This window comes from Cinclus cinclus, chromosome 4, assembly GCF_963662255.1.
Source record: "Cinclus cinclus chromosome 4, bCinCin1.1, whole genome shotgun sequence".
NCBI lineage: Eukaryota > Metazoa > Chordata > Aves > Passeriformes > Cinclidae > Cinclus > Cinclus cinclus.
This window is the reverse complement of record NC_085049.1, coordinates 34,857,721-35,080,340: the sequence shown is the minus strand read 5'-3', so window position 1 is coordinate 35,080,340 and position 222,620 is coordinate 34,857,721. Positions and strand designations below refer to the sequence as shown.

The following is a 222,620-nucleotide window of genomic DNA, read 5'->3' as shown; positions in this document are numbered from 1 at the left end:
CAGATAAATGAAATAGAAATCATAATAGGTTTTTTGCTCACTAAGCAAAACATCTATTCCTGAAAATTCCAATTTCCATTCTTTTTAACAAACAGGTCATGAACTGAGTATTCCGAGCATGGAAGAAAGACATAAAAATCTCTTAGGATTGTGCCAAACTGATTTGTAGAAACATTTACAAGAAATTGTGATCTCACAGACAGCAGGGAGAACTCAAAACAACTTTATTGACTCAACAGACACAAGCCCAGTGGAAATCAGTCTCTCATGCCAGAACTGAGCTCTGACACTAAACCTGAACTTTTCTTTTGCAACCCCCATACACCCACTAACACTACAGGTGCATTTACTTCCAGTGAGGATACCAAAAAGAGATTTTCTGATTAAGATGAAGCATTTGCAGCGACTCCTGGGGGACATAAGAGAAAAGATTTCTGTTTTTTAAGAAAATCTGCTTCCCTGGCTGCTGCTAATATTAATTTTGGTGCTTTCCTTTCAAGACCCAGCAGCCTCCTCACTGGACACAACGCCTGGGGAGAGACCCTCAGCAGAAGGTAAATCCTTGCCATATTCAGCCCATGGAGATCTTCTGGTTTCCATGTGCTTTTCTGTTTCAGTAGTAAGTACTTTGATGGAGCCTGGTGCTGTTTGGAGGTTCGTCACTATCTGCCAAACATTTTCTTACATTCATTGCAATTTAACAGGGCAGTCATCCTTTCTTGGGCCTCTGAGGCTCTGTGCATTCCTACAAACGCCGTACATTAACATTTGCCACATTTTAATTATCAAGCACACACTGAGACCCTCTCTGGTGCAAATGACAGTTGAATATGCTCCTTTAGGATGTGAAAAGTGTCATTGCCAAAAACTTTAGGGTGTATGACCAAACATGGACACCTCAGCTGCTAGGAGGCTGCAGCTCACTGGGGCAGTTGGCATGCTTTGCAAGTGTGACAAAACTGAACGCAAATGCTAAAAATAGAGGTTGAAGTTTAACTAGGAAGGAAAAAAGACCTCAAGACAACAGTGGTACATTCTCTATTTTGTGTGGCTCAATATAAAATAAAGGCAATTTAAGAAAGACAGTGAGCTGCAGCCTGTTGGAGCTCATGGTAGGGAGTTGATGGCAAACATATGGGAAGATGTGACAATACATACACCCTCATCAGCAAGTGGAACATAACAAGGAGTGAGTCATATCTAACTCCAATTGCATGCTACCAGTTTCTTTAAGCAAATCTTAGAAGAGAAGACTGCTACAGGAATGACAACCATCATCAGAAGTTAAAAACACTTTCACCATGTGACTTTTGCATTTTGTAGAGAAACTAAAATTAAATTAATAGCTTCTTCATTCATTGTCAGCTACTGGAAACATATTTATTGAAATTACCTGGTCTATTAAATCACTAGCTGTGCCTATGTGATATATCTGCCACCTGGCCACAAGAACTGCAACAGCATTGAAACCTTCCCCTCAAAGGTCAATAGCTCAATAATTGTAAAAATGCTTCAGCACTGCTGTGTCCTCCACTGAGCACCAAATTGTTGCAGCTACTGTCAGAATGTTCAAACAGTAGCTCTGAATCAGATGGGAAGACAAAAAATTGTCAGGCCCATGCAGTTCTCATGAATCCTGTCACTGAAGTGATGAAAACAAACTCACCTCATTGAAAGGTGTAACCTGGGTCTCTGTATAAAATGCAGGTAAACAAAGGGCATCTATGTCAGAACTATTTTTACTTCTTTTTATGAATATTAAGTTTATTCAAAAATATCCTGAAAAAATACCTGTACATCTGCAATAACAGTGATAAAATACATTTGCTAAGAATCTTATTACTAATTTTTATCAGCAGGGTTTTCTTACAACCATCACAAAAATCCAAAGTATATTATTTTAAAATATGTTTAAATCTATGTCATATATCTAGGAGCTTCAAAATGCATCTGCCAATTCCTTTGGATAAATGCAGGGAATTCTTTTCTATTAGCCATTCTGGGCACCTTGAAATAAGTTTTCTGTCTTCTGAAAGCTGAATTTGATTCAAGGGAAACTGATTTTGGGTTATTTGGCAGAAAGTACATTTCTCAGCAGTACTTGAGGGTTCATCTGTCTGCCCAAACTGATTTGCCAAATACTTTGTCCTGTCTCCTGCCTCTAGTATCTTCACACTACCAAGAAGGCATCATGACATGGAGGTTCTGTGTACAAATACCTACCCAATATTATTCTCTGTAGATAATACTAAATAGGAAGACAAGGTCTGGATGGTGATGAACAATATGTTTATATTATTACTACTGTGATGAACAAATCATTATTGACACAGCATTTCTCCCAAGACTCCCCTTCCAAAGTCCTTATAGTACTTACCATAAAATCTATGTAGTTACATATTTTACTTACTAAAATAGTGAATGGTGTTAAAAATGTAACTTCATTGTAAGGAAAGTAGTCCATGAAGGTTAACAGCCCATACTGAAAAGCCAATAACAAATGTCTTTGCCTAATGAAATGCTTGGTTTAGATCATATTTTTTCATATTGTGCTTCTGCATTAGTCTGCCAAGCAGATAGTATAAAATAGACTCATGATTCATTCATAAAGTTACAACATACAGAATCAACACTCTGGTATTTTCAGCCTGAATTCAAATCAACAAGGTCTCATTTCAATGAAAAAAAAAAAAAAACAAAAACAAAAAAACCACCAACCCACCAAAATTCCTTTATCACCTGAATTAGAATACAGAAACTTTGTCCATTATTCCTACATTAAGCCACAATTGGGAAATTAGAGACTACAAGAAGATCAGAGCATTTTACTGCTCAAGGTACCCAACACTATTTTCTACAAGTTTAATTCCACTCCTCCCCACCACTCTTATTAATACTCCTAAATAGCTAGGTCAAATTTCATGAGGAGTAATTTTAAAAGCTGGAAGAGCTCTCTCTGGAAAAAAGCCATCTGTTTGAAGTGCTCAACTGCAAGATCTGAAATGCTTCCCAGCATTTTTTCACTTCCCAGATGTACTGCAAGTTCCAAATATCTGAGCATAAAGTGGCAGATTTGCACAGTTGCAAGGGAACTTCTGATCAGTAGTAAAGCAGAACTGAGCAATATGCTGCCAGATACAGGGGATCTGAACGAGGAGGGCTGCTGCTTTGGCTTATCTATGTTTTGCAGTGCCAGTGTTGTGTTTTTCATGTATGTAAAAGGTATCTGCCAATGCAGATATTTATGTTGTGCAGTGGGTTTTCTTTAGGTACAGATTGGATATATATCACATCTTCCCACAGAGCCAAGCTACTTAGAGAATATGAGAGATGTTCCTCAGCCTATAGTCATTTTTAACTCAAGACAAGGGAAAACTGATAAAAAGTTGTTGAAAAAGCATCAAATCCATCCTACCTCTGTGATCACCTAACATCAGTACACTGTTCAACGTGAAGGTATTAGCCAGTAATGCAGACCATGGCATACAGCTCAAACATCAATCACACTCAGGAAGACTTGTTAAGGAAATTATTAGCAAAATTATTTGCGATTAGGAAATACTGAAAAATGCAGAAATGTCATCATAAAATCCTCCTTGTCTCCTTTCATGATGCTTCTAATCAAACACTCCTCTGATTAAACAGCTAATTAAAATTTCAGCCTGCTATGATAATTCCTAGTGCCAAGGCCTGAGGAGGAAAGCTGACCAGAGAATTAGCAGAAAGAACTGACTTTGGAGATATGAGTTTTCCTTTCTTATAATGAATACTACTACCTAGTTTCAAGAGAATGCTTTTCATAAATCCATTTCAAAGCACCTGCAGAGAAATACAGGGTTGGAAGATGTGTCAGGAGATTATTTGGTCCAACCCATGTCACTAAGATAGGGTGAACACACTTAAGCTTGGCAAACATTTGTCTAATATTTTCTTTTAAAAACTCACTTGTAAAAGCTACAAGGATTTCAAGGTTTCATTATTTGTATAGTGCAAAAAGTTCCCCTGGGCTTCTTTTCTAAATTTTTCTCGCTCAGTATGAGACTCATATCCTTCTTTTTGCCCCAACACTGGCTACACAGACAACAAACAACTGTCAGGTTATCTATAGAAAAAAAATAAGCAAAGATGCCCCATCTTAATCTCTTTTTTCTTCAGATTAAAAAGTTATTTTCATCCCTTAGTCATAGCCTTTATTTTCTTAACATATTTCTTCTTACTTGTTCGTCCCAGTCTATTTCTTTACTTCTAAAGTGTGGTGCCAAAGATAAACTTGGTACTCTCAAAATCTACCACTTTATAGAGTGATTAGGTCAGCTTTTGTGTTGCTCATGGCTAAATTAAGTCTCCAATAATATAACCCAAGCTGTTTGGACAAACAATGTACTACAGCACATTACGTGCTTAGAGGTTTTTTTCCACAAACAGATTGAGAAATGTGGCTCAAGGTGAGAACAAGGCAATTAAATAACTTGCTTGAGGATCTTTCTGGTCAAACAAGTTAGATGGGTCTACAATACACCGAATCCTCTTTTTTATAAGTCTACATCCTACTTTTGTCTTGAGATGATGTCCCTTCCCTAACTCATTCTTTTGTGACTACCTTAGTTGAACCACTGCAGTCAGGAGGACAACTTTTAACCAAGGAGCTACAGCAAAGCCAGTAGCAGGAACTCGAGTTAGTTGGAACCCTAATCCTTCATCCCTTAGTCTGCATTAAAAGAATATTACATTCATTTTACATAATACATATTTTTAAATACATACGTATTTAGTGGTTTTACACTTCCTTTGTCTCTATTTTAACTAACTTTGATCCAGTAATTTTAAATAACTTACATAATTCAGCCAGGCAATACCAACGAATGATAGATCTCTGGCTCTTAAAAAGGGAGCTGTACCAAAAGGAATTTCTTGAACACTTATTCATGGATGGGTCAGAGAGAAAACACGCCAGATTCAGGAAGCAGAGCAAAGCTAAGAGCACAATAGAGATATTGTTCATGGTGTAATAAGAAGTTATGATATTTGGAAAGATGGAAACATTAGACTTGGGTGAGTAAGGGAGGAGACGCACTGAGGCTCCACCTTTGCAATGTTGCACCAACCTTCCTTCCACTCTCTCCCTCATGTCAAACCTGGTGCATGGAAAAAATGCCCAAGGGCTGCAGGAGGTGTCTCCTTCTAAGGAGTGCTCTCTGAGGCCACCGACCCTGACAGAGAGGTCGGTGAGAATACAGCCAGTGGGCAAGGGGTGAAGTTCTCAAACTCCTGAGAGAAGTTATTTCTTCAGCAGTGCTTACACACACACTGGTAATGGCATATTCTGAACAAAGACTGGCACAGCAGTTAAAACTCACAGACACGCACCTTGAACATCAGCTCCCTCTACTGTAAATACATTGGGATATGTTCTTCTGCCACCCCACCGCCCCCCAATATGGCCAGATTTCACAAAAGTACTACTCTGAAGCACTGTGACTAAGATCACTGGAAAAACTGATCCTGTAGAACCGGCAGACAGGAAGACAGCACAGATTTTTCTTTTTAGTTCTTGTGGTTATGGTAATTGAGTTTTCAGTCTTCTTGTATGCTGCATATATCCATCTCTAGTTTGTCACAAAACTAGAATACATTTCATGATCTTAATCTAATATCTTGCAAACAACTGTAGGCTACAGTCTACAGAACAGTCTGCTGCAGCAACTGCAGTCCCGCCTTTATTAGTCACAATATTAATTTCTGACAAAAAATGTAGTGGTGTGGACCATAACCTCTGCTGATCATTTTCCTAATTATGATGTTTTGTCTTCCTGAAAAGGTTAAAATTCTGACAAGTCTCAATATCTGATGGCTGTGTCCATCTATACTGAGGGCTATTCTTGGTTCCAGCAGAAATCAGAGACATTTGTAGCACAGCTCAGTAAAATTGTTCCATTAATTGATAAGATTTACTCAAAAGTATAACTTAAAAGGACAGAAATATTTGCTCAGACCAGACTGAATTAAATTAATACTTTAAGCATAAAAATACAAGAGGCTGGCTTTTGAAAGAGAAACAGAAATATTTTTTGTTTTGAAATTGACCTTATTTTTTTAATGTTAGACTAAACAAAAGTTTAATTTCATCTTAAACCAGTGCCCATGGTTTTACTCAGCATGAAATCCAATTAAATTATCAAAGTATCAAAAGTCAGCCAAAAGATCAACAAAGATGAGGACAGCAGAAAGGCTCTGAGACTTGCCCAAGAGTGGATAGTCAGAGCCTGTAGCGAAATTTTTCAGTAATGGAAAGCAAAGACACAAGATCAGAAAGAATCCAAACAGACAGAAAGGTGATCAATAGCCTATCCATGAAAATGGCTCACTTATTGATTACAAGAAGGAGAAGGAAGGTGTTAAAGTTGTAAGACAGGGATAGAGAGCTGAGATTTCAGTTTTCTTGAATGTTGAAGAACAGAGACAAAGAAGAAGATGAAAGAGTAAAGAGATGAAAATATGATCAAGGAAGGTTAGCTCAGAGGACAAGGATGTATCAAAGGGATAGGCTGAAAGCACTGGAGGAGCACTGAAAGCTAGCAAGTATCTCCAAGTAAGGAGCCTGAGAGACAGACAGAGCTGCCCTAGAGAACAGGAGAAAGGGACAGCAGGCCAGGACACCTGCATGTCTGACAAGCATGGGTTGGAGAGATTTCAAACAATACCTCAGCTTCTCATGCCATCCTTCCTATATGCTGTAGTACAGATGGTCCTTAGCCATGGGCCACTAGAGTCCCCAAAGACAGAAAATGAGAGAACAGGGATAAAAAGCAGAAAGTCAGTTTGATCAACTTAATGCTTACTTTTTACCATTCCTTTGATAGGAACAGAATGGTCAAAGCAAATAAAGCTGCTTTGAAATAGGAATTGACAGGACAAAATATAGCAAGTATATGAGTGGAACTTTATCAGAACTATGCCCCAACTCATTAATCTGTATCACAGTAATGGTGTTCCTTTCAAGTTAACACCAGTATTTCAAAGCAAAAGGTCTTCTGGATCTCTAGAAACTCACTGCAAACCCTTTACAGCTAATCAGTATCACTGCTTCAAAGGAAATTAAACTGTCTCCACCCAGTAACTGTAGTGGCATTTGATCTACAATTGGCTTGAAGTTAAAAATTAATTACCCTTCCAACATATTGATTACATGACTATAAATATAAAAGCAGCAGCCCAGAACAATGTACACTGACCCTCTGTTGAAACAGCATGTTTGTTTTCAAAAGGAGCTAATTAAGACAAGTTTCCCGAGAAGAGGCAGCCGTAAAACTAAAACCAACAGTGCCATCTAGTGCATTGCTGTGCTCAGAGCATCACACGGAATCACATCCTTCTTTATCTCGCTGTTTCCTAATGCTAGCGGAAAAGGACTGATAAATTAATGCCACACTCTATATGCCTGAGCTGCCGAGTCTTACCACTGGGGATTATATAACTTTCGGGCAAAGGCAGTCTTACGTCATGTTTATATTTGTATTATTAATGAAACCTCATGGTTAAATCTACTTTGTAGGTTTAACTACTGAGAATTAACTGAAATAAATGAAGTTCTGCACTGAGATTAATTGTCAGGTTCTAAATAATTTTATTTCAAAACAGCTACCCTAGAACATTTCTGTTATTTATAGATATTATCTAGGCTAGGAGAGGAGCTGTTCAGCCTGGAGAAGACTCCAAGCAGAGCTCACAGCATCCTTCCAGTACCCGAATGGGCCTACAAGAAAGCTGGAGAGGGACTTTTTACAAGGGTATGGTGTGACAGGAAAATGGAGAATGTCTTTAAACTGAAAGTTTAGGCAAGTTTAGGTAAGATATCAGGTAGGTAAGATATCAGGAAGAAAATCTTTACTGGGAGAGGTGTGACACAATGGAACAGAGAAGCTGTGGATGCCCCAACCCTACAAGTGCTGAAGGCCAGACTGGATGGTGCTGTGAACAACCTGCTCCAGTGGAAAGTATCCCTGACCATGGCAGGGGAAAGCAAAGCAGGAGGGAGGTTGCAACTAGGTGATCTTTAAGGTCTTTTCCAACCCAAGTAATATTCTTTATATTATGCATAAAATAGATTTTAAAAATTCTGCATATGTTTCAAGTCTTTTTATTAGAACCACAGAATATGGTGAGCTGGAAGGTACCCACAAGGATCATCAAGTCCAGTTCCTGGCCCAGCACAGGACAATCCCAGGAGTCACACCCTGTGCCTGAGAGCATTGTACAAATAAATGCTTCTTGAACTCTGACAGGCTGGTGCTGTGACCACTTCCCTGGGCACCCTGTTCCAGTGCTCAACCACCTTCTGGGTGAAAAATCTCTTCCTAATATACAACCTAAACCTCCCCTGACTCAGATTAATGCTGTTTCCTCAAATCCTGTCAGTGGTCACAAGAGTGAAGAGATCAGTGCCTGCCCCTCCTCTTCCTCTCATGAGGAAATTGTAGCTGCAATGAGAGCTCCCTCAGACTCCTCCAGGCTGAACAGAACAAGTGACCTCAGCCACTCCTCACACAGCTTCCCCTCGAGGCCCTTCACCATCCCCATTGCCCTCTTTTGGACACTCTCTCATAGCTTTATATCTTTCTCATATTGTGGCACCCAAGACTGCCCAGAATATTAAAGGTGAGGCCGCCCCAGCTCAGAGCAGAGCAGGACAATCCCCTCCCTTGCCCACCTGTGATTCTGTGCCTGATGCCCCCCAGAACACAGGTTGTCCTCCTGCCTGCCAAGGCACTGCTGACTCACATTCAACTTGCCATGGACCCCCAGGTCCCTTTCTGCAGTGATGCTTTCCAGCATCTCATTCCTCAGTCTGTACAGCACTCCCTTCCAGGTAAACAGAATACAGATTCAGCTCCCTTTTCCCAAAATCCAAATTCCAAAATACAGCCCTCCCTCTGTATTTAGTATCACATTTGGCCCTCTACACTAGATTAGAGTACATTCATTGACAGCTTTTAATACAAATTGCCTTAAACTACAAAAGAGACCCTAAAATTAAGGCTGTATATCCTTCAGCAGGAAAAGAAAGATTACAATCTCTATGCCAACTGCCTCAGATTCCATTCTACCCTAAGGACTCATATTTCACCCGGGTTTTTTTGTACCTATAGCCTGGTATCACTAATCTTTAATCCATAAAATATAGTGTCAGGCACGTCTCAGTTGACATTGGGCACACAGATGTGTGCAGCATGCACAGAAGTCAAGCACACATCCTTCAGACTTTGCAGCTTTATTCATCAGCTTCTCCCTGACATCAGGGGAGCTAGTCCACTGATATTCACTGAAACCACTTCACTGTTGTTTTAGTTTCCCTTTTGTTTTCTTTTGGTTGGGCAAGAGAAATTCCTTTAAATGTTAAAACATAAGAACCCTTGGTATGACCATAGACCTGGCCCATTTTAGTCCATTCCTCTCTACCTTGAGCCATGGGTGGGATCAGGCCCTTGCCACTGTCCTTCTCAGCCCCTGTCATGAGCAGGGCTGGCCACCAGCATGTGACCCTACCAGGCTGTCCACCATACACACAATAAAACTGATTTTGCCAGGTTTAGAGAGGTGCAACAGACTTTAGTGACTCAATCAAGGTTTATTAACAGACCATTTGAAAAATCCTTCCCTGGAATACATCCCACAACAAGAGACAGGCTATATTGCATGGAAATTGTGAAGGGCAGTGTGCTGTAAGGAAAAAAAATTACATGAGATCTGCTTCCCCTTTCTCCCCACCTTCCCATTTCCCCACTCCTTTCCTAGGTCTTCTGTTTCTTCCCTGCCTCCCAGGAGAATTCCCAGCAGACAAGGCAGCGAGCAACAGTGGAATCGGCAGTCTTATGTGGCTCAGAGCAAAGACCATGACTAAAAGGAGTGTAAAGCCAAACCCAGAAACAAGTGGCAGTGAAGAGCTAAAACTATCAGAAATTAACACATACAGGTTCAGTCATCACGTACTACACAAGGGGACAGCCAGAAAACGAGGTATGATGACACAAGTTGTGTGAGGAAGCTGGACTCAGTTACAGCAGTTCTGTAAATTCAACAAGGTTTAGAAACAGCTCTTCATGTCACCATATCAGCAAGCAGCCCAGGAAGGCAGTGGTCCACCTGTGTCTTATCACCTCCACCATCTTTCCTTCTAGGTCTTTCATAGGTTATCAAACTCCCTTCTGCTACCATTACATTCCAAGAAAACTGTCTTTGTCCTGTGTTGAACCTGAAACATCTGTAAAGGCACCTTGCTGCTCTTCTTTCCTCCTTTCTCTAAGAAATTACTTTTGAGGGCCACAAAAATTAAAAAAAAAAACAAGTTATAGGGAGACTAGAGAGCCCTCTTCATCACACTAGATGGTGTTACTTTACATATCTAGATATCCCACTTCTGATTGTAGCTCTTCATCACTTTATCCTACACATCACAACAGAGACACGAGACTTTTTTGCTGCATATCCTGATCTGACATGAGAGACTAAAAACAGAACTTCAAAATCTTACTGTGAGGAAGGAAGTGGAGCACAGTATTTGCACTAACTTTCCACAGATTGCAAAAGCCTGAGCTTACCATTTGGAAAGAACATACACAAGGCTTTCTCTTAGATTAATACTGACCCATATCAGTCAGGGAAAACCTAATAGCACAGAAACAGGAGTTAAAACAGGCACAGGTATGTAGTAAATGCAATTCTCTAAAAATTGGAAAAACTGGTTAAAGCACATGTGGAATAAAACTTTGTTCCCTTTCAGGATCAGAAGCATTTTCTTTGGTTCAAAATAGTTCATCTAGATAATTAAAAAAATTTAGTGAGTTATTACTTATGACCAAAATACAGTTACAGTTCTAAGGTTTTCCATTCCCAGTTAGTTCATACAAAATGCTTTCCAAAGTGCCACAAAAAAAGAAAATTACAGCATTTTTTTCAAACTAAATTTAATGATGTACTCCTCTGTGCATTTCTTGAGCTTGGAGAAATGAAACTGGTAAAATCAGACCTTTAATATTTGTGTTACTTTTTTTCTGAGTTGCTGTTCTTAACCAAATAATTACTCCTTGAGGGGTTGTTGAGGACATTATGGTGGGATATATTTTCTCTGGGTTTGCATTAGATTTTGTCAATTGTCTTCATGAGAGTTGAGGGAGAATGATCCCTTTAACCCAATTTACTGCAACAACAAACAGTATTTTCCCTTTTTACAAACTTTTTGGGAATAAACAGAATTGTTAAACTAATCAAAAACTCATTCCCATAGAGATAATCAGGAGTGGAAATACTTAGGGGAGGAGGTTCAAATTCTTCCTTTTAAACAATTGAATAAGGGTTTTTCAGTATGAAGCCTATGAAGTCAGTCACGTCAGAGTTCAAAACAAGCATTTGTTGATTAATAATGCTTGTTTTGAACTTAATAAATTAAAAATACAATGGATAATTCCTGCACTAAGTTTGTTATGCCTCTGACATTAATCTTGCTCTTTGCAACAGACCTCTGTACCATTATGAACCAAATAAATTGTAAAATTGAGGCCTCAGAATAAGAAAATGTGCAGGGTTTAAGTCAAACAAGTTCAATGCTATCTTGGGACAATGTATAGTCATATAAAACTCAGCATTCCCTCAGACACACTGCCCATTTATCTGTAACCTTCCGTGATTCCTGCTCATTTAATTTATTTGACCTGATCCACAGTCATCATCAACTTCAGAATCCGGGTGGGTAAAATCTTGGCTCTCTTGTAGTGTCAAATTTCTATGACAACAGAAAATTGAGAACAATACAATTACTACAGTCATATATAGGACTACTTTTGCTAAAGTCAAATGGCAAGATAGATTCTGCAGTTTATGGTACATCTAATGGGGTTTCACTGTGTTCCAGTGCATTGTTAAGAAATGACAGATCTCCCAAGGAAGCAGATCTTGGGCTCTAAGGCCACAGGTGAGTCCTGACTGCTACAGGCAAATTGCACCACTGCCTTAACCAGCCTTTTATTAAACAGAACACTGCAGAACAGCAACAACAACCAAACAAAAAAACACAATCAAAACAAAAATGTTTTAATAGATCAGTGTGATTTTATCAATACACAGCATGGCAAATGTTTCAAAAGTAGATAAAAGAAGTAATATTCCTACATGAACATTTGGACACTGTCCCAATTTTCACAAGTATTTAGAATTCAGGACTTTTATTGAGTCAGAAGCAAGTGTGCTCAAGTGCTCATGCTGCTTATCATTCAGAGTTCCAACATTCAAAAATATAATCACATTATTTTACTTCCAAATCCAAGCTTCTCTTCCTACTATTTCTTCCAATATGTGCACAAGATCAAAAACTAAGGCCCCACACCACTGTTAAGCAACATGAAGTTCCACTGACTCTGTGAGGCATTTTTCTGTGCACTAGCCCAGAAATACTCAGCTCTTCACTCACATCTGCTTGAATGGTTTATCTTTATTGAGATTTTATCTACATAAAACATTCAGTTCTATACAGAATAAAACAAAAAAGGAATTTGGACTCCTACAGTGAATCTCAGTTTCATTAAACAAATCAGCACATTTACCATTTCCTGTTGAAAAATAAAATTGCCAAACAATGTCTCCTTTAGAACAAAAGTAAATAAATCCAGCTAGAAGACTATACTTCCCTTTTTTTTTTTTTTGAGAAAGAAATAACTAAAAATATAAGCAAGAACCAGGCTCGGTGACAGGGAAGGAAAGGAATTTTTATGTTTTCTCATGGAGCTTTTCAAAATCAGGTGGCTGCTCAAATCCTGTGAGCAACTGTTCTATTCCTGTAAAAATTTGATGGTTGAGGCAAGCAGTGCTCTCCTCAGTTTTGCTTTCTCCCACTGCTTTCTCACTTAATCCCAGTACAGAGAAAAGGCAGACAAATACACCAAAAGAGAGCAAGACTGGCTCAGGCTGGAGAAGTTTTGGACTTGCTGTAAGGCACACTGTTATCTTAAGGTCCCTCTTTAGCCTTTATGGGGTGCAGAACCCTTACACTTTGATTCTGGTCTGTTTCCTAATCCCCAACCCATCCTCTTCCTTTGTTAATCCTAATCCTGCTCTATCTCCATGCTATCAATAGCTACTGATACGGCATTCCTGATGTCTGAGTAGCAGCTGCAATAAAGGCAGTACAGCAGTACAGCCCTCTTGGTACAAAGTCCTTTGTGCATAAATATGTGATTTACCTCTTTGGGAACAGCTTCCCTAGGGAGCACAGAGCAGTGCTGAACTACAGGTGTAATCTTCTCTCCTTTCCCTCATCTTTTTAACTTCAGCCGCCCCTTGTGTTCTTCCCTTAGCCATTGTGCCTCTCCACTAATCCACCAGCTTTTCTCTTTTTGATCTTCTAACAGTAAAAGGGGACTTGGATGTCATAATACAGGTACCTAATATTTAGACAGCTGGGTCTGAACTCATATAGGCAATAATCTTGTCCTAAGACAAGTGCTTTAACTAGGTGAGATGAATCTCACCTTTGAGAGTGTTTATGTGCTTCCCTATTGATTGAAGCTGAGGGTCATGAGCTGAGACTCAGGTGTTTATCAGCTAAGTATCAAGAATATTACTCGATAATCCAACTTTAAATATTCAACTAAACCTTTTTACAGATGATTCATTTGACCACGATACTTCCCATTTCATTAATACCCACTCTACCCTCAGTAATTTCCCTGGTACATTTTTTCACTCCTTTTTGTACTCCATTCTCACTGTATTCAGTTCATTTCATTCTACTGTCCTCTCTCTTCTTCATCTCTTCCATGGAGCCACTTCCATTCTTACTTCAGTTTCTCTCCAATAGGTGCTGAAAAGAAAAAGGGTTCAGAGAATCATGCCATACAGTGTCGGGAAGGATTGCTTCAGGACATTCCTTGCTACCTTCTCCTGCAACAGACCACAAGACTCCTTAAGTCGTCGCTGTATTGGAGAACGCATCTTCTAGAAAAATGGTCTTTACTCTAAAATGGCTAGCGCCAGGGTTGCCTTGGTTAAATCATTAAATAAGAGTTAACTGCTCTGACAATCAATACTAAGTTTATTTTTAGCCTGAATTTGTCTTGTTTTAACTACTAGCCATGAATCCTGTACCCTAACACACCAAAACATCCTATTAACAACTTTCTGATGTCCCCAAAAGTACCTACAAACATTCAAGAAGTTGTTTTTTTTTTTTTTGCTAATAAAACTAATCAGAGATTGTATTGCTTGCATTTTCCAGACCCTGATTATTCTTTGAACCCTTTGCTCTTAAATAAATGCTCTCCTTGAAAGCCTCTAGCTGTACCTGTCTATAACAAATATATTTCCTTTTTTTAAAAGGCTATGAAATAAACACGCTAATACTCTTCTTTCCAAAGCACTATCACAGCACATGGCTATGATATAATTTAATAATAAAATATTTAGCACTTTAATACAGATTAAGTTAGCAACTTCTCCATAGATACTGTAAACAATCCTACGGAAAACTTCTCCAGTTGCCCTACTTTCCCTGCAAACTCTGGTGTTTTTATTTAAGCCCAAAAAATTGCTCAGTTCTAGCAATCCATCATGCACTGCTAACTTCAAGAACACTTTTTGAATATACTTTTGTTATTTGGTTGTTTATCACATTGGATCAGAATTGAGAGAAGATTTTCTGCAATGAAAGACGTTTTATAAGAAGTCACTAATCTTCTTTGCTTGACAGTACTTCCTTTTACATTTCAGCAGGAAATCAGGATTCTTTCTTCAGGGAATTTTGGATTAAGCCCTTTTGCAAGTCTGACAATTTTATCAAACAATACATTCAAGGAGTCAAAGGACAGGCAAAGAAAAGAAGTTGGCCACTATAGAGAACATTTTAATAGCTAACACTGTGGCTTCTAACAAGCTAACATACTAAGACAGCAAAGATAACTAACACACTTGGAGAAACCTACAATCAGATCCCCTATGTCCAAAGAATACAGGCTACAGAATCAGTAGAATGTGAAAATATACAAGTATTGCTAATTTAGAAATCTAGTTGGAGACTGACTAGAATCAAAAGTAGATGGTTCAGTATGCAACACTTCATCCTTATCTTCTTGTTCACTTCAGCTCTTTGCAGATGTTGCTGCACTATTGACCATTGCCCTCATACCTCCTTGTCTGTGCTGGAACTGGAGTAGCAGCCACCAGGACCTAGGAGTATCCCCTTTCTTTGGTTGCCCTTCTCTAAAATGCTCAACACTTGCTCTTTTTCACCCTCCTTTTGCACGTTCCCATCCCGGGATAAAAATTTTGTATCGCAAATAAATCATTCCACTCTGCTACAAAGCATCTCGATTTATGGGAGAACTAAATCTTGTAACCACTAAAGTGAACTACTGGCCTGCATTTCAAGATAAATCTAAGTCACAACATTGGTATCTATTTCCTAAAACATAAGTACATGTCAAAAGAAAGGCAAATACTAGACTTTGAATTTGAATTATGTAAGGGAAGCTATATAGCTTTCTATTCATGCAGGGGATGGGGTGGATAAAGAAGCTGAGAAAATTTCCAAGAACAGAAACAAAATAGGAAGTTACAAAGCAAGCATGGGTAAGATCTGAATGCAATCCTGTGTTTAAAAACTTTAAAAGAGCTTCTAAGGTAAATGTGTTAGTAAAGAACCCTCTAACTGACTACAGCAATACACCCTAACTATCCTGTTTGTCATTGCATCCATACTCTCCATTAAAAGAATAAAATGTGGTGCAAAATTAACAAAATTTGCAAAAGTATTATGGTTGTAAAGCATAAAGAATAGTGTAACAATTTAAAAAATGCCACAGTAAGCAGGACCATGAACTTGATGAGCAAAAAACCGAATGACAGTAAATTCTAAGGTATCAACAAAAATCTTGTCATAGGAAAGACATATTTTTCAGTGAGAACAAACCTTAACTGGAACAACTTCCAAGATGGGGCAACTGGAAAGTTCAGTTGGAAAGAGAAACCTCATTTATGCTCCCTTTCCCACAAAAGGTTGGATCAGTTGATCTTTCAAGGTCCCTTCCAAGCTGGGCTGTTCCGTGATTTTAAGAAGCACCTCCACAGTAAATGAAGGGCTACTGAGTCATTCCCTTGAATATCCATTAGGGTCTAAAATATCCTGAGTGCTATCTAAGAAGGCAGCTCAGCCTCAGGCTTACTCTACAGTTATACTTGCTAATACTTTTCTTTCTGTCACAGTTTTATTTCCCACACTATTTCAAGGATTTATCACTCAACTTGTCTAGAAAAAAGCCTATTTGCTTTTGATGCTAAGGATTTCTAAAATACAAATAGCAAATTGAGAGGTTTGCAAATTCTAAGGCCCCAAACATACACACAATTTGGTAGACTATTCCCAAGGCCCTAAGGTCTGATACGTACTTGGGAATCTCAGGAACTGGAGTATGTCTCCTACTCACAGGAACTTGAGGATTTATTCCAACAGGTATCAAGATGCAAGAAAGTGCTTCCCATGGAAAGAAGAAAGCATCAGGGACAGGCTGCCCCACCTTTCTGAGCACTCCTCCTTTCCTACTGCCAGGAGGAAAGCCAGGCTCAGACCTTGGCCAGAGTTGATCTTTGTCCTAGAAAACAGAATGTAGTACGCCCTCCAGGTTAAACAAGTAGGCCCCAAATACACCTCTCCTTCATTTTTCCTTTGAGCAGATGCAATAGACAAAATGTCAATCACCTTTCTTGATGAAGGAGAATGAAAACATAGTATTTTTTTTTCTCTATTATCTCAGTGTTCAGGGCCAGTGCAGAAGGACAGAGGTGTGCTGTGTTAACCACTATGCCCTATCACCTCATTGCCAATCTTCAGGATGGCTTTAGCAGAGGAACTGCACTTCTCTCAAGCCATATTTCTAACCCACCAGGGAGAGCTTGCAGTAAGGAGCTCTGTGGTCTCCCTCCCACTGCTACTCAAGGGCCAGGGGTCTGACTCTACAGAGTCAATACAGAAAAAAATTACAGAAGAGGTAGAGTAAAATGGCAAGGTACTTGACAAGGTAGTCTACTATGTCTGATCAGATTAAGTACAACTCAGTAGCTGTTATTTGGGAGGTGGGTGGGTTCTTTTTATAATTAATTAATTTTTCTCTCACTACATCACTAAACCACATGCTGCTCATCAGACAGAACTGCTAGCCCATGGTGAGCTTCACAGTGGGATGGGACTAAACAGCTGCTAAGACATGAGCTAGCTAGTAAGCAACAGGATATTTTGCTGTTCTGTATGTGATTGTAGTACAAATTAGCCTTTGATCAATGTGTAGAGATAATGACACATGAAAAATACGAATTTTATAAATGAGATTTACTGGTTGAAAATTGGCTGTATTTAATTTTAAAAAGCAAGCAGAGATAGATGACTACATAGAAGATGCATTTAAATTCCAAACTAACCCATGCATCACTGCTATATCCAAAATCACTTCTCAATCTTGACATCCTTAAGCCTCATATCCTGAAATTTTTTCTGCATCTCCAGGATTATTTTTAGTCATCTTTTAAAATCCCTCTGAAACTCCCATATTCTTCTTGAGAAAACACACAAACACTCCAAAATACTTTAGTCACAAAATACAAAGTCACATTATTTCTGCATGATTACTCGTTTCCCATTAAGTCCTAAGGTCACAGTAAAGTACTATTAAGAAGATTCACATCAGTTTCTATGAAGACTACACCGTCCTCCTCTGAATCATTCACTTCATCATGTTAGTTTCAGCAAACTTCTAAGAAAAATCTGGTGTAAACATGGTACATCCAACAGACAGATGTATTAACTTCTAAGAAAAATGTCCACATTTATCTGAGAAGATCTAAGTTTTTGAACTATCTTCCTGATACATATTAAATAAAGCAACACCCATGGTAATATCCCCCAGCTGGCAAATCCCAAGGTGTGTTAAAAATTAACAGGAGCATTTCACAGACCTCAGGTAGTTACTCTTAAGTCTCCTGGGTAGAAGCTATAAAGTATTGTTGCATGACACTGAATGCTGCACAATACTGTTCCCTGACACAGACCATTACCTTTTATTATTGAATCCAAATAATATGCGTAAAATGTTCAAAACCCAAATATCTCTTAGATAGACATTTTCTGTTCTATACCTCACTCCAAATCTAGCAATGGTCTTATCAAACATAGTTTTGGTTGTCAATTATCTCGTTCCTGACATAAATACAGTACTGTCCATTATCTTCACCCCGCCATGGCTTCAGGTATTTTAAATCTTTCTTAAACTGTCCTGAATCTGCCATGTTGTTCAACCGATACATTAATCATTTTTACTTTTTTTCACGTATATGTTTTCATTACATACTGACTTTTCTTGTGCCATTATAATACTCACATTTGACTTAAACAACTTTTTGTCCAATTTCACTTTCCTTCATTTTCATGTGACAGTCCTCTTACAGTATCTATAGTAACAGCCCTGAAAAATTCTACAGATATAGGCGTATTTTGCTCTACTACATGTGGGCAGCATTTGTGCCAAAATACCCATGCAAGAAAGACAGGTGTGGATGAACTCCATAACATAACAAGATCCTTTGGCTTGAAGCTGGCTACATTCACACCACTAACCATGACTGGCATAGGTGTATCTCAACACCTGTAATTTTCCCATCAACAATCTGCTTTTCCTTGTTCATCATAACTGAGATGAACAGTGTACTGTGCTGAACACTAAGAAATTGTATTTTTAAATGTTACCAAAGAGTAACTAGCCCAGTGGCAATCCTTGCGAGCCATCATCCCAAATCCCCATGTACCTGCAATGTCATGCCATTGGATGACATCCTTCACAATTTCTCAGCCTGGAGGTAAAAAACTTCCAATCTACTTATTTTTCTCCCACTGAACCCATTCCATGTCCAATCTTCTACAGTACAAATCACTTCACAGATTTCTCTGTCGCTGGTATTAGACTGAGCTTCCCACCTCCCACAGCACCTGCATCCAGGGACCCGCACTGAGCACCTGCCACGGTAGGGCTGAAACCTGGACATTTCCTCCTGTCCAAAAGCAGACTGTAGCCAGACAGGGTCCGTCTCTTCTTCCAGGCAACCAGCAACAGGACAAGAGGACACAGCCCTAAGTTGTGCTGGGGGAGCTTTATTTTTGGATGTTTGGATGAATTTCTTCATGGAGAGGGTGATTAGGTATGGAAATGGGATGCCCAGGGAGGTGGGGGGTTACTGTCCCTGGAGCTGTTTAAGAAGAAAATGGATGTGGCACTGATGCCATGGTCTAGTTGAACAGCTGGCACTCCTCAAAGGTTGGACTCCATGATCTCAGAGGTCTTTTCCAACCTAACTGATTTTGTGAGTTTTACTTCTGGTTGCTCATAATTCCAGCTGCTGTTCAAACTGTTCCAGAATCCCCCGGTTTCCATTCCCAACGCGCCCCTCCATCCCGGGATCCCCCGGTTTCCATTCCCAACGCGCCGCTCCATCCCGGGATCCCCCGGTTTCCATTCCCAACGCGCCCCTCCATGCCGGGATCCCCCGGTTTCCATTCCCAACGCGCCCCTCCATGCCGGGATCCCCCGGTTTCCATTCCCAACGCGCCCCTCCATCCCGGGATCCCCGCCCGCCGCGCGCGCGCACAAGGCTCCGCCCCCTGCCGGAGCGCGCGCGGGTCCCGCCCTTCCTGCCGGGAAGGAGGAGCGGGAGGGGGCGGGCGCAGCCGGACGGGAAGATGGCGGACCTGGAGGAGCAGCTGTCCGACGAGGAGAAGGTAGGGGCGGGTGGGTACGCTGCGCCGAGCCGCCCTCTCGTCCTCCGAGCCGGCGGGGCTCCTGCTCTCAGCGCGGCGGCGCAGCCGGGCCCGGCCGCGGGCGGAGGCCGGGGGGAGGCCGGGGCAGGGCCGGCCCTGCCGGGCGCATCTCCCGCCGCGCCTTGTACGGTGCGGGCCCGGCGGGGGCGGCGGCCGCTGCTTTGCCGGTCCCCTTGGCCGCCCCCGCCCGGCGTGCGGGGCCGGCAGGGAGAGGCAGGAGAGACGCGGAAGGGCTTTCCCTTCCCCCACCTCCACTTCCCGTTCCCGAGGCGCCGTGCCCGTGCCAGCCGGCTGCTCCGAAGCGCCCGGCCTGCCGTCCCCGGGCACCCCCGCGGGCTCCGGGAGGAGATGGGATACTTGTGATTTACCGGAGGAAGGAGCTGTGGGAATGAGGAAGGCTGTTTTGTTTCCTGCTAGGAGGCAGTAACTGGGGGGGTGTGAGGTCAAGGAGCAGATTTTAGCGAGATGGACCGTGTACTCTTTCTGTGGCAGTTGGAAACTCAAATTTAAGGCAGATTTTCCCGGAAGAGTTTCCAAAAGAGCAGGATGTTTTGTGAGTCGTCAGTTATCACTGCTCCTTGTCATCCTCTGTGTGCTAGTCACGGCAGCTCCCTGTTTCCAAGCTAGGGTGTGGTGTTATGTGTACATGGTGCTGGTGCACTGCTCCTGCCTTTATGTAATGCGTGCTCTTGCTCACTTGCCACTTCAAAAACTTATACTTCCATGTCTGTGGAAGTTGTGAGATGACTCTAATGTGGAAGGCATCAATAAATGGTGTTTCAAACTTACTTGAAGTTAGAAGGATGTCTGAAATATCTAAGTGGTTACAGTAAGGCAGATTTTCTGTTTGACCCTGTTTTATAACTGGAAATGCACTGGTATGCCTAGGGGTGCATAGCACCAAGATCTTGCTATCCTCTTCCCAAGAGGTTTGAAAACTCTACCTTTCTCTACTTAATTCACATTTCAATGCCACCTCTCTGTTGGTACAAGTATTAATGTGATCCCAAAGTATAAGTGGTAATTGAGACTTTTCTAGTCCCTCGTAGAAAATACAAGTAACACAAATCAAGCATGTTGTTCCAGAACGTATGCTGAAAGTACTTTGACTGCAAGTTATCATGCCATCACTGAATGGTTGAGATTGGAAGGGATGCTTGGATATAATTTCGTAGAGTCATCTAGAGCGGGCTGCCCAGTACTATGTGCAGATGGATTTCGGAAATCTCTAGGGATGCAGACTCCACAGCTTCCTTGAACAGCCTGTGGCAGTGCTTGGTCACCCTTGCAGTGAAAAAGTGTTTTCTTGTGCTCAGATGGCACCTCAAGTATTTCATTTTGTGCCCATTGCTTCTCGTCGTGTCAAATAATAGAAGACAGAATGACAGTTTCATCTTGTCTCTGTATGATCTTGGAAGCACTGTCTGTGCTTCTGTGGCTGATAGAGTTAAGTTCTGAACTTTCTTCCACTCAATAATGTCATTTTTTTCTCCAAAAATGAGTGCAGAGACTCTTCTTGCCTTGGTATAAGTGATTAGAACGAGCACTCATCCATTGTAAATTTAAATTGATTTCCCTATCAGTCCCATATAAAATTGATTGTCCTGTACCAGTGGAATTTTCCAAGCCTGATAGTATATTTTATTGGCTAAGAAACTAAAGATGGGTAACAGTGCAAACTCATGGAAATATACATGGGGTAATATACGTGGGATACCTTAATATTTTATTTCTGATGCGTTAAGTTTTGTCATTGTTGTACAATAAAAATGTTATTTCCAGTATTCAGTTTTACTGAGTTTAAAAAAAATCAACTGGATGCCATTTGACAAATACACCCTTCTGGAAATACACCCTTTACAGTTGGAACTGTAAATAAATGCAAGAGTAGATCCGAAGAGGCAAACATTGATTATCATGAGAAATAACTCATGTTGCTCCTTTATGTACTTTCTCCCATGATACAAATTGTATTAATATTGAAGTACTGATAGTATTGAAGGCTGATGAAGATGATGGTGGTGATGTAGTTTTGTAGATAATTTCAGTAGAGATATAACTAGAACCTTGAAACTCCTAAAACTCAAGGTGGAAAGAAGGTGAACCAAATAACAGGTGGGGGGTTTTTTATTATTTTTTTTGCCTCAGACTTGTAATAGTGATGTATGAGCACAAATAAGTGGAGATTGAGTAATGTAATGATAGGACAAGTTCAGAAAGGATTCATGTCTTATTTCATGTTTCGTCAAAAGATTTAAGCGTTGCAAAGGCAGTAGGCAGTTCCATATAACTTGCTATTGCTAAATTTAAGATGACTGTGTTTAGCTGGGGCATAATTCAAGTTTAAAACTTGCAATGTTCGGATAATTGAGAATATAGAAACAGGCATAATTGGAATAATGGCAAACCAGATTGTTACAGTTCAGGTAAAGAATCTTTAAAACCAAGGAAGGAGAAGAACCAGAAAGAGCATTTCAGTACTCAAGATTGCATAAATGGTTTTGAACTCAGTCTTGTTCCTTAGATTCACATTTTTTAAGAGATTTTTGAAGCCTTGTTTTTCTTTCAGTGATGCAATGAGTGTGACAATAAATTTGAACAAGCTTTTTAAAAAATATTATGAGGACTGTTTGTAGCAAATAAGATGTGTAAGATTTGTGTAGGCCTGAGGATCTGAAGTTGGACCGTTGTCAGTGAAAGTTACTGGTTTTAGCACCCAGGAGCACCAATTTTTCAGTGCTCAAGACAGCTTTTGTGATACACAGTGTTTTGTAGTTGCATTATTCACATAGGTCACTGAAATTTCAGAAGCTTTTAGGTATGTTGAATAAGATATTTGTTTGTTTATTGATTCAGTTTGTTTTAAAAATGGGGTGTGAGAAAACCAGGACAGAGCAGTGGATATCTACAAGCCCTGAACTCTCAAGCAACAAAGTCATCACTTCTGTGCCCTTCCTATAGATAATGCGTTATCACTTAACAAGTTTTGAATGCAAAACCTATTTATGTATGCAGGATATTTGAAGTAGTTTTGTTAAAATCTAGTGACCATTTTTTTGCAGTTCAATTTTATTCCAGTTTATCTAGAAATTGTTTCCTTACCTGTAGCTACAACAAACTAATAGACATATATAAAAATATTAAAGGTAGAATTATCTACATGAATATAGGCCATAATTAATGAAAGGTACTGATTTTACTGTAAAAGTTACATTTGCTAATGTAAATACTCATTTACAAACAATGGCACAAATGAAAAACGGCACAAAAAGTATTTAAATCATGAAACTAGTGTTCTCTAGTCCATTTTTGGTGGCTTGAAGGGACACGTTTTTGGTAAGTTTGGTTGGGGATTTTTGTTTTTAATGTGAATCTACAAAGCACAGTAGTTAAATAGCCATGTATGACTTGAGATAAAGCCTCAGAAAATCAGGATGCCTTCAGGGAGCAAAGGAGAACACATGAAGTTTTAAAATACTAAATTAGCTCTTGCATTCCTTAAAATGCAAAACATAATAAAAATGGGAATTGCCAAACATATTTTTTAAAAAAGGAATTACGCCTGTTTCAGTAAGCTTATATCTCAATAGTTTCACTTTTTCAGAAAGATGGGGTTTAACAGTGTGATTAGAAGAAAACTTCTCTTACAATGAAGTAGTAGTCCCATTTGTGAAAGTGAGCCTGGATGGCTTCCAGGTATTCCTGGTGTATTGGGTAACTTCATAATTTCTTAGATTTGTAGATTTTGACTCCTCTTTTACCTAATAAAGTTAAACTAAACTCTGCAGTATAGTTTTGTCAAATTAAGGAAAACCCATTTCTTGTGTCAGTGCTTTGGAATGAAAAGTCCATGCCAATAAAATGAATCTCTCACCTGTAATGATGTCTAAAGTGTAATATATTGACAGAAGATTGCACTTAGGTGTACAAGCCCACCAATGTGGGAGGCTCGGGTACTTTTCTCAGTGCAAATACAAACTTTTTTCCTAAAACTGCTTTGAAAGCATTAGCAGAACTTTGGACAGAAAAAAAATGTTACTTTTCTAATTTACATGTGTTAAAGCAATTCAGTGTTCTGCATCGTTTATTTTGAAAGGATTTAAGAATTCTGGCTTTCAGAATTGTGTCAAATGAGACTTGGAGACTGTAGATGAGTAGGAGCTGCATTTGAATAACCTTTTATGGGTATAATTACACTGTAATCTATAAAGTAAACTTAAAGACTTAAAGTCTTGCAAGTGTCCTTGATAACATTTTGATGAAATTCTTTAGTAAGAATGAGGAAGTTAGGAGTGCTTTTCAGACTGACATGTAATTTTGAATATTGGAGGCCTTCCAAGATTTAAGATTCTCAAGTCCTTCTCAGGATACACATGAAAATGTGTGTAAAGATAGCATGTTGTCTTGAGTTGGGTTGTTTTGTTGTTTTGTTGGGTTTTTTTAAAACAAAAAATGCATCAATAGCATTGAGAGTGAAGGACAGAATAGGTATTGGAATCACTTTCTTGGGCAAGTGGTAAAAACTGTCTGAAGAATTGATCATGTACTGTGTGTGTAACTGCAAATAATAATTTGGTTTGCTTCTACAGTCATAGTGGCTGGAAGAAACTTCTGAAGGTAACTCAAATGCTGCTTAGTCAAAATGGACGATCTTAGATAAGGTTGCTTAGGGACTTGCCCTTTGAGTTTTGTGTATCTCCAGGGACAGAGACTGTACTGGCTCTCTGGGTGAGGTGTTGCAATATTTGTCTAAGTCCACAGTCAGAAACTTTTCCTAATTTATAATTGTTGCAACTTATGTGCAGTGCTGCTTGTCTTTTACTGTATACCTCCATAGTAAGTTACTATGCAAAGCAAAATTGTTTGCGTTTTTGACAATTTAAAAGTAATTACTTGAAGCTTGAAGATGAATACAAATGAAACCTGTTATTATAAATAAAAGATCAGTAATTTCTAAAACTTCAGGTCATATATTCTTTCCTTAGTACTAGTTTGAAGAAATCAGGTACCCTTTGGTGATTATGACTTGAACTATGTTAGGGAGTATTCATAATGCAGTGGCACCTCAGGACCATCAAAAGCCCCCTTCTTGCTGTCTTTGTACTCTTAAAACTTACTGCAGAAACTTGCTACCTAGGAAAACTCATAGCTCAAGTAGATAATAGAAACTAATTGAAGCAAAAATAGAGTAATAGAACAAGTTATTGGCAAATACAGTGATGAAACTGGGGACATTATGATATAATAGATGTGGTTCTCCTACCTACCAGTACAGTCTTCAACCTACTGTTCTGCTATGAAATTCTGGTTTTGGTTGGTTTCAGTTTTGGCAGTCAGAAAAGAATAGGAAAAGGGTTTAGCTGGATTATTCAGCAAACCCATGTATTTTTTACAGGCAGCTCTGTACACTATTTGCTTTCAGGTTCTGGAAGTGGGATGTAAAGGAGTTTAAAGTGCTCATTGAGAAATGAAAGCAGGTTTTTGAGCATGTGGCAATTGCTTTTTTAATCCTTGAGTAAAAAAGCTTCTGAAGTGTAAAATATTTCAAATACTTTCTTAGCTTGACAGAATGCATTAAGACCTTGAGTAAGTAACTTTTAGAGAGAATTGTAAGACACTAATTGGGAGAGGGAGGCATAAGAGTTAGAGGGGTACCTTATTCTATCAGTTTTCATAGAGCAAGCTTTATCTTCCTTTCCTCTCCCCCTGCTATTGAATCTGGGCTTAATATCCTTGGAGTATCTCATTATAACAAATTATCTTGGGATAGGAGGAAGAATCATTTGAAGAATCTTGGGCTTTGCAGTAGAAGACTACTTTGCAAATCTGAACCAAGTGATTTTTAGCTTACAATGGATACCACTTTGTACAGACTACTGAGAAAGAGAGGCCTTGATGCTGCAACTGAGGATCACGTGTGTTGATGTCCCTCTAACAGGATGTCTTGTCAGTGGGAGATGACACTGTTGGTTTCTTTCTTTGTGAAGTCTTAGCCAGCCATTTCTTACACCATTTACTTCTCAAAAGTTAATGCTTTTGCTTTTCATTGAATGTGACTTTTGCGAGGAGATAAATTGTTTATGCTGCTTATCTGTTGTCGATCTGATCCATAAACTAAGTATGCAGTTGCTTGGCTGCCATTGTATATATTTATATGTAATTATAAATAGTTGGCTATATATACATTATGTAATATATGCATAAATAGCTGTATAAAAATATATATAATAAAAGGTTTCCAGTTTTATATACTCAGGAGTAATAGAAGTAGCTGCAGAATAACATGAAGGAGATTCAACTTCTCTAATTTTTTTTTATGGCTAGTCTTGTGTATTACCCAAGTAACATCTATTGCTTTCATATTCCTTCTTGCGATCTGTGCCTGATACAGTGACCTTCAGGAGTCCTGTTTTTAGTTTGGGTTTTTAAAATCCTTCTTAGTATGATGTGGTGTGTAAAGTGATTGTAAGATGGAGACTTTTATGATATCTAGATACTCTTCTGCTGAAAGGCCCTATAGTGAAGCATCCACCATCTTTCAAAGTGGTTATTTTTGTGGAAATGAATTTTATTCAAGTCAGGTTGTCAGGTAGAAAGAATGCCACTAAATTTCCACATGTTGTGTAAGATTTACATTTTGCACCACTGTTGCATACTCTTAAATATTTGTGTGTTAAAAATAATTGAGGAAAACACATGTTCTCCAGATGCAGTGCAGCTTTAGGCATTACAATTAAGGAAATGTCTGTTCAGTCAAAGCCATAGAATGTGCCCCTCCTTTCCTGTGCCACAGAACCACATTTCTACAGGTTTTTTTTTTCCTTAGCTCTTCTAGAAGCAGAAGTGATTTGGATCAGTGAGTTTTTGGTTGAGCTTGGTAGAAAGGCAGTTGCAACACTACTTTTATATTCGTTCCCTCTCTACCAGAGTCATTGCCATTGTTCCATGTTTGTGTGAGATGATGCATGTTTTGGGATGCTGTTGGAAGTCATACACATAGTGAAGTTTGATGAGATGCTGCAAAGGCAGTTTGCTGTTGACATGGGGTAATCCCTTTCTTACATTTTTGTTCTCAGAGCTTGTCCAGCTTTTTGAAGGCTTTTTTTTTGCCTCGCTAAACTGTCATCAGCAGGAAGCAATAAGTATTTAAAGCTCTTTTTCAGCTAAATTGGTTGCTATCTTCTTTCTACCTTCTAAAGCTATTCTTTAGCTATATCACTTTGCTTGGCTGAATACTCACAGAAATAGATGAGCACTGATGATACATAGGAACTTGTAAAAGTACTGGTGTAGCATCCTGGGAAGTATCTAACCTAAAGATTTAATGAGCAGTTGGAGGCAGTACTAGCAAATATCTAGCTGTCCAAAGGGGAAACCAGTTACATTTTCTTTAAACACTGAAGAATTTACAAAGTCAAAAACTATGTTGATGTTTGGTTAGAGCATCAAGCCTTGTATCTTGCAAATATTTGAACCTTATACTGTGCTCCTTGATGTGTTATCTATGTCAGTGCAAAATTCATTTTGAGTGGTATATGTCAGAGCAGTTTTGCTTTATAAGGAACAAAATAGCTGCATTTTGAAAAACAGCGGTACAGCTCAAGCTGAACTCAAATCACAAGTTTGAATCAGACTCAGAATTAAATAAAACTGGGTAAGTGTTATGTCCAGTATCACTCCAGTGTGTACAAGCAGTATCCCTTATTTTGAGTGTGACTTACAGATCTTGAGAGAATTCAAACTTGCCTCATTTTAATCAGTCTGTGTTAATATTTATGTGACTATGAACTAATTGTGAGAAACCCTGTAGCTCCCTGTCAGTGGAGTTAAGTGGGTCAAGACAAACCCATTTGTTTAGTTGCCTGCAGACAGGTTTTCAACAAGAACTACACAGAAGGCATGACTGAGAACAGAGCTCTCTAGACTGCTGCTCCTGGAGCTCCCTTCTGGATGTGATATCTCATCATCCCTTTTTGCCATACACGCTTTCTGTGGGAGGGAGATTTATTGTGTGTTATAAGATAGCAAGGGTACCCTCAGGATTCCAGAATGTAAATTCGTGATGTACAATGCTTTGAGCCTGCTGTAACAGTGATAAAAGTAACTTTGGGAAGGTCTTTTTATTCCCCTGTGATTAGCAACAAAGTTGTCTTTGAGTGGAAATTATTGTGGGAATCCTTTGCATGCCCTCCCTCTTCCTCCTCCCCCCCTCCAAATTTTCATGCAATTTCCTAGGTAAAAATGACTTTTTAGTATCTGTTTCACTATTTCATTTTTATTGCTGTGGAGCATTGAACTTTAACCTGTTATGAGTGTAGAGGAAGGGGTGGGTCTCCCTGCTGCAGAGAGGCGACAGCTGAATTTCTGAATTTGAAATAAAGGATGCATAGGAAAGGGTAAGGGTGAGCATGTGGTTTCACAACATCCTGCTTATCAGCATGTGTTTTCTGTGCAGCATGGATGTTGATTGAAGGAGTGAGCCGTCAGGGTGCCTAGCAAATACAACTGTGAAATAACTGTGTTTCAGTCGAGTTAAGAGGGGAGGAAGAAGGATGAAAGAGGGAGAGTTTTAATGTCTCTGTTACTGTTAGAAGCACCGTCGCAGCCTCCGGGGAGCAAGCTGCCTTGGCGGGGCTGACAGTGGCACTGCGGAGCCCTGCCGTACTCCTTGACCATATATAGGCACATAGAGCACGCAAGGTCTGCCTTCTCCAACCAGTGTCACTTCTCGTGTGCCAGGAACAGGAAGAGTGATCTCGGGGCGTTTGAAGCCACTATATATAACTTCTTAAAAATAACATAAACTTCAGAATGTCTTAGGCTGGAAAAGATAAAGAAGAATTTCTCTGTGTGTCTGATAGGTATTGTGCATCGAAAAAAATTAAATTGTGAAATAAAGGCAGAAGTATGGAAAAAAGATAGATTTAGCATAATTGCCACCATTCTGTACATTGCTATGTTGCTTTTTGCTTGTGTAGTCCAAAAACTATAAATATTGTTGTAAATGAATGTAGGCATTTGTTGACAGACCAACTGTTTTAATCTCTAGCAGAATAAAGAATTAGGCATAATGTCTAATAATTGTGTTCATCACATACAACATCCTGTCCTTTTCTCTTTTGTTCCGCTTCTCTGTATGAATTTTTACCTTAATTGAAATAGTTTACTTTATCAAACCTAGAAGCTTATTGATTTTATAAACTTCTAACTGATGTGATGGGTAGCATTTGGCTTCACTTAAATTGTGAAAGCAAATCTTGCTATCTCTTACCTACTGAGTGCAGACTTCAATTTAAGCAATATTGAGAGTGGTGTAAATGTGAAAACTGGATAAAGAGAGTGGCTGTAGTGGGGAATGCTTCCCTTCTCAGTATTTCAGAAGTAATTTTTATACTTTTTTTTTTTTAATTTGCTCTCAGCTTCTGTATGATTTGTCCAAATTAATATTCAAACCTGCACAAAGACACAAATCATAAAAATTGGGGGGGGCGGGGGTTAATTTAAGAAATTTAATATAGAAATGCATAGGTTTGTGGTAAAAGCTGTTTTTTTGTAAACCACTGGTGATCAGATGTTCTGGATTAGTGGAGTTCTGCAGTTTATGGTTTCTTGCCACTCTGAAGACTTGAAACCAAGAACTGTAAATCAAATCCACATCAATAAAAACCCTGTCTTAAACTTTAGGTAGTGTTTTGGGAGTAACTACAATAATAAGTGCAGAAACTTCAGGTATTTTATGCCTTCAAGTTTTCTAAAGGAGGACTCAACTGTAACAATTTTTTGTTGCTTGCTGATACTTCCGTAAGTTTCTTGTGTGTAAAGGTGCACACTTTTTGAATGGAAAAAGGTGTTGTCATTTGGATTAAGATATTGTGATGTTTCTGCTTTGGCTTGCTCGAATAAACTTTTAGAATTCTCAATGAATTGAATAATCAGCATTGGTTGCAACTGTAATACACCTGGTTGGTTTTCATAAAACTGTTTTCAGCAGATACAACTTCCTATCTCAGTTTGACTAAAGAGCAGTTTAGCTTTTTGCTTGTCACTTTGTATTAGAAGTTATGTGCATTTTTATCTTTTTTTAGTTGCCCATGAACGTCATGTTTTATATGGACTATCTCTTTTTTATTGTGCTTCCACAAGTGATAGCTGAGCCAGAGGCTGAACAAAAGCAGGAGATCTTCATCTCATAAAGGATCATAGAATTGCATTCATTTATCCTTCAGTATCAGTCTGGGGTTTGAAAAACAGAAGCCTCCTTTAGAGCATTTATTTCTGGAAAAAATCATTGGCAATAAATCTGTAAATGCTTTTCAGTTCTAATGTGTTAAGTAAGACTACTGGATTCAATTATTTTATATAGGCTTCCTGTATGTATGAATTGGGGAAATAATGGCTTTATCAGATACTCATCACAGAGAAGTTAATTCAGTTTAACTGCTGCAGGGAAGTGGATTACTTTTAAATCAGCTTCACAAAGGCAGGTTAGCAAAATACAGAATGTGTCTTAGCTGACACACTCTCAACTTCTGAAAACACATTAGATTTTTTGCTTTTGTAAGTATGAATATATTTTATACTTGATGAGGTATTGATTGCAAATTTGCATGATTATGTTTATCTGTTCTGTAAAAAGTGTCATTTATGATGAATTTTCACACTGAAAAAACTATCAGTGAGAAATTGAACTTTCTTGTAAAATCTTTGTAAAAAGTAATGTCTAAGCTGGTCTGTCCTGAGGACAGCTGTTGCCACTGAATGCTTTTGAATGCATATTACTTACAACGTAGCTAATCTGACTAATAAGAAGTTTTACTGATAGTGAAAAAATAAGCAAAACCAGATTTATATTACTAAAACAGCTGAAAATGAGTTAGTGGTCCAGTTTTAGTTTAGACTTCATGTCTCACCTTACAGATGTTACCAGTTTAAAGTGTGTGGTCATTCAGTGTGGCGTTTGGGCACCCACATTTTGCTTAATTTTGCTTCTGTGGCTACTACCTGCCCAAAACTTGGACCTGTTGATGGACCTGTTATTTCACAACTCCAGATGTCTCTAAGTCGTTTCTCTGCTTGTCCAGAGCTAACCTGGCCTTGGCAGGGATACGCAGTCCTGTTCACCTGAAGTCAAGGAATCAAGAAATGATGTTTCTTCATCTTGAGCTGGGAGTCAGCCTGGTGATAGTCATGCTGAAATCACACAGCTAAACACTTGCTTTTCAGGGCTAGTCCCTCACTTTATTTGGCGCCATGGTTTAACCCCATGCAGCCACCCAGCCGTATCAGCCACTCAGTCACTGCCCCACCACTGGGTTCAGGGAGAGAATCGGAAGGGTAAAAGTGGGAAAACTCATGGGATAAAACCAGTTTAATAAAGGAAGTGAAAGGTGTGCACACAGGCAAAGCTAAACAGGGAATTAATTCACTGCTTCCCATGGGCAGGCAGCTGTTCAACCATCTCCAGGAGAGCAGAGCCCCATCACATGTAGTCGTGACTTGGGAAGTCAAATGCCATCAGTCCAAAATCTCTACTCGTTCCTCCTTCTTCCCCCCACATTATATACTAAGCATGATTTGATATGGTGTGGAATATCCCTTGGTCAGTTAGGGCCACCTCTCCTGGCTGTCTCCTCCCAGCCTCCCAAGCACCCCAACTTCATTGCCAGTGTGTCAGTATGAAAAGCAGCAGAGGCCCTGCCTGTGTAAGCCCTGATCAGCAACAACAAAAACAGCCATTATCAACACTGTGTTCAGCACAAATCCCAAACAGTTTCCTACCAGCAAGTGTTAAGAAAATTATAAATTATAGGAAAAACAATTATAAAATTATAATAATAAAACTGTAAGAAAATAATAAAGCCAAAACCAGCACAATTGGTCATTTGATAAAATTACCTTCTTCACAAGCACTTTAATAATGCTGTGGATTTAGCTTTATTTCACATTCTTTATATTACTTTGGCTTGAGCACTGAGCTGAGGATGGTGCCTTGACTTGAGCAAGAGGGAGAGGAGTGTGCAGATTGGTGATTCAGATAATGCTGGTAAGGCAGATAAGTTTACATTCTTTTAATTCAAAGGAGAAAATTCAAGTTGCTTTATTAAGTAGCTATAGAAGAAGGTGCTCCTGCTTCTCTATGTCTCTTTTGAGAAGAGTGAACTCTGTGGCATTAATTTCAGTATAATGCAAATTCATGTTTACATGGAAAGAGGAGTTCTGATGGTACATAGTTGAGGTAGAATACTAAGGGCTGTCTGCAATCCAAAATGCAGCATTTAGATTAGCAAGTTGGGAACTGAAAACTTTTCCATTCCTCTTATCCAGCTCTGAATGGTAGTGTGCTGTAAGTGATCTGAAAGCTTCTTGGGCTGGTCACATGGGATCTCATGAGTGTTGAACATGGCTAATGAGGCAGTTAATTGCTCTCCCCGGACACTTTAACTTGAACCACCTCTCCTGGAGACCCTTGTCTGAAATTTGGGCCCTGTCATGAAGCAGGTGCCCAAACACTGGCTGTATTGCTATACCCTCAGTTGTAAAAGCTGTTTTCCTGTCAGTTTAAGAGCTCTAGCATGCTCAGACAGTTCTTTCATGGTTTCAAATACAAAGAAATGTGTACATGTAATTCATTCTTTGGTCATTTTTAGGTATTTGTTAATGAAATGTGTGCCTCTCAAAACACCTTAATTTCAAACAGTGCCCCCAGACCCTGAATCTTCCAGCTCTTCATTCCATAGATACATGATAGAAGGTTTTGGAAAAGGAAATTCTGGTTCAGGTAGTATCTTGTATTTGAAGAGCAACACCATATTGAGGATGCAAGAGAGCATTAAGTGTGTGGTGAACCTGGATAACTGTAAAGGATAGCAAATTTTGCCAGGTTAAGTTAGGGTTTGCAATATTTACAATATTTAGTTAGTTAATTTTTATAACGGGTGCCTTTTAACAGTGCAAGGGGGGGAAAAGAATGAATGAAAATGTGTCCACTAAGTGACATTCTGCAAGTGGGGTAGTAGTTGAGAAGTTTAAAAGTTGTGTCATGTTTAGGAAGTATTTTTGTGGGTTTTTTACAAGCACATGTGTCTATGGCTGTGTAGTGAACCAGCTCAGGGACCTGGTCTGAAAAAAAACAAAGAGCAATAACTTTCCTGATTTTGCTCACTCTGCTGTTGTACAAGCACTTGTGCAAGCAGAATGAGAGAGAAAGCCAGAATAGGTGTCCATACTTTTAGTGAAATACTGGCTTATGCTGTGTTTTCTCTGCGAGAAGTTGTGGCTGGAGGCTGTTAATTGCTAGTTAAGATCTCAAGGGTTTTTTTAGCTTTATCTGCTGGTGCTGTGGTACTAAGAGGTTTAGGTAGATGCAGGTGAAATTACAAGCTTTAGTGTCTATGCAGTGATTTTCAGCTCAATCTGTCAATGTGGGCCTTTTGGAAAATATAGAACCATATGATATGCAGTAAAATTGGAAGAGACGGTCTGAAGGTCAGATGCATCTTCATCATGGTTTTTGGCTCTTTTGGATTGTGTATTGATTCCCATGCCTCCATTGACTGAAAGATGACATAGATTGTGAATATATTCTTGATCTTATTTGTTATATTCATCTTTTCCTGTTTGCCAGTAATAGAAAACATGAATGACTCAATTTCACCATCTGCTTCCATCACATATAATCTCTATTCTGTTTGAAGAGGTGGAACTTTTTAGTCTGTTTTATTAATAAAGACAAAGTAGTTGAAATAATGTGAACATTTATGTTAAAGAGTGGGAGTTGTACAATTTCATGCCTGGCTATTAAAAAAACATAATGCATAACTGCTTTGAATGGGAATGAATGCAAGTATATACAACCACATGATTGTTTTTCTGTTTAAGGTGCGTATAGCAGCAAAATTCATAATTCATGCTCCTCCTGGGGAATTCAATGAGGTGTTCAATGGTGAGTATCTGTCTGGTCTGTCCTTTCATTTACGGCATCTATATCCAAAATTGCATTGCTGATTATTCTCCTGAATTTCATGTAGCTTATATTGTAGCAGCTCCCTTGCTAAAAGGGCTGGTTTTGTAGCTGGACATGATAAGCTTTGCAGTCACAAGACTTGAAGTTTAAATGCAAAACAAGGGAAATACTACTTTTGTTTGTGATGTGAGAATGAGCTTTGTCTCTGTTTTCAGTGAGTAATGAATTAACAGTTAGAAGGGTTTCTATTTAAGAAGACACAGACTCTTATTTTAATCTTTGATAGACAGTTATGTTTTTCAACAAAAATTAACCAGCTGAAATTAAAATGATCCTTTTATTATTTTTTAAAGAAGGAATATCATTACAAATACTTAACCTTGAATACACAAAAGACTACTGCCATAATGCCAGTTGTGGAAAGAATATTAATCTTCTCTAATAATTTCTAACCTTTAAATTCTGGACACACTCCATTTGACTGAGTGTGTTGGTAAACTGCAAGGAAACTTAAAATAAGCTTCTTTCAACTATTGTTGTCTGAGCTTTACCTAGATGTTATTTTTTAAATATTGTTGTTTGTCTGTCATCAAGATATTTCGGCATACATATAGTATAAAAAGGCAGGCTTTATAGTTGTGGCTTACAAATGTTTTTAAAGCTATTTAAGTAAAAAGTAAATTTAGTATACTAAACCTGTAGTCAGTGTCAGACTTGAGAGAGCTTAAGTTTATTAAAGAATGCAATGCTTTTACAAGTACCTTGTTCTTAATTAAATTGTGGCCAGCTGATTATCATTTAAAATTAGTTAGTACTTCACTTTTGAAGTGAGATGCTTACTAACTCAGCTTTCTGAAAATTATTAAAATTTCTTAGGGTAGTACTGCTTATAAACTTTATTGTTATGCTGATTCATAGTTGCAACTACCTGCTCAATAACAGTACAATGTGTTTGAAAATACTTAACAAATGTTTGATCACAAATGCCTGCCTGACCAGTATTCATTGAGGTTCAGACTGCCTTCTAAAAAAGAGAGAGAAAGCTTTTAATTCCAATTTTATAAATTGTGGGGTTGGTTGCATGTGGGTTTTTTTCAGTATGTAATGAGGTTTTTTTCTTTCAGGTATTTTGTGTTTTGGTTTGGGTGGGAGTATTTGGTTTATTTCAGGATGGTTTGGTTGGTGGGGTTTTTTTAAAGAAAAAATACCTTAAATATATTCCAGATTGTTTTTTCTTTTCACTTCAATGACACCTTGGAAATATTTAGAAGAGGTTTAATATGTTCAGGCAAGACTAATGATTAGTTGTTTAATGAGCAGTGAATTAAATTGCTATTAAAATAGTGCCTAGTAAAGTACATAAATAAAAATTTGCTGCACAATAAATATTAAGTTATTTTGAGAAGAGATTGACTTTATTCTATATTCATATGTTTCTTGTATCATGGTAGGAGAGATGCTATTATGGTGTATAGTTCTTTGCCCAGTAAGTGTCGTTAAGGAATGAGACTAAAAAGGGTAAGGCTTAAAAACCAGTAAGTTCAATGCATACCATATTAGTGTCATCAGAATATAGTAACAGTAATATGGTGTGATGGTGTTGGTAATACACATTTTAAAGGAAACTTGGTAGAATTCTGTGCTGTTCTCATTCAGAGCCTCTCTAAAAACTAGATTGATAGATTCCTTGAGCCTGTAGAATACAGCTTGTACCTATTTGCCAGATTGTCTTGGAAGAGATCAATTTCCGTACTATTATTTTCATTTTATTCAGTCAAAATTATAAAATATGAAGCAATAAATCGCCTACCTAGTGATATCTGTGGGTATGGAGTAGTTTGGGTTTTTTTGTGCAGTCTGTTGACGTTTGTTATGTGACTGAAACAAGTTTCTGAGTTAACTGTACTTACATGTTGTAAACACCTCCTTTCAGATGTTCGGTTGCTGCTTAATAATGACAATCTTCTCAGGGAAGGAGCAGCCCAGTAAGTACCAGATGTCACATAACCAGTTGCATAAAAACAAGATGTTTTTTCAGTAGGACTTGCCTAATCAGTAATCGGTTCATTTAAAGATGTGTGCTTGGCAAGTAAAACCCTATTGTGTGTGTTGGGCATCTTTGATCAAGACGAAATTCTTGGCAGAGGAGAGACCTTTGTTGTATCCTAATGATTAGAGCAATTTTATTTTCTGTTTCATGGTAGATGTTACTTGAACATCTGTAAGATACTGCATCCTTACTTCTGTATCAGAACGTTATGCCTGGTGTACTTTGATGCCAAAATTAGTTTCATCTGTAAGAGTGGAGATGTGTGGCTTAGTAGGTCAGATCCCTGTAGAATTTAAACTTTATCTGTTTCTCCAGTTTCTGTGGTTTGCTGTAAAGCTTAGGTGTTTGTCTGTATCAGGTTATTTCTGAATGTTAATTTTTGTGTAATGGTGGTTGGAATCTGTAATACAAGCACTGAGTGAACCAAAGTGATTCCAAGAATTTTGGTCTGCTAGGTAAAGCATTGGTATATTTTTTTAATGCATCATTGCCCAGATTATTAGCTATTATTTAGATGCCTTAACTGCTACTAAGGAATAAGGCTGTGCTTGATGTAGACTTTTGGGTTTTTTTCTCTTGTAGTGCATTTGCACAGTACAACTTGGACCAGTTTACTCCTGTAAAGATTGACGGTTACGACGAACAGGTATGAATACAATGAAATACTTGCAATCTTCCTTAAACTGTTAAAGATGTTCTGGTACTGGAACAGTTCTTGGCAAGAAAATTCAAAGAAATTCATCTTCCCTACCAAAATGTAGAGATTGTGCCCCTTCAGTATTACCAGCACCAAGTCCCATAAATTAATCACCCAGGGGTATCTAAAGAATTGGAATTTTAGTCTGCGGTGTTGGCTGAATTCAATGTTTTGTAGCTGTAAAAAAATTTTACTCCATCTTTAGTAGTAGAAGACATGAATTTCTGTCTTGCATCATTTGTTGCAGTATGAGGGTAAGAGTCAAGATTTGTTTCTCAGAGGCATTTTATCATACTCGCCCTCTCTCTTGCTGTATGCATATTTTGTGTATATGCTGTATGCATATTATGCATACTTACATAAAATGTAAGTCTTTGGGTGTGATTAAGCTCCCATTAAATGCAGGATATAATTAGATTTGTCATGGGTTTTTTATTTTTTACTGAATAGAAAATGTTATTAACTAGTTTTATTATTTAATAATTTTTATATAATATATATAAATGAAATAAATTTTAACTTAAGTTTTATAATACAGGTTTTGATAACAGAACATGGTGATTTGGGAAATGGAAAATTTCTGGATCCCAAGAACAAGATTTCTTTTAAATTTGATCACTTAAGAAAGGAGGCTACTGATCCTAGACCCCACGAAGTTGAAAATGCCATAGAGTCCTGGAGAAATTCAGTTGAAACAGCTATGAAAGCATATGTGAAGGAACACTATCCAAATGGTGTCTGCACAGTAAGTGCTAAATTACATAACCATCGTACCACTATACATAGGTATAAATTTTAAAAGGGAGCTATTTGTAAACCAGAAAGACAGGCAGTTTAGGCTGTAAAGAATTTATTCCTGTTGGGGGTTCATGGGAGATGCGGGAAAGCTTCAGTAATTTAATGTTTTAGCTATTGGATTATTAGTGGGTGGTTACTGCAGGTCATACTGAAGAATTACCTCTGTATTTAAGCATTTTTATTTAAATTTCTTAATGCATTTAGACATTTTGTGGACTACTGCAGGTTGATCCTGGCTATCTGGCTTGTTGCTTAGAAGTGGAGAAAAATTCTCTAAGATGGAAACGTCTACCTTGGCTTGGTTTCTTGACAAAACTGTCTTAGTAAAGCAAACTGGTTTTGCTCCATCATATCTCCTATATATCCAAGGGCTGTATTATTATCATCAGAACTAGTGGTTCTGATAGCTTCTTAAAATAAAACCTCTTAGTCTGGACTAAAATAGTATTTGCTTGCTGTTACAAGCCCTATGGCTATTTAAATCTCAGCAAACTGATCTATTGATAGCTGTTCTTGCTTCATGTTGATGTGACAGAAAAATTAATTGGGGGGGCGGGTGGAAGTAAATCAGCTGCTGAGTTAACAAATTGAATTGGATTCCCAGATGAGTTCCAGTTCCTGTAAAGGAAACCAGATTGGATGGTTGCTGAAATATTGAAATAATTTTTAGGACTATTTGATCTGGGGGGAATAAAGCAGAACAGAGGAGCAAACCCATCCTTTTTGCTATTCTGTACAGGCTTAAGTTGTCATATAATTGGTAGAATAACCGGTGTTTGAAACCCAGCTGGTAATAAATATATATTGTTTCAGTAGTCACTGTTATAGGCTTAGAATTCCTGTAGTGGTAGAAAAAGGTGTTCACAATATATAAAATTGAATTAAGATGGTTGGCCTTCAGGCTTTTTAATCCTAGATTTTTCTGCATTGTAATACTTTATTGTTATATGTACAGAGTATTATGTATAACCATAATGGTCATGAAATTAAATTTTGCCGTTCATGTAAACAACAGTAGAACCAGATAGCTAAGCCGTTTGAGCAAGGTCTACTCAGACTTAGACTCTTACTTTTTTTCTTTTTTTTTTCTTTTTTTTTCCTAATTAAGGTGTATGGCAAAACAATTGATGGACAGCAAACCATTATTGCATGCATAGAGAGCCATCAGTTTCAAGCAAAAAATTTTTGGTAAGTTTCTGTATGGATCCACAGGCAGTAAAGTATAGCAAACTGAATAAGTGCCATTACACTGATAATCCTTAGTTAAGAGAAGGTGGAAGAATATCTTGTATGGGACCCTTCTCCCTCCACCTCACTCAGGTTTTTCTGTCAAAACTGTAGAAGTATCTTCCTTTGTGATAAGTAAAATGGCACACTATGTACCTGCATCTCCTTCGCAGAACTTCGCGAAATTTCATATTACACATATGACATATGTGATTAATTTTCCTGCTTGTCACACTGACACCAATACTCATGGCTGTCTTCCCTAACACAGTTGCTTTGACTTGTTTTGCTTCCTTTGTGACTGACAGGATAAAAACAGCTCCTTCTAGTTTCAATTTCTCAGAGAAAGAAGATGACCAAAAATCACTTTACGGTGGGACTTAAGTGATCAGTTTTGGGGTTAGGCAGATAAAGGTGATTTTGGATGAAATAAACTCTTACAAACCACAGTGCTTTTTGGGTTTTTTCTGAACTTGGTTGAATGATGTTTTCCACAGTTTGAAGTGAACTTTGGATAGCTCCATACAGGAAAATGGCCAGAGTTGACATAAAATATCACAGTATCAGGAATGGGTTAAGGAGGTTATATCCTAAAGATAGCTTATATATGCAGTTGTCAGAAAAAAGGTATTTCATTATTTGGTTTACTATTTTGAAGCTGCTTGCAGTTTATATTAGTAATCCCACAGGTAGTGAATGGAAGTACAGAAATCTTCAGGTTTTGATTCTGAAGGTGGTATTACATATCCATAGTAATTTCAGCATGAGTATTATCAGTTAAAATTTTGGCCCAGTACACTGATTTTTATTGAATTTGCATAGCTAATAAATATTTGTTCTTACTGACTTAAACTTGACTAGTTAAGTCTGCATGTTTTACATCAATATTGGGAGTAACTTGAAATAGTACTGGTTTTCTTTTTAGTCTGGAAGTATGAATGAAATTTGATATTCCAAATAATTAATTTTATCGTCTTTAAAGAAGAGGAAGAGAGATACAGCAACCTTTTATAGATGGAGAAAATCTTTTTTTGAAAGTTTCTTTATTAAAAGTTACGGTTGGGCATCTATGGGTAAATATTGATCATGTTTTTAAGAGTTTTCCAGGGATAGTCAGACTTTAATTCTTGTTTTTAGCAAATTGTAATAAATGCATATTGGTTTGGGAGATTTAGAGATGGAGGAATGGATTCCAAGTTAACCAGATCCCTCAGTTATCCAGCTCTATGGCTGGATATCCAGCCCAAGACACAGCCAATACTTATTCTCAAGGTGTTCCAGCTTTTTAGGCATTTGGAAGTCTGTCAGCCTACTATGAGAGTAAGTTTGTTGGGTAATAGAAAACCAATACATATCAAAGAAAAAATACTGTGTGATTATTTGAAATACTATCAACATAGTAGGCTAGATAGCTTATTAAAGAAAGAAGAGGAAAGTTAATCTCTTACAAAACATTCTAAGTCAGCTGAGCTAAATGAAGAAATGGTGGTGTTTTTATCTTAGAACATTTCCTACAGAACTTGATTTTTTTTTTTAATAGCAACTTAAGGACAAAAAAGATATCCCAGAGTGGAAACACTGTGGTCATCTTAGCTTCAAGAGACCACAGAGTGGCTGAGAATCAAACAAATCTCTTAGCTAGCTATTGAATCCCTGGCATCCAAAAACTAGAATTGTAGCTAAGGTATAATCCAGCACATGAGTTTTCGCATAATCAGTGGGTCAGTCTATAAGGCTACTAGTAGTATTAGTGTCACTAAGTTGGGCAACCCTTTCAGTTCTCTTAGCAATGCCAACAAGCTTCTGAATTGTCTTAGTTTATATTTTCAGTGATAATTTGTGTATTGTCTGAAATAATAACCAATGGCTATATAGATGAGTTACCATTGTTACTGTCTTATGATGTGTCATTATATAGATTCATTAGTAGCTCTTACTTTTCATATTTTATGTCTTTCTCTCCCTTTATTGAATACACTGGAATCTACACCAAACATTAGCAGGACTGGAACACATAGTATCAACTTTCTTTCCTTCTTTAAGTGCAAACACAAGACAAATCATGGACTGCTGCAGTGCATTCTTAATTTGGCTCTATAGTACTAACCTTCTAATCCACTAACTTCATAGCTAAATAAGAAAATGTCTAGTTTACAAGAAAGAAATCAGTTGAAACTACATGCTCTCCCTATACTATTTTCCAGGTTTTTGAAACACCCTTTAGGCATTTTGGCAAGGATTTTGAATTTGTGAGAGGAAACTGGAAGGAAATAATGGACCTGGAAGGGAAATGCTAGAAGAGTTGAAAGGCCTAGTTACAGTTAAACCCAGCAGAAAGTCTTGCTACTTCAATGTTTCTTCCATTCAAGTTTCTGATAACCTGAGGTGAAGTGTGATACTGGCTGATGTAGCAAGTCATCCAGGTCCTAGAATATTGACTGTGTGTGCCTCACTAATACTACAAGAGAGAAAGAACATGGAGGCTTTAGATATTTTCTGAAGTTAAGACCTCTTGTTAAAAGATCCTTAATAATAAATCTCCTTGGTCCACATTGAAAACTGAGGTTAAATATTTTGGGAAACTGAGCTGTTCTGTTTTTGACTGATTGAAGCTGAATCCTTAGGGGAAGATTTTCTGCATATGTAGTTGCACTGCAAATTTTATTCTCTGGTTTCCTTTGACTATCAGTTGTATGTTGGGATAATTTTTTTTCATAACCAGTGGGGTGACATCCAATTTCTGTTTTACTGTTTGCTTTTTTTTAAGGAATGGCCGTTGGAGGTCAGAATGGAAGTTTACAATCACCCCTTCAACTACTCAAGTGGCTGGCATCTTGAAAATTCAGGTATGCTTATCTCAAACTGTGTCCTGAGCCACAAAGTCTCCAGTCATTATCAAGGGAGACTCAGGCCAACGTATCAAATATGTTAAGGGAAAATGGGGACCCAGTAAGCAAGGCAGCAATGCTTATTCACTTAAGTGTTAGTGACTTAATTTGCATATTTATCTAATCCTTAAAACATAAAATATGTGTTTCATATAATGATTCAGAGGACTTAAGAAGGTGTATACACCTCAGATAGGCATATACCTCTTTGGTTTCCTGTTGAATTCACAGTGAGACAAGCCTTTCCTGAGGATAGGCCTGTTCTGAAATAGAATTTTTTTTTCATTTTAACTGATAATGTGGTTTTTTTAATGTTATCATATTGTTCAGAAACGTGAAACCTTTGGTTTCACCAGTTCCACCACCAGAAATGTTTGAATCTCTGTCATCTTCATTCAGAATTTGGCTTTCCTGATGGCTTAAGGGCATTCAGAAAGGAGGAATTCCAAGCAGGCAGAAGTCTTGAGACCAAAGGAAGTCTGCCATGTGGTAGGCAGAGCAACTCGACTTCCTGGATTGGTTCCCTGGAATGTGTGCACATACATTGCAACAGTTTATTGAAACAGTTCTGGGATCAGGGACTAGAAACTTAATGCAGTCTGACTTTCTGTATAGTATGTTATTTTTTTTTGTTGATTTTTTTTCGTTGATTTTTTTTTTCTTACTGTTCTTGTGCCCTCATGAGTTTTGCTTGTCCTTACTGCTCAGTGATGACTGCAGAAGGAAGATGCAAAGGAATGTTTTTGTAGCCTGAGGCTAGGATGTTATTTTAGGATGTGGTAGCTGTGTTCAGGCAAGGGGACCCTGAATCTGTTTTGCCATGCTAGTGCCAACATTTGGAATGATAGTCAAAATTTGAACAGCCATTATTACGTTGTCAGATCACAACAGTCATGGTAAGCACCTTAAGTAACTGCTAGGTTTCTCGAGACTTTGTCACTTAAATTCAGCTTGCAGCAAAGCAGGTATTTTCTCCACAGCACATACTTTTGGTTAAATATCTTGAGTTTTCCAGAACAAGGAAACAGGTGTCTACCTAATTAATGGAAAGGTTAGGGCAGCAGCCAAAAATATAGTCTGAACAAGGAATTAATTCACATTCTAATCAGCTTTTCCATTTGGGCACCAGATGATTTTGTCTTTTAGTACTATTTCACATAATTAATCAAGTCATTATTTATATTCATTAAAGTCTGTGTTCTGGACAGTGATAAAAAGTTCTACTTTTCCGCTTGTGTAGAAACTATTTGTTTCACCAAGCAATTTTGAACTCAGTTTTAAATTTTTAGAAATTGTGTACAGTTTCTTCAATGTATGTGGGAGTGGTCCCTCTTCACCTTACAAAACAAACAAACAAAAAAAGCACTTTAATTCTTTTTTTAAGGATCAAAATATTTTTCTAGAAAATGAAGTCTCTACAGCATTAGTATAATTTTAGAGTACTGAGATTTCAGTGTTGTTTGCAAAACTTTTGACAGTAATACACTATTGCTCTGTTTCTGATAAGACCTTTTATTAATAAGTTGGAGGAAATTGCAACATCACCTGCTATCTTCAGGTGTCTTCCGTTTTTTTAAGATAATTTGTGCAATTTCTTCCTTTTTTCTTAAATTCTGTTAATTCTGATGTAGGACATGCTCAATTGTCACAGTCTCTTGTTTAATTTTCTTTAATTATATGTAAGGGGAAAAGCAACAGCAGAGCCTTTTACTAAAACTAAGTCCCTCTGGCTTTTAGCATGCTCCAACTATGCATGGAAAACAACGATAAGTGTACTGGTTGCTAATTTTATCTCTTAGATAATTTGTTATTCTCATCCCTCCTTAGTTAACCTTTCCAAGAGGTTCTGTTCATAAACATCCTCCTTCTTGTAGTCTTCTGAACCCAGACCTAGCATTCTAGAAGAATGTCAGCAGTGAGGTATAGTACAGAACAGTTACTTCTCATATTTTGTTTTAGATATAACACATCCTAGAATTAGATTTGACTCTTCATCTCTCTTAAGCTTTTAGGTCTGAGTGTTTGCCAAGAATGACTCAGTTACACAGATAAGATGTTTGTGCTGGTGTTGGCTTAGAGCCTAAGGGAGGTTTGGGCTCTGCAGTGAATTGTGATGGACAAGGCGTAACACCTACATTTCTTTGGGTTCTGCTGCTTCACTGGGAGTTCTTAGAATTATGCACTGAGTAAGCACTTCTCATTTTTAGGAAATGAATTGAAAAAGACTGGCAGAGGTTTTACCCAGCAGTGTTTGATTTGAAAAGGAACTTCTTCTGTGGTTAGGTTGATACCTTTTGTTCCAAAACAAGTATTTGACAATAAGCAAAATAATAATTTAAGATGAATCATAGGAAATTATGTTTTACTCATATAGGAAACCTTTCCTTTGTGTGCTATTATAGCTGTCTTACTGTGTGTCATGTTTTTTCTGTTATTCATAAACTTGAGGGTCTTTTGCACATATGATCATAATGCCTAGGAAATTTTACTACTTTGAATTAATCTCAAAATTATGTTGCCTAATAGGGTGAGACACAAATGTTTCATTTTCTCATAACATCAGTTATGTTGACTATCTTGACTTCATCAAACTTGTAAAAAATCTTCAAAGTTGCTTATTTAAATGTCAGTGACCTGCATAGTTTCTATATCCATTATTGTTAATCATCACATGTAGTTTTTTATATGCTTCCTGGTTTTTAAGTTTTCCAACAGTTTTATAGGGAACTAATTGTTTTCTTATTTGCCCCAACTGTATTTAAAAGTGATAAAGTTAGCTTGGGTAGCGTTCTCCTGCAAAATAATCAAGGAAGCTGTTCTGTAGATAGAGCATTTCAGGAATAAATAATTTCATTTGGCTTTGCTATCTAATCTTGGGAACTAGTTTGTCTAGATAAACACAGCTTATGTTATGAGATATATCTAATAGAGGAAAAGATCAAACCCAGAGCTAGAAAGGGAAGCTTAATGTTGCACTGTCCCTAGAAAGCAGGGACAATTTGGGGAAGCAGAAAACCTTCAGTATTTTGAAACCTTCCCAAAACTATTCTAATTTTAAATATGTCTTCACCATTTAGAATTATCTGCTCTATTCATTTCAAGAGTTTCTAGTCACAATAGGGTCACATAAATAAGGTACTGTCACCTTCATGATGTTAACCAAAACCTAAACTACTTTGCTTGAAGTAATACTTAAGGCACATGAACACAAATTATGTTTCCAGACTGGCCTCTTCACTATTCCCCCTCAAAAATAGTAAATTCTACATTATTTTGGTTTTCCCATTTGATTTTGTTCTGTAACATTCTGTATGTGGTTTTGACTGATTTGTATAGGTTTCTTACTGCGAGAAGTAGCACAACACTTTGAATTTCCTGCATGTTGTTGATCTGTAAAACTTAATATGAGGTTCTTTGTTTTATTCTCTGTAGGTTCACTATTATGAAGATGGTAATGTTCAGCTGGTGAGCCATAAAGACATACAAGATTCTCTAACAGTGTCTGTAAGTGACCTTTAAAGACCTTACTGTGTATATTGAAGTGACTTTCTAATTCAGAAATAGACAGAAGCTTAAAAAAAGCTCAGAAGTTTTGAGAAGTTTGTTCTTCTACATGTATGGGAAGTAATGTTCAAATGTACAGATATTTTATATGTAATATTTACTATTTCTACCTAACATGTAGCTAGTGTTATAATAAAAGTTAAAGAAAAATTAATGTATGATTGCATGTGGCTTATATAAGCTACTTTAACTTAGATTTTAAAGCTTTAATTAGCTAGTAGTCAGTCTTCCTGCACTTCTGTTATTTTTAAACTTTGGTCTGCAGAATGACCTGTAGAATTAAGTTTTGAATATGAAGGAGGCTTGAGTTAAAATAACTGACTTTAGTAGTACAATCTCTAGGAGATTGCTTCCTTTGCTCACTGGAAGACCAGTATGCTAAAATAGTAAACATTTGGTACCAACTGAGAAGCAGTAGTGGGTATTCTCCCTTAATTTTCTCCATCTGTATCTGGTGCTGTCAGTGTCTTGTTCTGCCCTTTGAGAGATGGTTCAACTTGAGAATCATAACACACTTCTTATTTCAAACATCATATTTTTTAACTTCTTGCCAAACGGATTATTATAGTAATGAGGAGCAAACAACAGAAGTAAAAATTGTTTGGAAATAGTACCAGATGTATAGTTTAAGGATTGATAATGTTCCACTGTGAACAGCTACTACTTCTGAAATAATGTCTGTAATGGCATTTATAAACCGCAAGATCTTCTGTCATTTTAGTAAAATTTAAGGCTGTGAGGTTAAGCTGGCAAAGCTAAACTGTAAAAGTGAACAATAGAAGTATTTTAACAATAATGACTAGTAGTGGCCAGTTTGGTTCAATAGCTCAATTCATCAATACAGAACATTGTTCATTAATACAAAGCAAGGCTTGTTGGCTTTTTAGTTACAATAGCACCATAAAAAATGGGGGAATGTGGTGCCAACTGATAACAGTTCTAGAGCTGTAGATATAAAATTACTTCTGATTCCCCAGAGCAAAGGGGTCTGTTTAGTCTTTCATTCAAATAAGAGTTGCTTCAGGGAAAGCTATGTGGATGCAGTTCTCCTGTCAATAGGTTTTGCTTCACTTACTGTTGGGAAGAAATTTAATCCTGTTTTGCAATTCACTAAAGCAGCAGCAGACTGATGAGTAGGAAAACATTGTTTACATAACTTAGCTAAAATAAAAGCAAGTATGCTGCTGGTTACCAATTTTTAACCTTGGTTGTGAACTTCATAGAGGGCAGAGGCTGTAGAAGTTCTTATTTCACACAGAAGAAATGATAGGTAGATTTTTAAAGCAGCCTCAATGACTCCTCTTTTTTTGTTGTTTGTCAGAGGACCCATTTTAAAACCATTAACAGGCACAACAGAAATAAATGACTGAAGAATTCTCTTGTTGTTAGAGCTGTGAATAATTTTGCTGAAGGTTATTTTCATATCCCTTGTTTTCCTTTGAGACAAATAAGACCTTATACCTCTGAATTTTTCCTTTCATTAGCAGAACCTTTGAAAGCATTTCCTCAGTTCAATGAAAAGTCAAAACCTTTTCATTTCTTCATTTGTTCATCTTGCTCTCTGCCTCCTCCTTAATGGCCCTTGCAGTGTCCAAGAGCACTTTCCCAGCTGTTAGGTGCAGTTTCACTGAAACTTTGAACCATTTATGGTTGAAGCTGCCAGAGTTTTTTCCAGGTCTTTGCCTTTGCAGGAATGAGGGATTACATGGGACAAGAACAGTTGTAATTTTTAACAGCTTCTGCAAAAGCAGTCATAGGAATGTCTCCAGTGCTAATTGGAAGTTTGGAAATTCATGAACCCACACTTTCTGCTGGAGACTTCTTTTAAGCACTTCAGCAAATATACCTCCAGATTGACTGATGGAATAGATTTTATTTTTTAAAAACCCACGCACTTGCATCCTTAATCAGTTTCTTTTCTGACTTCATCCTTATCAGTCATGGTGAAATTTGCACACTCATTTTTGCAAGATGTATTTGGGGATGGTTTTGGAATACCAGATAGTAAAGTCTAGTGTTTTCCTCAGCTTAGTCTCCAGATTCAGAATGTTTAGTGGAGTGGTAGACAAATCTGTATTGGTTTCTTGGTTATATTCTGCTATAACTTCTGGCTTAGCTGATGTTCTTGAAGTTTTCTTGAATTTGTACTGTAAATGTAGTATTGGTAATGTTGTTATCTGTACTTTGTATGATTTTAGAGATTTGGGTGGGTACTGTCATTTTTTCCAAATGCTGATCTGTTCCATCTGTCTTTTTATCATAGCATAGAATTCTTATCAAAATACGTTAATGAGCTTCATTGCATTCTTTATACTTGTTACAGTTTGATTTTATTTTTCTAGCATCATCCTTCTCATCATATGGGATAGGCCTTTTGAATGAATGTTCAGTTTTGGTTTAGCCACTGAACAGTCAAATGTTCTCATTGCATCTACCTGACATCACTCATAATTATAGGAAAAATATAATCCAACTGGTCCTAGAATTATGCTGTATGTCAGACCTAATTCAAATGTTTTTTTCCTAGAATGAAGCCCAGACAGCGAAGGAATTTATAAAAATTGTAGAGGCTGCAGAAAATGAATATCAGGTATGTTGAAACAAATACTGTATTCTTGCTCATATTTATAGCGTTACCATATACTTAACCAAAACTAGTATTCTAAAACCAGCAGTTAATGCAGTTCCATATGAATGGATTTATGTGCTGCTAACTCTGTCTTGCCTTTTCATACCTTCTGGTGGTTGTGCTGACCTGCCTAACATTGCAACAGAAGTAATTTTTTGAGAGTGCAGAAGTTCCTTGCATGTTTAAGTATCAGCAATTCTGATGTCAATAAAGCATTAGTGCATTCCCTAAGTGGAATTTTTGTACAGATTCTGTTCAGATACTACTCTGTTACAGACAGCTTTGCTAAATATGACTATAGGCATTACCTCTTTAAATTAATCATTTTGAAGTTAGAAAAGTGTAACTGTTATGGATACCCACTGCAGAAGTGGATACATGTTCAGGCCTTGAACATAAGGTAAATTTCAGACACTGGGTTCTGTCAGTTTGAAAGAAACACTCTTTAATAAAAATTTTTGAAGTATCTATAGTATGCATTATATTCAAGTTCAAACCATGTTGTGGACTGACTTTAGCATCTCCACAGGAAAAACAGTGGAAGACTTGTCTGCCTGGAATTAATGATGTATGAGCTAGCTCGGATCAGCATTTTATTCATGCTGCTGTTAACCACTCTGTGGTTTGCTGAAACACCATGGCTATGGCCAGGTTTATTGCACATATCACTAATTAAACCTGTTAGGAAGCAGCAGGCCACTGAGTCACTGAATGTTTATGTGGCATCCTAGTTCACATGTCTTTGTTTTGTATGACTTTGTGTTTGACAGACTGCTATCAGTGAGAACTATCAGACTATGTCGGACACTACTTTCAAGGCCTTACGTCGACAGCTGCCAGTGACCCGCACCAAGATTGACTGGAACAAGATCCTTAGCTATAAGATTGGAAAAGAGATGCAGAATGCTTAAAGTGAACAGTGCATGACTGGATCATTTTAGTGTCCTTGTATACAAATAAAAATTATTACAAAAAATATTTGGAACTGTCAAATCACCCAGTCAGCATGGGCTTTTGCCATTGAAAATCACTGTAAGTAGTTTGGTTAGAGCACAAAGCTTAGCTAATTGACTCTTTTCTTTTTCCTTCCTTTCAGAGGGTTGCAACTTCACTATAGCTGAATATCTTCCTTTAGAGTTTCCGTTGTACCTTTATTTTTTTATAATGAAGAGACCATGCCTTTAGTTTTCAATTACACGTTAAGAACAGTTGGAAAAAATATTTTTGAAAATGATAACCCTTCCTCTTGCTTTCATGTGAAATGGACAACTTGCAAAATTTGCTGGATTCCTTCTGGAGATCAGTAACATGCATTTCTAGGTCAAGGTCAACATGGAGTTAGCCATAGGTGCTGTTTTTGAAATCATCTGTCCTTTCATTGTATGTAAAATTGGGAAAAATGTTTTCTGTATCATTTAAGCCTAGAAGACATACTTGCTAGCCCCATGGTTAGCTATTTTTTTTTTTTTTTTTAAGAAAAGGCCAAGGTCTAATGCTGTTTTAAGATTTTGAAATTAAATAAAAGTACTTACTCCAGAAATGCATTTAATGCTTTGTTCTGACAATTATGAGCTCAAACTCCATCTGCCCTCCAGGTTTTTTTATCATAAAGCTACAAATGTATTAAACAAGGCATATTGTAATATATATAATCCTGTACTCATTACTATGTCTGTTTATTTTTTCTTGGATTGAAATGTACTAAAATTCAATGTGACATTAAAATGCAAATTTTCTATTTATTTGAGTATCAGATTGCTTCCTGATATAGCCAGTTTTTGGTGTTTCTAAATGTTTTTAAAATTCTGCTTAAAACAGCCACAAACTTGTGTATTTCAAGACTGTAGTATCACTATTGTTTTCATCTGCATTTAAAAAACATCTGCATATGGAAGTCTACCTAAAAGAGTTATGTTGTAGCTTCATGTTGACTACAGAGGATAGAAGAAATTCCAAGACCAAAAATTAATGATTTGTCTGGATAATTCTTTCCCTGTCTGATATATCTTATTTTGAAAATGGATGTCAGGTATCTAAAAACACAGACTTTGTTACAAATGCTCTATTAACACTTTCGTGAAATGCATGATTTCATTTTAAATTGGATAAAAACTTGTTTTACAGTGTGCTACCTGCTTACATGCTCATGAAAATTAAACAGCTTTTTTATTTTTTAGAAGGCAGGTGTTTATAAACACTCCTAAACCAGTAAAACTTACACAAATGTTTTATGTCTTTGTTTACAGCATGATCTAATTCCCTTAAACATTCAAGTTACAGCATAGCAAGAGAATCTAGACTTGTACTGAGTATAAAAATGTGCATATGAAGTAGTTTGTTGTTTGAATTTTAATAGCAATACCCCAATATTCTGTTCTTCAGTGCTTTCTTATAAAGAGGTAGAGAAGTTCTTGAAACTGCTGCTACTTTACAGTACTATACTGTACAGTAGAAGAGTGGGATTTGTTCTACCACAGTCTTCCTGGATAGTTGCCCTCTCAATTATCTTTGCAGTCCAGCTCCTGAACCATGTTGTTCTTTTAAAATTAGCTCATAAAGGCTGCATGTGAGCTAATAACAAATGCTGAGTCACTGTCAAGTCAGTCTGTCAATCTGAAACCAAGATCTGAATACAAACCCTATTGAAGAATTTCTTCCAGCATATTTATGAACAAGGTAAAAAAAGGCAGTGAGTGAGTGGACAGTTAGGGGAATTGTTAATGGGCAACAACGGTGCAAATAACTTTTCTAGCTGTTTAGAATGTTGCAAATGACCAGAATCAGCACTGACTAAAGGTCAGAATGCTATTTTTCTTACCTGAAATAAAGAGCTAGTTTTAAATATATTCCTAATAAAGAGGTATTTTACTGTGAAGTACTCTATTACTGTATTTCCCTCTCTGTTTATTCAGTCCTATGATAGTCTTAATTCCTTATCTTGAATGAATTGCTTCCTTCAGGTTCAGTTCTACCAGTTGGATAACATAAGTAGATCTAATTACTTATGTTTTTTCTTGTGTTAATTTTTAGTCTGTGAGACAACTTTACAGCTTGAATATCAAATTTATTAAGTTATAGCTTCAATAAAGCCATTTTTAAGTAAATCATCTATTCTGTTAAGTGTTTTTAAATGGTGTGCTGTATCACATTTAGGGGTACTGATTCCCCAGATGAAGCTGACCTGACTATCAGCTGAGGTACATGGACATTTGGAGTTCTTGATTTCTAGCAGTTTTGGATGTCACTTGCACTTTTATTTTGCCACTTCTAAATTGAAGAATTTTAGAGCTTGCTCAGTAGGCTTTAGGGTATTTTCTGTAGGTAAAGCACTTTCTCTGAGAAATTTTGCTGTGGCAATTGTCTCAATGTGAACTACTATTTGTTTATATTCTATTTTTAAATATAAAGACAAGCTTTGTATTGTTGAATCTTGATGTAATAGACTTTATGGCTTGTAAAATGGACTTGTAAAATCCTTGTGGTTTTGAAGTGTATCACACCTTATGTATCTTAGTGCCCATTTATATGAAGGAATTTTTAACTTCTGCAAATAAGCAGAATGTTCTTTGTGAACATTTGCAACAGGAGTGGCAGTTCTGCTTTCAGGTTCTTCTGAGCAGCCCGTTTTTGTATGTCTGTCTTAAAATTCATGCTGTGGGTAGAATGAAACTTTAAAATCATTGCCATTTTGATTGCATCGCTGCTGCTGCTTAGTGCTTTACATGCTGATAACAATTCTGCCATCTGGTTCCACTGGGAACGCTGCAATGAAGTTCATGAGGAAATGGTGATTCAGCCAGGGTTAAAAGCATTGTGTGAGGCTGAACATCCTATGAGCTATGTTCTCTTTAGGGGATATCTCCAGCCGTATCAGTGGCAGCAATGTAGTTTGTGCAGTTTGGAAATCCCTCTCTCATCCCCATGTCCCACAGACTGGTTTGGCTGTCAAAGTTGTTTTGGTGCTCTTGAGCTCACTTTCCTGTTGGAGAACTCAGAACCGGGACTTGGGCTCTGCGTGTGCACCAGGTTCCCTCCAGCTCTGAATGGTGAACTGGTCCATGGCAGTGATTTCTTTCAGGCAGCTTGAAACCACTTACCTATGTGTCGAGGATGTCTGGATCTTCAGACAGAACTGGGCCTTCACATTTCCAGACTGTACATACTGTAGGTGTAGAAATTTCTTCACCTGTTCGATTCTGTGGATTCACTCCTATCGTACTGAATTATTTGCTGACACAGACATAGCTTCTGCTGCATTTTGTTGACTGGAAAGACTGAAACTGTTCTTCATCTGATGCAATTGTAAACTAGGTTTAGATTAAACTTAGTTTGTTCATAACTTTGAAGTGTCAATTTTTGTGTGACAGTGCCAGCTCTGAAATCTTTTTTTAAGGGGAAAATTTGCATCAGATTTTAGCCAAAAAGGTCAGGTTTTTTTCTTTTACAGCTAAAAGAAAGGAACTGTGAATATGCACTTTACTCCTTTTGTGAAAATAAATGTTCAATACTTGGTAGGTTCTCTTACTAGCAGTATTTTCCTCTGCTACTGTGACTTGCTTACCTGCAACAGGTATTGCTCAGTATGATGTTAGCCATGTGCTCATCAGAAAATAGGGTCAGAGTGCTAATCATTTTCTTGAAGGATAATTTAGACTTTGATGTGCATCTTTTCTTTGCAGATCAGTAAAGTTGTGCAGGGGCAAATCCGTCAGGTTGGTTCCTTTTCAGTCAAGAGGAGCATAACGTCAGATTAGAAACAACTTCCATCTTACGGGTTGTAAATATACCTACCAAAGTAGGTATATTGTAGTTGGTTGGATGGTTTGGGAGGATACCACCATATGTCCATAATGATTCATAGTAATTTCAGTTTTGCCTTTAAATGTGCTTAATTTCAATTTCAAGTGTACACTGAGTACAGCTGTCTTAGGTATCAGTGAAAGAAATCAGAAATGTTCCTTTAATGAGTAGCTTCCCAGTATGCAACTCAGTTTGAGTTACCCTTCAAGATCTTTTCAGAATTTACTTAATGATACAGAAGTCTGAGCTGCAGCTTTGCCACACCACTGTGAATACAAGACAAGCAGAATTGTGAAGAGGGATTCTGAAAACCACGCTCACTATCTCTTTCTGAGGAAGTAAAAGTGCCCCCAAGAGGCCTTGTAAGTTCCAGCGCAGCAGTGTGCTTGTGGTGTACCTGGAACCTAAGGTACTTCCTTCAAACACAGACAGCTGAGTTTTAGTCCCCTGAGGTAAAGAAGGGACTCCACTTGCCTGGAGCGAATGTTCTTACAACTGGCTAAAAGAAAATGAGGCAATCTATTCTTTTGCAGATGAAGTGTTTATGAACCTAGTTGAAAATTACAGCCACAAGCTCTTCCCTTTCATTCTCTTGGGCTGCCATGGATGGAACGTCCTTCTTGGTGCCTGCTCAAGCAGCCTCCCTGCCTCGTGTGCCGGCTTCTGTGGGTGGTGGGTGATGGTGTTGCATCTGTTGCAGAGGCTGGGAACTAAGTTAGATGCCCAAAGGCAAAAAAAAACCATTCAAGTTGTTGCTGTGCTCTGAAGGTACCAGAAGATCAAACTGCAGCAAGGGGCCCACATATTAGCCCTGGGATTTGGAATGCTGTCATGCTGCCTTTTCCCACGTGAGGCAGCACATCCAGTTGTAACACAAGATGTGTCAGTAAGGTGATAAAAGGTACAAGACTCCTATCTATTATGATTTTAAGGAAGAAAGGTGCCATGTGTTTCCATTCAACCACAGTTCCTGCTCAGCCTGTGACAGGGAGCCTGATGCTTCAGCTCTGAGGAAGGGGTCTGTTCAATTAAAGTTGTGCTCCAGAAGAGTGGGTTTGATGGAGGCTGGCACAGCCAAAGTCTGCACTGTACAGTGCCTGTGAGCTGCAGCCTCTGCTGCCCACCTGTCTGGGCACACGTGCTGCAAGAGTTGTTTGGGCTGCTCACCCTGTCCTGGCACATCTGCCTTAACCTAGGCACAACTAGGGCTGCTGCCCCAAATCCCTTGGTGCCCCTTTGTTAATAACCTGCTATTTGGACAGTGACCTGGGTCTAACCATGCAGTAATAACTTCCACATAATTTAGAGATTAGGGAAACAGACTTGGAAACAAAGGAAGGTAATTACTAAATAAATCAATATTCAAAATAGGAACAGATTTTAAAAATATATACATTTTCAACTTTGCTGTGATACTTAAGGTTAATATCTGCATGCATACTGGAGTAGAAATTGGAGCTTTCAAGGAGCCATTCAAACTTTGAAACTAAGTAGCAGGAGGAGAAATCTGCTTTATTCTTTCCTTACATGACATGATTGTCAAACCGGTTTTCAGATGCTGTAAAACTGGTAAACTTTGCAGGTCTAACTTCACAACAGGAACAATAGGTAGCAAAAACAATTAGCCAAAAAGCAGTTTTGATTACAAATTCCAAAGCTGAATATTCAGTTGGAAGGTTTCTGAAAAATAGTGGTGTTACAAATCCTTGAATGGAATGTGGAAGCTTATCTTGGGTTTTTTGGTTTTTTTTCCCAAAGTGTGATACCATCAGCTGCATTTTGACTGTATGTGGTAGGACGGACTTCAGGACAGCTCTGAAATACATTGCTAAAGATTATCCTTCCTTGTAGGTTTTGGTATTACTAGTATTAAGGTAGATAATAGGAAAAGATAAATCTACCATCTGCCAGATCTTGACTTTTTTTCTTAGCTGTGGGCATAAAGAAAAGTTTTTTCCCATTATCTTTGCAATATATTTTATGTGTTTGAAGAGTGTCTTCAGGCTGTAGCTGTTTAATTAAAGACTGGATACTGCAATTCCAATTTCTACATGAACTCCAATACTCTTAAGTAATTTGCTTACACCCTGCTTTTTGGTTCCTGCTCATTTCAAGACTGTTGTTTTTCTCTGTGTACTGTTCATTTCAGCCCTGATGATAGTGCAGGCTGTCATGATGTTAACCTGGCACTTGGATTTCCTTTTGCTAGAATCTGATCTTGATTGCAATAATATTCTCTAGTATTACTTTCATCAGCTACTAGGAATTTTAAAACCCATGCTAAACTAAGGAGATAAAACTAACCAACCAGCCACTGCTAGGTATGTGTGCCTGATGTTATCCTCTACTGACAAAGCAGGTACTGGGAGTGTGCAAAAAACGAGACTATCTGTATCCTAATCATGTGGACCAGCCAGCCCATGGATTCTGAACTAAGAGCATCTTGGCATGAAAAGATGGGCTGCTGTGAACTTTTCCAGGGCAATGAACTGAATCCTTGTTATCTACAATATTGTGCCAACAGGCAATATGTTTTTCAGTAGGTACTGCTCTCAGTTAAAACTGAGGACTGTGCTGTTTCGTGCTAGGAAGCACTTAATACGATGCTTTCCTAAAGGAAAGGAATCAAAGATCAGTCAGCTGACAAGCTCTGAGGTGCATCTCACCTGGTGAAAGCTGGATGGTAGCTGGTGTAACATCCATGCAAGCACTATCCATATGTCCAATGTGTGTTGGGACAGGTCCCCTCCACCAAGCTAGCCAGAATTACTTCTAGAGTATCACAAAAGTGTGAGTCATTCAAGAGCCTGTTAAAAGTTCCTGTAGGCATGTACTGAGTATGAAAGGTTCCTTAGCTGTCCTTGGTGCCCAGAGCTGGCTCAACTGCAAAAGGCTAGACCTGAGAGATGCTGCTAAGAAAATAAGTGCCATATACTCACAAAGAATTGAAGTGCTGCTCCTGTTCCCAAGGCTTTGTTGCAGGGAAAAGGTTTCTGCATGACTGATTCTCTGGGTGCAACAGAATTTGTTAATCAGTAATTAGTATGTGTCTTTTCCCAGTTCATTACTAAACTTAGTGAGCCATCATCTTCCCTTTAAGAACTTATCTACCTCTCCTTAGCTCTTTCAGTTGGAAACAGTGTGCTGTGCCGTCCTACCAGCAGTTGATGTGGCCAGAGTTACTCCACCTGAATGTAAATGAAGAAGAGGGGGAGTGTGCCAGTATATAATTTCCCAAGGAATAAATCCAGCTACTTGATACTTCACCCTCCTGGTAAGGTCCTTTTGGACATAGTAAAGTTGCTACTCAGGTTGTAGCTGCTGACAGAGAGTGGTAACCCAGTGTCTGGTGTCAAAACACAGGTGATAACAACATTGAGAAACAGGGCACTAGCAAATACAATCTGGGCAATCTCACAATCAAGGATTATTGTTCTAGGAATCATGAAAGTTACCAACAAAGTAACATGCCCAGTAAAAGAGGTTCCAATGTTATCTATAACAGTGGGTTTTCAGTGCAGCTGATGGGTTTCCTGCAATCATCTGGCAGTCCTGTGGTGATCACTACAGAAGGTGAGCAGCAACCATTACTATATCCCTTTTTTTACTTTCATTACGATATTCCTTTTCAGAATCTCTCCTAGCTTTCTGATGTAAGGAAAAGCCCCTTCAATTTGTGCCTTGCCAGCAAGGTTTGGAAATGCTGAGCAGAATAAAACAGAAGTATATGGGTGAAGCTCCCTGCTTGCCCACCAGGGTTTTCATCTTGCTCCTCTTCCCTGCTGCCATGCAGAGAAACTGATTCAGTCAGCAGCATGAAGACAAACTGGCTTCTTGATCTGCACTGATAGTGTCTTAACAGAAAGTGAAGTGACCCAAGACTGGAGTCAAATGTAAATTAACATCCATCAGATGTGTGTTTGTCAGGTACCGAGACCGGAACAGAAAAATCTCTGTTGGAACAACCAAGAGAAAAGTACGCCATTAAAACAAATTATCCAGAGCAGATGTGGGATATCCTGTAGGACAGGCATTCCTAAGGATTTCCAGTCTCAAGTGCAGAAGATAAAAGTGTAAAATAGGAAAGATAAAGACTTGGGGAATAGTCTGTATCTCATGATATAAAGGCCTAACAGCTAATTTTCTTGGGGGTGAGAGGGTAAGAAAAATACATATATCTCTAGTAAAAAGTAATGGGGGAAGCCAAAGAAAGTATTTTCTCCTTTTCTGAAGGAAAATGGCTGAATAGCAGAAGCGGGAATGAAAATAAGTCTTGTTTCTAAGAGATGATGTATGGGGAGGGCAGGGTATATTGAGAAGGGAAAGTAGGCCACTCTGAGAAGTACCACCTGTATGCAAACCCAGATTTCTAAGAAACCCTTGCTCTTTAAAACTGATGTCAGACTGGAGTTCAACAAATATGATGTTACGAGTATCCAGTGATGCCTAAGATCCCACATTAGTGGCTGTATTTAGTGTTCTTCCTTCTCCATCACAGCTTTCTGTTTGCAGAAGAGAAAATGGACAAAGTCCATACACAGTCATGATGCTGTAGTGGCAAGTGTCATGAAAGAAACCATCAGGGAATGAGTAATAATATATTCTACAGCAGATTTCAGTAATAGGTAGTAAATAGGGCCAGGTATACGTACTGAATAATGGGACTGCAGGTATCCACTGGTGCTTGGAGTACAAACACACCTTGTTCTCAACAAGTGGGTGGTGTATGTGAGAAATGCCAGTGTTTTCTGGGCTGTAGGCACCCACCGCACTCCTACATCCACACCAGTCTCAGCTAAGGTTGTCCAATCACACTCAGCTGTGTAGTAAATTCAGAGCTGCATGGTAAGAGATATTAAGGTAGGCTACCACCCACAAGTAATTTATAACAGGGAAGGTCATTTTATATTGTGCTTACCAACAGTAGCAGGTGTGAGAAGGAAGAAAATCTTCTCAACCAGGTGACTTCATTACCTTACCCTTCTTCACAATTGGAAGGAGGCTAAACTACAAAATTTTTATATAAAAACATACGTATAATGTAGAATTTACCTAGGCCTGAATTTGGCCAAAGAGCACACACTTCATTTGAAAAATGTAGAAGAAAAGAGATACAAACTATTAAGAGGGGAAGGAAGACCTACTGTGAAATCAATAAAATTAAGGATTAGATTAGATATTATGAAGAAATTTTTTACTATGAGGGTGGTGAGGCACTGGAAGAGGTTGCCCTGAGAAGTTGTGGATCCCCCATTTCCTGGCAGTGCTCAGGGCCAAGCTGAAGAGGGCGTTGAGCATCCTGATCTAGTGGAAGGTGGGAGAGTGTATTGGAACTAGATTATGTTTAAGGATCCTTCCAAACCAAATTCTATGATATGATGTTCCATGAAATTTCTTCTTGAAATTATATCAGGTAACAAATATCCCACTTCAGTGCAAGATACATCATTGGCAACAGCAATTAACATTAAGCTTTGTTTTAGGTTGCTGGGCAACCCTGGGCTCTGTACTAATGCCAAGCTTCATTCTCTCTTTCCTGGACTCATGACCTGTCCACACGGGACCTGAGACAAGCTGCAGGGTCCATCAGATCTTTCTAACTGAACAAAAACATTTTAAAGACAAGGACTTGCTCTGAAATGTCACTTTTGCAGCCAGGAGACTTAAGACTTGAGAAATGGCTATCATGATTTTTTCTTTCCAGAACTCTCTTTCTCCTTAACAGATTACATCAGAGTCATCGACAAGGCTTCCTTAGGTGTAATGTGATACAGTGATTGCACCACTACTAAAAGGGGAGGCAGGATGGACTGAATTTAAAGGATGCTGAAGAATGGATGAATTTGGATCTGAAGAATGACTGCTGGGTGCAGAATAAAGAAGGCTGTGACCCAGCAAGAACAGGTCAAGCAAAACTGAAGCGCAAAGGAGGGAAGAAAGTAGGCTATGATGATGCCAACATGTAAAACACAATTGTTCTGTCGCCTAAATTTAAAGACAAGCTCATAGGGACCTTCATCTGTGGAGAGGGTAAGAAGAAGAGGCTCTATGAGGGAGGTTTTCTCAGCAGTGGTATACTGGATGGGGGTGGAGAAGCAAGACAAGCAAGCAAAGGAGAAAAGAGTTGCATCACACAAGGCAAAAGGATATTTTGGTTCTTGATTTTGCAAAGGTTTAACAAGATTTGGCTTGGGAGCCAAATCTAGCTGTCATATGAGTAAATGACATGCCATTTACATGCTACCTGCCTCCATGTCTTGCTCAATCCCTTCCTGCATACAGGCAGAGCTGTTCTTGTCCTCTGTAATCACTGCCAGCCCCAAGCAGCAATAATTACCTTACACGATCCAGCACTGTGACTGCACAGTTTCCTTACTCTGAATTTCTGGAGACTGAGTAAAATGTAACTGCAATGTAATAGATTTCTGTGCTTCCAGGAACACCTAGCAGGTAAAGATTCTGTGTTGTAAACAGTACAGGAAAAAATAAGCTACACTCTGCTAATTGCAGATTTCAGATGGGAGACCTTTTTCTCACTTTAAAATGTCTTTTCATTAAATATAATATCAATACTCACTAGACTGTAGATAAGGCTGAGCAGATACAAAAAGTAACAGATTTTTGGTATCTGACCAAATAAAAGGTCAAGATACCAATCAGTAAAAAAAGCGATGTCTTCTATCTCCCACAAATGCATCTCCTAAAAAAAAAAATAAAAATTATTTACTGTTTGGCTTCAGTCCAAGGCATGGATGTGGGGAGCAGAGCTTTTGTCCTTTTGCTCGACCTCAGCAGGGGAGGGAGAAACCAGTGCTGATTCCCTCTGGGCTTTTCGCCATCTCTCTCTGCCTCCCTGTTTCTCCCACAGCCTCCTGTGACGTACAGAACATGTGTGGATGCAGATGCCAGATTCTGACTTGTGGAGAACTCTGTTTTGACCAGGGGCCAGCCTCACAGCTCACAGGATTCCTTTATGAATCCTAAGCACGTACCATCTTGTACAAATACTGACGTGTCCTGCTCCACCACCTTTTACAAAGAAGCTTAACAAAATACCTCAAAGAACGCATGTGTCCACAAAAATATGTAAGGGCTCCTGGGGGATATTTCCAGAGATTTAAAATAACCCCAAACAATTTGCTTTATCAAATGTGTGTGTTTGGGGTGGGGCACTTCCCCACCTTCATGCCTAGGTGTGCTGACAGTCAGGATGAAATTCCCACTTCATTTTTAGGGAAAAGAAGGAATTAGGCAAAAAAGCAGCAGAAGAAAACAGGGTTTTAATTTTTTTTATTTGTTTTTGTTTGGTTTCAGGGGTGTTTTGCTTGTTTTTGGGGTTATTCTGTTCTTTTTGGAATTTGGTTGGGGTTTTCTTTCTGGTTATGAATTATTTTGAACACTACCCAAAAATACTGAAACTCTGCTCTGAGTTGCACTAGCTACTTACCAACACCCTATTTGCTCTCTCTTTGCACATCTGATTAACTGAGCTGGTTCTAACTCGGGTTTTGTTACTGTCTTGCAATTAGGGCAGTGGCTTGGTTGAATTTTTTTGTCAGTAAAGATCTTAACTTTCAGGCAGGCTTTCCTCCTTCCCATGCAACTACCCTGACACATTATGCAGCACCCTCTTTTCTGGAAGAGTACCCACAGTCATGGACAACATTTTGTTAATAATGGAGAAAATTTTTTAAAGATTTTTGACAAGCGTTGCTCAAGGCATATTTGACCTTTCCTCATTAGTATTGGTGGTGTGTTTTTAAATATTATTGTCTATAAGATGAAGATTATTCCTGTAGTACTATAATATCCCACTTTTAGAATGGGGAACAGAAACTTCAGCCTGGGCTCACTGTTCAGAAGTCAGTAGTTCCATACTTTTGCGGTGTCTTTGTTTTAATAAAAATTGATCAATTAAATTGTAAATTAAGCACAAGTTTTTATTTCAGTGTTTCTTAGCATATTTTCTATTCTCTGGATTGTGATTAAGGATTGTGTGTACTCTAGTTGAAAACAGATTTTTGGTATGTGATTAAGGCATTTTATGCAGACTTTGGTATGTCTGAAAAGTGCTGTGTACAGGATCCCATGAACTCTCCCCCAGTGCCTTCGATCACATTGGCACACTGCTTCTCACTCAACCACTGCTGATTCCAGCTTATACTGCCATCTCCAGTTCAACCCTGATATTGTCTAATATGCAGCCGATACGCTCGATAGGTGCACTATATGCATGTGCATTTATATGGATGTAAATTCACATCTGGACATAGGCATGCATGTGTATGTACGTTGTTGTTCAACATATATCTAGATTAGAAAGTGCTGGGTGCAATGCTGCTTAATGGCTTCAGTTGCTACTGAGGCGTCAGCTGATGGTCAGGGGGATGTCTGGCTCCTTAGAAACAAGCTGACAATGTTTCCCACTGCTCACATATATACGTGGAGTTCATGTAGGTCTCATTTCTGCCGTTGCTGAATGTCCTTGGCATTAGTGTGCCTGGCCATCTTTTGGCTACCAAGACCCCAATGAAATCTTATTTTATAGCCAGGTTCCAAGAAGTTTACATACTATGGGCCTAGAAAAGGTCTCTCATTCTGATCTCTGAAATTACCAGACAGAAGATATTTTAAGATTTACTAAAACACCCAAACATTAAACCCCCCACTACTTTGGATCTTGGACTACTTTGGACCCATACAAAGATTGGGTGGGCAAAATTTTCAAACTGGACTTTCTCTGCACAATTGTCCCACCTATTCTTATTAGCCAGGACCCAAGCTCAAGAAAATGTCTTTCCTCTGAAATGAAACAAAACTTCACTGTACCTCATGTTTAGTAACTGTCATCGCTTCTGCTTCCCGATTTCATTTAGCAAAGTCATCAACAGTCATATGAGAAATTAGGAACTCTGAACTGGTATTATGGCAAACAAATTAGTAGTATTTGCACTTACAGGTATTATTTTGAGGCAGGAACTGAGGCCTTGTGTGAGAAAACTCTAAACATGAGATAATTGAGTGGAAAATCTTAGCAGAAAGGTGAAACACTATTTTCAAAATTTTTTTTGTCCAGTGATTCACTTCAGTTGTATTCTGACTTACCTTGACTTAGAAATAAGTGCCTGAAGCCAGCTGACACTCAAAATTGTGTCTGAACAGTAGTACTGAAGTTTGCTTCTGACTTGAGAAGTGCATATTTCAAGGCTTTGTATTTACTTGGAATTTCATTCAAACAGAACTGAGAGACAAGAGATAATTTGTGTTAAACAGAGCCTGAACAGCGACCTTGCCTGGAGTGTCAGCTTAGGTGCTTCCCTAAAACGAACTGCAGAAATGTAATTTGTCATATGAATGCACAAAGCTAGCCATGAGTCAAGATATCCAGCACGTAATTGCGTGTCACCTCACACAAGTACTTGGATTTGGACACATGCTTTTTATTTCCTGAGGTTTTGGGAGGCTTTTTTTGGTTTGGGGATTTTTGTTTGTTTGTTTGGTTTTTTGTTTGTTTGTTTGTTTTTCTGGGGGGGCTGGTGCTGTTTTTGGTTTTTTTTTGTTTTGTTTTGTTTTGTTTGTGCCACTGTTTTTGCTGTTGTTTTTGTTTGCTTGTGTTTGGTTTTTTGGTTGTTTTTTTTTTTCTTTGTATAGCACCCAACAAGAAATCCTTATGATTTAAATATTTTATGCTCACTGTAAAAACACTGGAGATATGGAAGCAAAATGCATAACAGTACTACAAAGTATTAGTAACTTCTGTAATTTCAGAGGAAGAAGAAGCAGTGGTGCTTAGAGGAAGAAAGGCATAAAATTAATAATTGTGCTTTAAGTGGGAACAATTCACAGTGTTTTGATCTTCTAGTAATACAAGAGATACAAAGAAAGCAAAGCAGGAGGAACCAACACAATTCACTCCTGTCTTTCAATAAAAGACAATAGAATGAAAAGTTGTTTATAAGAAGAAACTTTGGAACAGCTCTATACACCATCTCTATCTTTCATACATAAAAGAAATTGGTCATAGTCAGTTTTTTAAGATAAGCACTAATATACTGAAAATTAAAATATATAGAGGAAAATTAATAGGAGTGAAAAATTGCCTACTGCCTTGGTCTTTTTGGTAATAGAAGAGATAATGTGAGAAGAATGTTTTGATTTATAAATAACTGCATGATTGAATAAGGTTGAGGTTTTCCAGATGTGACCCAATGTATTAAGAATTTCTTCTCTTTATAACTGGAAGGGGAAGCTGAAATTTTGAAATGCATTTTTTTTGGTATGTAATTTAACCATAAATGACCTTTTATGTAGTTAATCTGTATAGTCTAATTTTCAGTTTTGTGATTTATTAGCAAGAAAAAAATCTGTCAGTCCTGCATGAATATTCTTATATGGAGACCGTGGTCCTTTAATCAGAAGATCCTGCCACCATCAAATGCAGAAGACACAGCCAGTGTTCACCATCCAGCCTCAAGCGCCGCAGTAGTCTGGAAAAACAACAAATTTTGTGCCTTTGCCACCAGAAGGTATCAATTTGTATAGCTACAGATTGATATTGGTTTAATGCCTTTGGGGATTGTAAACATTCTAGGAAAACTACTATGATTTTCTCTGTGATGTCCATTTCTTCAGCAGACTAGAAAATCTCAGCTTGGAGTGGTTACTACCAGTTTGAGAAATTTACAAGCATTTTTTGTTCTTTTGGTAATGCTTAATAAATGGTACCTGCTTCTTAAGATGCTGGAGAGTGTTATCCCACTGGATACAGACTGTGGAAACCCAGGAAGGAGATCCAAACAAATGGCAGTGTGTGGTGTACATTTACTTAAATGTTTGTAAGCTGTGTGACAACACACACAAAAAAAGCAGGGATCAGCTGTGTTTACCTACCTGAATTTTTACCGAGTTCTGCAGTCAAAACTTGTTTCATTAATAAATACCTCATTCACAGAAGAAGCAAAATGTATTTCTCAAAAGTACAATTTAATGACTTGAAGTTTATGCTTTACTGACTGTATTTGAATGAGACACAGATCTAGTGGGTGCCTTCCCTGCCCTTGGCAGAGGGGTTGCAACAATACAGTTATCTTCCGAGGAGGAGTTCTGCAGTTCAGGACTCTGCTGGGCACTGTACACACCAACACACGCACGGACTTCCATGCTTGTTTCATGATCCCAGCAAGAAGTCCAGACGAGTCAACAGCAAGAAAACACCCTAAGTCCTTTTCAGGCTTAAAGTTCTGTTACGCGGTGAAAATGCCGCCAGAAACCATTGTTCAAGATGGTTAAAGACGTGGGGGGGGAGTAGTTTCCCGGCCTTTCTGCCGCGCGGTGCCCCCGTTCAGCCGCGGCCCCCGTGTCCCCACAGCCCCCGTGTCCCCCAGCCCCCCTGTCCCCCAGCCCCCGTGTCCCCACAGTCCCCTCCGTGTCCCCACAGTCCCCTCCGTGTCCCCACAGTCCCCGCCGTTCTCGCAGCGGGGCGGGCGCTGGCAGGGCCGGGATGCCGAGCGCAGGGGCCGAGCCGCGGGGCGCGGCCGACAGAGGCTGGGGGCAGGTCCGGCGCTGCCACCGCAGCACGTCCCCACCCGCTCGGTCGGAGGGGAGCTCGCAGGAGCTCGCAAGAGTCCATTTTAGCGGGGCGGCCGTCGCCGAGGCTCGGCGGGCGCGGCGGCGGGCGGGGACAGAGCCGGCAGCGCCCCGGGGGCACCCGCAGCGCCCGGCGGGCGGTGCGAGCGGCGGGCGGGGAGAGGCGGCCCGGCCAGCGAGAGGGGTGAACCATCCCACAAACACACGCTGAGAGCTCGTGGCAGCAGAGGACAGCGTTTGGGTTGGTTTCCCCCCACTCTCCGTCCGTTTCCCCCCCCCCCCCCCCTTTTTTTTTTTTCCTCTTTTCTCTCCAAAAAACATGGCTGAAGCTGGGACGGGCTTTTTGGAGCAGCTCAAGTCTTGCATCGTCTGGTCCTGGACTTACCTCTGGACGCTTTGGTTCTTCATCATGCTCTTCCTCGTCTACATCCTAAGGGTGCCGCTGAAGATCAATGACAATTTAACCACAGGTAGGCTGTGATCCCCTTGCCCTGCCCCGGGGGCGGCTCAGCCGGGGGTGCCCGTGGGGAGCGCCCAGCGCCGCCCCCTCGGTGCTCGAGTGCTGTCTTAGCCTGTTTGCGCTGTACTCGGGCATTTTTATTAACCAGGATTAAAACTTTAATTGTGTTTCTGATAAAAATTAGATCTCAGCTACTTTTCCTGAATGACAACAAATAGTAAGAGTGCAAGTTCGCCGGAAGAATATCGCTGTTGCAATGGACTTTGCTTTGGGTGCTCGGGCTCGCTAAGGTAGTGTGCCACTGCTCGCACTGAATCGGCAGTCGCTGACGGACTGTTAGCCGGTCTGGATTAGGCAGTTATGGCTTTATCTTGAAATTGCTTGTTATTCCTACCCATCTACTTCGATAATTTAATTTCTGGCCCCCTCACCCTCCTACCCCCACGCTGGAGAAGACAAATTAGTTTTGGGGCAGATGAGATGTAACCCATGTGGCATCCGTGCTGCTGGGAAGTTAAACATTATCTGAGCGTTTTTCACCCAACCCTCTGGCCTGTTTTCATTTGATAAGCCTCTGGCAATTCCCGCATCAAAGAAGAATTAAAAAAAAGAAAAGAAAAAAAAAGAAGATTCAGCATACAGCAGTTTTCTCTTTAAGCATAAACACAATTATAAATTGCATTTATAAATTATAAACTTTGAATGTGGTTTTGGTCAAATTTTCACAATATGTCTTTGGACAATATCCTGTTTCTTTTGACATTGCCGCACACTGATTGGAACAGGAAATAATTTTTGTTGCTTGATTCTTAATAATTTATGTAATGCATATGTCCCAGGTAACCATTGCAGGCCATACTTGTCAAACAGAAATGTCAAATTGCTTTAGATTATAATTTTCGCTATTGCATAAAATCAGACGTCCATCTGAGACCTAATCAACCCCCTCTGACTTCTTCTTCCTGAATTTGAATAAACTAATTCTTGATGCACTTTCTCATTTGAAATGTTACTCCAGCTGTGTCATCTTGGGGTTTACTGAAATGTCTCAAAATGCAAGTAAAATGACAGTATGAAATCTTTGAGGAGTTAAAAAAGGCTAAAGAAAGTCCCAAAGTGCCTGAGAATGAAACTGAGAGCTTGAAAAGTCATGAAAATGAGTTATCAGGGAGAACTACAGGCACAGTATGGTCTTTGTGCATCATCTGTTCCTAAATGGAATTTATCAAAAATTAGTGCTGGTAATAACATGATCTTTTGTTTATTTTTTTCAAAGTTTTAATGAATGAATTAAAAAGATTTATGAATTAATTAACGATTTTAATTTATTGTGTGGTGGATCGTCTTCCCCTCCAACCCCTCCCAGCCGATTACAGTTGGATTCTGCTGCCATTAGTTTAAGGTTGATCATGAAGTACCACAGCAGCTGATGATGTGATACCAATTACATTTATTTCAGTGATGTGAAAATAAATATGGAAATGTTCTACTAAAATTTCAATGTGACATAAAGAAATAGCAGGGTGATTAAAAAGAATGACTGGGTATTTTCCCAGAACAAGCTGGATCTGTTGGTGGGTTGAGGTCAAGCAAACTGGTTTTCAGTACCACCAGAGGCAGGCTTAGGCAGCCAGTTAAAAAACTGCAGTTTCACAGGTATGATTTGGACTTAATGAAATACTGATTTAGAAAAGGTTTTAGAGATTTGGATCAAACACCTTAAACAGAGTCCGCAGTGGGCTGCCGTGATACGAACGACAGAGAGGGAACCTGCCATGAAGACCTGGTGCTTGCTGCTGCTGCTGCATGATTTTGTTTTTCCATGCCTAGTGTCAGTATTTTTAAAAGGAAGTGGAAAATCTGGAGAAGATAGTGGAAAAATTATTCCAGGACTAGAGAGAAGCATCAGAATAAGATTACAGTAAGGTGGTATTGTCATGGAGAGAGAGAAAGAAATGGCCTTTAAATAATGAAAAGAATTATAAGGATTGATGAAGGAGAGGGCAAACTCAATTTTGTCATAATCAGGCATTAATTTTTAGCAAGCTCTGATTAGCTGAGAAAGGAACCTTTGGGATTTGCATGTCTGAGAGTCTTGAAATCCGATGGTGAAATAGTGTTCATGCAGCCTTAAATTGCTTTTTGGCAAGGACAGGGCAGCAGGCTGTGCACCACTGGCTGTCAGTCATTGCAGATGGTTTCACCAAATAGACAGGTGGTTGGTCCCTTGTATCAGAAAGTCTGAGTAAGAAGTAGTGTGGGGTCTTTTTTCTCTCTTTCAGCTTTGTACAGATGTGCATACCCGAGGATCAGTGCATGTTGGTCATCCCATGTGTTTCAGTGAGCTCCCAGGCTTGAAGGTCCTCAGTGTGGCCAAACATAATGTCAGTGTCCTCAGTGGAGTACATTGCTGTGATAATAATTACCCAAAGGGAAATCTAGTCTGTTATATAAAAATATTAATGTTAAGTCTGATTGTGGTCACTTTTTTGAAGTTTGATATCCAGATCAAATAATGAAATTATGAATAGGAGAGTTTGAAATATTGTACCATACCATTAGCCAGGAAGAAAGAGAGGACGCTTAATATGCCAGGCTAGACTATTAAATACAGAATAAGCACTTGAGGAAGCAGATATTATAATATTATTTCAAAATAATTAAACATGTCTATTTTATATAACATGCTGTATTTTCTTCCTGTGTTGGCACTTGCACGACTTCTGAATGCCACACTAATCTGAACTAAGACACACCTCTTCTAAAAATGTGCTTGTTTTCCCTGACATAAGAATTTGGATTTCTAGTTAAATCCTAAGAAGGAAAGAGGCACTGAAGTTGAACAGTTTCTGATGACTTTCTTTATCCTTTCAAAGTGCAACAGAAAGACAGATTTAATGACCAGAGCATTAAGTGCGACTGGCTTGTGACAAGGCAGACAGGAGGAAACCTCTGGCTTGCTGAGGGTAGAGAAATAAGATACACTGATTTCCTAAACATTTGAAAAATAAGTTCCTGGGTATGAGCTGTGGGCTGAGTCTGACTGGTGTCTGTGCAGTATTATTGTTCAGCTGTGCTGGAGCAAGGCTCTCTGGTGTTACCAGCTGAGCTGATAGAAAGGGGCGCATTAGAAGCCTGCAGAATAGAAGAAAAAAAGTGAAGTTGTCCTGCATGGCCCCCGAGGTCAGCAGGCACAGGGTAACCACGGCTGGAAAAGCAAGACTACATCACCTTGTGGTGGCTAGGACATAGTTATTATCTGAGGAACATGGTATATTTCTTCATTATGAAATTTTAAAAACTATTATTATGACACTCCTACTGAAATAAATCGCTAACATCTTAATTAATGTGGGATCTGTGATCAGGTAATAGACTTCTTAAAACCCAGTACCTGAAACACTGCACATGGTGTTGGCCATTTGCAGAGGGAAGAGGCTGGTGTGGAGCAGGGCTGGCAGCACTGGCCATAAACAGGTCCCCACTCACCCCTGTGGTTTGTGTGGACAGGAGTTGAAATTAACGTTCAAAGTCCTGTAAATTTAGGATAACAACACCTTGTCCAAGAATCTCTGAGAAGACACAAAGTGGAGAGGCTTTTTTTAGTCAGCCTGGCCCACCTCAGATGTGCTCACCAGTGTGTGCATTGCACTGACTTCAGGAAGCAAAGCGCTTGGAAATGACCCATCTTATGAAACTGTCTTATGTTAAATGGTGCAGTAAAGCTGAGGGTGATTTAATTAGCAGAAATACTGCAGGAGGTGGAGAGATGGAGCTTGCCTCTCAGATATGGGCTATGCTGTCTTTGGGTGGTAGCTGCTGTCAGGGAAGCTCATCTCATCTTTCTGATCTTTCTGTTCTGGGTTTTCTGACTCTGCAGGTCTATACTGTGCATTGGTTCAATGTGCCCCAATAAGCTGCAGTGCGAGAAAAAAGCAGCTTTTCATTCCCATGGTCTCACATTCAAGTGGCTGCAGAAAACATTTGCCTGCTATTAAAATTTAACTGATTTCACTTTCTTCCTGCTGCTGATAATTTGGCCATGTGGAGCTGCATGTGTGCAAGCTGCGGTAATAAACCACCCTGAGGACAGAAGGGTTTTTTGGGAACTGGGTGCATGGGAGTATGTCCTGTCTGGGCTGGGGGGACAAGGCTGCAGGTGCTGAGGCTGGGGCTGCAGGCACTGCTCAGCCTCTGAAGCATGTTGAGGTGTGTTTGCTGTGATAACATCTTGACAGCCGGTCAGGAGGTATTGTTCCCCTTCATAAATTTAAGCTAGTGCAGTTAATCATGAGGGTTGGAAAACATTAACCTGACAAAGGCCAGGGAGTTTCAAATAGTTTGAAAACCAGAGAACAAACTCTTTCTTTTAAGAAGAACTGAAGGACAGTTAGTTTTAGTTTTGCAGACTTGCTGGTAGTTGTTTGGTCTTTCTTCAAAGCAACCTGCTGTCCTTGTGATGGCTTTCCCTGTAAGCATCTGCTGTGTGAGCTACAGAAATGTGGCGCTGGGTGAGTCAACAGAAAACCTGCAGCAAAACTCTCATGCCAACAAAGGAGATGGAAGAATTCTTAACTCTCTACAAGTGTCTTCTAGATTTGTTCGGAGTATTTTAAAAAACGTGACTGTTGAAAGTAAAATTTCAAATACATGACCACTTCTCTCAAGGTCAACATCAATCCTGCGTATGAAATTCACAGAGTCAGTTACAGATAGATAGTTTGCTCACTGACCCAAATTCACTGGCATTAATTTTTGCATTTCTTAGAATGTAAATGAAATATTTACTAAATACTGATCTTATTTTCTACTTAGTGGAATTAAAGTAAGCAGTGTTTTCTTAACTGTTAACCCCTCTCTTCAGCTGCATAATTTACAGCACCAAAAAGCATTTGTAGTTGCTGCTGAGCCTCCAGACAGGGTTTCTATGTTAGGGGTTTTTTTGGTCACTTTTTTTATTTTTGCAAAAATTAATTTTTACTACTGTAGGCTAATATTCAGGAGGTTATTATAAAACAGGTTTTAACTGTTTTAAGCAGGTGTATTTTCATCATGATACACTTGGAAACTCTTTTTAATTTTTTATGGAAGAGATTATGATGTGCATGAAAGTAGTATGTTACTTCTGACAAAAAGTAGACAAATCTTGTAGATTAAACTGGGAATTATTGGGGGAAAAGCCATATCAAAACTTGCTGGATCAGTTCCCAATGGATTAAGTATACAATAATACTTGTTTTCTATGAATTTTGATATTTCTTCAGCAGTTTGAGCTTTTGGTTGAGCTAAATTTTTTGGTCAGCATCAGATGCTGGAAACAGAGTGAAGTTTGTAGGAAATGCATGGTTTTTAGAAAATGCTGTTTTAAGAAAATGACTTTTGCAGTCAGTATTTAAGGGGAAATGTGTGAGCCAGAGCCTTCAAAATAATATTTGATAACATCTTGAGTGAGCTTACTTTAACACTGACTGATACACAGTCATGGAGCAGTACTACCACCTTCTAACTGAAGTCTAATGTCCTCTGTGTGCTGATGAAAATCTGAGGAAATGCTCCTAAAACTGCATATGGGATATTCCCAAAGCATCCCTTGAGTGCCTGGACAAATTTAGCCCAGAAGAATGTAAGGCCCCCATCGTTCACAGGGGTCATGGGTCCTAATTGTCTGAGTGGCTGCAAAAACACCACCATTCTAAATTAGAGAACTTAAAACAGATATTTTTGGTGGCTATTTTGCAAAGAAAATACAAAAATCCAGATCATAAATTTTCATTTGTGAAAGACAGAAGAAGTGCTAACTGCTGTCCCTGCCTCAAGGACTGAAAAGAGAGAGAAAAGTACATAATTCTGTGTCAAGGCTGTACATTAAATGAAAAATAGGTCATGATGCCTGCCTGAGAGCAGCACCTGGCAGGAATTAGGAAGATGATGTTTGATAAAACAGGGATTTTTGAGGGAATGACCTGCCTGTGTTTTAAAATGGATTCTCTAAGAGGAGCTATGGAGAGTCTAGCAGAACCACACTGCTAGCCTAAGGAAGCTCAAGATGTTTGTCTACACAGGGAAGCTACTTGGCAGTAGCTAAGGAGGTGTGAATTTTAATCTAGTCGACATACATATAGTGAACTTCCTAAATATTTGGAAGTAAAATTCATGTTAAATTTTCAGAATTGGGACCCAAATTGGCTGCTTCATGGTCTGAAGAAGCGGCCTGGCTATGAGACCTGCTGTGTTCAGTGCCCTCACTTTGATAGAGAGATGGTTGCTCATGCTGTCAGCTCTGTAGTGGGAGGAAAGTAGTAGGTACTAAAGTAGCCTTTAGTACAGGGAAAACAGATCTTAAAAAAGGGGCAGCTGCAAACTGAAACCAGAGGAATGCACATGCTAATTATTTTTTGTAAGAGATATTTGAAGATGTGTTTTTGGATCCAGCTGATATGGCATGGGATATTATGGCTCTTCATCTTTGGCTAAAGTAGTATTAAGACCCTTAGTGTAATGAGTATTGCCAGGCTCTTCAGTGGGAAAACTGTGAGTGAAATCTAATGGCCCATAGTAAACAGGAGAGCTGAGTAGTTAAAACATTATCATGATGAGGTTTAAAAACCCCCACAGCCATCTTAAAACACTTGCTGGTGATGTGCAGGTATGTTGTGCATAGAGGCTCTGATAGTCCCAGACGTTCCAGGACTTTTGTGCACATGCCAGAGAGTCCCCGCTGAGTCCAAGGTTTCTGTGCGTTGTTCAGTTGGCTGGCAAGCTGTGTGCTTAAAGGAGAGTTAGTTATTTGTTTTGTTGGCAAGTGGTAAAGCAAATAAAACCACTTACGTAGTGACTTAGGTTGGAGGGCCAAAGCAGTTTCTTCTGGATTGAAGGAATAAACATTGCTGTCAGAAGCTAATCAAGCCTTTTGTGTGGCTGTCACAAGAAGTCAGGATTCACCTTTCTTTGTCCAAGATTAGTTATTTAAGAAAGTATTTTATGTTTAGCATAGATACCCGTCAGAATGCTGAATACAATGGAGAGTCCTGTTGAAGTGAACAGGGAGAACTAAGGCAAAGGGAAATGAAACCTTGATCCTCTAAACCTTCAGTAGTTTAGTTTGTTCTGCAAGCATAGGCCCAGGGCTTTGCTGCACAGGTAATTAGTATGCATGAATTCTCAAGGACTTGGGCCCAAGTATATTATATATTACTAAGGTACTGCAGGGAGCCTGTAGCAATATGGGTGATGAGTCCCCAGTCATTTCTGCCCAAAGGCAGTTTTTCCTCTTGTGGTTTGATGATCACACCCAAGTTTTGCCTTTTTTTACCAGAGCTGTCTCAGGAATGTACTTAGGGCATCTGTCATAGCATTTAGGATAATGCATCCTGGTCCTGTGGACAGACTATGAGGTGCTTGTGGGGATGTTACTCCTCTGTTGGCTATTAAAGAGGGTAGCTGAAGGCTCCTTCCACCTGTTTTTAAATTAGCTCTTTGTGGCACTGAAGGCATCTATTGAAAGAGTGTGTTATAAACTACAGCTTGTCCTCATGTCTGTGAAGTGTCGTGTGGACCAGTGATGCTGTGTAAATATTAATGAGTTAAAGTTGCTTTGTGAAATCCCAGCAAAGTTTTTTGTGTGTGTCTTAGTCAGGCAGTGCAGAAGGGCAACCAATTTTAACACCACGAACACTAAGCTTAAGCAACAGTAATGCTTTTAAAGACAAGAGTTAATGCCACGCTTTCAACAGACAGAACAAACAAGTTGTAACTGTTAAGCCTGAGGAAAGGGCCTAAATTCAAAGTCCAAATCAAACCTCACCAGCTGCTGAGAGAAGACAACGATTTATTATTGTGGAGTCTAAACTAGAGATTTGTCACTGTGGTAGACTCATTGCTTAAGCAATTAAGTGCACTTAAATATACGAATTAGAAGGATGAATGCTATAGGGCAAAAATGAAATGCAGTCATCTTTAAGGTTCCTATTCTGTGCAGTGTGCCAACTGCAACCATGAGAACTAATTTCCAGCTCACTTTCTACAAATAAACTTGGCTTATTAAATGTCAGGGCTGTTAGGTTGAAATGTAAGGTCCTGTGTGCAGTGGCAAGACACTCAGAGATCAAATGTAAAGCACAAGAAATGTTGTTATCATTGTTGTAATCTTATTTTGTAAGGCGGCCATTTATTTCTCAAGAAAATATACCAGTAACCTGAGTGTGTCATAGATGTTGGACTTCCCATAACGAAATTTTTTCATGACATGTCCTGTATGTTTATGCTGAGGGCTGAAAATTGTTTACAGCGTGGCTTGATCTGAAGCAAGGTTATATGATCCACTAATGCACTTAATGTTCCATGTGAAATTTCTTTTGCTATTTTTAATACTGAAGTTAACTTGATAGCAGTGTACCCATCTGGTATGTTTTACACAAATCTCAGCTTAGAGTCCTAGGCTACTCATTTCCTCCGTTTTCAGAGAGAAGGTTAAACCAGAGCCTGTCAGAGAAGGCTTGCAGCTGGCCTTCTGCACCCTGTGCAGGGGATCAGGGGACACAGTCCCAGGGTGAGGCTCAAGATACTTCTTGAGCAAAAGCCAACTCTGTGTAGCAACAGAATCTGCGGCTGAGCTGATGAGCCCTCCCTGTGAAGAGAAGGACCTGTGGAGGTCTTGTGCAGGGCTGTACTGATGCACAATTACTGATCTTAGAAGCCACAGTGTCTTCTCTGTCGTGCTTGACTTGATGGATTTATCTGCTTTATTTGAAGGCCTTAGCTGATAGACTGTTATAATGAGGTAGAAATTGAAATTAACTTTCCATTATTATTTTGAGAAAGTCTGTGTTGCAGTTCTGTACTCCTTGAAGCAGTTGGCAAAGCTCCTGGTGAGTTAAGGAAATGATAATGTTGCACCAAGAGGTTTTTTTTACATTAGTCTTGATAGAAGAGAGTATATAGCATGAATGACTCTCATACACCTCCCAGCAATCTGAAATAAGTTTGCACATTTGCTGCCTTCCTGGATTTGAAACACACCAGGTATCAAGACACTGAGAACTGATAGCAGTGCAGGTTAAATAAAGGCATTTAGAATGAGAAGTACTTGACTTGTCTAAACCTAGTCTGCAAAGTTTCTTACCTGCTTTTATGTTTAAAACGTTTTAATCAGTTCTCTTGCCACACATTTTTAGAACTCTTGAAGTTGCAATATAAATTTTGAGTTTTACAAGGTATTGTAGGCTTTCTGATGGTATGACAAATTTTGCACATGAGCCAAACCCAGTAATTAATAAATCACTCATTGAAAACTTTGGGGGATTTAAGTACTATTCTACTCTTCTGTAAATCAGGTAGACCTAAAAATCCCAATTTTTCTTCAGGCCACATTCAAACTGGTAATGACTGATTATGGAACAATACTGTTACTGGCCATTTTTTTTCTGAGTAAAATATGCAGTAATATATAAAATATGTTATATGATATATACAAAACACATTTGTATAGCTTGCATTGTATATAATATTTATGTTAGTAATGTGTGTGTAATAAAATGCAGTGCTGTCCCCCTTGTGTTTGAGGCTACACCTTTATCACTTGGGGTATAGAGTCAGTGACGTGCAGGACTAATGGGCATTGTTTGCTACTTTCCTTGGGTGAGGTAGTAATAGAGGTTTGAAATAAATATCCTACAATATCTTCCTTACAAATGTGTTCTTCCCTAGGTGCAGTGGAGTTCCTGTTGCCCGGTGGCAGCAGCGTGTGGGTCAGAGTGCTGCCATGCTCTTTGCTGTGCTGTGGTGGCCCACCTTGTGTGTTGGTGTCAGTGAGAGCAGCCACCCCTCGTTTGTTGTAAGGTGGCTCTGTGGCTGTGAATGCCCACCCTGCTTGGCTCACTGGGAGGGCAGTTCCCACACTGGGGATCACCCAAGATCTCAGCTCTTCCGCTCTGGGTTATGACCCCTTTGCATCTTGGCAGCGGACTCTTTAAGAGCTGGAGTTTGTGGTTTAGTCCAGGCTGAACACTGGAGACTTTCTTAGTCTAAAATAAACCATCAATCCAAAAACCAGCCACAGGGAGCCCACAGACAGCTGCTCTGGCCCCAAGCTCCCTGGCATACACAGCCCTCTGTACATTACCATCGTCCTCTTTCCAGTGCACATGTGATCCTTCTGCACGGGCACAAAAATCAATAATAAACAGTAAATGAATTACGAGAAGCCTGCCAACCAAAATGTCTCGTTTGCCTTTGTGTTTGTTTTCCTTTCCTAATCTAATGTGACAGAGAAGCATTTAAGGGAAAAGGATGCTGGGAATGATGAAATTTTATGAAGCCTTTTCTCACAAATGCCTTTGTTTTAGAAGTGAGGGAGCTTGGTGGTACCCATGGTGAAAAATTCCCTTGCAAAGCCTTGCACTGCAGGCTGCAGCCATGGTCTCCTTCGCTTAGTCCCTCAGAAACTCTCTCCTTGTGTAAGCATCAAAACCCCATGGCATTGATGCAGTAGGTAAGGACATGACTGGTTCAGGGTGGGCTCTGCAGTTCTCAGGATGTGTTTCTGTTTATATACAGAAGGCAGGTTTTATCTGCCTTTGGTCTTCAAGGTGAAGATAAATTCTCATTAAAAGTATCTTTTCTGTTCCACTTGGCAACATCAGTTTGTTTGGGATACATATTTTAAACACACAGACTGGAATTACATCTGCAAGGCAATATTTTCAGAAGCACCTGGGGTATTTAATTACCTGTGCTTTTATCACCCATTAGTTTACTTACTAGCATGTACTTATTCAAATACTCTTTATGCTAAACATGGTAATAAACCAAAAAATGCTTTGCTAACTAAAAGAAAAGCATTTAATATCTGATACACAGTGTATTAGATGCATCTGTAATGGCACAGTGTTCTTTTACTCATGCTAGTGCAATTCTGTACATCACAGCCATTGCCTTTGCAGGAAGTTACGCTGTCAGTTTTGAATAAAAGTTAATATTAATGAGAGATGTGAGAATACTGTAAAATAATAATAAACCTAAAATATGCACCAGTTCAAACAAATTGGTCATTGTGTTTGCTTTCTGTGAATGCTGTAGTTCAGCAAGAACAACATTGTCTGATTCAGGTCCTCAGTGTTGTTCTTAAAATACAGGTCGCTCTGGTCTGTTGATTGCCAGCACTGCGTGGCAGTAAAGGGGAAATGTCTGAGGTTCAAATACGAGTCTTAATTTTAAAAATAAAAAAATAAATGGCATATTTACTTACAGTTAACATTACTGTTTGGCATATTGCAGTTTTAAGTTTAGTAGAAAAGACTATTTGAATTTTAAATTGTAGTTTTGATACACAAGATCTTTTATCATGCAGAAACTAACTAGAAGCCAATGCACTGGCATTTGAGTAATTTCAGTTTCCTAGTGGTTGTGATTCAGCTGGGAACAGTGAGATCAGATTTTTTTCAGTGCTCTTAGTTCGTACAACAAACCTTGTCTTTGGTGGTTGCCTTACAGTCTTTTCCTTAGTGCTTGAGCCAGCCCTTCACTGTGTCTTGCCTCAGCTGCCATAAGTAGATTTTGCATTTGATACTCAGTAATGTGGCAGAAGAGGGAAAGGCTTGTACAGTTCCTGCACTAGAGGGCATCCTTTTAAAGACACGGGAGTCATGCCGGTACAAGGAGAGGCATCTGGCACCTGTGGGGAATGAAGTCTGTCCCAAAACTCATCCCAAACCTAGGTGTGCCTGCTGTCACAGACCTGGCGAAGGGTCGCCGCTTTGCACGGGCAGTGCCTGCACACACTGACACAGCCCCAGGCATTAAAGGAGTGTGGGAGAGCTGCTCTCTCTTACACTGGGGACCCTAAATGTCACTGTATTGCATCGTGCTACCCACAGAGGGGAAGTACTACACTGGACACAGTCACACGATAGGTAAGGAATAAAGTAGGGCCATCCTACAACTGACGTATGGCAGAGTCCCACCTTTGCGGTTTGGAAGTCTGCTTGGGAGGGAGTCCCAAGGCTTCCTCAAGATCAGGTGAAAGATGAGGATCATGACGTGTAGATCTCAGGCTACAGAAAGCTGAAGGGAATGTGATGATTGACATAAAGCTCTATTATTTTAAGTACGACAAAAAATGGAAAATGCAGGACTGTTTGTTGACTGAAGGTGTCTAATATTTGTTCTCCTGAAATGACTACCACAAAATAAGCTAAACAGCCAGTTAAAAACAGTTGTGGTGATGGGTGCTGCATTTATGTGTCCCTGTTCCTGCAGATTGCAGGCTTTAAGACAATGAGGACAGCGTACGTGGAGGTGCTGAAGAGGTAACTGGTACCTGCCTGCCTGCCTTTACTCCACCCACTGCCCCAACTGTTAAGGCCACAAAGTGTTTTTGCAGACACAAAGTAGTTTCTAAGGCTCTGGAAGATTTGTGCTAATTGTTGTGGTGCAACGTGTGTCTGACTCTGGCTGGCTTATTCTGTACAAACAGCAAAATTATCTTTATTTCCTGAAGGTTTGTCTCCTCCACAGCTGTTATTAGATAGATCTCATGTCTAATCTGTCCGAGCATTTGTGCATAGAGGCGGATGTGGCTTTGTTGTTTGTTTTGTATATGTAAAAACAAATCAAAGGTGGTTGTTTTTTTTGTGTATCCCTTGCCCCCCAGCAGAGTTGATCTATTCAGGCATCTGTAACCATGGACACTGATACAAATTTTTTAAAATGTCCCTTTTGTTTCAATATAAATCTTTAAAAAAATATATGTATATTGCTTATTTTAGCATTTGGTGTATTTTGTCATGTTTCTTTTCAGGAAAGAAGTCCCTGGCTTCCTTTGATGCTTATGTCTGCCTTGCTAAAAAAAATCATATACCATGTTGTTCTTTTCTAAATCAAATCAGTTGAGTTCTAGTTCTGCTCATTCAGTTTATTCTCGAGCTGCTTTATATTCTTTCTCTGGACTACCATTGATATTTTTTGTGTACACAACAGCATTATTAAAAAAGGTAGGTGTTTGAAGCTGATCAGACTTCAGGGGCCTCTGGAACAGCGCATGTCTACTTCATTGGGATTTTGTCCATGAGCTTATTAGGGAAGTTTCAGCTAGGTTGGTGCTCAAGTACATGGTCTTTACATGGCTGTGTGTTAAATGCTAGCTGCTACCTTTATGTTATCCATCCAGACCAAAGATAATTTTTTAGTAACAAAAGATGAAAAAACAGCATTGCAGGTAGGGTTTAGAGTTGTTGCCAAGTGCTGAACAGGTCTCAAGTGTTTGTAATGCCAGCTCTGTACCTGTTTCGCACTTTCTGGATTTTTTGTGTGTGTGGCTTGTAACCACATGGGTAACAGACTTCTAATGAGGCATAGTAGGTAGAAGCAATTAAAGTATTTAAATTTTTCTCTGTAATGTGTTCTAGTGAGAGTAGCCTCAGCTGCGATGTGCTTTTATGACAGATATTCATAAATGGAACAAAACATTTGCTGGTGTCTTATCAAGGCAGCACCTTAACTTGAAAGAGATTTGAAAGACAAAATACAAGAAAACAAATTTGTATGATTACCAGCAACTCACATTGAATTTCAAGGGCATTGGCATAGGGGTTCTCTTCTGGGGAGTCATCTCCTACGTCTCTTTTCATACTATATCTTTCAGCCGTGTACCCTCTTGCACTTAAGATGGTATAAATATTTGAGAGTGCAGTGACTTTTCAAGAATACCTGCCTTGGTAGACAAGCCTGTGGCCCTTCCTTAGCTTAGTACATCTTCTAATACTGAACAATAATGGCTAGGTTAGAATAATTAAAAGAAGTTTGAATGTGAAGTAGTTTGCTGTGGAAATACATCTAACAGCTAAATTTGCCCAATTGTATTGTAACAAGTGCAGCTGAGAACAAGTAAGTGAACATGAAATATGAGTGGGAGTGGGCTTACTGTGTATTTTTTTAATTAAAAATAATTCTTCTTATGAAAGGAAAAGGCAAATACCTCAGTTATTGGTGAATTTCTCAAATATTTCACTGTATGTATTAGGTTTGCATGGCCAGGTTTTGGTAGCAGGAGGGCTACCGGGGTGGCTTCTTTGAGAAGATGCCAGAAGATTCCTGTATGTCTGGCAACCAGTGCCAGCCAACTCCAGGATGGACACACCACTGGCCAAGACAATCAGAAATGGAAGTAACACTTTTGTGGTAACAGATAATAAGAAGAGAAAACAAAATTTACTGAACAGAAGTAATTGTGGCCAGAGAACAGTGGGGTGAGAATATGAGGAACAACTCTGCAGACACCAAGGTCAGTGCAGAAGGAGGGTGAAGAGATGCCCCAGGTGTTGCAGCTGAGATTTCTCTGCAGGCCTTGGTGCAGACCGTGGTGAAGCAGCTGTACTCCTGCAGCCCATGGAGGTCCATGGGGATACTAAGATCCACCTGTAGCCCATGGAGGAAACCCACACCAGAGCGGGTGGATGCCTGAGAGGGGGCTGTGAATCTATGGGAGGCCTGTGCTGGAGCAGGCTCCTGGCAGGGACCTGCAGACCCGTGGGGAGAGGAGCCCACACTGCAGCAGCTTTCCTGGCAGGGCTTGTGACAGTGTGGGAGACCCACGCTGTGCCTGAAGGATTGCACCCTGGGGAAGACAGGCTGGGCAGTGGAGCAGTCTGGGGAGGACTGCTGCCTGTGGGATGGACTCATGTTGGAGAAGTTCATGGAGAACTGTCTCCTGTGGGAGGGCCCCCACACTGGGGCAGGGGAAGGACTCCTCCCTGAGCAGTGGCAGAAACAACAGGAGACGAACGGACCATAGCCCCCATTCCCTGTCTGCCTGAGCAGCTGTGGGGAGGAGGTAGAGCTGGGAAGGAGGGAGGGGTGGGAGAATGGTCATTTTGAGATGTGTTTTAGTTCTTACTATCCTGCTCTGATTTTGGTAGTAATAAATTGAGTTAATATCCCCAAGATGAGTCTTTTTTGTCTGTGATGGTATTTGGTGAGTGATCTCTCCCAGTCCTTAACTCACGAATCCTTTGTTTCCTCTGTCCTGTGGAGGGGAGTGGTACAGAAGCTTTGGTGGGTGCTTGGCATCCAACCAGGGTCAAACCACCACACTGTAAGCCAAGGGGTTTTATTTGTTCTTGATACTTCTGCAGTGTAGAGAGCTTTGTGTGTGCAACCAGACTTTGCTCCAGAAACTACACAGAACATGGAAACCTCTGTGGTGAAGTCACTCAGCATTTCTACTGTTGCTTTAGGGGAGGTGTGGCCATATGTCTGTTTTTTATGGGGGTTGTGTATTTTTTTCTTGAGAATAGGTAATACCAGGTGCAGATCCAGCAAACAATGGAAAATAACTATCAGTGGGCAGGCAACTGTTGTGACCTGCCCCTCCTTCATTTCTAGTTTACTTTCTCATGTGAGTTTGCTACTTGGCTTGCCTTTTTATTGTCTTGAGGATGGTCTTACTGTAATTCCAATTTTGAGTTTTCCTAATTCTTAACTTCAGCAGCATTTTACCATGCTGGCTGCTGCAAGTAAACAATGTGTTCAGTGAATGCTTGTCTTCTTGTACAGTTCTCAGTTTGTCCCTTATCTTATTGAATGGTTGCTTTTTTGTAATTCTGCTGCCTTATTCTACAGACACTCACAGTACCATTTCTCTTTTAACTCTTATGTGGCATAAACAATACTGATTTTTTAATCTTATAATTTGTATTAACATGGCTACATCTCCCTCCACAGTCATGTTTATGGATAGGTGATAGGACTCATAACATGTAAGTGAACTATAATACATAAAATAGATTACTTGTTTCATATTTCTTGCCATTCCTAATATCACATTTTGGTTGGTTAACAAACCTAAAAAGGTTTCTTTTTCTGACTCTGGCTGCAGCTGTTCATGGAAGGAGAGAATTCTGTTGAGCTGTGTACAGCAGTGCTTAGATTTGGTGCTCAGTCTGTTGCACTGTATGGGGAGAGAAGAAAATGCAGCCGTTGTGTTTTAAATTTAGTAACTTCTAGTAATTTTGATGATTACTAAGATGCCTTTTTTGATTATAAATAAACCACATTGTTTAAAATATTTTTGACTAGACTGAATTATGTTCCAGAATTGGAACAGGCTGAGGAGAGCTTGGGAAAGAAATTACCATCAAGTTTTTGCATTCTTAACCGTAAATGGAAACAGAAGGGCATTGACTGACCAGAAGCTTTAATTCTATCGCTCCTCTAGCTAATGTAAAACACTATATACTGAAATTCCTGTCAGATTTAATTTGTCCTGCTTTGGAGGTTCTCTTGAAGGTCTGTAGGTAGTGGAAGGTGGCAAGCCGTGCCATCATTCAGCAACCTGGGGAGCACTAAAAGCTGGGTATGATTGGTGTCCTCTGGGACAAGCAAAACAGGTAACCCTACATCACTTTCACTGGGAGACTAAGGCCAAGCTGTCAGACACTTGAGGATAACCATGGGCTATTGCAAAGACAATTTGAGGAGTTCAGGAACTGGACTTCGATGATCCTTCGGCATCCCTTCCGGCCAGATATTCTATGACTGATTTCAAGTCATTGAAAGCAGAGTCTGAGGAATTCACTATCTTCCTTGCTCAAACTCCTATGCAAAGGTGGCAAAGTTTGATGAGTAGCTAGGTGGTTATTTGAACTAAAGAGAGATTTCTAGGCAAAAAACCTAAATCTTGTCATTGCTTTTGTCAGAATGTATTTACTTCCATGGACTCATCTGTACAAGTTACTTAAATTGCTTGAGAATCTTGCTTCTTTTTCTGTAGTTTTGTCAAGATTTATGAAATGAGAAGATAGCATGTGGCAGACAGGAAGGTCACTGAGCTGAAGTTACTGGTGTAGCTAACAGGAGCAAACCAGTGGTTTGATGTTCTGGGGTGTATCTTTGCCTTCCAAGAGCCTGTTTGCTTTCCTCTAGGTACCGTGTGTCATCTGTCTTTGTGTGCACATTATGTGAGTTTTAACATCCATGAGATGGAAATGAAACTCCTTCCACTGTCTGACCAATAAACAATGAATTTGGGTGTCACTTCTGATGTCTCATTCTGGGGCCGGGGCACTTGTCCTGTGAGGAAAGGCTAAAAAGGCTGGGGTTGTTCAATGTGGAGGAGTCTCCAGGGGGGCTTATGAGGAAGATGGGGACAGACTTTACCAGGGCCTGTAGTGACAGGAGAAGGGACAGTGGTTTAACTTGAAAAATGGTAAGTTTAGTTTGAATATAAGGATGATATTTTTACTGTGAGTATGGGAGGTACTGGAACAAAGCTGCCCAGAGAAGCTGTGGATTCCCCATCCCTGTAAGTGTTCAAGCCATGTTGGATAGGCTTTTAAGCAACATGGTTTAGTGGAAGGGGTCCCCGCCCATTGCAAGGTGGTGGACTCGTTGAAAAATCTTCACAAATTTTGTACTAAAGTGTTTTACAGTTTGGGAAATGACGAATAATTTTGGCTGTTTAATGTTTAATGTTGTAAAGTCACACAGCGCAACGTTTCACCCATAACAATATCTTGACTGTGTGTTGTGGTTTGACTAATTTGTATGATGTAGACATTTGATAAATTTTTCCATTGCTCATTTTCTCTAAAGCCGTAAAAGAATTATGCAATACTTGCTACTACTTTCGTGGATTCAGAAGAGTCTATAATCTTGGAAGAGATTTTAAACAGTAGGTGTGTTTGAAAAATCTTGCTTCTTTATCTCAAATAAATACATAGGGCTTTATTTTAGGTTAACAGGTTTTTACCAGGTATTAGTCTTCTTTGTTCTTTCTGTGCTTGATCTTAAAGTTTTTAATCTTCAGCATTAGACAGGAGCAGAAACCTAAGGAATCACTATAACTTTCTTGTTATTTGTAAATAAGTGAGGATCACAGGAGCTTTTAGGTGTATTCATGAGCATGTGTGATATATCCCCCTGTGAAGTTATGAATTCTGTCTGCTGTATGAAAACCATTGATAGTTGTAACTGGTGTTCTGGTTCACAACATTTGTGTCTCACCACAGATGTGATACTTCGTGGATAGCCAGGGCCAGAGATTTTCTGGCACAGCAAGTTAGTAGTTGTTTTCTGCCAGTGAGACCTATGACTTCAGAACATCTTGTGTAGTTAGGTGAAAACCAGCCATGCTTACGAGCCAAGTTGGATTTCTGATCTATGAACTGTATGAACAGTAAGAGAAATAGGTGATCCCATAGAGATTAGGTCTTTCATCCTAACAGACGGAAATGACAAGTGACAAGAGGACTGCTCGTATTTGAGGTTTTGGGTAAACCCAAGGCTCTAGGATGGGATGAGGTCCAGCATGTAGGATGTGTTGTTTTTCAAGGTAAGACATTTGTGACTGGAAACATTGTTCTGTTTAGCCAGTTCCTTTGGATAGATTGCCGCATGTAAGTACAAGTAGGTCAGTGGCACATCCATACTCCTCTGGGAGACATCTGCCTTAAATACATAAGACTGCAGGAAACTTGTTTTTTAGCGCTGGGTCTGAAACCGCTGGACTCTGGCAGGAATATGAGATGAGAGCTTGTTCATCAGTGATTGCATTTCCTGAAGGAATCTAATTACAAAAGTGACTGTGGAGGTAGAATTGTTTTTCTTATTTAATGTCTATTTAATACTGCCATGGAATGTAGGTATCCTTGGTAGCTCTGTGGCCATGGAGATGAATGTCCTTCTCTCAGCAGGTATGCAAACAGGCTCTGGTCTGTGGATGTGTAAGGTCTACTCAAAGCCATGGATCCTCTTTACTGCAAATACTGTCATGTGTGCTGTATTTTCTGATTCTGTTCTTTCCACTCAGCAAACCAGTATTAGCAGGACAACAACAGCTGTAGCTTTTGAACATCAGACTGTCCTAGTTCTGGCCAGGAACAGGATTAAGTTTTTGCAGTGGTTGGGATGGGGCATAGCCAGGCCCAAATGTTACTCAGCGCCACCTCTTGAGAGTGCCAGGGGCAGGAGAAAGGGAGTCTGTTGCTCTTCAGGGGAGAAGGGTTACTTTCTGCCCAGGAAAGATGCATAGGTGTAAATTGTTTCTTTGTTTTATACCTTTTGTTACTAATATTATTGCTGTTACTGTTGTTTATTAATCTCATTGCCATTTCTAGTGCGGTTTTTTAATCTCAATCCATGATCTTTGCCTTTAGTCCTTCCAATTGAAGGTGCGGGGAGTGAGAGGCAGCTTGATTTTAACTGGAGTACTAAACTGGAGAATACAATTTCTAAGCAGTGATGCAGACATGCTCCGTGATTCTGCCCATGTTGCCTCTGTTAAGCAAAGTTTAGAAAACAGTGTGCTTATGACTGCCTTTAACTTCAGTAGGGAAAATGCTTAATACAGGTCAGACCATTTTAAGTTTTGACTGCTACTTAGTTTTTAAATTCCATAGGGTGTTATCCTGTTACATTTTTGAATGGTCTGACCTGCTCACAGTGATGTCAACAGCAACATGAATTAAAAATATGTGTTCATGTTTGGTCATGAATTCGTGGTTTCTGCCTAAATTGTGTGTGTTTTGGAATAATTTTGTAGGAAAAATAGCAACATTTCACATACAGCCTTTTCCTACTTGGTTTACTAGAAAGAACCTAAAAATAAAAAGTCATGACGGTAAGCAAAGTAATAATTCAACTAAAGGAAATCAAAAATGCAGCAATTAAATGAAACTTTATTTGCAGTATTTTGTAACTTATTTTTTCCCCAGCTGTGCACAGTAAGATACATTTAGTCAATACAGTATCTTATTTCCTACAAAATCCCTAACTACAATGAAGACTTTCATCTGCTTCTATATTATATGGCAGGAGCACTTTTGTACCAAATTGTAATGCAATAGTCAGGGAACCAAGGAATATTTCCTGTTGATGACTGAAATTGCCTTCCCGGGTTCATGGTGTAGATCCATGGCCTTGGCATTTATAAAAATTAATTTGCAAAACATTACATTTTGAACTTGACACTTCAGAGCTGACATATATTCTCCCTACTCACTCACACAAAACAATCTTTATTTATCAGTGCTATGTGGAAAAAGAAGAAGAACAAACTAGTTTGGTAGAAGTACCAGTCATTTAACCTCATTTTCTGTGCATGTTTGATGTGCTTTTAAGAACAGGAAGTGATGGTATAGGAGACCTTAACACTCCTCATCTGTGATAAAAAACACTTCGTTACCATACCAGCCCAGTTGCCATGAATGAGAATTTGCTTCAGGAAGGCAATTTAGTTTTAGACCTATATTACCTCCTAATAAATATTAAACTTTACTTATTTGAAGACCTGTCATGCTGCTAGTATGGACAACTTAAGCATTCATGTCAATAGTGGATCAGCTATGTCACACTGAAATAGGGTGTACCTTCCAGAAAGATCTCCAGCTGTTGAGTAGTGCTAATGCAAAGAATCAGTATTTATCTAAGGTTTTATTACAGCAGTTCTTTATTACTGTTGAGATTTGAAATGAAGACATGTGGACTCTTGCTAATAGAAACCCATTGGTTTTTGTTCTGTTGGTGTTGTGAATAATATTTTCTGTGGAGAGGTTGAAATATTACGGAAATGATGACTAAGAATATTTGTTTTAAAATATATTATCCTGCATTCTTAGCCATGGATTTAAAAATAAATTGTCTACTGAGGAAAAAATGTTGGGCATGTTCCAATTTCACAACAAAAAGCGGGGGTGGGGTTAGATTCTCTGTACTTGTGCTGAAAAGGAAAAGAGCAGAGGTATTGGGTACAGACATTTCATGGAGACCAAAGAAGTCCAGCTGCACATCTTGCATAAGGGAAAAGCTTGAAAGACTTTCTCAGTACTTCTGAAAGTCAATGCAACTCTCAAAATTATCAGAAAAGGAGAGTCAGCAGGTGGAGTGGCAAGAACTCCATCACCAGATCAATTCTCATTTTCATTTAACTTTTTTAATGTTGCTCATTTGAGTCTTATTTATTTTGTGTACCAAGGTTGTGGTACAGAGAACTGAGTTTGTCTAAGGGTAAAAGGACATAATTTGGTATGTTCCATGTCAGATTTAACATGGGAGGAAACTCTTGTGAGTGTTGCAGGAGATGCTTTAGTACTTAAAGCTTCTAGCCTTTGGGCATCATCTTTCAGCCTCTGGTTTTAATCTTAGCCTTTCATGGTTTGTGTGATTTAAACAGGCATGAACACAAGACCTCTCTGTTCTCTGCAGCATTCTCTTGAATATCAGCAATAAAAAACTTCGGTAGCAAGTGATGTGCATGTGGGTCAGTGTTGGACTCTTTAATGTCTCCAAAATGAAGATGTTCTCAATTTCCTTCTTTGTCATCATGCATCTAAATCCTATTTTCAGAAGTGATGTGACTTTCAAGAAAATCCAATGGTACTTAAATAAAGAAGTTCCTAAATAACTTCTGAAAAATGTGCTTGGGTTTCTAAGCATTTCAAATGACACAGCTGAACCAATATTCAAATAAATAGATGTAGGAAAGACATGAAATGTTTTTTTAAGGAGTAATAGCAGGACAATTAACAATTGTGAAAGTATGACTGAAAGAAAAATGTATGTACTCCATGCAGAGCATATGGCATAGCTGGTTTTTATGCCACTGGATACTGCTTCTTTCCAGGCTGTAATTTCTGTCTGTCTGCAGTACATTATTTTCTCAATAAAAATCTGGCAAAAAAAAAAAAAGTGGCAGTAGATAGAGTAAAATAAAGATATGTCTAAAGGTACTTCTGAAAGGAAAGCATCTTCAAGCGGTGCTTTGGGTTTTCTGAATACCCAAACAAAACAGTATGAAACAATGCAAGAAAGCACAAGGTGCCTTTGGGAAGTGACTTAGGCTCAGCTGGTTTGCGGTTGCTGGTGACTGCATCCCGGGACATGGATGCCTGCTTCACATCCATGACTTCTGCCTTGCCTGGCTCCTGGTCAATTGAACTGGTCAGAGCAGTCTCTTACACTGGAAGAACCTTTGATCAAAAGCTGACTTGATTTGAGCTAAAAAAAAAAAGAAGTAGATTGAATACACCTGGTCATGAAATAGGGTCCAATCTCTGGTCTGTCTTAGCCCAGGCTAATGCCCTACTAGGGACTTTGAGGGGTCCTCCTCATGCCTCCTGGTTTGCAAGCCTGTGTGGGCTTCCTTGGCAAAGTATTGCTGAAGTTCATGCACTTTCATGAAATATGTTGATGCAGTTGAAAAATGCTGCCAGCAGAAAAATCCCTCCTTGGTCTTCTAGGGAGACAGTGAATAGGAGGCTACTGAGAAATATTTATTAGAATTAGTCTTATAAACCTGTCATAGTGTAATTTATGCTTTCCTCTCTGTGCAGGCTACAGCTTTCCTGCTGTAAAGATTATAAGAAGACAGAGAGTGGTCCCAGACTGAAAAAAATAAAGAGTGTCTGGGAAATCTTGTACTCATATGAATGCTGAGAGAGATAACTTGAAAAATGTGTAGGAAGAAAAATAGCAGTGGCTATCACACATAAGAAAAGTAGTCTAATTCTTAAGAGGATATACGCTGTGTGACATCTTAGGGAAACTTAGGGGGAAAAAAAAGAACGGAGAACCCTGAAAAAATATTTGAAAATGTTTGTTTATTTTTAAAAAAGCATTGATGTTTGCAGTGTTGTCTGCATGGCTCACCACATTCCCTTCCCACAGACAGATCCTGTGAGATTGTAGAGGTAAAGAAAGCACTTCAAATTCGTGTTTCTGTTTCTTTTTTTCTTCATTTTCTTACTTCTTTATTTTCGCTTTTTAAAATTTTGTTTTGGTTGTATACATCCATAAGGTTTAGATACTTGTTTTTATCTGATGCTTGGGGGTTTCTGTCCTTTTTCAGGTTTATTAAGATTTAGTCTCCGTTCTTCATTTGAGTTCATGTCACTGTGCTGGCCATGTGGTTAACACATAAAATCTGCAGTGCTGTAGTGCAGCCAAAGGAGCATTGCTGCTCACCATTTTAGCTCAGAGTTCGTTCGTAGTTCTATCTGCTGGAATCCCAGGGATGTTACAGTGCAATATTGTTCCTGACACAGAGCGATGAATGTGATCTTTACTGTGGGAAAATTCCTCCGACAGCCGTGCTGGCTCAGAGGAGGTTTGTTGTTGATGCTCTCCTCAGTCAGAGGATGTGGCTCAGGCAGCTGTGTCTGCACACAGGGGTGACTGATGCTCCCTGCCATATTACTCTGTTCACCTCCTGCCATCTCTTGACATTCTTTTGTGCTCACACCTCAGTCTGCCCTGACTCCGTCTCTTCCCTGCAGTGCCCTTTGATTGCCAGGTCTCTGGCTTTTCAGCAGAGCATGTTCCCTGAAGCTTTCCACTGCAGTCTTGTGAAGATTTTAGATAAAATGGTGTTGCAAACTCAAGTACATCCCCATAGCAGGGAAAACCTTTGCTCACCTGGGAAATGAACCCAGTCTGCTGTGTGTATTGCTGCCACACAGCAATGCAGCAGTGTTTGATTTGGGTTCTTCAGTATTTGCTGGAAAGGGCTCTGTATTGCACTGCTGTAATGGCACTAGATAGTCTCTTGCATCGTACTTTCATTAGCCTGTTATTTCTCAGGCAAGACCTTTGCTGTCCATTGGGTCCTGTGAAGACCCCCTTCATTTTGATAAGAACAATGTATGGATACTGGTTTAATTCCTTGTGAAAGCAAAATGAGGGATTTGAAAAAACTGGGATAGCCAAGTCCATACTGGGATGGTGAAAGTGGGCTCCAAGGCATTCAAGGAGGCTTATGATGTGAGCATTTTTTGGGAGTGGAGTGACAGTGACTGATGAGGATCTCTGGACCCCAGCTGGGTGGTCGCTTGTCCCACCATTCCTCAAGTGGTCACTATTTCCTTGTCTTAGCAGGAGACTGTGTCTGGACTAGCATTGAGGAGTAGGAGTACAGAGAGAGAGAGACTTGTGTAAAGCTTTGGTTGTGGCTGTGTAAAAGGTAAGTGCATACCACAAGGGAGAGCTAACATTTACTACTGCAAAAGCACATCTGAGTACTGTATAGAGAGCACAGATTTGAAATTTGACAACCCATCTCCTTCTGGCAGGCTCTGAAGCTTTTAAATGGAAACTTCACTGGAACTCTTGAGAAGCTGTTCCATAGGGGAAGGGTCTGAAGGTGGGGAATGCACTGGGAAGCTCACTGAACCCTGCTGTCAGCGCTTCCTCATCAGTTATGCAAGTTACAGGAAGGCAGCTTGACAGTTGTGGGATGGAAGTGGAAAGAGAAATGGTTTCTCTTTGAGTGTAGAAGGAAGTAGTGATACTTCAGAATGGCAGAAGCCTTCTTAAGGTCCTGCTGGCATCTTGAAGACAGTAAACTGTGCAACAAATAAACAAATAAAAGAACAAAATAGAATGTGGAAGATGCCTATTGAGCTCTCTGTCAGCAATGGGCATTCAGAGGCTGCACCAGATCCACCTTTGTGGGACTGTGCTTCATTTCCCTGAACTACCTTTGTGCCTTGAGACTAGCAGTTGTCATTTAAGATGCAGTGTTCAGGTTTACGTGTAAGCAGCGCCTTTAAATCAAGATAATTTTTTTTTTCAAGCTTCATTCAGAAATTACTTCAACCATCATTGAAATGAAAATGGATGGTTTATATTTCCTGTAAGAATTGTACTCTCTTTGAAAAAATAGCTTATACATACACTCTGTTTGGTGTCTAAAGACTGTTTTATCCAAAGGCTGGATTCTGCCTGTTTACAGAACAGTATGTTAGTTCTGTTAGTTCTTACTAATGGTCTGGTATGTAGGAGTACAAAGGTGACCCAAGGCTGTTTTTTTTTCTCATGACCACAACATTTGCTGCAGTAAGAACATCCCAGGTAGTGGGTACCCTCTGATCCCGCAGATGGGTAAAGGTGGCAGAGGTGGCAGAGATGGCTGAGGGTCAGTAGTGACCTGAGCAGTTTGCTGTGTGGGAACAGCCTGTCTTTCTGTGTACTCTTCCCCATATTCTGCTTGGCCAAGTCCATTCCAAGACCTGATTGCCCACAGGCTGCTCAGGAGAGCAAGTGCCAAAAGATGGGTTTGAGGAGCATGAGCTCACATGGTTGCGTTCAGGGAGCACGTGGCAGCTGAAGGGGGTCATAAAACAGCTCTGTGGAGTTACTAAAGGCATGGTTTAGTGAAATTTTGGTGCTGTGATATACAAAAATACATTTTGTTGCTGCAGAAGCAACAAAATAATGCCGCAGTGTTGTCAGAAGTCTGGCTCTGTCTGACTGTGAAAGAAAATTAAAGTAGTTGAGGTTTTAATATTCACTCTGAGCTAAAATGCTGCATCTTAAGAGGATTAAGTCTTCATTGCTGACAGCATATTAATTCATCTGTCAGTTGGAAGAAAAAAACAAGTGTGTGATTAAAATAATATTTTTTTCTGAAGTCAATGGCACCTTAAATCAGGGAAATTCAGAATCTCTCAGTTGTTTCACAGCAAAAGTAAATAACCAGTTTAAACAGTTGTCCGATTATTTTCAAGAAACAATAAAAAGTACTGTAATTTAAAATATATATAAACCATTATTTGGTTCTGGACTATCACCTATCCCATTTGCTGTGAAATATCCCAAAGTACACAGTCCTTGAAGAAAAGGACCTCCAAGAAAAGTCCTTGGTTTGGAAAGTCAAAGGTTCTTATGATCTTCATTTATCTTCAGAAACTTCAGAACTCCCTGACACAATCTGTTTCATTGGGCATGATGACATGGAAATACTTAGTCATGCCATCACTGCATGGGTATCTTTCCTTAGACTGCAGTTGAAAGGGTTGCTTCCATACTATTCAGGTCCGCACAAGTGTCCTGTTACTATTGCAATTTATATATTTTTTAAGGATGCTAAATGGGGGAAGTGAAGACACTTCCTATGGCTTACAACTAGTATTTATTAATGTATTAAAATTTATTTATTATGCACTCTTAAAACTAGTTCAGTCTAAGCATTATTTCTGTCTTAATTTGTCAAAAGTCGAGAATTGTTGGGTAAAGTTTTCACTGTAGATTGTTCCTCAGAGATGTATATTTTTGCTTCAGTAGCTCTGCATTAGGAGAATGCACAATGTTGTGCTTTTAGATTGAGGCTTCCTGCTCCTTTATTATATAAATTAGGTTAATATATATTATGTATAATGTATGAGTAGATGATATTATTATTATTATTATTATTATTATTATTTTATCATTGTTATCATTGTTATCATTATCATTACTATTATTATTCACTTGCTTATTTTATTATATGTCCTTTTGCCTCAAATGCGGTGATGGACAGAATACAGTATGCTTTTTTGACATGAATAGTCTTGGACAAATTATAGAAGCCTGAAAAATATTCAGCTCTTAAGGCTGAGTTTCAGTTTGAGGTTAATTCCAAAGACGTGCAGAAAACTTGATATTCAGATTTTAGGAAAAAGGAAGATAAAAACAATCCAGTTATATATCCATCTGCTTTAGGTACCGTTATTGAAATAAATTATGGATGTTGTTGTATCCTTGTTTTCATCCAAGGATACAACTATGTGCATAATTTATTTCAATAAGGGGTCCAAGGGATGTCTGGTTGAGACAGAAGGGTAATTTGATGGAGAGATGGAAAAGAACGGTGTATTCTGGGTGAGGAGGGGCTGCAGTCTTTGAGATGGATTTTGGATACCTAGATTGGATTTCCAGCAGGTCCCAGTGGTAGAACAAGAGGCAACAGGAGATGTTCAAACACAAGAAATTTTGTCTGAACATGGGAAAGCATTTCTTTGCTCTGAGGGTGTTCAGATCCCAGAACAGGTTGCCCAGAGACACTCTGGAGTCTCCATCCTTGGAGTCATTCAAAACCCAGGTGGATGTGACCATGCATAACCTACCCCAGCTCGTCCTGATGGTACAGGGACTTGGACACCCTTCCAATCTCTGCTCCTGGAGGGTGATTTTGGAGAGGCTCAACACAGAGTATGGTGCAAGGCAGATGAGAGGGGAGATTTTTCTGTGGGCTTGAGGAGGGAATTGGCTGCGTGTCGGGAAAGGCTGGGTGTTCTCCAAGGGGAGGGATGGATGCTGATGCCTCAGAGCTCATTAGAAAGCATGGGGCAAGTAGGTCTGGGCTGAGGGCTGGGATCTGAGCTTGTCTTTGGCCAGGTAGGTAGTACAAAGAGCCACTTTACTATGCCCATTTAATCCAACTTGGATTTTCGCTTGAATAAAGTTCTACAAACGTGACTATATTGCTTTGTTTGAACCATCCTCAGAGGGTCACTTCACCATGGCTTTTTGGAAGGGGGCTGTCCACACTGTCACTTGGCCCTGTAGGCTTTTGCTTGATCTGGTTTTTCTTTATGTTTACTGCTGAAAACATGGTAGTCCTTGTCTGTTACAAACTAGTGAAGAACTCTGGTTTAAATTTTAATAGCAATAAAAACAAAACAAAACAAAAAGAAAATTAAAAAGATTTTAAGAAGAAGAGTGCTTTAACTGCAAGTTGCTGGCTTGCAAGCCAGAAATTACCCCTTTAGAAAGCTCCTGCCCTGGAGACATCTTGCTCTGAAACAGTATACGTAATTCTGGTGCACTTTGCAGCAGAGCTGAACTGTGGCTGGCTATTGCAGTAAGATGTTCCAGTTCCTTTCTGGCTTCCACAGTGAACATGCTGCATTGTGTCTGCCCACTGCCTAAGCCAGGGTGGGCCCTTGCCAAAAGACACATAAGGGATGTTCCAGCAAGGAGGTTTTTAAAATATTTAATGTTATGTCACAGGAAAATAAAAGTTTTTGGCATTTCTTTCAGTGATGGTTATCTAACTAATTGCATTTAAATTGATGCTAATTCAAGGTAGTAAATGACAATGAAAAGTCCAGAAAGGATTAATTTCCTGGTGAAATACAAATTCACATATGTGTTGCTTTCAGTTCCATCTGTAGTGCAGGAGTACAGTAAAACCAAGTGAACTATTTTTTTTCATAGACTATATTGTATAAAAATAATTGTTCTGAAAAGAAGCAATTATGTGATTCAAAAAAACCCCCAGTGTTCCAGAAGAGTCTTAGTTCTCTCTGCACAGACATGAGGAGGAATAAGGGACATGTTAAACAGGTGATTAAAACACAGTTGCTACTTACCATTGAGGTCTTTTCCCTGAGACCTGACTCTGTATGCCAGGGAAGTCTATATATGTCTGGATGGACACATACAGATAATATACAGACATGTATTATTAGACTTATAGATAATACACTTGATAATACATAGACTTTTCTTTTTCAAGTAATTAACCCTTTGCTTTTCCCTAGCTGTAGTGTGTTTTATCAATTTCAGTCAAACACATCATTGGCAACAAAAGTAATGAAGCCTGTAAGTCTTGTTTGTACCAGTTTATGAAGAGATGCGAAGGTTGAGGTCAGAGAAGGTGCCATACTGGACTGCATTCATCCAGTGTACAGTTTCCAGTGATGTTTGGTGTGAGGTAAATACACAAATCTGTGTTTTATTTTGGAATGCCATTTTCTTGAGAATTTTTGTTAAAAAAGATTTTCACAAGATGTGATTCCCATGCTCTTTGACTGAAGTTTAAGGGACCCACAAGCCTCTGCCCTTGAGGTACCCACAGGAGTAGCCTTAACCCACTGAATACAGGAGAGGAGTCAGTCTTTGTGCTTGAGGTTGTGCTTTGGCCACTCTCCAAACCATCTTCTGGGAGGGATAAGTGGTATCAAATAGTACTTGCTATGGTGTAAACAGAGCCAGAGGCTCAAGTGGATAAATAACACTGACAACAAACAGCACTAAGCAGAGCTGGTGGCCATCTAAAGGCTGATGGGTTTCAGGAAGCATCAAGGAGGGATGTCTGGAGGCAATCTCCCTGCCCTGCAGGCTGAGCAGAGTCATGTGCTTCTGCTTTGCTGCAAGGTGAAGCTCTTTAGCCTGGTTTGATAACAGTGCTGTTGAGTAAACAAATCAGGTATGTAGAAAGGGCCACAAACACTTCTACTTAAAGAGAAGAATGCATGTCCATGCTTAAATTTGTTAGAAGGCAGCATGTCTGAGATGGCAGAGAAGACTTAACTCTGGTGAAGTGATGCCTGATGATTTTATTAACTTCTTGTATCTGCAAACTATGCTCAGGATGACCTTCCTGCCTGGGCTGATGAAGTTGGTAAACCCATTGTACCACCTGGTACTGGACACAAGCCCTTGAATCTTCCATGGTATTGAAGGAAGAGAAGTATCACAGTGCTTTGAAGTATCAGGAGATGACTGGTGTAATGAAGATCTCTGCAGCTGCAGGGGACAAAAGGGTATCTCTCTCAGCTGAACAGCTGCTCTTTGGATGATCTGATCATTCTGGGACCTGTTCACGGGGAACACTCATAGAAGAGGCTACATTTTAAAGCAGTTTTGGAGAGCAGGGATCTACATTTTCTTCCTTGAATTATGGGCCCTCTGACATTAGCATAGCCATCTTCTTTTCCAGTGGTTCCCCTGAAACTCCCAGACATACAGGAGGCAGTTCTGGGTAATGTCTACACCTGAGCTGCTCAAACCTTACTTGGTGTGTGCTCTCTCTGTAGTCAGTGGAGAGAGAAAGGCACTGCTGAACTTGGCAGCTACTGAACTGAGAACAAAACTAATTTAGAAAATCATTGCTCTCTAATGGTGCTGATCAGGACTTTCTTGGTATGAATGTTGTGGAGACCGGGAGCTGTAACCTCCATGTCTTTTCTCTCCTATTATGCCATGAAATACAGCAGCTCTGAGGGTTCCACCACTCCAGGAGAGAGGCCATAAGGGTGATACCAGCATCCTGGCAGTGTGGTCTGCTCAGAGAGAGGCCCACTTGCTGTCCTGCCTATCTTGAGTCATGATTCTGTGTGTTGTTCCTTCACTGACCAGGCAGAAGGAATAAGCTGTGGTTACTGATGCTTTGTTGTGTGTTGGCAGTGCCGTGATGTGCTGTGAGAGGAACCCAGTGAACCATTTAGTGCCATAATCTCCTAGTAAAGGTCTGCTCTGTGTCCTAAGATGAGTTTCCACGTGGAGTTAGACTTGGGAGTCTGTGCATTTTCCTTTGTGCCTGATGCCAGGTGAAGAGGCTGCTGGTACAGTTTACTGTAATGAGGAGGGCAGATGCCACTACCCTTTCCAATCCTATTCTACTCTAATTGTGTACATAAGGTTTCTATTACCGTGACTAAAAGCCTAGCATTTCTCTAGTGCTTTGTTCGGGAGAGCTTATCCAGGGTGTCTCTTAAGTTTAGGAACACTCTTCTCCTAAAAGCCAGTGATACAGTGCTCAAGTGCGTTGCTGGGGCTTCATCTTCACCATACATTTGTTCCTCAGGCTAGTATTTATCCACATAAGTCTCTCTTATAACTTGTAGAACGTTGCTTCTCCAGGAGGGATTTTATTCTTCTGGTGTTGAGTGTTCAGTAAATGAGGGTGCTGTGCCCAGTCTTTGTGGCTGGAGCCTGCAGTCGGAGCCTGATGGATGGATGTCAGTGCTGCTGCAACCCAACACCCATCTCAGCACAGGATCAGGAGGGCCTCCTGCTTTGGCTGTGTTGCTGACTCACAGAAGCAATTATTTGTCAAGAAAAGATGGTAATCAAGCTATCCAAGCATTTACTAGTTTTGTGGTTAATCTTTTTTATTTGGAGAAAAGAATTTTAGATTTTCAGTCTAGGGCTGGTACTGAATGGAAGTAGAGTGGAATCCCTGGAGTGAGGGACTGGGACACCACCAAAATGCTGCATCTTGGGAAAACTGAAATCCTTAAATTGCAGTGCAAATAGTCAACTTCCAGTGGACTTGGTTTCCCCACTGACTCTGCGATTGTGTTACGTTTATGTCTGCAGTATCAGCTCATTCACTGTTATGCACAGGAGTATCCATCTAGGAAAATAGAAATAAAACTCACAATTGAACTTTTTCCCTATGCCTATATTATGGATTCCTTGATATCTGCTGGGGAGTATGCTTAACACAGCACTCACCCATCCAGAAGGGGATTGATTGCCTAGTTTTCTGGGTATTCCTTTGTAGGCTTAGAGGTCCTTCGTTTTTCCTGTATTTATGACGGAGTCATAGCTATTTGTAATGTCAGATTGAATGTTTGTATTGTGTTTACTCAGGCTAAGAAGTAATCTACATTTGATGTTCCTCTCTCATCAATCAAACTTTCTGTTAATCATGAAGATTTGACATTAGATCAGACATTACTAATGCAGATTTAATGCAATGTTGGCAATATTTGCTACTCCTCTAACTATCTCTGTCTCATTTTTATATATATAAATTGGATATTTGTGTTTATGTGGACCACACATATTCCCTCTGAAGCCAGTTTGCAAGTGGTTTATTATGAGTTGGCCTTAACCCTAGTTTTTGATCCCTCAGAGTTACATAATAATCATGACAGTGTTTCTATAATCCCTTTTTAAAATTTGTTATACGCCGCTGTTCACTCTGCCATTAGAAGCTTTCATGTCTACCTCATGTGCAGGCCTGTGTCATAGATCCTTGGAAATTACCTGAAATTAGGATTAAAAAAAAAAATGCCCTCAGTGTAGAAAATAAACACCTTGTTTTTCTTCAATATTTTATTCTTTTTGAAAGCTATCTAAATAACTGGTGATTTAAATTAACATATAACACTGAATATTTATTTGCTACCTTTGTTTCTAAGTTTTCTTTGGATCACACTGAAAGGTGGTGTGTTCTGGTGGAACATTTTTCAGATACAGTAGTAGCCCCATTTCATCACACAGTTGCATGCATTTGGGACAAAAAAACTGCTCTTGGAATTTAACAAGACATTACACATGCTCTGCTGAGCCATGGGGTTTGATGTTATTGAGAAATAACAGATATAATTTGGGTTTGGTATGTCATTTTCACACTGGGAGTAGATTGTCACACTGTGCTGGTAACTGTCTCAGACATTTGTGGGTAAACAGTTCTGTGTTTAAAAAGAAACCAACCAAACTGAAAACCAAGCCAACCAAACCAAAACAAAAAAGAGCTGAACCACTGTCCTAATCTTTTGACAATATTACACAAAGAGTGAGCTGTACTCTGCCACTTACAAAATAATTTTTGCCCTTTTTACCAGTTTCACACTGAATGATGTAAGGGAACATTTTGGAATTTGACAATTCGTTCTGTACCTTCTTCTGCACGGAATAAGAATATCATTCCGTTCTGTTACTCCGTGATACTAGTGCCAGATATGGAAGGAAATCTAGCTAAACATGTGCCCATGATCCAGAATCTCAGATTCTCTAGATGTACTCTAGTATTAGGTGATTAAGCTGAGCTAATAGATTATCTTTTTTCTTTCTTATATGCATATATGTATATATGAATATTCTTATATTCTTCACATATAGTTTTCTGTGTGTAATACTCTACCATTTCATAACTGCTGGAACTTCATGTCCATTAGATGTGTCTCAGATGGCCGGGTGGCCTGGGAGAGACAAAACACACAGAACTTCCTCTTTTAGTGGCTGAGCATCTGCTGGGAACTGCCTCTTGCTACCCATGCTGAATAGTTGCAGTAATCATGTACAGAGCTGTGGTGAAGCGAAGATCTTCACTAAAAGAGATGTTGAAAGGCATTACAGTAATGTAATAATTGATTATTGTGGTTCATTGTATCTCTTTTTTGAAAGCAATGTCTTCTGTGTGTCATGTGTCAGGTAAGGACCAATGCAGACATAAAAGTATTTTTGGTAGCAAAAAGTACTTGTTCTTCAGTCTGTCCTGTTATTTGTGTGTGTATGCATGTATATGTTTACAAAAAAACTTAATTTTTCTAGGCATTAATTGCCTAAAAATGGTGAAAAATAATTTTTACATAAAACGGGGTTGCATAAATGCAGTATGGACTTCACAGAAATATTTTAAAAATCGGCACAACAACAAATGATGATAAAAAGAGAAAAACATCCTGCAGTCTGTGAAGCAGTTTGGTATAAAATCCTTTGTCTGTGTTGAGCAGGACAGAGATCTTAACTTCTTTTCTGCCAGTGGTCTCCTTCCTTTCTCTGCCAGCATATCAAGGGAACAGTATGTTGCAAAGAGAATGCAGATGGAAAACCTCAAACAAAATGTGGTAAGACCAGGCTATGAGGAGAACACTGAGGACTTCAGACAGCTCAGATGTTCAAAGATATTTTCCCCTGTCTGGCTAGCCAGTCCCTCTGTCTCCCTGTCTCGGGGGCCTGGTGTGGTTCTGTGCCAGCCTTCCTTACTCTCTGAGCTGCTCCCAGTAGTCCAGTGCAGCTCCATGTGTAAACTTGCTGGCATTTGCACAAATGTAGCGCTTGAGACATTTCAATCCAGTGGAACATACCTTCCTTGGCTTGACTTGGTTCTGAATGTTCTGTAGTCCAAGCTGGCAGCCCCTCTGGACCCGTGCCCTGCTGCCAGCTTTCTGGCTGAGAAGGGATTGTCAGAGCTGTCCTCCACTCCAGCTGGCCATGGTCTCTCTCCCTGTTGCCACAGCTCCAAAGCTGCCATTTCTGGGACACTGGCTTCATTTAGTGATGGAGGTATTGGAAAACGCCTCTGTACTGGGGACTCGATGCTACAGCATCAGTGCAGGATATTTGTTTTGGTTGCTTGGGGAGTTGTTTGTACTTTAAATACGTGCCCCTGTGAGATGAGAAAGCTGAAGTTGTTGTACCACTTTGGATTACATTGGTGTAATCATGATGTCAACTTTTTCACCAAAGATGTTTGTTAAAGATACTTAGGGTCAGCAAAGTTGAGCAAAGCATAAATCCAAAGAGCTGCATTCTGTAGTAGGTGCTGCTGTTTGATTTCATTCTTTTCTGGAGCATAAAAAAACCACCTTGCAGTATTTTGTGGGTACCACGTTAATCAATAATTGGTGCGGAGACTGTTGCCAGAACTGACAATACCTACAGAAGCTGGAGGCTGCCACACTGTGGGTTCCTGGGGGTCTCACTGCATTTTTAGGTGGGAGATAACTAACATTTCTAAAGGCAAAAACAATTCCTTTTGGAGGTTGCTGGATGATGTGGACTCATTGCAGAGTCCCTCAGAGGTTTCCAATAGCACATTAAATGGATTATGTTTTTCAATGCCTTTAAAAAAAAACCAGTTTTCAGGCATTAAAAACATTACAGAACAGAGGACTCATAAGGAAGGGCAAGTTTAACTGCTGTGATAAAATTTTTACCTACTTATGAGGCTTATTGATCGAGATTATCCGTACTTCCCCTCTAGAGACTTGAAGGTGTGGGACCTGTTCCCTTGCCCTGGGGAGGACACAGGTGAGAATTCCCTTGCTGAGGTGAGCTGCTCAGGGCAGTAGGACAGGAGTACCTTATAGGATGGACTCATTTCCTGCTTTCAGAGTTTATCCTGTGAAAAAGGAGGTTCACTGCAAAATAAAATGTTTTTCTAGTGACAAGAAAGAATAAAGATTCATGCTTTAATGGATCAGCATAAGGCACATGTACAAAGCTGCCTCTGTTGGTAACTCAGATTTCCTGCTTGCACTATTTTTATAGAAAGAAATTACTCTAAAGCAGAAATTTACATCTGTATAAAAAATTTAACATTTCATTATCTGGCTTCATTATTAAAACTCAAACTATGCTTTAGGGCTTAGACATGTGTCCTTACAAAACAAAGTAAAATGTGAGTATTATTTTTCTGCAGTGATAAAGTAAGGAATAAAGAACATCAGTTCCAGGAGAGGCAGTGGTTGAGAAGCACATCCCTTTCTCTGGAAAATGTGAATGTACAGGAGGCAGTTTTGCACAGCATATATTGTTGCTGATTAAAGTATTTCATTCTGGTTTGTGGCAGAATGTATGGAAGTACATTGTAAATTAGTCTAATAATTGAACAATGTCTTGTGCACACTGTAAGCAAATCACAGCAATGCTGGCTGGAGATTTCCTTTGTTACACTCTTATATTATCTTCACTGCTGCATAACAGAGAAAAACCATTTGTTAACCCTTCTTTGTAGAATAAACCAATAACAACATTCAGCACTGGAAACAGAAATCCATAATTCTGCTAGCAAACTGAAAGGTTACAGTCTTAAAAGAGCAGTAGGTCAGAAACAGACTTTAACACTTTCTCAAAGTCATTTGACTAAATGTTTTTGGTAAATTTGAATTTCAGAGAAAGTCCTTCAGTGGCCTGTAGTGGGTCACCTTTCCCCCAAGGCAAAGTACTGACCTGCCAAGCCTAAGACTAATGAAATAGATTATTATGAAATCCTTCCAGAGATACTGCATGGGTTGTTTGGGCTTTTCAGCTACCTATATGCGTCAGTGTAATGAGAACTTGGCAGAGGGCCCAGGCTCCATGACACCTTCAAGGATGTTGTTGAAAAAGCCCTGAGGTTTTGTCTCTTCCTTGGAAACAATGCTGTGGGAAAGTCAGATCTGCTCATCAGAGCAGAACTTATTCTTCAGCCATTGCATGAGTGCACTTGGATTTTGTTCCAGAGATCTGTGTTTAAAGATGCTTGGAGGCTTACAGATACATAATAGACACATTTCTTTTGTGGCGTGTCCTCAGTTGCTGGAAAGTCCAGCTAAAGCTTAGTTTGATGCACCTAAGCTTCTTATCAACCTGTTTTGACTGAAGGAGGTGTTAATTGCTCCAAATAGTCAAAATAACTAATTCAGTTCTGGGAACAGCAAAGTTACAGTCCTTGTCAGAGAATTTGTGCCACTGTCATGGTCAAAACCAGCCTGGACACGGCTTCTTGGTGCTGTGCATCCACACTCATGATTGCAAATTATCATGACAATTGAACAGCCAGGCTATTAAGTCAGGTGCTTAAGTACAGATTTGAGGATATCTGGTTAATTTTAGATACATGTGAGCTGAGTCACAATGAGAGCTGATGTCCTGTGTGCTGACAGAGACTAAAATCTGCCTATTAGATTGTGTGTTGTGAGATGGCTTGCCACAGGATATGGCCTCTCTCGTGACTTTCTTCCAGCAATGAAATACAGGTAAATGTTGCCATGAGCTTCATGGCCCTAACTATTCTTATGATGTGTGCAGAACACAAAGTGACTGTTGGATGTGTAGAATGGAAAGCAGGGAAAGAGCTGAAGAGCATTTTATGCCAACAGATGTTACCAGGAGAATAGCTTGGTGTGCCTTGCAGGTGCCCCCCGCTTCTGTGGGAAGCACAAGATCAGGCTCTATACAGCCTTTTGTGCTCTTTCCTGTCTCACAGTTCACGGCTTTTGAGGGTCCAAGGATGTTTGTGGGCATATACACTCTGGGAGCTTGGGAACACATTCCCCAGGACCAGAGGGACTGGCCTGGCAATGAACTGCTGTGGCTCTGAACCCCAAATGTAGCTTTCTAGTCTGTCCTTCAGCCTGCAGTGCCTCAGCCAACATCTCCCCAGTTCCCTAAAGATTTAAGCATGATGAGCTCCTTAGGTGGCAGGTGCTGCCAGCCTTCAGTAGTACTCGTTTTTCAAGCCTTGCTGCTCATGGTGGCATTGGGTATTCCACAAACAGCACAAGCCCCCCTGGCATGAAGGGTAGCAGGAGTGTTTGGGAATGGTTAACCCACAAAAACTGAGAAATGGGAGGAGGAATGCTTGCTTGCCTTTTAAGTGCTTCCCTTAATGGACCTACATCTGTCTCCTTTCCCCTCATCCACCAGAAGTACTTTTCAGTGTCTGACGTATTGGGAACTGCACGTACATCTTCAGTGAGACTTTGCAGAAATGTTCTTGGTTTTGCCCCCTCTGGACGAGCATTCTATGGATGGTCCTCGGTGTCTGGTAGCTTCCAGCCATCAGCTTCCTGCTTGGCTGCTCTCACCAGCATGAGACAGGCAATTCCTTTTGTCTGTGAGAGGACCAAAGGAGTGAGCTTAGGGGTTTGTTTCTGTGTTTGAACATTTTTCAATTACTGAATGTCAGGAAAAAAATAAGCTCAGTGCACTAAAAAATGTACTTGCAGATGCACACTAGATCTAATTGGTTTTGAAGAATAAAGAAAAATTAAGGACAATATTTCTTTGGTTGCTAGGATGCCTATTTATCATTGAATTCAGCCTGCTTTGGGGTTTTACTTTTATTTAGACGCGTGACTCATTTACTGTGGTTAGAGCATTGTTACGGTGTATTCCGACAATGAATTTAAGAAAATGAGACAATTGGCTAACACTTTGATGTGGAAATTAGGTCTGGAGTATAGACTGGCCCGGAGTTTAGTATTTCTTTGAGGGAAAAATAAGAAAGAGAGTTAGTGATAGAAATTTGGGGTTATTCTTTACTGAAAATGTTGTAAGTGGCATTTACTAGGATATTTGTCCCTGTAATTTATTCGGTTTGCACAGAGACACTTTGCATCTTTTGCAGCTGAGAAAAGGGGCATGAATTCAAGGCAGCTATTTTCCTGCTAGCATTGCAGTCGCGGGTGGGAGCTTTAGCATCAGAGAGAAATACATGTCCGTCTGTTTGCCGTGTGCTTTTTGTGACAAAGGAATTCCCGTCTGAGTCGCTGTGCTCTGCCCAAGCCCCCTGCGAGCCTCTGGGTTAGCAGCAGTCAGTCTTTGCAGTGTCCTGACGTCAGCCCGTGTGTGCATAAGCTCCGCTATTGTCTCACGGCGAGCGGGGCTGGCGATCGCAGGGGCTGGTGCCCGACACCTCTTTCTGCCTGCCGGTATCGCAGAAAGGACGCGGGCCTGTCCTTACCACTCGGATTTAAAACAGAAGCTCCTGCTTTTTGCTTCCTGAAGAAGGACCTTCACTGCGGTTGCAAGGAAAAGCTGTCTGCGGTGTAGGACGGAGCAGAGGAGAGGAGAATCTGGCAGCTTGGATAGCCTGGACTGCATTGTCTGGCTTCATGACCCCTGCTGTGTAGCAGTCTCATCCCTTCTCTCATACACTTCCACTCTTTTTTCTTCTTTCCTTTTTAAAATAGCAGCATCTGGGGCGAGCCATGTTTGGCACTGAATCGTCATGTAAGTAAATGCATCCCATTTACATCCTTTTTCTGTTGAGAGCAGGGCTTGTTTTATCCTTGCTGTACCCGCAGCACTTGCATTCTCTGTGCCGTAGGTCGTTGGCTGAAAGCTGTGGTCCTTGCCTGTTTATGAAGGGATGAAAGATGCTGGAGGGGAAGCATCTACCTCCTCACTGTGGGTGCATCCTCGATGCGAGCAGCAAGGCATCACAGGGCTGTCAGTGCTGCTGAATTCAGGCCACTGGAAGATTGAGGGGAAAAAGGCAGATTTGCTTGAATGTGTCAGTTGATAAGATCGCATCTGTCAGTGATCAGGAGCTGCAAACACTCTAATGAATGTACTACTCAGATGGTGTATTTGGGGACTGAGAATGCTGCAGTATTAGATGGGCGAGAGCTGGAGGAAAGTGACTTAACCAGCAGGAAAAGACTGCTATCTCATGTACTTCAATTTTGTCTCTGGGAAAAAGGAGAGGTCTCTGCAATCCCCCCCCGCAATGACTGCAGAATCCACAATTAAATTAAATTAAATTAGGTGGAATTCTAAATATGAGGTAAAAATGCAGAATAAAAGGATCATTAATTTTTTTCTTCCTCATCTTTGTGCTGGAAAATCTTAACTGAGACAGTCTGCTGTATAATAGCCCTGCAGATGCATGTCATTGAAAGCAAGTCAGTTTTGCTTCAATAGCAACAACAATTACCTACCTGGCAAATCTGGCTGTGGAGGAAGGCAGGGGATTTATGTATAAATAATGTTGCTGGTGACATTGTGGCTGTGTGGAGACCAGTCTGATCCAGCGATTATCAGGTGACTGAAAAATAGAAAACAGTTGCTTCACACTGTATTTTGTGCACAAAACAGTACTGTGTATTGAAAACATTTCTCATTTGGATATGAAGCAATTGGCTTTTGTAGAGCATTGTCACAATCCAGCATGGTGTAATGTCTCCACATTTCTAGGCTGAGACCTGTTCTGCATGCAGCTCATCTCCTCGTAGGAGGTGATGAGAGCATTGGGATACCTCATAGTTATGCCTTCCTGGCTGTCGAGCCCCTTGCTCCCAAAGGGTTAATTGGTCCTGTGGCCAGGCTCTGGCAGCTCCCCCCTCCTCTGCCACAACACCCAGTCAAGGTCAGGCAGCATAAAAACAAAATTTGCCTTTAGATTTCTCTTGTTTAGGGATACATTTTTCATGCACAGTTGTAAACATGTCTGCAGCTCTGGGTCATCAGAGCATGAACAGAGATGCCAAATGTTGTAGCTGCATCAATTTCCCTGACAGATCTGTGAGCCCCAGCGTCTGTGTCCATGGGCTCTGCTTCTGCAAAATGCACATGAACAGGCTTTGTGATAAAATCGGTGCCCTACCTGCCCTCTTGCAGAAGGCCATAGAATGCACTCAGGTTGTTCAGTCTTGTTCATTTTCGTGGTCCTTTCTTCGTTTAGGAGGTGCATTGGCTAAAGTCACAGGGGTTGTGCACCAGCAGCTGTGGCTGCTTTTGTTTCCATGGTTCCCACAATTTAGAAAAGGGCAATGGAAGCTTCCATAACAGCCGCTACCTGTTTCCCAGAAGGGTCTAGAAACATTTCTTGCTTTTAAAAATGGGGTTAAACAGAACATGGCTCGTTGCTATCGATTCAAGTAGAGGCTATGATCAGTATCTGGCTGAACTCTCTGGCCAGATGAAGAGGAAGGCAGTGTGGTGGCCACCTCCCCTGTGCCTCTGCTCAGGCCTGAACCTCCTGCCCAAGAGTTCCTGTTCAGGCTGGACAGGCTGTCCCATTGCCTACTGCTGCCAGGTGCTGGCAGGCAGGAGAGCGGGGTCACTGGTGCTGCCCTGCTCACCTGCCTGTGCAGGTCAGTGCTTCCATAAGCAGCCCTGCCCACACCATTGCTGGAGGAACAGTGGCTTTGCTTTCAAATAAGGAAGGTAGTATCAAAATGACTAAAATAAAATGCTAAGAGGTGTTTCATCTTCCCTCTCCTCCTGTCTTCTTCACATTTCCAGGCTGTCAAATGATAATAGTGCTACTAATTGTTAATGTTTCTGTCTGGCTAGAAAATCAAATAAGACAAAATAAAAAAGAGCATTATTTGGACATTGGAAATATGACAGAAGCCATTGCTGCTGCTGCTGTCCAAAAAGCATGAAATGAGCAGATTACATTATTTTTTAATCCTGCTGTTTACACTTTGTGTTTAGGATTTTATTTCTCTCTGCTTTGATTAAAAAGCCAAGAAAAATGGTCAGAAGCAAATACTGGTTCAGAACCTTTAGTCTCACTCAGATTCAAAATATTTTAAATGTCAAAACAACTCTCCTTTGGCAATTCTGTCTTTTTTTCTTTTTGCTTTTAGCAGCGGTTTGAAGAGCAGTAAAAGATAGTCTGAGAGTCTTTGCAGGAACAGGCATCTGCTTATCACCTCCTGGATGCAGGGAAAGACAAACAGCCGGTGACAATAGCCCATGAAGGGGGGATAAGGCAGCACTCCCAGTGCATGATGAGCAAGGGTAGACTGTGCAGAGTACAAACCCCGAGGAGTGTCTGTGGAAAGGCAGTGTGGGAGGGTAGGGTAGTTGCCATAGTGTCGTGGTCAGTATTTTCCATTGGTTACATGTCCTTTCTGTAATCCCCACAGGAAACGTATGTGCCAGAGACACTTTGTCTTCAGTGCTTTTGTGCTGATCCACTGTCAGACACACTGTCAGGGTGGTGTAGGGGGCTGTGTGCATGGGGGAGGGGGGGGCAGCTCTTCATCCCATGCCACCACTCCTGCTGACCTGAAAGATTTGTCTGCTCGCCATAATTGTTTCACATTCTGTAGGAGGTAATTTCGTTTGATAAAAATTGAGAATTAAGTCTTGTTTAAGGTGAAATGGTGTTGTAGGGCTGCACCAAAGCAGAGAAGTGATGGACCTCTAAACAAGGGAGGAGGTGGTCCCCACAAATAGAACACCCTTATGTCACGGAGAAGAGCTTAGCAGAAATAACCAGCAAGCATCCATTGTCTGACTAGTAATACTGGGAGTTGCAGGCATCTGGGAGAGACAACAGAGGCACAAATTAAACTGAATGGTGAGAGCAGCCACAGTCGGTGGGACTTGTCAGTGCTGGGGGAGGTCAGGGGACTGCAGCTCCATCACATCTGACTGTGTATTGGTGACGAATGGGGCAGGATGCAGTTTAGAGCCTGTAAAGCAACTAAATAGGCTCAGAGAGCCATTTCATGCACGTCTGAGAATATGCACTCTGTGTGCTTCAGCTACCCAGAGGAACTCAGCATGAAGCTGTGAGGAAGGGAATCACATGCATATGTCCATGGTGCTTAGCCCAGTGCTGTTACAAGGCCCCAGATGTGTGCTGTAAAAGTCCCAGGTGATGTTCTCAGCACTGCTGCATTTCTTCATGCTGGGGCCTTTTAACCTAGCAGCAGTACTAAACTGTGAGAGTTACAGGGTGAGTTGTCTGGGAAATGCTCTTTCAGCCTGGGCTGTTTGGGAGATGCTTATGGTGATCACTGTCTGGTAGAGCAGCAGCTGCACTCTGGAAAGCAGAAGGGTTCTGAAACAAAGGAGAGAGATGGCCAAAGGGCCAGAGAAATACAAAACCAAAGGGCAAGTGGAGCTTTCCCCTGCTGCAAGGTTAATGCTAGAAGGCTGCTCTCTATGGGGAAGCTGAGGACCTGCTGTGGGGAATGGGAAATCTTACTCACTTAAATGTGTCAGGAAAAGCTTCTGTGCTTGTGCCAGGTTCACTGTACTGTCTTCTGCTCTGTCTGTTCAGGAAGTGCTTTTGTTCCTCGGTACTTTTTCCTCCAAACTTTCTCCCAGCCAAAATGCAACAAATGGGAAAGGTTACACCAAGATAAGTGATTTTATGGCACCAGAGAAGTAAGTAGTCTTATAAACCTGTGCAAAACAGCAGCAGCTAGCAGTAGAGAAATGGGAGATCTTGGCAGTAAACATGGAGATGAAGGATTGGCATGGACACTGCTGTCCTGGGTGATGTGCCTGCCCCCTCTGTTCCCAGCACTTGTACTCATCGCAGTTGCGGGAGAGCCAACCAAAACCTGATCACTCCTGCAGGTAGTTGGTTTTGAGCATGTTGGCTCTCCAGGCTTGTTCATGGGGTGGTTAGATGAGCAGCAGCACAAGGAAGGGTGGGACATGCTGAAATTCTGGTGGAATAGCAGCCTCAGTGAGACTGGGCTCCACTGAACCAGCAGATGACCAAAATGCTCCTTTTTTGAGCATAAATAGCCCACTGTCATCCTAGAAGGCTGAGAGCAGCAAGCACAGCCACAATTCCTCAGTGATGTTACACTGGTTTCTCAGGCAACAGTATGCCAAAGAGAGGTTACAGAAAGTACCAGAAGTTGTAATTTCAAACCAATATATGTAGCTGCTGAGGTTCCTGTTGTTCCCTGTAGTGTCAGGACTGTTGAAAATATTGCAGATCCAGGTCAGAGAGAGGCTTACTACACCACTGTCAAATGTCAGAGTAAACCTGGGTTATGAAAGGGGTTGAGGTTACAGGAGCTCTAATAACTTGACAAATTCATCAGTGAAACTTCAAAATACTTGGAGAGAAAATGTAATCTCACATCCCACTTACAGTAGATTTTGAGGATTTACTGCATGCTAGTATTGTTACTTTCTAAGTGAATATATTTTTTAAAAATACAAACCTGAGATACGAGACTTCATTAGGTGCCTGAGGTGTGGTCTCCAAAGGCTTGACTGCATGCTCCGGAGGACAGGGGCTTGAAGCTCAGCCCTGCTACTCAGGCAGCACCAATGGCTATTTGAATTCACTGTGTTGAGCTGTTCACACGCAGGCAGCTGTCATGAGGGCTTAAGTGCACCCTGCCCTTGCTTTCTCCAAAAACTAAAAGTGAACTGAGATATCTCACAGGATGGATATGACTCATGAATTTGACAGTCTTTGGTGATTTGTCACCTGCAACCCTGGATCACCTTTCCTATCTCATTGGTTTAGAAGTTGCAAGGATCTGATGTAAAGTTACTGAATGCAGTGATTGTCTTCCAGGTAGCTTTGTCCACACAGCTTCTGGAATGGGGAAGGAATCTGAAGGTACATTAAAGGAATTTGACAAGCTTTTCTTCAGCTTGTCAAATTTTTTGGTCCTTGCCATTAGCTGAAAGCATGAGTGATAATTAGTGGAGGAGTCTGATTGATCAAAGAGGTCTTTCAGATTTAAAACAAAAATCATAGAACAATTTAGAGTTTAAGGGATCAGCACATCACTTAAAGCAGGAACAATCTTCAGGTTAGAGTCAGTGATAGATACAAGCTCAGTCAGTCTGCATGTTTGCAAAATGGTGTGAGATGAAAACAGGCTTTAGGTTTGACCAGTGTAATTTACAGAATTAGAAATAGAGAAAGATCTTTATGACCAAGGACACCTGAAGGATTATTCAAGTCCCTGTAGGCTGTGTGACCCAGATAGGAAGAGCAGTACATTCACTGAAGACTCTGTCGTATTACTTGAGCTGGGGTAGAAGCAGTAGTGCTTCGTGGGGATAATTCATGGGTATGCCTAGCAAAAAAAGTTATTTACAGAAGAATCTAAGCCATCTCTTTTCTTCTGAGCTATAATACTCTGCTTGATCCCTGAAGCACCAAGAAGAGGTCTGTGAAGTGCTGTGAGAAAAGCATGTGGAATACAGAGAGACAGAATATCCCAGATTTTCTAGCTTAATGGATTTCTTTTCCTTTTGGTGAAAATCATTTTGGTGTGACATCACTGTTTAAACCCTTTCATATGAAGGTCACTGTGTATAATATGAAATTAAAGGATCTTAAAAATTACAATATGTTCCCTATTTAAAAGGATAAGATGTTACATTAAGCAAAGAGACTGGACTACTACAGAGAGAAACACTTGATATCCACAATCTGGTGGAGCTCAGTGAAAAATTGGCTTTGTTGTGTTTGGTCAAGGTGAAACTTACACTGAGGGATTAATTTAAGATGCCTAGAAACTGGGAGTGGAAGAGAACCCATATTCTGCCTGGACCAAGAAATGTGCCATTGCTTCCCAGAATTAGATTGAAAGTATTTTAGAACAACTTAGGGCTCTCAAAAATTTCATTTGGAAATGGTATCTTGAGGTGTTTTGATCAGTACAGGAGAAGGGAAATTCTTGTGAAACTCGTGATACAAAATTAAAGTTTGATATTTCTGACCACCTTTGAGAAATAGAATGGCTGGGAAGGTCTTCCTCTCTGCATGCTTTGAGAGGTGCTGAGCAGACCCTTCAAACATGCTAGATCATGTTTCATCCTAGAGCAGGAGCCTAAGTTGAAACTGACATAAAGTCGGTGAGCATGTCAGAGAAAATATAGCTATAAAATAGCTATACTGGGGGCTTTCCACATTTGTATAGCCCTTAGGTAGCTTTTTTAAAGGTTTGACTGAGCAGGGAAGAATGATGAGAGAGGATAAGAATGAGCTCTAGAAGAAAGTGCCTTGTACTCAAAAGGTCTGTAGCCTAAAAAGCCATGATGAGATTTTGAAGATGGTCAGTGGAAAGGCTATCCATCTCCCTCAAACTCTCCTGTTTACCATGCTGCTCATTAGCCCAGTGATTTTGCAATTTGCAGTGATGATATGATTTCATATATGTCATCACTTCAGCAAATACCAGCTTTCATGTTACCACTAGGAACTAGTCTTGGAAAGCTGTCATGTATTTTGATTTCCTGCTGCACTCTCTTGAGTGTGGAAGTACCCATATGACAGTACGTGAAGAAGTTTTAAGAGGATATAGTCTTGATGAGTTGTGGTTGTGCAAGTGCAGCAAAGAGAAAATGTACTCAGTTACATATTTTAAAAGTTGCTGGATGGGAGTAGAAAAAGGAGACCATATATTTTTTACTTCATGTGCTAGCTGCATTTTTTTTACAATGAAGTAAGGGATTTTATGATGAACACACTACTGGAAAGCAAGTTCTGAGAGGAAGAGCATCTATTACAACTCCAGGGAGGTCAGAAAATGGCAGTGGGCTCCACTTGTAAAACCTCTGCTACAGGAGAAGGAAAAACTGCTAAGAAGATACCATTCCAGGCAGAACCTTACAGATACCTAGCTTACAGATACCTAGCAAGAGTCACGCTGATTCTGAAGTCGCTTGGCACAATGAAGATAGTGCTGGTCTCAAAAGACAAGCATCCTGATTAGTAATACTGAAAGATGCTAAAAAGATACATTTAACATTTACTTAAAGAGCTGAATGTGGAAAATACTGGCTCCACTAACCTTTTTTCCTGTTATCAGCGTTCATTACTGTCATTAGTAAGGTATCTAGGACTGTTGCAGTGGCAACAGTAAATTGTGCTGCTCTATTTTCATTGGGGTAGGTAATCATGAGTCATTCAAACCATCTGCTGATAAAATACTCTCAGACTGTTTGGATTATCAAAGAGAATACAGTAGCTGAGAAATGTCAAATGAGCTGGCCAAGAAACATGGCAAATTTTGTGTAAAGATCCCATGTGCTTTATCATCCACAAGGACATGAGGCCAGACAGTCCATCTGTTTTATAGGCTGTGGGAGGAGGCAAAGGTCTGCTAAGGGTTAAATGAGCTGAAGAAAGTATTCCTCTGACTCTGGAGCATGTATCAGCCTGGCTATTCTCTGCTTCCTCTGCTGCTTGCTTGGTCTGCAGTGATAACTCCAGATAAGCTGTACAGAGCAAAGAGGGTGATAATCAGGCTGCCTGTGTGATTGGGTGGAAAAAACGCTCCAAATGATGGAAGTGAACAGCCAGATAAAAAGCAGCAAGATCTGAACTGTAAGCATCACAATCAAGAGTGGAAGTTCCTCTAGGAATCCACCCAAGTGTGAGAGGCCTGATGCAAGAACGTGGCGCGGGAGGATATGGTATCCTTGGTCACAGGACAGCAGAGCAGTTCTGTGCCAGTACAAACAGGAGTAGAATCTCCTACTACTTCTGACCTGCTAGAGATGTCTCTCTGAGACTTTGGAATGTTCTGATAGCACAAGGAGATAGCAGTGGGGTGAAGGATTTCTCGAGTGTGTTAAATAAGACATACTGCATCATCTTTAGTATCAGTTGCAGTTACCACATCATACTGGGACTAGGGGTTGTTGCCCCAGCTCGTAGGGTACAACAGCTAGGATAACAAAGAGACTAAGTTGCCTGCTCAGAATAAAGCACTAGTCTGTCACAGCAGGGGAGGTCCCACAGAGAATGGGCATTCAAAGGCCTTTAGAGACAGGACCTTTTCTAAACTTACTTTTATAGGTAAGAATATTTTCACAAGTGGGGTTTTTGCTGTGTTAGGCTACACCTCCACACCAGGGAGGTGGCACTGCTGTGGGCAGTGTTTGCACATCCCAGTGACTGTCTGGATGCAGAGAGTCCTTGATTTTGTTCCTCTGGGGCATTGCATGTATAATGACTTAGAGTCTCTGTGGGACTTGGCTGTCTGTCAGAGAGGAATGAAGCTGTAGATTTAATGAAGCTGTAGATTTCAAACCAATGCTCCATACTGCAGCAGTTTGGTGAACTACGTGCCTGGCATTTAGTTAGGTTATGTCTTGTTTGTTTGTCTACAGCAACATTCAATTAATTCTTCCATAAAATACAGATAAATATTCTCACAGAATTATACAAAAAAGACAAGAAAAAGGGCTCATGTTTGGACTTGCCATCCTTAATAGTATCCCGTTAAACAGAGAGGCTCCCCGGAGGGAACAAAGCAAGATAACTCTCTAATGTGGAACATCAGTGCAGCCACCATCACTGTGAGTGAGGTGCTGCAGGCAGCAGCTGCTGTCTGCAGGCTGGCAGCAAATATGGGTGTCTGCATTTTCAGTTATTCTTCCCTAGGCCAAGGCTTTGTATGTACTCCTGATTTTGTTTGGTTTACAAAGGAAGAAAGAATGTCATTGAGCAGTTTAATTGTGGACAAAGGAGTTAAAAATCTGCCAGTTTTTATTTATGTAATATGTGTGTATATTTATTTATCTATGTATTTATTTATTTTACTTTGACAGCTGTTGTTAGTTAAAACTACAACTGCCTTGTTTTTAGCGGACTCGTTTGGTGAATTTAAAGCTTTTTTTCCCAGTGAAGGAAAGCCTGAAGCTGTCTCCCTATATAGCTTGTTACTGCTGATGAGATACTGTGGTCTTCCTGCTTCTTGCCAGAGAGTTCAGTACCCTGGCAGGCAGTAAGTCTTGTTATTATTGGGTATATGGGTATGCCAAAAGTTTACATAAATACAAATGTGGACTATCCTTTCATCTCCAGAAGCATTTCAGAGATACTGACACAGCGGGGGTGGAGGTGTATCAGAGAAGCCGTGGGGAAGCCTGCATTGCAGCTGATTCAGGTACTTGCTCCCATATGTACAGGTCAGGGAAGATCATACTGCCAAGCTGGCTTTCAGAAATTGGAATTTCATCTCTGTAAATCATCTGCTGGATGTAGCCAATTGCTTTCTAGGGATTTTTGTTTGTTTGTTTGTTTGTTTGTTTGTTTGTTTTAAATTGGCTAAAATCTGACCATTGGTCCTGTCTTTATTTCTGAAGTTCAGTCTGAAAATACCTTTCAAAGGAAAAGATGCACAGCTATTTTAATGGTTAAATTCTAAAACTGAATCACAGTTGTCTGTCTCTCCTTTTTCTTTCTACCATCCAAACTCACAGAATTGTTCTGATTAAATGATTTTGAAGAATAAAATGAGAACAGCCAGTCAAATAATAGCTAAAGTTATTAGTGGTTATAGCCAGAATAAAATGTAATCAAAATAAACTTCAAAACAGTAATCTAAGACTAATATTAAACTATAGAAGATTGATGAATGAGATTATCATGACAGGACAAGAACATGACAGGTGCTCTCTTTGACCCTCTGTACTCAGCACTGGTGATGCCACACCTTGTGTCCTCTGTCCAGTTCTGGTCCACTCCAAAAAAAAAAAATGAGGAGCTGGATCTTGTCCAGAGAAGGTCAATGAAACTGATGGAAAGTTGAGAGCAAAAGTCATATAAGGAACAACTGAGGGAGCTGGAGTTGTTTAGCCTGGAGAAAAGGAGGCTTAAGGGAGACCTTATCGCTCTCTACAACTCCTTGAAAGGAGGGAGTAGTTAGGTCGGGGTTGGCTTCTTCTTCCAGGCAACCAGTGACAGGATAAGAGGAAATGGTCTCAAGCTGGGCCAGGGGAGGTTCAAATTTGACATCAGGGAGAATTTCTTCAGGGAAAGCATTGGAATGGGCTGCCCATGGAGATAGATGGTGGAGTTAGCATGCCTGGTGGGGTTTCAAGAAACGGCTGGACATGGCCCTTAGTGCCATGGTTTAATTGACAAGGTGGAGATCAGTCAAAGGTTGGACTCAATGATCTTGGAAGTCTTTTCCAACCTAAAGGGTTCTGTGATTCTGTGGAGAAATATTTTAAACATTACAAAAATCACCTTGTTTTACAACTATTTATTTGTTTTCATTCTTCGCAAGAAGAATAGAGAGCTGGCTACGAGCAAAAGTAGAGGTAACTTCCTTTGTTCTTCATAAAGTTGCTTTTTCCAGGGCCTTATAAGTAGTCCAAGATAAAAAACAGTTTTCATGGACTCAAATTTTAATCTTTGCAAATGATTTCACACCAGTTAGTAGGCTGTCAATGTGCAGAAAAAGTCAAGAACAGCAGTTATTGCACTGCAGTTGAGTTTTGCATGTTGGTCATTTGCAGCTGGTCACCTTTTCTTTGGGGACAGCATATCAAGGTGGGTTTGAGCAATGAGAAAATGGTACAAAATAGGTGTTGAAAATCTTTGTGCTGGCTTCTTAAGTGCTTAGGCTGATTCATGAGCTCAACCTTCTGTGATTGCTGTTCTCAGTACTGTCTTACAAAGTTTGACTGGATGTGTTCTTCGGTTTAAATAAAAGAGACTTTTTAAAAGAAGTTTAATTAAGATGGTATAAAACCCCTACAGATTCTCAGTTAGGACTAGACTGAGTTAATGGGGTGTGGGTTTAAGGTTAATTGAAGTAAACTTTCTTACCTAAAATAAGAATGCAATTGAACTACTGTACATGAATATACATACTGCTTCAAAACGTGTGCAGGCAGGTCAATTTACTTGTAGTAATATTAGAGTAAAAATGTCAGTGTGTTTTATTGTTTTTGTTTATAATGGCTTTCATGAGACTCCTTGTAGTTTTCAGAAATTCTAGATGAAATATCACCTTGTTTCCCATGCTCTCAAGTTTCTTGAAAAGCAGGAATGACCTCTGATAAAGGGTTTGAAGTTCAAATCTGCCAGAGATGAACTGCAGATTCTAAACATAACAAATTAATAGCTTTGCTTTCTTTCATCTTGCTCTGTGTTGTCAGCCCTTTGGTGATATTTCTGCAAAGCTAATCATATGTATTTGGAGGATGCCAAGAAAATGGGTACTAGGAAGTGTTAATAGCCCAATCCATGGATGGGGCCATCCTTCCCTTAGGCGCTTGCTGGTGGGAAGGCCTGGAGATGTCTCTCTTGATCCATAGTGGCAGAGCATCAACAGTTCTGAGAACATGAGAGGAGAAGGGCTGTCTTAAATTTTTGAGGATGTTATCTGTAATGGTCAGCACTTAAGCCGTTGTTCAAGGTTGTATAAAAGTTACTCTTTATACAGAACAGCCTACTGTTTCTGTACTCTTCAGAAGCTAAATACTAAACTTGAGCTGGTTTTAAAACCTACAAGGTTGTGACAAAACCAGGAACTGAGCACAAAATATATTGTGCAAGCTGTTGCAAAATCAGTCACAGGTGGCTGATCTGGGGAGACTGAAATAAACTGAAAAGAGTGGTCAGAAACCACTGAAGGAAGAGGTCAGATCATCAGTTTTCTTGAACAAGAAAATTGAGGTGTGATGGGCTAGAAGACAGGAGGAAGTCTGCAGCATGGAAGATCTTGGTGTAGTAAATTCTTGAATTGTGGATGATTTGGCAAGTGTAAGAGCTAAAATCTCATATGCCAAATAGAAACATGTACTGTATATATGTATGGGGGGGAGGATGGGAGAAAGGGGGGGGTGAGAGGGGGCAGATATGAACAGGTTTGATGGCGAATTTCTTAATCCTGCCCATCCTTCTTTAAAGAGTGCTGTCATGAAAAACAGAAATAGTTAAAAATGCTGGAAATGCTATTGAAGTGATTTTAGTAAATGAGGCCATTTTAGAAATTGAAAACAAGACATTAGTCTCCCTTTATTCCAGTCTCTAGATGAGAAAGTGGGTGGCAGAGGATTTGCCTTACTAAATGGTATCACACTGTTCTTGAGTGCCATAGGAACAAAAATTCATCATGTCCATAGAGCCCTGCCCCTGCTTTGGGCAGGGTCTCTAAGACTGGGGTGGTGCTAGAAGCTGCAGTGACTGAGATGATCCAGGGTTAGAGGGGCTGACACAGCTCTTACTTTATTTTCAAATCTTTCAGAGTTTGGATTGGAAGCAGGCTCTGTTTTCTTTCCCTGATGATGGCTGATGGTTTCTTCTGTGATTTTCTCTAGGTCTGTTAATCATTACTGTGGTCTGGTTTACTGAAAGTACCAATTAAGTGGGTGAGCATTTGCTCTTCTTCCCAGATGGTTCCCTCTTCACTAGGGGAAGCAATCTGTGCTGTAGAGATTGGGCAGGAGCCCAGGCTGTGCTCTTGCTCCCATGTCACTCAGCCTGCCGTGTGAAGCTGCGTTGGTAGTGGGATGTGCATTAACAACATAGTGAGCAGGAAAGAGCAGAACTGGGGCCAGGTGGGAGCTGGGAACAAGAGAAAATGCCTGAAGCTGTTTTGTGTGAGCCTGGTTTATTCCAATCCTGCTGGCTGTTCAGCCTTGGTAGTAGCAATAAGCCTGAGTACCAGCTGTGCCTTCCCATGGGCTGCTATGCTACTTTCAGCTGCTGTGAAAATGAGGTATTTCTGTTTTCTCCTTTCCCTAATGAACAAATGTACGCCCTACCTAGTGATGCCTCCCCTCCTTTTAGCTCCATCTATGGTAAGATCCCTTTCAGTCTATTGCTTCCTTTAGGTTTAACACCTTGTAGTTCAGGGAAAATAACTGGAAGTCTCTGCTTACTGACAGGATCTCCTGCAGCTTCCAGCTGCAACACTGGCATTTTTATTCAGAACTTGGATTTCTGAGCATAGACTTATTCACTCATTTAGCATCACTAGTATGGCCCCACAGAGATTTTCCTACAGCACAGAAGAAACTTCCTCTGCAAAATCCCTTATTTTCGGAGTGTGTGTTATGAACTGGCTGAAGAGCTACCTCAATTTTCCTCCCTGTTTTTCAGAACTCTAAAGATGGCAGTGGAGAAAATGACAAAGCATGCCATGTTTCATGTACTGTTTGATCAGTTCCAACATTTGGTGTTTCAGGTTCTTCCTGGGCATTTAGTCTTTATAGTCTTCAGCTGTACAAAACATAATGTTCTCCTTTCTATTACAGCCCATATAGCATGCCAGAGAGGTTGCCCAAGCATATAAGGGTGCACTAAATTTATTCATTAAATCTATAAAAATATATTTATCACTTTCTGGTGGACAGATCTGGTTTAAGGAGCGTAATGTGCTACACAGAGGGCTTAGCTAGGTGTCTGGCATGAATGAGTCAAAGTGTCTGAAGTATGGGTAGCCAGAAGATAGTATGTATTTTCAATTAGCAGATAGGCATTGAGTATTTTGAAAGTAGATATAAATCTCCTCTGAAGCTAGAAGGCTTAAATATTTTTTGATACAATCCCTGAAATGGTAAAAAGATAAGTCAGACTAAAACAGCCTATCCTCTCAGTAATGGGAAGCAAACAGATGTGTACAGAAAATAATTACTGTTATCTATGACATGGCCTTCAGTTATTTGGCATGGAGCAGTCTATCATATTTTTGTGCCATATTTGTCACTTATTTATTTGTTGTTCATGAATGACTCCCAGCACTGCATGTGATTTGGCTGATCAGGCTCAATCTGATGCACAGAGTATCTTAGACACCAGAGTTACTCATTTTGTCTACTACAAACACGTCTGACTGGTCTTCAAGCTCCCTTCTATGGCCACTCTGGTTTGTGCACTTAGAGTTCATGACATTTTCTAGGAAATTGGTGAGTTACTTTGTTAAGCACCTCATTTTAACTTCTCATCAAGTCCTATTAGGTAGTTAAGTTTTCTGTGAAGTGGGATTTTCTGATCTCTTCAGTGGACTGACAATAGCCATTTTTAATGGGTAAGGAAGAGAATTTGGTTCTTCAGCTACAGCACCACAGCTGGAAGAACTTTCACCCTAATAAATCTCTGCACAACATGGTGTTGCTTCAAATTCCAGTCACTAATTTCATGTGCTTCAAACAAGATTTGAAAGTTGCTCAGCAGCAAGTGCTTGTGGTGAGTGGAAGGTACCTGGCATGCCTGCAAAGCAGCACTTGCTTAAAGCAATGGCAGAATTTTATGTTATAGTTATTTATACCCCTAGTTTTGTGTTCTCTGCTTGTTATTGTGGTAGTTACTGATAAAAGAATAAGAGCACATGTATGTGCTAATACTGTGCATTGTAAATGTTTTACACATGCATGCAATGGGTTTTTTTTCTAGCTAGCATGTGATAAAGAAGCTTTTACATTACATCCTCTTTCAGGGAAAAGGCTTTTTCTCAGTTGTGGGTTTGTGGGTTTCTGTTGTCAGTTTTTGTTGTTGGTGTATAAAGAGAGGAACTGAGTCAAGGCTGTGAAACGTAAATTTGGAACTGAAAACAGTGACTTTAAATTTAATCATTTCCCAAGCAGACATTTTAGTCATATTCCGATCAAATATAGTCCTGATCAGCCTTTGGATGTTTTCATTGCTGAATACTTCTTTGATTCTTAATATAATTTCAGATTGCAGTAAAACAGTGATTTTGTCATCAATTTGATCCTATTATTTGAAGTAAAACAGTGAATTGCAAAAATAATCAGTTTCAAAATTGGCTGATTGTTTAAAACTCTTACTTTCTAGCAATTCTTTTTCATTCATCAATATTTTAGCTGGGCATTAATGTAATATACCTTGGTTGAGATGCTATTTGTATAGCTAGTTTATAGTTTTTCATCATACCTTAAATGTTACTCTGTCACCATTAGGCAGGATCCTGGATGGCAAAGAGCTGAGTTAGGGGAAAAAGATATGTCTTCTGAATAAAGGTAGTCAGGTGCTTCCTGAAAAGCCACCCATCACATAATCATTCAAATAATTGCCTTCTCCTGTGGGCTGGGAATACTGAGTCTAACCAACTACATTTATCCTTGAAATAATGTTGTGGGTGTCAGTGACTCAGGCTGGGGTCTTTTTGTTCCACATACATGAATGACCTGGGCTTGTTCTGTTCCTGCACTGTCCTTTTCCAGTAGCAGGATGCCCTGGGACAGGACTATGTGGATCTTGAAATGCTATCCTTTTGAGTCGTCTGTCATTTGTCCTAATCACATCTTCCTTCAGACCTGAGCATTGTGTTTACAAGATGTCTTCAGTATGTGTGTGTCAGAAGGAATGCTACATTTTTAGTCTTTGGAAATTATTTCAGATGTGCTCTCAAATGTACATATTTTGTGTATTTTTATAATTTTATACAGGTGCTTTTAAATAGCAATGCTAACTCATTTTTATTTGTGGGTAGTGACATGGTTGAAGACATGTGAGATATAAAGGGGTCATTTGAGGCTCAGATCAGTTGCCTAAATGGGGCAACTCAAGCTATTTCAGATGCCCTGGAACATATTGCACCTGGCCACCAGCTGTTAGTCCCTGAAGTATTCTGTGTGTGCTATTGTGTCAGCCAGCCACCCCATGCATCTCGAACAGCTTCAGATGCACCTGCTTAGACAACCAAACTGAGCTCTTTTTGTTACCAAGAGTTGTTATTTTTGTATTCTAAAGAGATCCAGGTATGTTAATTAATGTGGGAATCTCAGATTCCTGAGTAGCTGCAGGCTTTTTGGGGGTTTTTGTTTTGTTTTGAACAGCACAGTGAAAGTCGCAGTGATGGTGACAAACTTGGACTCTGGCAAGGCGTGTGTGTCAACTGTTGCCGTGATTAACACCGGCTGCTCAGCAGCACAGGCTCAGGACTTGTGGAACATGCTGTACTCAAATTATCTGGCTTAGAAATGCCCTCCACTTGCCATTTGCAAGCAGGGACAGACAGAAGACAAACAATTCTTCCCCTAAATATGGAGATTGTTACAGCTTAGTTGCTTGGCAATCCACTTGACTGTAAAATAAGCAGACTATTAAGCAATGCTACTGGTTTCCTTCCTTCTATGGCTCTGCAGGATATTCTGTGATCTTTGTATCGTTGCAGCCATCTGCTAACTGCAGTGAGGATAATGTACTGCTGCCATGGGTTTGTCTTTGGGGACAGAAGCTCACTGCGTTTTCAGGTGTTTCTCCTGTTGCTTTTTTTCTCTATATGACAGTGCATTTCTATTCCCACCACTTCCCTTTCTTCTTCTAAGCTTATTGTCAGCATGTTGCTGCTATCTATAATTACACTTGACACTGGGAGAAGGGGAGACACTGAGTGAAGCAACTGCCTGTGCCTTCCCTGTAGATTTCATGTATTAATGATTGTCATATATTAATATAATGATACATCTAGATACCTTCATCATTTATTTCCCTTGGACCAGAAAAAAATTATTCTTTCTTTCTCAACCCTGTATTAACTAAATAGTAATTCTAAGTCCTTCCTTGGTGGGGAAAAACTGGGGAACAAGCTGCTGTCAGAAAATACATCAATTTCCATACCATATTATATTTTTATAGCATAAATTTAAATTTATTTCTCTCCAGAGGTTCTTAGCCTTTGAATTTGTTATGTCTCCAGGGCGCTGGTGCAAAACTGGGTGATTTTGTTAGATTTTTTTTTTTTTTTAAATAACACTAAACAGAATTCCAGGAAGGTGGCATAGTGTGTGAGAAAGGGTAATGTATTATTCCGAAGTGTAAGAAAATGTTAGAAACTGTACACCTATGTATTAAAAATCTACAATATATATAAAAAGCTAAAAATCTTTAGGCATCAGAGTGACTGGCTTATTCCCAGCATCTGCACTGCAAGAGAGATCCAGAAAAGGCAGAAATACAGAGAACAGTAGTCAATCAAGCAAATTATTATACTTTAACAACTATTTCATTAGTAAAGATTCTTGTGAAGTATATTTGCACCAAAAAAAAATTAACTGAGTAGATGTGCAAAATACAGAAATTGGTTGTGAAACAGATAGGTTTTGTCTATCAGGCCTCTCTTTGCCTGGAAATAGGGCCTAGATCATGTTTCTTCTGTTTAATGTATATGACTATTAACCATAGCCAACATGCAAGGGAAAAGGTGTCCAATAACTGTTCACTCTGCTGCAAACACTTAATATGGTTTCCACTTAAAATGGATTTCCACTGTGATTACTGTCTGAGATCAAACAGACTCAGTGTTCATCAGTGATTCTCTCTCTATAAGTTTTCCCTTCAAAAATGTGAATTTATTGCCCACTACTTAGCAATACATTTCGAGGTCTGCAATGGAAAGGACACTGAAGTGTTAAGCAACATTTATTAGAAGAGAATCTCCTCAGATCACTTGTTAAAATTGGAAAAAAATGTTCCCAACCTGCAAACCTGTCTGAAACAGAAGTCATGTCGCTGACTCTTGTTTCCTGTCCGTCTTAGAGCCTTACGTTTGGACATCAAGTTTTGGTGTGTTTCATGTTGCAGCTGCAAATTGTGTTGGCATGAAGACAGAAATTAAATTGAGAAAGAGATGACTGTCACTTCACTGATTCTTTACCAGATGTTGTTTCATCCATTCAGATGCTGGGATTTGTTTAGATTTTCTTGGATCTACCCTTTTTATTTGGGCAAAGTAACATACCAAATATTGAAATATGATGGCAAATTTCGAAGGTTTGTAAACATGCTTAGAATGAGGCAAGGACTGGGCAATCTTGGTTGGCAAGAGCTGTTGAGTTCTATTAATTTCTTTGTGTACCTGCTTTTAGTCCTGTCTCATGATAGGCAAGCACCAGAGCATGTACTGCAGATATAGGCAACCTGCTCTGCATGCTGTCTTTTCATCAGTATTTTATGTTCTATGGTAATGTGACTAAAAAATAGCCAAAACCAACAAATCAGCAACTAGGATGATTTGGCCATTCCCTGGAGTCCCAGTTCTCTTTGCAATGTGCATATGTGACTTCATTAATAAAGCCTCCTTTATTAGATATCCAGAAGTTACTCTTCCGTTAGTTTTATATTAGAAAGCACCATCATTATGCTGAAGTCTAGCAGCTGCACTTAATCCCACTTGAGAAAGTGGCTTCAGATCAGACTAGAAATCTAAAAGTAGAGCATCAGCATGAGCATAAAGGAAAGGTGAACCAGAGTTTGGGGGTGCACTTCTGTACCTTTAACTCTGATTGTGTCCATATGAAAATTGACATAATATTAGGCTATTTGTGCAGAATTAGAAAGTTTTAATTTCTGTTTGTTAGGTGCTCTGAGGATTGAGAGAAAAAATGCAAGAGCAGGACAGTGTTTATTTTATAAAATCCTAATCAAAATTATGACTATCCTCATTTGTTACAGGCTTTCAACATGCTGTAACTTATGAATTGAAAGTAATATCTGTATCAAAATCGATAATACAGATCAAGTTTGTTGGAAGACTTTTTCATTTATTGTTGAATGACAGGCCAAAATATAGGAAGTACATTACTGAAAACTTTCCTTGAGAAGAGGTAACAGACAAACAGGTTGGAAAAAAATCCCATCAGTAAGATAGGTTATCTTTCCTGTTTAATATGAGGCGTTCTCAACATAGTTTTTTTCACTGGGAAGAGAAACGTGCTTGTTAAGGCTTTATTTTAGGCTGACAATGTCCTTTTACTGTGAAACAAGATAGTCAATTATCCCATTTTTTGTGGTTTAGAAAAAGATGTGAAAATACTGCTCAAAGATTGTGAACCTAAAAAACCACAGAGTGACTGCACTCAATGACTTGTATGTATTACTGGCTGCAGAGCTGTCCTGAAGCTTTTGCTATTGGAGCAAACAGCTTTGGAGCCATTTTTGAATTAAATCAAGCAACCAAAATCTCATTAAACCCTTCAGTTTAAATAATAGTGCAGGCAAATGCTTGGTGCTATGCACAAAGGTTTAGCTGCTGAGCTGCTGGTACTCTTAGAGATGGAAAGCTAAAACTCTGGCCTCGAAATCTGCTCCTTGGAATCCATCTTAAGGATAGATTATTTGGGAAACTGCCTGGAGAATCTGTGGCTTAGCATCACTTGAAAGTGGAGAAGGAGGAAGGAAAGCTGCAGAAAGAAGCTGATGAAAGAAAAATACAATAAGTGAATTTTGGCTTTTCTAAGATATATTTTAAGAAGTTCTCTTTTGGCATTAGAAGGTGGGTTTTAATAAACCGTACTGTGTCACTCTGAATTGTGAGTCAGAAGTAGTTATATAACGTGCAGCACATGTGATTGATGAGATGAACTCTCGCCGTGCAGGTGTGTTTGCTCTGAGTGGTGGATACTGACACCTGCAGCTGCATCTCTGGTGCAGGCAGCCCTGCCACAAAAGGTGCTGTGCCCAGGCAACATAGTCTACAGTCTGTGTTAGAGGAGCAGAGTCAGACCTCAAGCCCTTTGGCATTGAACTGGTTTTAACCTCTTTCTAAGTGCTTTCTAAAGGAATGAGTGATGTGGCTCTCTGTGATTCCCTGGTAGTGCAGCTGAGTAGCTGAGTCTGTTGGGATGGTGTAGAAAATGGCAGTACCTGGAGGATTTTAACACAAAGTCTAGGAGGAATAGGTGAAAATAAGGCATGTGGATTTTCTAACAGATAGACAGAAGTGAGGGCAAACAGAAGGCAGACTCTTATTTCAGCATCCATTAGGTTTGGGGGCCAGAGCCAGGGATTCAGTAGCCCATTGCTGTGAAGCAGAGTTGGATCTCTCTACACTGCTTCTCTTGCTGCTCTGCTGCTCAGATGGCATTACTCTTCCTAAAGGACCTTGTCCAGGAAGGGCCTGCATTGTCCCTCACCTGGACTCGACTGGTAGTGTGTGGTAACTCCAATTACTGATTTCAGCTTCTTGGGCATGACTCTTTCAAAGCAAGATTCAGTAGGCTGCCCTGCCTCAAATCAAAAGAAACAGCTGCTGCTGCATCCCCAGGTTATCCCCATGAATTAGCACCCCTCCAGGAATCCCACTGCCTTCACCTCACCAGGCAATACAAAAGTCAGTTGTGGACTTTATTCTTGCAATAGAGCCTTGGCAGTGATGGTTTCCTTTTCTTTAATAGGGTTATTTTCCTTCAAGGTTAAATGAACTTTTTATTCTTCCTTTACATAAAATAAACATCTTCCTGATTATGTCCATTTGTCCTTCAGTTCTGTTAATCAACCACCTCTTTGTAGTTTCTTCCCAGCCTTTTTAGCTGAACTATAAGGATATCTGATTTCAGGGAAAGCTTTGGGAAATTTACTGGGAAATTGTTCTGTGTCAGTGGGAACTTTGACTAGAGTTTTGCCCATCAGCATTCATTATACATTTGGCTCTTCGTTGTTTGCCATAAGATTAGATTTTAGAAGTGGCAACTGCTGCTGAACTCTTCAGAAAGGAGTGCTGTTATCTATTCCTGTCAGAAGAGACACAAACAGAAGTTTTGCATTCTGGCTCTTTCTCCTTTTGGGACCATCTCCAGTGCACTGGGACGGGAGGGGAGGGAAAAGAGGAGAGGATAAATCTGCTGTGCTATGTTTGAATGACATTGCAAATTGAAACTAAGTTGAGCTGAATGACAGAATGAAGAATAATAATAATAATGCAAGTCAAAGGCGAAGGAACTGCAGTGGAGGTAAGGAAATGGATGTGCTTCACTGAAGTGGAGGCAAGAAGAGGCTTTTAAACTACTGCAGCATGGAAGAAAATAAAAATGGCCTTACAAACTGGACAGTGTGCTGGGAAAATTAACTTAGAAACTGCAGGTGTGCCCTGAAGAGATGAAGGAACAAATAACTCAGTCCTTTTAACTCATGTGACCACTTCAGGTAATCTGATGTACAGACAGCGCTTTGATTCCATTCATGCTGGCCTTAAGCAAAATGGGCCCATCTGCTAGCAGAGGCTCTGCTTTCCCTGGCAGCTCTGTGCAGGTCTCCTGCTGATAAACAATTCTAAAGAAAGGAAGTATAACTGTGGTGAAAAAATTCCGTCCGCTCAGAGCAAAACAGAAAAATCAGCAGTGGTCTACTCAGAAATAAAATGACACATTTCAAGATTCTCAGTAGAGAATCCAGATGTTTCATTTTATTTGTCAATTTTGCTTTCCTTTTTTCTGCTTATTCAATCTTATCAGTGAGGATTTGGCAGAAATTGCTTGGCTCCATACGAAATACGTGTGAAACTGCAGGATGAAAACTCTGGTTTCACTTTGCAGCTGAGCTCAAGGCAAGCTGTGCTGCTTGGTACTAGTGTAGTGTGCATGGAAGGAGATTCTCTAGCCCGAGTCCTTGTCCACTTCAGTGAACAGGTCTTTTGTAACCTCTCCTCAGGAGCTTGTTTTCAAACACCCAGGCAGCAGGCTGTAACCCAGGAGGATTTGCTTTAATTATTCATTTGAATATCTGTGTAACGTATTTACTTGTAATTTTGCCTCAATGATGTTCAGCTTGCCTAATTTGCCAGAATTTCCCAAAACTTGAGTGTGGGAAAAAGTGGCCTTCTGTGACACTTCAGTATCCATGTAGTCAGCATTTTCTTACAGCCAAGCAGCATTGATGGCAGCGCAACTGGCAGATGGGGCAAAGAGAGCTTTAGTTTTCTAAACAATGTTCTCTTGCCTTTTTCTTTTCTTGCTTTACCTCAGAGGAACAATCAAGCATAGGATGAAAAATGTTCCCTTGTTTTTGGAAACCAGTAAGAGCAACATAGTTAAAATTGAAGCAAAAACAACCACAAGTTGTCTGCCCAGCTCTGGTTTGAGACTAACTAATCTCTGAAGGATTTACCTATTTGGTGGTATTAATTTAACTCGGGAGAACTGACAATACTAAATTAAATTGTGAAAACTCCTAAGGAAAAAAAAAAAACAGCTTTAGGAAAAAGATAATGATTGTGCGCTATTTAGTTAATTATCAAAAAATTGAGTGTATTTCATGAGCAACAAACCTGGAGTAGTTTCCTCAGGAGTTTTACTTTTCAGAAAAAGGCAACCACCATTTTGGAGAAGTCTAGAAGCCTATTATAATACTTCCATTTCAAGAGGTGCATTTTTCCCACAAACCCATGTTCATAACTCATGAAGTAAAAAAGACTGGATTTGTTTATTTAATCTAAAAATTAAGTGTCCTCAGGGCAAATAACTTGTTAATGGAAAAAAGTCTGCTTCACAGACCACCATGTTGTAGGCTACTGTGCTGTCCTGGGACAGACTGGACCTCGATCAGGTCTGCTGGAAAGTACTGGATGTAATGCCTTCCTCTAGATACAGTCAGCTATTTCAGAGGGTGACACTAGGACAATCAATCCTTGGAAAAGGCCAGAGCTGTTCACTTTCCTGGGGTTTAGGAAGGTGCTATACATGCAAGTGAAGAGTCCAGTAGGGAGGCCAGAAATCAGTGCAAAGATCTCTGCTGCTTTTGCACGCAAAAGGTTACTTAGGTCTCTTCCCAAAGCACAGTCAGGGATCCGAAGCCCCAAAGTACTGCATTGAAAGACTGGAGGCAAACCAGCCATGAAGCTGGGAGCAGAAGCCAAGATCTATTGCAAGTTCCATGTTGCTCCAGTATTATATATCCCTGAGCACATCTCTCTAATGGGCACTTCTAGCCAGAAAGTCAGCTGCCCTCTCGGTGGTATTTCGTGCTTTGAATAATGAGCAGTAGGGGTTTTGTTGGTCATTTAAATGCTACAGTTCCAAGTGCTTAAACACACTTAGCAGGTTCTGAAACTCCGTTTCTGAGCCAAGTGGCATTTTGAAAAGCATTAAGTTAAGTAGCCTCCTACAATAATTTTGCATTCCCTCTTTGAGCTTTCTGTACCAGAGCCCACTTTAAATCTATTGCTGTATTGATTTTGGTATTCTGCCACTCTCAAAGTTTTGTTCTGGATTTTTCTGTTGAAGCAATTGCTCATTCAGATGTGTATTCAGAGGGGAATTGACTCCACGTGTCACACGCTTGGAGGTCAGTTTCCTCTCATTCTCCCTCCGAGGCCAGATAGAAATTTAGTTCCTGACCACAGGTGTAGGGACAGCTGGGAGTGGATGGAAGGACTCCCAGCTGTTGAATCCTTTTGCATTGGCATTCCCCTACCAAAGAAAACAAAAAACACTTAGAAACTTCTGGTACTTTGTTTAGAGAAAGCATGGCAAGTTTTAGCTTTAGAGACAACTTTTCCAGGGTTACCTAAATAGGTCAAATTAATTCCAATGCAATGATTATCATAATTAACCACCAGCATCTGAGGATTAGCATAGACATTGGTCACTAGTCCTAGATAGACTAACGTGACCAGAAGAGGAACAAGCAGATGCAAGAAAACCATAGCATTTGGATGGGCTGTTTTTGCAGCATGGTCTTCTCTCGTCGCTGGGTGCAGTGATGAAGTAGCACTCAGTCATGTTTGGAAATGAGGAGGAACAATGACAACCAAATTTGCTCAGGTCTTACCAGCCCTAGAGAATGAGCTCCTGGTGTTTGTCTCATCTCAGTGATATTGCCTGCCTGACCAGACTTTGAAAACCACTTCCTAATTGTAGACATTCAATTTGAGCCATTTTGGCTTGATTTTTGAGGAACTCAGTCCAATCAATGTCAAGGGGGGAACTTGCAAAGAGGATCTTCAGCCAGTACCTGCCTGTTTTGAGACCCAGATCTGCATGATGCAATGAAATGGAAGAGCAGAATTGCTGACAAGCCATGCTTCTGGCACACCCTCCCTTTAGCTCAGCATCTTTCTCAAAAGCCAGAATGCAAAGAACTGTACAAAACCCAAGGCACAGACATAATCACAAAGAGAAATACTTTTGGGGTTTTTTTTAAATTGCTTTCTGTATCTTATCCAGCTACAATCCAGGTACAGTTTGATATGGCATGCAGAATATTTCACTAGAGTTATTGACTAAAATATGGAGGTGTGCTTGTCAGCTCTTTGATGTCTACCTGGAGAATTCAGACAGGTAAACGAGTGTTTACTTTCACACATTCCCAGCTGTATCTAAATGTTGGAGCTTTCAAATACAGCTTTGAATTTTCAAGTTGAAGATGATACAGTATGTGAGTGGGGCAAGAACAGGGATGAGAGCACAGGTTACACTAAGTGTTGTTGCTTCTCATGTGAGTTTCACATCTAGCAGTTGCTACATTTGGCTAATTTAGTCCTGCATTTTTCACTTTCCCTCCATGGTAGTTGGTTTTGGAGGAAAAGAAACCTGACAGTAGCTGGCAGGTAACTCTCAGTGATGGGGTTAATGTGGGGAGGGGCTGGTGTTTCTGAACAGCCTGCTGTAGGTAGAGTACCAGTTTGAATCCTGTCTGCAAATACTGCCCCACCCCTCCTCTGGTCCCTCCTGCCTGCATGAGGAGAATCACTTCTGAAAAGATTCAGTAATTTTAAACAGAAGAAAGGAAAATTAAAGATGACACTTTTGGATAGAATGCTATTTCAGTTATTTTAAGCTAAGTCAGTCACGGTCATGTTTGGAATTAAAACCATCAAATATTCAATAAGAAAAACAGTGGATGTCACACTGCCTTTTCTTACGGGATTTCATCAAAGGCTAAAACAAATTATACCATTATTGTTAATGTGATAGACTAAGTGGCATTTAATTTGTCTTCTCATGAAACAAAGCAAACTTCAAAACTATGGACAGTCTGGTTTTGTGTATTGGACACACAGGACCTTTAGAGGAAATGGCACTGGAGGGAGGCTCACTGCCTGTGGGGGACAGGAGGACCACCCCATCCACTTTATGTTTTTAAAGTCTAACTTCATGCTTTATGTCCATAAGTCTGCATGAGAGGGGTGCTCCCTCAAACTCCTCTGCATCATTTGCTTTGCATTTGGTTGGTAATTCTTTCTCTGGAGCTCATTCTACTGAAAATCTTTATTATGCAAAATTTCCCCCTGACGTTTGTCTCCTCATCAGTAAGGTCCTGAATGCAGATTGCAGTTCTGTCTGCAGATTTACTGTAGAGCTTTTTCCATTTTAATAAGTGTTGGGTATCCCAAGAGACTAGTAGAGAATGGAGATTACACAGTACTTGTCAAACTTGCTGCCGTGCTTTCTTCAAAATACCCCAAAATAGAGGCAAAGAAGTAAAAATTTTCTACTTGCCTTGTCTTCTTTTTCTTTTGGTACAATTACTGTGTGAGTCACACAGTGTTCAGAATATTTTGAAGGGGAAAGCTGATTATTAGATACATAGCAATAATGAATCACACAATGGAAAATTCTTTTTCCCCTTATTTTTGTGCCACATTATCCAGGCCATCAATTACTGGGAAAAAAATTATAAATCCCTGCCTCACATAGAAATTTACTTCTTACGGGAGAAAAATGGCACGAACACCTTATTGATTTTGTAAGTAGATGAGTTTTCAATGATATGATAGTATCAGCCATTGTAGATCTTCAGGGAATTTTCATGATGTTGCTGACTCTTAACTGTGAAAGTGTTTTCTAGTTCACCTCTATTCCAAGAAGCACCTTGCAATTTGTTGTATGCAAAGAGATCAGCATCTTAGAGACTCTTAAAATAGATTTACTATATAGAGTCAGGCTGCCAAGCTTAGGACAGAAATGTCTGGATCAGAGTATTTCTCTAGAATTAAAAGAAAAAAAAACTAAAAATGTTTAGTCAATATGCAGATTTCAGCCCAGTATTCTTCTTATTTTTTTTTCATTGCTGAAACAATGTTTGTTGCACAAATCATGGTGCTCCTGTCTTTGTGTACCTAGGAATGCAATGCACAAGGGTGGAAAGTGTAGCACTGCTCATATCTGTTGGTGTAGTGCTCCTATCAAATCCTGCCAGGAATAAAAGGAGGCACAAAAGGAAGGCTGCAGGGCAGCTGAAGGTCCTTTGTTCATGTGTCTCTTTTGTATTAGCATGGGAATAGCTCTTCTGAGAGAGGCTCCTGGATAATGGCAACCCATGGGGTGTTCTCTCTTTTGCTGGTGAAAACTCTTTTAGTGATTTGTCTCTCTAGAGTAGATTAGCCTTTGTTATCTGTGGCATTGGAATTAATCACTGTGGCAAACTTTTAGTTTAGGATATTCTTTACACAGCTAATGAACCAACATCAAAAAGATTTAATGGTGCAGTTACCTCCCTGAGTGTTGCATGAGAGAAGAGGGCAAAACATACCCATTCCATTGGAGAGCTGTACTGATCTAGTACTTGGAACAAAAGCCCTTAATTTTCTTAAATGACTCTAGATGATTAGGTTTAGTAATTGGCTTTTGTTTTAATACAGCTTTGAAAGGCTAAACCACATAAATCTATGTAATGCCTTAGAATAATCAACAGTTAAGGTAACAGGTGTGTTTAACCTCTCAAAGAGTACAAAAATCTTTGTCAAAACTGGATAAAGATCTGTCAGTTCAGTTATATGAATGGTTAGTTGATGTTAAGAGTAATCTTGAAATAGGGATTTCTCTGAACACTTAGGGCTGCAGAGTGGAAAATAAGGTACTTTGTTGCAGTGTACATTTTTATGTACATTTTTGCAATTAAATATATTATCATTGACTTTGGGTAGACCTCAGTTGCTGTGCACCCTAAATTGAAGACCTAAAAGACTTTAAAACGTCTATCTGATAAACTGTGCAACAGCCATGCTCTTGCCCTACTCCTGCTTTCTCTTACAAGTGTGTATACAAGAGGGGTAAAAGATGTCTCTGCATGGCAATACTCCACAGTCACCTGAGAGTCCTCTGGGGAATCCATCCTCATTTGGCTGTTGCATCACATCAGGATTTCCTTTGCTTTTGTGTTAGGGAATTGGGTGATACACAGGATGGTATGTGTGTGATTAGAAAGGGAAGCCACAGCCTAACTGCGAAGGTGTTCTTTCCAGTATCTGGACTTGTTCTGCCTACAAAGACATCCATCACAAATCTGAGAGAGCACTTCCTCATGCAGTGCAATGCTGAAGTAAAAATTAAGTCAAGGTCTCATGATTCTTGAAACTAAACCTGCAGTGGAAATGTGTATAATGACCGTGTTTCAAATCAATTTGCAAGCAACCTGAATTTAGAAGAATTAAAAGTGTTGCAGGAGAATTAGACTGACAACCAAGCAACAAGTGACTTTATACATCTACATCTCTAAAAATCCAAGTATTAATATCTCTACTCAACACGTCATTGCTCATCCTTGATGCCTTATTCTTATTTGACCCAGTGTTTCTTTTCCACTTGTACATTATTAATAGCACTAGTCTGCTTTTAGCATTAGGACACTCTGATGGTCATAAAGAAATACGTAGTTGAGTCCCTCATAGATAAGGGCTGCAAGGGAAGTGGTTTCTCTCTTGTTTTCTTTAAATGGAAATGCTGTGGGGGTTTTGTTGGTTTGGGGGGAGGGAGTGGGTGGGTTTTTTGAGAGGGGTTCTGCTGCCAGCTATTAGCAAATCTTGGTGTTCATGCAGCATGCTCTGCAATTAACAGATGCTGTGTAATTAAGTCATGCCGCCACTGAATTGTGAAAGCAAGAGCAAATATCCCAGTTCCTTGGCAGGGGTAACTGTGACAGAAAATTTGCATTATAATAGTGGTTTGCATTCAGAAGAGTTTGTCTTCTTTTCTTCATGTTTTTACTCACAAGGTTGGGAGTTCATGATTTCAGACAGATGGAATAGCAAAATACTTTGCTTGGATCTAGTTAATGCTAAGTTGGCTTTAGTATTTAAACTCCCAAGAGAGAATGTTTTCCTTGGAGTGGCTATAGTTGCAGTGCATCTTCTGCCTAAATGTCTAACCTCTTTGTTCCTATACATAGTGTAGCTGTTGACCATAGGAGGACGTTCTGGGAAAATATAGCCAGGAATGAGAACCTTTAGTAGCACCTTTTGTTAAGGGTTTAATAGTTTGTTAGAAAAGGCTTTAGGGTGTATTTGATAGCAAGGAAGGACTTCTGGACACCATCTCTTCACAAATGACCAAAGCTGTTATTGTTGGCAGTCTTATTTCTCCCAGTGAAAAGGTATTTCTGACATGCAAAGCATCTCTTGCTAAAGTAAAAATAGCCTTTGTTTACATTCATATTGCCTGCATAATTTCTTACGTCTTTTTTTTTACTTTTTCCACTCTTGCATCTATCATCTTCTTTCTCTGTATGTTAATTTTTATGGCCATTCCATTTGTAAATTTTCTTTAAACTCATTGTTGTATTCCACTAGTATGCCACTAACCTGATTTTATTTTCTTTTTCTTTTCCCAAATCACAATAGGATCTTAAGTGCTTTTTTATCTCGCAGATCTGGTTTCCTTGATGCACCTGTATGCCCTTCTGCCCTCAACTCTGTGTTGGTTCATGTCTCTTACCAATTACATTTCCCTGTGTACTGTTCACAGTGGGGATGAGCAAACGTACTGTAACGGGCTGAATGGCTAATGCTCTCTGAAGGATGCAGTATATTTGTCTAAGTCCCAAAAGCTCCACAATCAGCACAGACTAATTCCTGCTAGGAGTGAGACAAAAGTTTTGATCTCTCCAGTAACTTTTGGACACTGTAATATGAATATAGACTTGGTGTTGAAAAGCAAGCCAGAACAGATCATTGTGTCACTTTGGCCTTCAGATATTTAACATGTTAGCATGTTGGGAAGAATGATTAAATAAAATTTGTTTGCAGTCCTCAGGCAGCATTTTTTGGGGGAAAAGATGAATTTAGTAAGATTCGTTTCAGTTTTCTGTGCTGGATATAATTTGCTCAGTGGGCAGATGGGTCACAAAGCTGAAAGAATGTTAGTTACCATTTTCAAAACTCTGTATTTTTCAGTTATAAGTAAATGAACCTGAAAGTTTTTGACACATAACTGGTCCTGTGTTTACTACCATCCACGCTTTCTTCTCTTTGGGTTGTGCTTTGTGGTTGAAAGCCTCTCCCATCATACCCAGTTTTTCTCCAGAAGATTATTCCTGCTTACCCTTTTTATTGTGTTATTCTACTGAAAGGGAAAACCTGCATTTAAGATGTGGAAACATGGAAGAGAGAGTGTGGTGGTCTTCAGTCCAGAAAGTTTTATTTCACTTAGATGAAATATCTGTATGGGCAGAACTTGGATTATGCATAACTATTTAGTTAATCAGAGCTGAAGTAACAGGAGGCTTCTGGTTCATCACCATCTTCTCTCACCAGGGCTCTGATCCTACAGCAACTGAGAGCTACAGACTCCTGGCCATTATCACAGGCTCCAGGCATCTGAATGTGACTCTCATTCAGCCTCATGCATTTAGGATGGGACTGGGTGGTTGAACAAAGTGAGTGGGCATCTGTATTTCCTTGTATACAGATAAGACACCAGCTGTTTCTGCCTGGAATGGCCACGTTTGTTTATGGGTGATAATTTTTTTCAAGTTTTGGAAACAGATCTAGACAAAAGGCCTTAGAGAAGGAAGCTGCATGGCATCTGCAACAAGTAAATGGAAAATCTCTCTGCAGAATTCTGGAACTTTTGAATGCTTACTTCTTTGGTAATTTCTTTAAGAAGACTGAAGAAGTTAAAAACATCTTGGTAGCTTCCCAGGGAAAATCCTGGTAATTGGTAAAAGTGCTTTTGTTTTTCTGAGACAATACTCTGTGCTAGCTTTAAATCCAGTGGGGTTTGTTTTTATATTTAGCTGGAGACCATCATAGTACATACTGTATATTTAAGCCTGACCCTAGTGTGTTTTCCCAAAAGTATATTATAGGCAACATTCTTATGAGGGAGGGGTTGAGAGTTCAGAAAGTTTATGTACAAACAGTTCAATTAAAGTCAAGAGTATGCAGCATTTCATACTGACAGAGGGAAAATTATACACTTAGTAAAATAAGTTTATTGAACCTAATTTTGCCCTCTGTGCTTACACTTTGGTGGATGAGTTCTTAATTTCCGCTACAACTTTGAACTGGGGAGCTTCATTAATCCAAGCAGAGGCCCCTGTGAAACAAGTCAGTCACTGCCCTATCTTCTGTACTGCATTGGAACAGCAGCCTGAATGGAGGGTTGCAGTGAAAAGAAGTTGAATTGCTGTGTCAGAGGTCTGCAGCAATAGGTTTCTTAGCTTGTCGCCTGTCTAAGGGATTTGGGGCTCTTGGCACTGGTGTTTAAAAGAGTTCGCATAAGTCTGCATACCAAGCAAACATTATGGAGGGCAAAGGTAGAAAGTACAGCAGAATTTCTTAGTGACTCGAATATCATAGCCATGATGACTTAAGGATTGGCAATACACTAGAAGGGCTCTGTGACTATAAACTTTTATATGTTCTCTGGCAGTTTGCTCTCAAAAAAATTAACTATCCAGTTGCCTTTTTAAAAAATTATTTATTTCTTTAACTTAATATATGTATTATTTATTTTTGCATTATATTTTTTTATTTAACAAGGCTGTTGAGATATATATTTTAGCTGCATTTTGAGATAACAAAGAAGTGCCATAAATGATGCTGTCCTTTGCTTGATTGGTTTGTGTATATTATTTATGTTACATTGCTATTAAATTTTTATTTGCACCTTACTGTACACTTATATCACCTCAGATTCAGAAGTAGGTAATGGGGCTGTCATTTTACTAGATCTGCATGTGGGAATAGTTGGTCATTTGCAGTGCTCCCTCCCTTAGTGACCTGCAAATGTAATTAACTGATGTAGCAGTTAATATGATACTTTTACCAGTTCAACCCCAGTATTTTTTACTGTGGTTCCTCACATGCTTGAATTCCGAATGCCTCAAGACCTTGAAGCAATTTTTAAAGCAACAGTTTTTTATCATCTTGAGTGATACATTTTACATGTTTCAAGGTTTTTGTTACTTGAAAAATACCTGGATTTTCCTTTCATGTTTATTCCCAGGTTTGGAATGAATCACAAGTGTTGGAAATTAATATATATAACAGCAATAAAATGGCATCTGCTTTCAAAAACATTTCAGTCACCTCTTTTGATTAGTCTCAACTGGGAATGTTAGATATGACTTTTGTAACTTGTCTGCTGTGAATTGAATAGGATGTAAATTCATCTCTGTGAGCATGCACAGTTAACAATGCAATAACAGTCCTTCCCTAGATAGTATACAGAAGGATGAAATGACTTACCAGTGTAACTTAGGCACTTCTGAAAATATAAATATGCCTTATTCTGGATGTCTCAAGTATTATTAAATTGAAAGCGATAAAAAGAAGGGAAGAAAGAGGAGATGGATATTTGTAAGGCCAAATATCTAGGAGTCTAGGCTTTTCTTGACAGAATTTATAGGTCATGTTTTTTCTTTAAAAAAATAACAAAACAAGCTGTACTAACACACCTGAAATAGATCATTCATTGTCAAAAGCCTGTGCAAACAATTAGGACTTGACAGTAATTTCCAACAAGTTGCCACTGTAGAAACATCAGGCAAGTTTCTTTGTCTGTATACTTGTTACTTGCTCTTTTTAAGTCCTACCAAGTGACAGACAAGAGATGATATTCTGAACTGAATAGCTGCAACATCTTCCCTTTGTGAACAGTAATAATTAGGCATACACTGGAATTCAGAAGAAATGACATACACTATACCTTTTGCTGGTGATTCTATCTGGCTTCTTTATTCTGCAGGTAGTCAGTCATCTGCTATTGTCTTCAGTTCACATTTCTCAGAAATCTCTCTCTGTTCCTCAATCATGCTACATTATCAAATGGAAATACAGAAGAAAAATACTGATATCCAAATTTAGGCAGATGGACAGGCAGCATTATCTAATGGCACTGGGGGATGGAGATATTGGATATGATAGTGATTTCTTCAGTGTCAGAATGCTGTCTGTAAAGAAATGCGCCCTTTTGGATAGTGATATATATCACAATGCCAGAGTGGATTGATTTTTACTCTTGAGATTAATTATTATGAGAACTAGGCCTTGATGTAGTTTCCACAAATAATGATTGAATTGTCATTGACTACAGAAAAAAAACAGTCAGGCTACACATGCTTAGTTTTATTGCTTCAGAGATAGGTTTCTTATTAGAAAGTATTTCCTTTTGTTAATAATTTTTATGGAGACAAAGGAACTGGGAGATTAGCTATTAATTGGCTAAAGGTGATACTTTCCATAATGAAGTATAAGATTCTTATATTCAATGAGTGGGAAAAAGAATGGCCAAAGGATTAGAGAGATACAGTCCAGATAAACAGCTCTGGTCGTTGAGTGCATGTGTATCAAATCTGCTGAGTTATTTCAGTTATCTGGGAGTCTGGTCCATAAAATCTAAAACCATCCAGCATCATATCTGTTCACCTTGCGAGTTCCTGTGACCAAGTAAGAGTGAATAATGGCAGCAGCCTGTAGTAAGGAGTATAAAGGAGCACCAGTATATGTGCAGGCAAAGAAGAAAGGAGTAACACTTGAGGAAATGATAGATAAATGAAATTCAATCTCCATTCACATCTGAGAGTTTCTCTATAATACAGAATACATTGCTTGTGAAAGAGTGATGACAGGAAAGCTAATAGCATTTCCTATGAGCCTTATTCAGCCTACATCACTGATAAGCTCCATAGAGCCAAATTGTTAAGAGGGCTCTTCCAAGTGGGGGTGTATTTCCCAAAATAATTTTTATGGGTGGAAGTCAGTAATAATATTTAAAGCAAATGGACTGTATCCTTATTCAGTGGATATGGTCATGTGGAATCTTCACAGTAGACTTAGATGGCTCACAACTTCAGAAATCGAATTACCTCCAGGGTAATTGGAAATTTTAATAGAAAAAATTCCAGCATTCCATAAGCTCTGAAGCTGTGGTAGGAGAGTGGAAGAGAAAGCTCCTCTGTAAAGTCTCTTGCTGCTTAGCTTTTCAGGTTATTGTTGGCACTGCAGTACCACTATGTTACAAGGTGGAACGCGGACATGGATATCCCATCGTAGCGTATTCTCTCTCAGGCATATCCTGACCTAAGCAAAGGAAGCAGTTTCACTGGTAGGCTGAAATTTCCCCAGTGATGCAGTTTGAGTATGTCTCTGGCTTACATTTGCATTCCAAAGTGAGGAATGTTTCTTCTAAATGACTCAGGGTAGTTGGTGAATCCAAAGCTATTTCAGTTTCTCCCTTCCTATTCCTACTTAGTAGGTGCTGTGGCTGAAGAAAGCAGGGACTACTGTTTCAAAGTCTGCTTTTATTAGACCTAAGGAAGTAATGTTTGAGACAGTATAGCTGTGTTGCACACAGCAGTTTTGAGGATGTGATTTACACCAGCTGAGAATCTGGCATCAAATGCATTTGGGAAAGAAAATGTACAATGGCATTAAAAACCACCAGGTTTATTCTTTACTCTATCAGCTTGGTGCCTAATGCCACTTGTCCTAGTTTGAAAGACAGGTGTTTGCTAAGGAAAGCAGAAGCCTCCCTTTGGACTGAAAAAATGTGATCCTTTCTTATTATGATTTTGGAATTAAGGGAGCTCTCAGGCAAAGATATGGGGGTGGGAATAACAGTTCTTTACTAGTATATCTAACAAGACAAACAAGAACAACAACAGCTATGAAATTACCCACAAACAGAACAGTAACTCAGTTTCAGGTTTTTTGGCTGCAGGCACCTTTTCCCTGAGCTGCAGTTCCCGGTGCTGGGGGCGGGCGGGTCCCGCAGAGCTGCAGGAGGGCTGGGGGTGATGGCAGAGCTGTCCCAGGGGGAGAGAGAGATGGAGAGAGAGCTCTCCGCTCACGGTGTGGGTCCCAGTGCTCAGCAGAGTGCTGGATGGTGGTAGTTCACAGTGAGAAGACAGCCGGGCAGGGTCCGACAGCAGTGAGGATGACTCCGGCGCTGGAGGGCAGGGATGGGGGCTGAGGTGGTGATCGTCCTTCTCGTCCGAACTCCGCGGGGGAAATGGGGCGAGACCCAGCCTTCCGTCTGCTCTTCTGGATGTTTGGATATCGAGGGGTTTCCCTCCTCTCTCTCCTCCCCCTTGTCACCAGGGCCCAGTCAACAGGTATCTTAGCATGACAATGGGGAAAATTCCACAGAGGGAAAAGGGAAAGAACCAACCCCCAACACCACTCCAGTGGACTAGGAAAGGACAGTTCCATTTTAACACTTCACAGCTTTTTCAAGGAAAAAAAAACAAACCAAAAAAACAGCACAGAAGATAAGCAGCCCAAACCCAAACAAAGCAGCTGAACTGCAGGGCTTTAATCTCTTTTAGTGATGCATTTCTGGAAAATAATTTTTTTTTTACTGGTCATGGAAAGTGAATTATATGTCTGATATGGTTTGTATACCATTGTCTCCCCTTCATTTTTCAGCTTCATATTATTTAATTTCTGCTATGTGTTATTTCTAAAGAGAACAGAATGAACTGAGGGCCTCACGCCTACATATCCAGGTCTTTTATCTATGTTTTTTAATACTAGTACTCTGCTACAAGCCTTTTAAATTTACCTGCTAAACTGTTGTCAATTCCCTCCTCAGTTCTGGATACATGTACATATATCAAACTATATGTGTGTATATGCATAAATGTGTATATATGGATGAGAAATTCTTTGGCATTGGTTAAGGATGAGACCAGTAGGGTTGTTTACAGAAGGCATTCTAACCCTTTATGTGGTTTAATAGGGAATGTTTTCGTTTGTGGAAGATGGAAGTGATGGAAAGTTATATTTTTTTTAAACTTCTAGAATTTAATAGAACTCCAATTCACTCTAGTAGCTTCTGTAGAGCCATCAAAAACCTAGAATATTTTATTCTCCTAAGGCCAGCCATAGGGATTTTCTATGGGAATGAGCATGACTACCTGATGATTTTCTCAGCAGCTTTCAAGACGGGATATGACTAGAAAAGCCCTGTGGATTTCCAGAAGCCCATACAGATGGAATTGCTCATCTGACTTCACTTCTGCCCTAGATTTCAGATAATCTGGACAACTATCATTCTTTCCACCCCTTACTAACAGAAAGCTAATTAGGTCTTTTTCTAATCACTTATTCACTGTTGTCATACTGTGTGATTCACCAACTTTGGAGCCATCGAATGAATTACGAAAATGCCATTATCTTCTACTTTGTAAGTGAGAAACCAAAGTAGTAAAAAGCTGAAAAAAACTTCAAGATCTGCAGGATGTTGAGACAATTTTGAATAGAGGACATTGAGATAGTTTTCTAAGATTTATAACTGCAACAGAGTAGCAAAGGCATATAATAAAATGTTTTACATATATTATAAACTCTATGTCAGTGGGGCACTGACTGAAATATAAAAGTCCCAGGCATGTGTGCAACTGTTTTCCAATGCCTTATGATTGATTTTTGTTGTGAAAACAAAATTCTGCATGTGGCAGTCTAATGTTCTACTTTATTGCATGTTAGGCAGATGGAAAAGGATGTTATTTTAACTGTTTTTTTATCAAAGCTAAGGTAATAACTTACCTGCATTTGGGAGGAGGAAGGGACACGTGGAGAACATGTGCTGTTCTTCTACTTATGGTTTCCTCTCTTTTCTTTTTCAGTGAGTATGTTTTTGAACACATTAACCCCCAAGTTCTATGTTGCCCTGACAGGCACATCCTCATTAATCTCGGGACTTATTTTGGTAAGTACTACCTCTATTAATATCACTTTAGAATTTGATTTTGATATCCAGAATTGTATTTCGGGCTTCATGTAGACTAATAGGTATCTTTTTTCTTCTTCTGTAAACTCATAGTTCTGCAGCACATAAAATTTGTCTTTATTTTTTTGTCTCTTTCTGTGGGAATGGAAAAGAAAAAAAAAAGATGTTTCAGTGCTGTATCTTTGAAGAAAAAAAATCTTGAAGAACAGTGTTACTCACTAACAGCCCTACAGTAATTCTTAACAAGTGTTTGCACATTGAGTGCTTTCCTTGACAAGTAATACAAAAATGAAGAAGGTCAATAAAAGGAAGAAGAGGAAAGGTACCATCTATCTCAGTTTAGCGTGGTCCTTACAGAAAGATACAGCAGGACTTACTAGATAAACACCAGTTCTGGTGCCGGGATTCCAAGGGATAATTATTTCAGATCTTCACTTCTAGAATCTTTCCCAGTACATATCTGCCTATTTGTTTAAATGTCTGTATTTTTAAACCACTTAAAAAACCCTCCTTCCATATGTAATTCTTGAGGGCTTCTTTATGCAAATTGATGCAGTGGAGTGAATCATAATACTATGTACACAGTGCAGGAGCCCAAAGCAGAGCATTTTCTCTGAATTTTGTTAAATATCTTCATAGAAACAAATGGAAATTAAAAATACATGAATTAACAGGGTGTAGATATATATTATTGTATGTGGTCTGTTCTTATTTCCTCACTGCTTGGAGTTGGCTTACTGCTTACACAAATGAACAGTATAGCATAACACAGAAGAGAACAGAATGATCATTGAGTCCAGCTGCCTGATGACTTCAGGGCTGACCAAAAGTTAAAACATGTTATTGAGGGCATTCTGCAAATGCCTCTTAAGCACTGACAGGCTTGGAGCATCCACCACCTATCAATGAATCCTGTTGCAGTGTTTGACCACTTTCTCAGTAAAGATATTCTTCCTAATGTCCCATTTGATCCTCCCCTGTCACAGATTTGAACCATTCCCATGTGACCTGTCTCTAGATAGCTGGGAGAAGTGATCGGCCCCTCCCTCTCCACTTCTCCTTTAGGGAATGGTTGCCTTTGTTTTAGTCTTATTTGTTCAACTTGTACGATTTTAAAATCTGCTGGATACAAGTTGTAGACGCTCACCACACCAAACTAGGCATGTAACTGGGGGACCAATGAGACCAAGTGTAAGCTATTGTAGTGATAAGTGGAAAGAGGAGAGGGGGAAACATGGCTAGAGGCTGGCTCACATCACCTCAGATCTACTAATCTCAGAGAAATCTGAAAGCAACTAGGATCCTAGCTGAATGCTATCAGTTTGGTTTGGGGAATCCACACCTCTCACTTCTACATTGCCTATAGCTGATGTAGATAAACAAATGGCACCCTTGACTATTTAATACCTGTGAGACTCTCATCACTTAGATGATTCCAGGTATAAAGCAGCAGGTACACTGCTGCTGTGCCTTGCTCTGAGTTTCCTCATAGCAGAAGGCAATTATCTAATGTCTGCACCTTGGGCATTCATCAGTCTTGTTTGGATTGAGCCCCAAAGCACATGACGGAGCTCCAGAGAGATCAACAGAACTTCCAGAATATGAGCAGGAGCCAGACCTGTAAGACTTGGATTCAGTTCAGCAGAACTCGCTCAAATGCACAGGAGGAAAATAATGTTACATTCAGCGCTGGCACTCAAAAAGAAGAAAATGCTAGGCCCCACCACCAACATGAGAAGGATTGAGAGAAATAACATAGGTTTCACAGACACAGTTCCGTATTTGTTGCTACAGGGCAAAGACAGCAGGAGGAGGTGGCAATACAAAGACAGTTTATTTTTTGCCCTATGGAACTACATTACAGAATCAAACAGGAATAAAAACTTTGAAGAGTGACTAATTTATGTGGAACTAAATTAATCTTTGTGAATGAAGGTACATTTTATACTGTAGTCATTAAGCAGTTTCTGAGGAGTGAGCTCAGTGGGTGACTTGTGAGCAAGAAATTTCTAAGTGCTGTACTTTGATGGGAAGTACAAATAAGAAGTAGCAAGAAGTACTCAAGATTATGATATGGATAAGGGACAAAAGGACAGCAATAGAAACCCTTCACGAAGAAATCAGACTGAGCCTTAATCAAAAGAAATTCCTTAGTATTACATGAGAAAGTCCTTTATGAACAAGTTGAAGAAACACTGAGATGATGGAGGTGTAGACAAAGAAATAAGACTGAAAACCCTAAATTGTAGGGACCATTGTCTGTGCTGAGAAGAACATATTTTCTGTAAATTTTATAATGGAAAAAGAACTAAGATGTGGTCATGGAAAGAAGAAACTGCAAGTTGAACAGATCACACATCAGAAAAGACAGCTGATTAAGTTCTGGTTGAGGTAGTGCTAGCCTGGCATTAGCCCAAGTGTGCTTCAGATTAAATATTTCTTAATCTTGCTGTTTACTAGTGGCCCAGTTTTACAGGCTGTTTACCATGACCAGTAACATGGTGATTGCACATATTTACATCAGACTACACAGCATCATCTGTTCTAAAGGATTCTCAGTCCTGTTAATTGTATAAAGTGAAGTTCTTTTATAAAATAAACATTCTCTTGTCAAATTTACATCACTAGGGTACTTTTTAGACTAGATGTACTATTATTGCTTGGAATTTTCCACCATATGGGCTGGCAGATTTCTTTCCATTATCAGTTGGCTCCAGTTGCTAATCAGGAGAAATCACAGCACTGCAGGTTATGGAAATAATGGAAAATTCCATCATTTCATAAGTGTGGTAACTGATGGGAAAGTGATTGCTTTTACTAACTCATGTTTGGGTCATGAAACAATGACTGTAAAGTTCAGCTTTGGGCAATTGAATTACTCCTTTGCAAAACACTGCACTCCTGTCTTATTTTGTCTCTTACTTTGTTTTAATTCTTTAGGTAAAATTCTGGCCTTGCTGTGGCAAGGATTTTCAGGCCTTTTGTCTTATCGGTCAGAAGTATACAGAAAATAGTTTTCTATCTCAAGCATTTTCCTTAGCAATTACTTTACTACAGCACATAGTTAAAAATTAACAGTTTAGCATATATTCATTTCATCCATGCACTGTTGTGGGCATCAAAAATAAGAAAAATATTTAGTCCACAGTTGCATAAGAAATACTGTATTGGAAACTTGGTTCCACTACAGTTACTTTTAATCCAGTAAAATACAGTGTGCTGTCTCACAGAATACAACGAACTGCATTCTATTCGATGTCTGGGAGGCTGAGGTTTTCCATGGGTAGGGAAATAAAACTGTCATGAAACACACCTGACATCCAGTAAATGCTGTGAGCTAGAACTGTGTAAATGCCACTGAGATTTCTAAAAAAAGCCACACGCTTAACATACAGTTATCACCAAAGTTGCTCAGCAAGCATTCGGCACTTGCACTGCAAACTGATACAGTCTCAGTTCTAACAAAGCACAGGCCTCAGACTTAACTCTCCACCAGTAATTCCTCATTATTCTGCTTCTGAGCTTGGGACAGTAGTAAGCGTCTTCTGCTACACAATGAAAAACATTCTGCAATGAACAAATCCCAGGCCTTTCAGATGCAACAATTACAAAAAGCCAGCCTACAGAGGCAGAGCATGAATCTACACTGCCTAGCACTGAGCAGCTAGGCTGTTTGCTACTACCCAAATATGTAGCATGCTGTCAGAGTCACAGCCTTTTGTAGCCAGTGGTACCAGTATAGGAAGTCTGAGAGAGGACCTGAGTAACACAGGACTTGTCTTATTTTCTGTAGATACTAACTGATCTTCTGCCTGTTTCACTACCTTTGTGCAGTGTGCTGCAGAGGGGCAGAAAGGTAACTGTGTTATGAGTGCTGCCACAGACTCTATGAAAGTTTGACAGTTGTGCAGGGACAGTCTTTGAGGGCTGAAAAGCAATACATGGTAACCATTCAAAGTTTCTGCTCTGCTCAGAGAAGGCTCACAGGTCAGGAAGGGCAGAATCATTGTAGGGAGTTCCTAAGAAACTGGAAACGCTTGCCAAGGAGCAGATGAGAGAGGAAGGATCTACTGGAAGGTAGGCTGTAACCCAGTCCACAGACAAGAAAATGGTAGCATAACTAGGTGGGATCTACACAGTGTTGAGAGAAGTAATACACTTAATCAAGGCAATATATTACTTTCTTTTGTATTTCTGTATTTCCAGAGGTGGATGAAGTAAATAGCTATTTATTTTGAATACACTGCCCACAAGCACGGCATGCATGTTCTCCCGCTCTCTATTTTGTCTGTCTTTGAGATAAGACAAATGGGGGTTTGGTAATCAGGAGCAGAGTCTAAGAGGATGCTGAGTGGGTGTATTTAATCCAGAAGGAATGGAGGTGCTTATCTTTCAAGGCTGTCATTAAGGACACTCAGCATGGTCAGAGGCATGCTGTTTCCTAGATTCAAGATGGGCAGGACTGGAGGATCTCCTGGAGTCAATTACTACCCCTAACAGCTAAATAAAACACCCCAGCAGCTTGCTTTGACAGAAGGCAAGTAACATTGTGTAGTCACATGCAGATGGATAAACACTCTTGCCTCCCAAAACATGGATAACCTTTTCCATACTGTCTCCTGGAAGCAGCTCTTGGCCTGTAATACACCTAGAACATTTGCAGTCATTGCCTGGGAGAGTTGACCCAGGCCAGGTAGTGTGCTATCAAACAAACAGCATGGATTACTTGTGCCAAACCTGTGTTGTAGTCCCTTTTATTTGTAAAATAGGCTTAACCGTGGAATTAAGTCTTGCTATCACTGTGCTATTCCTCCAGAAAGTAAGTTTCCTTTAAATCCATTTGATTGAAGAGTACTCCAAATCTACCCCTCTGAGACCTGAAAATCTCATTACAAGGCTGAAAGAGAAATCTGAGCTGTGAAAGTTGCTGGCAAATGAAATCGTGTACTGCTTCTGTTGAAGACTCCATACACATACACTAGGAGGGAATGACAGTGTTTGCTCTAAGAGAGGATGCCTATCTCAGATATGAGAAACAGAAAAACATAATTCAAATCATTGATAGACGTTGCTCATTGGTCCAGTGAGAACCACCACCAAAACCATCAGTTGTGAATTGATGCATATATAATAGAATATCTGTTCTGCAAACTGTGCAGAAAGATGAGATTTGATAACCAAGTGATGCAGAATAGATTAATTTGCTGCAGAGATAAGTAAAATTATCTGGGATTGTTTGTACGTGACAGCAGAGATAAGAGGATGACTATAACATTTTCATTGCACAGAGGAAGAGAAGTGCATTAAGAAGATAACATTTACAAAATCAAATACTCTTACATAAAGCAATACCTATACCAGATAAAAAAAAATTAAAAATTCTAATTTGCATTTCTGTACACAAAGCTGGAAATGTTCAGAATGGGTTTTGACTTGGCCCTTGTGAACATTATGGTCCCAGAAATCCCTTAAGGGTTTGGAAATGTTTGACCCTCTTTCAATTGAAAGCACAGGCACCAACTAGAAAGACCCCCAAGAAATTTGCCAGTGCTGTGAAGGGGAGCTCTCTGAAGATGAGCTCCCCACCCTCTGTATGTATATGACAGAAATGAGGTGTGGTGCAGAAATTACCTTTCTGATTAATTTCCTCTCTTCTTCAGATTTGTGTCAATAGGTAATTAATCCTTATAGTAATTTATTCTATCAGATGGTCTCTCATCTGCTGAACTGTCAAAAATTTGTTGACTTCACATGGCTTTCAAACTGGATGATGCAGTTAGAAGCCAAATTTGATTTATAAAAATCAGGTTTCAAACCAGATTATGCTGTCTGAGAAAGATGCAAAAATTCACCAGAGAGAATTTATTGTTTTGACTTAAGTACCAAATTACAGATTACCTCCTCATACATGCTGAACAAATCACTCCAAGCAAAGGCTCATGATGATGATGATTTATGTCTTTAATTTCTAAGAGACTGTATGGATGGAGATCCAGCTGATGTTTCCTGGCACTGGATTCACTCAACATAGCAAATATTTTTCAAAGCTGCCTTAAACAATTTATGAGCTTAAATGCAAAATTTTTAAAAATAATTAGTGTATTTGTAAGTCTAAGGAGGTAGACTTGCATCTGTGTCACATGTGTGAGCAAGTTTCTGTCACTCAGCTGAACTGTAGCAGAGACTACATTTGTATATGTATGTTCTTTGTGATTGTCCCCTCAGTTTCATTGAAATTCAGTGTGACAGCTTTCCAGCTGGTATGCATTTGTGCAGGACAAGTGGGCTCAAGTGTGCTTTTGTGCTGCTCACTCCTTCTCTGGGTTTTACTGACCTTATCTAAAAGCCGATCATGATTTAAATAATGAGCAGGAATTTATTAGCACATTTTGCAAAACCTTTTTTTTCCCCCTCTCTTAAAGAAACTACAAAGCTTGTTAGATATGGTTCTGAGTTTTGCATGGTCAGTCTGGCAGCTGTACTTGAGTCTCTGCCTTAACACTATAGTGAAATTCTTACTGAGTGTCCCTTGCCTCAGTGCAAGACTATAATCTTTCATTCCTAGCACCCTCTCCCTCTGAGACTTCGGACAGGTAGAACTGTGGCTTTTGTGCCTTGATATGTTCCAAGGTTTTCAAAGGCAGAACAGAAACAGATGTTCACAGCAGATCTGTGACTGTATCTTATGGCATAGCTTTTCTCTTATGGTCAGAGAGAGCTTATGATGCTCTCTAAATCATAAGATATAAACTTTAACCCCTTTAAAAAGTGTGGTGTGCCTAAGAGCATGAGAACAGCTAAAACCAAAGCTGACACCTATGCCAGCTCCCTGTTCACCACTTCCAGCATTCAGAGGCAGTGATGTATGCCAGGGGAAGCCTATCGGCAGTGTGGAGCAAGTGTTCAGCAACACTGCATCAGCATTCTGTCCTTGGCACTTGGCATTCCCGCTTGGGTGCTGCTGCAGGCACATGCAAGTGGAACCAGAGCAGTGACAGATATATCTCAGAGTCTGTGTAAGGAGGAACTGTCTGGGTTGTGCGGGTTTTTGGTGACTTGGGTGGGAAAGAATTCACAAAGATCTGAATATGTTGATGCTCTGGTTTCTCTGTGACCATCTGTTTATGTTCCCAAATGCTATGTGTTCACATCATCCTTCTGTCTTCTCCCCATCAGACTACTCCATTCTTTCTTGATATTTCCCAGAAACGCCATTAGATTGTTTGGGGGAGTGATCTCCTGAGCTGTTACACAATCTTGAGTGAACTCATCTCAAGTAGCCACCAGCTTCATTCCCTTTCACTCTGTGCAGATAGAGTCCTTCTATATGAATCCTCTAGATGCTTCAACAACACATTTGAATTTAGGGGAAGCCCCAGTGCAGAATGTATTGGGAGCATCTTTTGGAGAGGAACATTTTCCTTCTATGTCAGAAGATTTATTCCCCCTCCTTTAAAGGGGGTGGGGAAGAAGTATGTCTTGTCTGCAGACAGTCCAATCTCAGGGAGACAGAAGTCATTTCAATTATATAAAGAGGTCAAGAGAACTTCAAAATCAAAAAATATTGAAGAAGAAAGTGTGTGAAGCCTGGCCTGAAGTTTTCTGGAGCAGGCAGACCCTGAAGAAGCTTTCCAGAGCCAGCTGTCTATTGGCTGACCTACCAAAACCTGCCCAGCAGCACACTGATGGTGACAAAGATGCGAACACAATCCTTTCCTTTATTGTTGATTGTACCTAGTAGGAAGAAATTTTATCAAAGCTTCCAGTACTGGTGTAACACATGGAGATACCAAGGAAAATTAAAAGGGCAGAGAGTGTTCGTTCCCAGTTCTTAGTGCAATCAGTATTACAAAGTCCTACCAAATTTCTCAAAACTCCTCAGATTTGGTTTTGTTTCCCCATGGTATGTAGATGTTTGGGTGACGATTCAAGTGCAACTTATCTATTCATTATAAGCATATGTTTCTTTACAATTTTTACAATCTAAACATTTTCCATATTTATATGAAATAGTCTTCATTTCCATGTTTATGTGGTTTCCTGAAATATGTGTTTTCTTACCAAGTAGTATGTATTTTTGGTGAAAATACCACAAATATTTATGTATGTAATTGTAATTACAAGGTGTTCTCTTAGCCTGTGAAGCGATTTCCCAAGTCGAGCTCTGTAAATACTACTTTTTTCTGATTTGCGTGCCCAAACAAGTGCCTGAAAATAAAATTCAAAGTCAGCCCAAGTCGACAAACAAAATAGAACAGTTCAGCTAGGGGGGGAAATCTTAAAGGAACATGATTCAGCTCCATGGAGTTTGTTTGGCATTTTAATTTTTTTTTTTTTTTAATTAAACTCGGTGAATGTCTTTGGAAGCATTTAGTGGGGAAACAAGCAGACCTTTTCCTCACGCTCGCTGGGCTGCAGAGGGAGCTGAGGCAAGGCGAGGCGGATTGAGCCCTGCCTGCAGCATCCTGTCGGCGTGGCTGAGACCGGGCCGAATGGGGGTTCCGGGGAGGGAGGGAGGGAGGCAGGGTGTTCTAGTTGTCAGTTCAAAGAAAGAGGCCTAACAGCTGAAATAATTTAAGGTTATTTGGGGGTTTAAAAAAAAAATAATTGCGTTGGCAAGATTTGAGATTTTTCTACGGAAACTTGGGTCACATTTAACTTGTGCGTGTGCTCGGGCAGGGTTGAGGCGGGCCGCAGCCGCCTCCTCGCCTGTCGGGCCGCGGCACGGCGCTGAGGCGGGAGCCGGGCGAGGGAAGAGCGGGCGGCGGGAGGAGCGGGCTGGAGGCGGGGCGGGGCGGGGCGGCGGGCGGAGGCCCTGACGGCGTGTGCGTGTGTGCCTTGCAGATCTTCGAGTGGTGGTACTTCCGCAAGTACGGCACCTCCTTCATCGAGCAGGTCTCGGTCAGCCACCTGCGCCCCCTGCTGGGCGGGGTGGACAACAGCGCGCCCAGCGCCGCCAGCGCCGCCGGCGGGGACGCGGACTCGAACCGCCAGAGCGTCTCAGGTGAGCGGCACCGCGCCGGCCTCCGGCATCCCGCTCCGCTCGGGAAAAGGCGGAGCTGCTTCACTAGCTGCTTATCGCACCCTGACGAATTCACGCAGTGCGTTTGCTTCAGGCTGCGTGGTTAATGCGTTTATTTTCTCCTTGTTGTGAAAGCCCTGCCAAATTGCACGTGCCTTTTCTGCAGTATCCTTTGTCCGGTGAAGGGGCTGCAAAGATGATTTAGGGGCTGGAGCACCTCTTCCGAGGAAAGGCTGAGGGAACTGGGCCTGTTCAGCCTCAAGAAGAGACAGCTGAGAGGGACCTCATCCATGTCTGTGTGAAGAGAGGGGTTCAAAAGGATGGAGCTCGGTGACGCCGAGCAATAGGACAAAAGGCAGCGACCAGAAACTGATGTACAGGAAGTTCCATCTGAGTATGAAGAAGAACTTTACTGTGCAGGTGACCAAGCACTGGAGCAGGTTACCCGGCGAGGCTGTGGAGTCTCCCTCCCTGGAGATACTCCAGCACCATCTGAATGCAATCCTGTGCCATGTGCTTTGTGCTTTCCCTGTTTGAGCAGGGAGGTTGGATGAGGTGACCCACTGTGGTCCCTTCCAACTCAACCAGTTGTCGGTTCTGTGATTCTAAAGGCAGGTAGTATTTTTACTGAAATAATTTTAAGTAATAACCAAGTTGCTTAAAAAAATAATGAGACAAAGAAGCCAGAAATGTTCATCTGTTTTTTCATCAGCTTGTTTTTCAGATAAAGTAAGTAGTATGTAAACAGCATTTGGATTTCACTTTAGTGAGTGGAAACATGGTAGCTTTTAACAGCTTGAGGCTTGTTAAGTTTCTGACTCTGCTACGGATTTGATTTGTGACTTTGTGCAAATCCTAACATAGGCATTTTTAAAAGGCCTCCAATTTAGGAGGCATGATTTAAGGCATTTGTGGTTTGATTTTTACAAGCGTCCAGGCATTCACAGTCCCTACAAGTTTCAGTGAAGGTGTCTCACCCCAAGTCGTTCAAGCCTGAGGCACTTTGTGTCAGGTGCCTGGTTGCCCTGGCGATGGTTCCTCTGAGAGACGGGCCAGCCTGCACTGAAATTTGTGGACTGGAGCAGCCCCAGGGAAACTTGTGTGAACCCACTACTTGTGTGACTTTGCTGCCTGGGGAGAATGAATTGAAAAATTAGCCCATGAGTAATGAAAATGCTGGTATCCTATTGCCTGGCTTGAGTGGGAGATACTCACTGTTAAAGTCAGGGCAGGAGCATCTGGGTTTGTGCTCCTCATCTGTAAAACAAAACTTGTCTGTCTCTGTCCTAGACTAGCTTATAGACCATAATCTTAATACTGGAAATTAGTTAGGGATGTGACCCTAGAATCAACTACAATTTTATTGAATTTATTTAATCTGCAGGCTTTGAGAATATATCAGAATTTACAAGTGGAGAAAAGAAACGAAAAGAAAAAAATACACTTAAGGAAAAAGCATTGTTCCGCAGCTGAGCTGCCTATGTCTGTACCTGGCAAATTTTATCTGTACTCCTCAGTGTGCATGGAAACAGGCAAACAAGAATTAGCTCTGAACTTACATGTTAAATGATATAGGTGGCCTCACAAAACCTTGTTATTTACTGAGTAAGTCTACTTAAGGAAGCCTCCATATAGCACTGCCAATTCAGCTGTTGTCATCTGAAGAGAGGCTGTGAATAGCAGCACTGCATGGTCCAGGAGATTAGATTTGAGTGAGCTGGCAGAAAGCATGGGATGGCTTGGAAACACCTGTGTGCACTCATCAGTGTGCTCAGTCACACTTCAGCAGCTCTGAAATAACTCCTGTCATTTTAAAGGGGGAGGCACAGTATTTTGACTAATGAGGTTCACACAAGCATCTTGACTTTTCTGATATAAAGAAATAGTCAAGGAGTGTGTTTGTTTTCAGTGCATTGACACTGAGCTGGGACTCTTAAGTGCCTCTGGAGTGTCTGTATGGATAGTCTGTTATTAGTGCCTTCAGAAAGGTATCAGTGGTCAGAAAATGATCATTGAAAACGTCTCTGAAAGGTTAAAATAAGGACATAGTTATGTTAATGGTTTGTAATGGTTTGTAATGTGGCAGAAAAGGCAACCTTTTTGGTTTACCATGTGTTAACGCCTGGATATTTTTTTGTTATCCAACAAGATGGAGATGGTTTTTTCTCTTGATTCACCATGTGTTCCTCTGTAGATGTTTGACTATGGGAGAATGTCACAGTAGATACCTTTGTTTTTAGAATGCTAAGAAGAATGATGCTGTACTGAGACCATAGTGTTAGCAGATACCAAGGCATAAAGAACAGGAAGGAGATCACCATGTTTAATTAGCCACACAGATGCCAAAACATCCCCAGGACATGAACGTGGTAATAAAAGGCCTTCTTTACCTCCCCTTTTTCTTCCCCAGTTCAGCCTGCTACAGTACCAAAATACTTTGTTCTTTGGATAGAACGTAACCAATTGGATTCAAATAAGATGAACAAAAAACATCACTGCAATCACATAGTTGTTACCTAATCGAATTGGTTGCAAACAGAGTAGGTCAAGACATTGAATTACAGCTCTGGAACTGAGAAGTCTGATGTTGATTTAATATTTACAATGGTTTGGAAGTCATATATATAAAAACTGTCAGATTGAAGCTTGTCAAACAGCCATACCCTCTGGCTGCACAGCAGAGTACAGCTAAATGTCAGTCAAGCATTTCTGCTGAGTAAAGCAGTGGAACCATCTAATATTAGCTGCCTGCTGAAATGGGTACTGGAAAGATACACTCTTCCCTAAGGTGTGCCTGTTCCTGTGTCTGTTCCATGTGCTTGCTGGGTAGGCAGCAAACTGAGGGCCCACCTCCTATTCCCCTTCCTGTGTTGCTGAGGGTGTCCTTCTGTTACTGCAAATAATTTATGTAAAATGCTTTCTGTCCATGCCCCTGTAGCTCCATACTCAGATATGGAATCTGTGTCCATAGAAAAGAGCTGTTCAGTACTTCTTTTTCTAACAGAATAGGCATAAAGGGAACAGGCATATTGTTACGATAAAAATACCCTTCTGACTCAATATTCTACCAGAAAACTGTTGGTTTGATCTCTAGAAATGATGTCACAAAAATTCATAGGGAGAAATACGCAGGTTAACATTTTAGTGCAAAAACCTTGTGAAATGCTGGAGGGCCAGTGCTACTGATGAGTTTTTGTAAAGTGCCATGTGAGGGGTCATCCAGTAGCAGATCTGAGATGGAATGGCATGCTGCCTCTCAGTGAGTCTTTGTGCAAATAGTGGGATTTATTCTGGTCTCACCTTCACTGGAGTGAATTGTCTTTATTGAAGTTAAGAGAATAAATCTGGTGTTAAATTAAAGGAAAAGCCAGAATCAAGACCTCAATGTTTCAAAGGCTGTACAATTTGATTATAATGTTTTAATTTTTGCTTTAAATTGCATTGTTGATTTCTATATCTCTTACCTCTTATAGTGTGAAAAATCCACATTTTTTCCCTCGAGAGAAATTTATAGAATGCTTTTAACATTCTGAAACCTTTGCAATGCAGTAAACTTTTCTCTGCCGATCACTTTCAGCATCTCCTTCTAGCTTAAGTAAGATCAGCAGATGTTTCCGTGGATTTTTACTTCACAAACTAAGGAGGAATTAATTTTGGCACTGTAGCTGAGATTCACAGTGATTTACAGTATTAACTAGACAGTGATGTTTTTCTGGAGAAATAACAAGTCCATAGGGACCAAGTTAATTGCTGTTTTTTAGTGCAATAACCCAGTGTGATCCCTCTTCAGTTCTGCATTATGGTAAATGGGAGTCCTGGAACTAATCAGTATTATCTTTTCATGTGGCATTTGGGGCTTTGTTAGTGGTTATTTGTCTGGAATGATTGCATTTGTTGACATTAATTTATAATTAAATTATTATTTAAGAAAGGGAGACCAGTCTGATTACCTTCATCTCAGTTCTCTTGATGGGTTTTTGCATTTGCACCTATGAAAAATAAGTCATTTGATACAGCTCATTGTATGGTGACTGATGTTTTTCATAAAGCTTAAGTACCATTGTAATTTGGGATAGATTAATTTTGTGTGTGTCTGCTTCTTACAGAATGCAAAGTCTGGCGAAATCCTTTAAATCTGTTCAGAGGAGCTGAATATAATCGGTAGGTGCTACAAAATTACAGTTTTCAGGCATAGTACTGGCTTAAGGAGCTTAACTGTACTTTTCAATTAATCTAACTTAAGAAATGAAAAAAAATTAACCGTGGATACGTGCACTCGTGTCAGGTTTTTCTGTAATTCATAAAATGTTTCTGAATTAAAAGGAATTAAAATTCATGCTGATACACTTTCTTATTTCTCTAATATTTGTTATTTCTCCAAATTTGGCAACCTTATAAAAAATGGATTAACCTAAGTGTGTTGTACCTGGTATTAATGCAGTATTTCTGTTCAAATCCATTATAGCAAACAACCTAATGAACTCCATGTGGGTTTCATGGAGTCCTAATGTTTGAATATATGTGTTACCAAGTTCCAGCGTGTACTTTTCAATGTCCTCATCAGATTAGACTCAGCTACCATTGCTCCATCACAGTACAGTGAAATGCAATGTATATTAGTTAGATTGACCTGGTGAACTTACCTGGCTATGCCCATCTCAGAGGTCTGGGATTCTTTTCTGAATTTGTTTTGCCAAGTGTGACCTCATTAACCAAAATGTCTACTTGTTGGCATGTTTGCAGGTATACGTGGGTAACAGGGAGAGAACCTTTGACTTACTACGACATGAATCTTTCGGCACAGGACCATCAGACATTCTTTACATGTGACACAGATCATTTACGGCCTGCAGATGCTAGTAAGAGACCTTGTGAACATGTGCTTTTGCTAATAGATTAATGGTGGATTTAAACTGATGCAAGAAAAATGCAGTGAGACATCAATTCTTTTGCACAGATAAGAAAAGGCAAAAGTTTGATCATCTGAGAAACCATTGTTGAATTTATAGAATTCTAGGTCTGAACAAGTGTCAATGTATGTGAACGATCTAATTTATGTTGTTGTGTTGTTCTGCTGTGTTGCTGGGGTCATTCAGGGTATCACTTAAAAGTGAAAAAGGCTTGTTCCTTTCCTCTTTCTTGCAGTGGCTTCAAACATATATAGCTTAGTTGCCTCCAGCTGCAGTGTAGTAGTTTGAGTTACATTATCCAGGTTCTGTTTAGTCTACACTGACAGAAGAGAGCGAGCTGATGTAAAATTTGAGACCTGTGTTTTATTCCCTGATGAAGTTAGAAGCTGTAAAAAATGGGAACGGCACCTTTACAACTGAATTTGTATAAGCAGCTTTAGTTGTGTTAAGCCTGTACTGTGAAGTCCAGATGCAGACTTTGATTCTGCTAAAAATGTACAACAATGATTTCAGTCATTAGAATTTGCCTCTGGAGAGATAAAATCTTTATCTCTCAAGAAGGGAAAGATACTAACAGTTGGGTACTCCAGTCTGAAGGTATAGTTATGAAGGAGAGCATACTGTGCTTTTTCGATACATGATAAACATGAATCCTGTTTTCTGAACTCAGTGGTGCAATCATGTGATTGTAATATTAGCTTGGAAGTTGTTTCCATTTAGCATTTACATAAAGCAACAGCACAATAAGGAGCTAGAATCAGAATCCCAACTATCCCTTTATTGTTCTGTTCCCTGTGGAATCTACTACACGAAGAGGAAGTAGCTACTTTTTGCTTCTATACTTGGCAGTGCAGACGGCCTGATCTCTCAGCCAGACTTTCTTCTGGAAAAAAGTTTAATTAAATGAAAGAAGAAAAAATACTGAGTGGGACAAAAGCGCCTGCTTGTTGTGTATTTTTTTGAATGGTCACTGAGCTATATGAAATGCTATGTAGTGAGTTAGGCTGAGATCAGTAAATTCTATTATTACACAGCAGTAGATTCTCCTTGTTAATCCTGTAATAACTGATATTTCTCTCTTCTCCTTTGTTTATTGAATAGTAATGCAGAAAGCCTGGAGAGAGAGAAACCCTCAAGCCCGAATTTCTGCAGCACATGAAGCTTTGGAATTGAATGAGTGAGTGACAGCAATATTAACATTTATTTCCTGTCTTTTAAAAACCCATTTGATGATATTTTAAGGCTGCGGGTTTGCTATAGTAATTTTTAACCATGATGCCTGTCAAAGGAAGGCCTACAACAGAAGGAAAACAGCAGAGCTGCATGTTGTGCTAGCCGCCCAGAAGATCCTTAGGGTAGTGATGACAATGGGAGTCTTTCCATTGATGTCAGCAGGCTTTGGAACAGCATAGAAAAATGTTAATTAAGTTACCTCCTTATGAGCATATGAAATGTGCATTTACAGGATGGAGAGTTTTCCCTTTTGGATTTCTCAGTCTCAAGAACAGAAGCAAGAAAGAAGAGACTCATAAACACATTCTGAAATACTCATTTCATAGTATGAGAGTATATGATGTAATTTGCTGTGACTTTTGGTCCTTGAGTCTGTTACTTATTTTTTCAATGATAAGTGTAGTATTTTGAGATCCTACAAAATCTCAGTGCTGTGATGATTTACTGGTATGGTATACAGCATAAATATTGCTAACATGCATAAAGGGAATCCCTTAGGTTGCTGAACTGAGATTGCTACCTTCTAGAATTCCATAAACTGGTGCTGTACAGGTTGTCCTTCATGTGTTTCATCAGAAGAAGAGAAAGAATTCTTCTTGTATATTGATTTAACATGCAGCATAAAAGGGAAAAGTGAGCTGTAAGCCTGTCCTACTCACATTTCACAGAATTATAGATTGGTTGAGGTTAACAGGTTGGAGGTCAGTATCCAACTCCTCACTTCAAACAAGGCCACCTACAATGCATTGCACAGGACCATGTACAGCAGGCTTTTGAGTGTCTCCAAGGAGAGAGACTTGACAACTTCCTTGGACAGCTTGTACCAGTGCTCAGTCACCTTTACAATAAAAAGTGTTTCTGAGGTTTAGGGGGAACCTCCTGTGTTTCGTTTTGTGCCCATTGCCTCTGGTCCTGTCACTGGGAACCACTAAAAAGAGCCTGTCACTTTCCTCTTTGCCCCTCACTGCAGATATTTACAAACTTTGACATATTCTCCCCAAAGCCTTTTCTTCTCCAGACTGAGCAGTCCAAGCTCTCTGAACCTTTTCTCATATGGGAGATGCCCCAAACCCTTATCACCTTCTTGGCCCTTCATTGGACTCTCTGCAGTACGTCCATGTGCCCCTTGTACTGGGGAGCCCAGAACTGGACACAGCACACCCACGTGTGGCGTCATCAGGGCCAACTAGAGGGGAAGGATCACCTGCTGGAAACACTTCTAGTGCAGCTCTGCTGCAAGAGCACATTGCTGTTTTGATTTTTTCTTGGTCTGGGTTTTCTTTGTTGTTGTTGTTGTTTTATCTTTACAACTACATTTGTAATCCGTTCTTTTTGTATGGCAAGTGTTACAGTTCTGTTGATTCTTTTCATATCATTACAGCAAAGGATATGGTTTATATTAAAACAATAGTGCATAAAACTAGTCTTGATTTCCAGAAGGAGTTTTAGAGATGTAGGCTTAGTGAGACAGTGCTTTACTTTCTGGGACAGTTGTCAGTAGGTGTGCTCAAGGGCTGAGTGATACAGTACCTAAAAATGAGAGTCATGGTGTTGTTGACAGTATTCATTCATCAGAATAGTTCATCAGAAAGGTACATGGAAAAAATTTCCTTGCCTCAGTATTTAGTGCATCCTTGCCAGTCTTCATGAAGTTTTTACTTCACGTATCTTTCTCATGTTTTTTCCTTTGATATTTTTGCAGGTGTGCTACTGCTTATATTCTCTTAGCTGAAGAGGAAGCAACAACAATTGTAGAAGCAGAGAAGCTGTTCAAGCAGGCTCTGAAAGCTGGAGAGGGCTGTTACAGGCGCAGTCAGCAGCTACAGCACCATGGTGCCCAATATGAAGCCCAACACAGTAAGTTTTTTAGGAGGGAGAGAACTTCCAAAGACATCTTTGGATTTGGGGTTCTGTTTTTCTTTGTTTTTCCCCCAAGAACTATGTACTCAGTGTTTGACATTGGCTGGAATATCGCCCCAGAGCTGGACTGTTCTGTTTTGATATTTTTGCTTGATTCTGTTGCTGAGCTGTCAGTGCTCAGGTTACAGAGGTGCCTTTATTTTGTCATGGCAGAAAATACTTCAGCATGTACTTAACAGAAAAGAAAAGGTATCAGAGCCAAAGAGATACGACATTCAGAAAAAGCTGAACACCTTTTAAGGAAGTGCCTTTAGCCATTTTGCAAACCTGGGCTCATGTTGTGAAAAGGCAGTATAGAATGGTGGAAACAGGAGTGATGTTTTGCCTGCTTTTTTCCATCAGCTCTGGGGGTAGATCCTTACACTGTATTGTTCTGTGTAAAAGTTAATGAGACCCATTAACCAGTGGGACACCTGAAGTTAGTTGCATTTATTAAGAGAGGTCACAGAAACATAAAATTTAATAACTAGAATAATAAAATGCTTTAATTTCAAGTCTAGCTTTTTGTTAGTTTTTTAAAAATTTTGAATAAGCAGGTTTATCTGTTGTGATACTTATTAGAGACTCTTTAAAGCTAAGAAAATAAATTCACTGGCAGTAAATGACCAAAAAAGTTAATAAAATCAAGGTTATTTCTAGACTACAGTGGATGCCTTAGGCAAAAGTAACACTAATTAATTGTATAAATACAAGCACTAGCATACTTTTGGGCATCTTCAGGTTTCTCAGGACCTGATTTCACAGCCTCTGGCTGTCTTACATAATTTGAAGATTACTGATAAAAATCGTACATAGTAAAATTGTCTGTGATCCCTGTTCTCAAAAGTGTATGCAAGTCTACACCTGAAAACCCGAGGTTCATAAAGCTTGGGGGTAGTATTTTAAAACATTTGTTGGTTGTGAAATCATATTTAGGATGACTTGTTCATTTTTGGTGAAAGTAAAAATAATAGAGCAGCTGAGCCCTTGAGGCAATTTTTGGGCTCTAGCAGGCTTATGGCTGTCCGTGAAACCTTAATTTGTGCACTCACTCCATCCTGAGTGCAACAATTCTATGAAAAGTACACAGTACATAGTTAGTAAGCACTGTCACAATGTTTTTGTCCAAGGTAACCTGGGAAAGTTTGTGCAGGCAGATACAAGTATGGTATTTCTGTAACCTGTGTGTGCTAGGTGGCTGCTGTCATCTTCAGATTTGACACCCTGAACCTTCAGTAGTGCAGCAGAGGAAGTAACCCATTGAATCACAAAACTAAGTTGTCACAGAGCAGGGAGGTTGAAAAGTGACTGCCTGTTCTGACTGTGTCTTCAGGAGGAGCTAAATAATCCCACTGTTCTATACCACTCAGTCTCCCCTTGAAAATGTCAGTGTGCACCCACAGAAATTAGAGAATCTCCAGCCTCACACGTTGCCTTGGACACAGAGCCTTCACATAGAATTATTTTGATTATATGCTAGACTTCTGCATGGTTTACAAAGCTGGAGAGGAGAGACTGTGGAGGAGGGACATGTGTTGCAGTTTCATGATTCTGAAGCCATTCCATTTCTGGTCTTCAAAGTTAATTCTAGGATGAAGAGTGGGCATTACAGCTTTTAAAGGTGAAATACACTGTAATCTCTTGAACAACAGCATCTTGTTCTGTGTTTCTGTTTATTCATTTGTTTGTCAGATCATAAAGAGTAAATAATGACTTTTAAGAGTAAATAATGACTTTGAGTACCCAACTTGCCCTCTTTCAAAAGGTGATCGTTTATAGAAAGCAGGGGCTATTTTATTTTTAAGGTTGCTCATGTCAGGCATCCCAAATCCTTAGTAATCCTAGAGAATTTTTGCCTGAAAAATTATCTTGATTTCATAGTAAGTAGATGCCTTTTGACCACTCCTGCTCAACATCCTGAAAAGAAGCTTGACCTGAAATGTATACCTCATAGTATATTACATAAACATGTTGAAACAGATGTAACTAATAAATTGTGTATTAAATATATAAGAATCAATAAAGAGATAAGGAATTAGGTAATATACAATACAGCTAAAGAAATTCTTCTCTCCTTACTTATTTTTTTCCTGTAACATAAGTCCTTTCGACCTGCTGCTTAATCTATTTGAAAATTTTAATCACAGCTTTAAAACTATTTGTAGGTACTTGGAATGTTTTCAGCACACATGTTGTTCTTATTATGAAAGGCTTGAAAATATTAGGAATAGGCTACAGTCTTTACAGACCACATGGTATACACAAAGATAATTTGTAGCAGGTGTCTTACATTTTCATGATTCAGTAATTCTGTGGATGATTATCTGTCCACTCATTTCCTGTTGATCCACAAGCATTTTAAGAGTTTGCATTTGAAGTGAATGAGAAGTGAAAGGAGAAAGAATTCTCTAAGAGAATAATTGTAACTGCCATTCAGTTTCTGTCATCTTTGCTGTTAGGGAATCTTCCCGCACACAGGACTGTCATGTCTGAAATATGTTAATTTGCCATCTGTAATTAGTGGTGTGAGGAATTTGAGGGTGATAATTTGGTAATGAGTAAAAGCTGTAAACAGGGTATACTTTTGTTCTAACCATTAAGAAAAAGATTGTTAGGAGGATGAGGATTCGCTTTAATACTTTTTGTTGACAAGCATGTACATAACTGTACCTTCAGATCTGCTTGTATTTCACCAGTGCAAGGCCAACCCAAGAGTACTTATTTATACCACTGTATATCTGGATTGTTTCCACTGATTTCCATGCTATTATGCCACATCTAAATCTTCAGAATTTGGTAATGTTTTATTAAAATTCTTGTGAAAGTACTGATAGTAGCATGTAAGAAAAAAAAAAATGAAAGAAAACTGTTTCCTTTTGTGTTGGAATACTAAATGAACCTTTGTTTTACCTTTTTTATCTTAATGCTGTTTCTTTTTCCTATTATACAGGAAGGGACACCAACGTGTTAGTATATATTAAAAGAAGGCTGGCAATGTGTGCAAGGAAGCTGGGAAGGACCAGGGAAGCAGTGAAAATGATGAGAGATGTGAGTTTGCATTTCTTTCACATGTGATATTTACATAATAGTAGTATAGAAATTATACATTTTCTCGCAAGTTAGCAGCCATTGCTACTTCATTCAGCAGTACTGATAGTTCTTTTGTATGTGTCGTGTACATGAAGACTAACTTAAGTGGTCATTTATTTATAAGGCTATGAAAGCAATATCAAATACCAGATGGATGGTTATCTGTGCAGACTGAATTTCCCATCTTGGTATATGTGCAGTGAAGTGCATTCTTTAATTGCTTGATCATTAAGTTAGTAATATTTTTTTTCTGAGCCATGTGGTGAATGCTGCTAACCTCATAAGCGGGTCTTAAATATTCTGTTTTCTCCTTCAAGGCTGCAGTTTGGCACTGTGCATTTTTTGTATCACACTATTCAGCTCTGAGGACAGTGCTATTTATTCATGCAAAACCTATCACTGAAAAGTCAAACCCCAAGTAATGAATCTTTAATTAACTGAACCCCCTCTGAGATGGGGGCTGACTGTATTCTGTCTGTGTAGGCAGAGGAGCTGTCAATGGTAGTTTTAAGTCAGTAAGCTACAAAGCTACAGACTTGAAACACTGAGCAGTAGCTATTTTGGAGATGGCAGAAGGGGCAGCTGTTCACATTAGGCAATGTACATATTTCAAATATGTAAAATGCTCAAGTTTAAATGTAGCAGTGAATGCCCAGCAATTCTTTCAGTGATATTCCCAGGATGCAGATTAGGAACACAGTTCTTTGAGGAAGCAACTTATATCACTGAGGTAGCAAGTCTGTGACAGGAGGAATGGAGCCCTACAGCTCTGGACAGATGATGCTAAAACTATCTCCCGGGTTCCTCTGTTTCTTACACTTCATATTCCAGCTCCCACAAAAAAATGGAAGAGATGAATCCAGCAAGATACATAGTTCTGGAAATTAGGATGCAGGTGTTAAATGCACAAAATGAAATCCCAGGAATGAAGCACCTGTGAAGTGTGCTTTAGGCAGCTCAGATGAATGGTCCAGGAACCTACCTAGTGAAAAGGGAAATTCTTGTTACATGTCAGTGGGAATTTTAATGTAAAAAGTGCCTCAGCTCTTTTTCTGGAGCTGAGGCACTTGCATCAGGGGCAGTGGGGCAAGTGTGTTTGCCATCAAGGAATCCAGGACTCAACATCTTCTCCTGGAACTGGAGCACTCATGAGTATTTTTTGAAAACACTGAGCAAAGTTCACCATAATAATTCAGGTTCTCATCCTAAATATCTAGATGGCAAGTGGTAAGTAACTTTGTTTTCTGGCCCTTGCTGGGGCTCTTCAGGCACACAACTGTCAATCTCCAGAATCACTAGAATCCCAGACAGCGGTATTGAAAGAGAGCTTGTCAAAATAACAGCCATTGTTCAGCTAGGAGTGTGAGAAGGAGGGATGAGGAAGAAGGACCTGGTTTAGCAGTCTTCTGGTCAGCTGGGAGAATGTTGATTCCAAAAACACTTTTCAGTCCAGCCAGCTCTGCTGATTCTTCATGAATTTTGTTACACAAGCACTGTGGGACAAATACTGAAATGTTTTTGGGACAGACATTGGAATTCTGAGTTCTGGCATTAATACACAAGAAAGATAAAATTTTGAATTTCCCATTCAAATATCACACATCATAATTATGGCAAATTCTGGAGCTTACTATGAGCTGCTGAATGTGTTTTGTGATTTGTAGATAGGGCTATGGGGAATGGATACTCTGTGAAGCATTCTTCTGCTGCTGTCAATATGTATGGATAGTGAACACTTGGTTTGGGGACTTGGGTGGTCTGTCTAGTCCTAGATTTCTTATGGAAAGTGGGAATCAGAGCTTTGATTAGTGAATGACTTACTTTTCACTAGAGATAAAATTGTCTGAAATTTATAAGCAAAATAGAAAATTGTTGAAATTAAATACAACTTGGAGAGAGTTGTTGAGAGGCAGGAATAACTGGGAGACCCAAAGTCATCAGATATTAGACACTTGAAGACACTTCTGAAGAACAGAAAACCCTCTTCAACAGGAATATTTTGTTAAAATGAAAGGATTGGATGTAAGACAAAGGAGGTATAAAGAGGGAATTTCATCTTAGAGACTTGCAATTTAAATCAATGCATTCTGTGTTTTTTCCACATACAGACACTGAGCCAAATCCTCAGAACTGAATTTAGATGCCTCTAGAGCTCTTAATTTTAAACAAGCAGAACTGAGAATTAGCAAGTCTCTAGATGTAATATTAAAGCAGCAGTAACTCTTGGTCACAGCTCCAGTACACTGGGAGCAAGATTAGGGTCAAGTCAGCTTTGCAGATGCTTCTCTTAAGAGTGGCTTGGAGCTACTTACTTCTGATGAATGCATGTCCTCCATTTCTTCCAAGAAGACATAAATAGTACACTTATGGAGAGGTTTGAAGAACATCAGTCTGTCATTGAAGGTTTCTTTATGATTGATGAGGAAGGAGATTAATTTATTCATTCTAAAAAGAATACGAAGGATATGTTGGCTAGGGACTGCTCAATCTGACATCAGGGAACAGAGGGCGGAGGCCCTGTTTGTGTTTGAAAGATTGAAAACAGGTTTCTTAAGACATGGAACATGATGGAAATGAAGTGTTAAGAGGTTCATGACACCATCTGGGAAATATGATTGGGATGTAGTGAGTCTTTGCCACTTCGAAAAAATAAAATATTTGAGAGTGTTTAATTTATTGCATATATGAGGCCATCTTGAGGACATTACTGATGGATTAGATTGTCTTGCTTGAATTTTGGGCAAGAAAAGACTGAGATCCTACTTAAAGCACCTTAATGGAAGGAAAATGAGCTGTTGATGACTTAAATGTTTGATTTTATGGTTATATGCACTGCTGATAGGAAAATCATATTTCTTAATACCGTATTGAAGGTATTTAAAAATATGGACTTATTTAAAAACTGATTTTTAAAACTGTTTAAAATCAAGGGCACTTCAATTTTAAAAAAAATTGGGTAGGAATTTCTGTTGCTTCTGTGATTGATTTTGAGATAGTATTTTTTTGCTGGCTTTGCTGCTTGGATGTAATTCAGTCAGTTGAGTTGAATTAATGAGAATTGCAAACCTGTGGTTTCCATGGAAGCATGTAATATAATCATACATAGGTGTTGCTTTTGCTTGTATTTCTAATTATTTACTATATTTTGCTATAGAAACCAGCAGCTGTCACTATTTGTATATATTGAGTTAACTTGTGATCTCATTTTGATTAGTGTATTTTTGGAATAACTCCAATGTAGTCAACAGAATTATTCCAGTTTTATTATTGTTTATTCAGAGCATGATATGGTCTGTGAGGGAACTAGATTGCTTTTACTGTCCCTGAGGAGAAAGTCTACAGTGCTTGTTGTTTTATTTGTTGTGCTGATTATGTTAGGAGGACTTTAAGTAGTTTGTTGTAAATGATGTTGGAGAATTTAGTATGTGTAGAGGCAAAAGGCCATAATGGTGGCTGTGAGTAATCTTTAGTATCCCTGCATGCTGAATCTTCCTTGTGGACAATGATGCGAGCCAGTAGTGGTGATGAGCAAGGATAGCCTTTTGTGCCACCTGCTTTCCATCTGCTCTTGTCAGATTCCCTCACCATTACAGTGGAAGAAAACAGGAATGTGCTAGGTTTGCATTTTATGTTTTTCATTGATTGAAAACAGAGAGGATGTGGAGGGTATGCAAAGGCACTTCCCTCTCTGTTTTATGGGCAACTGAATCAGTGACTGCACCACTGAATTTAGGACCAGGCCAACACACTTATTTTTCTTAGCTGGGTCACTGGACTATCCAGATGAAAATGTACTGTGCAAGAAAATGAATTGTCACATTAATTGGAGCTTCTTGAGATTGTTCCGGAGAACATTTGGTGGAACAAGCTTTAATTGAAGGGGGATGTATGTTTATGAAAGAGAATGGTGGCAGGCAAAAGGTGTGCTAGTGGACAAAGCAAGAGAAGATGAAAGGAACTCCTTCTAGAGTGTATTTATCTCCTGCCCCATGGGTATGTACTCCCTCGAAGATTGCTTTGTATTTTTATTAGGTATATATTTCTGAAACACAGTGAAATTGCAACTTCCTCTATGCTCAGCAACTTTGTTCAGCATTAAGTAAGGTTTAGTGAAAGAAGAGGGTCTCCAGGTCTTCCTTAAGTCTGGAGAAGGATAGAACAAAAAATACTTTTTCAGGGTCAGAAAAGTATATTTTATTTCTAGTGTCAGTCATATCTACTGAGAAATTACTTTTCAGATCACAATAAAGGACCTGGAAGTCTTCTTCTACACATTTAGCTCTGAGAACCTTGGTGAGGATATTTCAGTTCAATATGTTTGTGTGTTCATCTTGGTGCTCACCTGCCACCACTAAATGCATATTTTATGCCACAGAGGACACCTAAGCAGCTTGTATTGTCCAGAGTGCTGCATGATTATCCATTGGCTGCATGAAACATCCTGAAAACAGTTGGGCTGCCCTAAGCATCTGAAATAGTTTAAGAGGTGATGTCACTTGAAGGGTTTGAAAGAGTACTCAAGCACACTAAATAAATTTTAATGATAGGGGTAGGTTGTATTAGTGTTTTTTGCTGGTATGGTAGTTCTGCAAATCTAGCATACCTTCTTGGCAACTTCTTTTGCTGAGCTTTGAATAAGGAATTCTATTCAATATTTTATTGAATTCTGTATTCTTGTGTGCATTGGTGATTACTTCTTGAGTAAGAAAAATATGTAGCCAGAATGGTGTTCTGCACCTCGAATTATCAAATTGTGTGAAACAAAGAGAGTACTTATTCCTAATAAAGATGTTATGATCCCTAGCAATTTAACAACACAATTTCTGCAGCTACGTGCATCAGCAGCTACTGTCTGTCTCTCCCAAATGCTTCTGTGCTTGAGGCAAGGATTAGTGAGTCAGACTCTTTGGCTTGTGTTACACAGGTCAGGTTAGGCAGGCTGCTCTGCCTTAAGTGGGATTCTAGTTTTATTTAAACATCTGTAGCAGTTGTTTAAAGTACCATTTATTAAAATTTGAAGGGAAAGTACTTAGTACTTAGTTCAGTGAGACCAAACGTTATCTCACTTTACTATTCTTTACTACTTCTATACTTTTATATATATTTTGCTACTCTTGTGAATGGTGACATTTGCCAGTCTCTACCACAGAGTGATGTCTTCAGGTAATTATTTTTCTGATACACAAGCACTGCAATAATGGCAAGTGATAAATGCTGATCTTAACATTTTCATATGTCTGTATGTTCAAATACAATTTGTTGGATCACAAATTCACATGGTATGGTAAGTAGGTAGAGCAAATTGGAATATCCCTCATTTCAGTGGGCACTTAAAATGGAGACTTCTGTGATTCCCCTAATGATGTTTATCCCTTCCTTTATCTTCACATGACTCAGACCCCTCACTTTTAGTCATGATTGTGATTCTGCCCAGAACTCTCAGAAGCTAGAAATTAATTGCCTAAACTGACAGTAATGATTCTCATATAAATCATTACAGGTTTCCAGTGCTGTCATTCTGTTAAGATAGAATAGTCACATAGTGTTGGTTGGAGCCCGTGTAACTGGACTCCTTTTTGTCCACCATCTTGCATTGCTCCATATTCAGAGACTTGTATACTACTTTAATTATGGTCTTTTATCTCTCTGCAATCTCCTAGCTCATTTTTGAGCTTCTAGATATTTCCTCACTTTAATTTAACCTAAAAATCCACTTATAAAAATACGTCAGTTTCTGAAAAAAGTACTTTGGGATGTTCTTTCAAGGATTAATTCTGCTTCTGTGTACTGCTTTTGCCATCTTTTAGTAGCAACTTTTACTTTCAGGGAGCATTAGGTGTATTTATTACGAATTTTCATGAGCAGGTTGTTTTTAGTAGAAGATATCCCTGCCCTCAGCAGGGGGGTTGGAACTAGATGATCTGTAAGGTCCTTCCTAACACAAAACGGTTCTGTGAATCTTTGATGCAAATAAAGGAATTTTTTTTTGAGCGGGACTATGAGTAATGACTTTATTTTCATGCTTTATAAAGTCAGTAATATTTGATGTAACAAACATTATTATAATTTAGCACTGTTACTAGTTTTATATAACATGATTCTTTAGTAGTAACTATAAAATCTGGAACAACTTGTGGTCTTATGGTTTCATGCCGTTATCTGTCTTTAAAATTCCCTTTATTCCTGAAATACACACATTTTACAGCATAGTACAAATAACAACATTTTCATAATTGTACTCCTTAAAGAACTTGTCGTACTCTAAAGACTTTAATCCTCCAATTAAAGAGAACAGAAAGGCTGCATGTTCTAACATATTTCTTTAGAGTATTGCATATTTAGTAAGATGTTTTTCATTTTATTTACTCACTGTTAATCCTACACTGAAGAGAAGTATTATCTTTGAATATTATGCAGCACTAAGTCTAAATTAAAATTTAAGATGGAATGTTGGCAAGTTATAAATCCATGCCATCCCAGAGTTACTGTGAACTGGATCTGGGGTCTTTTTTGACATTTTGAACTTGTCAGATTTCCTGAATTTCACATACAAGGAAAAGACAAGGTTCCTGCTGCTAATCATTTACAAGCTTCAAAACAACAAGATCTGCTGGATTTGATTTCTTAGCTCTATCCTCTCTGAGCTGTAAAAGAGTAACTGTAGAGCTGCTTCCAAACAAAACAGTCATTATTTACCAAAAGGAATGCAGCACTTAAAGGAAATATTGTAATGACAGAATCCTACTTTTGCTGCAATTAAGCAGAGCTGTATTTAAATCAGGTAGGTCCACTGTATTTTAGAGAATTTTCCAACTCCAAGAGCTATGATGTGTTTACATCACATGAATCCCACTCGCAATGAGACAGCAGTGGAATGAATTGCACTTTTAGGACCATGAGTTAGACTAATTTTTAATAATATGATGTTGTTAAGAGAGCTTTTTTGTGTGCTGACTTTGGTCTGCTGACAGTGTTTCTGCCCTTCTGTCCTTGCCAGGTGAGCTGGCCAGGAGAACGACTTAAGAGTTAGAATATCTAATTAGACATCAGAAGGTCAACATAGAGTGACAAGTTACAAATACCTCAAACCCAGGCTAAGATTCAGTCAGGGCTTAGACATCTGAAAGATCATCTGCAGACAGTGAAGCCCACAGAAGTGGAGGCTTCTGTTTTTCTATTTAGAATTGGCTTGGAGTTTTACCTTTCCTACCTTGTTTAGTTAACAGATTACAGGTCATATAACAGAAAGCAGTTTATGCAAAGCACTTGTGAAAAATGTTGGTGCTATCCATACTACCCATATCCATGTGTGCTTGGTCCTTCAGTTTTGGTGTACAGTTGCACCTGAAAGATGGCAGCCTCCTAAAAAAAACTTCTTTTTTAGGGAGAGAGTTTCCAGTTTCAGATACTCACTGCAGGAACATATCCACTAGGAATTAAGGTTGTAAGAGTTTCACTCTTTGCATTGAATTTCCCTTGTTTTCTTGTTGTTTTTTATTTTTGAGATAAATTCACATTTCCTTTTAATGAGTGCATTCAGTTGAATATGAATCTGACAAATGTCACTGTTTGTGGAGAAGGTAGGAGTACAAGCAACAATGAACGATTGCATGCCCTGCCCATAAAATTTGTGACCACGCACACAACCATGAAGTATTTCTCAGGTTACAATAAAAAGGTAAAAATAATTAAAATGTATAAGCCAAATGATTTGGCAAATACTGATCTGTAACTTTGCAGAAAATACATCTTTGGGTGCAAAGGGATGTCTGTGTCTCTTAAACTGGAGTCCAAATTACAGCTCAATGATGTACAGAACTCAAGGGTGTGTTTTTCATCTGGTGTTGAGGAATAGTGTGCCCATTTTTACATCTTCATGTGGAATATGAGCCAGCTCCCCGTCCATCTGCCAGGGAGCATAGCAAGCTCAGTTTGCTCCCCATTGCTCCTCAGCATGACCCAGTATGTGGCCTGCCCTGACCACTCATCAGACCTGTGTGGCAGTTTTTTTCTTCCCCAGTGTTTGTTTTCACTATGAGATCTGAAAGATGAGCTGTCAAAATATTCTTCCTTCCAAGTGGCTTTACTTTCTGGCAAGTTTCTCTGTAAACAAATTTCTACTGTGACTGGAAATTATTTGCAGTGGGAACTAGAAACTATACATCCAGATATGACAGAGAAATGAGTTCATGTCTTCTTTTTCTTTTTTTTTTTTTTTTTAATAGCAAACATGTTGTCATTTATGCACAGTCAGTGTTCAAATAGCTGAGTGGTCACTTAGAGGTGTTTTATTTTTGAGGCTACAGTATTAACTGAGTTCAATATTACTGGACTGGACTTCTTAGTGCTTGACCTTTCCCAGAGGAAACCTTTATTAACACTTTTCAGTTTGGAGGCCTGGCAGTCCAGACAGTGACCTTTATTTCTCTGCTGTCTGAGACAGGCTTTATCACTCTGGCAGAACCTAATTAAAATAGCAAAAAAAATAATCAGTGAGTGATGTCAGTGAGAGGTGGAGACCCAGATTAAGAGCTTTTACTGGCCAGAGTACATCTGTAACTAGCTGCAGCTCTTCCCTTTCCCTCACGGATGGAGGGGATGTTATTTTGCCAGCCCTTCTTCATTCTCAATGAGCAAGGATAATCTTTCTTAATCCCTTAGAGGGGTTCCTTTGCAGGATATTCATTCTGAACTTTAAATCACATTTATGTAGAGCCAGATTCTGTCATGCTCTTTCCTGCCAAATAGTAGCTTCCACTCTTAAAATTCCACTAGTGAGTAAGGACAAGAATGAAGAGAAGTAGGCTTAATGATGGGTCTTTAACTAGTGAATCCAGCTATGTGAATTTCCACCTGAACTTACTTTTCTTCATGAACAATGACTTAAACTTTCATTTTATTCTCAAACCCATTCACTTAACTTGCAAGAGCATCAAGATCTCAAGATCTGTGGTCTTTTTGAAATGGGGGAGAAAAGCTTGCAAACTATCCAGTTTTGTTTGTGTTCTTTTTCACAGGTTCAGCTCCTACCAGTGAAATCAGGAGTTTATGGCCATCCCCATGTCCCCATGCCATTAACATGAAAAGTTCAGGGATTTCTTTAGCTGCTCTCTCGGTGATCCTGATTCTCACCAGAAGTTTATATAATCAGTTGAACGAAACACTGCCATTCTTGCCTTTCATCTTCTAATAATCTTCAAACTGCAGCAAAGGCAATGCTATTCCAGACAGATAAATTTAGAGTCTTACGGTCAGAACAGTTCTCCCATTATCTTATACCAGACCATTTAATAAAAAATAAATTCTCTGTGTTTTCTTCTCTGTTTACCTGTTAAGGTCTCTTTCTTAACAGAGTGAAGAAGCTCCAGTGCATTACCTGTTTCTCATTTTTTTTAAGTTCTTGGTGAATATCCATCCCTCTTGTTTCAATCCTATTTACTTTTATCTTACCTATATGTGAGATTAAGATTTGCTGCTTCTCATCAGTTTTGCTGTTTACATCTTGAAAGGTAGGTTTATTAAGTGTCAGAGTTTTCAGATCTGGCTTATTATTTTCAAATAGAGCAAGGCTGACCGTGAATCATATTCGTTACCTGGCATGTTACAGTATTTCTGTTCTCATAAACCCAATCAGAGAGACTGTAAATTCTAGTATTTCCCTGCAAGTTCCCAAGAAGTGGTGGTAATACCAGCTACCCCAGTTCTTCACTGTCAGGGACTTTTTTGTGCTGAATCTACATCACAAAAGCAGTTAACAATCATAAAGGGCACACAATGAAGCAAGGATCTTTAAACACTTTGGTTCTTTAGAGAATCCCTCTGACAATAAAAAGTATTGGTTAATCAATTCTGCGGTAAAAAACATGGATGCTTCTTGCAAGTGTCACTTAAAAAAAGAGATACAGTTGAGTATCAGCTTCAGTCATTTGAATCTATGCATATACTGAAACTGAGAATATCTAAAAACAAATTCCTGATATCTCTCAATGGCTTAGTTCATAAAGTAAAGGCACTTAGATGTGAAATTACTGGATTATTTTAACTCTATATTTCACTCAGTTTGTCATACAAGATGCATTTCTTAGTTACAGTGTTTTATTTGCATAAGCTTTACCTTTCCTATTGTTGTTCTCTTCCTCTTACTCTTCGTTTTCTTTTTTTCTCTCCTCTTTTTTTCATGTTGGCAACAATTGCAATTATGTTCTAAAGTATTTACAATAAAATTCTTTATCACATACTTGATATTATGGTTGAATATATGTAAGCTTCTCTCATTTGATGTTTTTGTGGTTTTTCAATGTATTTTCTGGTTCTTCCACTAATATACCAGGGAGGTGTTGGATTGCATACTACTGATACTCTGGAGCTACACACCGGTGAAGATTCTTTCCCAGAACAATAACTGTTTCTCACTTTGAAGAAGTCTGTTCATTTAAGGACAGTTATGTGTTCAGATAGCTGGGTTGTTGGATTTGACTAATTACATCCAATACAAGCATGTCTTGACAAGAGCCTGACCTAGTATTCATTATGAGCTCAGAAATTTCTGAGATAATAGTGAACACTGGGGAAGAACTAAGACCAAGGGAAGCTGAGGAGTTTTAAGTTTGCCTTGTCTATTTCAGTGCATTTTGAACAAGAAACCCCCCTCAATTTTAATAATCTAACCCTTTCATGTGTTATTGATTGTAGTTGATGAAGGAGTTTCCCCTGCTCAGCATGTTCAACATCCACGAAAACCTGCTAGAGGCTTTGTTGGAACTGCAAGCATATGCAGATGTCCAGGCAGTCTTAGCAAAGTATGATGGTAAGTTCAAATATATATTTGTATTTTCTCTAGGTGATACACACAGAAGAAATATATTTACGTCAAACTCCTAAAATTTAGGAAACACTGTAATTCAGTTGATAGGCATGAGCTTCATACATGCCCTTACACAATCCTTTATCCAAAGATTAAATGCTGTTTATTTTTTCTGCCAGCACATGCTGAAATCATTGCACAGGGTGATGGCACTCACTAGCAGCTCCCCTGTGCTTTCTTTGTTTTCTGTTGATGTTTAAAGAATGACTCTTTAGGTTCTGCAGAATTTTTATTGCATGCTATTCAAACCTTTTCTGAAGAAAATATTATCAGTTCCCCCGTGGACTTACCTGTGAGTGTTGACTTAGTAGCGTAGAAAAAAAACCGTTGATTTAACTTAATAGCAGTCTAGTGAGTAGCAGACTTCATGTCTTATAGGGAAACCTTGGAAAGCTCAGAAGACTAGATGGACATTTTGTTGGGTTTTTTTGTTTGTTTTTCAGTCAACATTGGTTTATGCAGCATTTCAACTCTTGTTCAGATCACAGCTGCTGGAACTCTAGCTCTTTAAACTTGAAGACACCACGGTTTCAGAGACGCAGAGGTAGAAGCACCAACCAGCATACTTTGTTTAGCTCAGATTACCTGGGTTTTCCTCATACTACATAAAACCTCAGTGATAAAACTTGGAATATTATCCAGTTGTCTAGAGCAGCATTTATCTGCATGCACAGTGCCACTCTACCTCCTCTTACTGCAGCCTGTGGCTTGCTCAATAGCCACTTCTGTGGCACTTCCGTTCTGCATCAAATGAATCAAGAGAAACTACAACTGTCAGTTTCCTATTGTTTTACTACACAGTCCTCATTCATCCTCAGAAAAGTTTCATTCTATGCACAGGGTTATGGGAGTTTATGAAAGGAATATTACATTATGATATAACTAGAAATAAGATCATAACCTGCATGGATCAAATAGCTGACTTAAGTGAAACCTATGTAGCCTTAATTTTGATGTTAATTCTTTTGTCAGGTTGATCTTGTAGCTTTTAAAATGTTCTTAATTGGTAGCTCTTCCTATTTCAGATGTTTTTTTAACAAATATTTTAAAGCTTGAAACATCCACAGTTTTGGGGGGAAAAAAAGATTAATATTATTTGAGCTACTGTTAGGGGAGGGCCGAACAGATAGAGAGTAGCTTTAGATTAGATATTAGGAAAAGTTCTTGACCATGGGGGTGGTGAGGCACTGAGAAGTTGTTAATGCCACATCCCTGGTGAATACTGATGGATACTGACAGATATTATTAGAGCTAGCTGTTGTATAAATGCCTACCAATATGGACACTGGAGTCTATATGCACAGTGCTCATTTCTCTTTCTCTCGGATTCTTTTAGGAAATTGGCTGGTCTTCTGTCCCATTTGCTTACTGAATTGTCTTCTCTTCTGCATGCTCAGTTTTAGCTTTTGATTGCTCCCACTTCCTACCAGAGGCTCCTTGTTCAACCAGTACCACTTATTCTCAGTTCCATTCTTCTGCTTTTCCCACCTACCTATCCAAATCTTTTCTTCAGGGCAGTGATAGTCAAAGATACATCAACATTCCCTTTACAACTTCTGTCTTAACATCTTTTCCATCTACCATTTTCTCTATGGCTTCTGCCTCCTCTTTATTTGTCATTTTCTGTTTCATTGCCTGGGTGCCAAAAAGCAGAACAGTAAGAGCTCACACAGAGGTTTCTTGCTGTCAGCCCCAGTACTTGGGCCCATATCATCACACAGAACTGTGGCAAAGGGATGGTGCATGTTCACTGGAGTACTGAGACCTGTACTTGTTGAGCAGTGAATCTTTGGATGGTATAGCCCAAAAAAATGCAGTAACTCCCACTGAATATGTGCTTACTGCTTTCTTCTAACATCTTTTATCTTAGGAAGTTAAGATAAATTTAAATGAGGCTCATAATAGACCATTGACTTGGTACTAACCCGATCATCCTGCCAGATTTCAGACTCCTGCAGTAGACTGTGGCAGAGATGAGGCTATTATAAAAAAAGATAAATAAACAGCTGATTACAAGCAACATTAGTGATAATTGCTCCTAGCAGTCCAGTCTGGAATGTTTTCAACTCTTTTTGGAGTTAAATTATTCTAAACAGAGATCAGAATGTCACCCAGGCCCTTGAGTACTGCCATTCAGTCGCAATAATGACTCCAGGAGAGATCTTGGTTGTTCTTTGTCTGATTGAAGAAATTGGCAGTTAAGTGGTAACATCAGAGTCTTTCTGGTAGCTTCTTGTATTTCAGTAATTCCTGTGACACTGGGAGAGATTCCTATGTTCTTTATTTTGCCATGTTAAAAAGCAAGCAAGTAGAAATGCTGGTTTTCATTCCCCAGGAATCACAGTATGTTGGCACCTTCTAGTCTTCAATGTAGGTGTGAGGTAGTAGTCCTGGGAAACAGCAGAAGTGGGACAGAACAGGGTACTAAGCCTGTATTCTCAAATCTCAAGACTAAACTCCAGTGCAAGCTCTACTCTGGTGTACTAAAAGCACTGATCCCTGATTTTAAACAGTACCATAGCAGCTCTTTATGTCATGGAAGTTGATGAAACTTGAAAGTGTTTTTCATTTTCTCAAAAGCATCTGATAGAGTCAGAACAAATGAGATTTTTAAAAAAATAAAGCTCTTACTTTGTCTATTTGAATGCAGACAGTTTCAACTCACACTTTGGTGTGTGTATGCACTAGGTTTGCAAAAGGACTCGGCAAACACAGGCTTTGCCAGTATAACCCTTACAGTTCATGAGTCTCAGAAGGCCTGTCTCAGGGAGTCTCAGCTCATTTTAGAACTCATCGGCTTCATGTGTTGTAAGATTTATTGGAATATAAAACACTGAACTCATTTATACTTTCCTATCTGCAGTTTCTGCTGGTCCCACTCCAGTGCTTTTTTTTTTTTTTTACTAAGACCAAACCTGATTTATTGTATTTTGATAATATATGAACAAATTATTTCCTTGAGCAATCTGCTCCCACCCTGGGCTAAAATGTTGGACTGCATCATGCGAAACCTCAGCCTCTGCAAGCAGATGCACTGCTTTGCCAAAAGCCATGTGTTAAATTGTGTTTATATTATGTACCTGGCAACAGAGCTGATGTCCATACTCATTATTCATGGAAAAAGGTTCTCATTAGTGGAACAGCATGCACTGTTGCTGAGCTACATCATTATGGTTTCAGAGTTCAGTGTCTGTCAATAGAGTGAGGATGACCTAAATACTGTTGAATTCTGAAAATATTTTTGGCTCTGATTTAACACATGTTCATGTTATTTACAGCAGAAATAGTTATGGCTGGGGGAGTTGGTCTGCTTGTAGTCATGCTAAGAGCAACTGATTTATTAATTTCCCTGGGCAGCCAGTTGCTCTTATAGGTGTTAGGTGATAACCTGGGCACTGTGTGAAAACTCAGACTTTTCTGGCAGTTTAAAGTCAGGTTTAGAAAGAATGGATGCCACTGTAGTTAATCATATGGTTCCTCTCTAAACCTGTCCTTGCTTTCATTTTTTAAAAGTACAGTGTGTTCCGGTGAGACTATAAGCCTTCTGGTTTGCAGGATGAACACCTTATGCAGATTCTTCTCTCACATAACCTTTGCAGAGAAGGGGAAAGACCATGCTGCCATGCCAGAGTCCCAGATGCGGAGTTCACTTGAGACAATATTCTATAGCAAAGGACACATAGAAAGGAAATGGAGTTTAAATACAAAAGTTCTCGTTCTGCTCTATGCTTTGACACTTTTTTTTTATGTGGTAACAGCTTACTCAAGCAGAATGATACTTTAAATCAGTGTTATATCAAAATGCAGGCCTTTGAAGAAGCATGTCAGAAACAGAGACTTCTTTTTCTTTGAAAACTTCGAACTTAGTGAAATCCAGACAGTTAATACAGAGAAGTGACTGTTCTAAAATGTAGCCTATTCAGAGCTACTCTCTTTTCTCTGCCCCCTTCTGTCCAAGTTCTTATTGTCCTTACAGATATGCATGTAAATTCTATTTATATTGTAGGCAGTCCTTCTGTAGAGAGTTGCAGATTGGCGAAGCAATTGCATGCAGCCTTCAGTTATGTTACCTATGGTCTCCAGGGGTTTTGTAGATAATCTCATTACTTGCCATGTTTATATTTGACTTTTTGAAGATATTCTACCTGGTGGAGCTAACTGGGTAGGTGTTCTAAGTGCAATGAAGAGTTTTCCTCAGAGTTAAAGATGTAGCAAGTGGCAATATGGAAGTAGCCATTCCCTCATACACAGTATTTTATAACCCTTTTGTTTCTTTGAAAGAGATATCTTAAGAGAAAGTTCCTTTTAGTTATGGTTACACCAAAACCTAATCTACCTTCTCCAAGAGATGTAAATCAAGACCTCCAGTTTGTGTAACAGTAATATTGAGAGAATAGTTTGTCTTTGTTCCTATCACACCTTTTCCAGCTTCTGGTTGCAAGAACCGATTTCTTTCCTTCGTATCAAAATCACTTGTCACTTCAGCTAGGTTTCAGCATTAGTTCTGTGTCTGTTCATACCGTCTGGTTTCTTTTTTTGCCTATGATTCTGTGGCATTTTTTGGTTTGCTTATTTCTGCAAAAGCACAAGAAGTCTAAAGTAATTATACTAGTCTTGCTGTCTTTAACTTTCTTTAGCAGTAATCATTCTTTCCCCTATACAGGAATTTAGGATCAGTCAGGTTAAAGTGGCTGACACTTCTTGGTCATTGATGGGCATGTCAGCAAGAGTGGCATACGAAATGTTTTAAAATCAGCAGTTGTAAATCTTTCCATATCTGAACAGTGTAAGTTTTAGTTGTGGTCGTGGCAAAATAAAGACTTGTTTTATGTGCTGAAATGGTTTTCCCATTCTAACATAGTGACTATGTATGTTTGACTGGGGTGTTTCCCACTACTGAGAAAGAATGCCAAAAGTACAGAGAATCGGAACTGGTTTTCGTAAGCACCATATTCATAGTTGTGCTCTGTCCAGCATGTTTTCTACTATATTTTGTGGGAAAATGTGGTCAGTGTTCTAATGGGATAATAGATCTTTTTGATAGTGTTTTCCCCCTGATGTTCAGCTCATACTTAAATGATTTCCATCACATTACTCTTGTTTTTAACCATTTGTATTGGTTTAATTCACATTCTTTCTCAATGTTTGTATCTTTAGAGCTGACTGCATTTCTCTTCTGTCATCACTGATCCAGCCTGCACATATTTATTTGCTAGAGTGCTTTCAATCTTCTTTTTGCAATTCTTCCTACCCCCTGTGCAAAATAGGGAATAGTTTGTGATTAGTCATTTGCATTTTTTGCATTTATTAATGACTAAAGCAATTGCAACATGCAATTGCTCTTCATGTTTAGAGCCTTCTGCTGGCTTGGTAGGGAATGATGCATCATTCCATATCCAGATTCATAATTTTTTGGTTTAGTTGATAAGACCAATAGATCCCATGACTGTTTTAGATTATATATGGCATACTCTGCATATCCATAGCATCTTTCCATCAGTTCAGTCTTACAAACAACTGCTTAAGAAGCAAATGAATAGTAAAAATTTGCTTTCCCAACCTTCCCCATATATGACGAGGGCTTATTGAAAGAAAATGCTTATAAATTTAGTTTTTTGTGTTCTGTTTAACGATACAAGCAGCAAGAAAGAAGAGCCTTTTCTAGATTGACACATCAGTTTCTGTTCGGCAAAAATGTCCTGATGGATTTGACAACAGAATAGTAGTCATATCTTTCTGCACATTGAGAGAGCTACACAAGTAATCACAGGAGGGTGGGAAACAGTGTATGTGAAGATATTTTGCCAGATGGCTCACAGAGCTGGACACAGTCATTTATTAAAACTTCACTTTGGTTCCTGACAGAGTACATATCTCCTAGGGCTAGTGTGGACATGACTCCCTTGCCAAATTCAAGTTGTTACCAGACATAAATTTTTGTGCCTCCCTCTAAAATATGAAGGCGCAGTTTCAGAGATTAAGCCAAAATTATATGAGTATTTTAAGGTATTGTAGTCATAGACCAGCATCTAATATATAGCAAACAAAAAGAAAAACACTTTTGAAAGCAAGCGGGCAACCTGTTAGGACTGTCTCATTTGGACTAGATGATCTCTAGAGCTCACTTCAACTCCAGCCACTCTGTGGTTGACATGAGTATTTGTATTTCTTCCTTTGCTAGGGAATTGTAAGTATTATCCTCAAGCAAATGCTGCTTGCTCTCGAGAAGCATAGTACTGAAGGAGGCCTCCTGGGTGAATCAGGGTCCCTGCTGTTGCATTCCCTGCATGATACTGCCCCTTCCATGAGCTGAGCAAGCTCCACTAGAATTAGTTAGGTTTTTTGCCCCACTGTACTACCTGGAAATCTCCCTCAAATGTTCATTTCACAGAAACTTTCGTTTAATCTGTGGCCTAAATTTAATTCTGAACTCTTTATTCTTATGCCAGTGTTGCCCTTTACATAAGCAGCCCTTCTTCTCTCTTGGTGTTCCATGTGGGTCTGCATAGGAAACAGCTGTATCTTCTCTCAGTCTTTATTTAATTTGGTTTGATACAAAAACAGTCCAGTCGTTCTGTTTGCTTTTGTTGGTCTCGACCATGAGTGATCAGATTTTAACACGACATTTTTTGAAAAACCCCATTTCTTCTGCAGAAAGGACTCACGTGGTGTATCTGACCCTTAGCTCATGTCACCACATTTCTCTTCCTTGCAGATGCCAGCTGTTCATTGTGAATCATCTTGCAATCTATATGCACAGATGTTTCCAACTCAGGAACACTTACTGTCTTACTAGAAGATAATGTTTTGTGATACTGTGTTTGGTTTTAATATATTTAAAAGGCACTTCTGTTTACTGGAAATAAATTTTAACTCCTGATGTTAAGGAAAACTTGGTATAAAGAGGGTTATTGGATGTGTTCAGAAATATTTTCTCTTCCTGTCATTGAAGATGTGCTCATGCCTGTGTCTGTAGCTGTCTGCTATTAGAGTCATTAACATATCTGTCATCCAAACTGCTCTGCATGCTGTTGATTTTAATTACTTTAGTCACTACAGTTGCATACTCAAGTGAAATTGTAGTTGCAGTATATTATAGGGCAGCCTCCAGCAGGATCTTTACATCTCATACTTGAAGTGCAAGTGCACAAACAGATAATAGGATTTAACAGATAGCCTTTTCAAAATGCCTCAGTCATTCTGCAATGTTTTCTGTCTCACAGAATATCATTGTGCCTGGTTGCTTGGTTATTAATAAGTGAAGGATGGTGACTGCTGAGATATGACTTGCTTGTCCTATTTAACTCCCTTCTGGAGCCCTATCTTGCAAGGCACATGAGTTCAGTGAATAACAAGTGTCTCTTAATCCTAAAGTAACCAGGTTACCATGGTAATTTTGTCTTTCTAATCAAGTTTAATGACAAACCAAGGGACAGATAGTTTCTTAGAGCAACAGTTCGATTAGCTGCCCCTCACTTCTACAGTGGACCAACTTCAGTGCCTTGTGTTTACTGTGCTGTGTTTTCTGTTTGCTATAGGAAGTTATCAGTGTATACAGAAGGGTTTGCAGAATCCAGCCTTTAGTGGGTGTGGTTTGATGTGTAATCTTTAAATTTTTAATGCTAGAATATTTCAGTCTCAATATGTGATTGCAGGGTAGATTACAGAATCACAGAATAAGCTGAGTGGAAAGGAACCCTCAAGGATCATTGAGTCTAACTCTTAGCCCTGCACAGGACATCTCCAAGGGTCACACCATGAGATAAAAAATGTGGAAGTCAATTCTCTATAACAGTGAGAACAAATATATCGCTCAAGTCTGTTAAGCAGCATTTCTCTCTACCTTTTGAATGCATTGTGCCAATTTGCTGGTGGAAAACACGTATAAATTAACTTAACTTATGGGTTAAGTTAGGTGTATGATTCCAGTGTGTAACAGGATAAAATGGCCAGAGAGTGTCTGGTGAATGTGTGCTTTGGTCCAGTATTTTCTTAAGAGGCAAAACACCTTATTTTATTTCTGATCTTTAACTTCAATCAATCTACTGGTTGGTTGCTTGCAAGTCAAATCCATTATTGCTTGAATAGCTGTCTTAACTTGTATAGCTGTCACATACTCATATTAGACAACTACTTCTCTATGAAACATGAAGAGTAAGACAGCCCTCAGCTATTACTTATATTTTTGTGAACTATGGAAAAATTCAGATATTCCAAGTTATCTATACATTTATGTATGGAGTAATTAATTATTTCATTATGTCTCTATCATGTCACTCTTTGAATTAGTTCTCTAATGAAACCCGTTGCTGTTTAAACAGCAGTTCCAAAGGTCATTAACACACATTTTAAAGCCTGTATATGAGGTGAAAATTTAAAAATCCGTGTGACATGGCAGCATAAGTCCAAAGATGAGAAAGTATTTTGAGTTCACATACAAATTTTATGTCATGCTTTCTCTTAATTATCAATCAAACACTTTCCTTTCTGCACACTTGTAAGTTTTCAAATGTTTACTTTATTTCTTTCTTTTCAACAGATATAAGTTTACCAAAATCAGCAACAATATGTTACACAGCTGCATTGCTCAAAGCCAGAGCTGTCTCTGACAAGTAAGTGCTTAAAAACCACTGTCCAGCAAAATTCCTGATTTAATGTAAGATTTTTCTTAGTTGAGCCCACACCCTAACAATCTGTTGATTTAGCAGGAAAATTAAGACCTGCGATAAATTGATCAAATTACTTTATATACAAAAAAAGTCATAATTATCAAACATTGCGCCTAGAGATGCTAAGGAAAAAGACAAGAAATAGCATAAATTCAGTTCTTGTTTCAGTTTTATATATACTGTCTGGGTGAGCTTTGGCTTCCTAGATAGTATAGTAAAGATGCAACTGGAAAGGGTTGTGTGGCTGAACCTCTTCAACTTTGTGTAAACCTGACCACAAAAAGGTAATAACTAAATGTGGATGCACTGGTAACAATGTCATTTTGCAAGTGCTGTCAGCAGATTGCTCATCTACTTAAATAGCGGCAGGTGGATTTAGCATTATTATGGCAGGGATTCTGAGAGGTAGATGACATTCATATTTTTAGAGACACAAATATCTGTTCGTTCCTTTTATGTTTTTCTCTTGGGTCTCAACCTTCCAAGGTGCTGAGCACATCTAATCGATGCCTGTGGACTTGAGAGCACTGGCCCACTCTGAAAGGGTGCTCAGCTCCTTGTGAGATGGAGCTCTAAAATCCCCATTCTGCTCTCAGATGCCTTCACACAAATCTCAGGCAGAGTTGTGTCTGTACACCTGAGGGTCGAATGCCCCCTAAAGTTGAAAAGCAAGTGGAGTAGAAAGCCATTTTCTTGACTGACATCCTGACAGTTTTTGCTTTTAAAGTGTATGTACACATCAAGATCTAAGTAATTTTCTTTCATTCTTTTTATCCTGTAGATCGCCAGTACCTACTGCAACATCTTTCCTCCCTACACAGCGACTCCAGCTTGGGAGGGCAGGGCTAAGGTTGTCACAGCTTTCCCTGTGGTGTCTGCCTGCCAAGTACAGCTCTGGAGTTAGCCGTGGGGTGTGAGGTGAGAAAGAGATTGCATGGTCTGGTTTTTTACTCACTGGGGCAGATGATTTGCCCACAGTTTGGGCATGCTACCCTCAATGGTGCTGCAGCCAGTAGACCACCTGCTACTGCTGCTGCATCGTGCTTTCATCTCAACCTGACCCAGGGGCATTGGGTTGGGAACTTGCCTAAAACTTCCCCAAACCTGTTTTTAATAGAAACCCTCCAACAATAATTTGGCATTGGTTTTTTTTGGTCTTGTTGTTTTTTCTTTTCTTTTCTTTTTTCCTCTGCAATTTCAGCCTTGAATATGCCCCTAGCAAGGTACCTAGAGCAAATTTAGATTAGTGACAGAGAAGGGACTGTTTGAACTGACTTTCTGCCATGATTAGATACAAACACACTTTCTGCTTCTGCTGGGATTTTTATTGGCCTTGATGTAAAAGATCACTCAGAGTTTCCACTTGCTATGGAATTTTGGAGAGCATAGGAAAATTACTCAGTTTGGTTACATGGGCCCATGTTCTAGATTCCTTTTCTGACTTTTTCTTACTAGCATTTCTGACCTAATGTGTTTGTTTCTTTGCTTTTGTAGATTTTCTCCAGAGGCTGCCTCAAGGAGAGGGCTGAGTACTGCAGAGATGAATGCAGTAGAAGCTATTCACAGAGCAGTAGAATTTAATCCACATGTGCCAAAAGTGAGTATTGAGAAAACATTGTTGTAGCTCTAGCACTGCTCAGGATATAACTCCAGATTTTTGTGTTAGAATAATGAGTGATATTGTGGAAAAGAGAGCAAACAATGGAAAGGGGGAAAAGCTGATAGTATGCACAGATTTTTTCATTAGGGATGTCACATTCAGGACTGTGCAACTTGAAATTTTAGCTGAGGTGGATTTCACCAAATGCTGTACTGCAGGCAGATCATGCATATAGATAGTTTATTATTTGCAAAACAGTAATTAAAGATCTTCTAGTTCAAAGTAGCATATTTTCTTTGTTTTGGTGATTATATGTAAGAAAATGTTTTTGGCATGCAGTACAAAAGAACCTATCTTTGGAGTTCATGGTGTGCTTCATATAAGTTGCGTTAGTAATTCCTTATGCGGCAGCCTGTCATTAAGTTCTGAGAATGCAAAGCTCAGAAATGAAGAATTGCTGAGAACTGCAAAGTAAAAAAAAAAGGATTCGTGTTCTAATTCCCATACCTGCTCTCTGGGGTTTGTATCTCAGCAGTAAGAGTGTTGCCAAGAGGTTGCTGAAGGCTAAAGGCAGATGATTTTTGGCAATTGGACATTTTTTTGACTCTGATCTTCACCCCGCAAACCTTTGGGCTAGCATTGCCCTTTGAAAGTAAGCAGCAGAAAACTAGGGTGTTTTAATGTAGGGAGCCTATTCATTAGGTACAGTTGAACGCCAGGTCTGGTCAATATAAACCCAAACCCACATCCTTATGTACACATGGATTGCATAAAGTTAATTCTCATGCGTTCAGGAATAAAGTGTTTTCTCTGTGAACTTTGTCTCTTATTGCCAACCACTAAATAGCATGGTGTACCTGTCTGAAAGGTAGGCTGTTTGCTTATTAAAATCATGTAGATTTCCTCTACAGGCAGTTGCAGGAATGAACTATTTTAGACATCTTTAGACAGACTCAACGTTTCTACATTGACTGTGAAAGGAGCAACTCTTTTCCAGTAAGAGCCTGATTTTTAGACAACAAAGTTTACGTGAGAATGAGTCCTTTTGTAATATTAGCTGAACTTACTATAAAAAGAAAATACTAAATAAAGCTTGATTCCAGGACTTCTCTGTTTACTTTCTTCCATCCCAGTGGTTCTTACAACAACACAACCATTGGTATTTCTCTTCAGCCCAGCTGACAGTTTAACTCCCTAGCGCAGTCCTGTTCTGGGTGAACCTTTCTAAATGTTTTACTGAAGTCCAGTCAGAGATCTTGCCGAGGAAAAATACCAGTTTAGCCCATCATGAGCAATCTTTGGGAGCCTGTTCCATTCTCCTCACTTATCTCCATGCTATTGATAAATACTTCCATCATAATCTCTTTTAACAGCTTGGATACCAACATTCCCATAATAATACACAGTGCTTCCATCCTCTTTAAATGAATGGCTTTGCATTTATGTCTCTCATCAGTTACTCTTAGTGGGGATCTTTTTGCTTCAGGTGAGTTTTTCTAGTCTGACTGTTTCTGGGACTGGTTTATTCACTGGTTCAGGGACAGAGATAGTTGGTGCACTGGCCTCCACTTCTGTGCATGCTTCTAATGTCCATCCTGCTATTGTCTCCAGGCTCTGTACTGCCATGAAACTGAGGCCAAGTCTTCATTTACTGCCTTTTTGCTTTATTTTATTTCTATTTCTGCTTAAGACCTGGATGTTCTTTGGTTTGACCTCCTTTTCATAATCCCCTTTACTGTAAGTTGTGGTATTTCCTCCATAACCTCTGCACGTCCAGACTTCCACGATCTGCTTTTCTTGCAGATCAGTATTTCTGTTCATCTTTTATAACCTACTTTTTTCTAGGCAGCTTCTGGTTAGGTGGCTGTTCAATAAGAGGCTGAATTTCTGCTCTCACAAGTATGCCCATGTGTGAAATGCAGATTCTATGTTATTTTCTCTACTTCTGATTTAAAGAAATTCCAGTCTTCTTCCTTCTTAAGTTCGTGCTGTTAATTGATTCCCTCTATTTTTCAAAGTCTGACACTCTGAAATTGAAAACTTTTGTGAAACATAAATTACCAGGATGACAAAGTAGTAATAGGAGCAGACTCCAGAGGTTCTCCTGGTTCATATTTTAACATTAAAACAGAATAGCATAATACAGATTAATATACAGCAATGCTGATTTCACACCCATTCCTGCTGCTATTAGCTAAATGATATCAAGGTGTGAAAATTCAGTTTTGGTTATAATTTTACACACTGTGTGGATATTACACCTCAATTCCCACTCAGTTGTAATTGAAGTCATATCCCATTTGTTTTTAATGAAATGGGGATAAATTTTAGCAAGCAGCATCACAAGAAATCTAACACGGCCACAAAACGAATGTGTGTTCAGAGCTTCTCTAGGATTTAAACATGAATGAGTCTTTTGTTCAGCGTGAGGAAGAAGTAAACTACAAATGTGACAAGTTATTTAACATACTGCACAAAAATTTAGGAGTTAAACAGAGAGGGTTGTATTGCCACTGAAGCTGTAATTCCAGAGGGGTTTGTATGTACATATTATATCACGAAGAGTACATAATTTATAGAGTGGTTGGGGAAAAAGATATATGTGTACACAGACACACAATTTCATCAATATTATTTATATGTGTTTGAGGCTTCCCTACTTTATAGTCCTATGTAGCAGGACTATAAAATGCTAATGCTGATAAGCTACCACAGCTGTCTCTTGGACATTTCTCAGTTGTGGAACACCCTTCCTGAACTGCTTTGCAGAGCTCTTTGCCTTCATTCAGACTCCTCCCGAAAAGCACCCCTGTACTTTCTGTGATGTATGAGACTAGAAATATTCATCAAAGAGAAAACAGATGATGGTCCATATATCTGATTGTTAAAAGTGAGTCAAAAGTATGTCCTGAACACAGCTGTATGGATTTGTATGTAAGCCAGGTGCTGAGTTGATTTGAAGAGAGTCTCTGCTGAGGTATGCTATATTTCAATCAGAATACTTAAATATTGATATTACTTTAATAAATGCCAATTTTGTCTATAAACAGTCTCCTAAAATGATATAAAAAAAACATTGACTTAAATACTTTTAAAGATTCAACTGTTTTCTATTGCACTGCTTCTCATTTTCTTATTTATCTTGATTTTCTTAGTAAGAACTGTGTCTGTCCGTATGCTTGTGTGGTTTCTAGTAAGTTGTAGTTGCTAATAGAAACAAATAATGCAAACAAATTCATAGACCAGATGGGAAATTAATCTGTTCCACACACCCCATGATATTACAGAGAAACTATTTGAGATATGTTTGAGACAGGTTTTAACTCTTCAGTGAGACAGTGATTTGTTGTATTTCCAGCAGAAAGGCCAAACTTCTTAATTACCATCAATTCAATGAGAATTTGAAAGGTAACCTAAAAGTGGCTTCAGTGGGCATATAGAAACCAGTATTTTGGAACTTTCCTAAGCTTATGCTGTTCATCCCACTGGGAGGAGTATTCCTGTTCAAACAATGTTCAATTCTCATATTCTGGCCTGGAAGAATGCTGTCACAGGTGCAGCAGTGACTGTTGCCTGTTTGCAACCTGAGCTGTAATTTCAGAGTCAAATTGCACAACTGAGGAAAAGAAGGAAACCTGCCTGAGTTAGGTTGATTTATTTTATAAAAGGTCACTGAAGTAATATGGAATGCTAAGAGCACTCCCAGCAGGAAAAAAACAGAAGCCAGAGAGCTGTTAATATTGTGAAATAGATAATGTATACTCAATCGATTTAAGCAAGAGAAGTATAAATATATAAATACATAAAATATAAATTCCACCCTGTTGTGCTTCATGTATCCAAGGTCCATTGTCATTCTCCAAATGCTCACTAAAGCACATTCCTGTATGTGTACAGAATAGCTTAGCTGAGCTGTGTCTATCACAGTGTCGTGTAACTGGCCCAGAAGCCTTCTGTGGAAGTACACAGAAACTACTGTTACACTTGCATCTCCTAAATATAGGTCTTTGACAAAAACAGGTTAGGTTAGAGGGAAGAGAAGAGAGAGATCAGAAAAAGAAAAAAAAAAAAAAAAGCCCCAAAAGAAATCATCCAAGTCAGAACAATGCAGAGGCAAAGGGCTAATTGAGCTGTCTCATGGTGGCAGAAATCACTGTGCAACTCCACTATTTGCTTCTAACTTCATTGAAGCTGGGTCATAGAATCATCAAATCAAAGAAAATGCCAGGGTTGGAAGGGATCCACAAGGATCACCAAGTCAAACTCCCAGTCCTGCATAGCACCATCCCCAAGAGTCACACCATATGCCCAAAAGCATTGTCCAAACGCTTATTGTGTCAGGTTCGGTGCTGGACCACTTCCCTGGGGAGTTTGTTCCAGTGCCCAACAAGTCCTGTCACTGGCCACAGGAGTGAAGAGATCATTCTGGCTGAAATTTTCTAGGCTGTTTGTTTCTGAGCTGGTTAATTTTTTAAAGGATCATGATAAGCCCAGATGGTGCCGGCATTTTATTTCATGTTCTAGTTAAACTTCTTCATTTGTTCCGAAAAAGAAATGCAGTTGGAGATGTGTTGGTCTTACCATCTAGATTTCCTCCATGAATGCCTAGCTCTTAGCTAGGTTTCTTATTTAGCCTGTTGTCTGATTCTCCTGCTGAGGTGGAACCATGCTTGGGTCCAGAATTCTGTTAGGATGACAGAGGGGCTCCCCTCTTCCCTGTCTTGTTCAAAGGACTGATAAGGTATTGAAGTTTTATTACTTACATTGTGAAAGTTGTGGTTCAGTCTGGGTGGATGCCAGTGTATCAGGAGTTAGAGTCAATAGGGAGTCTGTCAAGATCTGTAGGTTACTAGTATGAATTTTAGTGGTATGATTGGATTTTGTGTCCCTGTTAGTCCTATGACAACAATGACTGTGTTAAGGAATAAAGCCTTCGGAAGTTTTTAGATATGAATAGTCAAATTCCCTCCCTGAAATCTTTGGTGGCTCAAGAGAAGACTGCACCTGTCTAGCTTTCGATGAAGTTCAGTAGCAGCCTCTTGGAAACTACAGTCAGATGTCTTTGGCTGATTTTTTTCCAAGAGCTGAAGATGTTTGTTGCATGCATCAGGACTGTAGTTCGCACATTTTACAGGCAGCATGAGGTCTGCAACTCATTGGGTGGTTGTTAAGGAAAGATTTTGAGGTTTTTTTATTATTTAGTTAATTTGACTGAAATTTGTCTGCTTGTCCAGTACAGAATGTTTCAGGGGGATTGTGTTGGTTTCACAGACAACCTTCTAGAAACTCATCAGGTTGCTGGGGCTCAGCGCTGCCTCTGAAAGATCCAGGACCACTAGCCAGCAGGTACCATAAAAGGAGGCTGCCCTCAGGCTGTCTCCAGGTGGACCCTTAGCCCTGCTGGCAAAACCTAAAGGAACCCAAATGCCCTCCGGGTTCTTGAACTCTCCTTGAAAATACAGCAGGGAACCAATGGATATGATATTCTAGGACATCAAGACATCCTAATTTTCATGGACAGTAGTATCTCTGCTTCCATAATAATCAAGCCCTACTTACAACCGGGCAGGTTTTTGGTACCCTTTACTAATGTTCAGAGAATTTAAGTAGATGGAGGCCTTCAGGTGCAATCTCCCAAAACCATGGCTTTGTGTACGTGAGAAACTTGATCTTTTTTGTTTCGCAAAGTGCCTGATGAGAACTGTACCAAGTGTTCCAGACAAGGTCTCTTTGGGGCTGTGTACAGTCAGTGTTTCTGCTGGAAATGCCTCCAGAATAAATTAATTGACAGTTTGTATGCCCCAAAAGGTGTGGCTGGTATTTATGCATAAAATAAAATTATGAGTCAAAAATGAGTCTTCAGTCATATATCAACTTCATGTGTGGGTCTTATTGAGTATCGCCAAACCAGGTTATGGAATTTTTGTTCAGGAAGGTAGCTGTGCTACAGTAACAAGAGAGGAGGGTTTCACATTTTTAATCTGAGGCATTTCTAAAAATTATTTCTTTCTGAAACTGAAAAAAGCGGGCTGAAAAGTCAACTTAACTGAGTGAGGAATAAGTTTTGATTGCAAGTGTCAAGATATATCCTTCCATCTGATATTTCCACTTGATTTCTTTTTAATTCTTGTTTAATTGCTTTTTATTGATAACAAGTAATATGCATGAATCAAAATTATACGTTTTCTTTTAACACTCCTAGAAATACAACATTCCTTCCTGTTTGTAATTTCCCTAGTAATAGTGAAAGAAATTGGGTTTTTTTTCACGTTTTTTTTCTTTGGTTGAAACATTTGAATACTGAGAACTTATTTTTTTGCAGAAAATGTGGAAATACGAGTTAATGTTCTAAATTAATAAAAGATAGAGACCTGCAACTCTTGCAGCTGTATTCCATTCTGCTCAACAGATATATTGTGTGTTTTTAAAAGGGTGAGGCATTCATTAGGGCAGCAAATGTTTGCGGTATCTGTGTGAACCTGACAGCTCTCTCCCTCTTGTCAGGTCTTTATTCTGTTCTCTCTATCACCCTTAATCCCATGGACTGCCTACTAAATTGCAACTTCCTCCATTATTCCACCTGCTCCGCAGCTCTGTCAGATTTTTTCTGAAAGGCTTTAGGGAAAATCCAGGTATCGCGCTCAACTTACTCCCACTGGTAATTCTGTTTCTTCTCCTTTTACCCACATCAGAAACAAGTGATTTCTCTTTGAGTATTTATTTATTCCCCAGGATTGACAGTTCTCTGTTTTGATCATGAGCTCTCCAAATCTTTTACCTGCTTGACAGCTCCTTCAGACAAAGGGGTGACATGCTCTAGGACATTCTCCATGAAATTATGCTATTAGTGCTCATTTCCCTCTGCCCTTTTCCTTTCCACAAGGCTGACTTTCAGTCTTCATTCCTTTCTTTTGCCTTCTTTTCTGCACCAGCACATCCTGTTCACAAAAGTCAGCATTTATCAGGGGTTGTGCAAGGCTGACACCACCCATGCCTCGCTTTCACCTCTGGTGCCAGGTTGTCTCCTCATGGGTGCCTGCTCTAGGAAGTTGTCAGTCCCTAGGTCCTGCAGTCCTCCTCCTTCCAGATTAGGCTGTTGGCACAGGGTGAAATGGAGGGGCTGCACGTTCCCTCCTTCATTGCTAGTGATCAGCCATATCTTTACTTTCCCAGCCTTGTGCGAGGGCCTGACGCACCTGCTGCCTTCTGTGTTAACTTGAACAGTCTGGTGGGGAGAACGTTTGATCTTGGGCATCCTGGAAGAGAGCAGCAGTTTACCTGTGCTGTGGAAGAGCAGTCAGAACACAGCTGGGAAATGTTACACTCCTCAGAACTGACAAACAGCATTGTCTTGTCTTCTGTCTGCTAGTCCTTTTCCTGTAAAGGATGCCAACAAGGGGTATATCTTTACCCTCTGCTGTTTCTTTCCCCTCCACTAACTGGAATGTAGTAGCACCAGTAATGTCTGCTGAACTAGAGATAGTTGTCTGTCTAGTTTAACTGTTTGTTAGTCTAGTTCATGGATTGAGGAGGGAGGAAAAATCACCTGCTTGAATAATGTCCCAGACCTCTATCTTTTCCTGTCATGAACTGCCTGCTTCTGCTGGGGGAGAGGGGGAGCTAGTTATGAGGAAATTTTCAGTGAAAATTTCTTATGGGTTTAGTCCCTGCGTCTTTTCATTTTAGTGACACATTCAACAACTGTTTCAAGAAGCAAGCTTAAAAGTCCTATACTTTTACCCCCACCCCACCTGCGGAAGTCTGGTACTTGTTATGTTTTGTAACACTTTTACTTTGCAACTTGTTCTTAGCAGCCAAGCTTGGATATTCATAGACCTCACAACCAGTTAATAGCAATGCAGTCAATGCAGCAACCTGTGTGCAAACTGTGAGTGCTATATGTTTTCTTATAGAAAGACTTTGCGCATCAAAATGCTTAAAGTCTTCTTCATTTTATTATAGACATTTTTAATTAAGAAGCTCATGTAATTAAATTCCATCTTCTGCTTTCAGCCCTTTTTTTCATCTCCTTCAATGAGATGTTTAATATTGAATTCCTCTGTAGTCCCCATACTACTGCTGTGGAGCAGAACCATCTGACAGCATATCTTAGCCTTTGGGAATAATTCAATAGTTGTCTTCAAGTGCAGTTGGTGATGTTACACATTGATGAAACCTTATGGGAAAAAGTACTTTAGGGAAATAGACCTTTCACTGTGCAATACAGAATTGCAGTCAGCTTTCTGTGTTTTGTATTATCTCTGCAATAATTGTGCTTTGCTTTTTTATCTTAGTATCTCCTAGAAATGAAAAGCCTAATTCTGCCCCCTGAACATATTCTGAAGAGAGGGGACAGTGAAGCAATAGCATATGCTTTCTTTCATCTTCAACACTGGAAAAGAGTAGAGGGGGCATTGAACCTCTTACACTGTACATGGGAAGGCAGTAAGTAATCCTCTTTCTTACAAATTATCTAATCAAATATTTTTATTGAATGTCATGAAACAGTAATAGTTTTTATCAAGTATAATATGTGAGAATTTTGTACATCAGTTAAATCCTCACCAGCATTGAAATACTTGAAATTTGAACTGAAAACACAAGCTTCCTTTAATGAGTAAGAGGTTTGAAGTCTTGTATTGAGTTTGCTGTGTAATTCTGAATGAAATTTCCCAACTTCTTTGAGACACATTTTCATGCTTATAGATAAGGAGATAATAATTCAAATTATTTCATTCTGGGGTTGTAGATATTAGTTTGTCATTATTTGAATTAATAGTTTCAAACTGAGAGTATAATCAGATTGGACATAAACAAAAAAATATTTTGCTATAAGGCTGGTGAGGCACTGGAAGAGATTGCCCAGAGAAGTCGTGGATGCACCAACCCTCCAAGTGTTCAGGACCAGGTTGAATGGGGCTTCAAGCAATTTGGTGTAGTGAAAGGTGTCCCTGTTCATGGCAGTGGAGTTGAAACTAGATGATCTTTAAAGGTCTCTTCCAACCAACACCATTTTGTGATTCCATGAATGCTTTGATATTTAGAAATTATGAGCATGCCCTAGAGACAGATATGCATTAATGTGGAATATAAAGCAGTACTGTATTTTTTTACTTTATTTTTAACTGGTGTGAATTCAGTGAAGGATTACTGGAATGCATAGAGGGCTGGAATATGTGGTATAGGACAAAATGGTGAGGAAGCTGGTTTTGTTCAACTTGGAGAAGTGTTATGGTAGGTGAAGAGATGATCCAGTTGCTGTCTTCCAGCACCCAACAGAGGGAAAATATGGAAGAGAGAGTCACAGTCACAGAATGGCCCAGCGTAAAGACAAGAATCGATACACACAAGTTCAGACCAGATAAATTTAATCCAGACCTAAGAAACGTATTTTCACAGTGAGAGGGATCTGTGGGATCTCCAGCCCCAGGGATACTCAGAGCTCAGCTTGACATAGTTCTGAGCAATCCAGCATAACTTGGAAATGACACTGCTTTGAGTGGGAGGTTGGAGTATATGACTTCCAAAGGTCTTATACTAACCTTCTAATATACCTTACCCTGTCTTTGAGATGTGTTTTTTACCAGACTTGAGAGAATTTAAAAGTGCAATTCAGAATTGGCCTTTGTTGGCCTTTTTTCTGATGCAGTTTTTCCTTTATATACTAGTTACCAGTTTCTGCTCTGCTTTATTCTATTCTTTTTCATCCCCTCCATGTGTTACTATACCAACTCTTTTGTGTGTGTGTTTTGCCATTTTTTGTCCTCATTTAGCTTTGATAGAAAAGACATTTTGTTACCATGACAGTTCTTACAGAAATGCACTTAATGCTTCCAGTGTAAAAGTGACATACCGTCTCAGTTACAGTATGAAATTACCTGAACTTGCTTAATTTGCAATGTAGGTTCCCTGAGGATGCACAGGTTTTATTTCTAGGTGTACAGAATACCTTGCTCAGTAATCCAGACAAGAGCTGCCTGGGGTTTGCTCTGCTGCATTGTTCTCTGCCACATCTAGCTCTTCTCCCATTGTTTCTCTCAGTCTATTATTTTGTTTGTCATAGGTTCACTCCCGATGGCTTGTTTTCAGTGATTTGCTTTTATGCAGTGTTCCTTCTCTTCTGGATTATTGAAGAAGTCCTTTAGCTCAGGGTTCATTATTCCATCAGTAAAAGCAGTGTTTTTGCAGGAAATCCTGACCAGATCTTATGTTGCTTTGTCAGGCTGTGGAGCCCCTAAAGGACTTTGTACCAGGACCAGAGTTTAGGCACAGAATCTGGCTGCCCTGCAGTCCTCTTGCCACTTAGGAAACGAGTCATCTGTGCCTGAAGGCAACATAGGGAATTCTCATCTAACTACATTCCCCTTCTTATTATCTCCACATTCAGCAGTCTGAACACGTAATTTATTAGCTAATAACTGTATAATAGCCTGTAAAGATGTAAATTAATATAATTGCATAGCTTCTGCAGAAAAATCCGTAGTTCAGAAAAATAAAAACTATGCACGAGTAGTCAAAATTTTAGTTCAAATTTTGCTCTCACATGAAGACAACCAAGGATTTTAATGCTTTCAGTGTCTAGTCCATTAATCATAACGTTTGATCCATATCTTGGCATCTCTGCATAACTAAGTGAAAACCAGTGAAGACATGACAGAGAAGTTAAATGTAATTAAATACTAATTTTAACCAACAGTCTACATACAATACATGGTCAGTTGTCCTCATTTTCTGTGTGTTTGTAGATATTATATTCATAGTGCAACTATAAAAGCCCAAGAAGCACCTCTGTGTTTGGGCCAGGTTCTCTGTACAGGAGTTTCAAGCGTAACCAAGTTTCAGAAGTGTCTGGGGTGATGGTTTGTCACTATTGGTTTCTAAACTTGTAGCAAAATTCCTACAGTTTGCGTGAAGAAGAGAAACCTAGGGGTTCCCAAACACTCCAGTAGCTCTTGCAGCAAGTACATGGGTGGGTGGCAAACTGCCTCTGTCCTACCTGAGTCAGTGAACGTAAAATAGGATCAGATAATACTGTAGTAGTAAGGCAGAGAAGTACCTACATAGACGCAAACCAATCCAGATGAGCCAGAGCACTTCCTTCCATGGCTGATAACATTGCTAAATAAAGCTGTTTTGCTGTAAATATCCCATAGCTGGTCTCATGTCAAGCATGACTGCTTAAATTGAGTAAAGTCTATCCAGATACTTTTCACTTGTTTTGTAAAAGCAACAACTTTACCTCCCATTTTATTTTGATTAAAATCTTAATATTACTGTGGCTTAGGGTAAGGCAGAAGAGGCTTGATTGTCTGTTGCGATACTAAGCCAAATTGGAAGGAAAAACTTGTGTTTAGGGATTTTTAAGAAATGAGCATTGAACATCATTCCACATATGTTTTTGTACAGACACTCAAATTTGCTGTGTGTTAAGATTATACACAGCTTGGATTATTGTATTTGTACTTGGCTTTTTGGGTTGCTATGGAGAGGGGTGGTTAATGCTGGAAGAGCATTACAACCCCAGCTGGTTTACAATCTTTCAGGATCTCTGCCTTCTTTACTACTGCTTTAAATGCAGCAATCAAGAAAAAAAACCAATAATTTCACAAAAAAAATACAGATAACATAATTTCAAATGCAGTGTGCACAGCTGAAAATCTTGGGGAACTGTGTATTTAAACAAATTCTTAAGTTGCCTTGTGAGCGAGAGATAATGGAGTGTTATTGTGTGGCTGTGGGCTGTACCTAACAGCTAAAGTTGTACAGTGCTTCTAGGACATCTGTTGGGGAAAATATTGCTTCAGTGACTGATGTTCATAGAAGTAGTGAGAATAACATGATGACATTTTAACAGTGAAAGTAATATATAGGATAATGGAAAAGGATGCCTTGATTGCAAAGCTATATTTCAGTTAAGTATTCTGATGTTTCCATAAACCACACTCAGATGGCCTATGACATCAGCACCGTCAAGATTTAGTCATCCATTTCCCTCCCTCTCTCTTATTATTTTCAATTTTAAAAACTCATAAGATTAAGTATTATTTAATCCATGACCTGAAGATTTATATTGGAAACCTGACTTGATCTGCTGCATTTAGAAAGAATGCATGAGGGGAACCTGGGTTTAATAATTTAATATTAATCTTTGATTGCTAAATAGAAAATGATAACATGATTGTGTTGGAAAACTGGTCTTCCTCAGAGCTCATGTCATCAGTGTTACCTGGCTTGATAGAGTGTGATGGGAAAAGTGTAGTGTATTTTCTCCATGAAAATGTATTATTTTATGCACAGAGACTGTGAGTATTGGTCTGAATTTACAGGCTTATCTGGTCATTTTTCTAGGCTATACCTGTTATATCAAATACACTTTTTTCCCCTGTAAAAATTCTGCAGCCTAAAAGCCTAAGACAAAATGTGTAAATTTGGATATGGAACTGGAAGTATAGTGGGCTTTGATTATGCAAACCTTTTTGTATGTCCTTGTAATGTGGTCTCACCTGACATTCATGAACATTGTCTCAAGAATAAAAATAAACATAGAGGAGTTTTTGTGATTAAAAGCTTAATGTAGATTTCTATTTTGGTATTTCATTAAGCAATTTATATGCTATTTGCATCCAAATGTAAATGTTTTGTCTATGTTTGTTTTTCAGAATTGCAAGTATTCATAAGTATGACAACCACATTCACAGTAACTTCTGCACCATGTTTTCTTTCCAGCTTTCAGAATGATCCCCTATCCACTGGAAAAAGGACATCTTTTCTACCCTTACCCTATTTGTACAGAAACTGCAGATAGAGAACTACTACCATGTATGTTCACTGTTTTTCTTCTTATGATTGACACAGAAGAATTGTTTACCTGAGTCTTGCAGCACCGGTCTTCTTTGATGCCTTTTAAATTGAGTCCATTGGATTAGAATAACCAGATTGACCGTGAGCCCCTGGAGCTCCTGTGGCAGTTCAAGAGGCAGCTCCTCAGCACGGGATTCATAATTCATAACAATTAGCTGTATTTATTATTTCTGACAGTTTATAGACGGGGAGAGAGATTACCAAGAAGATCCAAATCAGTTAGATCTTGCTATTCTCTCTTGCCAAGACACTGATCTTTCATCTAGGTTAACTTCCCATCAAACCAAAAGCACAGTGTCACAGCCTTGTTAATCTTTGGTAGACACACTAGCTACTTAAAATTCCACGGCAGGATTCAACTTGCTTGAGGACAGCTGGATTATTACTGCAGCTAGTACTCATGACAGGCTGTGCTTACATTTTCCAAAAAAGCAGTCTTAAATAGCAAGAAAGGGTTTTCTTCAAGTTGTGGCATGTGTACTATTAAGAAGAGATTGATGTGAAGTCATCTCAGTCAATTTTATGTGGATTTATGGCATGTGTTAGGAAAGTGTTCCCAGGTAAGGATATGAAGAGAGATGCAGCCCTCAAGAAGTGTTACAGTCCAAGCTAATGACACTCATTGCAGTGCATGCAGTGAAGCACAAGAATGCAGAGGAAGAGCCAAAGCAGCCAGTCTTGCAGTTACACTTCATTCCCACATGTTCTCTCTGTGGGACTTCGTGTGAGCACAAGTGGAACACACACAGGTTTGCAGGGTCAGGGCAGAGAAGGCAAATAAAAGTTGATCCAAGGAAGAAGATTCTTCTCTCACCTTTCTCCCAAAGAAGGAATAAAGAAAAATTTGTTCTGGAACACATAAAATGAAGCCTGCTTCTGCTGGGAAAGCTGGTTTTGAGGGCATTTGCGCCCTTCGTAGTCTTTCATTCAGAACCTCTCTGGTTTGGGCTGAAAAAGGTGTTGCCTCTTCTTAAAAGCCTACATGAGTAAACATTAGGTGAGAATAATACAGCAAAAATCCGCTCATTGCAAGTCTCTCCTTCACAGCACATTCTTGCTGATATTACGCAGAAATCCTTGGCAGCTGACAGTATCTCCCCACCCCATTATAATCATCCTAATTATAACAACACCTCTCAGAGTGCTTTGCTTGCTTTACTCAGAGGGATGCTGAGCTGGGGAGGGTGGAGTGTCAGGAGATTTAGGAATGACAAAGTCATTCAGAATAGCTCAGCATTCCCTTTTTAGATGCAAAACTAATCGTTCTTGTCAAATGTTACAAGCTAACAGCATATGCAGGCAGTGTGTTCTGCTCTGGCAGTTCTGGGAAATGCCTTTCACTGCAAAATCTCATGGGATAGGGGAGGGAAGGGTTTAGCATACCATGACCAACACAGGTGGGTTAGAGGGGTTTTGCATACCTGTCCACACCCTTTAATAGTGCATGTTTTATGGGAGAGTCAGCTGGAATTATATCAGAACACAACAATCCGATAGACACTCCAAATTAAAAATACCAATTTACAAAAAATTTGCCCTGACTGGATAACAGACTGGAACAGCACAGTTGAGCCTGAGCACTGAAAAGGAAGTGCAAGAAAAGTGCAAGAGATCCTAGACTTACAAAGTCCATGTTCTGGTATTTCTGATCTCTACATTTGTTTTAAATTAAAGAGAAGTTGTAGGCTATCCGTACTTTTGTATTTTTTAACTTATCAAACTAGCATATTCAAGATTCAGACATATTTTTAGATTTTAATATTCTAATTTTAACTCTTACAAATTCCTGCATTTGGCTTTGAGAATCACTCCACTGCGGATGAATGCAATCATGACTGTTATCCTGCCATGTTGCTGGACTACCCTGTGTTTATGTTGTCTGCAAGTATGAAGAGAGGAGAGCTGATCACTGAAGCAAAGAAAGTAGGCAAAATGAAAGAGTAATGTTTCCTATGTATGAGCAGCCATAGGATTTGAGTGTATGGGAAGCCTTGAAGTTGGTCGTGTATGAGAAAAAAATGTTTCAAAGTTTGCGTTTATCTTGACTGTAGCTCTAAACCATAGACTGAAGGAGTGAAACAAACAGGTAAGAGTCCGCCCGACCTTTTGCCAACCCAGAGGAATTTTTACCTTAAGTCTGAGCTGCCATATAAGTTTAAGGGATATATCCTTCTGGTAAGATACTCATTATCCTCTTCTAACCCTTTTAGTCATCTCAGTGCTGCTTTTTCTAAAGTCCAGTGAAGGATTTTTTACACCAGAGTCAAGGAAATTTTTCTATTCATATCAGTGTATATTAACAAACATCTGAAAAATTCACTGTTCATTTGATTTCAGGGTTTTAAGAAACATGCTTATATATCCTGCTTTTAGGAAATTTTTTCTTTCTCTGCAGATAAAGCACTTAGAATTTACAGTTACAGAGGCTGTAGTTTTACAGCCTTCTTTAACTGGTCTTGCAGCAATGCTTCCATATGGCTGGGCTCACTGCTGCTCCTGGGCACATGTTCCTGCACTCTCTGTGTATCAGCATTAGCAAACATGCAGCCACAGGGTTACTTAATGGTGTACATTAAAAAAAATTGATGTCTTATTTCTAAGTCTGTTTTCTGGGATTAGCTGTTGCAGAGCTGCATTATAGTTATTGCTGACACAAGGAAGACAAAAGTAACCTGTACATAGCACCAGACTAAACAGGAAAGATGATATTCAGAGAAAATTACTTGGCAGAGACAATTGACACAACACTAATGTCATTAGATGTATCAGACCTTCCATCTTCTTCCTTCAAAAGCATCTTTGTATGTCTCTGGATGATTAAACTATGTTAAAACATTGATTTGGTTTTGGTTTGTGTTGTGTTTTGATTTTTTGTCAATGTATAATGCTTCCCCTTCTCATATCTTTTTCTACAGCATTTCATGAGGTTTCAGTTTATCCCAAGAAAGAACTTCCTTTCTTCATCCTCTTCACTGCTGGACTCTGTTCTTTCACAGCCATGCTCGCCCTCCTGACACATCAATTCCCAGAGCTTATGGGGGTCTTTGCAAAAGCTGTGAGTATTCTCTGCTTCTGCTGCCTTCTGGCAAATAAAGACACCAATGCAGGAAAAGCTGAGCTAAATACTGCCAGGTATTAAATATCTGCATATTCAGAAGCATCAGTCCCTGTCTGAGCAGGGGGACATATGCACAACTGTCAAGGTTGATAATCAGTAAGACACAGCTGTTTATGGGGTTTATATGGCTCTCTTGTTATGCTTGGTGTCTGTGATTTTGCCAAAAATAAAAGGGCTTGGTGGAAGAAGCAAATATCGGTATGTTCATATATCATCCACTAAAGTAAATTAGTAACAGTTTGCAGAACCCCTCTATTTTGTGTAATCATAATGGCTGCTGTGATTTCTGATGCAATAGAAACTCTCAGTATGAGCAGAAATAGCACTCTACTGTTAATCAGGACAAATTTCTGTGTTTTTTCCTGAACTGCCAAGGAGGAAGTAGTCTCAATATTTCCCTCATAACTTTCTGAACTACATCCAGAGAAGTCTCTCCTAATTCTGCTTTTTTAATCCACCAAGGATTAATAAATTTTGGAGGATGAGGGGGAAGAGCCATGAACTATTCTTAACCAAACTTTTTTTTCTTTGCAAAACTAAGAACATCACTGCTTCAGCATGCTAGGAGATGAAAAATCCACTAACAGAAAAGCTCTACGATAATAAAGAATTCCTTTTCCAGTGAATCCTGAATATCTTCCATTGTGATATATTTTCTCAAGTATATTTTTCTCTGTTCTAGATCTCATGTTTCCAAACTGGCCTCCTGGCTTTGTTTTGAAATCTTTGGTACTTTTGATTTGGGGCCATAGGGAGTGGGGTGAAGGAGGTCAGGCTGAAAGGTTTTGGCAAATTCCAGACTGTCAGTACTCTTTCAAACCCTTTTGCAAAGGGCAAGATTCTCCCTTTGCAGATGAGCCAGGTCTTCTGTTAACCCAGGCCTGTGAGTGGGGTCTGGTACAGCAATGGTTCGTGCAACAAGAATTTTCTTTCATTAACTCTAGAAGACAGAAAATAAGATCAGTTGTAGCGGAAGGTACCTCTTCTATCAGCAAAAAGTGCTGAAATGTGCCTGAAATATTATTACTCAATCTTGTTTCTTGAGTGGGTACATAGGTGTCAGGTAGTCAGTAAGTGTTCAACTTGGGCATATGACCATAAACTTACCTGTAAAGCTTTTCTTCTATTCAGTGGTTGGGTGTTTTTCTGTTCCTTAGTTACTGAAGTTTCTGAAAATGCATGACCCTTGTTTGTCTCTTTCAGTCAAATCTTTTCTGATACTGTCACAGTTGCAGATCTGAAATCTGTCCCTGTTAGCCTTGTTCATGTGTTTATCAGCCTTGTATTCTGAACAAAGACTATATGCTGGCAGCATTAGGAGACTTTGTAATTAGCTCTCCTGCCATGGGCAGTGAGCTACTGGAACTGGAGAAAATCGGTACACTGTTTTTATGGGCTTAAATTACCTGGCTCTGGTTGCTGACTTGATTGCAGATAGAGATAATGGAAGTTACACTGGTGGCATGTTGGTAATTGTTTCTTTGTCGGTTCTAAAGCCATTTGGTGAGTAGAATCAGACAAGAAGGATCTTTTTCCCTGATGTGTAAGTGCAGCTGCAGATTCCCTGAAGCTCTGTATGGGGTTATTCAGTTCTGCATATCAGAGCAAGTAAAGCTTCTAGTTAATAAGCACAAAGAGAATTGAAACGTGAGCTACATTATGTGCATAAAGATGGCAAAATTACTCAAGATCTTCAAACCTGTATGGATGAAGTTATTATGCCAGTTAACATGTATTGTGGCTTGGTTCATCTGTATCTTGTTCTTCATAAACCATGCAGCAACTGAGGGTTTTTTTTTTTCATGGGAAGGACAGAATTTAAGAGCCTGTGACATGAATTTAGTAGCTCATAGAAAGGCTTTGTTTCGGAAGGCTCATTTTTGTTGTCTTCTCTGGGAAAAGTGTCCCAGGTGCATGAGACTGAAGAAAATTGTGGCAGACATTTCGTTGAAATGCAGCTGTATCAGGACAGAATAGAAAAGGTTGGGCCAGCCCTGATTCTTTCGGTTTTAGGGAAGACTATTTCATAAGTAATTCCCTGAACAGCTCAAAGACAAATGTGCTGTTTCTGTTCATGGAATTATATATTCCTGTCTGCTTGGTAGTCATTGTGATGGTGCTGTATCACATTGTGGAGCTGTGCATGTATGCACATTATTTTGTACCTGGAAGGAAGTTTTACTCTTCCATATTGAAATTGAAATAATCCAGTTCTGCCTTGATACTTTGTCAGACTAAGTAACCTTAAATTAACACCAGATCTTAGCATTTTCTCTTGGCTAGGAAGAACCATTTTCATAGCTTGTGCTTTTAGTTTTTGCTGGCCTTTCTAACAAAAGGCTTGTGGAAGTCAGTTAAGAAATAAATACAGGCAGAACAAATTTCTGATTGCATGGCTTGGATAAAATTGCCATTCAATTGTTGCTAGTATCAAATTTCTTTATTTAACATGCAGAAATTAAACAGTACCCAGAAAATTATTAAAAATATGTAAGTGCAAGGTCTTTTGTAACATGGTAACAATAACAGTATATCTTAAATAAAATTGAGATATGTATTAACACATATAGAGGTCACTATATAATCCGAGTCAACAGACATATCTAAAAGTGTACTGCCTAGTTAGATTTTTTAAATTATTAAAAACTTGAGAAAGACTAATTTTTCTGATTTCATTCCTTTGTTTGCCTGAGATCACTCACATGCTATGTCTCAATATTTCCCATGTGGTGGGTGAGACCTCAGTTCAGCAGGTTTGCCCTGGGAGGTATTTCATCTGCTGGGACCTCTACAGATGCTGAGGCAGGGAACACATGGATCCAGTCACCCCAGGACTCAACACTTGAATAGTCAGTTTCTCCATGAAAACACCTATCACACTGTGGAAAAGCTTGGAAAGAGATTTTTGCAAATATATTGGAATCAAATGATGCTTTTTCAGAAGGTGCTACCAGAAAGCTGCTTTCTGCCAGCCTTGAAGTAGCCAGGTTGATGGTTTTCTTTTCAAACACAAAATAACAATAGAAACCAGGTCTCCTATCACGCCTTCTGCCAGCCTGAATTCTTTACTGCTCATGCTGGGTTTTTTTGATCTCTGTGGAAGAAGACAGAGTCAAAAGGAAGTGCAAAGCAGTTAAAAATACCCAGAACCAAGCCCTAAGAAGAAGCTTCAGTGTGTATCCTGCTGACTAACCTCTCTTGGGTGCTGCCAACAAGCTGGATAGGCATCTGCTTCTGAGGAAGGGAGCACCAGGAGCATTCCAAGGGCCAGACAGCCCCAGCACAGATACTGTTTACATCACCTTGCACAAGAGAGTAGGTGGCATCCTCAACTTCTTGTTAGCAAAGGTTTTGCTTGGACTTTATGGAAGTCAGGTCTTGGCATCCATGAGTTTAAATGTATTTTGTAGACCAGTTGATTTTCCAGGTGGAGATAAACTAGGCTTGTTTTAAGCTTCAGATAATATGCTGACTTTTTTTTAGAATACAGTCAACTACTCGAGCAACAAAATTCCTATGAATTGCAATAAAAGTCACTGTCAGGAAAATTATTCTTGTTTCATTGATCTAATAGGTATGTAATTTGCACTAGTTACAAAGCTGAGTTTTATTCAAGTGGATGTGATGGTACAAGCTTACCACAAAAATCAAGTGCTGCTCAAATAGCAGACAATATCCTCTGAAGAGCCTTTTGCATTTTCCAGAATTACAGGAATATATTTATTTAAGCACTTCAGAGCTTAACTAGAGGGAATGCTTCTCCTTGGGCTAAGCCACTTGAAACTGAAAGAGCAGTCTCTAAGATTAGGTAAATCAGTGTTGCATTGATTCAGCTGTGGCTCATGTTATACTGCTTGACCTTTAGCACCAGAGCTGAAATATCTTTTCTGCTTCAGTTAGTTTTTCCTTCGACCTGTGCTTATGACAAAATGACATGAGCAGTGGTGGTGTTACCTGGTCCATGGTACACAAGTTGTCCATGATATAGTGTCTGCATTGTGTGCAAACATATCCAAGAGGAAAAGAAAGAATTAGAGTGCTTACTATTGCCTTTAAAATACATAAGCATCTTAAATGCTGTACTCTCATAGACATGTAGGGCCCCAGCACAGGTGTATGTAATGTGTTGTATGTAATGAGTTGAATTGTAGGCAATGTAAATCACAGTTAATTTGTATTTCTCGAATGTATTATTAATTAATTAAAGTTAATATGTATTTCAGGAGTGCTTTGAATACCTGAGTTCTGTGACATGTAGCTGCCAGTGTTTTTTTCGTGTGATAAAATGTTCTCCATCTTGATTATCTTCATATGCCTGTCTGAGCACTAATATATTGAAGTCTCTTTGAATGTTGCATTCTGTAATAGAGAGAGGATGTTTAGATACATTTTAGTCAGTGATACAGAGTATGTTAGGCTAAATTAATGATGCCTCAGTGTATAAAGCAGATCTATAGTCACCCTGAACCATTTTAAACCTGAATCTCAAGACACACTTTTTGTCTCTGTGAGGTGGTCTGGCAGACCCCTGTAATGGAAAACGCTCACTTTCTCTTCAGTAGATTTTAGGTTGAGCTTTTAGTAGCTTCAGTATGAGCCTCAATCTGAGATGTGTGAAAACTATTGTAATTCACCACTTTGATCTTTGTAAAAATGAGGCTCTTGGTTTTTTTTGCTGGAAAATCCAGAAATCTCTGTATAAGCAAGGTTCAAGAATTTGAAAGTCTTTACATGTGAATTATGTCATTTTTATCATGCTGGAGGATTTTGCAGAGGAACACAGCAAGAATATCTTATCTTACTGGACAGCTTTCTCTTGACATGTATTGTCTCCTGGGTTTTGATCTGAATGTGTATCTGATTTCTTTGCAGTTTCTCAGCACCCTCTTTGCCCCTTTAAATTTTGTGATGGAAAAAGTAGAAAGTATCCTGCCCTCCAGCCTGTGGCACCAGCTGACAAGAATCTGAAGGAGCATGCCCACTGACTGACTGCCGTGACATCTTCTGTGCCAACTTTTTGTTGACCACAAGAAAGCATGATAAAAAAGGGAAGCAGTTATAAGACTTAAAAACTCTTCATGGATTGTCTGTTCTCATATAAAAACTGTTTTGTTGTACAAAATACATTGATGTTAGGTTCTATTATATTTTGCCTTCAGAAAAGATAAAAAAATAAACTTTTGTGTATTGTAGCATTGCTGTCTTTCGGCTTTTTCAGAACACAGATTCTAGCTTTTGTTTTTTACAAGTGTGTTATCTGTTTCACCATAGGTAGGGCGGAACTACACATTCACATAATGAAACATACTAATAATGGTGCAATTAAGTAATATTGTCAGTGCATTTTCTCTCACTTCTGCACACTGGATGAAGCTTCTAGACAGTTAAAGCTCCTGCTTAAAGCTGCTGTAAGTTCTCCAGGCAGTTTGGATGGCACACTGGGCTTCTGATTCCCCCCTCTGCAGAGGTCACCATATCCTCATTTGAATTTTCAAGAAGCCCACATACTTGATGGATTTTCTTCACCTCCCTAGTGTGTCAGATACCTTCTGAAAGCTCATTAGGAAAATGGGTGTTAGTTCATGCACAATTTATAGAGAGGTTGATGTTTCACTATTAGTGCTCACCTGAGGAAATCTTATCCTTGTGCTGTGACTTAGCCACTGTCAATGGAAACTTCTGAGGCTAGCTCTAAAATGAAGATTTTGATCTGGAAGTTGAAGCAAATAGTCCTCTCTGTCAATAATTAAAAGTGCATCCTTACAGATGCCTCAAGGATTTTTTTTTTTTTCCAGCTTACCTTCCAGATAAGGAAGCATACCTGATGTAGTGGATCAAAAATACCACTTTACCACTTCAACTTCGCTGTTGCTCTTAAAATGCTGAGCAGTTTAAGGGATTGTGATCACTAGCAGATCACTTTGTTTATCAATGAGGAAATGAGTGAGCAGAGACAAAATTCACAGTACAAGAACTGATATAAAAGGAAAGTGGTTTTTAACAATAGAAGACGCAGTACGTTAATTTTTGTTCACTTGATCACAGACAAATTAGTCTAGTAGAAGACAGATGTTTGTTCAAGGGAGAAAAAGTACCATGTAAACACTGCTGTGCTATGAGACTAAAAAAAGGCAGCCCCACACCAGGAGAAATCGGCTGCAAGACCTGGGGAATCCCCAAGGTCTAGAAGAACAGAGAACCCCAGGGACAAATGTTAGACCTGGTGAAGCTGTTGGGGGTTTCCATACAGGTTTATCATCTCTGGCTATTAGTCCTGCAAAGCAATTCACTGTAATGTTGAAATTAGCCTGGCTTGCAGTTAATGTAGGATGTGGCATAAGATTAGAGGTAATTGGTTGCCAGTGGATAAGCATGTGGAAGTATGAGATGGACCAACATTTGAGTTATCCTGTTTTCATCTTAATTGCTAGAACAGCTACAGAAAACACCCTTCCAGCAGGTGCTGCTATGTATCTCCAGCTGAAAAAACAGGGATAACCATACAGATTTGTTTGCCTCAAAACAACACTGTCAGAATTATGTAAGGGTACTGAAAATCAGAAGGATCAGGCATAGTCAGGTCTTAACCTGTGCTGCTTTGTATCCCTTACTCCCAGCCACCTATACCCTACATTTCAAAAGAATAAATTGCTGTGATTCACAGTCCTAAATGTAAACACATTTGCATTTGCACATTAGTGTGTATCTAGCTATATATAAAGCTCCATGTTTGTCAGCAGCTGAGGTACTAGTTTGGCCTTCTGTTTGGAGATACTATTATCTATGTGGGAATTACTATCTGTAATACTCTGGTACAAAGGAATGCTTAACTCCTGGAAGAATCACATCCTTTCCTTCAGCTATGGGGAATATCTAGTAATTCAAAAATACCTTTATGCAATTTTATTTCTCTTTCCATTGAATTTTTTATCTAGAAAAATCTTCCTTTAATTATAGTTCTAGGTATCTGGAAGACTAGGCAAATCAGACAAAAGGATTTTCTATTTCATTGGCCAGAGTTTATTGCCTTAGGCTTTGCTGCTTCTGACATGTTTCCTGTGAAGTTCAGTATGACTTAGATCAAAAAGCAAACACAGCCCATGATTATAATGATGGAAAGCCTGTGGCTTAGTGCAGAGATGAGCCTTATGGAAATCTGGTTCAGATAATAACTCTTCTTAAGATTTAGTGGTGAAATAAGTTTTTTAACTCCAAATATTAGCAGTTCCTGGGGTGGTTTTTTTGTTCGCTTGTTTTTGTTTTGTTTTGTTTTGTCTTCTTTAAAGACGATTTAATAGAATTTGTATGCACATTATCTCTTTACACAATAACCTGCATAAAACTAAAAAGGAGAAGACTCCCCCCAGGAGTGTCAAGTCAAGCTGGCCCCCTTCTGTCCCTTCCTCCCAGTGGACAGATTTACAGCTGCTCCCTGGCAGGAACTGCACTCAGAGAGGTGAGTGCTACACCAAAGGGAGTGCTACTGCTTTCTCTAGTGCTGCTTTCTCTTTTTTATCATTTGGTGTGTATGCTGAACATACAGACTGTTTTTTCAGAGCATGGAAGTCCTTACTCTAGCAGAAAGGAGGAAGATTATCAGAAGTTTTTGCCATGTTGAAGAAACCTGCAGAAGCTAAACATCCAAAGGAAGCTGCACTTGTTGCACGCACAACATGCACCTCTTCACACCCAGTGTGGCTGTCGCCCTGTGATAGCCCTGAAAATCTCGGTGGCCCCAGTTACAGCAGAATGTAAGGTGGCCCCAGTTACAGCAGAATAGAAGGTAGCCCTGGTTCCACCTAGCTTCCAGCAGGGCTCCTACCCAGCTCCCACCACAGAGGAAGCTGTCAGTGTATTGATTCATATGCATTTGCTTCTTTCTCACAAAGAGATCTTAACTTTATGAAGTTGCATCCATTTCCCCAGTAAGCTGTTACACAAAAGAAACAACCCAAAATCACATTTGTGGTTGCAGCCCATGAGCTGCCTCTGTCTTTCTGATGAAAAAGTAAGTTCATTTCTATCATGTGAAGTGGCAGGTAAAACCTAAAGGCTTTTGTGACATGGAACCACAAAACCACTTCTGCCCTTGGAAGCAGCCACCACCTCTGAAGCCCTTCCAACAGGTGCAGGGCAAACACCATGGAGAAGAGTAGGCCTTGGTACACTTTGTGCTGCCACATTGGAGTAAGAGCTGTTTTTTTCTCAGCAGAAGCACCCTCCCCAGATCCAGATCTTCACTAATCCCCAAACATTCCTTTCCTCTCACCACCATACACTGAGCTCCACAAGAAGCTGGACATGACATGAAACCTGCAGGCAGTGACCAACAGCTGTGGTTTGGGCTGGATGCCCTTCAGCAGCTGTGCAGCACAGTACCAGAAATGCAGCATTTTATTTCTAATTCATATCTGCAAAGAAGTTAACACAGGGATGGGAGGCCAGGATGACATGCACAGATTGGTTTTAGATATTCTTCCAGGAAAGGAAAACAGAAATCTCTACAGCTTCAATGCCCACATGCCCTAATATACACCACCATTTGTAAGTCATTCCTCATTTTCCATGTGGTAAAAGAAAATTAAACTTTTTAAAATGAGATTTCACCTATAACAGCGCAACATACTTTTTAGGGTGAAGTTTGTTGAAAACAGTGGGGAGGAAACAATCCCAAAAAGCTTGGCAGAACAACAGCATTTCAGGGTACTGCTAGATCCCGAGTTCGTGCAGCAAATTAGGGGAAACTCCCTCAGGAAAATTGGATAGCATATTTTAAAAAATAATCCTACAACCTTTAGCCTCAGCTAACATTATTCTGGCACTAAAATGTCTACCTAGAGACAGCCGTTTCCTCTTCATGACTAAATACATTAGTAAATTTATTCCATAGGACAAAACTACAGTATTATTTCATTTGCCATGCTTATTTCTTCTTTTTTGGTTCCCTCTTTTTTTCCCCTCTTACATTCCTTGTTGGATTTACTGAAGATCATGGAAGGGCCTTTCCAAGCAATATTTACATCTCTGAGTGTCTTTTGCCACTAAGAAATAGCAAAAGTTTCTGGGAGTGCATTTCTTTGTGGAAGAGGCAGAAATGCCTACAACTGTAAGAAGTCGACCCTGAGCTCTTAAAAAAAACCCAAAAACCCCATAAATACAGAAAAAACTCTCATCAAGTAAGTGGCCAGCTCAGCACTTACCCATGAGTTACGCTGTGAAATATTCTGGATTTCCTCTGGTCAAGTGGTTTTGATGCAGGCATTGCATCACAGTTTATCAATATGGGAACAAAATGGGAACATCAACCTGCTGTGCACACCTGGGTGGGCTTGCTGCTGGACAGGGTGACAAAGGACACTGAAAAGGCTAAGGGACTCAATGCTCCCGTCTTCCTGGTCTTACTGGTAACACCAGCCTTCAGGAACCACAGGCTCTGACACAAAGGAAGGTTTGGAACAGGAAGATGTGCCTTAGTGGAAGAGGACCGGGGTGGGGAATAAAAGGTAATACACTCCTAATACAGTGACTCTGAAACACTTCATCTGGGACTGTGGAATTCAGATGAGTTGATTTTCTGGAATATTAAATAAATAACAGATATAAGAAGAGTTCTGATTTCATTGCCCTTCATTCAACTATCTAGAACAAGTTCGCTTGTAAGAATGAGCCTTTTTTCCAGACCATTAAAATAATTTCAGCTTTATTAAATAGGTAACCTTTTAGACTACTCAGGCTCCCTGAATCTTAAAAAAAAAAAAGGCTCTAAAAGGTTAAAAATTATTATACCGCTTTTAAATTCTTTAAGGCTTAAAGTATGATATTGCTGAGGCTACGAACTACATGTGGATTTAATTTCACAATGAAATCCCAATAAAAATTCTCCTTGGAGCTCACCTTTAAATACAATTAGGTATGAAATTTTCCTTATCCAGCCCAGAGCCAGAATTGGCAGCAATGAAGAGGCCAGCAGTATAACCCCTGAGCTGCCTGTGGGTACATATATACACATTATACATACACTGCACATGCATGGACATGTGGGTAGGGCTGTTCCTGCCAGCAGTTGGTTTACAGATAGAAGTGTGATTATTGTTACCTCTAGCCATGATCATTTTCATATACACTAACTGAAACATTATCTTATTGCCCAAATAAAGAACTTTCTGGAACCTCCTAGTCTTTTAACACCAGCTTTGCCTTCTGGAGATGAATTCCCAATTTTAGTGATACAAACATTTATGAAAACCTTGCAGATGTAAATAACTGTTCCTTCAAGAGCACTTAATGCCAAACCCCCTTATTTTTAAACAGTCTTTTAAGAAAGTTCCAAAAACAAAACATACACAGAGTATTCACTTTATTGCCTTGGTTAGCTACTTGGATATTACTTTTTCCTGCACTGTTCATACCTGCTAACATTTTTCCAGTCTATTTCGTTTTCATATGGAAATTTTACCTTCATCTACAATGTGTTCTAGCACTCATTCAACTTCCTTTTTCTACGTTATTTTTTCATTACTTTGCCTATCTCTACTCTTTGTGGGTGCTTTCTCAGAGCCGCCTTACACTACTGGCACAGAACCCATTTTTCTCTTGGTTCATGTTGCTGATCTCTGCCCTGAGGAGAGGCAGCTGGTCCTTCTCAGACCCAGTTCCTCTCCACCAAGGCTCCAATTTCTGGGTCTGCACATCTTAATAGCAGCTTGTTGTTTTGTGCTGATCCCAGCCCAGCATAGGAACCTGACACAACCTGTAACTGCCTCCATCACAAGCCAATACGCTCCAAATCATAGGCATGCAGTTTTTCAGGAAATATGCGGGGAAAAAAATCTAATTTGGGTGTCCCCATCTGAGTGGAAAGTATAACTTTGAGCACATTTAATAGATTTATTAACTTTAGAAGAACATAGAAACTGATAACTTCTTTAGAATCCAAGTCGTTACTGAGGCAAGGCATTTCCTTCTCCATCACTGTTCACAAACATTTTTCCACTATTGTGTATGTGAAAAGGAGGAAACTTTAGGTAGTTGAGTGTCCTGTACCCAGCTTTCACTAGGGTGAAAAACCATTCTCTTCAATCCTTCAGGTCAGGGGAAAAAAAAAAAAAAATCTCAGCAGTTAATTACTTTTTGAAAGCTTTTAAGGCAGGTTTTCACAAACATGTAACGAAGACATTTGCTTTCATTCTAATAGTTCATCAAAGTGTTGTGGCTGAATACATCTGCAATTTCCTTTTTTTAGGCCATGAACCAACTCCTTGCCCCATGGGAAGCCACAGTGTGCTAATGGTGGCCAGGGTGGCCTCAGGTGGCCACCTTACTAGAAACTCCAGTCCACAAGGGATGAACAAACACCCTTCCAGTAAAGTTTTTCACCAATCAGGCCGCAAATTTTCTTTAATGGGGAAATCACCAACCAATGGCTCAAATTCCTGAGCCATTCAGTATCCAGGGCTCAACTGTGACCTGCCCAAGATCCTTCAGAAGATGCTTGAGCAAGCCCAGCCCATGCAGTTGGCGGTGGTGATCTTGTAAAAGTGCCATGTTTTGTATCTTCTTGTGTTCCTGACAGTAGGAATGAATTGCCACAAGGATTCTGGAGGAGAGTTACATGGTGGTTGGAAGAGTCTTGGCATAAGTACGTCCTTCCAGAGCTGCATCAATTTATGCAGAGACAACTCTGCAGCAACACTGTGACGCAAAAATGCAAAGTAAATGCTGCAGGGTTTATATCGATTTTTCAGCAGCTTCTGTGCAATGAACAACAAAGGCAAAACAGGTATAAAAGTAAAAAAGACCTCTGATGCATTCCCTGCATGGACCAGGCTGTGGTCCTCAGCATCAGTGTGTCATGTCCGGGAAATCCAGCCAGCGCTCTTTGGTGCTTTGCAGGTGTGAATGTCCACCACTTCCAGGCAGTCCTGGCAGCGCACAGCACAACACCAGTGGAATTTGCACTCGCATTTTGTCATCCTGCTGACACGGGAGGTGTCGTAGCCTCTCCCGCAGCACATCACTTCACAGCTGTCCATGCCACGGGAGGTTTGGTTGCACACCCGACCAGCTGTCCCGAGGGACCCTGCAAAGGGAACGCTGCAAAGGTCAGGAGGCGGGTTTTAAGGAAAGACAGCAAGCATATGAAAATAGGTATAGGAGACATAATTTGCTATGTATTTGATCTTTTAACATCACATCACCCAGGATTCAATATCAAGCCAGAGAAATGCCTGTAAAGGTACAATTGCTATCGTATTTCCCCTAGGAATCAAGCCTGGAGATGAGGAGGTATAAAATGGACTAAATACTTCAAGGGCCTGCCTGATTATGTTAATACCATCACTCTTTCCCTGAAACTTTCTTTCCCTCCAGAGAGCAGACCCTTCCCAAGACAATCCTGCTCCCTGCACCCAGTCCCCCAAGAGTGTCTGAAATGGGATGCCCAGGTGGAGCATCTTCATGGTGCTCGGGATCTCGTGGGCTTTGCTGAGGAGCTCTGGGTGTGCAGGAGGGGGTTAGGAAAGAGAAGACCACAAGATTTTGGTGGCTGTGAGGGACTCAATGGGTTAAGTAATTGTGCTGCCAGTGATTAAAGTCTTGCAGCATTTGGCACTGCTGCTTCGTCCACCCATGGGTGCCATTCCACCAGTTCAGGTATCAGCTGAAGAGTTGCTGCTCTGTGTGCCTCTCATCTCTGTGGGGTAATGCCAAGAGTTCTTTTCCCCTTTCATTATGAGATTAGAAGAAACTAAATTATATCCTGCTGTGGACAGAAGGAGGGAGAGGAACCATACCACACCTTGTCATGTTCTTGAAGCACTCAGAAGGAGTGGCTGAAATGACTGTGCCTATATCCACGTGGCACAAAATGGCTCTGCAAGGCATGTCTTAGTCTGAGCAGTAACCGTACCACAGAGGAGCCACTGTTCACCTAACAAAAACTGATTTTAGGGTACATTTTAGGACCAATACCACAGCTGCTGATAGGTTATTACCACCAATCTGAAAACTTCATAAAAATTAACTGTCTCGCCTAATTTCCTATGTATTGCCATAATGAATCAAATGCAGGAAAAAAACACAAACAAACAAAAAACAAAAACAACAAAAAAACCCCATTCTTCTGACAATTTCCATAAACCTGAGTACAACTCCATTCTCTTCTTGGGCAAGGCAATATTCCCTAAGTAACAGCTACTGTCAGAAAATTAACTGGAAATATTTTACAATGTGCATTTGCAGGTGCACACTGAACACGAACAATTTACCTTCTTAAGGAAAACAAATACATGCAAACTTTAATTAAAATTTGCATGAGATAGGATAGCAAACCAATCTTCATTAATAAAAATGTAAACTGCAGTTAAATTGCAATTATTAATAATTTATGCTGAATAAATTCCCTTTTTTTTTTTGCCCCTATGGTTGTATGCACTGATGCTGCTGTCTCAAAGCAGTTTATAACATACAAGTCTTCATTGTCTCTCCACCTCTTGCTCCCCTTTCAGCATCAGGAAGACTTCATACTTTATGGGGGCTGACCCCAAACCACTAATGCAATAAGGGGTCTCAGGAACTGGACTGAAGTTGCCTTCTCCACCTGTGTTTTTCCATGGGATTGACACATGATCCAGCGTCTCAGCCATGGGGGTGCAAATTTTCCTCTTTTTGCATCAAATTTAGGACAGTCTTCGACTGCTGTCCCGGAGAACTGCTTCAGCCCCTATAACACATCTCAGCTGCCTTCCCATGGCCTAGATTCCTGTATTTATTGAAATATTTAAATATTCATTGGTAGAGGTATACACCTGGAGAGTTTCGCTATGGAATGGCTGGTTTCTGTCTGCTGCAGGCAGAGCAGAAGGTGCTCGTGGCCACTGGCCCCCTGGCTCAGCACAGGTGCCCCTGGCCACCCATCCTGGAGCTACTTACCAGCTGCTGCCATCAGCTGAACCCTCTGGCCCTGCCCCAGGGATCTGGAGCTGCAAAGGTGCTGCAGCGCCAGCCAGGCTGAGCCACCCCAGAAGGAACAGGCAGAGGGAAGATAAAACACACTGAATGGAGCCAGAAACAGGCTCCTGCACCTGCAACCTGATAAATCCCAAATCTCCTTGGGCTCTGAGCATGTTCATGCTGCTGCCTATGGACCAATGTTCTGCATAGCATACTTGGGGAGATGGCTGAACAGCACCTTAAAGTAAGCCTCTGATATCTGGGGGAGCATCTCAGTTGGTTGTGACAACCAGTGATGTGGTGCATCAGGCACACCCTGTGCCAGGAAACCAGCAGTAACTCCTGCTCCTGGCCTAGTGTCCCTATAGCTGGTGCTGGCACCTGGATCCTCTGCAGGAAGGCCCAGGAAGGAGAAGTATCCCAGCAGTGACCCACATGCACCCCAGCAAGCTCTCAGTCCCTGCAGAGCCAGCTGCACCAGGACAACTAGCATAACAGGCATATGCAGTGATGCCAAGAGGCCTTTCCCAGATCTATTTTCAGGAATCACTCCTTGATGGCGGAAGAGAGATTTCCAGTGGCACCCAGTGCCCCCAGTCTAGGCAAGGCTGAAGAGTCAGGGGAATGCAGAACTACATGATGCACCTGTGGTCCCACAGGAAGCCTGTGGCAGAGAAAAACCTAGATCCTGCCTCCCAGCCATCACACTCTCCTCCATCCGTGATGCTGAACAAACAGGTGGGATATCTGAATGTAAGTTCTGCTGTTTGTGTCAGCCCACAGCAATATGCATCACATCCCAGACTGTGCAAAATACAAACAAATTCACAGAAAGGGTTATTAGACATTGCAATGGATTTCCCAGGGAGGGGGTGGAGTCACTGGCTCTGGAGATGTTTAAGGAAAGATTTGGTGTGGCACTAAGTGCATGATCTACTTTGTGGTGTTCACTCAAAGATTGGACATGATGATCTCAGAGATCTTTTCCAAACTTATTGATTCAGTGAAGAACTTTTAAAGGCACTTGGCCTGCTCTCTGTTCAAACCAAAAAATCAGTACGAAGGCCAAGCTTGTGACCCACACAATAAACACTGTGTATCAGGAATTCGCATCACTGGAGGAAAAGCAAAGCTTTTCCACCTCAGCACAACTCCCAACCAGGAGCAGAGTGGGGCCGTGTCATTTGGCAGCTGGGGGTGAAGGAGGACCCCATGTTCCCCCATATCCATCAGGAACCACATTCCTCAGCTGAGGCACAAGTTAGTTTCCAAGTCCAATGTTCTTATTTCCAGATGTAAGGGGAAATCACACAGCACTAAAGGACAACCTAAGCAGGATGCACCCACTGCTTTCAACAGTTTTTCCAGCAGCTTCAAAAACAAAATTATTTCAGCCACTAACAGACAGTCAGAAACTGTTATCATCTGATGCTGACCACAAAACATCAACATTTCCTACACAACTAGGACAGGATAGGACAGGACCTAATTATCCACAGACTGTGATGGAAGTGAAAACAAGCTCATATAAAGGCTTGGTTTTTGAGCAAAATCAACCTTTTTTAAAAGTTCAAACAGCATCTTCAGAATCTCTGCAGCTTCTCTAGTGAGAAAGAAAATTAATAATAACCTTCAGTGAGGAGCCAGACAAGTTACTGTGCTCCTTGGCATGCCTGAGGGATGAAGGGAGCAGCAGAAGACTGCACAAAATAAGGCAAAGTTTTCTGCCTGCTGCCTGCAGTGCACATCCTCAGCACTTACGAGGCAGGAGTAGGTTCTAACTTGTAAAAAGGTTTTGTACAACCTCTGTTTTCATTACAAATGTTGGAATTGCCATGCCTACACACATTTTACCTGCCAAAACATCCACAGCTTTTCACACTGCCAACTTCACAGCCTGTACATCAAGTCCTTCTTGGTTTGCAGTTATTTTTGGAAGTCAACATGTATTATGTTGAAAAGTATTTTATTTCTATTCTTAAAGCTCTAAAATGTATTTATTAGTATATAATGAGAGCTTTTTCTTTCTACTTCTATTGATTAAAATCTGGTGTCAAGCAATAACATCCATTATTAGACTTTCACAGACACATACACAAATAAAAGCAAAAAAAAAAAAAAAAAAAAAAAAAAAAAAAAAAAAAGTGCAAAACCAGTGAAATCCCCAAGGACAATTTCCTGAAGAGTGTTCTTGGGGAAAAAATAATTAAAGGAGATGTTCACCACTAAAGTAGCTCTGAAGCTACTGGATGGTATGGACAACACCCAGCACAGAAGGGCTTGAAAGATCAAACAGTACACATTGGAGGCAGATTTGTCTGGAGGGGCTGGGATTTCCCAGGCCAGCTCTGAAGAGATGGCCATGTGTTGATAAAAACAACAGTTTTACTTAGGATGATTTTTAAAATCTCTCTGGATGTTCTATCTCTGTTTCTATCAAATTTTGAGTACGAAATTGTGAGCAAAAATTATTTCAGCACAGTTATGTGTGCACGGTTAAATGAATTCTGAACACTTCTGAAAAATCTTCATTTGGTCCTTCATGAAATTTTAAGGCATGGAAAGAGGTGGTCAGGCTATTACATTATCTTGCTATTGTGTTACTATAAGTGATTTTCCATACCATATCCTTGCTGAAATGCATTACTCCTCTTTTCCTTTCTAGAGAGTAAAAAAAAACAAAAACCCCAACCAAACCATGTTTTGGGTTGTTCCATGTATGTACATCCAGGTGCCTCCTGAGACTGAACACTGGACCCAGGGTGGAAGCTCCAGTGGGGAAAGAGAAGGTATCTGCTTTTTTCCTAGGTAGGGTGCTGATGGCAGAATCCTTGAGCACTTTTAACTCACTAGGTCCTATGTGTTAGCACAACCAAGCCACACAGGACACTGGCTTGGACACCATACAGTTTGGAGTTGTCTCCTGGTCAAGTCATGATGTTTCATAAGGTTTGCTCTGTGAATCCTTCATTCAGCTCCAATACTAAACAACCTCAAGATAATTTTTTTTCCTGAAACACTAAGTCACTTGAATTCCCTGGAGAATGAAAGGCAGAACTGTATTCAAGGACATACTAAAACACTGTGCTAATAAATTCAGCTGACACTGAGAAGCTCCCCACCTATTTCCAAACTCAGACTTGCATAATCTCATTTCATTTGCAGTCATTTAACAGGGCTGGCACTCTGCAATGCTCAACAGGGCAAGCCAAAATAATGAAAAAAATGTGGTGCAGTTGCCAAAATCATCTCCCTCAAAGCCAGATCAGGTTTTGTTTGTGTGGTTCTTTCTTTGCTCCATGCAAGCAGCAGGGCATCCCACATCCCATCAAAAGGTTTACTGCAGTTTTCTAAAAAAATGCTCTTGCAAACAGCCACATTCTCTGAATTCTGGCCAGTAAAGAAACATCACCTCAACTGCAGCATTATACTGAGCTGAGCCAAAGAACATGTTAGACTTTGCCATCTCTGGGCAGGCTTGTCAGCATCTGGCAAATGCACAGGATACACAGTGGTGAAAAATGCCCACTCTCCTCCACAATAACAAGACTGACAGATGAGATTAGGCTTAGTACAGAGAGATTATTGAACGGTTTTTTGACATAGAATTGCATAGTATACAAGTTCCTCTTCTAGAGGAAAAGAAAGAATGGTTTTTACAATAAACAAGGCAACATCAAGAGAGAAATGTTTTGAAAAAATCCTAGTCTGCAAAATTAATCTCTGCATGATGCCACAATATATCCATTTATTCACTTGGATTAGACTTTGCAGTATCAGCCACTATTCAAAGATGGTATGTGCTAGTGCAGGTAATAAACATCACCTGCCAAAAAAATAAACAACATTTAAAATTATGTTGTTGACTCAACTAACCAGAAACACTGTACAATGTAAATTGCACAGGATGAAATTCTGGATTCATTGAAGTCAACAGTACATGACCAGGAATTCACATATTGTTCTTATTTAAGTACAGCTGCTTTGCAATGTTTATTCCAAGCAAACTTGGATTGTAAACATGCAGCAGTTCCAAAAAGAGTTGAGCTGCATTGCTATCCAGATACTTACGGATTTGTCATTTGGGGTGCAGTCTGGTCCGTTATACAACCTATTAATTAGTTCCACAACTTCTCTCATCCATTACTCAGTCTGCCTCTCTTTTCCAAATTTATGGTTTTCTAGTTGCCAGTTTTTAATTCCCACATCAGGAAATGCCATGCATGGTCAAGAGCCGTTAGCAGGATTCCTGGTACTTGGCAATGCCTTGAATTCTGTAATACTAAGTGTATCTCTATCAAATCTCTGAAGCAGAAAAATCCAGCGTTAATAGCAGCACCAATACTTTATCTCTTCCCATGGGGGCTGGCACAACTCTTCAGAAAATGTGGTGGTTGTCATGGACATATATATATATATATATATATATATATGTATATACAGAGAGACACACTCTCAATAAAATTATAGTTTTTACCTTAGAAGTACAAATATCTTAAATAAAAGCATTCACATGTAACGATAGAGGCTTACCTACATCCCTGTCCCTGATACAGTAGTCTGGAGAGCTCTCAAAGTATACCAGGTCATTCTTAGTTGGTTTCTTAAACTTCTTATTAGCCACAGTGAAACCCGTGCCATCTTGATTCATGACCACCTGAATTGCTCCATTGTATTTCTTCCACAGATAATCTCCTGTTTTCCTGAAGTCTGCCATGGCCAGCCAGCAGGTCCTTAGAGTGCACGATCCACTCACACCATGACATTTGCACTCCTGTTTCAAAAACCGCTTCACAGCCTGTTTAGAAATGCACAGGTAAATATAAATATACACAGGTAAAACTAAGTGTCATGAATTGCTTCTCAGCCCTTTTCTATCCATCCTGTAGTGCCAGGCCTGCGAAGGGTCTCCAAATCACGGTCTGTAGTGACACCCACTGGTAGCATCAAGTCATCCCCATGTGGTTGGTCTGCTCTGGTTGCCTGACTCACCGTGTACACACCCCTCCAGCTGGCAGGCTTACCTTCCTGCTCCTGCCACTCATCCCAAGGATTGGTGTGATCTACAGTGCTAGGACACAGACTGGACAGGAGGAAATGATCAGAAATGGCCAGAATTCTTCAGGCCCTTGGGAGGCCAAGGTGCATCCTTTCCCCATTGTGCAGCTGCAGGATCGCCGTGCTGATCCTCTGACCAGCTCATCTTCATGAAGTTGTCCTTTACCCTGATCAGCCTTTCTGATATTGCCCAGAAATTCATAGGCATTTAATATTTAAATTATTTTTTAAAGACTGTGTAAAGCATTGTACCTGTGCTAGACATCAGATCTATGCAGAATTTTAAAACACAGTATACTTAAAATGTTTATACAGCTTTTAACAAACATTTTAGAATAAGACCTTCATTAGTTTGCATTGGAGAGATCACCCTTATCATTAATTTAACATCTGGATAGCATTAAAGACATTTCAGCTTAATCTCAGACATTTAAGATATCTGTATGATGTTGGAGAACAACAGATGGGTTCATAGACAGTAAATAATTCATTCCTAATTGTGTAGATATGGATATTTGATCTGTAAATATTATGCCTTGAGGGTTCATGAAATATGAACTTTTTAGAGTTTGCAAAAGAGGAATGTTATCATGGGAGGAAGGTAAGAGAGAGGAAAGCTCCATGATTAGAAGTGAGATTGATGCACAGTGGGGCAGCCCTTTTCAGTCAAGCACTTAGTAATAAAGTGAGAATGTACTATAAAACCAAAGGATTTTTAATTTTCTTTCTAACTTGTAAATGATATGACTACTTCAAAGAAGTCACTGGCATTCCCACAGCCCCACTCCACTGCCATATCACAAATCTGGGATTTACACAGATGCTTGGTTTTAATTATCTGAGTAGAAATCAGTTTAACTACTTGCATATTTAAAACAACTTGCTGGAATAGTGGAAGAAGCACACAGGAATGCAGGTCTCTTTTTATGTCAGTGACATTCCTATGCTGATGTGCAGCATATTATGTTCTGTGATTCACATGGGAATATTGTAAATATTTGTCCTATTTATTTTTTAATTAACACAGTTGGAATAGTCTAGTTTTAAAAGAAATCTATCAACACCCCTTCTGGGGGCAAGTAAAAACCAAGGGCACAGATGGTCTTACCCAGGTCAAAATGCCAGGCTTGAGGGCAGCTGAAGCTTTGATCCCTTCAAAGCTAAACCTACACTACTGCACTGTGAATACAAAACAGTGCCTCTGTCCATAAAGCAGGTCCTAGAGCATATGAGAACATATTCATTATTTTTAATTGAATATATTTATCAAAAGTCTTGGTATTGTTCTAAAAATCTACCTTACCAGTACTACCTTAGTATTTGGCAGAGGTGTTTTTTAAAACTTTAAAATAATAAGATGCTCAAATACTACAGAAGGTACTTCCCATCATGGAACTTACTCCACATTTCTAAGAAAATCTTTGTTTGTGTGGTAGACTTCAGCCTCTTTTGGACAGCAACAGAAACATGATCACAGTACTGCATGTGTCCATCACATATTAATTACACCTGGTGGCAATAAACAGGTGGAGGAACCATGCTGAAAAACAAAATCTTTTCAGGAAAATAATCTACTTTTGGTACAAAAAAAAAAAGATCAGAATACAAACAACTTAATTCCTACGAAATATGCATTAAGGAAAACCAAGATAAGAGACAAAAACTCCCTACAAATAACTCCAGAAGTGCTTGGTCTAGCACTTTTTTTTTCTGCATTATTTCAGATGTCATGGGAGCAGCAAATTTTTAACATGTTTTAAACAGTCAAACAGCATATTCCAGTTCCATGCACTATTCTTACTTTTTATAGCTACCACCACAAAATGTTAGTGCAGATATTCCTCAGCCCTTGCACCAGAGGTGGAGAATACACCTGGCAACTACTCCTTCTACTCACGCACGATGTGGAAGCAAAGACTCTTCTAGTTGAAATTCAGGAATGGTATTTTCATTCAACATTTAGAAAAGGGGTTGCAGGTCATGCTCCAAGGCCATTGCCTTTTGGCAGGACATGTATTTTGGATTTATTTTCTTAAAAAGTGAAGTAATTACCTTTTATCTCTGCTCACTTTGTGATTAAGTTCACCGTACATATACAGAAATGGACAGAATAGGTTTTTTTCCCTTGAAAGTTATCTTGAATTTACTCTTTGTCTAGCCTGTTCTTGAGTGTGATCTTCAGCCTCTCTGAGGAATTTGCATTCTGTATTAACCAAAAATAAAACTCCCGCTTATGTAAGAATTAGGCTCAAAACAAAACCTCCATCCAAACCAATCCTGCAGCTTAGACTCCTGCTTAACTTCCCACACAAGGAGCAACTGAAGTGACTCCAACAGGAATACTGCTAGGCAGTTGAATTCAGTCTGTTTGTAGATCTCTGTCACACCGAACCTCCAAGGGAGAAAGAAACAGCAGCTCAGGCTCCAGCTGTTCCCATATTTCTTCATAACTGCTGAGATCAGACAGCAAGGGCCAAGCATTAACTGCCCCGGACACAAGAGAATTGTGCAAGAACACCTCTAGGCACCTATTGGATGGACACCCACCTTCCTTCCAGCTCTGTTGTTGTGAAGGTTCATCAGTGCCCTGGCATCCTTTCCTTTCCGTTCTTTGGCGTCCACAAAGGCTCTGGCAAATTTAATGCCATAGTCAATGTTATCACTGCAACCACCCCAGTCAAAATGGCCCTTACTGTCCTTGGCAGCACCTTTCTTCTTGGGATCACAGGAGCAGGATTTCAGCTCCCCTTGGCTACATGCCCTGGTGATGGCAAAAACAACTCCAGCAGAGGAGATGGCGTGTACAAAAGCTGATTCTCGACTACCTGAAACAAAAAAAGTCACTTTAAATATCATTGGGGTAGCTACTTTGAGTGGCTGTCCTATATCCAGACAGTTAGCCTGGACTTTTTTGCAGAGCAAAAGATAAACTAGGCTGAAATCACACAAATACACATTCCCTGGAGCCAGAATTAGTCATGGCTTAAACTTGGACCCCTCCCTGGTAAAAGCTCATCAATATAGTGTTAGAGTTGGAAAACATTAAACATTTGCTTCTGATATTGATTAATAATCTTTCATGGATCAGTTGTTTTGTACAGATATGTGTATACGACAGCTGGTATTCCTATCACGTGAATTTAGAAGAATATATGAAGTGCTATTGGAGAGATAAGTTAAAGAAATTATTAAATAGGGACACTAAAACAACATGTACACTGCAAAATACTGCAAGTAACTCTTGAAACTAGATTTTCCTCTCCAGAAGCGCTTGGAATAGACTTTCCTGTTTAAAACACGCTAGGGAGAAAACTTGGGTGTTATTTTCTGAAAAATAAGTTAATATTAGGTTTTCTGCTAAGAATCAAGCCCATAGCTGTAATTCACACAAATAAGTTCCATTAAATCAATGGCACCACTTGTGTCATGTTTGAGGCAGGATTTGGTGTGGCAGCTGTGACTTCTTCATGCCAGCTGCTCTGGCAGCTTTCCCATCTCCTAATACTTTATTATACCAAAGATCATCTGAATTTCTAGACTATGCCTACTCATAGGTGATTAGGTACATTATTTCAGTGTAATAACTGCTTTTATTTTAAGATGTAACAGTTTACAATACAGAGCTACATTACAGTGCCACAAATCTGTTTATGGTAATGGAATATTTTCTTACTTTCAAAGTTTTTAGCATAGTAAGAATGACAAGTAGATTTTTGTACAATATGTAAGACATCTTGCAGGGAAAGAGACCTCTTTGCAGGCCTTGTAAGCCTTAAGTAATGTTAGCATAGTAAAAAAGGACCCCAAAGACAAATGTTGACTGTGGTCTTTTTGTAGAGGCAGAATTACAAGACAGAACTTATTATTTAGTATTTCAATTGCAGTATCGCCAGTATGTGTAACTTATAAATGGGCCCGGGACTTCTATATGCTGGGCAAGCCTTTTGCAAATGGCAACTAAAAACTTACAAAACCTGGGCAAACCATGCCTTCCCTGCACTGCCTTCAACATCAGGCAGAAGTTGCCGTGGCTTGTTAAAAATCACACTCTTTTGAAGATCTACTTCTGAGAAAACTTATTCAGAAATATCAAAAATGTGTAAAGCGCCAATTAAAAAGAAACACTTGACATTGTTGGAAAAGGTTTTTTTGAGTTTATTGAACTAACCAATTTTATTAGAGCACTATCAAACTACATTTCTGTGGCAATCACAGCCTGATCAGGCTCAGTGCAGAGCTCAGAAGCCCAATGCTGTCATTCTCGCACATGAGCCAACTGCAAAAACTTCACTTTTGGAAAAACTGCATTTTTACCTTTTTTATTAAATAGCCTCATCATTACTAGGCTATGTTCTGCCAAACATGCTTTCCTGAATATCAGACAAACCTCACTGAAAACTACAGCCTATGGGTGACGTTTCTGGCTACTTACAAAAAATTGCTAAGGGAACACAAAGCTGTTACAGGAACCAAGGGCTTCCCAGCAGCAGAACCTAGCACGGAATGAGAATCCCCCTGCTTGGCTCAGCGTGCCCAGTGTCTGCCATCCTCCTCTCCATCCCCACAGTGGGGCAATGGTCCTAGGGTACTTTCCTACTCGCCTCCTTGCAAGCGCCACGCTGCCCACAGCTCAGAATGATGCCGGGGACATTCCAGGGACACAAGTGCCAGGGCGGGGTCAGCCACTGGCTGTGCACCAAGGCAGGCCATGTGCGCAGGGTGTGGCACTTGGTGGAAACGGCTGCAGCGCACAGAAACAAATCCCAGCCATTTCTTCGAAGTCGAAAGGGCCACATTTGAGATTTGAAGACTACTAGATGCCTTACTCCGACCTTTAGATGGCAACACCACCCTGCTCAACCATCCTCCCTTCAGAACGGGAAGCACAGTGTAGTGCTCAGGTGCTCGGGGTCCGCACAAGCCTGGCTCACCTCTATCAGAGGTGTGTGCCCTGCCCCTCTCTCCCCCGCAGCCTGACCTGAAATGTCGCAGTGCCTGGAGGACAGTGCTGCCCCTCACCCTGCAGGCAGCACAGCCCTGGAGGGACTGCACCCAGCTGCTGCGCTTTCCCGGCGAAATGCTCCAGCGGGAATCGGCCTGCAGGAGGGATCGTCCCCTGCCATCCCAACGCACCTGTTGGCTCTTGAGCTGCCCCTTCCAGCACGCCCCACCCCGAGTGAGGCTGGGCTGTGATGGAAAGTCTTCTGTCCTGCTGCAACATTCTGATCCCTCAATTTCCCTGTAGGCCTTAATATATGAGTTTGATATCTATTATGCACGGGGAAAAAAAAAAAAAAATCGGGAAATACAGAGCCAGCCCCTAATATGACAAAACCCCACATAGTCTCCCTGCTTTGATACACATTTTTAAGCAATACGGACCTTTACGTTATCATATAACGTGTTCTGCTGCCCGTGAGACCATAAAATAACTCTTCCTTTCCTCCTGAAATGCAAAACCAAGCTTCACCCTTCCTAAGACCAAGGGTACAGGAGGAGTACAGGAGGACGGTCACTGCTTCTCACCGTTCCCGCACGCTGCTCAGGAGGTGCCAGCCCCAGAGCAGCCCCTGTTACCACTATGAGGAACTCTCGGACGCTCAAGCCGACTCCCCAAACCCCCTTTCACCCTCGGCCCGAGGGCGCGGAGGCCGCAGGCCCCACCCCAGCCCGGGGGAGCCCCTCTGTCATCAGTGCGGACTCACTGCGCAGCAGGACGCGGCCGAGGAGGCGCTGCCCCCGCTCCAGGGCGTTGCAGTCCCAGCGGTGCCGGCGGAACTGGTGCTGGCACTCGGCCGTCCAGGCGGCCACGCCGCGCCCGATGGAGAGCATGGCCTCGGGGTGCCGCCGGCACAGCTGCCGCTGCCGGCTCACCAGGCCCGGCACGTTGTCGCACATCACCCGAGACGAGCCCACGGCGCCCATGTACCTGCGGGAGGGAAGGGGCAGGGCAGCACCGGGGCCCGCAGCACCGGGGCCCGCAGCACCGGGGCCCGCAGCACCGGGGCCCGCAGCACCGGGGCCCGCAGCACCGGGGCCCGCAGCACCGGGGCCCGCGCCCAACCCCGTGCACCGACTGCGAGGGAAGGAGGCTCCTCAGCGCCCCGAAGCCTTCCTCTGGCGGGTCCTGAGCTGCAGCTACCTCTGCCTTTTTGGTGGAAATCCTTTACAATTAGTCATCGTTCCTGTGTTTTTTTAAATAACGTTAAGCATTCAGGAGAACCCCAAGCCCAGCTATTGCAGCTCCGTGCAGTACTTAAAAAAAAAAAGAGAGAGAAAAAAAAAGCTTGAAAAATTTAAATTACATCATCTGTATCCAGATGGTCTCTATTAGTCCTGAAACGCTTCGAAAGGTACGTTTCATAAAATCCAAACTTCTATAGGTGTCTTTTGAAGGGATCAAACAGAAGAAAACGTCCTTTTCTTGAATTTTCATTATTTTATACGATCATAAAATCGTTAAAAACGTGACTTCCAAAAATATATAGTTAAGTGGCATTTAGAAGACACCATGACAAAAAGCCATCGCTATAAATAACGTTTATACGACTAAGGACATAATATAGTAATTTTATTGAAACGTGCTCAGTCTGATAAATTGGGCTTTGATAGCGCGTCAGCCAGTCAAGGTTAAATGTGTTCCCCAGGATTACAAGAACGGGTTTAAGCCTCCTCTCCTACACCAAGACTTTCCAGCCTGGGCTTGGTTGAGGTCCCCAGTCTGAGGGGCAGGTTTTTGTTTCCATTCTAACGCGTTTTTGCAGCGAACTGCCTGAAACGCCCCACGCCCACATGGACTGCCGCTTGAAGCCGGGCTCTCAGCCCTCTGCCCTGGCAGCCTGCAGTTCAGCGAGGAGAAACAGTGAAGGAGGGAGGGGCGAGGGAGGACGAGGAAGAAGGGGAAAATAAATTAATAATTAAAAAGTAGCGCCGCTGTAGCCAATTCCCAGCGCCGCCGGGGCGCGGAGGGGCGGCTGCCAGCAGCGGCGCTTCGCCCGCGCCCCTCGGGCGGATTCCCCCGCAGCCTGCCCGCCCTCCTCCCGCTCCCTCCGCCGCCCCGGGCAGCGCCCGCCGGGCCGTGCCCGTTCCCCCCGCACCGCTGCCAAAAGCTCCGGGTAGCCCCCGCAGTTCGCTGTGCTTATGCGGAGGAGGAGGAGGTCGGAGAGCGGGGACGGGGTGTGGAAGGAGGTGCCGGGATCGTCTAAACCCTCTCGCTTTAAGCCCGGACTCTCTGGACCGGAGCAGCTGGCAGCAGGCGAGCTCCGCTTCTGCGAGACTAAGAGGGAGAGGCTTCCCCCACCTCCCCTAATTCACAATTAATCCGACCCCACCTTCCCCAAGAGCAAATAAAAATTTCTGGAATTGCACAGCTTACCACCATGAGGAGGTGACTGGTGGGGTCGCCCAGACCAAGACCAAGGGAAGAGACCACCAGATCCCAGGGAAAAAGTTCATGTTAGAAACGCTTCGGTCCACATCAGGTCAGTTGCGGGGGACAGAAGAAATCCCATGGAGCAACAAGGACGAGCAGGGGAAAACGCACCTCGAGGGTTACTTCTTTCCCGCGGGATAAGCACCTTCGCATCCCCACGCGCAATCGCGGGGCTTACTGATCCCCTGCCGGGATACGGGGGATGCCGGTTAGTGCATCGCTCGGGATTCCTCTCGGTTCGCCCTGCACCAAATCCCTCAGGACGTGGAGTTCAGCCCCGCTCCCATCCTTCATCTTTGCCCCGATCCAGCTCTTCCCTGCAGTCACGGCAAAACTGAGGGGCTGGTGTGGGCTGCTCTCAGACTGGGTGGGTTCTGCTTTGGTTGGTGTTTTTTTTCCTCTGAAACTCTGATGGATGAAATGATGTCAAGAGACACTGGGGGAAGAAGGAGGAGGTAACACCTCTGATTAGGCAAGGAATCCCGAGGAGCCAGTTGCTTTCCAATAACCCTACGAGCAGACAGCGAGTTCAAACCCGCCAGCAGATGC

The 222,620-nt window shown here is 39.9% G+C and overlaps 3 protein-coding genes across 7 annotated transcripts; 2 read left to right on the top strand and 1 right to left on the bottom strand.

Moving 5' to 3' along the window:
• The first annotated feature begins 19,746 nt into the window (after positions 1-19,746).
• On the top strand, positions 19,747-49,125 carry CAPZA2 (capping actin protein of muscle Z-line subunit alpha 2). Its single transcript, XM_062491927.1, has 10 exons — positions 19,747-19,801; positions 33,719-33,782; positions 35,737-35,788; positions 36,436-36,499; positions 37,089-37,295; positions 38,457-38,536; positions 41,343-41,421; positions 44,896-44,967; positions 47,555-47,617; positions 48,427-49,125. Exons 1-10 carry the CDS (start codon positions 19,763-19,765, stop codon positions 48,565-48,567), a joined length of 861 nt encoding a protein of 286 aa, XP_062347911.1. The 5' UTR covers positions 19,747-19,762; the 3' UTR covers positions 48,568-49,125.
• A 14,940-nt stretch (positions 49,126-64,065) lies between these two features.
• Positions 64,066-200,823, top strand: ST7 (suppression of tumorigenicity 7). Of its 5 annotated transcripts, XM_062491922.1 has the most exons (15): positions 64,077-64,512; positions 138,262-138,344; positions 147,210-147,369; positions 151,494-151,548; positions 152,131-152,246; positions 153,399-153,474; positions 155,233-155,387; positions 158,380-158,477; positions 169,212-169,326; positions 177,923-177,995; positions 179,547-179,649; positions 187,947-188,097; positions 192,379-192,471; positions 195,429-195,568; positions 200,504-200,823. In XM_062491922.1, the coding sequence occupies exons 1-15, from the start codon at positions 64,362-64,364 to the stop codon at positions 200,597-200,599; spliced, it is 1,665 nt and encodes a 554-aa protein (XP_062347906.1). In that variant the 5' UTR covers positions 64,077-64,361; the 3' UTR covers positions 200,600-200,823. The 5 variants fall into 5 exon arrangements, 4 of the variants coding, with proteins under 4 accessions (XP_062347908.1, XP_062347909.1, XP_062347907.1 ...); XM_062491924.1 differs by lacking the exon at positions 200,504-200,823 and having other exon boundaries at positions 64,066-64,512; positions 192,312-192,471; positions 195,429-195,565; XM_062491923.1 differs by lacking the exon at positions 192,379-192,471 and having other exon boundaries at positions 64,073-64,512.
• Positions 200,824-207,439: 6,616 nt separating this feature from the next.
• Positions 207,440-222,094, bottom strand: WNT2 (Wnt family member 2). The gene is made up of 5 exons (XM_062491076.1): positions 222,015-222,094; positions 220,345-220,568; positions 217,187-217,464; positions 214,115-214,379; positions 207,440-207,710 (listed from the first exon to the last, which is right to left on the bottom strand). Exons 1-5 carry the CDS (start codon positions 222,092-222,094, stop codon positions 207,481-207,483), a joined length of 1,077 nt encoding a protein of 358 aa, XP_062347060.1. The 3' UTR covers positions 207,440-207,480.
• Between the last annotated feature and the right edge of the window lie 526 nt (positions 222,095-222,620).

Coding starts and splice junctions, on each gene's coding strand:
- CAPZA2 (XM_062491927.1), top strand. CDS start 19,763: ATGGCGGACCTGGAGGAGCAGCTGTCCGACGAGGAGAAG. Junction 38,537..41,342: donor TTTCAAGCAAAAAATTTTTG/GTAAGTTTCTGT, acceptor CTTTTTTTTAAG/GAATGGCCGTTGGAGGTCAG. Junction 47,618..48,426: donor CTGCAGAAAATGAATATCAG/GTATGTTGAAAC, acceptor TGTGTTTGACAG/ACTGCTATCAGTGAGAACTA.
- ST7 (XM_062491922.1), top strand. CDS start 64,362: ATGGCTGAAGCTGGGACGGGCTTTTTGGAGCAGCTCAAGTCTTGCATC. Junction 138,345..147,209: donor TAATCTCGGGACTTATTTTG/GTAAGTACTACC, acceptor TGTGCCTTGCAG/ATCTTCGAGTGGTGGTACTT. Junction 188,098..192,378: donor ACACTGTACATGGGAAGGCA/GTAAGTAATCCT, acceptor TTTTCTTTCCAG/CTTTCAGAATGATCCCCTAT.
- WNT2 (XM_062491076.1), bottom strand. CDS start 222,094: ATGAACTTTTTCCCTGGGATCTGGTGGTCTCTTCCCTTGGTCTTGGTC. Junction 217,465..220,344: donor CGGCCGCGTCCTGCTGCGCA/GTGAGTCCGCAC, acceptor TTTTTGTTTCAG/GTAGTCGAGAATCAGCTTTT. Junction 214,380..217,186: donor ACAACAGAGCTGGAAGGAAG/GTGGGTGTCCAT, acceptor ATTTCTAAACAG/GCTGTGAAGCGGTTTTTGAA.